Source organism: Scyliorhinus canicula, chromosome 1, assembly GCF_902713615.1.
Source record: "Scyliorhinus canicula chromosome 1, sScyCan1.1, whole genome shotgun sequence".
NCBI lineage: Eukaryota > Metazoa > Chordata > Chondrichthyes > Carcharhiniformes > Scyliorhinidae > Scyliorhinus > Scyliorhinus canicula.
In genome coordinates, this window is record NC_052146.1 from 70,627,721 (window position 1) to 70,838,525 (window position 210,805).

Sequence of the window (210,805 nt, forward strand, 5' to 3'; positions counted from 1 at the left end):
AGGGTGTGGGGGGTGAATCCTGTGGAACTTGATACTGTGTTCCTAATAAATATAAGGGTGAATGGAGAACTGTGTCCCATGTGGTGTTATGCTGTTGCTCCATTTTCCTAATAGTCGCTTTCAGGGTCCGATTTATACATTCCACAATACCGCTGCATTGGAGGTGATAAGCAATGTAGAATTTTTGTTTTATTACAAAAATTGTTAGGACATTTTGCATTACTCTGCCGGCGAAATGGGAACCTTGGTCTGATTCAATGCTACAGGGGAATCCCCAGTGGGTAACTATCTGCTGTGTTAAGATCTTGGCTGTTGTCTTAGTCGTGTTTGTCCTGGAGGGAAATGCTTCCACCCATTTTGTGAAGGTGTCGATTACTACCAACACATATTTAAAACCATTTCTACAAGGGGGGAGGGGACGAATGTATTCGAGCTGTACAATCGTTCATGGGCCCTTAACAGTTTCGGTGTGTCTTAAATGTCCTTTCCTGGAGTACCTTTCAGGATTAAACAATTCTCAACGTAATTCGTGGCGTCTGCTTTTAAATCGGGCCACCAGCACAAAGGTCTTAAGTGGGCAATGGTGGTTTCTATCCCCTGATGTCCGTGTCCGTCCTGAAACTGGCAAATTATCTGGTTTCTGACCTGGGTGGGGAAATTCCATTCTTCAAAATTATATTGTCCTGTACCATCAGTGTGTCCTTGAATTTGTCGTAGAGGGATGGGTAGTTTCCGTTGAAAACTTGCTTAAGAGTGTCGTCTGCCTTTTGGCCCTGGGCCAAATGTTCAATATTGGTCTGTGAAACCTGGACTGCGTGTATTGGTTCACTCTTGGGGGGTTGCCGAAAGTGACCGTGTCATGATCCTGACTTGGCTAAGGCATCTGCCTTTACGTTACTGGGTGGGGAGGAACAATGATGGCTTCTCACTTTGATTATGCCAGATGTGGGGTCTTTTGCTGTCTCAAGAATATGCTTCAATAATGGGGCTGAGCGTAGGGGTTTACAATCAGCAGATATGAATCCTCTAGATTCCTACAGAGGCAGGAATTCTGTCAAACTATTGCAGATATATAAACTGTCGGAATATATATCTGCGGGGGTCGGGAAAGAATCTGGGTGCTGCACTACATATGCTATTGCTACTAATTCGCCTGCTTGTGATCCTAAGTGGCCTGGCAATTTTAAAGATATTTCCTCTAATGCGCGTCCCTGCGCGTCTTCCACATAAATATGCATCCTGTTATTTTTCCATTGTCAATGGTGGAGGAACCATCTAGATAAATTTTTGAAGAGTTATCCGTGGTCGGGGGATTCTGTGTTCTGATGCCTGCTCGTATGGGCAGTGATTTCGGAATAAAGGGTCCTGTGTGGTGTTTGGCTCCAATGATCTGGCACTCATGTGGGGTTCCTTCATACTGCAGGTTGTCTGCTAAAAATGTGTGGGTCTTTGTCCTTTTAACTGTGATGTCCCTTCCTTGTAATAACAGTGTCCAGCGAGCTGCTCTGATCTGGCTGACTGAACCGTCCTTTAACCTACCATCTAACAATAGCTGCGTTGGGCTGTGCTCGGTTAAAATCGTTACGGGGTAGAAGCCTGTGATATATGCAAAATATTGAACTGCCCAAAAGACTGCGAGAAAGTGCCATTCGCAGGCTGTAAATCCTTGCTCTACGGGATCCAAAACTCGTGAGGCATAGGCTATGGGTTCTAAACGGTCTTTCCTGTAGGAGTACTGCTGATAGAGTTCGGTTGGTGGTCGCTACTTCCTTTGCGGGGGGAGAGTGTGGGTCTGGTACCTGCAAAATGGGGGCTGTGCCGAGGGCGCGTTTTAATTCATCAATGGCGTCCATGTGCTGAGGAAGCCATTCCCATGGGGCTATTTTTTTAAGAAGGTCAGAAAGTGGGGCTGCTTTTGTGGCAAAACCATCTATATGGTTCTTACAATACCCAACTAATCCTAAGAATGATCGGAGTGCAGTGACATTGTGGGGCAGGGGCAATTTAACTATTGATTCAATCTGTTTCTGTTCGATCTCCCTTTTCCCGTATGTGATTGTTATGGGCCAGGGTTTAGAGAACACCAAAGTGTATCATGGAGTTCACCTGACCCACAACGTTTACAAGATGGGGAGCACACGGCCCACTCTACAGGTGTGGTACAGCAGAAATGGAAAAGTATTTTTTTAAAGCAAAACAATGTTTATTCTATGAACTCAAGTTAACCTTGTTAAAACATACAGTGAACATCTTAGCAACCATCAATTTGAATACAACTCCCAAAGACTACAACACTAAGTAATCCTTTAAGCTGTCCTTTTTACATCCATACGACTTAAAAACAAAACCTTTAGCAGAAGCACATCAGGTTCAAGTCACTACTGAAAACATTTATAATTCTTAATTCACCAAATGATCAAGAGATAGTCTTTTGATGGCAGAGGGAACAGCAGACACCTTGGTCTGGCTTCAGCTCCAACACTGGAAACAAAACTAAAACACACCCTGCAGCCTGCTCAAAAAAAGTAAAAATCTGACAGACAGCCCAGGTCCACCAACTCTCTGACATCACTGCAGTAGCAAACACCCATTTCTTAAAGGTACTCTTACTACAGATATTTAGATACACACCCATTTCTTAAAGGTACTCTCACATGATGGTGTTGCTCTGTTATTTAAGGATAACATCCGGGCAATAGTAAGGGATGACATCGGTGCTATGAAGGATAAGGTTGAATCCATTTGCCGGGCGGCGGAGGGGAAAGAGTGCATCCGTTTTGGACACTGGCCCGACGATCGGTGGGCATCCTGCGATTCTCCCAGGCCACGTGGGGAGCGGCGAATTCCGCCCTTTAGTTCAATCTGATCACAGAGTCCCTTGTAATTCTCCAACACAGGAGCATTGGTTGTCACAGCTTTCAGGCAGTCAAATGCCTGTTGAAAGTCCGCTGTCCACTGAAATTTTTGACGTTTCTTCAGCAAGTCCAACAGTGGAGCAATCACGCTGTAAAACGTTTGCACAAATGTTCGATCAAATCCACTCGTGCCAAGAAATCGCATTATTTCCCTTCGTCTGGAGGGTATCGGAAACTCCTCAATAACTTTTGTTTTCACATCCCGTGGGACCATTCGACCCTGTCTGATTGTATGGCCAAGGAAAGTGACTTGGGCCTTTCCAAATTCACTTTTGGCTAGGTTATCACCAAACCCGCCTCCTGCAGTCGATTGAATAACTCCTTCAGATGTTTCAAATGTTCTGTCCATGTCTGGCTGAAAATTACCAGATCATCGATGTATACTGCACAATTGGATAATCGTGAAACAACTTTGTTAGTTAACCGTTGAAATGTGGCTGGGGCGTTTTTCATGCCAAATGGCATAACTTTGAATTGGTAGTGTTGGAGTCACAAAAGCTGAAATCTCCTTTGCCCTTTCAGACAAAGGTACCTGCCAGTAACCTTTAAGTAAATCCAATTTGGAAATAAAAGCTGATTGTCCCACTTTCTCAATGCAATCCTCCAAATGTGGGATAGGATAAGAGTTCGCTTTTGTAACTACATTAATTTTCTATGGTCCACACACAACCGTTGGGTACCGTCTGGTTTTGGTACCATCACTATGGGTGAGCTCCATTGGCTGCAACCCACTTCAATGATGCAATTTTTAAACATACTCTCAATCTCTTTGTTAACCTGTGCCAATTTTAAAGGGTTAAGTCTGTATGGATGTTGTTTGATTGGAACAGCATTTCCCACGTCTGCATCATGTATAGCCATTTTAGTACTTCCCAATTTATCTCCACAAACTTGCCCATGTGACATCAATAACTCTTTCAGGTCACTTTGTTTTTCCTCTGGAAGGTAACACAACAATTTATCACAATTTTCAAGAACATCCTCGTTTTCCAATTTAATTTGAGATAAGTCAAATTCACAGTCATCTGGATTTGGTTCGTCACTTTGAGTTAGAATCATTAAAACCTCCTTTTTCTCTCCTTCCCTTTCAAAGAACCTTTTAAGCATATTCGCATGACACACTCGGTGAGTCGTCCTTCTATCTGGTGTTTTTACCACATAATTCACCTCACTTAATTTCCTTTCAATCTGATAAGGTCCACAAAACCTAGCTTTGAAAGGTTCACCTATCACGGTAACAATACTAAAACTTTATCTCCACTGGCAAAACTACGAGCTCTCACCCTGAATTCCACATATTACCACCTTTTCTGGCAACATTCTTCCCAAACTACATAACTCCTCATCTCTTACCATTAAAGATTGACTGGCTCCCGTATCTCTTAAAATTGTGTCTCCTTTACCTGATCCTCCTGATACACATGAGTAAACTTTACCCACACAAGTAGATTCTTTAAAGAGATCTGGCAACTTCTTATCAATCACCTCTTGATCGGGCTGTACAATCTTTTGTATCTTCACTTCACTTGGGCTTTCCTTTCCCACTTTAACAAATCCTACTGTCTTATCCTGTTCTACCACATCAGCCTTCCCAGTGTTTTTCTTCACCCACCAACACTGTGACTTTACATGGCCTAGATTTCCTTTTTAGTCTGAGGTACACTCTCCTTATTATCTGCCATCAGATCACCTTTACCTTTTTACCACTTTACCAGTATCTATTCCTCACAGGCTGAAGCTGATGACGGAAACCAAGCTTTGATTTATTAACTAATTCATAATCATCTGCCATTTCTGCTGCTAATCTCACAGTTTTAACCCTCTGCTCTTCCACACGAGTTCTCACTACATCAGGAATTGAATTTTTTAACTCCTCCAAAAGTATAATTTCTCTGAGAGCTTCATACGTTTTGTCTATTTTCAAAGCCCTTTTCCACCTATCAAAATTACTCTGTTTGATCCTTTCAAACTCCATGTATGTTTGACCAAATTCTTTCCTTAAATTTCTAAACCTTTGTCTGTAGGCTTCAGGCACTAGTTCATATGCACCTAAGATGGTTTTTTTCACCTCCTCATCCGTCCCAATACCTCCTCCGGTAGTGATGCAAACACTTCACTAACCCTACCTACCAGCTTTGTTTGAATCAGTAATACCCACATGTTCTGTGGCCATTTCATTTGTTTAGCCACCTTTTCAAATGAAATGAAAAAGGCTTCCACTTCCTTCTCGTCAAACCTTGGCAATGCTTGGACATATTTAAATAGATCCCCACCAAGCCTTCGACTATGATTCTCTTTCTCACTATCCTCATCACTATCATCCAACTGTACGTTTCCCTTTATGCCTGCCAATTGTAACTGACTGTCATGTTTCGTGGCCATTTTCTGAAGTTCAAACTCTCTCTCTTTATCTTTTTCCCTGATCTGTATCTCCCTTTCTCTTTCTTTTTCCTCTCTTTCTCTTTCGTATTCAAGCTGCTTTAATTCTTTCTCAGGTTCCATTTGTTTAATTTGCAACTGAATTTTTGCCATTTCCAATGAGTCAAACTGTATCTCAGGATAGATAGATAGACTTTTATCCCAGTTGCGCCCCCAATCTGTTATGGGCCAGGAATTAGAAAACACCAAAGTGTATCATGGAGTTCACCTGACCCACAACTTTTAATAGATTGTGGTTTGGGGAGCACATGGCCCACTCTACAGGTGTGGTACAGCAGAAATGGAAAAGTATTTTTTAAAAACAAAACAATGTTTATTCTATGAACTCAAGTTAACCTTTTTGAAACATAGAGTGAACAACTTATCAACCATTAATTCAAATACAACTCCCAAAGAATACAACACTAAGTAATCAGTAAGCTGTCCGTGTAACATCCAGAAGACTTAAGAAACACCTTTTAATAGAAGCACATTAGGTTTACATTCACTACTGAGAACATTTATAATTCTGAATTCACCAAATAATCAAGGGATAGTCTTTTAATAGCAGAGAGAACAGCAGTACACCTGCTTGGTCTGGCTTCAGCTCCAACACTAAAAATGAAACTAAAACACACCCTGCAGCAAACAGCCTAAATGAAAGTAAAAAGCTGAAAAACAGCCCAGCTCCACCCTCACTCTGACATCATTACAGTAATATGAGCAGCCAAACATTTCTTAAAGCGACATTCTCATGACACCATACCAGCCTCCCTAAACAGGTGCCGGAATGTGGTGACTAAGGGCTTTTCACAGTAACTTCATTTGAAGCTTACTTGTGACAATAAGCGTTTTTTATTTTCATTTAATTTCATTTTCAGCTAAACAGATGAAAGCATGGACTCAGAAGGACCACACATTGTCCAGGTTGCGCCATATGAATCTGAGATCACCCAAATGAAAGGGAGATACAGATCAGGGAAAAAGATAAAGAGAGAGAGTTTGAACTTCAAAAAATGGCCATGAAACATGATCGTCAGTTAAAATCAGATGACATAGAACAGTACAGCACAGAACAGGCCCTTCGGCCCTCAATGTTGTGCCGAGCTATGATCACCCTACTCAACCCACGTATCCACCCTATACCCGTAACCCAACAACCCCCCCTTAACCTTACTTTTATTAGGACACTACGGGCAATTTAGCATGGCCAATCCACCTAACCCGCACATCTTTGGACTGTGGGAGGAAACCGGAGCACCCGGAGGAAACCACGCACACAGGGGGAGGACGTGCAGACTCCACACAGACAGTGACCCAGCCGGGAATCGAACCTGGGACCCTGGAGCTGTGAAGCATTTATGCTAACCACCATGCTACCCTGCTGCCCCATGAAACTCTTCCTCGCGAAAAGACAGGAACTAAATGTTGAAGGTGATATTATCCTGTGGGGATCCTGGGTAGCTGTCCTACACCCAGGTTGGTGCCTAATTCAGATGGAGTTACACAACGGGCAACCCGGGATATCCAAGATGAAAATGCTCGCAAGGATCTCTGGTGTCCTGGGCTCGATACAGATATCGAGTAATTGGCAGATTCTCCTTCTGCTAGGAGAACCAGAGGCTCCCAGCTGTGGTCTCCTTGCATCCATGGGTATGGGTGCATGTAGACTTTGCTTGTCCATTCTTAGGGTTAATGTTCCTCATTATGGTCGACGCCTATTCTAAATGATTGAAAGTGCACTCACGCAACAGTTGAAAAAGTCCAGAATATTTTTTGTACCCAAGGCATACTAGAGGTCTTTATATCCAATAATGGTATTGCCTTTACTAACGGGGGATCCACGCGTATTTGAAGTCGAACAGCATTATGCACATCTGGATGGCGCCATACCACCTGTCATCCAATTGTCCGGCAGAGGGGCCGGTACAGACATTCAAGAATGGAATGAAGAACAGCCAGCGGATTCCCGCACAAGGTTGGCACGATTTCTGATTGACTACCAAACCATGCCTCACACCACAACGGGACTTGCCCTGGTGGAATTATTGATGGGATGATGACTGAGCATCAGGTTGGGCGTGCTATTTGGCAGGAAAGGTAGAGTCCAAGTAGGTGAGCCAAAAGAGGAATTATGACATTGGGAGGCCCAAGAGAATATTTAAAACAGGAGATGCCGTATACATACGAAACTTTGGGGATGGCTCCAATTGGATCCCTGGAGTCATGTTGAAGAAGACAAGACCTGGCTCCTGTAAAGTCATGGTCCGAGGAAAAGCTGTGGAAAAGCACCTGGACCACCTGAAGAGTAAGGTGCCCACTCCACTGGAAACTATGTCTCCAATGCCAGTCGCGGCAATCTCCAGCACAGGGTTTCAGCCCTAGTGTCATCCCTGCAATAGTGAAGACTGGGGATCCGAGAGGAAGGTTAAGGAGACTTGTTTGCTTCTGGAAGCCAGTACCGAGGATGAGCTCCCTTCTATAATCCTTAGGCGCTCATTGAGGAAGCGGAGGTCCATAGTTCACTTCACATCCTCCCCCACCTGCCCTCCTCTGGCTCCACCTGCCACAGGCCCCAAAAGGCGGAAGTGGAAGTGGCCACGGGGGTGAAGTGATGAAATAGACTTGAAGGGGGAAGGGGTGTTATAACACTCACAAAGACCACGGGGAATCACGGATTGATCATTCCATGCGCCTCATGGAATACAAGTTCCCGTGTTGAGCGGACGGAGGACCACCTCATCGCGTCACACCAGTGGGGCCTTAAATGTCAATCCCAACCCGGACTAGCAGTTCCTGATAGACCCAGGCTGGACCATTTATTTGATATGTTTCAGTTGGGGGTTTATTTATGTTTGGTAATAAACCTGCTTTGCCTTTTAGCTTGCGACTCCTGGAATTATTACAGCCATCTCTGCAAATTTGCTTTTCCCAATCTACATGATGATTAAAGTCACCGATGATTAAAGTACTGCCATTTTAAATGCCTTTACCATCTCCTGATTTATTCTTCGTCCTCCAGTACAGCTACAGTTTGCGGGACTATAGACTACTTTCACCAGTGTTTTCTTCTCCTAGTTATTTCTTACACAACCCATATGGATTCTACATCTTCTGATCCAAGATCATTTCTTGCTGTTGGATTTATTCCATCCCAGTCACTTCAATCAGGACCCTCTCAGCCTTCTCTGCTCCAAGGAAAGCAACCCCAGCCTATCCAGTCTCCCTCGATAGCTGAAATGCTCCAGCCCAGGCAACATTCTGGTGAATCTTCTCTTCACCTTTTCGAGTGCAATCACTTCCTTCCTATAATGTGGGTGAGATAGGGAGGGTGACAGGTTAGTAGAGGTGGGTAGGGTGTTAAGCGGGTCGGGTGGCAAGTGGGTAGGATGACAGGTTGGTTGAGGTGGGTAGGGTGACATGTCGTTGAGGTGGTAGGGTGGAAGGTGGGTAGGGTGGCAGGTAAGTAGGGTGGCAAGGTGGAAGGTGTGCAAGGTGGGAGGTGTGCAGGGTGTCAAATATGTAGGATAGCAGATTGGTGAGGTAGTAGGGTGGCAAATGGGTAACCCATAGAATCCCTACAGTGCAGATGGAGGTCATGTGGCCCATCGGGTCTGCACTGGCCCTCCGAAAGAGCATCCACCTAGGCCCACGCTCGGGGTATGGGTTAGGTAGAAAGTTACTGATAAGATCTACCATGTGGAATTAGTGAGGTCTTGCGACACTAAAGCTCAGCTGAAATTTGAGTTAAACTTCTCGGATGTAAACAAGAATCTTTATTGCCTCTATTTGATTACAATTAAGAGAAACTTAAATCTATTCTCAATAAAGTCCAGCTAGCAAAAGGACTTAAAGAGAAGTAACTTATACACAATTTAACTTTCAAAATAATACAGAAATGGTTTCTTGCTTACAGCAAAACAGCTTGCGTGTACTTCAAGAGTTGGAGTGGAAAAGTAAAATTATGAAAATAAGGATAGCGAATAGTTAGATCAAAGTATAGAATGATCCTGGATAAAGATGGCCGTACGGACATCATGTTTAAAGATAATTTTATCAGACTTTAGTCATCTAAATGCACCTCTATGTCGTCCTAATTGGTTTGGGTTAGAATCAAATACATGTGATTCATTGGTTCACTGTCAATCCTTAATGTGCAAACATAAGTTCTGAATGTTTCATGTTTGAATATTTGTGTATGTTATGGAATGTGATTCTGTGCTTTTATCAAGACTGGTTTCTACTGGTTTTCTGCTGACTTTGCTTTCATCCACATTCTGTGCAATGGTGCCTTCATATTGCTATGGTGCTTACTTGGCCTTGATCTGATTACTGGTACAGCTCATTTCTTAATACCAAACTGTCTTTGAAAATATGTTTATTAGAACAATAGCTTTTTCATCTTGCTCAGTAGAAATGTTGTTTTAATCTCCAATTAGTTTATGCATGTGTCAGGCTTTTTGTGTCTCTGTTGAAGCTATGTGTTTTGTCATAACCTGAGGTTATGAGTGCTGAAATCCTCATTTTAAATGTGTATTAAAACTGGGTCTTAATATTTACATTAAAATAGCCTTTTTACCTATTAGATCTATCAGGAAATAGTTGATTACTATCAGTCAGCCCTTTTGATAAATCAAAAGATCAAGTGAGATATACCACAATAAGATAAATGCAATAGGATAGGTAAAAGCACGAAGAAGAACTCATTCATATTGTCATTGCAGTTTTAAACAATAGAGTGGACAAACATTGCATTACAAGCATTACAGCAAAAATTATTAGAATTCTTAAAGAATCATTATTATAAAACAATAATTAATCAATTAATCAAATTTAATTCTACTGATTCAGTATTAATCTATTAGCAATATGTTAATAATAGTCAAATAATTGATTGATCAGTAACATTTCAACAATAATATTACAGTTCTATTTCATCTAATGGTGGTGCAGTGGGGTTAGTGTGAATCATTCTGACTGTTGGGCCCTTACGTTTAGTGAATAGTTGTTTAATGCACTTGATACACTGGTATGTTGAAATGAAAATGAAATGAAAATCACTTATTGTCACGAGTAGGCTTCAATGAAGTTACTGTGAAAGCCACATTCCGGCGCCTGTTCGGGAAGGCTGTTACGAGAATCGAACCGTGCTGCTGGCTGCCTTCGTCTGCTTTCAAAGCTAGTGATTTAGCCCAGTGTGCTAAACAGCCCCACTATGTTAAGTAGATGATAAGTCCTGCTACACAGGAGAAAAATATTATTCTTACTGTGGACATTCCTGTGGGTCCCAACCACCCGCAAAGTTTATCCCAGAGATAACTGGGGGTGGATCACGTTTCTTGATTTCCTTTTGGATATGTGATGCCAGATCTTTAATTTCCGTTGCATTATCTAGAATGAAAGTGCAACACTCCGCACCAATCAGGGCACAGGTGCCACCTTTTTCGGCGAGCACATAGTCAAGTGCCATTCGATTTTGTAATGCCACGGTTCGAATTGCTCGCATTTCGTCGAAATTTTATCTCGGGCAGTGGCGGTGTAATCGGCTACGTTTTGTATAATGGTTGTTATTTTGTTCAATTCATGGACAACCAATAAAAAGGAATACGTTTAGCATACATTGCGTCTCATATGGTTATAGCACGTTTATTTCTTCGTGTGGCTGGTCCTGAAACATAAGGGAGATGAGGAAGATGACGGATGGCAGGTACTATGTATATGTTGTTATTGTTAAGGACCGTTCAGTTCTTTGTCATGGATTTCGCATACATTCATAAGCTGTGTTAACATCCAAATAATTAGTACAAACACTATTGCCCATTTTCATCCCTTTAGAGTGATTACTAGTGAGGCATATTGATCCTTTTTGTTTAATATTAGTTGGAAGTCTAATATATTTAGGAATTTTGTTAGGGTTATATTTAAGGTGATGCCATCCTGAAAAGGTGTTTAGTGGATAGCCTGCAGATTTCCAGAAGCTAATAAATTTCTTTCAATAAATCTTGTACCTTCCTTTTTTACAAGAATATGCTCCAGAATGGACCACTGCAGAGCGACGGACACTCTGATAGATGTACCATTCTGCTGTTTCTGAAGCATTAAAGGGGATAGTTAAGAAGGGAATACCTTCTCCTGAGTTAGTAGTGATTTCAATGCATGCGCAACAATTGGAAATGTTGAAATTTTTAGCATATATCTTAGATGTGTAAAGGAATGTGTTCTCATTCAGTTCTGGTACAGCATTTACAAAGCCAATCAAATAACTGAAAATGAATATCACTGTAAACACTTTTACAGATCTTAATACTTATACGCGCATTTCACATATGATGCGTGGATCCAACTTTTCTTTCCTTAGTATTGCTTAAAACATTGATATACTGATTAAAAATTGATATCATGATTACATAATTCAGTAATAAACAATTAATAATAATCATTTCATGTATACAAATAAAATGATTATACAGTAAAATAACTGAAGTTAAGTATATGATTTAGTGATAAATGGTAAAATTATCAAAATTGATTATGTAATTTAGTAATAAATTATTAATAATAATTCACTAATAAATGAATAATAATGTAGTCAATAATAGTTCAACAGAAACTTTTCATTTTGATGTTATTGGCTAGTGGTGCGTATGAATAAATATGAACCATGTGGATTGGTGGGCACTATGGGTAGGCATGCATTTGCCAAAGTACCTGATCAGCAACATTAGTACGTAAATGATAAGTCCAAATATGCAAAATAGGAAAAGTTCCTTAATGCAGTTCACGTTCCGAGCTGGGCAGCGCTGCCTGGGGTACTCTCTGATCGTGGGTCCACGAGAGGTCGCATGATTGGACGGGAACGCGTTGAGGCTTTGGAACGCTACTTCTAGGGAGGTGGCTAATTTTACAGTCTCTTCTAGGTCGAGGGTGCCTTTCTTGAGCAGGCGCTGTCTGACGTAGTTGGACTTGACTCTAGCCACGTAGGCGTCCCGGACGGCGAGTTCCATATGTTGAGAGGCCGTGACGGCCTGGTAGTTGCAGTTTCGCGCAAGGACTTTGAGGTCGCGTAGGTACTCCTCCAGTGATTCCCTGGGGCGTTGGCGGTGAGTGGTGAGGAGATGCTGCACGTACACTTCGTTCACCGGCCTCACGTATAGGCGCTTTAGCATCGTGATGGGGTCTGCATATGTGGAGGCTTCCTCGAGTTGTACAGAGATTCAATGGCTCACCCAGGCGTGGAGGAGGCTCAGCTTTTGTTCATCGGTGACGGTGGGTGAGGAGGAGGCGGCGAGGTAGGCCTCGAAACATCAGAGCCAGTGTGAAAAAATCCCTTTGGCTTCTGCGGCTTGTGGGTCGAGTTCCAGTCGGTCAGGTTTGAGGGCTGCTTCTATAGCGATGTTGTAGTCGATTAAATTGATGCGACCATCAATTCACGTGAGACAGAGAGTTGAAGTGAACAGTGGCTTTAATCGACTAGAACAGTGCCTGCCTGCGACTGATCTGCAAGTGAGAGCCACCTACAGGGCAGCTGCTCTTTATACCTCCCCTCAAGGGGGCGGAGCCCACAAGGGCACCAACATGATACATTCCGTGTAGTACAGTACAATGGTCCATAGGTGGAGCTCACTTGGGCAACAGCATGATACAATGTAATACAGTGGTGAATGGTTAGTACAATATGTTCACCACATGCACCCTCACCAAAGCCTCCACATCCTTCTGGTAGTACGGCGACCAGAATTGAACACAATACTCCAAGTGTGGCCTAACTAAGGTTCTATACAGCTGCAACATGACTTGCCAATTTTTATACTCAATGCCTTGGCCAATTAAGGCAAGCATGCCGTATGCCTTCTTTACTACCTTCTCCACCTGTGTTGCTCCTTTCAGTGACCTGTGGACCTTGTTCTTGAAAATACAGAAAAATGTGTCATTTGAAACATGGAAGTCTGGCAATATCTGGTTTGAGAGGATACAGGGAAAGATCCCACAAAAGTTTAATAGCAGCTTCAAAGAGCAGGGTTATAAAATGCAGATTCTTGCTCACAAGCAGGCTTAGCAAACACACAGGTTTCATGTGGTAAGCTAAAACAATGGCTCACACCTTCATGGAATGTAACTATCTCAGGAAGCATCTGGAAAAGCATGGATGAGAGTTTCAATTGCATTAAGTGACGAATTTTTAAAACAGGCAAGTCTTTCAAGTCATAACCAAGTTAAATTTTAGCATACAGCTAAAAGCAAAGTTTCACACCTTAATTGAAATAAACTCTCTTAGTAAACAGCTGGAAAGGATGGAAGATGCTCAGTCGAATTTGGTGTCAATTCTAAAGTGTAAAATTCTATGAACATCAAGACAATTAAAAGAAAATTGGAGACGACCTGTCTACGAGAAACATAATTTAAGTCAAAATCAAAGGCAAAGTTATGAGCTGGGGACAATTGGAAAATTAAACGATTCGAAATCACAGAAATAAAAGTTAACAATTGAAACCAAAGCATTGTTTAATCAGATCTGAGAGGAGACGATATGCCCAAAATGAATAATTAGTTGTAGTAAAATGTTTACATCAAAGATACTTTTAAACTATCAAAGTGAAACAAGCTCATTTACAATAAAGTCGTTAAAACTTAATAACTCTCAGAAAGAGAATATAAACCCAGGGAGCAGCAGCAACAAGGACAGAGGAAACCAGCAACAGGAGAGAAGGGGAGGAGAACTCAGAGAGAGAGAGAGAGCTCGGTCATGGGAAAGACAAGGCAAGCAGCCGAGTTTAAACAGTTATACATCTAAGGAAGACAAGAATTTAAACAGAGCCAGAGCCAGCTCTCACAGCTCGGTGCATGGGAAGGACAGGACACAGCAACCGAGTTCACCAGTGAATACAACTCAAGAAGACCAGATTTTAAGAAGATCGATTGCCAAGGTGGGCCTGAAGGTTTGTACAACCAACCAGCAGCAGCCAGAAGCAAGATCTTTTTTCCTTTCTGTAAAGAAAGTGTTTGCAGCTTTTAAAAGAAAAAATATAATAATAAAATAACTTAACCTGAAAAAGTGGTTATTAGCTTACTTCACTTCCTTAATAACGCAGGACCCAGGACATCAATGCTATTAAGGGGTAAGTAGGTAAATTCTTCGGTGAAGGTATGGGTTATACCGGGGGATAACTTGAAAAGATAGTTTGACCTGAATAGCACCCACAGAAGCCTGCATTGGAGTCAGGGAGTGAGAATCCCTGTTCACCATTTAGAATATCAACTTTTTTTTGGTATAGGGGGAATTCTAAGAATAGTGGTGAGTTTTAACTTCAACCTGTACACCTAGATCTCTTTGACTGTCAATATTCTTGAGGGTTCTACCATTCACTGTATATTCCCTACCTGTATTAGACCTTCCAAAATGCATTACCCCACATTTGTCCAGATTAAACTCCATCTGTCATCTCTCCGCCCAAGTCTTCAAACGATCTAAATCCTGCTGTATCCTCTGACAGTCCTCATCGCTATCCGCAATTCCGCCAATCTTTGTGTCGTCCGCAAACTTACTAATCAGACCAGTTACATTTTCCTCCAAATCACTTATATACTATGAACAGCAACGGTCCCAGCACTGATCCCTGTGGAACACCACTAGTATCAGCCCTCCAATCAGAAAAGCACCCTTCCATTGCGACTCTCTGCCTTCTATGACCCAGCCAGTTCTGTATCCTGCGTAACTATCCAGATAAGTTGGAACTGCCCAAGGTCTCCAATTCTAACTCAGAGTCAGAGGCTTTTGCGGGGGTCCTAGGGAACAAAAGAACTGTCCATCAGAAGTTCAAACATTCCAGCCGTTCGCATGGTGTCAGTGCATGTTGACTTCTTTGGGGTCCATAAACAAATCTTGAAAATGCTGGACAATCTCAACAGGTCTGACCGCAACTGTGAAAATCACTTATTGGCAGAAGTAGGCTTCAAATGAAGTTACTGTGAAAAGCCCCTGATCGCCACATTCCGGCGCCTGTTCGGGGAGGCTGGTACGGGAATTGAACCATGCTGCTGGCCTGCCTTGGTCTGCTTTAAAAGCCAGCTATTTAGTCCTGTGCTAAACCAGCCCCTTCGTGGATAGATAACAGAGCTAACGTTTCGAGTCTGGATGACTCTTTGTCAAAGCTAGCGAGAACTGGAAATAGAATGAGATTTATACTGTTGTATATAATAAAGTCTGTAATAAAGCCATACTGAGTGTTGTAGTAAACAGGTCCATTCAACAACTCCATTTCCGTGACTGAACGTTGAGACGTCACAATAGGAGAAGCCCCACCCTTGCGCTAATTGGCTGTTTTTGTCTTATTGGTTAATATGCAGCCATGTACTCAACGCCGATTGGTCAGATTTATTCCTAGGGGGCGGGCTCTCAGAAACATTGATCGTTGATTGGTTATCTTACTATGCATTAGCATAGAGGGCGCGGAAAGGTGACAGGCTCCACAGTGATTGGCTGCGACCGATGTCTTTTACAAGGCTGCGGTCATACAGGATGGCGGACGGCGGATTGTGGAGGGTGAGTGAGGGCCTGGTTAGTGGCAAGGACACTGCGCTGGGTATCAGAATAGTCGTAGCTTTAGATTCTGATTCGCAAGGAAGTGGATAGAAGTTTCTGGCGTTTGGTTTATCATTGAACATTCAGTGCATAAGTCAAGTGACCCGATTCCTCTACACAAGTTACTGGAACAAACGTGCTCCCAGCTGATTGAATTTGCTTTAGAATTTAGGAAGTTCTTTGGCGCACCACAGAAACTGGACAGGATGGACATCGAGAAGAAGACGAACTATATCATTTTAGCTGTGATGAAATGCTGCTCGCTGTATTAGCACAGCGTACTGGGTTCTGTTGTGTGTGGTTCAGCAGCCTCTTATAATATTCTTACGAAAGTCAGTTGGAATAAATCTCTGATGTTATTTTGCAGAAGCCCGGTTGTTTTAAAGCCAGGATTGAAGCCACTCAGACAGTAATGGCACACTGCAGCTCAGCTGTGCATTTGTACTGTTTAAATTCTTAGTGTGAGCAATAGCCTTGAATAGTGGTTTACAACAGGGGTGGCATTCTTGCCCCACGACATAAGGTGCTTCACAAGTGTTGTGTTCTGCCAAAGTCTCCCTGACCATCTTGTCATTACAGCCTCCTCGGGTATGCGATGATTACCGCAGTGAATGGAAGCACTGCCGAAGTCTGGGGAATCTCTTTCATCACTACTACACATATGGAGAGTTGCCCTCGTGTAAACAGTGGAAGAAAGATTACAAGAGTTGTATGGAATGGGAAAAACTTAAGTCTAACGAGGCTAAGGTGGGATTTGTGAAAACACGCTGCTTTATTTGCACATTCAATGCATCTTGATTCAGCCAAATAACACTGATAACTTTCAGAAGTATTGTTAAGCTATTATTTGACATTGTTCTCCCCTTCTGAAGATAGTGACTTGTGATCCAACATGTGTACAAGCAGTTGCAGACGTCCAGTTTAAATAACTATTCTTAATATGTAAACCTTAGCAATGGGTGTTTCTATTGGAGGCTTCATTGTTCAGACCAGACTCCTTACCTCCTGTTGTTTAAATATACATATCAGTAGGGGGGCACTGAATGGTCTTTACGGATTGGGATTGTTTGCCTCTCTAGATTGGGACTGTTGGGCAAGGAGGTTTCATAGAAAGTTGTATTAACTACTGAAATGTAGTTCCAGCTACCAAAAATAATTCCCATTGTTGGAGAATAATTATGTGATTAGTATATAACATGTTAAAACAATCTTGCATTTATTTGGCATTTTCAGGAAAACTCAAAACCACTTACAGCCAACAAAATGTTTTTGGAGTTTGCTTACTGTTGTAACATAGGATACATGGCAGCCAATTTGCACACTGCAATTAAATGGGGAGGCAATGGCATAGTGATATTGTCACTGGATTAGTAGTCCAGAGATCCAGGATAATGCTCTGGGGACCTGGGTTTGAATACCATCAAGGTAGATGGTGAAATTTGAATCTGCTAAAAATCTGGAACGATCACAAAACATAGAATATAGGAGCAGGAGTATTGTTGTTTTTTTTAAAAAATCATCTGTTTCAGTGATGTCCTTTTTAGGAAAGGAAATCTGTCATCTTTACCCTCTGAAATGGCCTAGCAAGCGATTCGATTCAAGGACAATTAGGGATGGGCAACAACTGCTGGGCCAGCCAGTGACGCCCACTTCCCATGAATGAATTTTAAAAATCTAGATAGTCTGCTTTTGTTTGAAGAGTTTAATAGTCACCAAACTAAGCCAACTGGAGAATTGCCATATGCTCAGAATACTACTTTAAAAGGTTAAAGTGGAGAAAAAAGTACATAAACATGATTTGTAGTCCCTTGTGTTTAAAAGGTTGAGGACTGAGGTCTTGAAAATGCCCAAGCGTTTCAACAATATAAATGCAAAGACTCTGTTTCATCTGGTATGGAACCCAGAGCAAAAGGACTTCATATTCAAATTAGAGATTGCACATTTTAGGATTGAGATCATGAAGCAGATTTTGTAAAAGGGATTGGAAATATGAAATTTAAAAAGGCTGTTAATTGGATGCTAGCTGTGGAGCAATGGCAGGTAAATGGAGTGGAGGAACAAACCAGCCATGACCTCACTGAATGGGTGGAACAGGGTTGCAAGGCTGATAATTGGTTACAGAATGTGAATACAGAATTAAATCTTCAATGAAGCCCTGGGTCTAGTGGCAGTGGCACTGTTGCCAGAGCGCTCAACCTCGATCCCTTACAGGACCCCACCTCCATCCGCACCCACAAATCCTCCAGCTTCTTCCTCCAGCCCTGTACTTTCTCCGCATTCGCCGGCCAATAATAGTGCAACAGATTCGGGAGAGCCAGGCCCCCTTTGGAGTACTGCCTTCCTGATCCTCGCCAACTTGCCTGCCCACATAAACGACGAGACCAGCCTATCCATCCCTTGAAAAAATAACTTTGGCAAAAAGACCAGCAGACACTGGAATAGAAAGAAAACCATGGCAAAATATTCATTTTGACTGCCTGTACGTGGCCAGCCAACGACAAAGAGAGACTATCCCACGTCCACACATCCTCCATCATCCCCATCAAACTGATGAAATTCAGCTTACAGTCGCACCCATTTCTGCACTACCTGCAACCTCCAGTACCTAAAGTGAGCCACCCTAAATGGTAACGCCTCCAATTCCTCCCCTCCACCCAAAGGAGACACAACACAGCACTTGGCTCTTCCCTAGATTCATTTTATACACTGAAAACACCCTAAATTTTCCTCGCAGCCCCGTTACATTCCTCACCAAAGAGCTCACGTCATAGATGTTTACAGCATGGACACAGGCTCTTCAGCCCAGCTTGTCCATGCCACCAAGTTTCTATCACTAAGCTAGTCCCACTTTCCTGTATTTGGCCCATATCCCTTTATAGCTACCCTGCCCATGTAACTGTCTAACTTTTTTAAAGAAAAAAATTGTATCGGCCTCTACCACTGCCTCTGGCAGCTTGTTCCAGATGCTCACCACCCTCTGTGAAAAAAGTTCCCCTCTGGTCTCTTTTGTATCTCTCACCTTTAACCTAGGGCCTCTAGTTCTAGACTCCTCTACCTTTGGGAAAAGATGTCGACTATCTACTGTTTTGTTATGCTCTTGAAGTAGCATAAGCTGCTTCCTTGATGTGCACTCTGACAAAGGAAGGTTAGGACTTGGAGATAGCTTTAACACATTTACTAAACTGTTAACGATTCTCCTACTTGGATTCGACTCTCTTGTTAATCCTGCTATTGCTACTCAGACTGACGAACCAGTCTGCTACAATCCAGGTGGTGGGTGTGCTGTGTTTCAAATCAACCCTGTGTACTCACTTGAGTGTCTCCACTGGAAAGAGGAAGATCATGTGTGCTGTGTCCTTATATATGGGTTGGTGTAATGCCCTCCTGTGGTAGTGTCACCTCTGTGTGTGTCGTGACTGCCCATTGGTTGTGTCCTATCTAACTGACCTATTGGTTGAATGTCTGTGTGTCATGTCTCTGGTGCTCCCCTAGTGTCTATCTAGTCTACGTGTATTTACATTAACCTCTTGTGTATTTACAATGATGCATATCACCACATCTAACTTATCTATGCTCCTCATTATTTTATAGACCTCTATAAGATCACCCCTAAGCCTCGTATGCTCCAGGGAAAATAGTTCCAGTCTCTCTTTATAACTCAGACCATCAAGTTCTGGTAGCATCCTCGTAAATCTCTTCTGCACTCCTTGTAGTTTAACATAACCCTATAATAGGGTGACCAGAACTGAACACAGTATTCCATGTGTGGTCTTACCAATGTCTTGTACAATTTCAACAAGACATCCCAACTCCTGTATTCAATATTCTGACCAATAAAACCTAGCATACTGAATGCCTTCTTCACCACCATGTCCACCTTTAAGGAGCTATGAACCTGTACCCCTAGATCGTTTTGTTCTGTAATTCTCCCCAACTCCCTACCATTAATTGAGTTGGTTCTGCTCTGATTTGGAGCATGATTTGGAAATGGGAATTCTTTTTGCACAATTATATAAGTTAATAACCAGGAGGTTGAATTTATTTTTGCAAGTTGCCGATCTCCACTAAATCAGAACAGTACTACAGCTTTGATGTTGCCATGTTTAGCTCAGTTGGCTGGTCATCTGGGGTGGGATGCTCCGTTTTGCCAGTGCCCGCCGGGGGTTTCCCGACGGCGTGGGGTTGCCCCACAATGGAAAACCCAATTTTGTTTTTTTTAAAAATAATTTTTATTAAGATTTTCAAAAACATATCAAAAACATAAAATGACAGCAAGAAAACCGTAGTAACAACAACAAAAAGAAAAAACACAATAACCCCCAAAACCAACCCCCCCCCCCCCCCCAGTAACTACAAAAAGAAGAAATAGATAAGCACCCGGCATATTCAATAAACACATATACACATTTCTCCCTTCCACCGCAACAAACCCCCCCCCCCCCCCCCCCCCCCCCCCCCGGGTTGCTGCTGCTGTCGGCCTATTTTCCTACCGTTCTGCCAGGAAGTCAAGGAAAGGCTGCCACCGCCTAAAGAACCACTGTACTGATCCCCTCAGGGCAAATTTCACCCTCTCGAATTTGATGAACCCCACCATATCATTGATCCAGGCCTCCACGCTTGGGGGCCTTGCATCCTTCCATTGGAGCAAAATCCTCCACCGGGCTACTAGGGACGCAAAGGCCAGAACACCGGCCTCTTTCGCCTCCTGCGCTCCCGGCTCCACTGCAAATTGCGAGTCCCCAGCCTGGCTTGACCCTGGATCCTACCACCCTCGACACCGTCCTTGTTACCCCCTTCCAGAACTCCCCCAGCGCTGGGCATGCCCAAAACATATGAGCGTGGTTCGAGCACCTAGCACACCTGTCTTCGCCCTCGAAAAACCTACTCATCCTCGTCCCGGTCATGTGGGCCCTATGTAGCACCTTGAACTGTATGAGGCTAAGGAAGAGGAGGAATTCACTCTTTCCAGGGCATCCGCCCACGTCCCCTCCACAATCTCCTCACCCAGCTCCTCTTCCCATTTACCCGTCAGCTCCCCCACCGAGGCCTCATCCACCTCCTGCATGACGTGGTACACATCCAAAATCCTCCCTCCTCCAACCCACACCCCCGAGAGCACCCTGCCCCGTACCCCATGTGGGGGTAGCAGAGGCAACCCCTCCACCTGCCGCCTGGCAAACGCCCTAACCTGCATGTACCTAAACATGTTCCCCGGGGGGAGCCCAAACTTCCCTTCTAACTCACCCAGGCTTGCAAACCTCCCATCCACAAACAGGTCCCTCAACCTCTTAAGACCCACCCTATGCCAGCCAAGAAACCCACCATCGATGCTCCCTGGAACAAACCGGTGGTTCCCCGTATCGGGGACTCCATTGAGCCCCCCACCTCCCCCCTATGCCGTCTCCATTGTCCCCAGATTTTGAGGGTAGCGGCCACCACCGGGCTCGTGGTATACCTCGTTGGAGGGAGCGGCAACGGCACCGTTACCAGCGCCTCCAGGCTCGTGTCCACGCAGGACGCCATCTCCATCCTCTTCCATGCTGCCCTGCCCCGTCCATTACCCACTTACGCACCATCGCTGCGTTGGCAGCCCAATAGCACCCACAGAGGTTTGGCAACGCCAGCCCCCCCCCCCCCCCCCCCCCCGCTCCAAAAACACCCTTCTCACCTTCGGAGTCCCATGCGCCCATACAAATCCCGTAATACTCCTATTGACCCTCCTAAAAAAGGCCTTCAGGATAAGGATAGGGAGGCACTGGAACAGGAACAAAAACCTCGGGAGCACTTCATCTTGATGGACTGCACCCTGCCCGCCAGCGACAGCGGCAACATGTCCCATCTTTTAAACTCCTCCACCAGCCTAGTGAGGTTAAGTTTGTGAAGGGCCCCCCCAGCTCCTAGCCACCTGGACTCCTAGGTACCTAAAGCTCCTCCTTGCCCTTTTCAGTGGGAGCCTACCAATCCCCTCCTCTTGATCCCCCAGGTGCACGACGAACAGCTCACTCTTACCCAGGTTGAGCTTGTAACCAGAAAAGCCCCCAAATTCCCTAAGAATCTTCATCACGTCCGGCATTCCCCCCATTGGGTCCGCCACATATAGCAACAAGTCATCTGCGTATCATTGCCAACGCAAAGAGCAAGGGGGACAGGGGACACCCCTGTCTCGTCCCCCGGTACAACTGAAAGTACTCCGATCTCCTCCTATTTGTGGCTACGCTCGCCATCGGGGCCTCATATAACAGCCTCACCCAACTGACAAACCCCTCCCCGAACCCAAACCTTTCCAGCACCTCCCACAAGTACCCCCACTCAACCCTATCAAAGGCCTTCTCCATGTCTAATGCTCCGTGTCCGCCTCCCCTTCTACCGCCGGCATCATAATAACATTCAGAAGCCTACGTATATTGGTATTCAGCTGCCTTCCCTTCACAAGCCCCGTCTGGTCCTCATGAATGACCCCCGAAACACAGTCCTCTATCCTTGTGGCCAAGATCTTCGCCAACAGCTTGGCGTCTACATTTAACAACGAGATCGGCCTATATGATCCACACTGCAGGGGGTCCTTGTCCCGTTTAAGGATCAAGGAAATCAGCGCCCGTGACATAGTCGGGGGCAAAGCCCCCCCCTCGCCTCGTTGAAGGTCCTAACCAACAGGGGGCCCAGCAGGTCTGCATGCATTTTGTAAAATTCGACCGGAAACCCATCCGGCCCCAGCGCCTTCCCTGACTGCATGCTACCTATCCCTTTGACCAGCTCCTCCAGCTCAATCGGTGCACCCAGCCCCTCCACCTGTCCCTCCTCCACCTTCGGAAATCTCAGCCTATCCAAAAAGCTCCCCATTCCACCCCCCCTCCACCGGGGGTTCCGACCAGTACAGTTCCCCATAAAAGTCCCTAAAGACCCCATTAATGTCCACCCCCCTTTGCACCACATTGCCTCCCCTATCCGTCACTCCACCGATCTCCCTGGCCGCGTCACGCTTACGAAGCTGATGCACCAGCATCCTACTCACCTTCTCCCCATATTCGTACATCGCTCCCTGTGCCTTCCTCCACTGAGCTTCCGCCGTTCCGGTGGTCAGCAAGTCGAACCTGGCCTGAAGGTTACGTTGCTCCCTCAACAGTCCCTCCTCCGGAGCCTCCGCGTATCTCCTGTCCACCCTCACCATCTCCCCCACCAACCTCTCCCTCTCTCTTTGCTCTCCCCTCTCTCTATGGGCTCGAATGGAAATCAACTCCCCTCTAATCACCGCCTTCAATGCTTCCCAAACCATCCCCACCCGGACCTCCCCATTATCATTGGCCTCTAGGTACCTCTTGATACACCCCCGAACCCGCCCGCCCACCTTCTCATCCGCCAGCAGTCCCACCTCCAGGTGCCAGAGCGGGCGCTGGTCCCTCTCCTCCCCCAGCCCAAGGTCTACCCAGTGCGGGGCGTGGTCCGAAATAACTATGGCCGAATACTCGGCATCCTCCACCCTCAAAATCATCCCCCTGCTCAGGACAAAAAAATCGATCCGGGAATAGGCTTTATGCACGTGGGAAAAAAATGAATACTCCCTGGCCCTCTGCCTCGCGAACCTCCACGGATCCACCCCTCCCATCTGGTCCATAAACCCCCTCAGCACCTTAGCTGCCGCGGGCTTCCTGCCCGTCCTGAACATGGATCGATCCAATGGGGGATCCAGCACCGTGTTAAAGCCCCCCCCCCCCCCCCCCCCCCCCCAGTATCAAGCCCCCGTCTCTAGATCCGGAATGCGGCCCAACATGCGCCGCATAAAACCCGCATCGTCCCAATTTGGTGCATAGACATTCACCAGCACCACCCGCTCCCCTTGCAACTTGCCGCTCACCATCACATACCTCCCTCCACTGTCAGCCACCACCTTTGACGCCTCAAACGACACCCTTTTTCCCACCAGAATCGCCACCCCCCCGATTTTCTGCATCCAGCCCCGAATGAAACACATGGCCTACCCAGTCCTTCCTCAGTCTAACCTGTTCCGCCACCTTCAGGTGCGTCTCCTTTAGCATAGCCACGTCCGCCTTCAGGTGCGTAAACACCCGGGCCCGTTTGACCGGCCCATTCAGCCCCCTCACATTCCAAGTTATCAGCCAGATCAGAGGGCTCCCTGCCCCCCTCCCCTGCCGACTAGCCACGGTGGCAAACCCCCACCCCGGCCCCGCCTGCAGACTCCAGCTCCTTCCTGGCCATTTCAGCAGCCCCCCTATTCTCTCTTTTCCCCCCCCCCCCCCCCCCCCCCCCCCCAAGGCTAGGACCCCTCCCAGCTGCGTTACTCCCTCCATAGCACTCCCGTGAGCCAGCTAACTTCTGCTGACCCCGGCAGCTCCCGCCACACCTCCGACCCCTCCCAACGTGGGGCTACTCCTCCTCCCCCAGACCCATCAGCAGACCCTCCTCCTCCTCCTCCCGCCCTTGCGCGGGAAACAAGCCCGTGCTTCTCAGCTCCGACCCCGCCCCCATCCACCCTCAGAAAAGCCCGCGCTTTCCCTCTGCCCGACCCCGCCCCCGGAAAAAAAGACAGCACCCCACCCACCCTAGAAATAACACACAGCCAGCTTAAAACAGCATGAAACAGCATAAAACAGAGACCCTTCCCACCAAAAGTTAACACAGTTATTTACAAACCCCCGACCCTCAGTCAGAGTCCAACTTCTCGGCCTGCACAAAGTCCCACGCCTCCTCCGGGGACTCAATATAAAAGTGCCGGTCCTTGTAGGTGACCCATGGTCCTTGTAGGTAACCTTGTAGGTTACACCCACAGGTGTAACATGCCAAACTTCACACTCTCTTTCTGTGGAGCACCGCCTTCGTCCGGTTGTACCCGGCCCTCCGCTTGGCCACCTCCGCACTCCAGTCCTGGTTGATCCGCACTACCGTGTTCTCCTACTTGCTGCTCCGCTCCTTCTTGGCCCACCTAAGCACACACTCTCGGTCAATGAACCGGTGGAACCGCACCAGCACCGCCTTTGGTGGCTCATTCGGTTTGGGCCTCCTGGCCAGTATTCTGTGGACCCCCTCCAGCTCCAGGGGCCCCTGGAAGGACCCAGCTCCCATCAGCAAGTTCAACAAAGCGACCACATAGGCCCCAGGTCTGACCCTTCCAGCTCCTCAGTGAGGCCCAGGATCCGCAAATTTTTCTGCCTTGACCAGTTCTCTATCTCCTCGAACCGCTCCTGCCATTTCTTGTGGAGCGCCTCGTGCATCTCCGCCTTTACCGCGAGGGCCGCGGCCTCATCCTCTCTTTCAGAGGCTTGTTGTCGGAGCTCCCGGATCTCCACCCCCTGGTCTGTCTGTGTCACCAGCAGCTTGTCCAAATTCGCCTTCAGCGAGTCCAGCAGCTCCACCTTGAGATCCTGAAAACAGCGTTGGAGAGTCTCCTGCTGCACCTGCGCCCACTGCCTCCATTCCTCGAGGCCTCCGCCGGCCGCCATCTTGATTCTCTTCCCCTGCTTTTTCTTAGGCGCTCCCACCGCTATTCTGCTGGCCCCGCTCCTGGTCAAGACCATAGACCACTGGGGATCCGCTGCAGACACCTTCCCACGTCGGGAACCGTCGAGCAAGTACCGCTGGGGGCCCTTAAAAGAGCCCAAAAGTCCGTTCCTGGCGGGAGCTGCCGAACGTGCGGCTTAGTTCCCCATAGCCGCAACCGGAAGTACCAATGGAAAACCCAATTGACCGGCCGGTGTAACGGAGTATCCCGACGACGGGTCGAGGCAGAAATGTGGTGGCGCGGCGGGCCGGAGAATCCAGTCTCTGGTTCGTGATGCAGAATGAGACCAACAGTGTGGGTTCTATTTCCGTACTGGCTGAGGTTATTCATGAAGGCCCTGCCTTCTCAAACTTGCCCCTCGCCTGAGGGTGTGGTGACCCTCAGCTTAAACCACCACCAGTCTGCTCTGCCACTCAAAGGGGAAAGCAGGCTATGGTCACCTAGGACTAGGGCGACTTTACTTACTGTCGAAACCCATAGATTTTACTGTATCTTACTGAATAATAAAATACAAACGAAAGAATCCTTCACCTGCACTGCACTTACTCACCATCAGATATTTAAGAAAATGGAAGAATAGTTTGATCGCATTCCTTTCATACAATTGTGTGCAAAAAAAAAACCCATATGCTATTCACATATTGGATTGAATTTGTTTATTGTCACGTGTACCAAGGTACAGTGAAAAGTATTTTTCTGCGAGCAGCTCAATGGATCATTAAGTCCATGAAAAGAAAAAGAAATAAAAGAAAATACATAATAGGGCAACACAGGGTATTACATTTTTCCCACCACAAATTTATGCAGTGCAAGTATCCGTTCCTGTGACTAAGTGTTGACACCGGGGCAGGATTCATGGACTTTCACAACAGCAAAACTGGTGTCTGGACCTTCAGTAACTGGAGGGGCTAGCACCGGTGCTACATGGAACACAATCGATTCCAATGAAAAATGGTGTGGGATTCGCCGGGTCCGTGATTGACACTCGGGAGGCTGACGAACTGCAGCCGCATGAAAACAATACTATCCCCACACGCACTCATCGCAGCCAACGAGATGGCACTGGTTGTGTTGGAGTGCGCTTATCCCGTTGATGGGTTGGCTGGGGCCAGAGGCAGCTAGGGGGTGGCCTGGGGATCAACTATATCACCTGTGACCCGAAGTTAACAGTGGGCAATCAGCAGCATGCGCAGCTACAAGGCTGCCTTGCAGGCTGCAGCAATGGCGTTCTGTGCCTGTCAGCCCTGGCGAGCGGCACAATTGTCCGCAAATTACGGCGATGTTGGACACTTTCCGTACCCTCTCTCTCCCTTTGCAGCCATAGCGCCTGTTTCATGATTTTAAAAGCACATGTGAACTTCGCCATCGGGAATTCCCCCCAGTGGAGGCAGAGAATCACGGAAGCCCCGGAGAATACTGGGTCAGGCCTGCTAATTTGTTTAACTGTGCAAACCGTGTTTACTGTATAGGCGTTCCGTACCCCATATACGCCGCTGTTGAGGTCTCTGGGAGTCCTTGTTCAAGATTCTCTTATGGTTAATGTGCAGGTTCAGTCGGCAGTTAGGAAGGCAAATGCAATGTTCGCATTCAAGTCGAGAGGGCTAAAATACAAGACCAGGGATGTACTTCTGAGGCTGTATAAGGCTCTGGTCAGACCCCATTTGAGCAGTTTTGGGCCCTGTATCTGAGGAAGGATGTGCTGGCCTTGGAAAGGGTCCAGAGGAGGTTCACAAGAATGATCCCTGGATGCCATTTCGTAAGGCAGGGTCTCACTTTAGATACCTGGGGGGGTGCAGGTTGCCTGAGATTGGGGGGGGGGGGGTCTCCGTAGGTACAACATTTCTAGTTTGGTGGGGCGAGTGAATGCTGATCTGGCAAGGTGGGATGTTCTCCCTCTCTCATTGTCGGGTCGGGTACAGGTGGTTAAAATGAATGCTGCCGCGATTCCTGTTTATTTTTCAATGCCTGCCGATTTTCCTGCCAAAGGCATTGTTTAAGAGAGATTGAAGGGATGATTACCTCCTTCATATGGGGAGGGAAGGTGGCCAGAATTAAAAAGATGCTCCTACAGAGAGGAAGGAAGGCAGGGGGTCTGGGTTTTCGAAACCTGATGTATTATTACTGGGCGGCGAATGTGGAGAAGATACGGAGCTGGGTCAGAGGGGTTGACTCACAATGGGTCAGAATAGAGGAGAGTTTGTGTAGGGGGTCAGGATTGAAGGTGCTAGCAACAGCGCCGCTCCCAACGGCCCCGGGGAGATACACGGGGAGTCCGATAGTAATAGCTTCGTTGAGAATTTGGAGACAGTTTCGACAGCACTTCGGGTTGGGGGGCAGGGTCAAGGGAAATGCCGATTCGGGGGAATCATAGATTTGAGCCAGGGAAGTGGGATGGAATTTTTTGGAGATGGGAGGAGAAAGGAATTAGGACACTAAAAGATTTGTTTCTTGGGGATCGTTTTGAGGGATTGAAGGAGCTGGGAGCAAAGTATGGGCTAGAGCAGGGAAAATATTTAGATACATGCAGGTTCGAGACTTTGCCAGAAAGGAGATACCAGAGCTTCCCAGTAGAGCCGACTTCCACATTGCTGGAGGGGGTGCTGACGACAGGGGGACTGGAAAAGGGGGTACCAGCTGCGGTTTACGGGACAATTTTGGAGAAGGTGCCGCTAGAAGGGATCAAGGCAAAGTGGGAGGAAGAGTTAGGAGAGGGTATGGGGGAGGGGTTCTGGTGTGAGCTGCTCCAGAGGGTGAATGCCTCCACCTCGTGTGTGAGGTTGGGACTGATACAGCTGAAGGTGGTGTATAGAGCGCACCTTACAAGGGCGAGAATGATCCGGCTCTTTGAGGGGGTTAAAGATGTATGTGAACATTGTACCATGTTTATGTTGCAGTTATTGTTGTTATTATAAAAACTTGCAAATACCCTAATAAAAATATTTTTAAAAAAAGATGTATGTGAACGTTGCGAGGGAGGGGGCCTGCAAACCAAGTTTATATGTTTTGGTCCTGTCCAAAGCTGGAGGATTACTGGAAGGAGGTGTTTAGGGTAATCTCTAAAGTGGTGCACGTGAAACTGGATCTGGGCCCCTCGGGGGGTCATATTCCGAATGTTGGACCAGCCGGGGTTGGAAACGGGAGCGGAGGCAGATGTAGCCTTCGCCTCATTGATCGCCCGAAGGCAGACCCTGTGCCCTGGCATGGCGGTGGAATTCTAGATGCTTGAAAACGTCAAATCTGAACTGAGGGGGAAGGATGGAGGGGTTCTACAATTCATGGGTGTTATTTATTATGCATTTTCAAGAATTGGATCACATCGAAACATTAGGGGTTTGGGGGCGGGGAGGACTGTATGTATTAATGGTGACTATGGGTGATTCCTGATTCCTCTTTGTCTTTTGTTTATGTTACCATGCGGGCTGACGTTTGGGGGTTGATGGAAGGAAGGGATTGTTGTTATATAGGGGAGCACGGTAGCATTGTGGATAGCACAATCGCTTCACAGCTCCAGGGTCCCAGGTTCGATTCCGGCTCGGGTCACTGTCTGTGCGGAGTCCGCACATCCTCCCCGTGTGTGCGTGGGTTTCCTCCGGGTGCTCCGGTTTCCTCCCACAGTCCAAAGATGTGCAGGTTAGGTGGATTGGCCATGATAAATTGCCCTTAGTGTCCAAAATTGCCCTTAGTGTTGGGTGGGGTACTGGGTTATGGGGATCGGGTGGAGGTGTTAACCTTGGGTAGGGTGCTCTTTCTAGGAGCCGGTGCAGACTCGGATGGGCCGAATGGCCTCCTTCTGCACTGTAAATTCTATCTATCTATATGGGGATTGACATTGCATTCGTTACTGATTATTGTTTATTGTTGGGTGTAAATTTGGGAGAAAATGTGAAAAAGAATTTTAAAATGTTTTTTAAAAAGGAAAGCGAGATGGAGGCGCAGAAAGGTAGGGAGGGTTTTGAGGCAGTGGTGAAGCAATTGGAATAGGAAACACAAGGCCAGAATTAGAGGAGCACGGTTATCTCCGAGGGTTGTGGGGCTGGTGATATGCAGGGTTAAGACCATTGAGGCATTTGAAAACCGGGCTGAGAATTTTATCAACACATTGGCCCCAGTGAACAAATGTGAGGCTGTGAGCACAGAGGTGATAGGTGATATGAATTAGATATGGGCAGATCAAGTTAGATATAACAGGGCAGTAAGTGGCGCAATGCTATTATCACTGGACTAGTAATCCAGAGACTCGGGTAATGCTCTGAGGACCTGGGTTTGAATTCCACCACAATTGGTGGAATTTGAATTCAATAAAAAAATCTGGAATTAAAAGTCTAATGATGACCATGAAACCATTGTCGATTGTTGTAAGAACCGAAGAACTAGGAGCAGGTGTAGGCCATCTGGCCCTTCGAGCCTGCTCCGCTATTCAAAGAGATCATGGCTGGGGCAGCACGGTGGTGCAATGGGTTAGCCCTTCAGCCTCGTGCGCCGAGGTCCCAGGTTCAATCCTGGCTCTGGGTCAGTGTGTGTGTTGAGTTTGCACATTCTCCCCATGTTTGCGTGGGTTTCACCCCCCACAACCCAAAGATGTGCAGGCTAGGTGGATTGGCCATGCTAAATTGCCCCTTAATTGGAAAAAATGAATTGGGTACTCTAAATTTATTTAAAAAAAAAGAGATCATGGCTGATCTTTTGTGGACTCAGCTCAGCTCCACTTTCCCACCCGAACACCATAACCCTTTATTCCTCATCAGCAGATGAGCTGAGAGGGGGTGATCCTCGATCGCATGAATATTTGGGTGGGTCAGCAGCTCATCTGAGATCTTCTATGCAATATGATCAATGTGCTTCTTTCCCCAGAAGGTTTGGCTTTTAGCCAGAAGATGCTGCAAATGCGGATCTAACTAAATTGCTTTAAATTTACAGAAAGCCTTACGTGAGAGTGAGAAAAAGAGGTTAGAAGAGCAACAGAGGCACCTTCCAATCTGGGAGAGGAGGACTAATCCACCAACTGAATGGCACCTGCCCCTGAGTGATGGAAAAGGGAAATAGACCTGATCATGCATGTTGTTACTAGCTGCTGGATAGTTGAGATATGGTGCAATAGGGTCTGTGTAAGCACGTCAGCTCCTCCCTGCTGTGCATCCTGTAATAACATTTGGATAACTCAGAGCAACCTTCTCATGAGTCCAAGGACCACCCGTCAATCTGGATTAACTTTGTGAGCAACTCTAAAAGGGATTGGTACACCTTCTGTCTTGCATCTGATAATCAGAACGTTGATGTGTAACTGTTTCCATGGCGCATCCTGTTGCCATGTTGCATTAAAGATCTGTGTTCAATAAATAAACTGTTAGCATCTTGCAAATGCTTATTTTACACCTGCCATTGTAGATACACTTGGTCAGAAAGCTGTCCAAGATTGAAATGGAGATTACAAATAAGAGATTATTAAACACTGATTAGCTGTTTGGGAGAAAACTGCTACAAAGAAAAGCACAGATTTGCACTTGAAAACCAGAAACCAGTTTGACAAGAAGCTAACATATCTCAACCCTGAATCTCATGCTGCAACTTTGCCGATCACACAGCCTGGAAGAAATTGTGAATAGATGTTTACACTACTTTTGAAAGATCTACTAATCTCCTTTCAAGTTTACAACAGGGAATTGGGAGAACCCCTCCAGAAATGCAGGGCATTGACTCAAGTGGAAAGAGTCAGAGCGATACTCCAATCCAAGTTGAAGAGGAATTATGAATATTCTTTTTGTTTACCAGCAGAATATGGAAGGGTGAAACACTGAGAAATACCCAAGGTTGTGGAATTTTTGCAGATTTGTACAGGATATTGTTTATTAAGTACATCCCCAACACCACTCTCGGTGTAGTTATACCACATGCCACAGACTGCAGAGGTGGCTGCTTCATCCCCACCTTTGAGGGCAAGACCAATATTTATTGCCCATAACGTCAGATCCCAAACATGAACAGCAGATGGTGCAACACGAGGTACTATTATTCCATTAACAGGAAACAACGACAAATTAGGTAGCTTACATCCTGGTGACAAGTTGAAAGTCTCCTGTAGTGATTCCTGGAAAAGGACAAACGGTGTTGGCACAAAGTACATTTGCATAAAGTGACAAGTACAGCACAATACTGTACTGGAAAGCACCTCGTTTCTGCCAGTGAGCCCTATGATATTTGTATAATTAGTTTAATTGTGGAGGAATTCACATCCTTTCTATTGTGCTGACTACTGAGGTCACCCAACAACATATTGGTGTTAAGGCGGAGATGTAGAGGGTGGTCAGTCTCAGCAGCAATTTGAATAAAAATTATTTTTAAAAAAACATTGGTGTTAAAACAATACCACAAATCAGAATCTGTACAGTGCAGAAGGAGGCCATTCAGCCCATCAAGTCTACACCGACCCTCTGAAAGAGCATCTTACCTGGACCAATGCCCCGTCCAATCCCCGTAACCCTTACCTAACCTTTGTACCCAAAGGTCAATTTAGCATAGCCAATCCACCCAACCTGTACATCTCTGGACTGATAGGAAACTGGAGCACCGAGAGAAAACCCATGCAGAACACGGAGAACATGCAAGCTCTACACAGTCACCCGAGGTCAGATTTGAACTCAGTCCCTTGCACTGCGGCAACAGTGCTAACCACTGTACCACGAAGTGCACCATGAATACAGACACCTGGTCACATGACAGTATATTACCACAAAACAATAACGGACAACAGTCAAAAAAATTAACTAAAGACATTTAATAAAGCCCAGTAAAGTTTCTGGAAATTTGTATATTATATGCATGACATACACATTCATGCTACAGCTGTGTGGTATATTTACATGTCAATATTCGCTTTATTTAGAAAAAAATTGCTTAAAAAAGGACAACCCAAAAAGCAGCCAGGGTCTCAGCTGTGTCACTGTGTATACACTTTTGTGATATCTCTGTACTTCCCATCAGGTGCTTCGTAGTTAGCTATGGGTGGAGTAAAACTACATCCCTGTAACTCCAATGGAAACAGTCCTTGGTCCCGTTTAATGGCAGCCTGGTACAACTCCTCCGATTCTAGCCGCAGTTCCTGCAGAGCCTGCTGCTGTGCCTCAATCATGGACTGGATGATTTCAGCTTCCTTTTCATGTTCTTTTTGCTTATAGCGTGACCATTCCTTCATCAGAAGTGCTCGCCTCTCTGTCTCTTCCACTGACAACTTGGGAGGATCTCGTACTCTGTAGGCAACATGTATTCAGGTAAAAAGTTTTGTAAAGTCTCGTCTTGTGGATGGTGAGTGGGTTAATGAATAGATGAATGGGTAGTAGTGTCGGGGGCGGTTGTGGTGCTCAGTTCAGTCGCACTAGGCCAGTAACTGAGTTAGACCAGGTGCTAACCAGTGTAACATTTCCAGAGTAAGTATGCAGCTAAGTTCCACTTAGCTGCCCAAGTATCAGACGCTGACCTCAGTATCAGAGGCTTTCAAAGAGGGTCCAGGGCAGCACAAATCAGCTCACTGGAAGTTTAAACTTCCAGGTTAATTTCAGCGCGTGTCTGACTACTTAGGTCTAATCTCCAAGGATCTAGATACTAGAAAATTTGGGTCAATATTTCTCAGAAATATATCGTATGTGCTGCACAAAATTAATTACTTGATAGTGTCATTACTTCTGTAACCAAAAAAAGCAAACATTTTGTGCACAGGATTCCACGAACAATAATGAAATGAATTACCTTCCAATCTATTTATTGTTGGTAACGTTAAGAGCATAGCAAAACTCAACGTTCTTCTTCCAACAGTAGAAAATGTGATTTGGGACCGTTTAAAACAGATGAAGTCTCAGTTCAAAGTCTTAACTCAGAAATAAAGCCATACATTTACATAGCACTTTTCATGACTTCAGACATCCCAAAGCATTTTGCAGCCAATTAAATACTTTTGAAATGTAGTCAAACCCTATTAGTCTAACCCTAACCCCTAAAATGCAGCAATCAATTTGTGCATAGCAATCTTCCACAAACGGGAATATAGCAATGATCAAAATCTGTTTGTGAAATGAATTGAAGGTTACTTGGTCAGGGCAGCAGTGAGAATCCCATTTCTATTAGATGGGGAAGAGCAACACGTTGTGTCCTTCATTAAGTATAACCAAGAACAAATTGGCTGATCATTCATCCAATTGATTGTGGAATCTTGCTGTGGACAAAATGGTCAGTGTGTTTGGTTACAATAGTCACTGCACTTTCACTTAATTAATTAATTGATTGAGTGATAAATATTAGCCTGGACACCAGGGCGAACTCCCCTGTTCTTCAAAATTGTGCCTTGGTATATTGTATGTATCTGTAATGACTTAGGCCAGGCCTTTGAAATTGGCCAATTAGAATACGAGTTCCCTCATTAGTGGCCCAATCAGGGAACCCCTTTCTGTGTATATAACAGGGAGTGTCAGACTTCCGGTGACAGCAGGCGGGAGGCAGCCGCGCGTTGGAGGGCTCCCGTTCGGGAACGGCATTGTCGGGGGTTAACACCCGGTCCTAGGGGCAGCAAAGGCAGTAAAAGTCAGGAGAAAGCCCAGGGAAGGGAAACGTCAAGAATCAGTAAAAAAACGGCCGTGAAAACAGCTGAAAGTCCGTCGGGGAGTGGAAAGGTCACCGCAGGGTTGGTAAAGAAAATGGAGGCTGGAGCACCAGGGGAGGCCGCATTGCTTACGGCTGAAGAAATAGCTAAGGTGATAGCGTGGAATTCGAAAGACAGTTCACAAAACACATGGAGGCAATGAGGAAGGAGATGGGCGGTTTTGAAAGTGCTGGTGGAGGAGGCGATTACGCCGGTGAGGATGGTGGTGGCGAGCGCAGTGGCGGAGGTGTGGGAGCAAGGCGAGGCGCTGAAGGAAGTGGAAGAGACATTACTGCACCACAGTGATCAATTTACCTTGATGGGGAAGGAGATACAGAAGGTGATAGAGATCAACAAGGATCTGGGAGGCAAAATGGAAGACCTGGAAAACAGATCCAGGCGACAGAATTTGAGGATTGTGGGGCTGCCCGAAGGAGTGGAAGGACCGAGGCTGACTGAGTATTTTGCCATGATGTTGGCGAAGCTATTGGGGGAGGGGGAGGATCCCTCCCGATATGAACTGGATCGGGTTCATCGGTTGTGGAGGTCTGTACCAAAGGCAAGTGAGCCACCAAGAGTAGTGACTCTGTGCTTCCGTAGGTACAGTGTGAAGGAGAAGGTCCTGTGCTGGGCAAAGCAGAAGCGGGTGGTGCAGTGGGCTGGAGCTGGTATACATGTATACCAGGACTCTACGGTGGAGCTGGCGAGGAGACGGGCTGCCTTTAACTGGGTAAAGAGGGCACTGTACATTAGCAAGGTGCAGTGCGGCATTGTATATCCAGCGAAGCTGAGGGTGACCTTCAAGTTCAAGGACTTTTATTTTGGGACGGCGGAAGCAGCGGAGGAGTTTGCAAAGGCAGAAGGACTGTGGCAGGACTGAGAAATGGTTATGTACCGATGTAGCCTCATGACTGTATTTTTTCTTTTTTGTTTCACTGCGTGCTGGTGTATGGGCTACAGGAGCCAACGTTGTGTATATTTGGACAAGGGATGTGATGGGGCTTTCAGTCGTAATGAGGGTTCTTTGGGGTGTGGGTGTGTATGCGGGGTTTGTGTGCTAAAGGGACTTCTGGGTTTTCCTGGGGCCGGGCAAGGGGGAAAGAGGGCCGGGCGGGGGCCTCCACGCTGGCCAGTTTAAGCCGGCCAGTGAACGGAGATGAGGTGGGAGAAGGGGCTGCGGCCATCGGAGCCTGGCAGAACGGGGTCCGATAAGTCTAGCCGGGGTGGAAAGCTGGGGGGAAAGAACTGAGATTGGAGTGAGGAGTTTTGCAAGAGGAAGTGGAGGGGAGGAAGTGGGGGTGGAGGGGAGGAAGTGGGGGGGGGGGGGGTTTACAATTCTTGGGTGTCATTTACGGTACTCTTTCGGAGGCTGGATGGCATTGAGTGTTGGGGGGACTCTATAGGTTAATGGTGACCAATGGCCATTCCGGACTCCTTTTTCTTTTTCTCCGTTTTTTTTCCCACCTTGGGAGGGTTTGTTTTATTTGATGCATATATTGACAGGTGGGCCGTTGGTTGGGGTGGTGGGAGGATGGGATTGTTGATGTTAAGGGTATTGACTTGGTATTTGTTACCGTTTACTGCTTTGGGGGGGGGGGGGGGTGTAAATTTTGAAGGAAAATGTGAAAATGGAGAATAAAAATATTTTAAAAAAAATAACGAGTGTCAGATCTTCTGCACTCCCGGTGTACACAGCAGACGGAATGGTCATGGTTGTTCAGCTGTTGGGCTTGTAAATAAAAGGAATTCTGGTGACGGGACTTCTGCCTCTGGGGACTTATTACAGTACCTCAGAGCAGAGTTTGTTTTAATGGATCATGCAAAGGGCAGTATTTGAATGGAGTGATTTAAATCATGAACTCAGAGGGTCATCAGTTAAACTAAAGCTGGGAGTTGAGATGCATAAAAGCCCCACGTTACTATGGACTGGTGGATGGCTGAACTATCAATCTCTCTTGCCAAATAAATTAGCCACCTGAATCCTGGATTTACTGTTGTGTCTTTATTTACACTAACTCCATCTACCCCTCTCAGGTAAATCTACTACCGCTGTCCTCTCTTACGTCATATTTCTTTTTATCATCTATATTTTGTATCCAGTGTCCCTCTCTCCCAGCCCAGATGTTAGATCACTGCTCTTTTCCTAGATGGAGGAAGATAGGTAATGATGATGGTGCAAAAATAAAACAATTAGATTAAAAGAAAGTCCAGGTCTGAAAACAAACTCTTACCAGCAATATAACAAAACAAATCACAATGAAATAAGTTCAAAATGAGTAGTTGCAACTCATTAAAAGAACAATTAAAAACTAATGTCAACCCGGACTTCAACAATTGGACAGCCTGCTCCCAACGTCGGAACCGAATTTAACCAGGTTTTGAGATTAGCTTGTTTCTGTGCCAGTTGTATCAAAAGACGTCTCGAAGACTTCTGGTGACAGGGATGTTGCTGGGTAGTCGCACATCGGGTGGCTCTCCTCCCACGAACTCGAAAATAGGCTCTTGAAGTGAAATGAAATGAAAATCACTTATTGTCACAAGTAGGCTTCAAATGAAGTTACTGTGAAAAGCCCCTAGTTGCCACATTCCGGCACCTATTCGGGGAGGCTGGTATGGGAATTGAACCCGCGCTGCTGGCCTGCCTTGGTCTGCTTTAAAAGCCAGCTATTTAGCCCTGTGCGAAACCAGTCTTTACCCAAAATAGCCCGCTAATACAGGAAAAGAGTATCCCTGCACCACAACCAACACCAGCAGAGAGGCTGAGCAATAACTCAAGAGGCCGAAAAGAGACAAGAAATGGGAAAAGCCAAGAGAAGCAAGTAGCTGAGCTGGCAGATGCACTCGGGCCATACAGATCGAGAAGGACTGACCAGCCGCACAAGGAGCCCCCCCCCCCCCCCCAACCAATCAGAGGATGATTGGAGGATGTTTCTCTCAATGGAACTGAGAGAACATAGAGAGGAGACAAAAAACATTTCAGACGGCAGTCAGGGTGGCAGTCACGGAAGCTCTGGTGACCACACAGGTAGCCCTGGTCAAGACGGAGAGGTGACTGGAAGCCCAGGAAAGCACCTTGCAGGAGAAAAGGCCTCAACAGACCAGAGCAACTGGATCACCGCCCTGGAGAAAGAGATAAGAAGGTTTGTCGCGATGCAGGGGAGTCTGAGGGGAAAGGTAGAGGATCAGGAAAACTGATCAAGGCGCCAAAACCTGCGGATAGTGTCCCTGCCAGAGGGGATCGAAGACAATGCGGCCTAAATGCTGGGCAATCTGGTGGGAAGGGATAACTTCCCCATACCACCAGAAATAGACAGAGCCCACCGGTCGTTCCGTCCAAAACCCAAGGCTGAAGAACAACAAAGGGCGATAATTGCTAAAATACACTGGTATCAAAACCGGGAAAGAATCCTGTGGTGGGCAAGATAGATGAAATCAATAACTGGGAAGGTCACCAGGTCAGGATCGACCAGGACATTGAGGCTGACCTGGCCAAGCGTTGAACCGAGTTCAACAGGATGAAAGCAGCCCTGTACAAGAGCAGGGTAAAATTTGGTAATGCTGAACCCGGCCAAATACTGGGTCACATTCCAAGGCTGGGAGCACTTCTCTTGTCCCTGTGGACACAGACAAATCAGTCTTGGACTATGGGTTGGAGAAACGGCAGTAGGGACAGCGATGAAAAGGGCACGCAAAGAGACATTTATTAATTTAATTAACCTTTTAAAAATAAATTTAGAGTGCCCAATTAATTTTTTCCAATTAAGCGGCTATTTAGCATGGCCAATCCACCTACCCTTTAATTAACCTTCTTGAAGCACACTTTCCGCGGGACTACATTGCCTCATTCTGAAGGACGGGGTCAGCAGAGCGCAGCAAAGGGCGAGGAGAATGGCAGATGGGGAGAATAGACAGCAGGCGATTGGTGGATACATAACCAATCCCAGGGGGAAGGGGGGCAACACACTAGCGGGAAAGCTATAACCAGAAAGCACGAGTGAGCGAGAGAGGGGCCGCTGTGCATCTCCCGAAAGGGGGAGAGCGCCTGACAAAGAGGAGGGGAGGGGGAGGTGGTACGAATTAGCAACAGGGGAACAACGAGAGGAAGAAACAGGGAGAAGGCAAAGCTTTGACAAAGGGTCATCTGGACTCAAAATGTTCGCTCTTTTCTCTCCCTACAGATGCTGCCAGACCGGCTGAGATTATCCAGCATTTTTTCTTTGGTTTCAAATTCCAGCATCCGCAGTAATTTGTTTTTATTGGAAGAGGGCTGCTGCACAGGGACCTCCCTTCGGGTCCTGGACACGGGTGCGCTCCCATCCCCGCTGAACAAACACCCAATGAGCCCAGTGATTGCAACACTTGGGTCATGTAACCAACTTTGACAGCGCTTCAGATGAACCAAAATCCCCATCTGCAACAACCACAGGTTCGCGCCAGCCATAATGGATGTCACCTTCAAAAGGTGAAGACAGGACGGGGAGGACATTGACAGTTAGGGACTTCTGACAACACTTGAGGAACTAACAGAGAAGTTCCAGTTCATGGTGGGGGGGGTGTAGCCATCTGGGATGGCCACTTCCAGAATACAAAATGGATGTTTGCAAAGACTATAGGGAACTATGGACAATGCTAAGAAAGCAGGCAGGCACAGAGCCTGTATGCGTATTGGAGCCTCAGCCCCAGACGAGACTGAAACTGTAAGGCGATTAGCATATTGATGGCCCATCTCCGGGAACAAAGGAATGACACTCAGTAACCGATACTAGAGCAGACAGCCCAGGGCCAGGCCCAGGGCCAGAAAGACACAAACAAAGCAAAGCCAACGGTCATCAAAGACACACCCAGCCATCAGGGCACCCACCCCTTTATTGGTCAAGATCGATACCAGTGATCCCAATTAATCGGGGCCAAATTCAAGGCCCGCCCAAAAGCGCGCGAAGCTCCTTCGGGTACAAGAAGAAGCCCCTGAGAGAGAATCGCTCTCTTGGATTCGGCTCTCGAAGCGGAGAGACCCGTCCACCAGCTGCACCAGAAGCAAGTAAGTCCAAGGTCAACGCTCGCCATCAGACAGACGACCTTAGCTGTTCTCCTGTTACACCTTCGTACCCAACAGCCTCAGATCCGAACAACGGCCATTGTTCCTCTGACTGAGTGGGCACCCGAAGTTAAGTATAGGTGTTAGCGTTAGAGATAGTTTAGTTTGTGGTATTTGTGCATGAGTAGATATTATTGTGTGTGTAAATAAATAATATTGACTTTGAACTAACTAACTGGTGCATTGGTTCTTTGATCAGTATTCGGGTGTGAACATTGTGGCGGTATCGAAAGATATCTGGCGACTCTACAGCAAACATAATTAGGATTAAGGAAGGCGACCATATTGACCACTGTATTTAGAACCAGATAAACAGAGCAACAGGGGGACATTGTATGTTGGGAAATATAAACATACCCACGACCGCCACAACAATTGCTATGATGTGGAGATGCCGGCGTTGGACTGGGATAAGCACAGTAAGAAGTCTTGCAACATCAGGTTAAAGTCCAACATGTTTGTTTCAAACACTAGCTTTCGGAGCACTGCTCCTTCCTCACTGCTCCTTCCTTCACCGGAGGAAGGAGCAGTGCTCCGAAAGGTAGTGTTTGAAACATACAATTGGTGTTCGAGGACTCATTGGATGCAGACATGCTAGGGAGGGGGAACTGGGGCAACCTGTATGGGTGACTAATAGGAAGGGCAGACACACCACTGGACAAGACAAGGGAAAATTCAGAGGAAGACCCAGGGTTTGAAATAGGATGGGGATAGTTCTGGTCTTGCCCCAGACTTCTTGGGTTCTGGACAACCTTCTTTGATGCAATATCCAAGGTGGTGGGTATGAGGGTGGAGCCATGCCCAAGGTAGTGGGTATGAGGGTGGAGCCATGCCCAAGGTGGTGGGTATGAGGGTGGAGCCATGCCCGAGAGTGGCAGTCTTTGGGGTGTCAGAACAGTCAGATCTTTTCATGGAGAGGAGGGCCGACATCCTTGCCTTTGCCTCCCTGATCGCCCACTGGAGAATCTTGCTTGGCAGGCGATCAGCAGCACCACTCAACGCTGCAGACTGGCTGGTTGACCTATTGGAATTTCTCCAGATGGAGAAAATTAAATTCGCCATCCGGGGGTCGGAAGAAGGCTTCCACAAAACATGGGAGCCATTATCCAGTTGTTCCAAGATCTGTTTGTAGCCAACAAGCCAGAGGAAGGGAGAGGGAAGCCATGGTATAACAACAAACGCAAAGGAAAGGAGGCGGAGGGGGAATAGAGAGGCATGGATGCCAACCATGCCCAGCAAACAACATGATACACGGCGTCACGCCAACCAATCAGGAACAGGATATGAAAATTAATGAGGGAAGAGAAGGGGAAAGAGGGAGGCAGGGGACCCAGCTAGAAATGAACGCCTACTGGAGAAAGTAAAACAAGAAGCCCTAACCATTCTAAATAACAAAAGTCAACTGATGTAAATAATGAAGGCGACCAATGTGTATATATTTCTTTTTTTGTTCTCGACGTGTGGTCACGCTTATTTTTGTTTCGTACGATATGAAAAATCCTTAATAAAAATATTTTAAAAAAAACAAGACCTCTACACATATAATTACGAATGAGCAGTCAAATTGCACCGTGTGTAAACTTCAGTTCCTAATATGGACTTCTCAGGATATTCATAAGTTCATTGGTAGGTTTCTGCACGTATTAGATACCCAGCTAATGAAAGAGCCTTTTGAGAAACAGCACTGAGATCAAATTGCGGGATTAAACAGGTGCTTACTTGTACACTGGTATCACTTAAACTCTGTTTAGGCTCGGTGTGTGTGTACCAACAGCACGAAGAACTTCACAGCAGTTTTACAACGTGGCTCACCGCCACATTATCAAGGGTAAGGAAGAATGGGCAATATATGCTGCCCTTGAAATTGATGTTCACATCCCATTAGTGAATAAGAGTAACTGTGGCCTTTCAGAGAGGCTATTATGTGTCTTAAATATTGGCCAGATAATCCATTTTTGATGTTTAAATCTGGGAAAGTTGGATGCCTTATTGCCATGACAATAATTTTAAGAACATGACAAATGGCAAAAGACACAACCACAAAGCAACTAATCCCCCCCCCACCCCTCAACTAAACAAAGATGGAAGAAATTTTTCCCTCTGGGAACTAATGAAGTCTTTTGAATTTTTGAATCCGGTCACACAAACCTGGATTCATCAAGGAACTTAGTTGGAGTGATGAAATCTTCGATTGGGATCAGCTCTGGAGGGACACGTTCCAATTTCTTCAGTCTTTTTCTCAGACGGTCTCTTAACGCCAGTTCTCTCCTGGGATCCACTTTCTTCTTTTTCTTCGGTTCGGCTCTGGAAAGCAAATTCACACAAATACTGAGGAAATAATTTTAGCGACACTTTTGTCTCCCAGGCATCTCTCCCTGGCAATACAGTGGTGAGCGGACCTGTTTCTAGCATCTGCTGCGGCCACTTTAATCCAGCCCCTAGGAAGCAGAGATGGGGTAGCAGTGCCTCATCCACTAGCATCCTTTACATTTTACCCAGTAACAGCAGTGAAAACCGGGATTATGTTAGGTGGAAATCACAGGTCCAGGCTCATTTGTGCCAATACAGCACCCATTTGATAGAAGGATTTCAGGCAGAGGCATCATAAAGGAAAGAACTTTCATGTTATCCATTTTGTTTTTTTAAAAAGCTCTCAAAATATTGACATTTCCTGTTCCCCAACTGTTATGGGTTAATTCAGCAAATGGAGATGGAGGTGGTGGGTGGGGGGGGGGGGGGGGGGGGGGGGGGGGGGCGCGGTTAAAGCTACAAGAAATATAATGGTTAATAGGAACCAAAGCAGCAGGTCAGCATGTGAGGAGAGGGTAGGTTGATAGGATGAACAGGCAGGGCCATTCTAACGACTATGGAGGGGAAAGGAAACGTTTAAAAAAAAAATTCAAAATTTAAGGAGACTGTGGGAGAGAAAGTTGGGGATGAGACTGAGTGTTATCAGAGATCAGTAAAGTAGATCAGAATATCTGAAAAGCACAGTGCACAAGAAAATCCTGCAAGAGAAAGACAAATCTGTTGGCCATATTTAAAAGTTTGTACTTAAATACGCACAGTAGTCAATGAGCTGACAGCACAAATAGAGACAAATGGGTATGATTTGGTGGGTGTTGTGTTTGGTCATTTGTACTTTACGAAGAAATCTACCAAACACTTTGACTTGTCCAAACCAGAATCTTTTATCGAGTCTTGTGTGGTAAGATAGCAATCTGATACAGAGCACGTTATTATGGTGTCTGCTAACTACTCCACTACTCCTCTGGAACTTGCACCTAGCACTGACCATTCACATGTATGTCTTATTACCCTCTCAATCTTCTTCTGAAGATGGCCGGATGGGCTCCCCTCATATGGGAGTCACTGGTCACATTGCGTTGGTCTAGGGACCACATAGCCAGACTGTACTGCCACCTGCTAGTTGGAGGTCGCAAACCATCCGTCTATGATATAGTCCATAGGCATATCACCACAGTGGGGATTACTGAAATATGGTTGCAGGAGGACCGGGGCTGGAGTTGAACGCCCAAGGGTACTCAGTATTCCGAAAGGATTGACAGGATGGAACATGAAGTGGAGATGCTTTATTGGTTGAAGACGACATCAAGGCTATATTAAGAAATGGTATTGGCACTAAGAGCCAAAATGTTGAATCGATCTGGCTGGAAATAAAAAACAAGGGAAAAAACTCCTTGGAGGAGTAATTTACAGGCCTCTGCGCAATGCTTCCAAAGTGTGACAGAGTATAACCCAAGAAATAATGAGGGCTTGTGAGAAGGGCACAATGGTAATCATGGGTGATTTTAATATGCATATTGACTGGACTAATCAAATTAGCAAGGGTAGCCTCGAGGGAGATTTCTTAACGGGTTGTTTCTTAGAACAATAGCCAATGGAGCTAACCAGGAGGCAGGCTATTTTAAATTTAGTGTTATGTAACAAAGAAGGGTTGATAAATAGTCTTGTCGTTAAGGATCTTCTGGGAAGGAGTGATCACAGCACGCTAGAATTTCAAATTCAGATTGAGCGAGAGAAGATAGAGTGCCATTCTAGAGTTTTAGCGGTGGGCAGAGATAATTATACAGGCCTGAGGAAAAAGTTGGCCCAAGTAGACTGGGCACAGATAATTGAGGGTAGGACATTTGAGGAATAATGGCAAATATTCAGGGAGATAGTAAATACCACTCAATTAAAGTACATTCTTGAGATAAAGAGGAACTGTAAAAGAGAGAAAATGTTCCATGGCTAAGCAAGGAGGTCAAGGAACACACAAAGTCAAAAACTAGGACAGACTATACTGCTAGTACTAGTGGTAAGCTGGAGAATTGGGAGAACTTCAAGGTTCAGCAAAAGGCTACTAAAAATAAAATCAAAAGAACTAAGATTAGCTACGACTTCCGGTGGCGTTTGAGAGCGGGACGGCCGCATCGGGAAGAGCTCCCGCCGGTGGCCATGATTGTGGTGCTTTCGGGGGTTTCCCTGATTTTTCAATCCCCCCCGCCCCAACTATTGACGGCCGTGGGGACCGTCACGGGCAGCTAGTGGGGCCGGTTTGAAAACCGGCGAAGAACCCCGTGCGGGTGTCGGGTGTCGAGGCGTCTGGGCCCAGCACGCGCACGAAGGGCAGAGCAGCGGGGGCGGAGCCAAGTGGGGGGGGGGGGGGGGGGGTGGCCGAGGCGGCAGGCCTGAAGCCAGGGCGGGATGGAGAAGAGATGTCCCACGTCGGATGGCTCCCACCTAGAGTGTGCTAAGAAAGTTGAAGTCCAGTCCCAGGGAAAGTCTGGAGGGATGCAAAAAAGAAGAGAAAGAAGAAGTTTTAAATAAGTTTGGTGAAAGTTTTTTTTTTTTCTTTCCCCCCCCCCACCCCACTTTTGAAAAATTGACTGTTTGTTTTTCAAAGGAAAAAATGGATTGAAGAAGGACTGGAGGGTGAAGGGGGGAAAAGGGGAAAGAAAAAAAAAGGAAAAACAATACTCCGTTAAAGGGTGTGAAAAGCAGCGTCTAAGAAGGGAGGAAACGCGGGCTCGCCGCTGAATGAGAAGACGAGCAAAAGTGCTGACAGGATGGCGGAGGCCGAACCGCATGGTGGGGCCGCACTACTTACGGTGGAGAAGATGACCGAGATGATGACGGTAGAGCTGGAAAAACAGTTTGCGAGGCACTTGGAGGCCTTGAGGAAGGAGACAGCGGCTGCATTGAAATCAATGGTGGAGGAGGCAATCGCCCCGGTGAGGGTTGCTGTGGCAAAGACATTGGCCGAGGTGAGAGAGCAGGGCGAGAAGATAAAGGAAGTGGAGGAGGCCGTGACACAGCACAGCGACCAGCTCACCTCGATGAGGGATGAGCTGCGGAGGGTGGTGGAGGTCAACAGAGGACTCCGAGCAAAACTTGAGGACTTGGAGAACCGCTCGAGACGGCACAATTGGAGAATTGTGGGCTTGTCCGAAGGGACAGAGGGCCCAAGGCCAACAGAATACTTCGCTAAGAAGTTGGCGGAGCTGATGGGGGAAGGGTGAGAACCCCTCCAAGTACGAGGTAGACCGAGCTCATCGGTCATTAAGGCCGAAGCCCAAAGTGAACGAGCCGCCAAGAGCAGTAATTATCTGTTTCCATAAGTACTGCATGAAGGAGGTGGTGTTAAGCTGGGCGAAGCAGAAGCGCGAGGTGCAGTGGGATGGTGCTGTAGTTCAGATCTACCAGGACTTGACGGTGGAGTTGGCAAAAAGACGAGCGGCGTTTGGGAGAGTGAAGGTGGCACTGTTCATAAAGGGGGTACGATTTGGTATGGTGTACCTGGCGAAGCTGAGGGTAACGCATGAGGCCAAAGACTTTTATTTCGAGGCAGCTGAGGAGTTCGTGAGGGCAGAAGGCTTGGGACAGACGTGAGGAGCAGAGATGGAAGAGAGACTGTGGACTGTGATTGGAGAGCTGGAAAATGTATAAATGCTACAGGTTTCTGTTTACTGATGTGTATTGTAATTTACTTCTCTTTACATTGTTGTAGAGTTCAAGTGAATGGTTGGGTTGATTGGCGTTCTGTGTTGCGACGGTTATATCTTATTTTAGTGAATTGTATGGGTTGGATTGTTGTTTTTGTTTTTTCTTGCTCTGGGACTGGGTGGGAGGGGACGATATATCTTGGCGGGGGGAGCCACCCACGTGAGCTAACTAAAGTCGGCCAGTGAACGGAGGTGAGGTGAGAGGAGGACTGCGGACATTGGAGCCTGGTTAGCAGGTTTCAATGGGCCTACGAGGCGAGCGAGGGGAGGGGAAGGGATTGATGCTGGGAGATGTTTTTTCAAAAGGAAATGTAGGGGGGATTCTTGGGAGGTGGGGGGAGAAAGGGTTCGATGGTAATAATGGATAGGGGCGGGTCAGACTCATGCTGCAGGGCCCGGTGGTATGATGATGGTGGATAAGAAAGGGGGGGGGGGGGGGGGGGGGGGGTGTGTGAGAGACCCCCAGTTAGGATAGTCACGTGGAACGTGAGAGGGTTAGGAGGACCGGTCAATAGTGCTTGCGCATCTTAAAAGTTTGAAAACCGATGTCGCAATGCTGCAGGAGACTCAGTTGAGGGCGAAGGACCAGGTGAGACTTAAAAAGGGCTGGGTTAGTCAGGTGTTTCACTCTGGATTTGACGGAAAGGCTCGAGGGGTAGCGGTAATGGTTGGCAAAAGGGTACGCTTCCAGATGGAGAAGGTGGTGACAGATCAGGGGGGTAGATATGTGATTGTGACAGGGGCGCTGGAGGGGAGGTTAGTGGCGCTGTGTCTACGGTCCCAATTGGGATGATGTGGGATTCGCAAAGAAGGTGTTCGGAGCCATCCCCGACTTGGACTCACACAAACTGATTGTGAGGGGGGACTGGAACTTGAAATGAAATGAAAATCGCTTATTGTCACGAGGAGACTTCAATGAAGTTACTGTGAAAAGCCCCTAGTCGCCACATTCCGGCGCCTGTTCGGGGAGGCTGTTACGGGAATTGAACCGTGCTGCTGGCCTGCTTTCAAAGCCAGCGATTTAGCCCAGTGTGCTAAACAGCCCGAGGAGCCTGCTGCAGGAGCCATGGTTGGACAGGTCACGGCTGAGCTCGCTGGTCCCATCGGGGGGGTGGTGCGAAGGCGCTGGCTGGGCTAACGGTGGACATGGGAGGGGTGGACCCTTGGAGGTTTCTGCACCCGAGGGAACGGGAGTACTAATTTTTCTCAGCAGTCCAAAAGGTATACTCGTGGATCGACTTTATCGTGGTGGGAAAGGCTTTGCTGGCTGGGGTTAAGGGGTCGGAATACTCGGCAATTGCAGTGTCAGATCATGCTCCGCATTGGGTGGATATGGTACTGGAGAAAGGGGTAGCGCAGAGGCCGGGGTGGAAACTGGATGTGGGGCTTTTGGGGAACAACCAATTGTTCTGTGAGAAAATTGAAAAGGTAATTAAGGAATATGTCGGTTTCAACTGAACGGGTGAGGTCTCAAAGGCAGTTGTCTGGGAAGCTCTAAAGGCGGTGGTGAGGTAATTTTGTTTAAGGCCAGGTGGACAAAGAGGAGAGGTTGGAGCGGCAGAGGGTAATAGATGAGATGTTTGAGGTAGATAGGAGTTATGCAGAAGATGGAGATCCAGCGAAGCTGGAAAAGAGGAAGGAACTACAGGCGAGCTTAGACTGACTATCTACCAGGAAGGCGGTGCGCCAACTGAGACGAGGAAGGGGTGCAGTTTATGAGCATGGAGATAAGGCAGGTTAGCAGGTATGTTAGCAGGTCAGCTCCGGAGGGAAGCAGCGGCAAGGGAAATTCTCCAGGCGAGGGGTAGGGCAGGGAAGTTGGTGGTGGCCTCGGAGCTGATTAACAAGGTTTTTGAGGAGTTGTATGAGAGGTTGTACAGGTCAGAGCCACCCGGGGGAGACCGTGAGATGGCAGGAATTTCTAGAGGGTTGGAGTACCCGAGGCTAGGGGAGGGGGACAGGGCTACATTAGAAGAAGCAAAAGTGGAGCAGGAGATAAAAGATGCGATTGGGAGGATGCAGTCGGGGAAGGTGGCAGGGGTGGATGGGTTTCCGGTGGAATATTATAAAAATTTCAAGGATAGGCTGGCACCCCTGATGGTGGGGATGTTTGAAGAGGCAATAGGGAAGGGAGTGCTGCTGCAAACCTTGGGGCAGGCATCGATTTCACTGTTGCTAAAAAAAGATAAGGATCCGACGGAGTGTGGGTCGTATCGGCCCATATCTCTTCTGAATGTGGACGCAAAAGTATTGGCAAAGGTACTGGTGGGTAGGCTGGAGGAGTGCCTCCCGAAGATGATAGGTGAGGATCAGACGGCGTTCGTGAAAGGGAGACAGCTTTTTTTGAACATTAGGAGGGTTTTGAACGTCGTTATGGCACCGGCGGAAGGGAAGGAAACAGAGATGGTTGTGACAATGGATGCCGAGAGGGCGTTTGACCGGGTAGAATGGGGGTACTTGATGGCAGTTCTGAAGCGGTTTGGGATTGGACCAAGATTTGTGAACTGGGTAAAGCTATTATATAAGGAGCCGAAGGCGAGTGTCCACACAAACAACATCAGCTCGAGATACTTTTCTCTCCACCGTGGGACAAGGCAAGGATGTCCTATGTCCCCCCCCCACTGCTGTTTCCACTTGCGATTGAGCTGTTGGCCATCGCATTAAGAAGTTTGGGAGCATGGAAAGGAATAGTGAGGGGGGGATAGAGCATAGGGTGTCCTTGTATGCCGACGACTTGCATCTGTATGTGTCGGAACCGAGTGTGTCGATAGGAGGAATATTGAAGCTACTGCGAGTATTTGGGTCTCTCTCGGGGTATAAGCTGAACCGAGACAAGAGTGAGTATTTTGTGGTGCCTCGGCCAGGGGTGGGGGGGCTGCCATTCCATAGGGCAGGGACTCACTTTAGGTATCTGGGGGTGCAGGTTGTCCAGGAGTGGGGGAGGCTTCGCAGGTACAATATCACTAGGTTGGTGGGGAGAGTGAAAGCTGATGTGGCAAGGTGGGATGGTCACCCCCTGTCACTGGCAGGTTGGGTGCAGGCGGTTAAAATGAATGTGTTGCTGTGATTTCTGTTTACTTTTCAATGCCTACCGATTTTCCTGCCAAAGGCTTTTTTCAGGGAGATTGAGGGAAGGATTATCTCGTTCATATGGGGAGGGAAGGTGGCCAGAGTGAGAAAGGTGCTGCTACAGAGGGGAAGGCAGGCAGGGGGTTTGGGTCTCCCGAACCTGATGTACTACGACTGGGCAGCGAATGTGGAGAAGGTGCGGGGCTGGGTCAGATTCACAGTGGGTCAGAATGGAGGAGGGTTTGTGCAAGGGGTCGGGACTGAAAGCACTAGCAACAGCGCCGCTCCCGATAGCTCCGTGGAAATACTCGGGGAGTCCGGTTATAATAGCTTCATTGAAAATCTGGAGGCCGTTTCGCCAACACTTCGGGTTGGGGGCAGGGTCAAGGGAAATGCCGATTCAGAGGAACCACAGATTTGAGCCAGGGAGGTGGGATGGAAGTTTTCGGAAATGGGAAGAGAAGGGGATTAAGAGTCTAAAAGATTTGTTTCTTAGGGGTCGGTTTGCAGGATTGAGGGAGCTGGAAGCGAAGTATGGCTGGAGCAGGGAGAAATGTTTAGATACATGCAGGTTCGAGATTTTGCCAGGAAGAAGATACAGAGCTTCCCGGAGGAACCAGCCTCCACATTGCTGACAACAAGGGGACTGGAGAAGGGGGTAGTGTCAGCGGTGTATGGAGCTATTTTGGAAAAGGATAAGGCACCACTGGAAGGGATCAAAGGGATCTGGGGCCTCACGGTAGCATGGTGGTTAGCATCAATGCTTCACAGCTCCAGGGTCCCAGGTTCGATTACCGGCTGGGTCACTGTCTGTGTGGAGTCTGCACGTCCTCCCCGTGTGTGCGTGGGTTTCCTCCGGGTGCTCCGGTTTCCTCCCACAGTCCAAAGATGTGCGGGTTAGGTGGATTGGCCATGCTAAATTGCCCGTAGTGTAAGGTTAATGGGGGGATTGTTGGGTTACGGGTATACGGGTTACGTGGGTTTAAGTAGGGTGATCATTGCTCGGCACAACATTGAGGGCTGAAGGGCCTGTTCTGTGCTGTACTGTTGTATGTTCTATGTAAAGCAAAGTGGGAGGAAGAGTTGGGAGAGGTTAGAGAGGAGGGGGTCTGGTGTGAGGTGCTCTGGAGAGTGAATGCCTCCACCTCATGTGCGAGGTTGGGGCTGATACAGCTGAAGGTGGTATACAGAGCACACCTCATGAGGGCGAGGATGAGCCAATTCTTTGAAGGAGTAGAAGATGTGTGTGAACGTTGCGGGGGATGCGTCGGTAATCACGTTCATATGTTTTGGTCCTGTCCGAGGCTAGAGGAGTACTGGAAGGAGGTTTTAGGGTAATTTCCAAGGTGGTGCACGTGAAACTGGTCCTCGGGAGGCCATATTCGGGGTGTCGGACCAGCCAGGGTTGGAAACGGGGGCGGTGGCAGATATTGTAGCCTTCGCCTTGTTGATCGCCCGAAGTTGGATCCTGCTGGGATGGAGAGCAGCCTCGCCACCCTGTGCCCTGGTGTGGCGGGGGAACCTGTTGGAATACTTCACCCGTGGGAAGGTTAAGTTTGAACTGTGGGGAAGCTCGGAGGGGTTCTACAGGTCATGGGCATTATGCACTTTCAAGAAGTGGATAACATTAAACATTAGTTGGGGGGGTGGATGGGTGTGAGGGTTGGGGGACTGTGTGTATTAAGGGTGACTATCCCTGATTCCTTTTGGTCATTTGTTTATGTAAACATGTGGGCTGATGTTTGGGGGTTGGTGGGATCGTTGTTATTGTTTTGGGGATTGACATAGTTGCTGATTATTGTTTATTGGTGGGTGTAAATTTGTGAGAAAATGTGAAAAAGGAGAATAAAAATATTTAATAAATAAAAACTAAGATGAACTACGAAAGGAAACAAACAGAAAACATAAACACTGATACCAAACGCTTCTATAAAAGTATATAAAGAGGCAGAGAATAGCTAAAGTAAATGTTGGCCCTTTAGAGGACGATACTGGTTAGGTAATAATCAGGAACATAGAGATGGCGGAGGCATTGAACCAATATTTTGCATCTGTCTTCACGGTAGAAGATAATAAAAATTTTCCAAAAACTACAATTAATACTGCGGAACCTGGTGCAATGACTATCACTAGGGAGATGGTATTGAATAAACTGATGGGATGAAAGGAAGATAAGTCTCTGGAACCTGATGGCCTGCACCCTAGGGTATTAAGGGAGGTTGCAGTGATGATAGAGGCTGCATTGGATATATTTCAGAATTCCCTGAATTCTGGAAGGGTCCCAGTGGACTGGAAACACACTAATGTGACACCCCTATTCAAAAAGGGAGAGACGCAAAAAGAAACTATAGAAAGCACTAGCAACAGCGCCGCTCCCGATAGCCCCGGGGATGTACTCAGAGAGTCCGGTAGTAATAGCTTCATTGAGAATCTAGAGGCAGTTTCGCCAACGTTTCGGGTTGGGGGCAGGGTCGAGGGAAATGCCGATTTGGGGGAACCACAGACTTGAGCCAGGGAGGTGGGATGGAAATTTTCGGAAATGGGAGGAGAAGGGGATTTAGACACTGAAAGATTTGTTTCTTAGGGGTCGGTTTGCAGGATTGAAGGAGCTGGAAGCGAAGTATAGGCTGGAGCAGGGGGAAATGTTTAGATACATGTAAGTTCGACATTTTGCCAGAAAGGAGATACAGAACTTCCCGGAGGAACCGGCTTCCACACTGCTGGAGGAGGTGCTGACGACAGGGGGACTGGAGAAGAGGGTAGTGTCAGTGGTTTACGGAGCTATTTTGGAAAAAGAGAAGGCACCACTGGAAGGGATCAAAGCAAAGTGGGAGGAAGAGTTGGGAGAGGATATGGAGGAGGGGTTCTGGTGTGAGGTGCTCCGGAGAGTGAATGCCTCCACCTCGTGTGCGAGGTTGGGGCTGATACAGCTGAAGGTGATATACAGAGCACACCTCACGAGGGCGAGGATGAGCCGATTCTTTGAAGGAGTAGAAGATGTGTGTGACGTTGCGGTGGGGGGCCCGCTAATCACGTTCATTTGTTTTGGTCTTGTCCACAGCTAGAGATTTACTGGGAGGAGGTTTTTAGGGTAATTTCTAAAGTGGTGCACGTGAAACTGGACCCGGGACCCCGGGAGGCCATATTCGGGGTGTTGGACCAGCCAGGGTTGGAAACAGGTGCGGAGGCAGATGTTGTAACCGTCGCCTAGTTGATCGCCCGAAGGCAGATCCTGATGGGTTGGAGGGCAGCCTCTTCACCCTGTGCCCTGGCGTGGCGGGGGCATCTGTTGGAATTCCTGAGTCTTGAGAAGGTTAAGTTTGAACTGAGGGGAAGGGTGGTGGGGTTCTACAATTCATCGGCATTATTCATTATGCACTTTCAAGAACTGGATAACATCGAACATCAGTTGGGGGGGGGGGATGGGTGTTAATGGTGGCAATGGGTGATTCCAGATTCCTTTTTGTCAGTTGTTTGTGTGAACATTTGGGTGAATGTTTTGGGTTTGGTGGGAGGATGGGATAGTTGTTATTGATATGGGGATTGACATATTTGTTACTTATTGTTGGTGGGTGTAAATTTGGGAGAAAATGCGAAAAAGGGAGGAGAATAAATAAATATTTTTTTTTAAAGTAAGAAACTGTAGACAGGTTAGCTTGACCTCTGTGATGGGGAAGTTCTGGAATCATAGAATCCCTACAGTGCAGAAGGAGCCCATTCGGCCCGTTTGGTCTGCGCTGACCCTTCGAAAGAGCAACCTACCAAAACCCAATATCTGCTCTAACCCTGTATCCCCACTCAACCTTTGGACACAAAGGGGCAATTTGGCACGGCCAATCCATCTAACCTGCACATCTTTGGACTGTGGGAGGAAACCAACGCAGACACGGGAAGAAAGCGCAAACTCCAACAGACAGCCACTCAAGGTTGGAATCGAACCCGAGTCCCTGGTACTGAGTCAGCAGTGCAAATAATTATGCCACCCTGCCACTCCATTAAGGAGATGACTGAACATTTGGAAAGACAAAGCTCAATCCACCATTGTCAGAATGGTTTTATGAAGGGCAAGTCATGCTTGAAAAACGTGGTTGAGCTATTTGAGGACATAACCAGCAAGGAGGATAATAGGGAACCTATGGATGTGGTATATCTAGACTTTGGGAAGGCATTTGATAAGGTGCCGCACAAAAGACTGATCCAGAAATTGAGAACGCAGAGGATTGGGTGTCGAGTACTAAATTAGATTGAGGATTGGCTGACTGACAGAAAGCAGAGGATCCTTCTCTGGCTGGCGAACTGTAACTAGCGGGGTGCCGCAGGGGTCATTCTTCAGACCACAACTGTTTACAATTTGCGGATGATACTAAAATCAGTGGGAAAGGAGGCAGTGAAGAGGAGATAAAGATTTTACAGTCGGATATAGATAGGCGAGGAGAGTGGGTCAAAACCTGGCAGATGGAGTTTAATGTAGATAAGTGTGAGATTATCCATTTTGACTGAAAAAATAGAAAGGCAAAGTATTATCTAAATGGAAAGCAGATTCAAGATGCATCTGGGCAGAGAACCTAGGTTGCCTTTGTTCATGAATCACAGAAAGTCGGTATGCAGGTACAGCATGTAATTAAAAAGACAAATGGAATGTTAGCGCTTATTGCAAAATGACTCGAGTATAAGCTAAGATACTCAAAAATTGGCCAAATATAAACACATTTCTTGAGACTGTCCCAACTACAGTATTCATCCACAAAAGAGGAATTGACTGCCGGAATATTATGGGTAGAGTACCGTTCCATTCATACTCAGGGAGGAAGAATTGCAGCCTGTCTTAAGATGCACTGTACCTCATTGGTAAGGATTCTCTGAGTGCCAACAGGGACATCCGCCAGTGACTATATCGTAAAGAAGCATTCCACACTGCACGAGGACTGAAAGAGAAGGAAAGACAATGTTCTAGATTAATTTTGAGACCCATACATTTGTCCTGGAGTTGACTTCTTTCTTTAATAAAGTTAACCCCTCCTCTTGGCAGCTGTCTCACTCAGGTAATAAAAGTGGAAGTCAAAAACTGGCCTCAGAAATAGAGGGGGAAAAAACTCTGCTTTTGAAGATTTTTGTCCTGTGCTCAGAGTCTGTCCTGATGAATGCAAGACAAAGAGCTTTGACAGCACGTCTCTTTTATTCGGGAAAACTCAAGTCTATCTTAACAACATGGTTCTGCCAAACAACACAGATGCTGATGCACACTGGGTTGTGCCCATTCTCTGCCAGTAATGTCAACTCCATATTCACCAATATGTTGTTAGATTGCTTACCTAAATAAAGTAGAAAATTTCTCCAAATTAACAGTGGCAAAAGTTATCCAGCTCCAGTCAGAAGTCCAGTATCCTTGCCCCAGTATCCATCTCTCTCTGGCTGAACCTTGCAGGTTGATCTACTCCTGATTTATCTCAACTGAGATTCTTATGACTTGTTCCAAGCCAGCCTCTTAAGTTCCACTCTATATGATCACCCTCCCACCCTCCATGGATCATTAGTCAATACACTAATTTTAACATTCTGTTCTGCTTTGCACGGCTTCCACCCACACTTTCTCTCTGAAATATCCTCCAAGCTCCTTACCATCAGTGATAAGGCTCTGTTCCTAAACTCCCTCACCTATGACTTGTTTTCATAGAATTATTGAATCCCTACAATGCAGAAGGAGGCCATTTGACCCATGGAGTCTGCACCGACCCTCCAGAACAGCACTCGACCAACTCAACTCCAACCACCTTAATCGGCGGAGGTTATTCATGAAGGCCCCGCCTTCTCAATGTTGCTCCTCGCCGGAGGCATGGTGACCCTCAGGTTATATCACCACCAGTCAGCTGTCCCCTTCAAGAGGGAAAGCAGCCTGTGGTCAGCTGTGACTATGGCGACTTTACTTTTTACTTATTTTATTCCAACCATTCTGCCCTATACCCTTAAGCCCGCAACCGAACTTGCACATCCCTGGACACTAAGGGTCAATTTACTATGGCCAATCCGAAGCAGGCACTCCCAGTGCAGATTTTGGAGTTGTGAGGTTGTTGCTGTGGTGGAGAGTGGCTGCTGCTGCTCTCTCTCTCTCTTGCCGTTGCTGTTGCCGATCGGTTTGCTGCATGTTCCCAACTCTGCTGAGCTGCTTGGAGGAAGAAGTGAGGGACAGAAGGAGATGGGAGCGAAGGACAAGAAGAAGGTGACTTCAACACAGAGGTGGGAGCAGAGCCCTTTGGACTGCTTGTTTGCTGGGCCCCTCCCGGGTTGTGCCCGGCCCGGTTCTCCCAATCATCAACATCTGCCTTCAGCAAGGATGAAGCCTTCTTTCTTCCATCAGGTGTGCTTGCTCCAAGACAGGGGGATCCAGTGGAGTGTGTTTGCTGAGCCCCTCCCAGGCTGAAGATCCCATACACCAGCGGCTTCTTTAGGTAGGGAGGATGTCGAATTCCATCGGTGTGGTCGTTCCAGGGTGGGGGCATGGACTGTGATTTTGCTGAGCCCTACTCGGGCTGAAGATCTGCTTGCGCTCACCTATCCTCCCACCCTCCTGCTTCACAGGAATCTCCCACTTCACGCACCAATCCATCCATGGTGTCCCACTCACTGTGCCGCTATGCTCCTCATCCTCACACTGTGGCCCTTGCTCTCTCTTCCCTTCCTTTCCTCATTCCTCCACCTATCTCCCTCGGGGGAAAGAGTACATTGTTGCACCTTGCACTTCCCCAAAGACCCCCTCTATTTTCCAATCCACACTGACACGGCAAAGCTCACATTGGGGTGGGTGTGGCACTTGCCCTAATGGCCACTCCACCTAAGCCGGTGGAGGGCATTCCAGAGACATCTACGCTGGGGTGGAAGCCTCCCGCCTCCACTACTCCCAAGCACCGCCACCCTTCCGGTTGCTAACCCGGAAACTGGGAGTTAAGTGCCACACTTACCCCACTGTCACCATAGAGGTGTGCGTTTACACAATAGCCGGGGTCATTGGCCCCACAGTCATTGTGGCCGCCTCTCGTATGTATGGGATGGTCATGTTTTTCCTGAGGGCTGAGGGCTGAGAGCGCGGTCCATCTGGCCCTTAAAAAGGGGCTCACGGTGGGCAGGACCTACGTGGCGGTGTACCCTCTTGAGGCCACCGCCGAGAGGGTCATGCTCTCTGAAGTCCCACCCTACCTCCCCTACGGAGCTCATCCTCCCCCACCTCCAACTACTGGAGATACGTCCCAAGGTGTCACCGCTCCCTCTTGTCCTAAATGATGCCCCCCACCCGCCCCCCCAGGCACATCTACTCCTTCCGGCGCCAGGCTTTCATCAAGGGGGGTGGGGGGTGATGTGAATTGCACCCTTGGGACAAAGGACCGCCTCAGTACTCAGTGCGACTCTCGTGTGGTGAAGTTAGGGAACCTGATCGGGTTCTTTGACTTGGTGGACGTCTGGCTGACTCTCCGTACTGACTCCAGTGTCTTCACTTTTGTGAGGCCTGGGATTGGAGCCTCCAGCATCAGTCGCCTCTACATTTCTAGGACATACCTGCCCAGTGTCCCGACGGCCTCTGTACAGCACGTGGCGTTCTCGGACCACCGTCTGGTGTGGGTGGGGCTCGCCCTGTCTCATGCTCAGCCGCGGTCCGCGTACTGGCATTTTAACAGCCTGCTGTTGGAGGATGGTTACGGAGGGAAGCGAGGGACGAAATAGCTGGGGCCTTAACAGATATCTTTGCAGCATCATTGAGCACGGGTGAGGTCCCGGAGGACTGGAGAATTGCTAATGTTGTCCCTTTGTTTAAGAAGGGTAGCAGGGATAATCCAGGGAATTATAGACCTCTGAGCTTGATGTCAGTGGTAGGCAAACTTGGAGAAGAACTGAGGGATAGGATCTATTCACATTTGGAAGAAAATAGACGTATCAGTGATAGGCAGCATGGTTTTGTGCAGGGAAGGTCATGTCTTACAAACCTAATAGAATTCTTTGAGGAAGTGACAAAGTTAATTGATGAGGGAACGGCTGTAGATGTCATATACATGGACTTCAGTAAAGCATTTGATAAAGTTTCCCATGGCAGGTTGATGGAAAAAGTGAAATCGTATGGGGTTCAGGGTGTACTAGCTAGATGGATAAAGAACTGGCTGGACAACAGGAGACAGAGAGTAGTGGTGGAAGGGAGTGTCTCAAAATGGAGAAAGGTGACTAGTGGTGTTCCACAGGGATCCGTGCTCGGACCACTGTTGTTTGTGATATACATAAATGATCTGGACGATGGTATAAGTGGTCTGATGAGCAAGTTTGCAGATGATACTAAGATTGGTGGAGTTGCAGATAGCGAGGAGGACTGTCAGAGAATACAGCAAAATATAGATAGATTGGAGAGTTGGGCAGAGAAATGGCAGGTGGAGTTCAATCCAGGCAAATGCGAGGTGATGCATTTTGGAAGATCTAACTCCAGAGCAGACTATATGGTCAATGGAAGAGTCCTGCGGAAAATTGATGTACAGAGCGATCTGGGAGTTCAGGTCCATTGTACCCTGAAGGTGGCAACGCAGTCGATAGAGTGGTCAAGAAGGCATACAGCATGCTGGCCTTCATCGGACGGGGTATTGAGTACAAGAGTCGGCAGGTCATGTTACAGTCGTATCGGATTTTGGTTAGGCCACATTTGGAATACTGCGTGCAGTTCAGGTCGCCACATTACCAGAAGGATGTGGATGCTTTAGAGAGGGTGCAGAGGAGGTTCACCAGGATGTTGCCTGGTATGGAGGGTGCTAGCTATGAAGAAAGGTTGAGTAGATTAGGATTGTTTTCATTGGAAAGACGGAGGTTGAGGGGAGACCTGATTGAGGTCTACAAAATTATGAGAGCAATGGACAGGGTGGATAGCTACAAGCTTTTTCCAAGAGTGTGGGTGTCAATTACAAGGGTTCACGATTTCAAGGTGAGAGGGAAAAAGTTTAAGGGAGATAGATTACAGCGCAGTACGGGCCCTTCGGCCTCGATGTTGCGCCGACCCGTGAAACCATCTGAAGCCATCTGACCTACACTGTTCCATTTTCATCCATATGTCTATCCAGTGAGCACTTAAATGCCCTTAAATTTGGCGAGTCTACTACTGTTGCAGGCAGGGCGTTCCACACCCCTACCACTCTGAGTAAAGAAACTGCCTCTGACATCTGTCCTAAATCTACCACCCCTCAATTTAAAGCTATGTCCCCTCGTGTTGGTCATCACCATCCGAGGAAAAATGATGTGCGTGGAAAGTTTTTACGCAGAGGGTGGTGGGTGCCTGGAATGCTTTGCCAGCGGAGGTGGTAGAGGCGGGTACGATAGCATCATTTAAGATGCATCTGGACAGATATAGGAACGGGCGGGGAATAGAGGGAAGTAGACCTTGGAAAATAGGCAACAGGTTTAGATAAAGGATCTGGATTGGTGCAGGCTGGGAGGGCCAAATAGCCTGTTCCTGTGCTGTAATTTTCTTTGTTTGTTCTTTGATGAGCGATTCCTGGCAGGATTTCCCTCCTTGAGGCTATGGTGGGATGTGGGAAAGATTCACGTGCATACCTTCTGTCAGGCGTATGCGTGGGGGTCAACAAATCCTGGAAATCCAAGGTCAAGGAGTTGGAGAAGGAGGTGCTCAATCTGGAGTCATATCTCGGTCAGCGCAATGAGGACCCAGCCCTGCAGCTGGTTCACAGAGAGAAGAAGGGCGCGCAGCGGGACCTGTACCTTGTCCGGTCGTGCGCGAGGTCGCAGATCCAAATCCCCACGGACATGGACCGCGGCGCCCCCTTCTACTCGCTGGAAAAAAGGCACGGGGTCCGTCAGCAGCTCCTTATACTGCTGACCGACGACGGGTCCCTCATCTTGGATGGGAAGTGGTCAGGGCCCAAATCCGAACCTTGTACAGAGCCCTTTTCTCCGTCCAGTGAGGATGCTTGCAGAGTTCTGTGGGAGGACCTACTACAGGTCGGGCCGGAGACTTGATGCTCTATAAGCCTGCAGGAGGTGACGGCCGCCCTCCACAGCCCGTCCAGGAACAAAGCCCCAGGGCTGGACAGACTGGCCATGGAGTTCTGTTGGGCGTTCTGGGATGTCCTGGGGAGTGACTACATAGGGTCCTGGGGGAAAGTATTGGGACTGGGGAGATGACCCTCTCGCGGCACAGGTTCACCATTACCCTGCTGCCAAAGAGGGGGGGGGGATCTCAACGACCTTAAAGGCTAGTGAGCGGTCTCCCTCCTCTGCACGGATTACAAGATCTTCACCAAGATGATGTGTTTGCGCTTTGGTACCATGCTGGACCACATGATTGACCCCGACCAGTCCTTCGCAGTCCCGGGCCACACAATCCACGGCAACATCCATCTGGTCTGGGACCTGGTCCATCATTCCCAGAAGGCTGGTCTGTTGATCAGGAGAAGGTGTTCAGAAAGTTGGATCATGAATATTTATTTGGGGATTCAGCTTCCGATGGGGGAAGAGAGTGGTCGCCCAGACCAAAGCGGAGACCGAGCGGGGACTGAGCCAGCAGGAATGACCAGCGACCACCCCTCCCCCCTCCGAGAACGCGGGGTAAGACAAGCGGTGGCCCGGACCAAAGCGGTGACCGAGCCAGCAGCAAGGACTGACCCCCGCCCCCCACGCGGCAACCATCACGAGGCAGGCGGCAGAACAAAGAGGGATTCCCGGCCCGACCAGAAGCCTCTCTCTCGACCCTAAAGAGAAAGAAATTGTTTCACTTTTTTTTTTAAATGTGCTTGAAAAGAGTTTTATGAAAAAAAAGTGTTAAAGGAGAGAAGGGAGGGGTAAAGAAAAAGCGGGAGGGGAAAAGAAAAAGGGGAGGGGGGTAGAAAAAAAAGCTAGAAGGGAGCCAAAGCAGAGGGAGTTAGGGCACCAAAACCAGACGGGGCAATGGGCGAGCCCGTTCATACGAGCTAATCGGCGCACGGAGCGGCAGAACGGAAGGTTCGCCGCAATAAAAAGAACTCGACAGACAGGAGCATTTTCCCCCTGGGCCAGTGGGGAGCTGGAACTGGAAGGCAGCCTTTGCCGAGGCGCTGAGGGAACATCAGCAGGAAAACAAGGCAGAGGCCAGAGCAGATATAGAGGCTGCAGTGCAGGCAGTAATGTCCAAGGCCCTGGCTGAGGTGCAGCACGCCCTGGGCAGAGCAGAGGAGAATCTGGAAGCCCAAGAGGCGACCATTAAGGAGCTGGGAAAAGCCGCGACTGACATGAGCGACCGGATCACGGCCCTGGAGAAGGAAGTGGCGAGACTGGGAACAACGCAGGGGAGCCTGAAGGCAGAGTGGATGATCAGGAAAACCGTTCAAGAAGGCAAAATGTCAGGATAGTGGGCCTACCAGAGGGGATCGAGGGTAGAAACCCCATGGCATACGTGACCGAGATGCTGGGCAACTTAGTGGGGAGGAAAACTTTCCCCAACCCACCAGAAATGGACAGAGCACACCAGTTGCTGCGCCCGAAGGCCACAGCAGGGGACCACCCGAGGGCAGTTACAGCTAAACTGCACCGGCACCAAAACAGGGAAACAATCCTGCACTGGGCCAGGCAAAACAGAACCTGCAAATGGAAAGGACACTTCATTAGAGTTTACGAGGACATTTGGGCAGACCTAGTCAGGAGACGGGCCGAATTCAATAGAGCGAAAGCAGCTCTTCACAAGAACAAAGTGCATTTTGGTATGCGGTACCCAGCGAAATTCTGGGTCACATACCAAGAGTACTTCTTCAGAGCCCCTGCCGAAGCAAACAAGTTTGTCGAGGAACACAGGCTGGAAAACCAACAGCTAGGGTAGAAATAAGGGCCCCCTGGCAAGGGGCAACAACACGCCGACGGGGGGGGGCAACGCCAGGCCCCCCCCGCCCCCACCACGGCAGCGCACCCTGAACAAAAAGCAAACCTCTACTCGCGGGACTCCTTCAGACGGGAGACCAGGCCCCAGCACGAGGGAACGAGAGTAACGGAGAAGGAGAGCAAACAAGAGAAGTGCAGGGTAGGATGGGAGAAGAGCGGTCAGAAAACCGCAAAGGCCGGGCAAGGGAGAAGTGAGACAGTAACTCCTGAGAGGGGGGAGGGGCACCGCACTAGCAGGAAAGCTAGCGCCAGGGACATGCAACCAAGCAGGGCCGCAGTGCACCAACAAGGGGGAAGGCGCCAGGCAATGGGGGGGGGGGGGGGGGGGTTTGGGGGACACCACTCAACAGAGGTGGGTGAGAAAACGGGGATAGGAACAGGGGAAAGAGGGACAAAGGAGGGGTAAATGGGAGAGGGGGCAAAAAGGGGGAGGAAACACAGGGAAGGAGGGACAAACAAGGCTAGAAAAGGAATAGCAATAGGGCTACAAAGTGCCACAACCAAGGGCTCGAAACAAGGAATCGCTGCAAGCATCCACCCAGTACTGTCTCTGGGCGAAGGGAGACCCCAGAGTGCAGGGGACTACCCGCGTGGTGGACACACACTGGGCAGCCATGTCGGGGTGCCCCCTGAACAAAGGGAAATCCCGGAGTGCAGGGACACGTCCGCATGGAGAGAGCAGTGACAGCGGCCATCCTGGACGGCCCCCTAACAAAGGGAAACCCCGGAGGGCAGGGGTGCATCCACCAGGTAAGTATGGTTAATCCCACAGGAACGATGGGGCAGAAGCCCCCCACCAGGATAGTCACCTGGAATGTAAGGGGACTCAACTGCCCAGAGAAAAGATCCAGAGTCCTCACCCACCTAAGAAATATGAAGGCCGACATAGTCTTCCTCCAAGAGACACACCTGAGAGAGCAGGACCGACTGTGGGTCAGAAAGGGTTGGGTGGGACAAAACTACCATTCCTGCTATGGGACGAGGGCTAGGGGGGTGGCAATATCAGCAAGAGGACAATGTCTAGGGCGACAAAGACGGTTATGTACCCAGGAGCACGGTACGTCAACGTCAGCGGGGCCCTGGATGGGGCACCGGTAGCACTAGTTAACGTGTACGCGCCCAACTGGGAGACACGAGCTTCATCAAGAAGACCACGGCAGAAATCCCTGACATAGCGACGCACCGACTAATCATGGGGGGGATGGGGGGGGGGGGGGGGGGGGACTTCAACTGTGTACAGGATCCAATGACTGACAGATCAAACCCCAAAACTGGGAAAACCTCAAGCATGGCAAGGGAACTCGGTCACTTTATGGAATAGATGGGAGCGGTGGACCCCTGGAGGTTCACCCACCAGGAGAGAAGGAATTCTCCTTCTTCTCCCCAGGACACAACATATACACCAGAATTGACTTCTTTGTGGTGGGGAAAATGGTGCGTCCAGGGATAGACAAAGTGGAATACTCCGCAATTGTGATATCAGACCATGCTCCATGGACGTGAGGCCTGGAGACGGGCAGGGCTCAACGTCCCACATGGAGGTTGGACATTGCCCTACTAGCTGACAAGGCCTTCAACGAAAAGATATTGTGGGCCACAGCAGAGTACACAGAGAACAACCAGAACGGGGAGGTCTCACCCTCCACGTTCTTGGAAGCGCTAAAGGGGAAATTATCGCTTTCAAAGCGCGGAGATAGGGAGGAAAGGGCGGCTAGGCAGCAGCTGGACGACTCCATACTGGAGGTAGACCGTAAATACTCCCGAGGCCCCGACCACAGAGCTCCTGGCGGAGAGGAAATAGCTACAAAGGAACTTTGATCTGCTCTCCACCAGGAAAGCAGTGCACCAACTCCGCCAGGCACGAGACCCTATACGAACACGGAGACAAAGCCAGCTGCCTGTTGGCACACCAGCTGAGAAAGCAGGCAGCCAGCAGAGAAACTGCACTAATCAGGGATACCAGAGGCACATTAGACACAGAACCAGAAAAGATCAACAAAACCTTCAAGGCCTTCTACCAAGGGCTGTACACCTCAGAGCCCCCAATGGGGGAGTGCGGGAGTTCCTTGATGGACTGGACATACCAGTCATGGGGGAGGGCAGAAAACGGGGCCTGGAAAAACCACTAGCACTGGGAGAGATCATGGACAGCATTAGCTCCATGTAGGCGGGGAAGGCACCGGGACCAGACGGGTTCCTGGCAGACTTCTACAAAACATTTGCGACAGCACTGGCCCCGCAACTGCGGGAGATGTTCACAGATACGCTAGCTAGGGGCACACTGCCACCCACGCTAGCACAGGCCTCAATCTCGCTGATAACCAAGAAAGACAAAGACCCAACGGAATGTGGGTCAAACAGACCCATCTCACTGCTGAACGCAGATGACAAAATACTGGCCAAAAGGCTAGAAGACTGCGTACCAAAGGTGGTCGCAGAGGACCAGACGGGCTTTGTCAAAGGTAGTTAGCTTACCTCCAAAATCAGGTACCTGCTGAACGTGATAATGACCCCATCCGGGGAGAGAACACCGAAGGTGATTGTCTCCCTAGACGCAGAAAAGGCCTTCGACAGTGGAATGGAAATACCTCTTAGAGGTACTGGAGCGGTTCGGGCTTGGAACAGGGTTCACCTCCTGGGTAAAGCTCCTATACAACGCTCCCATGGCGAGTGTATGGACCAACAACACCAACTCCCGGTACTTCCAGCTGCACAGGGGCACCAGACAAGGATGCCCACAGTCCCTGCTGCTGTTCGCTCCAGCGATCGAGCCACTAGCAATTGCGCTCAGAGCAGCAAAAAGCTGGAAGGGGATCCGAAGGGGCGACAGAGAGCACAGAGTCTCACTTAATGCAGATGACCTGCTCCTCTACATTTCGGACCCACAGAGCAGCATGGGCGGAATCATAGCGCTCCTGAAAGAGTTTGCCACCTTTTCGGGCTACAAACTCAACATGAGCAAAAGTGAGACCTTCCCGGTACACCCACAAGTGGGGGGGGGGGGGGGGGGGGGGGGGGTGGGGGGGGGGGGGGGGGGGGTGGGGCAGCACTAACGGGACTGCCGTTTAAACAAGCCCGACTCAAATTCCGCTACCTGGGGATCCAAATAGCCCATGACTGGAAAGGGATCCACAATGGAACCTCACCAGTCTGACAGAGGAAGTTAAAAAAAGGACCTGCCAAGATGGAACACACTCCCACTCTCCCTCGCGGGGAGTGTCCAGACGATCAAAATGAACGCACTGCCCAGGTACCTGTTCCTACTTAGATCCATTCCGATCTACATCCCCAAGGCCTTTTTCAAAGCACTAGACAAACTAATCATGGCATTCGCATGGGGGGGGGGGGGGGGGGGGGGGAGAGGAAGAGGAAGAATGCTAGGATCCCAAAGAAGGTCCTACAAAACATAAAATCCAGGGAGCTAGCCCTCCCAAACCTATAATTCTACCACTGGGCGGCGATGGCCAAGCGAATAAAGGGATGGACCAAGGAGCCAGAAGCCGAGTGGGTGCGCGCGGAAGAGGCCTCCTGCATGGGGACCTCCCTCCGGGCCCACGCCACGGCAGCACTCCCTTCCCCACCCAAAAAACACTCCAGCCGTCCTCCAGTCCTGGAACCACTACGGCAGCAATATGGCCTGACCAAAATGTTGGACAAAGCTCCCATCTGCAACATCCATAGGTTCACACCAACGTTGACTGACGCTACCTTCAAAAGATGGGGACAGGACGGCGGGACACTGACAGTCAGGGACCTATACACGGACGGCAGGATCGTAACACTGGACGAACTGACAGAGAAATTCCAGCTAGCCAGGGGGAACGAGCGAAGGTACCTGCAACTCAAAAACTTACAACGAAAGGAGACAAGGACGTACCTACAACCGCCATTACTGGAAGAGTTAGTGGACGCAAGCATATTAGATAAAGGAAACTGTGGCGACATGTATGACCAACTGGTAGAAAGGGCCGACACCGTGCTGGATGCAACAAGAAAGAAATGGGAGGAGGACCTGGGGATTGAAATAGGGTGGAGACTCTGGAGCGAAGCACTGCATAGCGTCAACTCCACCTCCACGTGCGCAAGGCTCAGCCTGACGCAACTAAAAGTGGTACATAGAGCCCACTTAACAAGAACCCGTATGAGTAGGTTCTTCTCGGAGGTGGAGGACAGATGTGAACGGTGCCAAGGAGGCCCGGCCAACCACACCCCAGACTTGCGGGGTTCTGGACAGCCTTCTTCGAGGCAATGTCCAGAGTGGTGGGGATGAGGGTGGCAGTCTTCGGGGTTTCAGACCAGCCAGATCTATTTCTGGGGAGGAGGATAGGCGCCCTTGCCTTTGCCTCCCTGATCACCCAATGTAGAATCCTGTTCGGCTGGCGGTCAGCAGCATCACCCAAAGCTGCAGACTGGCTGTCCGACCTCTCGGAATATCTCCAAATGGAGAAAATCAAATTCGCCATCCGAGGGTCAGACGACGGCTTCCACAGAACGTGGGAGCCATTCAACCCATTGTTCCGGGACCTGTTTGTAGCCAACGAACAAGCAGAAGAATAGCCAGGTAGCCAAGAATCAGGGGAAAGTAGCCAAAGCTTGAGAGGGAGATAGAGACCGGGGGGGGGGGGTTTGTGGAAACAGCTAAACCTAAGAGGAAAGAAAGGCGAACCACAGAAGGGGGGGGGGGGGGGGGGGGGGGGCGGGGGTGGTGGGGAAGAGGGAAGAGACAGGGAACAATAGAGGAGAACGAGGGAGGTTGGGGGGGCAGGGAAATGATAGCCGGGAGGAGGGTGCAGGAAATGATAACAAACTTGGCATCTACAGGAACAGAGTACAAGGAGAATACAGGTGAAAGACGGGAGGAACAGCTGAAGCGGAGGTGAGCGCGAGACGACAATGGCAGTGAAACCAATCTGTGAGAAGTAAGCGATAACACCAACACCAGACCCATTCGAGTATTGCCCTCTGTAATTGTTTCTCTGGCACCCAAATGTATATTTACCTCCCCAGTCTCCACCCGCGCTCCCCCCACCACCAAACAGATGCATACTTATGTGTTGTAAATAATTTTGCAGTTGTACAGAGTTGCTGCTGTTGAGCTGGTGAAAACCTGTTGGACTTTAACCTGGTGTTGTAAGACTTCTTACTGTGCTCACTCCAGTCCAACGCCGGCATCTCCACATCAGGATCAACTGGACCAAGTGTTCGGGACTCCAGGTCAGTCCGTGGCAGATAGACGCCCTCCCAGAGGAGTTCAGGCCTTTCACCTGGAGCAAGACCAGCCTCCTCTATTTGGGAGTTCATCTTTGCCCGGCTGAGGAATCCTGGCCGGCTAACTGGCAGGAACTGGAGGCCAAGGTCACTGTTTGTTTGAGATGTCTGCCATTCTTGCGGCCTTATGGAGTCCCTGGACCATGTCTATGTTACATGTTATAGGTCGGACTCTCTTTTTAGTTTTTTGATGCATCTTTTGTTGATGTTTTGTTTGCACTTCTGCCCCACGCTTCTGATCTACGGGAACCTGGTGCGGAGAGGGGCAGGTAAGGTGGAGGATCTCCCTTGTGAACCTGCTCCTGGGTCTGGTAAAGCATGCCATTTACAGGTCCAGGCTGTGGGCAACCGAGGGAGTCGTCCAACCAGACTGTCTGCCCCTCCTCCGTGGCTACATTCGCAGCTGGGTGTTCTTAAAAAGGGGGCATACGGTGTCCATGTGCACCATTGAGGCCTTCCATGGCCGGTGGACATCACAGGGTTTGGAGGGCTTTATTGACCCCTTAAATTGCACTCTCATTTGATGCTTTTAAGTTTCCATTGATCTTTGTTACTTTCAGGCAGTGCCCCTGTCAGGAGCGGCCCTTTTTGCTTTGTCCACAAGTTTGTTTCCTTTCTTCTATTTGGTTGGTTGACCTCAATAGTGGCCAGACCTTAACTTGCACATCTTGGGACTGTGGGAGGAAACTGAAGCACCTGGAGGAAACCCTTGCATACATGAGGAGAACGGCCAAAACAAATTCCAGTCACCCAAGATCGAAATTGAAACTGGGACCCTGGCGCTATGAGGTAGCAGTGTGCCAATGTGCCTCCTTCAAAACCTGTTGAAAATCTATCTTTAGGGCCATACTTTCAGTCACCTACAACAATCCTTCTGCCAAGCCTCAGCATTGGTTGAATGGTAGTTCTCTCGCCTTCGAGACAGAAAGACATTAGTTGGCAGTTCAAGCTCCAGTTCAAGAGACACAATGTAGGCTGATGCTGCAGTGGTGCAGTATTGAGGGAATACAGTACTGCTGAGCAGTGATGCCTCCTATAAGGTGAACCATTCAGCCCAGGTGCACCCTACTTTCTCAGAACTATGCAAAATATGTTAGTATTCCAAGAGCTGGGGTTTTCTGTCAGACAATATTTACCTTCGACCAACGTCGCTAACTGGTTAGCTGGTTGTTGTTGTTTGTGGGATCATACTGTGCACCAATTGGCAGCCGCATTTCCTACATTATAAGACCATAAGACACAGGAGCAGAGTTAGGCCACTCGGCCCATCGAGTCTGCTCCACCATTCAATCATGGCTAACATTTTTCTCATCCCCATTCTCCTGCCTTCTCCCCATAACCCCTGATCCCCATATTAATCAAAAACCTATTTGTCTTAAAGACACTCAGTGATTTGGCCTCCACAGCCTTCTGAGGCAAAGAGTTCCACAGATTCACCACCCTCTGGATGAAGAAATTCCTCCTCATCTCTGTTTTAAAGGATCGCCCCTTTAGTCAGAGATTGTGTCCTCTGCTTCTAGTTTTTCTTACAAGTGGAAACATCTTCTCCACGTCCACTCTATCCGGGCCTAGCAGTATCCTGTAAGTTTCAGTAAGATCTCCCCTCATCCTTCTAAATTCCAATGAGTACAGACCCAGAGTCCTCAACCGTTCCTCATACGACAAGCTCTTCATTCTTGTGAACCTCCTCTGGACCCTTTCCAAGGTCAGCACATTCTTCCTTAGATGTGGGACCCAGAACTGCTCACAATACTCCAAATGGGGTCTGACCAGAGTCTTATATAGCCTCAGAAGTACATCCCTGGTCTTGTATTCTAGCCCTCTCAACATAAATGCTAACATTGCATTTGCCTTCCAAACTGCCGACTGAACCTGCACATTAACCTTAAGAGAATCGTGATCAATGACTCCCAAAACATTACAGAAATCACTACACTCTAATTACACTATGACTCCAGAAGTTGCCGAAGGTGCTATATAAATGCAAGCTCTTTCATTTACTCTGGGGGACTCCTTACCTACACATGAGATTGACCGTGAAATGCACTCACAACAGGAACAACCCTTTCAACATGGATCCAAGGCCTCTCCCCTCCCAAACTCACATCAGGCCGACGACCGGCCGGACTATCCAGGACATGTCCACCGTGCTGAGACGCAGCCTCCTTGTCCACACCTTTACCGACCTCTCTCGCTCTCCCCCTCTCACCAACCAAGTCGCAGCCTCTCCTCCGTCCTGGCCACACCACCCGAGTTACCTTCAGCGGCGCACCAATAACAGCAGCTCATCGTCACAGAAATACAGTCCGACTAGGATGCAAAGTTCGCGATTAATGTTCCCAGATCTCATAATCAAGAAGCTGAGCAAAGACACTCAGGGGTTTGTTTTCAGATTAAACATCTCTTTTAAATTAAAAAAAAATAAACTAAGATTATTAATGGGACGCCGCATTTTGTTGTTTTTATAAAATAAATGTACAGCAACCACACTTATTTTTAGGGGCAATCTGTACAACAAACATCCAAAGTCTTCAGAAATTAATAATGAGCAACAATGAGATATTTGAATGAAAACACTTGGGGAAAATATAGCTTGCTAAAGGGCTACACAGCATGGATTTAGGAAAGGGAAGTGTTGTGATGTTTTCCCAAACAAACTTGCATTTATAAAGCACTTCGCACAACTGAATAAATTGTGATATTCTTGTACTTTCAACACTATTTTGACCAGCTTTCTCACAGATGAAAATGAAATGAAAATCGCTTATTGTCACGAGTAGGCTTCAAATGAAGTTACTGTGAAAATCCCCTAGTTGCCACATTCCGGCACCTGTTCGGGGAGGCTGTTACGCCTTGGTCTGCTTTCAAAGCCAGCAATTTAGCCCAGTGAGCTAAACAGCCCCCACAACAAAGATCTGGAGTTACTGAAAACACTGTAATGTATTAAATTTGATAAATATTTCGGTCAGAAAGTGGAAACAGATTGTTGCCACGAATTATAATTTTTCAGAGTGGAAAGAGTTTTCAATTAGATTACCTAAAGTGTTGGACTTAGAAGCCTTGCTTCTTTAAAAATGCTCCTGACTTTGACAATGGTATTGTGAGGAACATTTGCAAACTGCAGAATATAAAGTATGCGAGAGGAAATTAATGTGCTGCTGTGTTCCCTACATTACAACAGTGATTGCACTTAAAAACGATTGAATTGGCTGCAATGTGCTTTGGTTGGTGGTTGTGTAAGGTGCTATATAAATGCAAATATTTATTTTAATCAACAGTACCTGGATCTAGAGGAAGAGAGTGCTGAACCATTTGTTCTGGAATATTTTGTGCACATCTGTTCTTTTAATGATATGAAGTATATTACTGTCCTTGAGTGAGCATTGGAATAACTAATAACAATTAAGAAAAAAAGAAATAGTCGGAATAGGATATGGCTATTCTCAGCAACAAGTTCATCATTTTAGTAATGCCACCCTGCCTCATTCATTATCTCAAAATTGCTTTTCTCTGTGGAAATGAAATAATAATTTGCTTCTCAAGTCCATTTACTAATTCTTTTGACTAATAATTTTAATTCTTCATCATAGTGAATAATTGACCTGGGCTAATTCTTCAGCTTCCACACACAATCATCTAGAAAACTGCAAATATATCACTGCAAGCTGCACTTGCCGCAAAAGTGTATAAAATCCAATTTCCTTAACATTTCTTTATAACTTTAAGTCAATTGAGCACCAAATCTTGGCTGACGTTTGAGTGCAGTACTGAGGGAGTGCCGCACGACAGGAACGGGTTTATTTTGATGAGATGCGAATTATCACCAATGTCCAAACCCTCTCCTCTTGAATGAGCGTAAAACATCTAAAGAGATAACTGGAAGAAACGCAAGGGAGTTCTTCCTGGTGCTCAATAGTAATTAACCAACATCACCAAAACGGATTATCTGTTCTTACTTCATTGCTGTGATGTGGAGATGCCGGTGTTGGACTGGAGTGAGCACAGTCTTACAACACGGGCAGCACGGTAGCATGGTGGTTAGCATAAATGCTTCACAGCTCCAGGGTCCCAGGTTTGATTCCCGGCTGGGTCACTGTCTGTGCGGAGTCTGCACGTCCTCCCCGTGTGTGCGTGGGTTTCCTCCGGGTGCTCCGGTTTCCTCCCACAGTCCAAAGATGTGCGGGTTAGGTGGATTGGCCATGCTAAATTGCCCGTAGTGTCCTAAAAAGTAAGGTTAGGGCGGTTGTTGGGTTATGGGTATAGGGTGGATACGTGGGTTTGAGTAGGGTGATCATGGCTTGGCACAACATCGAGGGCCGAAGGGCCTGTTCTGTGCTGTACTGTTCTATTCTATCTTCTATGAACACCAGGTTAAATCCAACAGGTTTGTTTCGAATCATTAGCTTTCAGAGCACTGCTCCTTCCTCAGGTGAATGCTGTGTTAGGCTTCTTGTTACAAACAAATCTAAGCGTTCACCATATTGTATTAATGACTACTTTCCAATTATTTGGCTGTAAAGTGTCCTGTCCTTGTGAAAGAATGACAGTCAAGCTGTCAAGTCCAAGGGCTCTTTTAAAGAACAATTCAATTCGTCCCACACCCAGCACTTTGCCTGCAATATTTTCTCTTCATGAGTTTTTACAAGCCATGATTGAATCTGCCTCCGTTTCAGGCAGCTGGCATTCCAGATCATAGAGCGATTCGCTGCCTTTTGGGGTTTTTTCCGGTCACTCTGTATCGTGACTGGGACAGCATTCTTCCCAGGAAGATGACGATTTTGCCAATTGCTGAACACTCCAGTCGCAGCCAAAATAGAGCGAGTGTTAGGTTTGCCGATGTTTTGGGTTATCACACAAGCCCTTCATTCATTGTACTCAGTGAAAATAAATGAATGAAGCAATTAGATTCGTATGTGTTCAAATGAATAACGACAGATGTGACTGAAAGTTAAAACTCCGGGTCTAAGTGCAGCTGCCGAAAGGGTCAGGCTTTGGGGCTTTATTTTGCACAGGAACGTTTGTCCTGACCTTGACGTTTCCTCGGAGTGTTCCTGCAGCGGCGTGTGGCTTTCCGGGGAGCGCTGAGTGCGTTGCTCCCTTCCGGCGGGAGCGGAGTGAGAGGCCGGGGGCACCCCGGGACAGTGACACCAGGAGCGAGTGAGGTGCAGCTGAAGTCCCAGGTCTCAGGGCCCAGCATGAAGCTGCTCAAACCTGCCTGGGTCCATCACAATGGTGAGCGGTTGCGTGGGGCTGTGCGATGACCGTGGGAACTCGGACTGGCAATGGGACGGTGGAGGCAGGAAGCCGGGAAGGTCTGGAGAATTGCAGGAGGGTTGAGGTGACTGTATCTGTCAGAGTGGGTGAATGGGAATTATGGCAGAAACCCAAGCATGGGCTGAAATCGGGATGATTGGGAGGAGAGCTGGAGATCTAAGAGACCCAGGAGCTTGAATGGGTGTCAGCATCCCAGGAGGAGTTGGAATAAGTGGCGATGGGTTACATAGGTCTGCGCCTGGCGATCCAGATAGACAACGCTAGAGTCCTGCCTGGGCTGAGAGATATTAGCGTCGGGTAATCCACACTGTATGTACTGGTGGACTTCGAAGAATGGATATGGAGTGGAACATGGTGACTGAACCAGTCTCCACAGTAGTAGGTACTTGGGACAACTAACTATGGGGCGACAAGAATCTTGAGATTAAAAACTAAGGCGGAGTAGGCCACTCAGCTCCTGGAGCCTGCTCTATATTCAATGCTTATAACTGATCCTCAGCCTCAACTCCATTTTCATGCTCAATCCCCATATCGCCTGATTTATGTAGTGTCCGAAAATCTATTCATCTTGGCCTTGATTATACTCAAACACTAAGCAACCACAGCATTTCAGGTAGAGAATTCCAATGACTCTCAACTCTCCGAATGAAGAACTTCTCATCTTCGTTTGAAATGACTGTCCCCTTATCCTGGGATTCCCCCTGTTTCTAGTGCAGCCAGCCTTTCAACTTCTATCCTGCAAAGCTTGCTCAGAATCATTTACATTTCAATGAGATCACCGCTTATTCTTTTAAATTCAATGTTATAAGCCCATGTTACACAATCTCTCAATGGTAGGACAATGCTTTTAACCATAGAATCCCTACAATGCAGGATGGCATGATGGTGCAGTGGTTAGCACTGCTGCCTCATGGCGCTGAGTTCCCAGGTTCGATCCCGGTTCTGGGTCACTGTCTGTGTGGAGTTTGCACATTCTCCCTGTGTTTTCATAGGTTTCGCCCCCACAACCCAAAGAAGTGCAGCGTAGGTGGATTGGCCATGCTAAATTACCCCTTAACTGGAAAAGATTAATTGGGCATTCTAAATTTAAAAAAAAAGAATTCCTGCACTGCAGAAGGAGGCTATTCTGCCCATCGGGAGTGCACCAAACCTCCGAAAGAGCACTCTACCTAGGGCCCCCCATCTCCTCCCGCCTCTTTTGGACATCAATGGCAAATCCACCTAATCTGCACATCATTGGACCGTGGGAGGAAATCCCCAGAGGAATGCACACAGACATGGAGATAATGTGCAAACTCCACAAAGTCGCCCAAGGTCGGAATTGAACCCAGGTTGCTGGTGCTGTGAAGCAGTGGCGCAAACCACTGTGTCACCTTACTGCCAGTTTTTGGCACCACTGCCTTACCACGTTTGCGATCCAGGTTGCGTTCTGACCTTGGGTGATTGTCCGTGTAGAATTTGCACATTCTCTGTGCTTGCGTGTCCTAAAGGGTGCTCCGGTTTCCTCCCACAGTCCGAAGCTGTTCAGGTTAGGTGAATTGGTCATGTTAAATTGCTCTTAGTGTCCAAAGGTTGGGTTGGGGAGTAGGTCCATGTTAGGGTGCAGACCTAACGGGCTGAATGACCTCCTGCACTGTAGGGATTCAATGATTCTTAGATGTGGAGGCCCAAATTGTCTACAGTACTCGAGGAGTGATCTCACCAAATTGTCCATTTGCAGCCCTTGCTCGTGAACTCCATCCCATTGTAATAAAGACCGACACACCATTTGCCTTTTTAATTACTTGCTGTAGCTGCATGTTAACCGTTTCTGTTTCTTATAAAATGCTTAATAGATTCTTAGCATTTGAAACAAATTCTGTTTTTCTACTCAACCCCACGTTTCCCCACATTATACATCATCTGCGCAACCTTGCTCCCTCACGTAACCTATATTACTTTTCCTACTCTTCGTGTCTTCCGCACAGCTTTTTCACCAAGCTCTCTTCAATTTTTATGAGTTTGTGGGATCTGAGCATCTCTAGCAAGACCAACCCTAATTTACCTTGAGAAGGTGGTGGTGAGCTGTATTCTTGAACTGCCACAGTCCATCTGGTACATGTGCACCCACACTGCTGTTAAGAAAGGAGTTCCAGGATTTTGACCGAGCAACAGTGAAGGAACAGTGATATAGTTCCAAGCCAGAATGGTGTGTGGCCTGGAGCAGAGCTTGCAAATAATGGTGTTCCCATGCACCTGCTGCCCTTGTCCTTCTAGAAGATAAATATGGCAGGTGGAAAGAAGCATGGCTAGCTGTAGCTGTGTAACTTATATATGATACACATATATAATGTTGCTTGAATGTTGTTGGAGCTGCACTCATCCAGGCAAGTGAAGGGTATTCCATCACACTTCTGACTTTGTACCTGGTAAAGGCTTTGAAAAATCAGGACGGTTGTTACTTGCTAATTATCAGCTGAAAGTTAAATGTTATCCAGGTCTTGTGCATATGAGTATGGACTTGTTCAATATTTGAGGAGTTGTGGGTGGTACTGAACTCTGTGTTATCATCAGTAAACATCCTCCTTTTGACCTTCTGATGAAGCAGCTGAACTTAGTTGGGCATCGGGCTCTACCCTGAGGAACTCCTGCAGGGATTTTCTGGTGCTGGGATAATTGGCGTCCAATCACCTTTTTTTGAACAGGGTGTGACTCCAACCAGTTCGATTCACTGATTTCCACTGACTTGAATTTTACGAGTGCCCTTGATGCTATACTTGGTCAAATTTTACCTTGGTGTCAAAGGCAGTCACTCTCGGCTCACCTCTTGAATCCAGCTCTTTTGTCCATGTTTGCACCAATTCTATACTGAGACCTGGAGCTGAATAACTCTGGCAGAACCCAAAATGAACATCGGTGATCAGGCTATTTTGCTGTGTAAAAGCTACTTGACTTCGGCATCAACACATTTTCCATCACTTTGCTGATGATCATGAGTAGACTGATTGACAGGTAACTGGCTAGAATGGATTTGTGCTACTTTTTGTGGACAGGATGTATGGACAACTTACCATGTTGTCAGGTAGATGTCAATGTTATAACTGCCCTGGGGCATCGTGGCTAGTGGTGAAATTAGTTCTAGAGCACAAGTCTTCAGGAGTACTCCTGGAATGATGTCAAGACCCATTGCCTTTGCTGTATCTAATACCTTCAGCCATTTCTTGATATCATGTGGAGTGAATCAAATTGGCAGAAGACTGGCATCTGTGGTGTTGTGGACTCGGTGGGAGGCTGGGTTGGATCATCCATCTGATGTGGTTTGGCTCTCCCATCATTGAGGGTGGAGATACTTGTGGAGCCTCCTCTATTTTCTTTAATAGTCGACCACCATTCACACCTCGGTGTGGCAGGACTGCAGAGCTTTGATTTAATTTGTTGTTCGTAGGATCTCTCGGCCCTGAGCGTTGCATGCTACTTGCGTCAGTAACATGTATACGTTACACCTAGTCCCTTCATCTAAGTTATTAATGTAAGCTTGTAAATAGCTGAGCTCCAGCACTGATTCTTTTCGCACCTCACTTCATATAGGCCACAAACTGAAAATGACTTGTTTATTTCTATTCTCTTTCCTGTTCTTATGCCAATATATGACTTTCAACCCCATGAACCCTTATGTTGTGCAATAACTGTTTGGGTGGCATATTATTTAATGTCTTTCAAAAATTCAGGTATACTATACCCACTGGGTCCAATTAATTTACCCTGCCAGTTACATCCTCAAAAATGTCTAAATTTGTTAAACACGATTTCCCTTTCACAAAGTGCATGAATTGAGGTAGTGTGTATAAGCATCAAGTGAAGGAAATGGATTGAGACGAGTGATTAGAAGAAATCCAGTAGATGACCCATGACGTTTCTGGTACTGGTCTGACATAGGTGTTTGTTGTGTGACTTGCATGATTTCATTTGCTCTGTGGAATCAGTCCGCGCCGTTAGTAAGATACTTAATTCTGCAAAGAAACTTTTTCACGTTTATAATACTCAACAATGACATTATCTTTGGATTAACAAGGACAGGTATTCCATCTGTATTCAGACTTTGATATTTGAAACTTTTACACAATACCACAGAATTGTTAGAAAACGCCTTCTTCAAGGGGTGTGTATGTGTGCTACTTTCTCCATAAACCCCTCTTCTTGAAAGGCACTCCTGAAAACCTACCTCTTTGGTCAAGTATTTAGTTATCTTTGGCTCAGTTATTGCATTGTTTTTGTGAAATGTCTTGAGGAGTTTCACTGTTGAAGATGTTATATGAAGGCAGCCCTATTTGGATATTCCTAAAATAGTCCAGTGTTTCCTACGAGTTCTTGCAAATGCTGCGTTGATATTTTTGCTGCTTTTGCAATGGTGGATGTAAAGGCATCTGAGATATGTGAAGCAGTTTGTGCAGCTTTGATTTTATTTTAAATGAGTACTGCTTGTAAATTTACTTAGTCTATTTTCACTCGCAGCTGTTCATTTTATTCGCCTGTTAATGTAATTTCAGCACAAGGAAGGCTCTTTCGCTCGAGTTTTAGTGCCAAAAAATACTCCATTCTTCTAGAAGTGGACTTTAAAACAGAGGAAGACTAAAAAGTTCTGGATAGACAATGTCAGTAGTCGGTTATCATAAGAAGGGCTACAGATGACTGAAGCAACTTGGCAAGTTCAGACCACCAACAAACAATGAGTGAATTCATGGTTTGTTGAGCTGATAGATGGAAATTTACAAGTAATAGGCTGCAGTTCTCACCCTTCAAATGTTGGAAATTTTTGAATTGAGTCATTTAAATTGAAGCAGTTAGTGTAATTCCCAAGTATGTTATGGGGGAAAGTTGAGAGGATATTTGATAGATGTGATCAAATTCATGAGGGGCCTAGGTAGAGTAGTAGGGAAGAAACTGTTCCCATTGCCAAAGAGTCAAGAACCAGAGGACACTGATTAAAGTGAATGGGAAAAGAACCAAAGACAACATGAGGAAACATTTCTACCCGGTCTGTCAAATCCTGTGACATTTTGTCTCCGAACCTAACAGCTCAAACGAAAATCCATGTTGGATTACACTTGATAACTGGTAGATGATTGCAGGGGTGAGGTGGCTAAGGAGGTAAGCTTGAGTCTGTGATTTATGTTGAAGCCCTTGGTAGGATTGGTTCTTTACAATTTATTTACACCCACTGTGTATTTATTTTGCTCAGTTTGTTGCTTTATATTGACGCATAGTTTTGTCCCAGAGATTGAAGAAATGGGAATTTGGAACTTGCTGTTGTGCTGCAGATATCAAATTTCAGTGGGGAGAAGGAAAGAGATTTTAATATAACGGAAGTGTGAAGTGATTCGTATTGGTAGAATGAATTAGGTTGGTCGCCATTTTAAAAAATGAATTTAGAGTATCCAATTCTTTTTTTCAATTAAGGAGCAATTTAGCGTGGCCAATTCACTTACCCTGCACATCTTTGGGTTGTGGGGGTGAGACCCACGCAGACACAGAGAAAATGTGCAAACTCCACATGGACAGTGACTTGGGGCCGGGAGCCAGCCTGGGTCCTCAGCACCATGAGGCAGCAATGCTAACCACTGCGCCACCGTGTCTCCCCCCCCCCATTAGACTGGCAACCAGAAGACATATTTGAAGTGGTTGGTAAAAGAATCGGAACCAATATGAGAAAATAATTTCTTACATAGTGAGTTGCTGCAATGTGGAATTCGCTACCTAAATAGGTGGTGGAAGCAGATTCAGTAATAATTTTCCAAAGGATATTTGAAGTGGAAAGATTTTCAGGGCTATGGGGAAAAAGCACAGTAAGTGTGATAAATGGATAGAGCTGGGACAGGCAGGATGGGTTGAACGACTTTGCCGTTGTTGCATCATGTTAAGTCATCTTAGATGCCAAATCGAAGATGCTGGCACCACGCAGCAGAGCTGTAAGTATAAGTCAAGTGCAAAAGCTTTCACCGAGAAATGCTCTATATACAAAATGTTATAACTTGTCTTTTCTCCTTCGAAATGCCTAGCTACTGTGCGTTTTCAAACTTGGGTTGATATTTTGAACACTTTTGTGGTGGTCTGTTTGTATGGTTTAGTGAAATTACCATATATTTTGGACTGGAAGGCAGTGTCACCACTAATACTACCAACCCTTAAAGGCAGCCCTTAAACATCTGGAGTATTGTGTACAGCACTGATCTTTTTTAAGGAAATATGTAAATGTGTCAGAAACACATGAGGGAAAGTTGAGAGAATATTTGATGGACGTGATGAAAATCATGACTGGCCTAGGTAGAGTAGTAGGGAAGAAACTGTTCCCATTTCCAAAGAGTCAAGAACCAGAGGACAACAAATACAATGTGGGCGTAAATAAATTGTAAAGAACCAATCCTACCAAAGGCTTCAACATAAACATGTGTCAAAGAAGGTTTACTAGACTAAATACCAGGTTCGGTTTGTATCCACTAGAGTTTAGAAGAGTATGCGGCGACTTGATCAAAACCTTTAAGGTCCTGAGTGGTATTGACAAGGCCGATGTGGGGCGGATGTTCCCTCTTGGAGAATCCAAAACAAGGGCTTTTAAAAAAAGGTGGTGTTCATTTTAAGAAGGAGATGAGGAGAAGGTTTTTCTCTCGAGAGGGTTGTGAGTTTCTGGAACTCTTTTTTTTGCTCAAAAGGCAATGGAAGCAGAATCTTTGAATATGTTTAAGGCAGAGCTAGATATATTCTTGATTAACAAGGGGGTGAAAGGTTATTGGAAGTAGGCAGGTATGTAAGGTTGAGATTTCAATCAGATCAGCTATGACTTTATTGAATGGCGGAGCAGGCTTGAGGGGCTAAGTGGTCTACTTGTGCTCCTCAGCCGTATGTAAAAATTTGTATGTATCTTTTAATATTCTGAAGTTGTGGATTTGAATTGCGATTTAAATATTTTGTAGCTATTGGGGAAAATGTACACTAAGAAGTCTTACAACACCAGGTTAAAGTCCAACAGGTTTGTTTCGAATCACTAGCTTTCAGAGCACAGCTCCTTCCTCCAGGTGAATGAAGAGGTGGGGAAAATGTATATGAAGCAGATGAAGGGTGTAGAACAGTTTATTACAAGGTGAGGGTAAACAGGTGAGAATTGGCTTTGTGAATGTTGGGAGACGCAAGGATTCCACACTTCTTATTACCCTCTCTGTGAAAAAAATATTTCCTGATTTCCCACCTAAATGACCTAGCTCTAATTTTAAGACCATGTTCTTGATTCTCCTGCCAGTCGAAATAGTTTTTATTTTGATTCCTTTTATCATGTCAATACTTCAAACTGATCACCCCTGCATCTTCTACACAGATGGGAATACACACTAAGTTTATACTTTCTGCCCTAATTTATCCCTCTAAGTCTTGGTACTATTCTGATGAGTCTGCTCAACCTGCTCTGATCTGTAGTGCAAGTATAAAAACAGTACTGCAAATGGGATCTGTTGAAGACCCTGTACAACTGAAGCATTACTTCCATTCCTTTGTAAACCAGTCCCCTTGAGATAAAGGCCAGCATTTCAGTAGCTTTTCTAACTGCTTTTTGTATCTGTCTGATAGATTTAAATGGTTTGTGCATTTGGATGGCCAAATCTCTTTCCTGCTCTAGAGTTGCTATTTCTCATCATTTACAAAATGCTCTTATTTATCTTCCTTAGTTCCAAAGCACAAAGCCTCACATTTACCTATTTCAATGAAGGCCATTTCCGGTAGTTCTGTTACTCATTTGATCTATTTTATGTCCCTTTGGACCTCACTAATCCCCTCTGCACTATTTATTGTCCCCCTTGGTTTGGTGTCGTCTGCAAGCAGAGAGAACAAGAAGCAGATTTAACATTGAGGCTTGTTGGCAAACGTGTAATTTTCGAAAATCTTTTTTTGGTACAAATATACTAAAGCGATGATTTGACTTGTTCTTTCTCCTTCTCAGACGTGAGACTATACCCTTTAAAGTGCCCCCATCGCCCTTCACCACTCTCTTGCCATTAATATAGTTATTTTTACTAATAACATTTTATATTACTTGCCAGTTTTTTGGTTTCTTTTTACAGCTTTTCATATTCTTTTCACCTCTTTGTGGTTTTCCATAAATCCCCCAGGCCACTAGATTATCACTTTTCTTGACATTTGTGTTAGTGACTCTGTTTATCTTTATACTGCATATTACCTCACATGTTGACCATAGTTACTTGACTGTACAAATGGAACTTTTCATTGTGTTGTAATAGGCACTCTTTGAACACTTCCCACAATTTTCTGTAGATTTACCTGTTAACAAGTCAGCCTTATTTAGTATGTTTACTCATGTCTTCAAAGAACATCTTACTTAAGTTAAAACTTAGTGTGTGATCTATCATCTCGAATTGAATGTTAAACTTGATCAAACCGTTCCCAGTTTTCAAGATGCTCCCTTACTTTAAAATCTTAATTAATTCCAACTTGTTACGTATATTGCAAATGGTAACCATTATATGATATAATTTGATACTAAATTTGAGAAGGGCAAAGATCAGGCCGCATCATCTAATACCAAAAAACAATATCAAAACTTACACTTGTGTCAACAGGCTTCAGTGTCTGATATTTAAGAATGTCGTGAGATGAGCTTTTTGCTACCTCAGTGCACTTCATCAATGCTAAAGTAGGAACAGACTTGTAACACCCGGCACTTTTCCCTTGTGCTAAATCATTCAAACTGTTCTCTCCAGTTATAGGTTTGGAAGAAGAAAAAGTAGGATTGTACTGCAGGACGTTTTCACATTTTAGATGTATGCTGTTTGGAAAGTTTGACATACCCAAGATAAGACTTTACTGAAATCTTAGTAATGGAGCATTGTAAGGTTTTGAATAGGTTGTTCAATGATGTCTTGGGCCACTGCCTTGAATTTATTTGAAGTGAAAGGTTTTCATAGAAACAAAAAAAAGTGCTGTCACTCACTAGTAAATGAATATGAAAAAGGAAAGAGAATTTAGCTGTTTGATCAAGACACTTTTATTTGTTTGGATGTAAGCTGTCCGCTCGTCGGTAATCTGATCAGCCTACTGTGGGTTTTCCAGCATATTCCATTTCTATTTTAGATTTCTTGCATTCAGTTTTTCTTTGTGTGGTGTAGTTGAAGTCTTTTGGTTAAACCTACTATATCAGGAAAGAGGGCGGAATTAAAGCGGGAATCATTTGAACAGATCAATAGTATATTGGAGAAAAACAGGGTGATCATTCATAAATTTTATTTGTCTTAAATTCAACTAAGATCTGGTGAATTATCTTCAGCTCTGACACTGTCCTTTACCTTGGATATTAACGGAGCTGGAAAAAGATGTCCTAACCTGTTCTAATGAATGACCTTGAGCTTGCAGCATAGACCATAATGTTACTAGTGTTGAGGCTGGGCGGGACACAGTTCAGAAAAAGTTGCTGTATTGAATGTACTGAACTTCAGGTGGCTGATTTAAAAAGATTGAGTGGAAATCATTTTGAAATGGAACGTTACTACAAGAACCAAGATCTCAGGAAGTTTTAGGAAATAAGCTTGAAGGCTCTAAAAAAACAGAGTGATTGAAAATTACATGAAATGCAAGAAAATCAGACTGAAATAATAAAATGACCCAAACGGTGAAAATGGTGGGACTGAAAATTGGCAGGGGAAATCAGTAGGACTTCTTCAGAACATGTATTTTTGGAAGGTTGTTACATAGAAGTTGCCAGGGCCTCTTTTGAACAAGATGTAAATAGCTAAGGACAGATGTTGCCTTTCACTTCATTGCAAAGCAGGAGTGAGGTTTGTGCTTCAGTTCTAATGCTTCTGTTCAATAAATATAACTTTTTTTTACAGGTAAGCCAATATTTTCTGTGGACATTCATCCCGATGGAACAAAGTTTGCAACAGGTGGACAAGGTAATAAGCAGTATGTAGCCGGCTTACTATTTAATTTAGAGATGGCATGACCCACAAAGCCCCAGTGACGTACATGATGCTGCCCCCTTTTATAGTTTGCCTTGTGACCAAAAGAAGCTATATGCTGTGAAGTTTAGACAAGTGAGTCCGTTACCCTCGACAGCAGAATGATTTGTTTATTTGGTCCTTTTATATCAAGGATTGCAAGCTATGGACTCACTGACCCTTCCCATCCCCATTTGGCAGCTGGATGCCACACTGCTGTGGAAATAATAGCCTTTGCATACATTGCTATATGCAATGGTCTTTTCAAATGTCCACTTGCTCTGATGACATTAATAATGTACCATAGTAATCCAAAGCTATTTCTCATTGTGGCACTTTTGCCCAGCCTGGGGAGATGAATTTCTGCCTCATCGCTATGGTCAATTCGTGACAGTTTAATTAATTGTTAACTTTTTAATTTGGAGATGTACAGATCAGATTGTGTTCAGGCCATCCCTGCCCATCCCTAAATAGAAACTATCTATGAATTGTTACAAGAGTTGCTTTATAAAAAAAAAATCTGATTTTTAAAGCGATTAAAATGGCTCAATGTTTAATTTCCACCTACAGGAGAGGATTCAGGGAAGGTTGTCATATGGAACATGCCACCAGTTGTTCAGGAGGAGGATGAGAAGAATGAGGCTATCCCCAAAATGCTTTGCCAAATGGATAACCACCTGGGTACATGCGATTATATATGCAAAAGTGCCTTTTATGTGTCACTTAGGAACCTTTTTACCCAATATTTCAATGATTTTTCATATAATTTGCTATTTACAGGTCTCCGAAACCTTATTCCATTTGGAGGGTCCTATAATGTTCCAGTTTGCTCTTTCATGTGTAATGACTATCTTTGTGAGATATGAGTTTAAATATTTCCTCTGTTTATCCTCTATGTCAGTGTCCTGATAAATGATGGAGAATAGTCAACAGAAAATCAAGATGTAGACTCAGTCTAGGCTGCGCTAAGCATGGGAGGAAAACATTGGTGGGAATTGCCGATAGGCTTCCAAACAGGAATGATTAGGTAGGGGAAGGCATTAAAGAGAAAAAGAAGAAGAGATGTATGTAATGATGGGTGACTTTAATCCTCATATAAACTGGGCAAACCAAATCAACAATAATACTGTGGTTGATGAATTCTTGGGGTGTGTATGAGATGACTTTTTAGACCACTATGTCAAGGAACCAGCTAGGGACTAGGCTATCCTAGATTTGTTATTGTGCAATGAGAAGGGGTTAATTAATAATCTTGCGTGGGGTACTTTAGGGAGGAGTGACCATAATGTGATAAGATTCTTCAATAGGATGGAAAGTGAAGTAGTCCAAAATGAAGCTAGGATCTTAAATCTAGAAAAGGAAACTGCAAATGTATGAGGGGTGAGGTGGCTAGGATAGATTGGGGAACTTCATTAAAAGACATGACAGTGGCTAGGCAATGGCTAATATTTAAGGAACGAATGCATGCATTGCAAGAATTATACATTCCATTGTGGCGTACAAACACAACAGGTAAATGCGGCCCCACCATGGCTAACAAATGAAGTTAGCACAGTCTTAGACCCAAAGAAGAATCATATAAAGTTGCTAGAAAAAGCAGCAAGTCTGAGGAGCTGTTTAGAATTCAGCAAAGGAGAACCATGCGATTGATTTTAGAGAGGCAAAAATGATAGTAAATCTTTATAAGAAACATGAAGGCAGATTGTAAAAGCTTCCATAAGTATGTAAAAAAAAGATTAGTGAAAACAAATGCAGATCTGAAATGGGAGAATGTATAATGGAGAATAAGGAAATTGCAGATCAATTAAAGAACTACTTTAGTTATGTCGTTGCTGAAGAAAAAGCAAATAACTTGCTAGAAATGCTAGGGAACCAGGGGTCTAGTGAGGAGAAGGGCAACTGAAGGAAATTAGTATTAGTGAAAAAATAATGCTGGAAATTTAATGGACTAGAAGCCAATAAATCCAAAGGGCCTGATAATCTATATCCTAGCATACTAAAGGAGGTGGCCATAGAAATAATGGATATCTTGGTTGTCATCTTTCAAATTTCTGTAGATTCTAAAACAGTCCAGCAGATTGGAGGGTGATAAATGTAACTCCACTATTTAGAAAAAAAGGGAGGAAGAAAACAGGGGATTACAGACTGGTTAGCCTAACATCAGTGGTAGGGAAAATGTTAGAACCTATTGTAAAGGATGTAGCAACAGGACACTTAGTAGAAGATATCAACTGGATTAGACAAAGTCAACATAGATTAATGAAAAGGTGGGCCAAGGACCTGGGCTCAATCCCTGTCGCAGGTCACTGTCCATATGGAGTTTGCACATTCTGACTGTGTGGGTCTTACCCACACAACCCAAAGATGTGTAGAGTAGATGGATTGGCCACCCTAAATTGCCCCTTAATTGGAAACATTTTTAAAAATGAAAGGGAAATGATGTCTGACAAACCTACGGAATGCTTGCCTTCATTGGACGCGGCATCGAGTATAAAAACCGGCAAGTCATGCTGCAGTTCTGCACTGTAAATTCTGTGATACTATATAAGTTGTATCGAATCTTGGTAAGGCCGCACTTGGAATATTGCGCACAATTCTGGTTGCCATACTACAGAAGGATGTGAAGGTTCTGGAGTGGGTGCAAAGGAGTTTTACCAGGATGTTGCCTGGTCTGGAGGGTGTTAGCTATGCGGAGAGGCTGAATAGATTCAGAATGTTGAGGGGAGACCTGATAGAGGTGTACAGGATTATGAGGGGCATGGATAGAGTGGATGGGCAGACACTCTTTCCCAGGGTGGAGGGGTCAGTCACCAGGGGGCAGAGGTTTAAGATCTGTGGGGCAAAGTTTAGAGGAGATGTGTGAGGTAGATGGTGAGTGCTTGGAACGCGTTGCCAGGCGGAGGTTGTGGAAGCAGATTCATTAACGGCATTCAAAAGACATCTCAACAAATACATGGATCGGATGAGGCACTCTGAAGTGCTGAGGGTTTTGGCCAAGGGTGGTATCATGACCGGTACAGGCTTGGAGGGCCGAAGGGCCTGTTCCTGTGCTGTATTGTTCTTTGTTCTCTTTGTATTGGAGTTCTTGAGGACGTAACTAGTAGAATAGAAAAGGGAAAACCGGTGGATGTAGTGCATCAGAACGCCTTTGATAAAGTGCAAAATTAAAGCACATGGGATTGGGGTAATGAATTGGCATGGATTGAGAATTGTTTAGCAAACGGGAAACAAGAGTAGGATTAAGCGGCTCTTTTTCGGAGTGGTAGGCGGTTACTAGTGGGGCATTGCAGGGATCAGTTCTTCACAATATATATCAATATTTTGATGAAAGATCCAAATACAATATTTCAAGTTTGCTGACAACACAAAACTATATGGGAATGTGGGTTATGAGAAGGATTTAAAGAGGCTCCAAGATGATTTAGATAAGTTGCATGTGTGGGCAAATATATGGCAGATGCAATCTAATGTGGATAAGTGTGAAGTTATCCACTGCAATAGGGAAAACAGAATGGCAGAATATTATTTAAATGGTGATAGATTTGGAAATGTTGATTTACAAGGAAACTTCGGTCCATTCTTACATCAGTCATTGAAAGCAAGCATGCAGATGCAGCAAGCAGTTAGGAAAGCAAATGGCATGTTGGTGTTTATTGCAAGAGAATTTGAATATAGGAGTCTTCCAACAGCTATACAGGGTCATGGTGAGACCCGTAGTATGGTGTGAAGTTTTGTTCTCCTCCCGCAGAAAGGATATATTTGCCGTGGAGGGAGTGCAGTCAAAGTTCACCAGACTGATTGCTGGGCGACATGATTGTCATGAGAGGAGAAATTGGGTTGACTAGGCCTATATTCATTGGAGTTTCGAAGAATGAGAGGGAATCTCATTTAAACAAATACAATTCTGACAGGGCTGGACAGACTGGAAGCAGCAGTGCTTCCTCTGGTTTGGGGTGTAGAACAAGGGGTCACAGTCTCAGGATACAGGTTAAGCCATTTAGGACTGAGATGAGGAGAAATGTATTCAGTCAGTTGTGCACCTGTGGAATTCTCTACCATAGAATGCTGTGGAGGCCAAGTCGCTGAATATATTCAAGAAGGAAATGGGGCGGCACGATGGCCCAGTGGTTAGCACTGCTGTCTCACGGCGCCGAGGATCCGGATTCGACCCTGGCCCCGAGTCACTGTTCGTGTGGAGTTTGCACATTCTCCCTGTGTCTGCGCGGGTATCACCCCCACACCCAAAGATGTGCAAGGTAGCTGGATTGGCCACGCTAAATTGCCCCTTAATGGATTAAAAAGAATTGGATACTCTAAAAAAAAATTTTTTTAAAAGAAGGAAATAAATAGACTTTGAGACACTAAAGACGTCAAAGGGTATGGTGAGAGAGTGGTGTTACAATGCAGAAGAAGGCTATTCGACCCATCGTGCCTGCACTGGCTCACCAAATGAGCATTATAAATTAGTGCCATTCTCCTGCCTTTTCTTTGTACCCATGCACTTTTTTCCATTCAAATAATCATCTAATGCTCTCTTCAATACCTTGATTAAACCTGGCTCCACCACACTTCCAAGCAGTGCATTCCACACCCAAAACATTCAGTGTGAAAAAGTTTTTGCTCAAATCTCATTTTCTTCTTTTGCAAACCACTTTAGATCTATGCCCACTCGCTTTCGTTCGTTTTATGAGCAGGAACTGTTTCTCCTTATCTACCATCCAACCCTCATGATTTTGAACATCTTTATCATATTTTCAAGGGGAACAGTTCCAACCTCTCCCCTCTCTCCTCATAACTGAAGGTTCTCCTGCTCCTATTTTCTGTGTCTATATTTCCATTTATCTTCTTTCAGAGTTGGTATCTTTTTATCACAACAAAGGTATTAGAAACTACACTCCTTCAAAAATATTTAACGTTGAGACTACTCTTTTTCCACAACAGTTATTTTCATCTGCCAAAACCACAGGTAGAAATAGAGATTGTGTCATCTCCTGTTTGTGATATCAGATTGATCTATTAATTGCAATTAATTAAGAATTTTAATGTCATTCATTCAAAGTGAAAGCTGTTTTCGATTTATTTCACATTCTCATTTCTGCACCAATTTTCTTTCGCCTTCTGTTGAGAAAATTGACTCCGTATTGGAGTATGGTCCCATTGAGTGCTGATCAGCCTTAGAAGCCCTACAATGCTAAATTAGGCCATTTGGCCCATTGAATCTGCACCGGCACTCTGAAGGAGCACTCTACTGAGGGCCACTTCCCCGCCCTATCCCATGCCACCACGTATTTATCAAGGGCAATCCAATTAACCTGCACATCTTTGGACTGTGGTGGGAAACCGGAGCACCCGGAGAAAACCCACGGGGGGATCATGCAAACTGCGCACAGAGAATTGAACCCAGTTCCCTGGCATAGTGAGGCAGCAGTGCTAACCACTGTGCCAACTCTGATACTTTGCTCAATTGAGCATCATTTATGTGACCTTTGACAGTTCGTGGCAGCAACCTATTTGACTGTTGGGAAGGCCACCCAAACCACGCCTTCTGTTCTCACCTATTGCTTACAACTGCACACTTCCAGCTGATGTCCCGATATTGCGCTTGGAAATGGATGACCTGGTCCATTTCTCTTTTCCTAATTTGGGGTACAGTGCCTCAACTTCCACCACATATAATTCAGTATAGACTCCATTGAACTTTGGAGCTTTTGGTCAACGTAGCCGAGCCACTTTCTGGGTAAATCTGCTGAGCTCTCCTGGCTTTTTATTTTATTGAAAGTTTATTTTGGATCCTCTATATCCTTTCAGATAAATGTGACATTGCTAATGTTCGTCTCTTTTTCCTTGTAGCCTGTGTGAATTGCGTGCGCTGGTCTAATAATGGATTGTATCTAGCATCAGGTGGAGATGACAAGTTGATCATGTTGTGGAAGAGAGCTGCGTGAGTATCTGATGACTGCAAGCATACATACTGAATGCAGACTTCCTTGATTGAGTTTAAAATATAGTATTATGTCCAGGAATGATGCAATGGTGATTGTTGCTTTACACGGGTAACCAATAGAACCATGTTGCGTTCCAGTGCTGTACATAGAGGGAGATTGAGGGAATTTGCATAGTGGTTTAATGCATTACAAAACAGAGGAAACCAGTACATCCACATTGTATGGTTGTCGATAGAGAATTTCTGAATGAATATCGGCAACATAAGCCATTCAAAGTTGCCCAGTGCTGTGTTAACCTGTAGAATATTGTTACGAATCCTGCAGAGACCGATTACTTTCAAAAAGCATTGATTTTCCCAGGCAATCAACAGAAATAACTGAAGGACAAGATTTCATGTTTTAAGAGTTTTACTTTAATAATGATCCAAAATCAACATAAATCAAACTTTACTTAACAGACAACTGATGCATCAAACTAAAGAAAGGGTATTTTTGCATTAACTAACGTATTTGAGATATATCTTACAACCTTTTTCGCTGTGCACCATGCTCTGCCCAATATGTAGCATTACAAGAATAAGTCCAAAGTTATGTCCAGCTCTCCAGAAGGCTCAGTTGGCCCTACCATACAAGGTTGTAACTTCTAGTGTCTTTTAACAGTAAACAACACTAGTCCCGCCAACCCCGCAGAACAATTCTACATGTAAAGTTACAAAAGCCCCATCTACAGCTCTTCAACCATTGATAAGAAAAGACAGACAAATAGAAAGCTTGACTAACCCCCATCCAGCTTCAAACAAGCATTCCTCAACCCATACAAAATACAAGTATTTCAACCCCAGTCCATTTCTTTGGATGAATGCCTCAGCTTCCTCTGGAGTCTTGAAGTAGTGGTCCTTATTCTCGTAAGTCACCAAAAGACGTTTGGGATAAATCACACCAAACCGAATTTTATTTCGGTGCAGTGATCTCTGGCTGGAGCTCCCACACGTATGGCCGTTCCGTTACGTGCCGCACCGGACGTCCTATAACAATATACAATAAATGGATATATCAATGCTTGTTTGGTGCCGTGCAGCTTCATTCATAGAATCCCTACAGTACAGAAAGAGGCTGTTTGGCCCATCGAGTCTGCACCGACCCTTAAAAACCACCCTCCCTTTTTTTTTTAAATCGTACCCAATTCATTTTTTCCAATTAAGGGGCAATTTAGCGTGACCAATCCGCCCAGCCTGCATATCTTTGGGTTGTGGGGGCAAAACCCACACAAGCACAGGGAGACTGTGCAAACTCCACATGGACAGTGACCCAGAGCCGGGATCAAACTGGGGACCTCGGCGCCGTGAGGCAGCAGTGCTATCCACAGCGCCACTGTGCTGCCCATAAAGACCACCCTACCGTTGCCCTCTCGCCCACCCTGTAACCTCACTCTAATTGTTTAGAATCTAAATATGATGCGATTATGTGGTAATTGTATTATTGCTTTCTAAAGGTATATCGGACCAAGCAATGTCTTTGGTTCCAGTAGCAAGCTAGCTAATGTGGAACAGTGGAGATGTGTCTCTATCCTCAGAAGTCATACAGGAGGTATGTGTTGCAGGTCATGTTCTAACTGTTCTCATGAAGTGGGGCAATGAAATACTTTATTTTGTCAAACAGCTTTGCATAAAGAAATGAAATGCAACTGGGTTCCCTGATCTTCAGTGAATTTATTCAGTGAGTACCTGCACTATGTAAACTGAAAAGGTTTCTGCATTGACCAATAATCTGTGCCAAATTAGCTGATCTATGTCAAAGCTGATCTGGTTGATGTTACAGGTCATACATTTGGACTTTGGCCCATTACCACCTTTTCAGGCAGTAAATTCGAAGACCCTCTGGGTGAAAAATTGTTCCCAATGTCCCTTCGAATTCTCCACCAAATCTATGATCCCTGTTTTTGACCCCTCTGCGAAGGTAAATAGGTTGTCATTATTTATTCTACCAACACCCCTTATAATTTTATATCCTCAATTGAGACACCCCTCGGCCCCTTCTGCTTCAAGAAAAACACCCTTAGCATATCCAATCTTTCCTCGTGATTCTAACTCTCCATTTCAGGCAAACTCATCATAAATCTCTTCCATATACTCTTCAGTGAAATTGCATCTTCCTGTAATGCAGTGACAGAACTGTACGCAATACCCAAGCTGTGATCTAGCTAGATTTGTATCCAGTTCTAGCATAACCTGACTGCACTTATAATCTTCGTCGTGGCTAATAAAGGAAAGCATGTCCAACACCACCTTCACATATTTTTTGAATAGATATCCACTGTTTCAATTTCTGATATCAATCCAAAGACCTCTCATTGAAGGTAAATATGCACGGAGGTTAGCTGAGACTCCGGTTTGGTGTTGAAAATTACTGCTCTAGTGATTGAGTGGTCAATTAATACTCATTGTTTTGGTGCTCAAATAGTGGACACTCGGGCAAGGTACCAGGGTGTCCAGCTGTATCTCAGCAGTGTCAGTGAAGAGAGGAGAGGAAATTGTCAGATGAAGAGTAAAATTAATTTGACAATTGAATGAGGTAAGAGTTTGTCCACGGCTGAATCTGTATCTGTGCTGTCAGGGAAGGTGTTGAACAAAGTCAGGTGTTTCTTTGCAGAGACAATTAACAGGTTAATGGCTAACCTCACAGAATATTTTTGAAGCCAACTGTTGTAGATCTTTATCGATATCTAGTCCAGAATGTTGAGAATATGGACTCTTGCCTATAAAGGTCTGTAATTTGTCATCTTGTTACATGGCCTAACACTTAGCCAGTTGAGACAGCTAGCTAAGCAGTTGCCACATGCAAATGACCTAAATGGTGACTGGGGCTAAAAGACTGGGGGCTAAAAGAGTTGTCTGATTCCTGGTAAACTCAGAATCTGCAGACATTACAGCACCCTAACTTAGATTTGGCTGGTGTAAGAAACAGAATAATTCTGTTTGATTTTTAATGCTTGGGATTAAGGCACAATGATGAGAAAAATTGGATCATCGGAATTGCATTGATTGAAAGAAGATGCTTTGCACATTGTCCCTATGCTGATGCTTGCTCTTACACAGGAGTTATCTAATGCCATATACCCGTGTCATTTTCCTATGTTTTATATATTTTCAAATATTTGTTTAATTTCATGTTAAATGTTAAGGCCTGTCTGTCTGACTAGCCACTTGTGGTTAAATTCTAATTGGCATCTATATGGAAAAAATTCTGCTAACTTCACCCTTTTTATTGTTGTGATCTATGTAATCTATGACCTTTTGTTAACATTGCCACCATTAGCCAGTGAATTATCATTATGCATCTACTCAAAAGTTTTCTGAACTTTGTATATTTTTATACTGTTTTTGACTTCTCAGAAGGGTCTTATACCTTCTGTGCATGTGTGCCTCTGCACATTCCTGATAAAGTCTTTCAGTGTGTTCAATGCCTTCCCAAATGAGCCTTCTCCATTTCGCTTGGTCACAAGCCAGGTTGTGGGTTGGTGGATACCTCTTCAGGGATGCTTTGAGAACAAATAGAAGTATATCCACAAATCCTTGTTATGTTCTTCGTTTCTTACTAACCCCTCTTGTATCTTCCCTCAGTATTTCTCTGTCAATGGTACGCTTGAGCAAACCATTACTTCTCCCTCTCACCATGCGCGCACTCACACAGTTATGTTTCTCCTGGTCCAGAGCTCAGCTCAATGGCCTAAATATCAGAAACCCTCCCTCTTGAGCATTGCCGTGCCCAAATGCCTGACATTGAGAGTCATCGTCAGCTAAATCCCCTGGGCAATATTCCCTTTATAATGGCTTCTGTTTGTAGAGGATCTTCAACACAATAAAATATTCCGATGTGCTTCGCAGAGCACAGTGAACAGAATATCATAGATTATCATTGAATTTACAGTGCAGAAGGAGGCCATTCGGCCCATCGAGTCTGCACCGGCTCTTGGAAAGAGCACCCTACCCAAGGTCAACACCTCCACCCTATCCCCAGTGACCCCACCCAACACTAATGGCAATTTTGGACACTAAGGGCAATTTATCATGGCCAATCCACCTAACTTGCACATCTTTGGACTTTGGGAGGAAACCGAAGCACCCGGAGGAAACCCACGCACACACGGGGAGGATGTGCAGACTCCGCACAGACAGTGACTCAAGCCGGAATTGAACCTGGGACCCTGGAGCTGTGAAGCAATTGTGCTCTCCACAATGCTACCGTGTTGCCCGGTGATGTCGCATGAAATATTTGGACAAATTACCAAAAGCTTGTTCAGAGAGGTTTTAAGGAGCATCTTAAAGGGTGAAAGTTGAGTTGAGAAGCAGAGAGACTTTTCGGGGAGCTGGAGAGGGAATGATTAACATAGAACGTAGAACATACAGTGCAGAAGGAGGCCATTCGGCCCATCGAGTCTGCACTGACCCACTTAAGCCCTCACTTCCACCATATCCCCGTATCCCAATAACCCCATCTAACCTTTTTTTTTGGACACCAAGGGCAATTTATCATGGCCAATCCACCTAACCTGCAGGTCTTTGGACTGTGAGAGGAAACCGGAGCACCCGGAGGAAACCCACGCAGATACGGGGAGAACGTGCAGACTCCGCACATACAGTGACCCAGCAGGGTATCGAACCTGGGACCCTGGCGCTGTGAAGCCTCAGTGCTATCCACTTGTGCTACCGTGCTGCCCAATTAGCTGGAATTAGCTCAAGTAGCTGGAATTAGAGTGCGACTATCTTGCAGGGATGTGGAGTTTGAGATTACAGAGGTAGGGAATGGCTCAGCTATGCAAAGATTTGAAAACAAGGACGAGAATTTTAAAATCACGATGTGTAGTTGGAAACCAGTGTAGGTCAGCAAACGGATGGATGGATTTGTTTATTGTCACATGTACCGAGGTACAGTGAAAAGTATTTTTCTGTGAGCAGCTCAAACAGATCCTTAAGTACATGAAAAGAAAAGAAAATACATAATAGGGCAACACAAGGTACACAATGTAAATACATAGACACCGGCATCGGGTGAAGCTTACAGAGTGTAGTATTCATCAGGTCAGTCCATAAGAGGGCCGTTTAAGAGTCTGGTAACAGTGGGGAAGAAACTCCGGCGTGGGTGAATGGTAATTGTGAGTTAGGACAGGAGTAACAAGGTTTTGGGTGTGTTCAGGTTTACAGAGGATGGAATGTGAGAGGCTGGCCAGTGCTTTAGAATAGTCAAATTTGGAAGCTGTGTGGGTGTGTTGACAGACAGCAAGCTTTTAACATACCATGCTGTGCAGTAAACTGGTCCTGTACAATAAAGAAAAAGGGCAAAAGACTTTGTTCCCCAGCATTGGCATCCCTCAGCTAAAAATTCACTAATTTATGAACTGTTTTAAAATAGTAGCGACACATTGTATTTTTCAAAATTTGCGGTAGACTGTGAATGCCACTAGTAAAGCCAGCGCCTATTTCTCAACCCCAATTGCCCTGGAGAATATTATGGTGAGCCGCCGCCTTGAATAATTGCAGTCCATGTGATGTATGGCACCCATAGTGCTGTTGGAATGGGAGTTCTAGGATTTTGACCCAATGACAATGAAATAATGGGGATATAGTTCCAAGTCAGGATGGAATGTGACTTGAAGTGTAACATGCAGGAGAACTTGCAGGCAGTGATGTTATGATGTGTCTAATGTACTTGTTCTTGTGGGTGTTAGAGGTCCCAGATTTGGAAGATGCAATGAAACGAGTCTTGGCGAGTTGCTGCAGGGCATCTTATAGATGCTACACACTTCAACTACAGTGTGCCGGTGGTGGAGTTTATGTAAATGTTTAAGGTGATTGATGGAGTGCCAATCAAGTGTGCTGCTTTGTCCTGGATGGTGTCGAACAACCATTGTCTTGTTGGAAGTGCACTCATTCAGGCAATTGGAAGTATTCCATCGCACTCCTGACTTGTGCTTTGCAGATTGTAGACAGGCTTTGGTGAGTTAGAAGGCGAGTTACTTGATGCAGTGCTCCCAGCTTCTGAGTTGCTTTGCATGAGAGAAGATCACAAGAATTAGGAGCAGGAATAGGCCAGTCAGCTCTCTGAGCCTGCTCTGTCATTCAGTTAGATCATGGCTGATCCTTAACTGCACTTTCCTGCCTATTTCCCCCATGGCCGATGACTCCCTTGTTGCTCAAAACTCAAAAAATGTAACATCATCAATGGCCTAGCCTCCACTGCTCAGTGAAAGCGAATTCCAAAACCCACAATGGTCAGAGAAGAAATGTTTCCCCTAGGGCAGCGCAGTGGTTAGCATTCCTCAGGGCGCCGAGGTCCCAGGTTCGATCCCGGCTCTGGGTCATTGTCCGTGTGGAGTTTGCACATTCTCCCCGTATTTGTGTGGGTTTTGCTCCCACAACCCAAAAATGTGAAGGGTAGGTGGATTGACCATGCTAAATTGCCCTTCAATTGGAAAAAATGAATTAGGCACTCTAAATTTATTTTTAAAAATTAAGAAAAAAAAGAAATATTTCCTCATCTTAATCTTCAACACAAGATTATTTATTTTGATGCTGTGCCCCCCCAGTTCTAGATTTCCGCACAAAGGGAAACATTTTCTCAGCATCTACTCCGTCAGGCTCACTCAGAATCTTAATATTTCAATAAGGCCATCGCCCATTCTTCTGAACTTCAACTGATGTAGCCCCAACCTGCTCAGCCTATTCTCATAAGCCAACCTATTTGTAGCCACAGTATTGATATGGCTGGTCCAGTTAAGTTTTTGGACAATGGTAACCCCCCAGGTAACCCCCCAGGATGTTAATCGTTGGGGATTCAGTGATAGTAATGCTGCTGAATGTCAAAAGGAGATGGTTAGATTCTCCCTTGGAAATGGCCATTGCTTGACACTTGTGTGACTGAGGCTTCTTCATTTTACATTGTGCAGTGTGGTACAGTACACTTAATGAGGATTTTGTTTATCTTCTAGATGTGATGGACCTGGCCTGGTCACCTCACGATGCATGGCTCTCCTCCTGCAGTATAGATAACACTGTTGTTATTTGGAATGCTATGAAGTTTCCAGGTGAGATTGGAAGTTGGCTTTAAATTGATGAGCAAATTCTATATGGACACGACTGGAACTAATATGAATAGAAATTCCTCATGAAACAGCGATGAAGGTTCAATTTTAGTATATCTGTTCTTTAGCAGAAATACTCTGTCTCAAGCCCATGCAGGACTTGATTCCTTTGGATCCATTGCAATCGTAATGCTTGAATACTATGTGTAAAACTTAACTGTTGGTCACACAGGCTCTCATTCACTGGATAAGTTGTAAGCTTCAAAGTCAGTGAATGCATCTCAACTCTCTCCCTTGCAGAGATCATTGCAACGTTACGGGGTCACTCAGGCCTGGTGAAGGGCCTCACCTGGGATCCTGTTGGGAAGTACATTGCATCCCAAGCTGACGACCGGAGCTTAAAAGTATGGAGGACCATGGATTGGCAATTGGAGACGAATATCACTAAACCCTTTGATGAAGTATGAGCTTTCAGCAAATGTCTGAATTGTTGTCCTGGGATGGTGCAATTTTATGCTGCTCCTTGTTACTTGTGGGAAGCCTGTTCATAAGATTGCTCCTGTAGCAAAGTAAAATCCAAACCTTTCGGCATTCATAATGCCACCTTCTCTCATGTCCTTATTTCTCTTCTGTCTTCTTTATGGTGAAGGTAGGGGTGGTTCTAGCTCTGCAGAAGTGGGATTCATCTTTTAACTATGAAGCTATGATTTTGAGCATGGATTTCAAATAACATCCAACCTGCCTTTCCCTCACAAGTGCTCCCTCTTCCATCAACCCCACTGCTCAGATACTTTCCCTCTTTCCTCCCACACTTCCTCCTCTCCCAACACACCTTGCTCAGCTGGGGTCCTCGAGCCAGCTTGGCTCATCCACGCTATGTCCCCCTCGTGGCTGCAACGCCTCTCACTCACCTCGGGGTGTCCCACACCTGCTTTTGGTCTGTGAAGGGGGTCGGCCTTGACTTCACCATACGGTGTCCCCGTCACCTCCTGCTGACTTGGTGGGGGTGGGGAAGCCAGCATCGCCTTTGGCTTCCACGCATTGTGTCTTTGCGCGACTATTGCTGGCCTGGGGGAGATCTACTCTGATGCCATCTCAACTTCCCCGCACTGCACTGAGTCCTCATTGTGGCCCGCTGCTGCGCCTCTACCTCGATTTGTTGTCTCATGCCAACCGTTGCATATATTTCTGCTCTTTGGTTCTCGTCCAATCAGAGTCTTTTATTGCTCTGCATTTGCTGCTCGTGAGCCTATCAGCAGCAACTGAAGAGAAAATAGACTCTGATTAGATCCCCTGCTAACCATCTGGCTATATTGACGTCACTCCAGCTGAGCATTCCAATACCGGGTCCGGCAGTACAATAAGACAGCCAGCAGTGGCACAGTGTGTTTCATTGTAAATCTGTCCCTACAGGGAGAGGATCAACACTCCTGGTAGCTCAAAAACCAAACCTCACCACGCCACACCAATTGTCACCACACCAATAATCCAGAGACCAGGTGATCTTGGTTAGAATCCCACCACTGCAGATGTTGAAATTTGAATTCAGTAACAAAAATCTGAAACTAAAAGTATTGATGACCATGAAACGATTATTGATTGTCATAAAAACCCACCTGAGGTCCTTCACGGAAGGAAATCTGCTGTCCTTACCTGGTCTGGCCTACATGTAACTCCAGATCCACAGCAATGTGGTTGACTCTTAAATGCTGTCTGAAATGGCTTGGCAAGCCAATGAGCTCAGAGCAATAAATGCTGGCCTAGCCAGTGATGCCAACATCCCATGAATGAATTTTTAAAAAACTACCTGAAAGTTTCCCCCTGTTCTTCAGGTCAAATCTTTCATATGTGTTGTTCGAAAGAGCTTCTTAAAGGTTGCCCACGCAGTCAATTCATATTTAGAAATATGTTAGTCAAATACTAACCCACTTGATGCTCTCTTGAAAACATTACTGAAAGATAATCTGGTATGCAAGTCATTCAGTGGAGTTAGGTTTACAGCAAGATTTGTGATTGCTCTATTAGTGCCATAGTAATTGTAAGTGTCTTGTTAACATAGTTTGTGTAACCACAAAAGGTTATGGTCCATATGATTGCTTCATCTTGCTGCAGTGTGCAGGCACAACACATGTGCTGCGGTTAAGCTGGTCCCCGGATGGCCATTACCTTGTATCTGCTCATGCAATGAACAACTCAGGCCCTACTGCACAGATCATTGAACGTGATGGCTGGAAAACGAACATGGACTTTGTTGGCCACCGGAAAGCAGTGACTGTAGTGGTAAGTATGCTGATCTTTTGAACAGAAATTGGAAGTTGGATATTGGGGCCTGAATTTACTGTCCAAATTATGGAGAGGCTAGTGCCAGTCACCGTTGTTTATGCACAAATTACACAGCAGCTTCGGGCAAAGGCAGAGGTGTGGTTAAACAAAGAAATCCGCAATTTACTTGTGACGTGTATTGCTTTGCTGTTTGAATTCCCAAGCCTGGTAGTGAAGACACATCTAGGGTGCTTTGATGGAGACAGGACTTGCTTCTCTGCTCTAAACCCCATCTTCAATACTGGCAACTCTTTATTTACACATTTGAGTATAATTATTAACTAATCTATACCCAACACCTAACACTAAGTATTTAACATCCATCAACAGAATCTATTAGATTCTAACAAATTCTCTATTCTTTAAAGTAAAATACATCGTTTTCATAAGAAAAGATACAAAATAATAATACATTATTTTATTACACAATCTTTAACAAACTCCTTACTCCCCCTATTTTGAAGACAAAACTTACAAAATGAAAATGTTGGTGTTCTCATAATCCATTATAACTTGAGGCATCCCTCTTCAAGAATATTCAATAATTTCTTTGGACAAGTAGTTTTTTGTGAAACAACCCGACAGCTGCTTTTTGTGAAACAACCCGACAGCTGGTGACTCGCGCCAAACCATTTAAAAAAAAATCTCCTTTTTTCCCCATTTTTAATACTCTTGAGATCAATTCTCAACCTCTTTTCCATAACACTGTGTTGAATGGACATTGTCCCAGAGAGAATGGTTATCTGTATAACATTCTATAGGCACATTTTCCCCAGTTGCCCCTTATGAAGGAGTTCTTTTCAAATACTTGATAAATACATAGACGTATCAGCACGTGTCTCCTGAGCAAAGGTGCTTTTAACTATTTGTTTTCTTCGATTCCCATGCTAATGAATATTTATCCCCACTAAATATAAAATGAATCTTGCTGTACAATTCATTACATACCTTCTGGGTCACCCAGCTCCAGAAGTCGAAGTGTACATTTTTCTGAACTTAATTTCTTCAATATCTTATTTGTTTTGCACACTTCCGCAACAGAAGGGGCTGTTTAGGGGCTGTTTAGCTCACAGGGCTAATCGCTGGCTTTGAAAGCAGACCAAGGCAAGCCAGCAGCGCGGTTCGATTCCCGTGACAGCCTCCCCGAACAGGCGCCGGAATGTGGCGACTAGGGGCTTTTCACAGTAACTTCATTTGAAACCTACTCGTGACAATAAGCGATTTTCATTTTTTTCATTTCATTCAGAAGCCGTTCAATTCTGATCATTGTGAACATTGTAGTAGGCACCTGGTCTAGTTTGTGTGTATAACCAGTTTAAGTCCTCAATTAAGCTTCATAATTGATTTTCTTCCTTGGTTGTTGAGACTGTTGAATTAGGGTTATTCCCAATTTAGTCTCCCTAATGTCCAACACTATATACTTAAAAGCTCTAGAAGCCAGACTTCCAATTTTGAATTTCTTTATCAGTCACACATCTCAAATGTTGCAGATTACTGCCCCCCACCCCCCCGAAAATAATTTACATGCATTTAGAAAATGCTTGCTAGTTTCCCTTCACCATGGCAATAAAGCATTGCTAGGTCTGCTTTTAACTGAGGACAACCAACTTTTAGTAGCATAGACCTAAATGAAAAATAGCGTACCCTGGATGAATTGTTTAGTTGGTAAACACAATTATTTAACCTCCATAATTTTCCCTCTGTCTCCAGCTTTTTGAGGCTTTAAGAATACTTTTTTGAACTAGTTCTCCAGGCAATAAGAAAATGCAGCTTTGACATCAATGGATTTACATTACCATGAGTATGTCACTAAAAGTGCTCGAAAAATCCTCAAACTTGCTGTTCCCAGTCTACACTAACATCCTGGTAGCCCTCAAATCCCTGAGCTACAAGTCTGGCCTTAGCTTTATACATACCATAAGGAAGTACTTTCTCCTAATATATGAGACAACGTCTGTCATGTCTGTGTAAATGCCAAACATTCTCTCGGCTGTCAAATTCTTTTTGTTTTGCCTTTTTTACCAGTTTAGCATCAAATTTGTTAGTAGCCACTGGAGCTTCTATATCATAGGGGCATTTTTGTGTCTGTTCTTTATTCCTTACTATTGTTAAACTATGTACCCAATTAGATCTCCCATCCCTATCTGGACTTCTCCCACTTGACTTGTTCCTTCTGCAACTAGGCTTCCTTTCACCAATTTAGATATTGATTTCTTGGGCTCTGAACAGTAAGCCCATTGTCTTAACGTGCACTACATTTCCTGGATTTCCACATTTTTACTTCCTTTTGCAAAGTGGGGGGCACAGTAGCACAGTGGTTAGCACAGTGGTTAGCACAGTTGCACCAGGGTCCCAGGTTCGATTCCTGGCTTGGGTCACTGTGTGTGCGGAGTTTGCACTCTCTCCCCGCTTCTGCGTGGGTTTCCTCCGGGTGCTCCGGTTTCCTCCCACAGTCCAAAGATGTGCCGGTTAGGTGGATTGGCCATGCTAAATTGCCCTTAGTGTCCAAGAAAGGTTAGGTGGGGTTACTTGGTTATGGGGACAGGGTGGAGGTGTGGGCTTGGGTGGGGTGCTCTTTCCAGGAGCCGGTGCATATTCGATGAGCCGAGTGGCCTCCTGCACTGAATATTCTGTGATTCTAAGTAATAGATCTGATATTCTGCCCCTTCTCGTACATCCAGCCAGTTGTTTCATTTCCTGCCCATCCTATTATTGTAGCCTCGCTCCACTCACTTGTCTCTTTTGGCATACATGCCACCTAGTTCCAACGTTTGGTTGATACTTTGTGATAAATGGCCCTATCCTGACCTTCACTATCACTTAGCCTACTCTCTGTTAGCCATCTGTTGTTCATACAGGGCTGGCATATATTTGTACAAAGCGCTCGTTGCATCTTTGGTTTCTATCCTCTGTTCATGTTCCGTCAATGTGTAATCAGTAAGGCATGTGGAATGTACTCTTTGATGCCCATGTTGCAAGATTATAGGTTTTTCCCATCAGCGCCTATAACCTTTCCTTGGTGTCTCTATTCTTTCTGTGCTTCCCATTTATAATGTGGAGTTGCCGGCGTTGGACTGGGGTGAGCACAGTAAGAGATCTTACAGTACCAGGTTAAAGTCCAACAGGTTTGTTTCAAATCACTAGCTTTCGGAGCACTCCTCCTTCCTCAGGGTTCCTTTTATAATACACTCGTAAATTTAATTTTTGACATCCTGATTCGATACCTCAAAGCTTTCCTGATTTTTTTGTCAAGAAACCGACACCTTAATAAATGCTCTCCTCCCTACTTGCATTGTACTCAAATGTTCTGCAGAAATAAAACTAATGATAGTCCCCTCTAAAGCAGGTGGATGGTCCTACGTTATTCATGGCATCTTCAGATTCCTGCCATGTAGGGCTGTAGTCGTCAACCACCTGGAGTGTACTTTTTGCATATACTGTCCATGCTAGAGCAATTGTCAATTTCCAATTTAGTTGTAAAATCTTTTGAATATTTTGTCAATCACGGCACAATTTCTCTCCTATCACATTGTTGACAGGACCTTCTGCTGCTGTGTGCATTGCTAAAATATTCAAATTTTCACATCATACTCCCGAATTTATCATTGCTAAATTCTCCTCTACTGTCGATTTAAGCATTTAGCTAGTGCTCCCAGCCCAGTCCCTATCCATCTTTCCATTATTTTAATCAATAATTATATTTTCATCTTTACTAAATATTACTATTGATGGAGGGTCGCTAAGTTGACAAAATGTAGAAGAAAATATTTTCTTTATCCCATGCTTTGAGGTCCAGCCCTACAGTCGAGTAAAGTCTCTTGTCAATGGAAAACTTACTACAGGTTGCGATTACACTCCTGTAATTTTTACAAAATCACTTTTTTCACTGATATCCTCAACAATTCTAGTGTATTGCTCAACCAGTACCCCTGCATCCTTTCACAGAATCTTCAGTCTATGGCCAGGGGGTGTGCAAATTGTCCATGCAGATTTGCAGTACTTATTCTTTTCTAAATCCCTATTCCCAGCAGTTATTAATACCTCTATAACATTCTGTCTAGAGATATAGGTCTTGAAGGATTATGCAAAAATATCCCATCTCTGTTTTGGCATATAATGTAGATTTGCAATTTACCATCACTTTTGCTCCATCTTCGACTTCATTTGCGCCATTTTCATTAAAGCTTACTTAACAGTAAAGGTATTTCACTCGCTATCATATCAGTACTTTGGTAATATTTTACACGTAGTTACTATTCTTTTGAGTAATTTCAATGTGTTAGATTTAGATTTAATGCCATGTGTACTGAGGTACAGTGAAAAGTATTGTTCTGCATATAGTCCAGACAGATCGTTCCATACATGAAAAACACAGGACATACAAAGATTTCTGTCCTCGTACTTTTTGTTTGAAAGTCGCCTTTTGTACAGATATTTGGACCCTATATTTGAACAATTTTGAAATGCTGCTAGGTGTAAGTTGGTGTCTCTACTGAAGAGCTCATTTACGCTATAATCAACTTTATTTTTCTATTGATCATAAGGTTCCGTTTCACAGAACTGTGGTGAAAAATCATGTCTTGCCACCCTATACCTAGTTTCGGTCAACTTCCTCCAAAGTCTCCAATTACAGTCTTTTAAAAAAAAAACTCAAATTCTAGCCTTCTGCCTGGAAATAAACCTTTGTCCCCAATCATCACGTTTAGACAACCATCCACTGCTGCCAAATGTCAGTGGAATTCCCAAGCCTGGATGTGAAGAAGACACTGAGACTAGGATTCTTTGGTGGAGATTGTCTATTGTTTGCCACAGTGCTTGATTCTCCACTCTTAACACCCATCTTCAGTGGTGGCTAACTACTTTATGTATACATCTGAGTATAATTAACTAATCAATACTGAACACCCGTTCACCTTATGACCTTAAATTACTTGGTATTTAACATCCATCAACCGTACCGTTTAGATACTAAAATATATAGATAAACGTCTCCATTGAGTTCAAGCTTATCCATAGTACTAGATTTTTAAGTTTGCCAAGCTGAGAATTATGTCCTACAAGGGTGGCATCTCATTACTAAAGCATTAAAAATATATATTCTTTAAATGGACCTTTTATAAAAAAAAAACTTTTTGTTTGAATTGCGAGGGAAAGGAAATATATTATTTTTTCCCTTTCTTCCTTTCTGCACTGCCTTTGATAGTGAACTCAATATTTGAACTTGTGTTTTCTGGTCAGACTCTTGCGCTGTTCATTAATCAATTAGATGGAAAAACTATTAAATAGATGCATAGTTGCTCGCTCTGTTCACACAGATCCAGATGTCCTGTAGTGCATGCTATGCTGTTTTGATCTTCCGCTTGCCCTGCAAAAAGCCCATGGAAATTAAACTGGCAAGAGCAATTTTAAAAGAACAAGGGCCTAGTGCTATTTGTTTGCTGGCTGTTGTAAATACTGACCATTGCAGGAGCAATATGAATATATTTTTCATTTACTGGGATAAAAAAGGCAAGATTTATTTCATAAGAGTGTAGTTTAGTGCTCAGTGCTGTATCTCTGTCAAAATCTGGACTGGGAAATTATGACTTACTCTTTGGATTCTGTAAATTTCCTTCTAATTTAATAGGCCAAATATTCACTCATCTGGAATTGTTGGTTCAAGTTAGGAGAGTGATTCTCATCTTTCCTTTGTAGACCTTGCAAATATTGATATCTTCCTGGAGATCCTTATTCTAAATCCCAAAAGGCAGTGTCAACACCAAAAAGGTTGTTGGGTGTTATTCCAGAGAATTTGCATTACTTGGGACAGCTACTGAAATAATCATCAAAGTAAAATTTAACTGAAAAAATTTGAATAATCTCATGCCCTCAAAGATGCATGAGATTTTTGCATTCCAGTTTGCAAAGTTATGTGCTTGGATATGGTTATAGAATTCCTACAGGAGGCCATTTGGCCCATTGAATCTGCACCGACCCTCTGAAACTGCACCATACCTAGGCTAATTTATCCCACCTAACCCATGCATCTTTGGACACTAAGGGGTAATTTTAGCATGGCCAGTCCACCTAACCTGCATGTTTTTGGACTGTGGGAGGAAACCCACAAAGACATGAGGAGAACGTGCAAACTACACAGTTACCCAAGGCTGGAATTGAACCTGGGTCCCTGATGCTGTGAGGCAATAGTGCTAACCACTGTGCCATCGTGCCTACCCGTGGGTAATGTTCCCCTTTTGCTGAAGACATCCGGTGGCGGCATGTAGAAAAAGGTCCCACACTTGGTAGCTCCTGTCAAGGTACTTGTGCTTTTAGTCCTTTTTTTGCTTGGATCCCGAGGAATTTCGGTGAACAAACTCGGCTCATCTGAACATTTAGTGAGCCTGTCGAGGAAAGAATTGCAAAATTTTCAAAAGAAGGCCGGTGGATTGAAAGTTTTAAGCGGAAATCCTTTGGATTTGGGGAATCTGCGTGGCTCACCAGAAGGGAAGATGGTGGAATTAACTCCAGCGGGTGCAGCCTCTCCTATTATGGTGGATATGCTGACGGTGGTACTGGCCTCGGAGTTTGGGAAGCACTTTGAGAAGCAAAGGCAGGTAATAATAAAAACTCTCACAAAAGTCGATTGAGGAGGCGCATGGTCTGATTTGGGAGAAGACGGAGAAAACATCGGAGACCGTGAAGGAGCATGGCAAGGTGTTGAAGGGAGTGGAAGAAACTTTGTCAAGGCACAGTAATCAAATCACCTTGTTGGAGGCTGAGATCTCAGTGGTGGGGGAGAGAAACAAGATCCTGAAGGCGAAAGTGGATGACCTGGAGAACGAGACATAACCTCAGAATTGTGGAGTTGTCTGAGGGGATGGAGGGCTTGAATCCCACTGAGTATTTTTCTCAGATGTTTGTGAGCTACGTGGACTTCCCAAATCTGTTGAAGGATTTCCACGTACAACTTTCTTTCCACCAGGTGGGGGAAGATGGACAGATGCCCCCAGTGAGGCTGCAGGCTGAAAGAATACTATTTCAATATATCGGAGGAAGTGGAGGCCTTTGTTCAGAAACACGGTCTTGAACTCAGTTAAAAGAATTCAAAAGGGACTGTTATGGTTGATGATGGGATGGGCTTGTTTGGGATTTCTTGTATACTGTATATATTTGTTATTTGGGGTGTCCGTATGTTATATGGAGTGATGATGGGGAACCAATGTGGGTAGGGGTAGTGGTTTTAGTAATAGTTATGAAAATACATGGCCCCTGATGGGAATTTGAGCATTGAAGCAATATGGATTGTGTTTATTTACATATGTTGTATGGACGGGCTAGAGAGCTTCTTTTCTCTCAGAGCCTTGTTCACATACACCCCCATGCCTTTTTGTTCCTTAATTCTCTCTAATTGCTTCATTTATATTGCATCTCATAATTCTTCCTTCCAAAATGAATCACTTTACACCTTGGCATTAAATTTCACCTGCTACGTATCTACCATCTCACTCGACTTGGTTCTCTTGAAGTCTGTTACTATCCGCCTCATTGTTTACTACATTGTCGAGTTTTGTATCAGCTGCAAACTATGCCCAATAAATAAGTAAAGAACAGTGGGCCCAACACCGAGGACCTGGATGTATCTTTACCTCTAGTTTAAAAAACAACCATTTATCGCCACTGTTTTCTGGCCCTTAGTTTTATAACTACATTGCCACCTTCTTCATTCCATGGTTTTAAACTTTACAAACAAGTCTATTATTTAGTATCTTGTAAAACATCTTCTGACAGTCCATATATGCAGCATCAAATATGCCATCCTTATTATCAGTCTAAATTACTTCATTAAAGTTAATCAAACACCATTTGCCTTTAACAAATCCACATTTTAGGAAGGATATTTCAGCTTCATAGATGGTGCAGAGGAGATTTACAAGAATGGTACCAGGCTAAATTCCTCTTTTTTAAAAAAAGGTTTTATTGTCCATTTTCACATTTTCCTCCAAAATTTACATCCCACCCACAAACAGTAAACGGTAACAAATACAAAATCAATCCCCTTAACAATAACAATGATCCCATCCTCCCACCACCCCAAACAACGGCCCACCTGTCAATATATGCATCCAATAAAACAAACCCTCCCACAGTGGAAACAAAAAACAAAGGAGAAAAAGAAAAAGGAGTCCGGGACCCCCCATGGTCACCATAGAGTCCACTCCGCCCCCCACCCCCACTCAACGCCGTCCAACCTCTGAAAGAGTACCGTACGTGATATCCAAGAGTTGTAAAAACCCCCTCCCCTCCAACTCCTACCGTCCACTGCCTCTTGTAAAACTCCTCCCCCCCCCCCCCCCCCCCCAACCTCGGTTCCTTCCCCCCAACGTTCCACCCCGGCTAGACCACTCGGACCCTGTTCTGCCAGTCTCCGATGGCCGCAGCCCCTCCCCCCACCTCACTCCCGTTCACAGACCGGTTTAAACTGGCCAGCAGGAGGCCCCCGCCCGGGTCCCTTTCCCCCTTGCCCGGCACTAGGAAAGCCCAGAAATCTCCTTTTGGCACACGCACCCCGCACATAGTCTGTGCGGAGTCTGCACATCCTCCCCGTGTGTGCGTGGGTTTCCTCCGGGTGCTCCGGTTTCCTCCCACAGTCCAAAGATGTGCGGGTTAGGTGGATTGGCCATGATAAATTGCCCTTAGTGTCCAAAATTGCCCTTAGTGTTGGGTGGGGTTACTGAGTTATGGGGATAGGGTGGAGGTGTTGACTTGGGTAGGGGGTAGGGTGCTCTTTCCAAGAGCCGCTGCAGACTCGATGGGCCGAATGGCCTCCTTCTGCACTGTAAATTCTATGTAAAACTATGTATATCCACCTACACCCGAAAGAGCCCTCACTTCGAGTGCAAGTCCCATCACTTCCCTTGTCCAAATATATACAACATTGGCTCCTTTAGCCCACACACCCGCACAAAAAAAGAAGAAAATACAGTCATGAGGTTACATTGGCACATGGCCATTTCTCAATTTCTCAGTTCTGCCACAGACCTTCTGCCTTCGCAAACTCCTCCTCTGCTTCCCCCGTTCCAAAATAAAAGTCCTTGAGCTTATAGGTCACCCTCAGCTTTGCTGGATATACATTGCCGCACTACACCTTGCTAATGTACTGTGCCATCTTCTCCCGGTTGAAAGCAGCCCGCCTCTTCGCCAGCTCCACCGTAAAGTTCTGGTATACATGTATACCAGCTCCAGCCAACTGCACCACCCGCTTCTGCTTGGCCCAGCACAGGACCTTCTCCTTCACACTGTACCTATGGAAGCACAGAGTCACTACCCTTGGCGGCTCACTCGCCTTTGGTACAGGCCTCCACGACCGATGAGCCCGATCCAGTTCATATCGGGAGGGATCCTCCCCCTCCCCCAATAGTTTCGCCAGCATAGCGGCAAAATACTCCGTCGGCCTCAGCCCTTCAACTCCTTCGGGCAGCAGTGTTCACTAGGGAAATCGCCTCCTCCACCAGCACACTCAAAACCTCCCTCATCTCCTTCCTCATCGCCTCCAAGTGTTTTGTAAACTGCCTTTCGAATTCTGTAGCCATCACCTTGGTTATTTCTTGAGCCTTAAGCAATGTGGCTTCCCCTGGTGCTCCAGCCTCCATTTTCCTTGGTGACCCTGTGGTGACCTCTCCACTCCCGGACGGGCCCTCGGCTGCTTTTTTAACGGCCGTTTTCTTGCTGATGCTGGACATCTTCTTCTGCTGCGCCTCCTTTCTGTCTTCTCCGTGCCTTCTCCCTGCCTTTGACGCCTCCGTGGACCCTGGGACCGGGCTTAAGCCCCAAAAATGCCGTTCCCGAACGAGAGCCCTCCGTTACGTGGCTGCCTCCCGCCCGCCGTCACCGGAAGTCTTTTTTGTTGTTGTTGTTGCATGTGGTCTATTCATTTAATTGCACAGTATCTTTAAATTATTTATATGTGGCCACATATCCATGGATATTTAAAGGAGCCAATTTGTGCTTGCTCGGCATGGGAAATTCTGTGCCGTGTAGCTTATTGTTGGTGACAGTGATCAAAGACATACGTTACGTGGAGAAACGTGAGAAACTGGGCTTGTTATCCTTGAAGTAGAGGATCTTAAGGGGAGATTGGGTAGAGGTGTTTAAAATCATCAATGATTTTGATAGAGTAACTAAAGTTAAACTGTTTCCAGTAGTAGAAATGTAGGTAACTGGACACAGAACTAATGTAATTGGCAAAAGAATAAAGATGAATTGAGAAATAAAACTACTTATGCAGTGAGTTATGATCTGGAATACACTGCCTGAAAGAGTGGTATGTCACAATCCTATTGGGGATTGTATTAACATTCAAGGAATAAATCCAAATACCCAGCAATTAACCAACAGAACGTTAATAATAAATAATCTTTATTGTCACAAGTAAGCTTACATTAACACTGCAATGGCGTTATTGTGAAAAGCTCCTAGTTGCCACATTCCGGCGCCTGTTCAGGTCCACGAGGGAGAATTCGGAATGTCCAAATTACTTAATAGCACATCTTTCGGGACTTGTGGGAGGAATCCGGAGCACCCGGAGGAAACCCATGCAGATGCAGCGAGAAAGTGCAGAATCTGCACAGCCAGCCGGGAATCGAACATGGGACCCTGGCGCTGTGAAGAAACAGTGCTAATCAATATGCCTCCATGGCATTCCAAGGCCCCTAGAACATTACCCTGAGTCTTTGGATTACTAATCTAGTGACAATACCACAATGGCACCACCTCCCAGTCTTAATGACTGGAAGTTCTCTTTTTAACAAAATCCTTCATACGTTTAGGGGTATCTTTGAATAATTAATCCTGGGAAGCCTGTGCTACCGTGCTGCCTACCACAGGATTTCACATTAAAAAATATATATATTTGTATTCAGAAAAGTTTTTCATTATAACAAGGCAAAGCAACACAATAACCTACAGCAACCGCCATTTAAAAAAAATCCCCCGCACATCTAACGCTCCCCAGGCCTAACCTCACAAACAAAACTTAACAAGAGCCATAATTCCCCCCTCCCAGCAGTAACTGACGGTTTCTAAATCCCTGAAAAAGGAGATGAAAGGCTGCCACCTCGAGTAGAAGCCTTCCACTGAACCCCTCACTTTATTCGGCCTTCTCGAGATAAAAAAAATTCCATTGGGCCATTCACCCAGACCGAGACATTGGGCGGTACCGGGGATCTCCACCTGAGCAAAACCCGTCTCCAGGCTATCAGCAAGGCGAAGGTGAAGACGTTCTCCTTCACCCTTATCTGCAGCACCTTGAGTCTGATAGACCAATAATAGCCACCAACGTGCACGGCTCTAGCTGAACACCTAGAATCCTCAACATGGTGTTGAAAAAGGAGACCCAGATGCTTACAAGAGGATTTGGCTCCTCCCTCTGCAACTAGATCCTCGGCTTCCTCACCCATAGACCACAATCAGTAAGGATAAACAACGACACCTCCTCCACGATAATCCTCAATACCAGGGCCCTGCAAGTCTGAGTACTTAGGCCCCTATTATACTCCTTATACACAGATGATTGTGTTGCGTAATTTGGCTCCAATCCATCTACAAGTTTGCTGATGACACGACCGTAGTGGATCGGGTCTCAAACAGCGTTGAGCCAGAGTACAGGAGGGAGACCTAGCAATGACAACAATCTCTCCCTCAATGTCATCAAAACTAAGGAGCTGGTCATTGACTTCAGGAAACATGGTGTCATACACACCCCTGTCTACATCAATGGTGCAACGGTGGGAATGGTTGACAGCTTCAAATTCCTAGGTGTGCATATCAGCAACAATCTGTCCTGGCCAACCCACGTCGACACTACGACCAAGAACGCACAACAGCTCCTATGCGTCCTCCGAGAACTTAAGGAAATTCAGCATGTCCACATTGACTCTTACCAATTTCTATTGATGTACCATAGAAAGCATCCTGTCTGGCTGCATCACAGCTCGGTATGGCAACTGCTCAGCCTAAGAGTCATGAACACAGCCCAGTCCATCATGTGAACCCGCCTCCCATCCATTGACTCTTTCTACACTTCCCGCTGCCTTGGGAAAGCAGGCATCATAATCAAAGACTCCTCCCATCCGGGTTATTTCAGGGCGGCATGGTAGCATGGTGGTTAGCATAAATGCTTCACAGCTCCAGGGTCCCAGGTTCGATTCCCGGCTGGGTCACTGTCTGTGCGGAGTCTGCACGTCCTCCCCGTGTGTGCGTGGGTTTCCTCCGGGTGCTCCGGTTTCCTCCCACAGTCCAAAGATGTGCGGGTTAGGTGGATTGGCTATGCTAAATTGCCCGTAGTGTCCTAAAAAGTAAGGTGGGGGGGGGGGGGGGGGTTGTTGGGTATGGGGTGGATACGTGGGTTTGAGTAGGGTGATCACAACATCGAGGGCCGAAGGGCCTGTTCTGTGCTGTACTGTTCTATGTTCTATGTTCGCTAATTTGGACATTGGGTACACTGAAGGAGAATTCACAAACAGGCGCCGGAGTGTGGCGACTCAGGGATTTTCACAGTACCTTCATTGCAGTCTACTTGTGACAATAATAAAGACTATTATTATTATTCTCTCTTCCAACCCCTTCCATCGGGCAGAAGATACAAAAGTCTCAGAGTACGCATTAACAGGTTCAAAAACAGCTTCTTCCCCGCTGTTACCAGACTCCTGAATGAGCCTCTTATGGACTCAACTGTTTTGTGTTCTCTTTAAATTGTAAAAATGTAAACATTTGGAGCAAAAATTCTTTTTTTAAGAAAAGGTAGCGAGAAGTTCCTCAACTGTCCCTCCGTAGAATTGTCCTCTGAATCCATGGGGTCTTGCCCATCAAATAAAGGAGGATTCCATTCTGTTGACCCTACAGCAGAAAGACTGGGAGACACTGAAACAAAAACCATGACAGGATGTTCATTTCCAACTGCCAGCACCCTGCCCGCCAAGGTCAGAGGGAGGGCACCCCACTTTTTCATGTCTGCCTTAACCCCATTTACTAGACCAGCAAAGTTAAGTTTGTGAAACGAGGCCCAATCATGGGCCACCTGGGTTCCCAGATAATGGAAGCTAGTTCTGGCCAGACAAGACGGCAACTCCCCCCCAGATCAGCTCTCATCCCTGGGGGCATCAGAGGAAAGTATTCATCTTTGTCCAAGTTCAGCTTAAACGCTGAGAAGGAGCCAAAATTCCTAAGTAGCTTCATTATCTCTTCTATATTGGAGAGTGGGTCTGTGTTATACAGAAGCAGATCATCCACATATAAAGATACCCAATGCTCACTCCCGTCCCTGTTCTATCCCCCTCCTCCCAATGGATGACCTCAACGCAATGGCCAGAGGCTCGATTGCCAAGTCAAACAGAAGTCGAGCACTTTTCAGCATCCATTGAAATAATCATCTCTGGGGAGGGGGGCAGACCGACATTCAACAAACGCTATATGTTGGCCGGTAACTGCTGTCCCTTGAGAAAACCAGTCTGCTCCTCCAAAATCACTCCTGGAATACAGGGCTCCAAATGCAGTGCCAACACCTTCGCCAACTGCTTGGCGTCAGCGTTCAACAATGAAATGGGTCTGTATGACCAACACTCTGTGGGATCTTTATCCTTCTTCAGGATCAGGGAAATCGATGCCTGCGCCAAGGTGTCGGCAACACCCCTTGGGATAAGGAATCATTGAACATATCCAGCAGGGGGCTGCTTAGCACAGGGCTAAATCGCTAGCTTTGAAAGCAGACCAAGGCAGGCCAGCAGCATGGTTCAATTCCCATATTAGCCTCCCTGAACAAGCGCAGGAATGTGGTGACTAGGGGCTTTTCGCAGTAACTTCATTTGAAGCCTACTTGTGACAATAAGCGATTTTCATTTCATTTTCATTTCATTTCAACAGTGGGATCAACTGACCTGCAAACGTTTTATAGAATTTGAGAGGGAGCCCATCCAGGCCTGGAGCTTTACCCAACTGCATTAATCCAATACACTTCATAACCTCTTCCAGTTCCATCATCAACTCCACTTCCTCCCTTCTCCCCTGTTCCACCAACCGGGAAGGACAACCCATCCAAAAATTGCATCATTGTCAATCTCTCTTCTGGAGGCTCTGACTTGTACATCTCTCGATAAAAGGCCTCCAACACGACATTAGCCTTCCTTGGGGCGGAAACCAACCCACTAACTGAATCATCTTCCGGGAGGCAGCCTTCTACCTCGGGTGGTGTGCCAAAAAACAAATGGCCTTCTCCCCGTATTCGTCAAGTCCCCCTCGTGCGTCGCAGCCGGCTCACCGCCTTGCCCGATGAGAGGAACTGAAATTCCATCTACAATTTCTTCCTACTCGCCAACAAATCTGGTGTTGAGGCAATCGAGTACTGGCGGTATACTTCGAGGATGGAATCCACCAACCTCTGCCTCTCCACCCTTCCAGATTTATTTTCCTGTGCCTTGCAGGAGATTATCTCACTCATAATGACCCAGCATGGAAGGCAAAACCGCCACATTCCTACAACTCGATATACTCCCGAGCGACAAAGAAAGTAAATCCGGGAGTAGACCCAATGGATGTGAGAAAAAAAGAGAAAGCTCCTTATCCCTGGGATGCATAAATCTCCATTAATCTGTTTCCCCCCCCCTCCCCATTTATTCCCGAATGACCAATATCGCCTTCGCTACCCCTCATGGACTCAGAGACTTAGGATTTGACCTGTCCAATCGATGATCCAAAACGCAATTGAAGTCCCCACCCCTCAGAATTAGTTAATGCGAATCCAGATCCAGAATAGAAGCCGGCACCTTGTTGATAAATGCCAAATCATCCCAGTTCGGTGCATACATGTTAACTAGGACCACCAACAGGACCACCAACTTGCCCGCCAATGACGCACTGATGGTCTTATGCCTCCTGCCTGGGTCCACCAATATTTTAGCAGCTGAAAAAGATACCCTCTTGTTGATCAGCACTGCAGCCCCGAACCTTACCATCGAAACTCGAATGGTATACCTGTCCCACCCAGCCCTTCCGTAACCTTGTTTTGCCCTTGATCCGCAAATGAGTCTCCGGTAAAAACACCACATTAGCCTTCAAACTTTTCAGGTGTGCAAACACTCGTGACCTTTTTATTGGGCCATTTAACCCCCTTACATCCAAGTTATCAACCGGACAGGGACCTTCTGCCCCCCACCTTCCAGACCCAGAGATAGCCATTCCCACCATGTGGGGTAATCCAGCAGCAACTCAACAAGTGCTAATACCAGGCCCATCCAAGATGGCCACCAAAATCCCTATAAGATAAGAACAAAGACAAGAATTAGTCACTGTCAGCAGTCTACCCCTCACCCTGCACCCCAGCCATACCACATCCCAATGACCCAACAAACAGCCAAAAGGAGAACAAAAATCCTAAGCATTACTTAATGAGTTGCAGATACCCCCTCCTCCTCTCCCGTTAACTAATTTCATAGCGAGCAGGGTGACCTCCGCTCAGAATAAAACCAGAAAATAACTATGAACCAGATATTTGCAAGAGCACATTTTAGTTACTTACGTTATGAACGTAGTTCTACCTTTTGCCCTCCAGAATTTGCTTTAGATACCTTCCAAGGTAAGACTCTATGGAGTTTGTTCCATTAGCTTTTGGCTATGCGGCCTGCCACGTTTTCCTTTACAGACCTAGACTCCTGGTTTGGGATGGCAGCAAGTATACAACTGCCTTTTTACCACTTTCCATGCAAACTCTGACTGCTTTCCGCTGTAAGGTCCTGTAAACCACTGAAAATTCCCTCTGTTAGCTGCTAGGTGGGGCAAATCTTCATAGTCTGTTTTCAAATCGAACTGAATTCTGTCTGGTTCTGTCAGCAAACACACACACATAAATGAAACAAAATAACCTTCTGACCAAGGCTCCACCCTGAATTATTCTAGTTATGATAATGTGACATACTTTCGGATGATTCAAACAGAAATGTGAACTAATTATTTTACCAGCAACACAACTCTTTGACTGTATAACCAATATAAATAAATTATATTTCCAATGAAATTTTATGACCTTTCTCCAGACTCCTGGCTCCATTACAAGCTTGAAGATGGATAATTCATTGTTCAATTTTTTTTCACTATGAACTCTGACTTGCAAGATAAACACAGGCTACCTTTTAAGTGTAATAAACTAGACTTGTTTGAATTGCGCTTATATCAGAGTTGTTTGACCAGTTTCTCAACCAGATGTCCATTTATCTTGCATTTAACCTCCAACCTAAAATTTATATTCCTAAAACTATACGTTATATTCTAAAACAGATAAACTATGGGTGGGATTTTCTAATAATGGGGCCATGCCCCCACGCCAGCGTGGGTGTTTCACCCTGAACTTTCCTTAAGAAAGTGTAGAGTGATTCTCCAACCTGCAGGGAGCTTGCAGGGCCCCGGAGTGCTTCTTGCAGCTCTGGCTGCGGATATGGGGTCCTGCACTTCCGGTCGGGAGTCCGCGCATGCGCGCAGCATGGTAGACTCTCACTGCGGACACTAATGCAAGAAGTAGGTCCCCACGTGATTGCGCGCCCACGGATTGGTGCCGCCCGATCGCTTGCCGTCCATGAGGCCCCACCCCCCAGGTGAAGGGTCCCCCGCCCCACCAGTCTGGAGCCGCCACCGGCCGTTCCCGACAGGCAAAATGTGGTTAGAACCGCGCCGTCGAGAATTCGGCTAGTTTTCCTTGGAGAAACGTGGGTGGGCCCTCTGTCAATGGCCCCCTACCCCCGCCGGGTACCGGAGACTTGTGGGAACAGCGTCGTACCGGATTCCGGCGTAAGCGTCCATTCTCCGCCCCGCGCCGATCATGATTTTGGCGCGGAGGCTCAGAGAATCCAGCCCCATGAGTCATATTTTCACAACAGGTGTAATGCTCAAAAGGGAATTGAATAAATACTTGAAGTACTCGCAGGAAAGAGCAGGTAAATTGAATAATTCTTTCAAACATTTGGCAGGAGTTGAATGGTCTTTTTTTTTTATATCATTCTATGATAAGCCGAGCAGATCAGATGTTAATTTAACAAACTCACCTTGACTCATAAAGAAGGTTTAGAGCAGATTTGGATTGTTCTGAGATCTTTTGTTTCAAAATGCCTCACTGTCCTTCCCACATTCCATTTCATTTCAGGGAACATCTGCTCTGACTTTGTATTCATGAATGCCAGCTTTATTTAAGAGCAGTGAGATCAACAAGAAGATACCAGCATTTGATTTAGTGTTTATAAACTATGCTGAAGTTAGACTTAGGAGTAGAGTACTGTGTCATTGGTGTTTGTAGAGACTGTAGAATTCTACATTTGAGCTTCACCTTTGTCTGCCTGTTGTTTTTGCAGCAAAATTGATAATTATATTTTTCCAGTTATTAATTTTGCTCTCCCACATAATCACTGGCCTCAATGATTGCTTAATCATTCCATCTATAACTTATTTAACTACTTAAATTTTTACAGTTAGTACCTAGAAAATCTGTTTCCAGAATGATGCATTGAATAATTTTCTCCACCAGAATGGTTAAAATCCTAACTAAATACTTGTATGAAGGAAGGAAGATCCCTCTGAATAGTTTTTATTGTTAATTGGATCGCCTTCCTTTGGGTGTGTGTTTTGCAATAAGATGTGGATGCACATTAGTACCCAATTTTACCACATAACTGAATTGTAAAGAATTGTGACTTGGGTTTGGGCATTGTTGGGATGCGTGGTTGGTGGATGGAAGGATAAGGTAAAGCTGTCTCGTGTCAAAACAAGAGGAAAACTTGGACTCTTGTTGTATCTTCCACAATGACAGGATGCCCCAAAAGTGCTTTAACAATCAAATAAATACCTTTTGAAGTGCAGTCCTAAAGGCAGTGTTATTGGGAACTTGCTCAGTGGTGACACACAAAACAATGAACTGGGATTTGACTGTTCTGTAATTTAACAAAGGCAACGAAGAGAAAGGAATAACTCTTGTTAGCTACAGGCTGCCTGTAACTGTAAGTGGGGAGATGGTCATCTAGGAATAAACTTGGCCTTTCCAACTTTCATTTATTGCAAACAAATTAGGAATAGTTCATTTGGCTTCTCCAGCCTGTTCCACCATTTGTTAAGATTATAGTTGATTTGATTGTGGCCTCAACTCTACTTTTCTGTCTACCTTCTGGAACGGTAAAATATTGAATGACCTTGCCTGAACTGTTCCCTGGGGAAGAGAATTCCGCAACAGCCCTCAGAGAAAAAAATTCTCCTTATCTCCACCTTAAGTGGAAGACCCCTTGCGTTTAAGCTATATCCCCTAGTTCTAATCTCTCCCATAAAGGGAAACATCCTCTCAGCATCCAAGCTACAATTTGGTTATTGGAATTATATCAGAATTTAAACCAACACATATGGTCAGCTGTGGTTTGTTGTACTGTCGAGCATAAAACATAACTCACTGATGGGAAATCATTAAGTTCTACAGATTCTCCTGTATGACTAAGGTTCCCTGCTTGTTTGCAGTGGCGCCGTTGCATAAATTATGAAATATAAGGTAATCCTTTCATGTAGGTACCACAATAGTGAAGTGTACTGGCAGCTGAACTGTGCCCAAAGCTGGTTGTGCATCTGTTGCTGATCAGAGGTCCTTTCAACTGATGTGCAAAGATGATTTGAGGAATTAGCAGCTTCCTTATACTTTGAAAGTGCAGTTGCCTGTTGTTGATCTGGCAATGACAGTTTTCCTCTTCTATTTCCATCTTCAGAAATTTAATCCCAAAATCTTCAAGAAGAAACCTCGGAATGGAAGCTCCAATAAGCCAAGCTGTCCTTATTGCTGTTGTGCCGTTGGGAGTAAGGACCGGTCCCTATCTGTTTGGGTAAGTTCCAAGTCCCAGGTGTCTTATTTCTTGAGCAACGTATCAAGAACAATGAAGTGCGGGTGGCATGGCGCAGTGGTTAGCACTGGGACTGCGGCGCTGAGGACCTGGGTTCAAATCCTGGCCCTGGCTCACTGTCCGTGTGGAGTTTGCACATTCTCCCCATGTCTGCGTGCTTTTCACCTCGACAACACAAAGATGCGCAGGTTAGGTGGATTGGCCACGCTAAATTGCCCCTAAATTGGAAAAGATAATTGGGTACTCTAAATTTTAAAAAAAAATTATGAAGTGCATTTGTTTTACATTGAAATGTTCTGTACCTTTTCTCATTGAGCTAGTGACTTAATAGCCAGTTATGAAATTGGTGCAGTTGGAGGGTGGGAAATCCATGGTCATCTGTTAGTCGTAGAGTCATCATAGTATATGTAGCACTGGAGGGCATTTAGCCCATTGAGTTTCTGTAGAGCAGTCCAGTTAGTCCAATTGCTGTTCTGTATCTCCATAGCCTACCAAGTATGCACGGTAGCACAGTGGTTAGCACTGTTGCTTCACAGCTCCAGGGTCCCAGGTTCGATTCCAGGCTTGGGTCACATCTGTGCGGAGTCTGCACGTTCTCCCTGTATCTGCGTGGGTTTCCTCCGGGTGCTCCAGTTTCCTTTCGCAGTCCAAAGATGTGCAGGTTAGGTGGATTGGCCATGCTAAATTGCCCTTAGTGTTCAAAAAGATTAGGCAGGGTTACGGGTATGGGGTGGAGGTGTGGTCCTCTTTCCAAGGGCCGGTGCAGGCTTGATGAGCCGAATGGCCTTCTGCACTGCAAATTCTATGATTCTGTGAACTGATGATGAATCTTTCATGAAGCTTCTCACAATGGGAATGGTTGCTTTTAGCTCATAAAGGCTCAAGCATTTGTGGTTAGGCTCAGCATTTGTGCTAGGGCAGCAGCTTGATTGGTTTTGATTTGTGTGCTACCCCATAATTTTTTACAGTCTAATCATTAAAAAGAGCATCTCCTGGTAGTCAGTCATAAACTTGTGGCTTTGCAGTCTTTGATTTAATGGCTGCTTTCTATTTCTACAGCTGACCTGCCTGAAGCGCCCACTAGTGGTAATTCATGAATTATTTGACAAGTCAATCATGGACATCTCTTGGTAAGGGCTGTGTCAGATGTTGCTCCATTGCATAGTATTTAATATACAGAACAAAATGCATAGCATGCTCATTGCAGTGGTGATTTTAGCTAAGTGAATTGAAATAAGTCAACATGTAGATGCAAAATTGTACTGCAGTATTTCAAAGTTATATTTCAAAATTGATCACTGTTTTTGGGGGGAAAAATAGATTTAATCTCTGCTTCATGTAAAACACAGATGTGTGAAGAGCAGTGGTCATGATGTTCCAGCATCAATCTAACAAACTAGAAACTGATTCTGTGTCTGTGTCTTCTCAATGGTAAGACTAGTTTTGGTGTAGGTGGTTTAATTTGATAGTTTGCATATTATCTGTGACTTCCAATCTAAACTTGTTGCAGAAGGGACCATGTATGGAATTCAATTTTAACCCAGCCACAGCACTAAGCTCCTTTCAACCACACCGTTGTAATTATTGTGGCAAAAAAGAAAGATTTGCATTTATATAGCTCCTTTTACAAACTTGCAATATCCCAATTAGTTTTACAGCTAATGTGTGCACAGCAAGCTCCCACAAAAATCAATGTGATCATAACCAAATCCAACAGTTTGTGATGCTGATTAGCGACGACACTGGAGATAACTCCCCTGCTCTTCTTCCAAAATAATATGAAACCTTTTACGTCTACCTGAGGGTGCAGACAGGGCCTCGGTTTAAGGTCTCATCTGAAAGGCGATACCTCCAACAGTGCAACAATCTTTCAATACTGCATTTGAGTGTAAACCTTGATTTTGTGCTCGGGTCTCTTGGGTGTGACTTGAGCCCACAATCGTTTGACTCCGAGATGAAAATGTTACTCACTGAACCACAGCAGAGTCCAAATGGAGTGCCTCGGGTGCAGCTGCTCTTTCCTCGCTGAAAGAGGGAAGGATAATTTCATAATTTTCCCAAAAATGAGGAAGGATGAATACTTGTTGAGAGAGCAAAGAGAATGACCCAGTTGCTCAAAATAGAGTAGCACAGTGGCAGCAGCTTGGATACTTAGGAGTGCCTAGACTGGAAGCACTCGCTCTGCAGTTACAACATCATGCTACTCTCTGTGATGTGATGCATACTGTCCCTCATCTACCCCTTTTCCCTACTTCTCTGCTGTCCCAAGTACCTCCCCCAATTGATACTGACCCTTATCTAATGACAGAGTATGATATCAAAATTTGCAGATGATACGAAACTGGAAAGCAGTGTGAATAGTGAGGAGGATAATGTAGAACTTCAAATGAATAGACATAAGATGGTAGAGTGGGCAGACAAGTGGCATAGACGTTTAATGAAGAGGAATGTGAACTGATTCATTTTGGTAGGAAGAACATGGAGAGACAATATAAAGAATACAATTCAAAAGGGGGTCCAGGAGCAGAGGGAACTGGATGTATAAGTGCATAAGAAAGTGATGGTGGCAGGACAGGTTGAGTGGTTAATAAAGCACACAGTATTCTAAGCTTATTAATTTTGTGCATAAAGTATAAAAGCAATCAGGTTATGTTGAACTTGTATAAGATAATAGTTCATCCTCAGCTGGAGTATTGTGTCTATTCTTGGCACCATTTTAAGAAAGTTGTGAAGGCATTGGAGAAAATGCAAGAAGATCCACAGAAATGTTTCCAGGGAAGAGAAACTTCAGTTATGAAGATAGATTGGAAAAGTTGGGACTGCTTTCCTTGGAGAAGAGAGTACTGAGAGGAGAGATTTGATAAAGGTATTCAAAATTATGAGGGGTCTGGTTAGTGTAGATGGGGAGAAACTCACGAAAGAATTGCGAATGAGAGGGCACAAATTTAAAACAATTGGCAAAAGAAGCAAAAGTGACATAAGGAAAAACGTTTTCATGCATTGAGTGGTTGGGTCTAGAATACACTGCTTAAGAGTGTGGTGGAGCCAAGCTCAATTGAGGCATTCAAAGGGGGATTAGACGGTTATTTGAGAAGGAAGAATGTGCAGGGCTACATGGTGGGAAAATAACAATAGATGAATTGCTCATTTGGAGAGCCAAATCAGATGCGATGGACCAAATGGCCGCCTCCTTGTGCTGTGACAATTCTGTGAATTTATGAAGCCGTTAAATGTACATTTGTTTTTATGATCTCTACACCAGGACTTTGACTGGTTTAGGATTGCTAGTGTGCTCCATGGATGGGACGGTGGCGTTTCTGGATTTCTCACAGGAAGAGCTGGGCGATCCACTAACTGAGGAGGAGAAGGTAATGCGGAGTTATGCTGAGCTTACTAGTTCTCTGATTCCATTTAAAGTATACCTAGAAATTCAGAAGCGGCAAACACAGTACATCCATATACCCTGTATTCTCAATGACATGCACATCCCCAGGTTGCTTGTAAATTTATCTGGCAACCCACAGAGAAATAATTTTGTTCATCCATTGAGTGGTATGGCATCAGTCTCCTAGAACCTGAATCTCCCAGGTATTTTGCGTGATGAGAAGCACTCATAATTTGAAATGAAGAAGACATGAGCTGCCAATCCCACCGTTTTGCCAGGTTGTGTACAACTTGTAGTTAAATGAAACCTCCCGATTTGCCCCTCCTTCCAAAGGGTTGAAAATATGCACAGGTAAAAATTTCTCCGAACGTCCATTGAATTGTTGGATGAAATGTCATGTGATGGTGGTGCACTGAAAATCTGGAGGGAGTAGGTTGTGCTGGATACTGAGTGGTGGGCCTCCAGGGTGCGGGGCACCATATTGATGGAGCAGTCTTTCCTCAGAGACCAGAAGAATATAGCTTTCCATCACCTACAACGAGTATTTCTGAGCGATTCACAACAGCCTGAAGATTCCACAGGCTTCAATGTCTTTCTTAATCGTGCTCCAAGGAGATGAAGGAAGTAAATGGGAATAAAACTGTATAGGGACACAGTTAAGCTGTTTCATGGACATTATACAGATGAGAGATCTGTGTCTTAATCACCAATCAATTTCACTTGCGTTCATTTTTAGCACTAAAATACCTACTCTGTCTGTTCTGTACAACATTGGGCATCAATCCAAACTAGCTGTCTCTTCTACCTAAGACACTTCTGTAGGGTTGGTTAACTCAGTTGGTTAGATGGCTGGTTATGATGTGGAGCAACAGCATAGGTTCAATTCCCGTACCAGCTGAGGCCCCGTCTTCTCAGCCTTACCTCTCGCCTGAGGTGTGATGACCCTCAGGTTAAATCACCACCAATCAGTTCTGAAAGGAGAGAGCAGCCTATGGTCCGAGGGAACTATGGTGGCTTTCACTTTTTCTTTCTCAATTTATTTGGGCATAACAATTACCATAAATATTTGTGTTAAGATGCATATTGGGTGACACTACTGGAACAATGACATATTTTAATTGAAATGTTTTATTTAATTTCAATTAAATCTGAGTTCAGCAATATGTAGGTTTCCTGCCTTTGTACTCATGGCCTAAATTGCACCAGCAGATTTATTAACTGCATATTCATTTAGCTCCTACAGGGATCTGTTCCTCTCATTATTGTTCAGAGCAAATGTCTTGATATGCTGCTCTTTCACCTCACTGCATCATGTATTTGAGTTCAATCTGGAAAGAGAAACCTGCTTGGTGGTTTTCAAGAGTTGTTTGATTTTGATTCATTTCAATCCAAGGTAGAGTTAATTAAACTGCAGTTTAGTTTGTACTTGGAAATTATTGCTGCAAGAGTTACCAAACATTGCATAAAGTCTAGAAATGTCTTAATGTATGCAAACAGTGCACTACCACATGACATGTAGAGCGAGCATTCTCACTGGTAGCAGAGGCAAATCTGGTTATGAGAGCATTTAATATTTCCCTTAAAGGCAATGTATGACTCTTGACTTAGCTTTACTATGCAAAGTGTTCGCTATTAGCAGGTGAGACAAATCTTCCATTGTTTTACCCCTATCTTGTAGAACATGATTCATCAGAAGACCTACGGCAAAAGCCTTGCGATTACAACAGAGCAGCAACTATCCACCACCATTATTGAGAATCCAGAGATGCTGAAGTACCAACAGCAGCAGAAAGAATTGCAGGAACAGAAGAATGCTTTAGGTTCCAGGGAGCTGATGGCTCCCAAGGTCGCAAATATGCTGAATGGAGAGAGCCTCGAGGATATTCGAAAGGTAATCGATTTTAACCAAAACACAAATGAATGCTAAGTAAAATAAAATATTGCGGATGCTGGAAATCTGAGACAAAAACAGAGAATGCTGGAAAAAACTCAACAGGGTCTGGCAGTATCTGTAGAGAGAGAAACATAGTCAATATTTCAAATCTATATGTCTCTTCAGAGCTGAATGGGGGTAGAAATGTGATAAGAACATAAGAACTAGGAGCAGGAGTAAGCCATCTGGCCCCTCAAGCCTGCTCCGCCATTCAATGAGATCATGGCTGATCTTTTGTGGACTCGGCTCCACTTTCCGGCCCGAACACCATAACCCTTAATCCCTTTTTTCTTTAAAAAACTATCTATCTTTACCTTAAAAACATTTAATGAAGGAGCCTCAACTGCTTCACTGGGCAAGGAATTCCATAGATTCACAACCCTTTGGGTGAAGAAGTTCCTGGATTATGTAGTTGGAGAGCGAGGTGGAGCAGAATAGAGGGTGAAGGATAGGTGGGTGCTTAGGAGAGATTGACAAAGATGTCAAGATCACAAATCAAAGGGAATGTTAATGGTAATGTTAAAGGCTAAGAATGGTGCTAATAAAAGTAAGGTAGCAGAATGTGTTAATGGCAGAACAAGGGTCAGACTCTGCAGTATTTTGCTTTTCCTCTTTTATAAATGTTCTTCAAGGCTTGCAAATTCCAGTGCATTCATAGTACAGTAGTCCCCCGTTATACCGCGCTCCGCAATACCGCGGTTCGCGATATACCGCGGGGGGGCTTATGGACCCCAACTGTCAGTTGTGTCAATTTCAGCGGCCGGCTGATTATTTCAGTGAGAGCAGCTTCCCTCTCTGGATCAAAGAGAGCCGGCCGCTGAAATTGACACTGCCGGCTGCTCTCTCCCTCCAATCAGAAACATTAAAACTTAAAAGTTGGATTGGAGGGAGAGAGCAGCGGGCAGTGTCAATTTCAGCGGCCGGCTCACTTTGATCCGGAGAGGGAAGCTGCTCTCTCACTGAAACAATCAGCCGGCCACTGAAATTGACACTGCCGAGGTGGGGGGCGGGTGTGGGGGGGGGGGAGAAGAGGGGGGCGGGTGTTGGGGGGGGGGAGAAGAGGGGGGGCGGGTGTTGGGGGGGGAGAAGAGGGGGGGCGGGTGTTGGGGGGGGGAGAAGAGGGGGGGCGGGTGTTGGGGGGGGGAGAAGAGGGGGGGCGGGTGTTGGGGGGGGTAGAAGAGGGGGGCGGGTGTTGGGGGGGAGAAGAGGGGGGGCGGGTGTTGGGGGGGGGAGAAGAGGGGGGGGCGGTTGTTGGGGGGGGAGAAGAGGGGGGGCGGGTGTTGGGGGGGGAGAAGAGGGGGGGCGGGTGTTGGGGGGAGAGGAGGGGGGCGGGTGTTGGGGGGGAGAGGAGGGGGGCGGGTGTCGGGGAGACCCCCCTGTGGGTGTGGGGGAGACCCCCCCTGTGGGTGTGGGGGAGACCCCCCCTGTGGGTGTGGGGGAGACCCCCCTGTGGGTGTGGGGGAGACCCCCCCCTGTGGGTGTGGGGGAGACCCCCCCCTGTGGGTGTGGGGGAGACCCCCCCTGTGGGTGTGGGGGAGACCCCCCTGTGGGTGTGGGGGAGACCCCCCTGGGGGTGTGGGAGAGACCCCCCTGGGGGTGTGGGGGAGAGAGGGTGGACCTGCGGGTGTTGGGGGAGAGAGGAGGGCCCTGCGGGTGTTGGGGGAGAGAGGAAGGCCCTGCGGGTGTTGGGGGAGAGAGGAAGGCCCTGCGGGTGTTGGGGGAAAGAGGGGGGGCCCTGCGGGTGTTGGGGGGGGGGGAGAGGAGGGGGGGCGGGTGTTGGGGGGGGGGAGGAGGGGGGTGGGTGTGGGGGAGACCCCCCTGTGGTGTGGGGGAGACCCCCCTGGGGTGTGGGGGAGACCCCCCTGGGGGTGTGGGGGAGACCCCCCTGGGGGTGTGGGGGAGAGAGGGTGGACCTGCGGGTGTTGGGGGGAGAGAGGAGGGCCCTGCGGGTGTGGGGGGAGAGAGGAAGGCCCTGCGGGTGTTGGGGGAGAGAGGGGGGCCCTGCGGGTGTTGGGGGGGGAGAGGAGGGGGGCGGGGTGTTGGGGGGGGGGGAGGAGGGGGGCGGGTGTGGGGGAGACCCCCCTGTGGGTGTGGGGGAGACCCCCCTGTGGGTGTGGGGGAGACCCCCCTGTGGGTGTGGGGGAGACCCCCCTGCGGGTGTTGGGGGAGAGAGGGGGGCCCTGCGGGTGTTGGGGGAGAGAGGGGGGCCCTGCGGGTGTTGGGGGAGAGAGGGGGGCCCTGCGGGTGTTGGGGGGGGGGAGAGGAGGGGGGCGGGTGTTGGGGAGGGAGAGGAGGGGGGCGGGTGTTGGGGGGGGAGAGGGGGGGGGCGGGTGTTGGGGGGGGGAGAGGAGGGGGGCGGGGGTTGGGGGGGGAGAGGAGGGGGGCGGGTGTGGGGGAGACTACCCTGGGGGTGTGGGGGAGAGAGGGTGGAGCTGCGGGTGTTGGGGAGAGAGGAGGGCCCTGCGGGTGTTGGGGGAGAGAGGGGGGCCCTGCGGGTGTTGGGGGGGGGGGGGGAGAGGAGGGGGGGGGGTGTGGGGGAGAGAGGGTGGAGCTGCGGGTGTTGGGGAGAGAGGAGGGCCCTGCGGGTGTTGGGGGAGAGAGGGGGGCCCTGCGGGTGTTGGGGGGGGGGGGAGAGGAGGGGGGCGGGTGTGGGGGAGACCCCCCTGTGGGTGTGGGGGAGACCCCCCTGTGGGTGTGGGGGAGACCCCCCTGGGGGTGTGGGGGAGAGAGGGGGGCCCTGCGGGTGTTGCGGGAGAGAGGGGGGCCCTGCGGGTGTTGGGGGGGAGAGGTGGGGGGGCGGGTGTTGGGGGGGAGCGGGTGTGGGGGAGACCCCCTGGGGGTGTGGGGGAGAGAGGGTGGACCTGCGGGTGTTGGGGGAGAGAGGAGGGTCCTGCGGGTGTTGGGGGAGAGAGGGGGGCCCTGCGGGTGTTGGGGGAGAGAGGGGGGCCCTGCGGGTGTTGGGGGACGGGGGAGGAGAGGGGGGGGAGGGGGCGAGCCGGAGGGTGTGGGGAGGGGCGAGCCCGAGGGTGTGGGGGGACAGGGGGCGAGCTGGACGCTGTGGGGGAGAGCAGGAGGGTGTGGGGGAGAGGGAGCGAGCCGGAAGGTGTGGGGGGAGAGGGGGCGAACCGGAGGGTGTGGGGGGAGAGGGGGCGAGCCGGAGGGTGTTGGGGGGGGGGAGAGGGGGCGAGCCGGAGGGTGTGGGGGGGAGAGGGGACTAGTTGGAGGATGTGGGGGGAGAGGGGGCGAACCGGAGGGTGTGGGGGAGAGAGGGGTCTAGTTGGAGGATGTGGGGGGAGAGGGGGCGAGCCGGAGGGTGTGGGGAGGGGCGAGCCGGAGGGTGTGGGGGGACAGGGGGCGAGCTGGACGCTGTGGGGGAGAGCAGGAGGGTGTGGGGGAGAGGGAGCGAGCCGGAAGGTGTGGGGGGAGAGGGGACGAACCGGAGGGTGTGGGGGGAGAGGGGGCGAGCCGGAGGGTGTTGGGGGGGGGGCGAGCCGGAGGGTGTTGGGGGGGGGGGGGGAAGAAGGGGCGAGCCGGAGGGTGTGGGGGGAGAGGGGTCTAGTTGGAGGATGTGGGGGGAGAGGGGGCGAGCCGGAGGGTGTGGGGGGGAGAGGGGACTAGTTGGAGGATGTGGGGGGAGAGGGGGCGAACCGGAGGGTGTGGGGGAGAGAGGGGTCTAGTGGAGGATGTGGGGGAGAGGGGGCGAGCCGGAGGGTGTGGGGAGGGGCGAGCCGGAGGGTGTGGGGGGACAGGGGGCGAGCTGGACGCTGTGGGGGAGAGCAGGAGGGTGTGGGGGAGAGGGAGCGAGCCGGAAGGTGTGGGGGGAGAGGGGACGAACCGGAGGGTGTGGGGGGAGAGGGGGCGAGCCGGAGGGTGTTGGGGGGGGGGGCGAGCCGGAGGGTGTTGGGGGGGGGGGGGAAGAAGGGGCGAGCCGGAGGGTGTGGGGGGAGAGGGGTCTAGTTGGAGGATGTGGGGGGAGAGGGGGAGAGGGGGCGAACCGGAGGGTGTGGGGGGAGAGAGGGGTCTAGTTGGAGGATGTGGGGGGAGAGGGGGCGAGCCGGAGGGTGTGGGGAGGGGCGAGCCGGAGGGTGTGGGGGGACAGGGGGCGAGCTGGACGCTGTGGGGGAGAGCAGGAGGGTGTGGGGGAGAGGGAGCGAGCCGGAAGGTGTGGGGGGAGAGGGGCCGAACCGGAGGGTGTGGGGGGAGAGGGGGCGAGCCGGAGGGTGTTGGGGGGGGGGGGGGGAAGAGGGGGCGAGCCGGAGGGTGTGGGGGGAGAGGGGTCTAGTTGGAGGGATGTGGGGGGAGAGGGGGCGAACCGGAGGGTGTGGAGGAGACCCCCCTGTGGGTGTGGGAGAGACCCCCCTGGGGGTGTGGGGAGAGAGGGTGGACCTGCGGGTGTTGGGGGAGAGAGGAGGGCCCTGCGGGTGTTGGGGGAGAGAGGAAGGCCCTGCGGGTGTTGGGGGAGAGAGGGGGGCCCTGCGGGTGTTGGGGGGGGGGGGAGAGGAGGGGGCGGGTGTTGGGGGGGGGGGGGGGGGGGGCGGGGTGTGGGGGAGACCCCCCTGTGGGTGTGGGGGAGACCCCCCTGTGGGTGTGGGGGAGACCCCCCTGTGGGTGTGGGGGAGACCCCCCTGGGGGTGTGGGGGAGACCCCCCTGGGGGTGTGGGGGAGACCCCCCTGGGGGTGTGGGGGAGAGAGGGTGGACCTGCGGGTGTTGGGGGAGAGAGGAGGGCCCTGCGGGTGTTGGGGGAGAGAGAAAGGCCCTGCGGGTGTTGGGGGAGAGAGGGGGGCCCTGCGGGTGTTGGGGGGGGAGAGGAGGGGGGCGGGTGTTGGGGGGGGGGGGAGGAGGGGGGCGGGTGTGGGGGAGACCCCCCTGTGGGTGTGGGGGAGACCCCCCTGTGGGTGTGGGGGAGGACCCCCCTGTGGGTGTGGGGGAGACCCCCCTGTGGGTGTGGGGGAGACCCCCCTGTGGGTGTGGGGGAGACCCCCCTGTGGGTGTGGGGGAGACCCCCCTGTGGGTCTGGGGGAGACCCCCCCTGCGGGTGTTGGGGGAGAGAGGGGGGCCCTGCGGGTGTTGGGGGAGAGAGGGGGCCCTGCGGGTGTTGGGGGAGAGAGGGGGGCCCTGCGGGTGTTGGGGGGGGAGAGGAGGGGTGCGGGTGTTGGGGGGGGGGGAGAGGAGGGGGGCGGGTGTTGGGGGGGGAGAGGAGGGGGGCGGGTGTTGGGGGGGGAGAGGAGGGGGGGGGTGTTCGGGGGGGAGAGGAGGGGGGCGGGTGTGGGGGAGACTACCCTGGGGGTGTGGGGGAGAGAGGGTGGACCTGCGGGTGTTGGGGAGAGAGGAGGGCCCTGCGGGTGTTGGGGGAGAGAGGGGGGCCCTGCTGGTGTTGGGGGGGGGGGGGAGAGGAGGGGGACGGGTGTTGGGGGGGGGGGGAGAGGAGGGGGGCGGGTGTGGGGGAGACCCCCCTGTGGGTGTGGGGGAGACCCCCCTGGGGGTGTGGGGGAGAGAGGGGGGCCCTGCGGGTGTTGCGGGAGAGAGGGGGGCCCTGCGGGTGTTGGGGGGGAGAGGTGGGGGGGCGGGTGTTGGGGGGGAGCGGGTGTGGGGGAGACCCCCCTGGGGGTGTGGGGGAGAGAGGGTGGACCTGCGGGTGTTGGGGGAGAGAGGAGGGTCCTGCGGGTGTTGGGGGAGAGAGGGGGGCCCTGCGGGTGTTGGGGGAGAGAGGGGGGCCCTGCGGGTGTTGGGGGACGGGGGAGGAGAGGGGGGGGGAGGGGGCGAGCCGGAGGGTGTGGGGAGGGGCGAGCCGGAGGGTGTGGGGGGACAGGGGGCGAGCTGGACGCTGTGGGGGAGAGCAGGAGGGTGTGGGGGAGAGGGAGCGAGCCGGAAGGTGTGGGGGGAGAGGGGGCGAACCGGAGGGTGTGGGGGGAGAGGGGGCGAGCCGGAGGGTGTTGGGGGGGGGGGAAGAGGGGGCGAGCCGGAGGGTGTGGGGGGAGAGGGGTCTAGTTGGAGGATGTGGGGGGAGAGGGGGCGAACCGGAGGGTGTGGGGGGGAAAGGGGTCTAGTTGGAGGATGTGGGGGGAGAGGGGGCGAGTCGGAGGATGTGGGGGGAGAGGGGGCGAGCCGGAGGATGTGGGGGGAGAGGGGGCGAGCCGGAGGGTGTGGGGGGAGAGGGGGCGAGCCGGAGGGTGTGGGGGGAGAGGGGGCGAGCCGGAGGGTGTGGGGGGAGAGGGGGCGAGCCGGAGGGTGTGGGGGGAGAGGGGGCGAGCCGGAGGGTGTGGGGGGAGAGGGGGCGAGGCGGAGGGTGTTGGGGGGGGAGAGGGGGCGAGTCGGAGGATGTGGGGGGAGAGGGGTCTAGTTGGAGGATGTGGGGGGGAGAGGGGGCGAGCCGGAGGAAAAAAAAAGAAATTGACACTGCCGGCTGCTCTCTCCCTCCAATCAGAAACATTAAAACTTAAAAGTTGGATTGGAGGGAGAGAGCAGCCGGCAGTGTCAATTTCAGCTGCCGGCTGATTTCAGTGAGAGCAGCTTCCTTCTCCGGATCAAAGTGAGCCGGCCGCTGAAATTTTAATTGGATCCACGATGGGGGTTTTAAATTTATTTAAAAATCTATGCTAGCGCTTCCCATTGTGAGTCTACGGGGGTCTGACCTCTCCCCCCGCCCCCCGTAGACTCACAATGGGAAGCGCTAGCATAGATTTTTAAATAAATTTAAAACCCCCATCATGGATATCCGCGGCTCGGATACAACGCGGGTGGCTGTCTTGGACCCCAACACCCGCGTTATAAAGGGGGACTACTGTATACATTTGAAGACCTTGCGGTCATCTCCAGTTCTTATCTAATGTGTACCCGCTACAACAATTTTTCCCAAACGATTTAGCAATGTTGAACTCCATATACTTACACGTGTATACACTCACCGAGACAGACCGACACACAAACACACATAGATACAGACACACACACACACCAACAGAGACAGACGCACAGAGACAGACACATACCAAGACAGGCACACTGGCGCGCACATACAGACAGACACACAGACACAAACACATACAGACACACACACACAGGCAGATACACACACAGGCAGATACACAAGAGACACGCAGACAAACACATACAGACAGACACACACATGTACACACGCCGAGACACACAGGCACACATACACGCAGATGCTCAGGCAGACACACACACAGACAGGCACACAGACACACATACAGATAGACACAGGAACGCTGATAAAGACTGACACATAGAGACACACACATACATATAGCACGGTAGCGCAGTGATTAGCACAGTTCATAGCTCCAGGGTCCCAGGTTCGATTCCTGGCTTGGGTCACTGTCTGTGCAGAGTCTGCACTTTCTCCCCATGTCTGCCTGGGTTTCCTACGGGTGCTCCGGTTTCCTCCCACAGTCTAAAGATGTACAGGTTAGGTGGATTGGCCATGTTAAATTACCCTTGGTGACCAAAAAGGTTAGGTGGGGTTACTAGGTTACAGGAAAAAGTTTAAAGGATGGGCTTAAATGGAGTGCTCTTTCCAAGGGCTGGTGCAGACTCGATTGGCCGAATGGCCTCCTTCTGCACTGTAGATTCTATGATTCTATATGCACACACACATACAGATACACACACACTGAGCCAGACAGACGCTCACACGCACGCGGACAAACACAGATATTCAGACAGACATGCAGACAGATACGTAGAGACACAGACACACACACACACACAGGCACCTCACATACATCGCACACACACACACAGGCACCTCACATACATCGCACACACACCAGACACACATCCCACGCACCCACTGGCAAATAGGCGCAGAAACGCACTAAAGTTTGAAGTCATCACTCACCTTCCCAACTTGACAATTTTTCCCCGCACTCTAGATGCAACAGTTAGTGACACCTGCCTGTGATTTGTTGTGGAATTTGAGTCTGAAATAGCGGGGCTGGCTGAGAAACATTCTGACATCTGGTGTTTCCAGATTTTGGAGTTCTGGACTCGAGGTTACAGTTGTATGTGTTTTATTGACCACTGTTTAATGGGATTCATTGGAATACTCAAGTATTCCACGGTTTAATTGGTTTTCACTTGGACCCTTGAATACATGAACTTAGGAAGTCTTTTTATCTTTTTTTAAAGAACCTTTTGGTTCTGTTGTCAGGTGGATGTACCTTTAAGAAATGTGTGTTTATCAAATAGCTGCAGTGATGCCAGTGTGTGGGTGGAGCTGGGCTGTATTTCTGTCGTTCACTTTCGTTTTGAGTTGTAAAGCTGCTTTGTGGCTCTGTTTTTGGTTTCGTTTTCCGAGTTGGAGAGCTGTATTTAAAGCAAGCAGACGTGTAATGATCTCTCTACAAGCTAAAGAATGTCTTCAGCTCACTTGATGATTTCAAAGTAATACCTGCTTCTGTAGATAATTGAAACCTGCTGTCTTTGTTAAAAGGATTTAACTTATGGATGTTGAAAGGTATTAAGGGTTACCTATAGAGTATTGTATCTGTGTGGTTACATGTGTTGGGAGTTGGTAAGATGTTTACTGTGTGTTTATAAAATGTTATGTTAACTGATTTCATAGAATAAACATTGTTTTGTTTTAAAAATACTTAAGGTCTCTGTTGCATAACACCTGGAGAGTGGACCCTTGTGCTCCTCATAACCAAGATCTATTAAAAGCCATGGGTTAGGTGAACTCCATGATATACTTTGGAGTTTCCTAAACCCTGGTCCATAACACTATTCATTGACCATGCTTCCCTCGAACTCGACATGAGAGGTATTTTGTGCCTTTACTATAATGTTTCCACAACAATGAAGTTCAATTAGCTAGGAGCATCTAGCTACCTTAGTACAACATTCACTTTAAATATATTGGGAAAATTAAATGCAAGCAACATATCCCTCTTTCCTGAACATACCCTGGTGATTATGTAAAATCTCTTCAATAGGACAGTGTTAATAGAGTGCATTTAATTTAATCTTTTGCAATGTTCCTTTATTTTTTGCATTTATTTAATTTGTGGCACAAGAATCATGAAATCCTTACAGTGCAGAAGGGGCCATTCGGCCCATCAGGTCTGTACTGATCCTTTATAAGGTCACCTTACTTAGGCCCAATACTTCGCCCTATTCTGCAACTCCACTCTAAGGGGCAGTTTACCATTGCAATCCACCTAACCTGCACATGTTTGGACTGTGGGAGGAACCCGGAGCACCCGGAGGAAACCCACGCATACACTGGGAGAATGTGCAAATTCCACACAGGCAAGTTACCTGAGGTCGGAATAGAATCTGGCCCTGTGAGGCAGCAGTGCTAATCATTGTGCCACACAGTCCCGCCCAAATAAAATAGAGTAACACAAAGGTGTCCAGTTCCATTTGCCTAAGCTTGCTATTTGTTTCTGAAGAGTTGCATATCGAGCTGATAACTGTAATCCTCAGCAAATATCTCACATCTGAATTTATGATGGAAGGAAGGTAATTGATGAAGCAGTTGAAAGTGATTTGGCTTAAGACACTGCATGATAAGCTCTCGCTGATTGACCTCCAGCCACCACAACTTTGTGGTAGGTATGACTCTAGCCAGTGGAGAGGTTCCCTCCTTATTCCCATTGACGTTCATTTTACTCCGGCTCTTTGATACTGCACTTAGTCAAATGCTGTCTTGATGTCAAGGGCAGTTACTTTCACCTGACTTCTGGAGTCTGGTCCTTTGCCTATGTTTTGACCAACTCTGTAATGAAGTCTGGAACTGGGTGGTCTTGGCAGGGCACAAACTGAACATCAATGAGTGGGCTTTTGCTGAGTGAGTGTCACTTGATCACAGTGTCAGTGGTGGATTCCATCACTTTGCTGATGATTGAGAGCAAAGTGAGTGGTGGCAATTTATCAAATAGGTTTTGTCCTGCTTTTGTTTGTAGACTGAACATATTGTAGCAATTTGTGATTAGATGCCAAAATTGTAGTTGAACTGGGACAGTTTGGCTAGAGGCAAAGCTGGTTCTGGAACATAAGTGTTCAGTGTTACAGCTGGGGTGTTGTCGTGGCCCGAAGCCTTTGTTGTAACCAGTGTACTTGGCTGTACTTTGATATCATGAGGAGTGAATCGTATTGTTTGAAGACTGGTCTCAGTGATGCCGGGGACTTCATGAGTAGGCCAAAATGGACCATCCATAGAATTTACAGTGCAGAAGGAGGCCATTCGGCCCATCGAGTCTGCACCGGCTCTTAGAAAGAGCACCCTACCCATTTGACACTTCTGGCTGAAAATGGTGCAAATGTTTCTGCCTTGTCTTTTCCAATTCTGCTTGACTCTACCATCATTGTGGATGGTGATGTGCGTGGAGCTGTCCTGCTCATTCACTATTTAATTGCCTATCATGCACAATTGGATGTGGCATCAATGCAAGCTTTCAATCTGTTCCATTGGTGTGTAATCGCTCAGGTCAAATCCGTTCCACTGTTAGCATCAATGTAGTCCTGTGTTGCAGCCTCACTGGGTGACACGCCATATTTGGTATTCCTGGTCCTGCCATGCTGTCCAACACTCGTCGGTAAAACAGGTTTATTCCCCTGGCTTGATCATAATGGTTAAGTGAGGAGATTACAGAATATAATGGTTTTCAATCCCCCACCGCTCATGTCTCGGTGTCTAGATTAAAATGAAATCTATTTCATTTAGCATGATGCTGATAGTACCACACAATGCAATGGAGGATGCCCACAGTGTAAAGACAAGATTTCATCTCCACAAGGGCTGTGTGATGAATACTGATACCAATCCTGTTCTAGATAGATGCATTTGTAGGTAAATCGATGAGGACAAGCTCCATTAGGCTATTCTCTTGCGTTGACTCTCTGACCACCTGGCACAGGCTAAGTTTGGCACCTTTGGCCTTCAGGCATCACTCTTGATGATGGGCAATGAAATATCTCACCCACAGCATGTTGCCAGTCTCAGTGCTTTTTCTAAGTGATGTTCAATATGGAGAAGTATAGATTCATCAGCTGAGGGAGGATGGGAGGAGGTTTCTTTGCCCATGTTTGATCTGATGCCCATGTTTGATCTGATGCCATGAGACTACATGGAGTCTGGAGTCAAGCTCTGGTGGTTCTGTCCTGCCACTTGGAGGAGTTTGGGAGGTTGGCTGAAAGCTATGATTCTGTATGCACGTCTATGTCAGGCTGCTGTTTAACTAGTTTTTGGGGCAGCTCTCCCAGTTTTGGCACAAGACCAAGTCTGGAGTACTTTTCAGGTGTGCCCTTTTCGGCTTTGGTGCTGGGAGGTCTGTTTGATTTTATTCTTGTTTTTCGTAGCAGTTTGGCACAACTGAGTGAATTGTTTGGCCATTTCAGGGGTCACTTAAAGTCAAACACACAATATATGACTCTGGAGTCACGTAGAGTTCAGATCAGGTAAGGGTGACAGATTTTCTTCCAAAGGACATTGGTGAACCAGATGGATTTTTATGAAAATGTAATAGCTTCCTGGCCACGTTACTGATGCCAGCTTTTTATTCCAGATTTATTTAATGGGGAGAGTTACAGAACAAAGAGATCGAGGAGTACAGGTTCATAGCTCCTTGAAACTGGAGTTGCAGGTGGACAGGGTGGTGAAGAAGGCATTCAGCATTCGAGGTTTTATTGGTCAGAATATTGAATACAGGAGTTGGGACGTCTTGTTGAAGTTGTACAAGACATTGGTAAGACCACACATGAAATACTATGCTCAGTGCTGGTCACCCTATTACAGGAAGGATATTGTTAAACTAGAAATAGTGCAGAAGAGATTTACGAGGATGCTACCAGGACTCAATGGTCTGAGTTATAAGGAGAGGCTGAATAGGTTGGGACTTTTTTCCCTGGAGCGTAGGAGGCTTAGGGCTGATCTTGTAGGATCTATAAAATAATGAGGAGCATAGATAAGGTAGTCAACACCTTTTCCCAAAGGTAAAGGAATTAGAGGGCGTAGGTTTAAGGTGAGAAGGGAGAGTTACAAAAGAGACCAGAGGGGAACTTTCTTCATACACAGTATGGTGAGCATTGGAATGGGCTGCCAGAGGCAGTGATAGAGGCGGGTGCAATTTTGTCCTTAAAAAAGCTGTTGGACAGTTACATAGGCAGGGTGGGTATCGAGGGATATGGGCCAAAAACGGGCAAGTGGGACTAGCTTAGAGATAGAAACTGGGTGGCATGGATCAGCTGGGCCGAAGGGCTTGTTTCCATGCTGTAAACATCTATGACTCTAATTAATGGGATTTAAATGTCTAGGCTGCCATGTGAATCCCGTAACATAACCACCGTGCTACTGCACACAATATAGTTCAAAAGAAATTCATTGGCCGTAAAGTGCTTTGGGGTGACCTGAGGTCACAAAGGCACGATAAAAATGCATGTTCTTTGTTTCTTTCCTCCCAGTTGCTCTCAAGTGCCCTGTACAGTTTCATCAAAGTTCCTTACTTTTTTATTCCAATCTTATTCAAAGTGGTAGGTGGTAATTAGTGGGCCCGCAGAGATCAGTGCTCGGGCCTCAGCTGTTCACAATATACATGAATGATTTGGATGAGCGAAACAAATGTAATATTTCCAAATTTGCTGATGGCACAAAACTTGGTGGGAATGTGCCTCAAGGTGATTTGGACAAGTTGAGTGAGTGGAGAAATTCATGGCAGATGCAACATTCTGTGGATAAATTTGAAGTTATCCACTTTGGATAGAGAAACATAATGGCAGAGTGTTATTTAAATGGTGATAAATTGGGAATCTGGGTGTGCTAGTACACCAGTCACTGAAAGCAAGCGTGCAGATACAGCAAGCCGTTCGGTAGGCAAATTATATGTTGGCCTTTGTTGCAAGAGGATTTGAGCACAGGAGCAAGGATGTCTTACTGCAGTAGGGTGAGACGACACCTGGAGTATTGTGTGCAGTCTTGGTTTCCTTATACTTGCCATAGAAGGAGTGCAGCAATTGTTCACCAGACTGATTCCTGTGGTAGGATTGTGGTATGAGGCGACATTGAGTTGGCTGTGTCTGTGTTCACTGGAGTTTAGAAGAATGAGAGGGGATCTAATTGAAATTCTGACAGGGCTGGATAGACTGGATGTAGAATGGGTTTTCCTCTGGCTGGAAGATGGGGGACGGTGTGGGGGAGCGCCTAGAACAAGGGGTCACAGTTTCAGGATATGGATAGGCCATGTAAGACGAGAAGAAACTCCTTCACTCGGAGGTTGGTGAACCTGTAGAACACTCTATCACAGAAGGCAGAGGAGGCCAAGTTGCGAATATATTTACAAAGGAAATAGATTTCTCAACTCGAAAGGTGTCAAGGGCTATGGGGAGAGTATGGGAGAATGGTGTTGGGATAGAGGATCAGCCATGATATTGAATGGCGAAGCTGGCTGGAAGGGTCAAATGGTCTCCTCCTATTTTCTCTTGTTTTATTCGACTTGCAGTAAATGACAATATTCCATTTACCTTCCTAATAACTTGCTGCATCTGCATCCTATCTTTTTGTAATTCATTTACCAGACAGCCAGATTCATCTGTATCACCAAATTTTGCAACCTCTCTCTACTTAAATAATATACTGCTTTCTTCCTGTCAAAGTGGACAATTTCACATTTCCCTACGTTATGCTCCATCTGACAGATTTTTGTATTCCTATTTTTTTTATTTAACTTATCTGTTTCCCTTTGCAGACTTCTTATGTCCTCTTCACAAATCTCTGACTTCCTTTGTGAACAGCAAATTTAGCAACTATGCATTTGGTCCCTCATTCATTGTTACAGATTGTAAATGGTTGAGGCCCCAGCACTGATCCCTGTGGCACTTTTCCTTTATTTGTTCATGGGATGTGGGTGTCGCAGGCAGTGCCAGCATTTATTGCCCATCCCTAATTTCCCTTGAGGGGACAGTTAAGAGTCAACTACATTGCTGTGGTCTGGAGTCACATGCAGATTTCCTTTCCTAAAAGACATTAGTGAACCAGATGGGTTTTTATGACAATCGATAATGGTTTCATGGTCATCATTAGACTTTTAATTCCAGATTTTTATTGAATTCAAATTTCACTCTCTGCAGTGGGGGGATTTGAACCTGGTCCCCAGATCATTACTCTGGGTCTCTGGTTAACTAGTCCAGCAACAATACCCTCAGCCACCACCTCCCCAGTTAAAGCTTGCAAACACCCATTTATCCCTACTCTCTTGGCAGCACACTCGTCCAAAGTAAAAGTCATCATCATGAAGCCCCATGCTATATCATCGCTGTAGTTGCAGACTTTAGGTGACAGCTTTCTTTAAGGGGTGACTAAGAAACAGCATTAAGATATTACAAGCTTCATATTCAACTATGCACTTCTTAAAATAATAGTGGAAATAACAGTCAAAATATATATAGTTATGCTCCTGCACCAAATGTACCTCAGCCACATGCATAACCAGAGACGAACACTCGGGCAGTATATTCAAATTTAGCAAATCAGCCATCCTAAGCCTCTTTGGACAAGATTTCCCAATCCATGCCGAAGTCGGATACAGTGGGCGGAATTCTCCGCTCCCGGGAAAAATCAGGACGGCCATCGTGAACTCGGCCGAGTTTCACGACGGCCTCGGAGGCCACTCCTCTCGCCGTATTCACCCCACCCGGGGGGCTAGGAGCGCCGCTCCGTTATTTTCGGTGGCCGGGCCTTGACGCTGCGTCAAGGCGGCGCGCCGAGAATGACGCGATGGTGGCGCCTATGTGACGTCAGCCGCACATGTGCAGGTTGGCCGGCTCCAGCCCGCGCATGCGCAGCTGACATCATTATGGCCGACGGCTCAAACCCGCGCATGCGCAGTGGCCGTCTTCCCCTCCGCTGCCCCGCAAGACGTGGCGGCTTGATCTTGCAGGGCGGCGGAGGGGACAGAATGCGTCCCGTTGAGACGCTGGCCCGACGATCGGTGGGCACCGATCGCGGGCCAGTCCCCTCCCAAGCACGGCCGTGGTGCTCACTTCCCTCTCCGCCCCCCACAAGCCACAACGGGCCTTTGGCGCCCATGTTCACGACGGTAGCGATCAGGTGTGGTTGCCGCCGTCGTGAAACGGTCGCGAACGGCAGGCCGCTCGGCCCATCCGGGTCGGAGAATCGCTGGCCGCCGTGAAAAATGGCGAGCGGCGATTCTTCCGAGCGGGGGGTAGGAGAATCGCGGGAGGCGCCAGGTGGGCGTGAAATGAGTCGCCCGGCCCTCCCAAGATTCTCCCACCCGGCGTGGGGAGCGGAGAATCGCGCCCAGTGGGTCTCAGTCCACTGGGAATAGCTTTGAAATTACCCAAGCCGAAGTTAAAAGTGGAATAAGGACATTTTCATCCCATAAGTCTGTGCTGGATTTAACCCATGCTATGGAAGTGAAAGGCCATTGTCTAACCAAATACAGTTCATTTTGTATATCATGTTCATTACTGCCTGAAGTAGTACTAATACCTCGCAATGGGGCACTGTACCTACTTTCAGCAGTAAGGTCCAATTAATAATTTTCAATATTTTTCATATTTCATCAAAGGGAAACCTACAAAGAAGATATTTAAGTTCCAACAAATTGAAGTGATTTGTGCAGATTCCTACCATAGAATTTATATAATGTCCGATGTAACCTTGTATGTTCCAGTTAGCAGCAGTTCTGCTTCTGAAGTAAGCTTTTTCTTTTCTCTGCAATTGGAAAACAGTCTGCTCTGTAACGCTTTACCAAAGTTTATGGTTTTTTTTTCCATGCTAACCTCTAAAGCAAGTACCAACCAAATTTGTGCGTTATCTAATGCTTTCAGGGTTGAACATCCATTTTCTGTTTGGTGTAGCTTTGCGGAAGCCTGTCACCAAACTGCTGAGAGAAATTCTGTTTTCCTATGCAGAGCATAATTTCTCTTTGTAGAGGGACATGCACCACTTTAGCCCAGAAGTCTTAGGCACAGATTACAAAGAGCCAAGGCTTAGGAACCCACAAGTGTGAATGGGGGCACTGTGGATTTCAATCACCTAAAAATGTGTGCCATGTCAGCACAATGCACCAGGAATCTTTTTTTGCTTGTTCTGCAAAAGCCACACTACTTGTTAAGGCATTGGCTTGCAGGGTCAATCTAGGATTGAGCTGGAAAAATCCCAGCCTCTCAGAAAACAGTCAACCCCTCCAGGTCCCACAATCAGCACAGCTTCTGAGTACTGTACACCTGTGTAGCTCAGGTATTTGATAACTAAAGATTAATTAAGTTCCAGTCAATCTTCACAATGATTTATAACTTGCATTTTAAAAACTAAATTCAAGGGACGTGTCGCTGGCTGGGCCAGCATTTATTGCCCATTCCGGATTACCCTTGAGAAAGTGGTGGTGAGCTGTCCCTGTCATTTAGGTACATCCACAGTGTTAGAGAGGGAGTTTGACCCAGCGATGGAATGGCGGTATATTTCCAAGTCAGTATGGTGAGTGGCTTGGAGGGGAACAGCCAGCTGGTTGTGTTCCCATGTGCCTGCTGTCCTTGTCCTTCCAGATGATATTGGTCATGGGTTTGGAAGGTGCTGTCTAGGAGGTTTGACCTCTAAGAGAAACAGCTTCCATGTACAATATCATAAAGAAAGATAATGCTTGTTCTCTTTGGAGCATACAGATATGATGGCAATGAAAAGATCAGCTGATCCATTGCACCTCCCCCGCAATCATGATAGCTGAAACCTCCAGGGCAGCACGGTAGCATAGTGGTTAACACAGTTGCTTCACAGCTCCAGGGTCCCAGGTTTGATTCCCGACTGGGTCACTGTCTGTGCGGAGTCTGCACGTTCTCCCCATGTCTGCGTGGGTTTCCTCCGGGTTCTCCGGTTTCCTCCCACAGTTCAAAGATGTGCGGGTTAGGTGGATTGGCCATGATAAATTGCCCATGCTAAATTGCCCTTAGTGTCCAAAAAATGTTAAGTGGGGGTTACTGGGTTACGGGGACAGGGTAGATACGTGGGCTTCAGTAGGGTCCTCTTTGGAAGGGCTGTGCAGACTCGATGGGCCGAATGGTCTCCTTCTGCAATGTAAATTCTATGATTTCTATGTCTAGACCACCCCCACTGGCGACCCCCACCTTGACTCCAGCAGCCATAAAATCTACTAAATCTACTGGTGTATGCAAACAAAAAATCTTCTGGAAATGGTATTTCAGGCCTCCTGAAGCAATTGAACCCAGTCCAGGTGATCACTAAATCTACATACTTTACCTGTTAATCCTCTCAGCTGCAAGCGGACAGAAACTTCTGTCTGAGCCAAGAACTAGTCTTGGCTTCCTCTTGAAGGCATGATCGTTCTCTTTGTCTCTCCTGCCCTGTTATTTAATTGATGAATTGGATGACTATAATGTAAGTTTTGCCAACAATTATTTCACTTCATTGATATTTCTTTGGTTGTGAAGTATTTTGGAGAATCTTGAGATATGATTGAGCATTAGATAAATTCAAGTTTTAATTTTCTTTCTCTGTTAGGCTGCTGAATCTGTAATTGCTTTCTCTTTATAGTTCAATAGTACCTGAATCTTAAACACAAAGATGAGTTAGACATCATAAAGCTATTACTTCAACCTTTGCCTCAGGCAGACTGGTCTTAATTTGTCTTGCAGGTCAGTTGCCCCAGTTGGTCATGTTTCAAATTTATTTTCCCGTTTTTCCTCCGATTTATTATTGGTTGCGTTTGTCACTGGAATGACTTGTCACTGGCTGACTCTAAAGTACAGTAAGAAGTCTTACAACACCAGGTTAAAGTCCAACATGTTTGTTTCAATCACTAGCTTTCGGAGCACTGCTCCTTCCTCATTCACCTGAGGAATGAGCAGTGCTCCGAAAGCTAGTGTTTGAAACAAACATGTTGGACTTTAACCTGGTGTTGTAAGACTTCTTACTGTGCTCACCCCAGTCCAACGCCGGCATCTCCACATCGTGACTCTAAAGTGGCATTAATGGCAGTTGTTCTGAATTGCTATTTGTTGAGATCATCACGTCTGGTGATTTCCCCTCAGCCTCGCTCTGCCCCCTTGGTCTGTTGGAACCCATAAACCCTCTTCAGATGGTGTAATCACAGTGCTTTATCTTGGATGTAGTTGAATCTGATATGGAATATCTGTTCTCCTCACTGACTACCAGGTATTAACAAAATTAATAATGATTATGAGATAATCTTATAAACTGTGTTGTACATAGCTGGAGTAGTTCATACAGCACAATGGAACAGAGTATTACATGAAGTACAATCATTAACAGGTTGTAAAGTTGAATAAGATTTTTCCTAATGGATAGACTGTTGCTTATTATTAGATGGATGAATTACCATCCTGCAACAGAAGGTTGCGTTGTCCAGGTCACTGTTATATAGCTGGCTGGTGTAATATGATGCAGCTTGTTTCCAGGGGGTGTTATGTTTCAAAGACCTCATGAAAGGTGGCGGGGTTGCCCATCATCAGAATTTTTCTGCATGACAATTGTAGCAGCTAGTGCAATGTTCTGAAAGATATTTTACTCCCATCAAATTTAATGTTTCGTTTTGAAAGATTTGTTTACTTTTGAATGGAGGATTCTCTTTAGCACTGTGTTCTCTGTGGTCTGAGAGATTAAAAGAGCAGTTTGAATAAACTGAGCAGTTTAAGAAAACTAATTAACAGCCTTGGCCACATTACTGGGAGCTTCAGTGGAAGCAAATGGTGTGCTGGATAATAGCGTCTGAAATGTCTTTCTCTCTCTTTTCCCCTTTTATAGAATTTATTAAAGAAGCAGATTGAAACTAGGACAGCTGACGGACGGAGAAGAATCACGCCCTTTTGCATTGCTCAGTTAGACACGGGGTAAGAGGTCTTTTCAATCCTCTTTTGAAAAGTTTTGAAATGTTACTGCACAGTTAAGAATCCACGAGGAAACCCATCAAGAAAATATTATTCTAAGATGCATGTGTGTTTCATGCTAAATACAGAACTGGGAGTGAGTAAAAAGCAGTAACTTAAGTCTGTTTTGTTCAGTTATTTTCAGAGATCTGCATCCTAGCTTGATGTCTTTCAGCCCCTGTCAATTAATTACAGATTTGTAACTTTCCCAGCCAATGACTTTGGCGCCCCTTTTAATATGCATTATGGCCAGCTCAGTTTTATAAACCACCTCTTGATTGTGCAACTAGGAAGGCTCAAACTCAGCAGGTCATTGTGTTGAGATTACCATGTTAACAGAGGGAACCTCACTTAGCACCAGCTTTGTCACACTATGTATAAGTACTGATATTTTATCTTGGGATTGGTGGAAACAGAGTATTTGACAGTTGTTCTGTCTGGATGATTCAGAGCTGTGGCTTAGTGTCACTGAACACTTTGCAGCAGAAAGCGTTCCACATGTGATTCTGCTTGAACTGATTTGATTTTCCAGCAATTGCTCAACCCTTGGGAGTGTAAGATGGAAGCTGCAGTAAGGTTCATGGCCACTAAATGTTGCAAGGCTACACTGGGAGACCGGTTATGGCTGAGTGGGTTCTTTTGATTGCTGGAGAAGCTGCTGCTGGTTAAACAAAGAGGGGAAACATGAGGTATTTGCCGCTGGCAGTGACCTGGTTGTGTTTACAGTGCAATGTTCTGAACTTTATTAGTGAGTGTTCTCATAAGAAAATGAGAAATAGGAGCAAGAGTAAACTATATGTTCTGCCATTCAATATGATAATTGGTAACCAAAGATGCAGAGAGCACAGTGGGAAATATTTAAAACTGTGTGCAACAGAGCCCAGGAAAAATGTAAGCTGCTAAAAACAAGAACAAACTAAACACTAATGAGACATTATAGATGAATAAAGATATGAGGGGAAAAAACTTGAAGGTAAGGGAAGGGACTTCAACTGAGTACATGGATATGAGAGGAAAGCAAAATGAGAATATGGAGAGACGAGGAGAACAGTCAAAATATTAGGAAAACAAAGAGAAATTATGAAATTAAATTATATCAAGAAGCTTAAAACAATAATGTAAACTATTATATTGGCATGTAAACATAAAAAAGTAAAGTTAGGGTGGCAGTGGTGCAGTGGAATTGTCATTGGACCTAGTAATCCAGAGACGCAGAGCAAGATCTGGGGACCTGGGTTCAAATCTCGCCACGGCAGAAATTTGAATTCAACAAAAAGTTGGAATTAAAAACTCTAATGATGACCATGAAACCAACATTGATTATTGTCCTTTGGGGATGAAAATCTGCCGGCCTTATCTGGTCTGGCCCACATGTGACTCCAGGTGCCATTTGAAATGGAGGGCAGTTAGGGATGAGCAATAAATGCTGGTCAGTGATGCTCACGTCCTGTAAAATGAATTTTTAAAAAATGGTCAGATTAATAACACAGGAAGCAACAGTGAATAGTAGGAATCAAGTCTCAGCAGACTGCATGGCACTGCGCCAATCAATATTGGTGAAAACCCTGCAATTGTGCACAATCTTATGCTGATATGGGGATGTTGGAGGGATGTATGAAAGGATTGAGAAAGCACTGAACCCAGTAATAACCAAATCAACTCCCTTGAAGACAGGGATGATCACCACTGAAACTAGCAAGCAGGCGGAAAGGTGGGTCAAGCATTACCTTGAACCCTATGCAACAGAGAACATTGTCATCGAAGAAGCTCTCACAGCTATTTCAGGCATTCCTATCATGGAGGAGCGGGAGAGTGAGCCCACCATAGTAGAGCTCAACAAGGCCATTGACATCATCCCATAGAAATGTCATCTTCCATCAACATTTACATCTCACTCTGGAGGTCGTTGACAGCTTCATATAACTTGGATCAACATTTATCAACAGCCTATCCTTTGATGCTGAAATCAGTGCCAAGATTGCTAAGGCCACAGCTATCATGTCAAAGTTGAGTGTGAACAAACTAACCAAAAATAAAAAGCTCCTGTGTACCGGGGTTGTGCTCTTAGCACCTTCCTTTACAGCAGTAAAGCGTGGCCAACTTAGGTGAGCAATGTGGCTGAAAAGCTCTCGTTTCAGCTGCCTGAGACAAATATTGGGAATCCCCCGGAACACAGACTGCTGAATCTGGAAGTGCACCAGTGTGCAGTGATCCCTAGCATGTTTGCCCTCTTGTGTGAGCGTTGACTCCATTGGCTGGGTCATGTGAGCCAGCATTGGATGATGGCTACATTGTCAAAGACAATGGCAAGCGTGCTATTGGCACAAGACAAACAGATCACCCAAGTCTGCAGGGCAAAGATGTCTGCAAGCAACACCTAAAGTTGATAAAGGAATTTGAGTTGATGCATTGCAAATCTTTGCTGTCGATTGCAGCGCCTGGAGACATACAGTCAGGAAAGGTGTGGAAAAAGCAGAGGGCAATGAAATGACCAGGAGGTGGAAAAGAGTAGTAGTCGAAAAACTTTGAAAAACATCTGTAAACCAGAAGTATAATAATGAATAGTCAACATGAATTTAAAAAGAAAAGGTCTTGCTTGACCTTGAATTCTTTAAAGACGTAACAAACAGAGAAAACAGACAAGGGTAATGTAGTAGATGTATTACATTGATATTTCCAAAAGGCCTTCGATAGGATACTATATAACAGACTAATGAATAAGGTCAGAGCATGCAGAGTTAGAAGACACGTAGCAGAATGGGGAAAGGCAGAATACAGTGTATGGGGTATTTTTATTCGTTCATGGGATGTAGACGTGCAGGCTGGGCCAGCATTTATTGCCCATCCCTAAATGTCCTTGAGGCGGTAGTTGAGAGTCGACCACATTGCTCTGGATCTGGAGTCACATGTACCCCAGAATCACATGTACGCCAGAGCAGGTAAGAATAGTAGATTTCCTTCTCTAAAGGACATTAGTGAACCAGATGTTTTTTTATGATAATCGCCAATGGTTTCATGGTTGCCGTTAGACTTTTAATTCCAGATTTTTATTGAATTAAAATTTCACCATCTGCAGTGGCTGGATGTGAACCCGGGTCCCCGAAGCATTACTTGGGTCTCTGGTTTACTAGTCAAGTGACAATACCACTATCCCATCACCTCCCCCAAATTGGTAACTATGCATTATGGCAGAAGGTGGGAAGTAGATGTCACAATGATCAGTGCTGGGACTCCTGTTGTTCATAATTTATATTAATGATTTGGACTTTGGAATAAAAAACACAATATCTAAGTTAGCAGACAGGGCAGCATGGTGGTGCAGTGGTTAGTACTGCTGCCTTACAGCTCCAGGGTCCCGGGTTCAATTCCGGCCTCAGGTGACTGTGTAGAGTTTGCACTTCTTCCCTGGGTCTGTGTGGGTTTCTCCGGGTGCTCCGGTTTCCTCCCACAATTCAAAGATGTGCAGGTTAGGTGGATAACCCCTTAGTGTCCAATAGATTAGTTGGGGTTACTGGGTTAGGGGGATAGGGTGGAGGCGTGGGTTTAAGTAGGGTGCCCTTTCCGATGGGCCGAATGGCCTCCTTCTGCAGTGTAAATTCTATGATTCTATGGAATTGGGAGGGATAGACAATATTGAGGAGGATGGAAACTAATTCTGATAAAAATACTAATAAGCTTGGATGACCATACATCTAGCAACTGAATTGCAACATAGTTAAGTCTACACTTTTGTAAGAAAAATAAGTAAGTCACATTTTACTTAGAAGATAAGAATGTTGAGCAGCCGAGGAAGCTGAGAGAGCAAGTACGTGAATTACTAAAGGTCGTGACACAGATCTATAAGGCCATGAAAAAAGCCAACCAACCATTGGGGTATGTTTCCAGAGAGATAGAGTGGACCTAGGTAGAGTTCTCTTTCAGAGGGTCATTGCAGGCTCAATAGGCTATGATTCTATGTTGATTCTAAGATTCAAAGATTGAGTCTCCTTTCTCTTCAGAAGAGATGGCTGATCAAATAAAGGTATGTAAAATTCTGATGTATTTTGACACAGTAGACACAGAGCATCTATCTCCACTTATAGAGAAATGCAAAACTGGGGCCTTCAAGAAATCAGATTGTAAATTCAGAAGAGATTTCTTAACCTAGTATGTAGTGAAATTGTGGAATTTGATGTCACAGGAGATGAAGATGAAGAGTATAGATACATGTAAGAAGAAGTCCGACAAGAATATAAGGGAGACAGGAATAGAGGGTTATAGAATCAAAGAATGGTTACAGCAGAGAAGGGAACCATTCTGTCCATTGAGTCGATACTGGCCCTTTGCAAATCACAGTTAGCTAGTCCCCGCTACCCTTTTTTCCATAACCTTGCAGATGCTTATTCAATTCCTTTTTTTTGCAGATGTTTATTTAATTCCCTTTTGAAAGCCATGAGTGAATCTTCCTTCATCACTCACTCGAGGCATATATTCCAAATCCTAACAACGTGCCACGCAAAAACACTTTTCCTTAGGTTGACGTTGGTTCTATTGCCAATCATTTTAAGTCAGTGCCCTCTGGGTCTTGAACCTTCCGCTAGCGGGAACAATTTCTCTCTATCTATTCTCTTTAGACCCTTCAAGATTTTCAACACCTCTATTGAATCTCCTCTCAACCTTCTTTAAGGAGAATAACATCCCTGAAGCCCCTCGCCCCGGAACAATTCTCGTAACTCTTTTCTGTAGCCTCTCTTTCACCTTCATAGCCGTCTTAAATTACATGCCAAGAATTGGATGCAATACTTCAGTTGAGACTAACTTGCATTTGGATCCCATGTGCATTTTTAACCACTTGTCGAACCTGCCCTGCTAGACTTCCATAATTTGTGAACATATACACCCAGGTCTCTCAGTACCTGCAACCTTCTTGTGGAATTGTATCTTTTTGTTTGTACTAGCAAACACCCAGAAAACATGAGTAATTTCATTGGAATCCCATGTCCTCACCCACCATTCAATTCTATTCTTTCCATTGTTATGGGCGAGGTGTTTTCAGAACCCCAAAATGTATCATGGAGTTCAACCAACCCCCACCTTCAATGGATTGTTGCTTTTGAAGCACACGGCTTGTTCCCCAGGCGTGGTATTGCAATTATGGACATGTGGTTTTTAAAACAAAATAATGTTTATTCCATGAACTCAAATTAACCTTTTAAATAAACATTGGATCACTTAACACCCCTTACTTCAAAGATCACCCCGAAAATAATACATTACCCAATCCTGCAAACTGTTCCTTTACACATTCAAAAGACTTAACAAACCTTCAAAAACAAACATGAAGTTACATTCAATATATTTATAGTCTTTGGATTTGCAGACATCAGCAGACCAGCTCGGTGTTTCTTCCTGCAGCTCTCAGCAAAACACACAGACACTCCCAGCTGCTCTCTCAAACTGAAACTAAAACTCCCAAAAAGCAGAAGTGAGCTCAGCTCCCCCCGTGACATCACTTCAGTAATATGATCAGCTTCAATTTCTTAAAGGTACATTTCTTAAACATCCAATTCTTAAAGGCACTCTCACATGACACCATGCCATCCTCTGCTATAGCCTTTCACGCCTCCCATGTCATTTCATCCATCTAATGCAGTCCCCTCTCTCCTGTGCCATGCCCTTCCTCCCCTGCCATCCTCTCTCACCCATGCCATCCACTCTCAAGGCATTTCCATTTTGACCTCAGTCAACATATAGTTGGTAAACACTATTTGCCTTTAGCAAATCCGTGCTGTATTTCCCTAATTAATCCACACTTGTCCAAGTGACTATTGATTTTGTCTAGGATCAATGTTTCTAAAAGCTTTCTCACCACAGAGGTTAAACAACTGGCCTGGAATCGGGATCACCACTGTAACGGACGCCTGGTCAGCTCTCAACTGTGGCAGAGAGACTGTACCAGAACAATTACTTTAAAGTTTTAAGACGGTGCGGAAAGATTGATTATTTCCAGGAGTGATAAAATAAGAAATAGGACTTGGTTATTTTAGAAACAAACTTTATGAAAACAAAAGAAAACAATATTTAAACTTTTAAACTTCAACCCTAACAATAACCAATTACATGTAGTTTCTGAACCTTAACCCACTAGTTCCCATTAAACAGCACTTTACAGAACATGCAGCTCTCATGCCACTTACACCAGCAGACAAAGTCAATACATGCATTTACGAAGCAATTTTATTTCTGTTAGGGACATTCGTTCCAAACCCTTTTCTAAAGCCTTCCTTGGTGGCAACTTTCATGACCTCTGTCGGTCGATTTCCAAGAGCCTTCTCTGTAACTTTCATGACCTTTCGCTGTTGATTTCCAAAGCATTCTGCCCTGCAACTGTTCAGAATAGCATTCTTTCTGTCTCTCTCTAAGTTTCTTCTAACTCCTCAAAAAAAGGTTCTCTGCTGGAGTTTCCAGGTTTGAACCCATCAGCACCAAGGCTGTTTGATTGCCCTCTCCTGTTTATACAGAAGAACAGAGCCATGCTATTGATATGCAACTAACATCCTATTGATGGACAAAGAGGCCACCAGACTCTGTGTAATGTGCTAATAGCTGGTCAGCAGGTGACAATGGACCTGGGTCACCCTGAGTATTCCCACAAATGAGTTTAAGTCTGACTGTAGAGAGTGTAACTCAGCCAGGCGTGGGCATATATCTCTGACCCTGTGCTAGCCGGGTTTTTTCCCCTTTCAGCCTGTTTAACCCCTAAATTCCCTGCTTACATCTTCAATTACTCTGGACCAGGGAGTTACGCTGATCGAGCTGGATGGCAACAGGGAAGTTATGTTGATGGAGCTGGATGAAGGAGGACGGGAAGAGGCTTAAGTGGAGCATAAATTACTGCAGCCCTGGTTTGGCTAAATGTTGTGACAGAAAAGCATGTTCTGCACATGAGTTAAAGAGGGATTTTCTTGGTCTGTTGGCTTTTTCAATAATATGAATAGGTATTGTTGGCATCATTAAAGAGAAAATGGGTGAGAGATTGAGAAAGTTATTACATTAACTGTATCAGATCAACTGTAGGTGTTATAGAAACACCCATGGGATCATTGGCCATCTGGATTGGTGCTAATCAAGTTCCTTCATGGCGCATAATAACTCCTTCCAACTGGAACCCCCTGTTAATGACCATGTCTCTCCTGAAAACCCTTGCACAGTCCAATTCAGTAACTGCAATTCGTATCTCTGTGAATAGTCGCACCTACCAAGTGCAGTGTACCGTGTAATTCTACCTGGCCAGCTCTGCTAATGATGTAATCAAATGAAAATGAAATGAAAATCGCTTATTGTCACAAGTAGGCTTCAAATGAAGTTACTGTGAAAAGCCCCTAGTCGCCACATTCCGCTGCCTGTTCGGGGGGCTTGTATAGGAATTGAACCGTGCTGCTGGCCTGCCTTGGTCTGCTTTCAAAGCCAGCAATACACTCCTTGTTTAAAACGCTTGGTCCTGAAATTCCCTGAAACCCCCAAAGAAACAGCAGATTTCAACTCTTTCCACCCTCCCGTTTTATATTGTGGATAGATATGTCCATGATATTGAAACCTGGACATGGTTGATGCTACCTCTCAGGCAAAATGCCTTGTGATAAGCTGATACTCCTCCATCTACTTGGTGCTGCTTCTGGGATATGTAATTCCCACCAGGACCAACTTCTTGCAAATGGTAAACTGCTGTCTGAAGTTCCCCTAACTTTCCTTTCGATACTGTTCTTTTTGCAAGGGTCAAATGATTTTAAGTGGCAAAAGTTATCAAAATGTCATTTGTCAACTGCCAGGAAAATGAGTCAAGTTATAAATCATTTAACATCATAGAATGTATAGTGCAGGCCATTCAGCCCATCGAGTCTGTACTGGCCCTTGGAAAAGGCATCCTACTTAAACCCACACCTCCACCCTATCCCCGTAACCCAGTAACCCCACCCATCCTTTTGGACACTAAGGGGCAATGTAGCGTGGCCAATCCACCTAGCCTCCACATCTTTGGACTGTGGGAGGAAACTGGAGCACCCGGAGGAAACCTACGTAGACACGGGGAGAAAGTGCAAATTTCACACAGTCACCTGAGGCCGGAATTGAACCCAGGACTCTTGAACTTGAGGCAGCAGTGCTAACCACTATGCCAACTAAGGGATGCTTTTCCTATGCTTTTGAATCTGCTTCTTCCCTTACTGTCTGTTTCATTTTAATCAGGAACATGCTGTGAAGTGCCAGTATTCAATGAGAGGCAAAGTTGATGGGCGGTTATAAATCGCAAGACCCACCCACTGGCTGAGGGTAGCGATCTATTCACCAGGTGTAAGAGTGAGAGTTGCCTGTAGAAAACTGCTCTCCTTTACTCCCTGCGATAGGTAACTTAAAAGAATGAAGATTATAGTTGTCCTTCTCTAGAACAGGAGTTCAAGCTCGAGTATAATCTGCCTTTCTCATTGCTACCAGTGAATATTTAAAAGAGGTGCTGGCATAAATTGCCTCGGTTGCACTCCAGATAAAATTGGCTCGGGGGCTGTCACATTCATTGATATCCAATTAGGATCATAGAAACTGGAGTTGGCCATTCAGCCCCTCGAGCCTATTCCACCATTCAGTGAAATCCAGGCTGATCTGTGTCTTTGCTCCATTTTACCTGCCTTGGTACTTTAATGCTTAATACCTTTGCCTGGTTGAAACCTATTGATCCATTTTGACATTTTCAATTATCCACTCATCTCAAAGCTTTTTGAGGGGGGAGGAAATTCCACATTTCCCTTGTGAGAAGGAAATGCTTCCTGATGCCACACCTAAATTGCTTCGCTCTAATTTAAGATTTAGAATGCAAATTAGGAGTTTTTTTTAATGGCTGATAAATAAAGAGCCTCTGAATTCTCCAGAACGGTTTGGGAAACTGTTGTTCGTTAATGGATTTGCAATGTGGTTCCGTGTTTCCAAGTCAGCCTGCACTAATGTGTCCATTTAACTGAATTCAGATTTGAGTTACAGGATGGCTCTCATAATTGTTTTCTATGGAACACTAAGGTACTGTTTTCATTGCAGTTTAGTGGGTTGTCAATGCATTGAGCAGATGAGTTGACTATGGAAATGTATGATGCATAGAAATGTTACAGAACAGAAGAACGCTATTTGTGTAGAACAGCAGCAAGTGTTTAACTAGGAAATGGAAGCCCCATCTGCTTCAGTAACTAAGGCCTGTGACTACATTGTGGGACAAGTTACTAAGTAGTCGCTGTTTGCCATTGGAGCTCCTCCACAAATGTCTCCTCCGCATAATGCCTTCTCCTGGATTCAAATATTTGTGTTCTGAAGAATTCTGCATAGTGAGATGAGATAAAAGTGGTTCTGTCAATGGTGTAGTTGATAAATATTCACCTATAGTTCAGAAAGTCAAGGGTTCAATCTGCGGGAGTGAATGCCGCATTGTCAGAGGTAACCCCTCTGCTTGAGACGTTACAAAGAGGCTATTTGTCTCCACCCAGGTGCAACTATAAGAAGATCAGAGAGTCCTGCAGACTTGTCCAACATTCCTTCCAGACAGTATTGCTGAAAAATAGACCATCCATTTTGTCTAATTCTGTTTGTGGGGTGCTGCTAGCCAGAATGACTGAAGTGATGGTCACAACCTTTCAAACTGATTTATTGTGTAATGCTTTGAGATATTTCAACATGTTGATATGTTAGGCAAGTGAAAGTATTTAAGTGACATGTACTGAGAGCTCATTATGTTGATGGCAGTTACACTACTGTTCATGTTTCACTTATAGGCACTTTTTAAAATTTATGCTGTGGCGTTTTGTGCTAATCAGTGTCTTAAAGGAAATAGTATTGGGAGGGATTTGAAGTAAGAGGATAAGGCAAAGTGGTTTTGGGAGGGATTGCTGAGTGGCTGAAGGTGTTGGGTACAGAAGTTCTCAGGGTGGGTGAAAGATTAACATTCCAAAAAACTTCCAGGGGAAAGATATTGGCCGGAATTCTCTGGCCGTTGGGATTCTCTTTTCCCGCCAGCAGATGACCCCCGCCCCTGGATATCCCGCTGCCATGGGGTAGCTTCAATGGGAAATCCCATTGACAAGCAGCAGGAGTGGAGAATCCCACGGCCGAGAATCATGCGGCTGGGGGAATGGAGAATCCTGCCCAAAACAATACTCTTCTTTGATCTTGGCCTTGTCACGTTCTTCAATTCAGTCTCTCTCCAGAAATATAATCGGTTGTCTCTTGGTTCCACTGGTGATATCCTCGTCCCTGTAACTTGTTCTGTGAGTTTTTCCCTCAATTCAATCCCTTCTAACTCAAATCTTCCCAGCTGTGTCTTCTGCGATCGATGCTTCACCAGCGATAACTATTAGCCTGGATCAACTTGCTCAGTTTTCTTCCACAGCCTTTGAAATCTGTTTGTAGGAATGGGAAACGAGGAGGATGTTTGTCTTTGAGGATAGTTCACCTTGGAGCACTTTGGTGACAGTGTTCTTTGAAGAGATATTCTTTGAAGAGGTAACCAGTACAGTCGACAAGGGGGAGCCAGTCGATGTGGTATATTTGGACTTTCAGAAGGCGTTTGACAAAGTCCCGCATAAGAGATTATTGTGCAAATGCAGTATAATTTGGATAAGTGTGAGGTTATTCATTTTGGAAGCAAAAACAGGAAGGCAGATTACTACCTGAATGGTTGTAAATTGGGAGAGGGGAGTGTGCAGTGGGACCTGGGTGTCCTTGTGCATCATTCGTTGAAGGTAAGCATGCAGGTGCAGCTGGTGGTAAAGAAGGCTAATGGTATGTTGGCTTTCATTGCAAGAAGTTTCAAGTATAGAAGCAGTGATGTGTTGCTGCAATTGTACAGGGCCTTGGTGAGGCCACACTTGGCGTATTGTGTGCAGTTTTGGTCTCCTTCTCTAAGGAAGGATGTTCTTGCTCTCGAGGGAGTGCAGTGAATGTTTACCAGACTGATTCCGGGGATGGCGGGAAATGTGAAAAAGGAGGAGAATAAAAAATATTTTAAAAATAAATGAGGAGAGATTGACTGGATTGGGCTTGTTCTCGCTGGTGTTCGGAAGAATGAGGGGGGATCGCATAGAGACTTATAAAATTCTAACAGGACTAGACAGGGTAGATGCAGGGAAGATGTTATCAATAATGGGTGTGTCCAGAACCAGGGGTCACAGTCTGAGGATTCAGGGTAAACCATTTTGGACAGAGATAAGGAGACATTTCTTCACACACAGAATGGTGAGCCTGTGGAATTTATTACCACAGGAAGTAGTTGATGCTAAAACGTTGAATATATTCAAGAGGCGGCTGGATATAGCCCTTGGGGAGAATGGGATCAAAGGCTATGGGGAGAAAGCAGGATTAGGCTATTGAGTTGGATGATCAGCCATGACCGTGAACACTGGTGGAGCAGGCTCGAAGGGCCAAAAGGCCTCCTGCTCTTATGGTCTCTATACCACAGGCACTAATTTATGTAAATGTGTACATGATAAACTCACCAAAGAAATTATTCTTCAAAAATGGAATGTACCACAGTTAATTAACCATATAAATCTCTATAATGCATGGCTGAGGTAACTTCAAACTATAGGTAACTAAAAATGAAAAAAGGCCATTTATAAATGATGCATTTTTATTTCATAAATGTATGAAAAAATTAAACACATTGATAATGTTTCTGATGTATTAAGTGTGATTAAGCGCCTCATAATGACCGTTTGTTTTGAGAAGCTGTCTTGAATCCAGGTTAAGTGGAATTATGTCTCTGTGTTCAGTCGCAGTAATGTCTGGACCTGGGTCCATTCATCCCAAGGGTTGGGTACCCTGTTCGTGATGCTTAACTATTTGAACTCATTATCGAGCTGCAGAAAAAGATGGTGTGAGGGAATTGCTTCTTTTAATTCCCTGCCCGTGCCTCCCCATCCCATCACGAGTGCTGTTGATGATCCAACTTTGATTTAGAACCTTCCCAAGTGGTTCCTCATGATGCTAATTAAGCTGGGTGGGTGCTTCTGTGGCTGGTGGCATCTGCTGGAAATTTTTATGGGATACTCTTCCTTGTGGATTTGGAGGTGGGGAGGCAGCGCTTGTGGGGATTGTGGTAGAATGTGGAGAATGGCGAGAGGGGATCCAGATGGTGGCTTGTTGCAAATGCCAATGGTGATGAGCCTCAGAAAAGTCAAAGATTATCTGAGAAACGAACAGGAACAGCAGCCTGTTCAGGTCCACTGACTGCAATCAAATCGTATCTTTTAATGCAGCAAATAAATAAATATAATTATGGAATTTTCCATTCTGCCATCTTGTACACCCTAAATGATCCTTTTGATTTCATCCCCGTCTGTGAGATTTAAAAACTCTTAGGTCAACACTACTTTGAGGGCTATGTGCTGCAAGTGTCCTTAAAGCCTCAGATATGCATTGTAGCAAAGGATAGCTCAGAACCCTTGAAAGGCTGAATTCAAGGTAAAACAATTAGAGAAGCCTGGGTTGGCATCTGTAAATTAAGCATGATTCAGTGTCAGACTCTGAGCTATGACATAAGTAATGGTTTGAATTATTGAACTCCACAAGATTATTGTTTTCATTTGATTCATTCTAATGCAGTATTTAATTAGTCAAAAACCATCATGTAAGTAAATTTCGATGCCATGAAAAAGCTAGTCTCATGAACTGCCTTTTGTTTTGTTCTGTCATTAGGGATTTTTCGACCGCTTTTTTTAATAGTGTACCCATCACAGGGACACTTCCAGGGTCAGTGCTGCCTTCACAGATCAGCCAGCCTCAGCCTTCCTCAGACTCTAATGCTGCCAAGTCCGTCTCCACTAAACTAACTCAGGATCCTGCACCAGCCACTGCAAAGTCAGCTGAGGATACCCCCAACAAAGACGGGTAAGGTGCACAAGACTGAGCATAACTGGAATACACCAATACATGGGCATACAATCCCAGCTCATATTAGTCACTGAGCACAATGCTCTATGTCAATCTGGTCAGATGCAATAATACCCAGTAGAACTAGTGAGTTGTACCTTTAGGGACTGAGGAGGGCCAGTTTATCTTATTCTGAATATTTGATTAGTGCTTAACAAAAAAAAACATTTGTTGCCTAGGATTGTTTATAATGTACCACAGAAAGTATAGAGAAGCATGACTGTTCCCCTCCCCCAGTCGAAAGGAAGGAGCGTGACCCAAAACAGGTGCAGTAATAGAACAACAGTGCCATTTAGGGGCAGGAAATTAGTACTGCAGAAACACAATGCAACTGAACAAAAACAAGATAATTAATTCAAAAGTAAAGTACTGCGGATGCTGAAATAAAAATAGAAAACGCTTGACATATTCCAGGATTGGCAGCATATGTGGAGTTAGAAACAGTTAACATTAAATTAGAAAGATAATTAATCCCACTTGAAGGAGAGCCAAAAGTATATCTGGTGCCATTGTTTGGGACCTAGGTTTGAATCCAGTTCAGACTGATGGAATGGAAACATTCTCTGTTGGCATTAAGGATTCAGCTGCCACCATAATTGATTCACAGTGCAAGACCAACCTCTCATTTGTTACTAATATTAGTGGTCTCTGTTGGATCACAAAGTGACAAGTGGAAGTGTCGCATTGGTGCAGTGGGGATGTGCTTTTCTGAAACTCGAACAGTCGCAGAAAGATATCTATTCTTTGGCGGTTATGACCTGAAAGTGCTTGAGGCTGTCCCTGAGCCACTGAAGTTGCCATCAATAACATAAGTACCACACAAACGGAAGTAAAAGCAGATGTGTGTTGAAGTCCTGAAATAGTGTTGAGCAAGTTTGGTTCACTTTGTTGCTGCTGTACTAATCTTCAGCCTATAAACTATAGGGTTCCAAAAAAATAACAGAATTCATTTCAAGTGCTTTCTTCCTGAAGTGGAACCTCATTCGGATCCAGATCTTGGGATGAAAGTTTATTTTAATTCTTTGTCTCATTCCTTAAGTGATATAATATTCTCATGCGTCTATGCAGTGGGTTTATCCAGCTGCAGCAGTGAATTCCACACAGTCTTGGATCTTTTTAGTTCGGGCTCTTGGCATGTTCTTTGACACATTACTGGAATAAATGGATACCACGAATTAACCAATAGCAGTCAGCCTATTAGCTGCACTATGTACCCCAATACAGCTTTTCTGATATTTAATAGAATGGCTTTCGATTGATCAATCCAACTGACTTTTCGATCGTCAAAAACTCTCTCAGTTTCTCTGAGATGGCTCTGCTCTTCACCCCCCTCCCCCACTCAAAAGGAAGGAGCCCGCTGAACCGTGGTGATTATAATAGAGCAACAGTGCCATCTATGGGCATGTAATCAGTGCTGCAGCAACAAAGGACAACTGAACAAAAATACAATAATTAATTCAACAAGAAAACATTGCAGAAAAACTACCTGGGGGTTTACCATTGACCAGCAGCTGAACTGGTCTAGCCATATAAATACTGTGGCTACAAGAGCAGATCAGTAGCTATGAATCCTGCGGCGGGTAACTCCCCTCCTGACCGCTCTTTCTCCTCTCTTTCCCCCCCCCCCCCCCCCCCCCCCAAAGCATGTTAACCATCAACACGTTACAAGTCAGGAGTGTGATACTCTCCACCTGCCTGGATGAGTGTAACTCCAAGAACGCTCGAGAGGCTTTATACCATCCATCACAAAGCAGCCCACTTGATTGGTACTGCAACCACAAACATTCATTCTCTACTCCCCCTCCCCAGTAGCAGCAGTGTATACCATCTACAAGATGCACTTCAGAAACTCACCAAGTTTCCTCAGGCTGCACCTTCCAAACCCACAACCACTGCCATCTAGAAGGACAAAGATAACAGATACGTGGAAACACCATCACCTTGAAGTTCCCCTCCGAATCACTCACCATCCTGACTTGGAAATCTCTTGCTGTTCCTTCACTATTACTGGTGCAAATCCTGGAAATCCCTCCTTAACGGCGGGTACACCTGTGGGTATACCTTTACCACATGCAGTGATTCAAGAAGGCGGCTCGTCACCAGCTTCTCAAGGGAAATTAGGGATGGGTAATAAATGCTAGCCTAGTTAGCGATGCCCATCCCCTTTGAATTAATTTCTGACAAAATAATCGTACGAAATAGGAACAGAAGAAGGCCATTTGGCCTCTTGAGCCTGCTCCACCACTTAATAAGGTCATGGCTGATCTGTCTTTCGCTGCAACAAAAACAGGAAATGCTGAAAATGTTCAGGAGCTCTGGAGCATCTGTGGAAGGAAAAGCTGTTAATGTTTCAAGTCGATTTAACTTTATTCCAAAGGTACATAATTCCCTTTGAAGGGGAGCCAAAAATATAATAACAACCTTGTATTGTCACAAGTATGAAGTTACTGTGAAACGCCTCTAGTCGCCACATTCTGCCGCCTGTTTGGGTAAGCTGGTATGGGAATTGAACCTGCACTGCTGGCCTTGTTCTGCATCATAAACCAGCTGTCTAGCCCACTGAGCTAAACCAGTATATTGTACTATTGTTTGAGACCTTGATGTGAATCTAGGTCAGACCGATGGAGTGGAAAAACTTCTGTGTTCACTTTAAAGGTTCAGGCCCCATTATAAGGGCAGCACGGTAGCATTGTGGATAGCACAATCGCTTCACAGCTCCAGGGTCCCAGGTTCGATTCCCCGCTGGGTCACTGTCTGTGCGGAGTCTGCACATCCTCCCCGTGTGTGCGTGGGTTTCCTCCGGGTGCTCCGGTTTCCTCCCACAGTCCAAAGATGTGCAAGTTAGGTGGATTGGCCATGATAAATTGCCCTTAGTGTCCAAAATTGCCCTTAGTGTTGGGTGGGCTAACTGGGTTATGGGGATAGGGTGGAGGTGCTGACCTTGGGTAGGGTGCTCTTTCCAGGAGCCGGTGCAGACTCGATGGGCCGAATGGCCTCCTTCTGCACTGTAAATTCTATAAAAAATAGGGGCTGATTTAGCTCACTGGGCTAATTCGCTGGCTTTTAAAGCAGACCAAGCAGGCCAGCAGCACGGTTCAATTCCCGTACCAGCCTCCCCGAACAGACACCGGAATGTGGCGACTAGGGGCTTTTCACAGTAACTTCATTGAAGCCTACTCGTGACAATAAGCTATTTTCATTTTTGGGGCAGCAGGGTAGCATGGTGGTTAGCATAAATGCTTCACAGCTCCAGGGTCCCAGGTTCGATTCCCGGCTGGGTCACTGTCTGTGTGGAGTCTGCACGTCCTCCCCCTGTGTGCGTGGGTTTCCTCCGGGTGCTCCGGTTTCCTCCCACAGTCCAAAGATGTGCGGGTTAGGTGGATTGGCCATGCTAAATTGCCCGTAGTGTCCTAATAAAAGTAAGGTTAAGGGGGGGGTTGTTGGGTTACGGGTATAGGGTGGATACGTGGGTTTGAGTAGGGTGATCATGGCTCGGCACAACATTGAGGGCCGAAGGGCCTGTTCTGTGCTGTACTGTTCTATGTTCTATAAGTGAAACGACCTCTTAATTTGATACCAACATTAGTGGTCTTTGTTGGACCTCAAAAAAGACAACTGGGTTTGTCACAGTGAGCAGGGGACTGATTTTCTGTGATTGCAACAGTGCAAAAGGTCTTTACTCTTTGGTTATTGACCTGGGAATCATTGGGTCTGTCACTGGGTCCCTTGAAATTGCCAGGAAAAAGTACAAAATTTAAGACTGAAGACAAGACAACTTCATTTTGAAATGCTGAAATAGAGTTTACTGAGTTTGATTTGATTTGATTTATTGTCACATGTAGCGAGGTACAGTGAAAAGTATTTTTCTGCGGCCGAGGGAACGTGCACTGTACGTACGTAGTAGACAAAAAGAATAATCAACAGAGAACATTGACAAATAGTACATCGACAAATAGTGATTGGTTACAGTGTGGAACAAGGGGCCAAACAAAGCAAATATATGAGCAAGAGCAGTATAGGGCGTCATGAATAGTGTTCTTACAGGGAACAGATCAGTCCGAGAGGGAGTCGTTGAGCAGTCTTGTAGCTGTGGGGAAGAAGCTGTTCCTATGTCTGGATGTGTGGGTCTTCAGATTTCTGTACCGTCTGCCTGATGGAAGGGTCTGGAAGAAGGCAATGCCTGGGTAGGAGGGGTCTCTGTTAATGCTGTCTGCCTTCCTGAGGCAGCGGGAGGTGTATACAGAATCAATGTGGGGGTAGCAAGCTTGTGTGATGCGTTGGGCTGAGTTCACCACACTCAGCAATTTCTTGTGATCTTGGACCAAATAGTTGCCATACTAGGCTGTGATGCAGCCGGATAGGATGCTCTCTATCACACATCTGTAGAAGTTTGTGAGAGTCGATGCAGACATGCCAAATTTCTTTAGCTTCCATAGGAAGTAGAGAAGTAGTTGGGCTTTCTTGACTGTTGCATCAACGCGAGTGGACCAGGACAGACTGTTGTGATGGTGACCCCCAGGAACTTTAAGCTATCGACCATCTCCACTTCGGAGCCATTTGAGTTTGATCGACTTTGTTGCTGCTGTAAAGAATATCATGCATCGCTCAGTTTATAGCACTTTTGTAAAAGATTCCATGGCAAAGGAAATTGAGAGACCGATCAACAGAAATACAGTAATAATGGGTGACTTCAATTCACATATATAGGGCAAACCCAATTAGAACTGATGCTGTAGAGGGTGAATTCTTGGAGTGCATTTGGATTGGGTTTCTGGAGCAATACATTGAAGAACTAAAGAGGGATCAGCCTACTTTAGAGTTAGTATTATGTAATTAGAAAGGGCTAATTAATAACCTTGCTGTAAAGGAACCTTTCAAAAATCGCAACCATAATCTGATCGAATTTTACGTCGAGTTCAAGAGTGATATAATTCATTCTGAAACTAGGGTCTTAAATCTGAACAAAGAGAACTATGGAAGTATGAGGGACAATTTGGCTATGGTGAATTGGGAACATATACTGAATGATGGTCAACAGGAAAGGTGAATCAACCATGGCTAACAAAATAAGTTTTTTTTAAATTGCATTATATCAAAAGAATTGGCTTGTAAGGTTGCCAGAAAAAGTAGTAAGCCGGAGGACTGGGAGCAATTTAGAATCCAGCAGAGGAGGACCACAAAACTAATAAAGAAAGGGGAAAGAGAATATAAATGCAAGCTAGCAAAAACAGAAAGGTGGACTTTAAAAGACTCTTTGGGTATGTGAATAGGAAAAGATTAGCAAGGATCACCTATGGGTCTATTAGAGGTGGTGACAGGAGAATTTATGATGGAGAATAGGGAAATAGTGGAGAAAGTAAACAATTACATTGTGTCTGTCTTCATGGAGGAAGATGCAGAAGGAGGGGGCTTATGAAAATGAGGAACTGAAAGAAATTAGTATTAACAATCAATTAATTGAATTGAGAAATCCCCTGGACCTGATGGGCTACATCTCAGAGGGTTGAAGGAGATGGCTATAGAGATAATACATGCATTGGTGGATATCTTTCAAAATAACTTTGCGCAGGTTAAATTAATGAGCAAGAAGATGGCAGATGGAATATAATGTGAATCAATTTAAAGTTAGCCACTTCAGTAGGAAAAGAAAAGGCAGAGTATTTCTTAAATGGTCAGAGGTTGGGATGTGTTGATGTCCAAAGGGATCTACATGCTCTTGCCAATGAGTCACTGAACGCTAGCATGCAGATACGGCAAGCAATTAGGAAGGCAAATGGTACGTTGGCCTTCATCGCAACGGAATTTGAATGCAGGAGCAAATATGCCTTGCTGCAATTGTATTGAGCCTTAGTGAGACCACAGCTAAAGAATTCAGACTAAAATGTGCAGTTTTAGACTCCTTATCTAAGGAAGGATTCCATAGATGGAGTGCAATGGAGGTTTACCAGACTGATTCCTGGGATGGCGGGATTATTTTATGGGGGGAGATTGAGGAAACTGGGTCTGTAATCTCTAAAACTTCAGATAACGGGAGATGATGTCACTGAAACATACAAAGTTCTTGCAGGGTGTGGCAGGCTAGATGTAGGTGGATGTTTCCACTGGCTGGAGACCTGGAAATGGGGCCACAATCTCAGAATAAGGGACAGGCCATTTAAGACTGAGATGAGAGGGAATTTCTTCACTCCGAGGGTGGTGAATTTTTGGAATTCTCTAACTCCAGAGTGGAAGCTTGGTCACTGAGCATGTTCAAGACACAGCTCCATAGATTTCTGAAGACCAGTGACATCAAGAGATGTGGGAATAGCCAGGTAAGTAGCATGGAGGTCGATGATCAGCCATGATCTAATTGGTGGAGCAGGCACGACGGCCCCAATGGCCCACTCCTGCTCCTATTTTCTGAATAGAATACTATACTCCTGTGGCCTGTCCCTTATTCTAAGACTGAATAAATAAATTAAGCAATCACACAGTGCAACCAGCAGCAATGGCTACAATGCTGGTTTTCTGCATTTTAAAGAATGCTTGTCGATCGATGGATCCAAACAACCTTTCAATCACAAGATTTCTCAGGGTATCTGAGACACCTCTGCTCGGTGAAATTATTTTGTGTGTTAGACAATGACTATGTTTGTTATATTTAAATTTATTTTCACATTACCGAGGTACAGCGAAAAGTATTGTTCTATGTATCATGCAGGCAGATCGCTCCATACATGAAAACATAGAATATATGAAAAATACATGAGGATTCGTAATGAAAATATATAAACATAGACAGCGGGTGAACTATACGGTATCTCGTCCTACAACTGTAGAGAAGATGCATAGCAAGATCAGTTCAGTCCATAAGACCAGTTCAGACCCCAAGAGGGTCTGTGAACAGCGGAAGAAGCTGTTTTTGAATCTATTGGTGCGTGTTCTCAAGCTTTTGTATCTTCTACCCGATGAAAGAGGTTGGAAGAGCGAATAACCCGGGTGGGAGGTGTCTTTTTTTTAAAATAATTTTTATTCAAGATTTTCAACAACAAATTTTCTCCCCACGGTTAAAGTAAACAAGGTGTAAATTTACACAGAAACAGAAAAATAAATCCCCCCCCCGATACAAAGTAATAAATTAATAACGCACCACAATACACCCCCCCCCCCCCAAAGGTTGCTGCAGAGACTGACCACCCTCTAATCTTTCGCCAGGAAGTCGAGAAAAGGTTGCCATCACCGGAAGAACCCTTGTACCGACCCCCTCAGGGCAAACTTGACCCTTTCCAGCTTGATGAACCCGGCCATGTCGTTAATCCAGGCCTCCGAGCTCGGGGGCTTCCCGTCTCTCCACTGTAAAAGAATCCAGCGCCGGCTACTAGAGACGCAAAGGCCAGGATGCCGGCCTCTTTCGCCTCCTGCGCTCCCGGCTCCGATGCTACCCCAAAGATCGCGAGCCCCCAGCCCGGCTCCACCCTGGAACCGACCACCTTGGACAGAGTCCCCGTCACCTCCTTCCAGAACCCCACTGTAAAAGAATCCTGCGCCGGGCTACTAGAGACGCAAAGGCCAGGATGCCGGCCTCTTTCGCCTCCTGCGCTCCCGGCTCCGATGCTACCCCAAAGATCGCGAGCCCCCAGCCCGGCTCCACCCTGAAACCGACCACCTTGGACAGAGTCCCCGCCACCTCCTTCCAGAACCCCTCTCCAACGCCGGACATGCCCAAAGCATATGGGTGTGGTTCGCCGGGCCTCCCGAGCACTTCCCGCACCTCCCCCCCCCCCCCCCCCCCCCCCCCCCCCTCACCCCAAAGAGCCGGCTCATCCTGGCCCCTGTCATGTGCACCCTATGCAGCACCTTCAGCTGAATTAAGCTAAGCCGTGCGCAAGAAGAGGATGAATTCACTCTTTCCAGGGTATCCGCCCACGCCCATCCTCAATCTCTTCCCCTAGCTCCTCCTCCCACTTTGCTTTTAGCTCATCCACCGAGGCCTCCTCCTCTTCCTGCATCAACTGATAAGTTGCCGAGATCTTCCCCATACCGACCCACGTCCCCGAGAGCACCCTGTCCTGCACCTCCTAGGCGGCGGCAGCAGCGGGAATTCCGCCACCTGCCGCTTAACAAACACCCTGATCTGCATATACCTGAAAGCATTCCCAGGGGGGAGGCCCCACTTCCCTTCCAACTCCTCTAAAGTCGCAAACTTCCCATCGAGGAAAAGATCCCCCATCCGTCTGATGTCTGCCCTGTGCCAACTCCCAAACCCACCATCCATTCTCCCCGGTGCAAACCGGTGATTGCCCCGTATCGGGGCCCACACTGAGGCCTTCACTTCCCCCCTGTGCCGCCTCCACTGCCCCTAAATTTTGAGGTACGCCACCACTACCGGACTCGTGGAACATCTTGCCGGGGGGAGTGGAAGTGGGGCCGTCACCAAAGGCTCCAAACTCGTATCTACACAGGACGCCACCTCCAACCTCTTCCATGCGGCACCCTCCCCCTCCATCACCCACCTGTGAATCATTGCCACATTCGCAGCCCAGTAATACCCACACAGGTTGGGCAGCGCCAAACCGCCTGCCTCCCTTCTTCGCTCCAGGAATACCCTCCTTACTCTCGGGGCCTTCCGAGCCCACACAAACCACAGAATACTCTTGTTTACCCTTTTGAAAAAAGTCTTCGGAATCAATATGGGGAGGCACTGGAAAAGAAACAAAAACCTCGGGAGCACCGTCATCTTAACTGACTGTACCCTGCCCGCCAAAGAAAGCGGCAGCGCGTCCCACCTCCTGAACTCTTCCTCTATCTGTTCCACCAGCCTCGAAAAGTTAAGCCTGTGCAGGGCTCCCCTGCTCCTAGCTATCTGGACCCCAAGATATCTAAAGCTCCTCTCTGCCCTCTTCAACGGGAGCTCCCCTATCTCCCTCTCCTGATCCCCCAGGTGCAACACAAACAGCTCACTTTTCCCCACATTGAGCTTGTAGCCCGAAAAGTCCCCAAACTCCCCAAGTGTCTTCAACACCTCTGGCATCCCTCCAGCTAGATCCGCGACGTACAACAGTAAATCACCTGCATACAATGACAACCGGTGCTCCTCCCCGCACAATCCCCCTCCAGTTCTTCGAATCCCTCAGCGCCATGGCCAAGGGCTCAATCGCTAACGCAAAGAGCAGGGGAGACAAGGGTACCCCTGCCTCTTCTCCCGGGAAAGCCGGAAGTCCTCCGACCTCGTCCCGTTCATCACCACACTCGCCACCGGGGAGCTGTACAGCAACCTCACCCAGCTGATGAATCCCTCACCAAACCCAAACCTCCTCAGCACTTCCCACAGGTAGCTCCGCTCCACCCTGTCAGACGCTTTCTCCGCATCCATTGATGCTACTATTTCCGCCTCCCCAGCCACCGGCGCCATCATCATAACATTAAGAAGCTGCCGTATGTTGACATTCAGCTGCCTCCCCTTCACAAACCCTGTTTGGTCCTCGGGGATAACCATCGGGACCACATCTTTCACCCTTCTAGACAGTACCTTTGCCAACAACTTTGCGTCCACGTTAAGGAGCGAGATCGGCCTATAGGACCCACACTGGAGGGGGTCCTTGTCCCGTTTCAGGATCAAAGAGATGATTGCCCTGGACATCGTCGGGGGCAGAGCCCCCCCCTCCCTCGCCTTGTTCAGGGTCCTCACAAGCAGTGGGCCCAGCAGATCTGAAAACTTCTTGTAAAATTCCACAGGGAACCCGTCAGGTCCCGGAGCTTTCCCTGTCTGCATGCTCCCCAGCGCCTCCATCAGCTCCTCCATCTCGATTGGGGCCCCCAGACCCTCCACCTGCTCATCCTCTACTCTTGGGAACTCCAGCCTATCCAGAAAGCGGTCCATTCCGCCCGCCTCCCTAGGGGGCACCGCCCGGTACAGCCCCTCGTAAAAGGATCTGAACACCCCATTGATGTCCCTGCCACCCCGCACCAGGTTCCCTCCTGCATCTGTGACTCCCCCTATCTCTCTCGATGCCTCCCGCTTCCGGAGCTGGTGGGCCAGCATCCGACTTGCCTTCTCCCCGTACTCATATACCGCCCCCTGCGCCCTCCTCCACTGCGCCTCCGCCTTCCGGGTGGTCATTATAACGAACTCCGCTTGGAGACTGCGCCGCTTCCTCAAAAGCCCTTCCTCCGGGATATCCGCATACCTCCTATCCACCCTTACTATTTCCTCCACCAGCCTCTCCCTCTCGATCCTCTCCCCCCTCTCCCTGTACGCCCGAACGGATATAAGCTCCCCTCTGACTACTGCCTAGAGCGCTTCCCAAACCACCCTAACTTGCACCACCCCGTTGTCATTGGCTTCCAAATACCCCTCTATACCCCGACGGACCTGGCCACACACTTCCTCCTCTGCCAGAAGCCCCACATCTAACTTCCACCGCGGGTGCTGATCCTTCCCCTTCCCCAGCTCCAGGTCCACCAGATGTGGAGCATGGTCAACGACGCGGTGAAAACGGACCAGCACCGCCCTAGGTTCGGTCCGGGCTTCCGCAACAACACTTGATGGGGCCCCCTCCAGCTCCAAGGGTCCCCCGAAAGACCCCGCGGCCACCAACGAGTTCAGCATCATGACCACGTAGGCCCCCAAATCCGAACCTTCCAGCCCCTTTTCGGGAGGCCCAAAATCCGCAGGTTCTTCCGACGGGAGCGGTTCTCCATCTCCTCCATCCGTGCCAGCCATTTCTTGTGAAGCGCCTCGTGCGACTCCACCTTCATTGTCAGGCCCAGGAGCTCGTCCTCGCTCTCCGAGGTCTTTAGCTGTAGCTTCTGGATCTCCGCAGCCTGAGCCGTCTGGGTCGCCATGATCTTGTCCAGCGAGGCCTTATACGGCTCCAGGATCTCAGCTTTTAACTCCCTTGGCTGTGATGCAGCCAATGAGCATGCTTTCTATGGTACATCTATAGAAATTGATAAGAGTTGTGGACATGCCAAATTTCTTCAATTTCCTGAGGAAGTATCGGTGTTGTTGTGCTTTCTTGGTCATAGCATCAACGTGGGTGGACCAGCACAGATTGTTGGTGATGTTTACACCTAGGAGTTTGAAGCTGTCAACCATCTCCACCTCGACACCATTGACACAGACAGGAGCGTTGATGACACTTTGCTTCCTGAAGTCAATGACCAGCTCCTTAGTTTTGCTGATGTTGAGGGAGAGATTGTTGCCATTGCACCGTGCCACTAAGTTCTCTATCTCCCTCCTGTACTCTGACTCGTCATTGTTTGAGATTCGACCCGCTACAGTCGTGTCATCAGCAAACTTGTAGATGGCGTTGGAGCCGAATTTTGCCACATAATCATGTGTGTATAGGGAGTATAATGGCGGGCTAAGTACGCAGCCTTGCGGGGCCCCGGTATTGAGGACTATCGTGAAGGAGGTATGAGTTGTTTATCCTTGCTGATTGCCGTCTGTGGGTCAGGAAACCGAGGATCCAGTTGCAGTGGAGGAGCCAAATCCTAGGTTTTGGAGTTTTGATATGAGCTTGGTTGGGATTACAGTGTTGAAGGCAGAGCTGTCATCAATGAACAGGAGCCTGACGTAGGTGTCCTTGTTGTCAAGATGCGCCAGGGATGAGTGTATGGCCAGGGAGATTCTGCTGTGGACTGATTGTGGCAATAGTTGAATTTCAGTGGATCAAGGCAATCTAGAAGGTTGGAGTCTCATGACTAAACTCTCAAAGCACTTCAGGACCACCGGTTGTTGCCTGTTCTGTTTTCTGCCCTTTTCAAGCTGCAATTTAAATTTCTCAGCAAGTGACATTTTGCTGTCTTGCTCAATGTGGAATTGATGTCAAAGATCCAATCTAAGTGATTCTGACTTTTTTTTCCAACCCAAAACCGTAGCACTCAGCAGTTTTGAATATATTTCTTTTAATTTTAGAGTACCCAATTCATTTTTTCCAATTAAGGGGCAATTTAGCATGGCCAATCCACCAAGCCTGCACATCTTTGGGTTGTGGGGGGGGCGAAACCCACGCAAACTCAGGGAGAATGTGCAAATTCCACATGGACAGTGACCCAGAGCCGGCATCGAACCTGGGACCTTGGCACTGTGAGGCAGCAGTGCTAACCACTGCACCACGGTGCTGCCCTTTTGAATATTTTTTAACTGAATTGATCCGAGTTACACTAGGTGGCAGTCTAGTCCATTATTATTGCTCCAATTATAAAAATATTGTCAAGTTCAGCTTGTGATTCCTTTACCATATTATTTCATTTTAAAATTTTACACAGTATTTTATTACTTCCATATTATTTCTTCACTTATTTATTCAAATAATATATTTGGACCTGCTCCTCTGCTAAATACATGTCAGCCACGGCTCTGTTGGTAATGCAAAACCAAAGGCTTTTGGTTGTACGGGTTATAAAGCATTAATATCCACTCTATTTTTAAAAATTTAGAGTACCCAATTTCTTTTCCAATTTAGGGGCAATTTAGCGTGACCAATCAACCCACCCTGCACATCCTTGGGTTGTGGGGGTGAGACCCACGCAGAAACTGGGAGAATGGGGCCTGGATTGAACCCAGATGAGGCAGCAGTGTTAACCACTGCGTCACAGTGTTGCCCCTTAATATCCACTCTGAATCTATCATCATAATCTTGGCATTAAATTATTTTGATATCTCACATCAGAAGCGTTGACAAACAGTGAAGATCACATGATTGTTAAAATCTTTTCAAAATATAAATAATTTCCAAAGTACTTTTCAAACCTCTGTCCCGAAGTGCTTTCTCACCAATTAAATACTTTTGACATTTTTTTGGCAAAGTGTCATCTCGGGCAAGAAAAGTGGAGGGTAGCCCGTTGGCTGCGCTGTAGGGTTTCCCTGTCTTTTTCAAAAACACTTTGCCAAAAAAAGGGGTGGATCCAAAGCCCGACCCACCAGCAACTTTAGTTTTTAAATGGTATGGATGTCCTTTTTAAAGGGAGCCCTGATGTAAATGAGTAAAAATTGAACCCCTCCCTGCACTTTCCTCACAGAACTCTGCCCTCCACCACCACCATGGCACAACCTCCTCTATATGCACAATGCCCCATGGCACTGCTGGCAATGCTGGGGCAGTGCCCGGGCTTAACCCTCTTTCCCTCCGCCCTGAGGGCTGCATTCACCTGTGTGCCTCCAGTGGGTTCTGCTTGCCAGCTTCATGTTGATTTGGGAACCTGTTGTTATTCACATCAGCGTGCCCTCATGATAACATGAATGGACAATTTAACGTGGAGGACTATCAGGTGTAAACTCCTGATAATTATATTTAAATTGATGCAAATGGGAATCCCAACTTTTAAAATCCGGATTCCTGTTCCATTATTGGCAGTGGCGCGGGGACACTTTGATTGGGGAAATCCCGCCGGCGTAAAAGCAGCTTTGGGAGTCATGCTCAATTCTTCGGCCGCTCTGTTGTTCCTGCCCATGAAAACCAGAGTGGAAAATTCCCCCTCTTAGTGCTTTTAATATGGTAAAACATGCCGAGGTGACATTAAACAGGCTGCTGGTAACCAAGCCATAAATCCAGATTACTCCAAAAGTTTAATATGGCATATCGAGTCTTTACAGATTAGTGAGTGAGGATGAGCTGAATGATCCTTGTTCATCTATGTTAATGTTTATAAATTATATGAATAAAGTGATCTAGGAAACTAGTTTAAAAGGTAGGACAGTGGAGATGCCATGGCAGACTTTTAAGGAGACACTTAATAGCTCTCAGCAAAGATTTAACCCAGTGAGAAAGAAAGACTCTTTGAGAAGGATGCATCATCCTTGGCTGAATAAAGAAGTTAAGCATGGTATCAAATTGAGAGATTCACTCTACAAATCTGCAAAGATTAGTGCTGGGTCAGGTGATAGGTCAGATTTTAAGAACCAGCAAAAATGATAGAATAAATAATAAAGAGGGAGAAAGAAGCATCATGGAAGAAAGCTAGCTGGTAATATAAAAACAGATAGTACGGGTTTCACAAGTATTTAAGTAGGAAAAGCTACTGTTGGTCCTCTAGAAAGTGAGTCTGAGGAATTGATGATGGAAAACAAGGAAATGGCAGAGGTGTTTAAAAGGATTTGTGATTGTCTTCATTGTAGAAGACTTAGAATACTTCCCACAAAAAGGTGAACTGGAAGGAGGAACTTGAAACAATCATCATCATAAGAGAAAAGCTGAGAAAAATATTTGACCTAAAGGCTGACAATTGCCAACGTGGCTGCAGAGAGAGTAGATGCATTGCTTGTAATCTTCCAAATTTATTTAGCTAATATAGCGCCTCTATTCAATAAAGGAAGGAGACAGAAAACAAGAAAGTACAGACCAGTTGGCATAACATCTGTCATTGGGAAACTGCTAAAATCCCTTAAGGAAATCATTTATTTAAATGAAACCATCTACCATGGTGGGACTTGAGCCAGGGACCTCATAACATTGCTCTCGGCTTGTTCAGTGTCCTGTGCTTCTCGGTCACAGTACCAAGTCCTCCTGTTAAGAAGATCATTGTAAGACACTTAGAAAGTCATCATGTGATCAGGCAGAGTCAACATAGCTTTGTGAAAGGGAAATTGTGTTTAATTGTTTTTGAATTTTGTGAGGAAGCAGCAAGTAAGGTAGATAAAGGGGAACCTGTAGATATGGTGTGCTTGGATATCTAAGGCATTTGATAAGGCACCACATAAAATGTTACTACAGAAGATAAGAGCATATGGTGCAAGTGGTAATGTATCAGGATGAATAAAGAATTGGTTAGTTATCAGGAACCAGAGAGTGTTGTTTTCAGGTTGGCAAGCTGTACCTATTGTGCCACAGGGATCAGTGCTGGGACCTCAACTACTTGAAATCTATATTAATGATTTGGATGAAGGGAGCGAATGTATGGTAGCTAAATTTGCCAATGATACCAAGGTGAGTAGAAAAGTAAGTTGATAAAAGGAGGTAGAGAGTCTACAAAGGGATAAAGACTGGTTAAGTGTGTGGACAAAAATTTGGCAGATGGAGGAAAAATGTACACTTGTCTACTTTGGCAAGGAGAGTGGAAGAGCATTGTATTATTTCAATGGAGACAAGCTGCAGAACTTGGTGGTGCAGACAGATCTGGGTGTCTTGGTTCATGAGTCACAAAAAGTTAGTATGCAAGTACAGCAAGTGATTAGGAAGGCAGATGGGATCATAGAATCCCGACTGAAGGAAGCCTTTCGGCCCATTGAGTCTGCAACGACCCTCTGAATGAGCACCCCATCTAGGGACAATTTAGCATAGCCAATCCACCTAACCTGCATATCTTTGGACTGTGGGAGAAAACCGGAGCATCCGGAGGAAACCCATGCAGACAGTCACCTGAGATTGGAATTGAACCCAGGTCTCTGGCACTGTGAGGCAGCAGTGCTAACCACTGTGCCATCATGGAGTTTATTGCAAAGGGAATGAAATATAAAATCAAAAAAGTTTTACTACAGCTGCACAGGGCATTGGTGAGAGACTGCATCTGGAGCACTGCATACAGTTTTGGTCTCCCTTATTTGCAAAAATACAATTGAATTCAAAACAGTTCAGAGAAAATTCACTGAAGTCAGTCCTGGGTTGAGGGGCTTATCCTATATCGAAAGATTGAACAAGTTGGGCTTATTAGGGGGCTGTTTAGCACAGGACGAAATCGCTGGCTTTGAAAGCAGACCAAGGCAGGCCAGCAGCACGGTTCAATTCCCGTACCAGCCTCTCCGAACACGCGCCAGAATGTGGCGACGAGGGGCTTTTCACAGTAACTTCATTTGAAGCCTACTTGTGACAATAAGCGATTTTCATTTTTTCATATACCCATTGTAGTTTAGAAGCATGAGAGGTGATCTTATTGAATCATTTAAGTTCCTGAGGAGATTTGACAGCCTAGATACGTGGGCAGCACGGTAGCATGGTGGTTAGCATCAATGCTTCACAGCTCCAGGGTCCCAGGTTCGATTCCCGGCTGGGGCACTGTCTGTGCGGAGTCTGCACGTCCTCCCCGTGTGTGCGTGGGTTTCCTCCGGGTGCTCCGGTTTCCTCCCACAGTCCAAAGATGTGCGGGTTAGGTGGATTGGCCAGGCTAAATTGCCCTTGGTGTCCTAAAAAATAATGTTAATGGGGGTTGTTGGGTTACTGGTATAGGGTGGATACGTGGGTTTGAGTAGGGTGATCATTGCTCGGCACAACATTGAGGGCCGAAGGGCCTGTTCTGTGCTGTACTGTTCTAATTCTAATACCGGGAGGATGTTTCAACTTGTGGGGGAGACGAGCCAGTTTAAGAATAATAGTTTAAGAATAACTCCCTTTTAAGACTGAGATGAGGGTAGTATTTTTTTCTTGAGGGTCATTAGTTTGTGGAGTTCGCTTCCCCAGACAGCAGTGGAGGTGGGTTATTGAATTTACTCAAGGCTGAGTTAGATATAATGTTTTGATAGATGAGGGAGCCGAAGGTTATGGGGCACAGAAAGTGAAGTTGAGACCACAGCCAGATCAGTCATGATCTGATTGAATGGCGGAGCAGACTCCAAGATCTGAATGGCCTCCCAAGTCCAATGTGCCTGTTGTCATCAGTATTCCTGGGCTTGGAGCAGGAAGGTTAAGACCTGATTGATATGTAGCAACCCCTTTTGGGGAGTATAATTAAACAACTTGCTAACGCTATCTGGATTTGAAAGTGAGGGATACTCATTTGGGTGAAGGTATGTGTTGCTGTCTCTTAACATAAGTTTACCCTGTTTGGCAACAGATAATGGAAGGAAATAAAAGCAACATGTAAACTTAAGTGGTGGTCAACTGCAAAACAGTATAAATTGCTGCCCTTGTAATGCTAACCTGTTACACCATTGAAAAGATATCGTCACACTGTAAGCTATCAACAATAATTAGTCCCACTTGAAGCACTTAAGCCTGATGGGATTGATTATACTCATAATTTTTTTCTTATAAATTTAGACTACCCAATTCATTTTTCCAATTAAGGGACGATTTAGCATGGCCAATCCACCTACCCTGCACATCTTTGGGTTGTGGGGACGAAACCCATACAAACACGGGGAGAATGTGCAAAAACCACACAGACAGTGACCCAGAGCTGGGATCGAACCTGGGACCTCGGCATCGTGAGGCAGCAATGCTAACCACTGCGCCACCATGCTGCCCTATACTCGTAATGTATACATAATTAGGCCAGACACCTGTTCATGGCAGATAGTAGTGTAGATGGCCCAAAATATCTGTACGTTATTGGGGTGTAATATAAGTGGGAGAGGCATCTATACAGTAGTCTTTGTCTTTGTTTTTCAGGTCTGCAATTACTAGTACGTCCACTGCCGTACCCACGAGTACTCAACTATTGACCTCACCTTCACGGATTGAACCAATGAAAGCTCTAGATTCCAGGTTCACCGAAAGATCAAAATCAACTCCAGGAACAGCTCCCATCTCTTCTGCCAGACAGAGTGACTTGGACAGGTATGGCAAAGACAACATGGATGCGCCTCAGACGGGTTCAGTTTGATCAGTAATGAGGGGAGTTTGTCTATTGGTGAAAAATGGGCACAGTTGAGTTTGGTTGTATTGCCTTATCACATCTTTATTACATAGGAAGCTATATGTATATATATTGTTTCTCATGGAATGCAAAATAGATGCTCCCAGAAGACATTCTATATTAAATTTCTCCCTTGTGACATTGAGAGGTCATTTGTGTGATTTTTCTCCAATCACACAAGGGGGATCCAGATTATGCTTGTGTTTTTATTTGAAGGTATGCTTCAGTGGACTGTTGAGTCTGAATATGTGGCAGTACAAAGTAACTGAATCATAAATGTGTAAAACCTATACTTCTATTTCTATATAGTTGTGCACAATTTGCAGTGGAGCCCTTACCTTTTTTTTTAAATAATTTTTATTGAAAGAGTTTTTCCATACAGACATTTACCCCTACTAATTTTTAAATTATTTACAACACAATCCCTCTAGGCAAATATCCCTCCCTCGCCCGCCCTCTCGCGCGCACCAGTCCTCTCTCCCCCCCCCCCCCCCCCCCCCCTCCAAGCAACAACTTAACAAACAAGGCAGCCTACAGTTTCAGACATGAGCAGCGAGCAGACTTGCCCGCGTTACAGTCGTGCATGTCCCCCCACGACCATTGCTGCCCCCCCTCCCCCCCCCCCCCCGGTTGCTGCTGCCACGACCCCGTACGCCTATCTCTGATCTAAAAAGTCAAGGAAAGGTTGCCACCGCCTGGAGAATCCCTGTACCGACCCTCTCAGGGCAAATTTGATCCTTTCTAGCTGAATATAGCTAGCCATATCGTTAATCCAAGTTTCAACGCTTGGAGGCCTCGCGTCCTTCCATTGAATTAATATCCTTCGTCGAACCACTAGGGACGCAAAGGCCAGTATTCCGGCCTCCCTGGCCTCCTGTACCCCCGGTTCTACCCCGACCCCAAAGATCGCAAGCCCCCATCCTGGCTTGACCCTGGACCCCACCACCTTCGACACCGTCCTTGCCACCTCCTTCCAGAACCCTTCCAGCACCGGACATGCCCAGAACATATGCACATGGTTCACTGGGCTTCCCAGACATCTGACACACCTGTCCTCACCCCCAAAGAACCGGCTCATCCTTGTCCCCGTCATGTGAGCTCTATGCAGCACCTTAAATTGAATGAGGCTCAGCCTCGCACACGAGGAGGAAGAATTGACCTTCTCCAGTGCATCCGCCCACGTCCCGTCTTCTATCTGCTCTCCCAGCTCCCCTTCCCACTTGGCTTTCAGCTCCTCCCCTGATGCTTCTTCCGCCTCCTGCATTATCTTGTAGATGTCTGATATCTTCCCCCCTCCGACCCAGACCCCCGAGAGCACCCTATCACTCGCCCCCTTACTGGGGAGCAGGGGGAACCCCTCCACCTGCCGCCTAGCAAATGCCTTCACTTGTAAATATCTGAACATGTTTCCCGGGGGGAGCTCAAACTTCTCCTCCAGCCCTCCCAGGCTCGCAAACCTCCCCTCTATAAACAGGTCCTTCAGCTGCCGTATGCCCACCCTGTACCAGCTCTGAAATCCCCCGTCGATGTTCCCCGGGATGAATCTATGGTTCCCTCTTATTGGCGCCGCCAACAGACCTCCCATTTCCCCCCTGTGTCGCCTCCACTGCCCCCATATCTTGAGGGTGGCCGCCACCACCGGGCTCGTGGTGTACCTCATGGGGGGGAGTGGCCATGGTGCCGTTACTAGGGCCCCCAGGCTTGTGTTGCCACAGGACGCCCTCTCCATTCGTTTCCAAGCTGCCCCCTCCCCTTCCATCATCCACTTGCGCACCATTGACACATTTGCCGCCCAGTAATACCCCGAGAGATTGGGTAGTGCCAGCCCTCCACTGTCCCTACTCCGCTCCAAAAAGACCCTTCTCACCCTTGGGGTGCCATGCGCCCACACGTAGCTCATGATGCTACTCGTCACCTTTTTGAAGAAGGCCCTAGGGAGGAAGATGGGCAAGCACTGAAATAAAAACAAGAACCTTGGGAGGACCGTCATTTTGATTGACTGCACCCTCCCCGCCAGCGACAACGGTACCATGTCCCACCTCTTAAATTCCTCCTCCATCTGTTCCACCAGCCTGGAAAAGTTCAACTTGTGGAGGGTCCCCCAGTTCCTTGCCACCTGCACCCCTAAGTACCTAAAGCTCTTTCCTGCTCGCTTGAAGGGGAGTCTCCCAATACCCTCTCCCTGATCCCCCGGGTGTATCACAAAAACCTCGCTTTTGCCCAAATTTAGTTTGTACCCCGAAAAGTCCCCAAACTCTGCTAATAGTTCCATTATCTCCGGCATTCCCCCTTCTGGGTCTGCCACGTACAGCAGTAGATCATCCGCATACAGCGATACTCGATGTTCCTCCCCTCCCCTAGTCAGTCCTCTCCACCCCCCTGAACCCCTCAGTGCCATCGCCAACGGTTCAATCGCCAGTGCGAAAAGTAGGGGGGGATAGGGGACATCCCTGCCTGGTCCCTCGGTGGAGCCCGAAATACTCCGACCTCCTCCCGTTTGTCACTACACTCGCCGTCGGGGCCGAGTAGAGCAACTTCACCCACTTAATAAACCCTTCCCCAAACCCAAACCGTTCCAACGTCTCCCACAGGTACTCCCACTCCACCCTATCGAATGCCTTCTCCGCGTCCAGCGCTACCACTATCTCAGCCTCCCCCTCCACTGCCGGCATCATAATTACATTCAGCAATCTCCGCACGTTCGTGTTGAGCTGCCGCCCCTTCACGAACCCTGTCTGGTCCTCATGGATTACCCCTGGCACACAATCCTCTATTCTAGCTGCCAGGATCTTTGCCAGCAACTTGGCATCCACGTTCAGAAGCGAGATAGGCCTGTAGGACCCGCACTGCACGGGGTCTTTATCCCGCTTCAATATCAGGGAGATCAGAGCCTGCGACATTGTCGGGGGCAGAACCCCCCCCTCTCGCGCCTCATTAAAGGCTCGTACCAGTACCGGTCCCACCAAGTCCACATTTTTCTTGTAGAATTCCACCGGGAACCCATCTGGCCCCGGCGCCTTCCCCGCTTGCATCTGACCTATTCCCTTGACTAGCTCCTCTAGCCCTATTGGCGCCCCCAGCCCTTCTACCAGCCCCTCCTGGACCCTTGGGAACCTCAATTTGTTTAGGAAGTCCTCCATTCCCCCTCTCCCCGTCGGCGGCTCAGACCGATACAGCTCCTTGTAAAAATCCCTGAAGACCCCATTCACTTCTTGCCCCTTCTGCACTACCTTCCCGCCCCTCTCCTTCACTCCCCCAATCTCCCTAGCCGCATCTCGTTTGCGAAGCTGGTGTGCCAGCATCCTGCTCGCCTTTTCCCCATACTCATAGACCGCGCCCTGTGCCCTTCTCCACTGCGTCTCTGCCTTCCTGGTGGTCAGCAGGTCGAACTTGACCTGCAGGCTGCGCCGTTCTCCCAGCAGCCCCTCCTCTGGTGCCACCGCATATCTCCTATCCACTTCCAATAGCTTCCCCACCAGCCTCTCCCTCTCCTGCCTCTCCTTTCTTTCTCTGTGCGCCCTTATGGAGATCAGCTCTCCCCTGATCACTGCCTTCAGGGCCTCCCAGACCATCCCCACCTGCACCTCACCCGTGTCATTCAAGTCCAGATAGCTCTCAATGCTCTTCCGGACCCTTTTACACACCTCGTCGTCCGCTAACAGCCCCACATCCAGCCGCCACAGCGGGCGCTGGTCCCGCGCCTCCCCCATTTCCACATCCACCCAATGTGGTGCATGATCAGAGATCGCAATGGCCGAGTACTCAGCTTCCCGTACCCTCGGGATCAGCCCCCTGCTCAACACGAAGAAATCGATTCTGGAGTACACTCTATGGACGTGGGAGAAAAAGGAATACTCCCTCGCCCTCGGCCTACCAAACCTCCATGGGTCTACTCCTCCCATCTGCTCCATGTACCCCCTCAGCACTTCTGCCGCTGCCGGCCTCCTATTGGTCCTTGAGCTCGATCTGTCTAGCCCGGGGTCCAGCACTGTGTTAAAGTCCCCCCCCATGATCAAGCCCCCTGCCTCCAGTCCCGGAATGAGGCCCAATAGGCGCCTCATAAAACCCGCGTCATCCCAGTTCGGGGCATATACGTTGACCATCACCACTTTCTCCCCCTGCAGCTTACCCTTCACCATCACATACCTACCCTCCTTATCCGCCACCACCTCCTCCGCCACGAACGACACCCTCTTTCCCACCAGAATCGCCACTCCCCCCGGTTCTTTGCGTCCAATCCAGAGTGGAACACCTGTCCCACCCACCCCCTTCTCAGGCGAACCTGGTCCACTACCTTCAAATGGGTCTCCTGTAACATTGCTACATCAGCCTTCAGTCCCTTCAGTTGTGAGAATACCCTTGATCTCTTGACCGGCCCATTCAGCCCCCTCACGTTCCAAGTGATCAGCCGGGTCGCGGGACGACCCGCCCCCTTCCCCTGCCGATTAGCCATGTCCTGTTCCCTGCTCGCCCCGGGTCGACCCTCCCCTTCTGACCCGCTCCCCATGGCGATGTCCCCCTCCCCCCACCTCTCCAGTCCTCCACTTCCCGTTTCTGGTCTTTTCAGCAGCAACCCGGTGTCCCTCCCTAACCCCTCCCCCCCCCCCCCCCCCCCCCGGGCTAGGACCCCTCCTAGCCGCGATGTACCCTCCATCGTACTCCCGTAAGTCAGCTGGTTCATGCTGACCCGGCTGCTCCTGCCACACTCCGACTCCCCCCGGCTCGGGGGGGGGGGGGGGGGCTCCCCCCCCTTGCCACTCCTCCCTGGCCCCGCTCCAGCGCAGGAAAGGTCGCCATTGCCAGCCACGCCCCGCACTCCTCCCCTCCCCCCTCCTCTGCCCCGCGCGCGGGAAACAGAGGAAAGCCCGCGCTTTCGCCCTGCCACACCCCACCCCGCCATCTTCAGTTCCACCCCCGTCCCCGTCCATGCCTGTAAAGAACCCCCCCTAGGAGCCCATATCCCCGATCTGCTCTCTCCCCCGTCCCGCCTCCCCAACTTAACATTATAAATAACAGATAGATAACAAATAACAATGTACTTAACAGTCGCCCTCTACCAAACAGCATAAATAACCATAAATAACCATGAATAACCACAATAACAATAACTAAGGGAAGTTGGCAAAAGGGGGGAAAAAACATCAGAAGAAAAACCACAGCAAGAGTTCAAAATCCAAACAAAGAATTCAGCTGAAAGTACCCGAGCGGCTACGGCCGCCAAGTATCCCCTGGGTCTAATTCGAGTCCAGTTTCTCTTCCTGTACAAAGGCCCACACCTCCTCTGGGGACTCAAAATAGTGGTGTTGGTTCCTGTAGGTGACCCACAAGCGCGCTGGCTGCAGCATTCCGAACCTGATCCGTTTTGCATGTAGCACCGCCTTCGTCCGGTTGTACCGGGCCCGCCGCTTTGCCACCTCCGCACTCCAGTCCTGGTAGACCCTCACCGTCGAATTCTCCCACTTGCTGCTCCTTTCCCTCTTGGCCCACTCCAGCACTCTCTCACGGTCGCTGAGTCGCTGGAACCGCACCAGCACCGCCCTCGGGGGCTCATTTGCTCTTGGCCTCCTAGCCATGACCCTGTAGGCCTCTTCCAGCTCCAGGGGCGAAGGGACGGCCCCTGCCCCCATCAGGGAGCTCAGCATTTCTGCTACATATCCCGGGAGGTCTGACCCCTCCAGGCCTTCTGCCAGGCCCAAGATCCTCAGGTTCTTCCGCCTCATTCGGGTATCCAGCTCCTCAAAACGGCTCTGCCATTTCAGGTGGAGTGCCTCGTGCACCTCTACCTTTCCCACGAGGACCGTGGCCTCCTCCTCCCTCGCAGTCATCTCCTGCTGCAGCTCCCGAATCGACGCCTCTTGGGTCGCCTGGGCTCCCATCAGCCTGGTGGTCGTCGCATTCATTGACTCCAAGAGCTCCATTTTCAGCTCCGTAAAGAAGCGCAGGAGAGCGGCCTGCTGCTCCTCCGCCCATTTCCTCCATTCCTCAGGTGCGCCACCGGCCGCCATTTTGGTCTTCTGCCCCCGCTTTTTTTTGGGAGCTGCTGTTGCTTTCTTTACCACCCCACTCCGGGTACCGACCATAAAGTTGGTCTGGTTCTCTTCAGGGAGCCTTCCCCCACCGGGATTTGTCCTTACAGCGCCGTTGGGGCCCTCCAATCGGCCCGAAAACACCTTTGTAGCAGGAGCAGCCAAACGTGCGACTTAGCTGGTCATAGCCGCAACCGGAAGTCCCTGGAGCCCTTACCTGGTCATTCTTTCCAGATGTTGTGTTGGTATGGAGAGAGATCATTGGCTGAGGTTTAAAATGCCTTGGATTGTTCTAGCCCACTTCTTATCAAACAGCAGACAATTTCCCCTTTGCTCTGCATATGCACATTGTTTCATAGAATTTACAGTGCAGATGGAGGCCATTTAGCCCATCGAGTCTGTGCCAGTCCTGAGAAAGAGCACCCCACCTAAGCCCACACCTCCACCCTATCTCCGTAACCCAGTAACTCCACCGAACCTTTTTTTGGACTCTAAGGGCAATTTAGCATGGCCAATCCACCTAACCTGCACATCTTTGGATTGTGGGAGGAAACCGGAGCACCCGGAGTAAACTCACGCTGACGCGGGGAGAACGTGCAGACTCCGCACAGATAGTGACCCAAGCCAGGAATCGAACCTGGAGCTGTGAGGCAACTGTCCTAACCACTGTGCTACGTATCAGTGCTCAGAAAGAGCACAGTCAATGCTTCAGCGACTGGGTAGGGCAAATATGGGAAACTTGCTTAATTAAAGGCATACAAATTCTAACACCCCTCGGCACCGACATTAGGTGTAGCCTACATTCTAATATTGTGAGGAATCTGAGAATCGGAGCAGCACGGCAGCACAGTGGTTAACACAGTTACTTCACAGCTCCAGGATCTGAGGTTTGATTCCCTGCTTGGGAATCAAAAAGGTCCAAAAAGGTTAGGTAGGGTTATTGGGTTACGGGGATAGGGTGGAGGTGTGGGGTGTTCTTTCCAAGGGTCGGTGCAGACTCAATGGGCCAAATGGCCTCCTTCTACATTGTAAATTCTTTGTCTAATAGAATGGACAAGAAGAGGGAAGAGATTAAACAAGCCAAAAATAAGTCATAGCTGTTTAATGGGGTGTATTGGAGTTCCTTGCAATAATTCTAACATGGCAAAGTTGTGCACGTTAAGTGGATTGGCCATGCTAATTTGCCCCTTTGTATCCAAAGATGTGCAGGTTAGGTGGGGTAATAGGGTTACAGGGATAGGGCAGGGGAAGTGGGCCTAGGCAGAGTGCTCTTTCAGAGGGTTGGTACCAACTCAATGGGCGGAATGGCTTCCCTCTGCATTGTAGGAATTCTAAAATAAAGGAGGCGGCACTGTGGATTCACCTGAGGAATGAGCAGTGCTCCGAAAGCTAGTGTTTGAAACAAACATGTTGGACTTTAACCTGGTGTTGTAAGACTTCTTACTGTGCTCACCCCAGTCCAACACCGGCACCTCCACATCATGACACTGTGGTTAGCACTGCTGCCTCACACGCCGTGGGCCTGGGTTCAATTCCGGCCTTGGGCAACTGTCGGTGTGGAGTTTGTGCGTTCTTCCCATGTCTGCATGGGTTTCCTCTGGGTACTTGGGTTTCCTCTCACAGTCCAAAGATAAGTAGGTTGGGTGGACTGGCCATGATCAATCACCCCTTAGTGTTCAAAGATGTGCAGGTTAGCTGGGATTACAGGGAAAAAGAGGGGGGATGGGCCGAGGAAGGTGCCCCTTTGAAGAGTCGTGCATACTCGATGGGCTGAATGGCCTTCTGCATTGTAGGGATTCTATCATTCTATTCTTTTCTAGACAGCTGGTTTGTGATGCAGAGCAAAGCCAGCAGTTCAATTCCCATACTGGCTGAAGTTATTCATAAAGACCCACCGTCTCAATCTTTCCCTTGCCTGAGGTGTGATGATCTTCAGGTTAAATCACCACCAGTCAGCTCTCCCTCTCAAAGGGGAAAACAGACTATGTTCATCTGGGACTATAGCGACTTTACCGTACCACTGTTCTATGGCAAAGCTGAAGCAGCCCTGAAGGTGGCGCTGGATTGTCAGACAAAATCGAGACATTTTGTTCCCACGGGATGAAGTCCCTTATTCAGGAGTGGGGAAGTGTTGGTGAGTGCGTTGTTTTAGAGCAGAGATCATGAATGTTAGTGACGTTATTGGAAATGGGTGCTTTGTTTCAGATGAGCTGTATGGTTTCGGATATTAATACAAAGTTTGGGGTCCAGTGAAACCAGCACGTTTACTCAGTACTGATGTATATAACTCTCCAAGCACGTATGGATATTCGCAAGAGTGTATCCAGCAATTTTGTTAAGTTTTTTTTTTGTATATATTTTCACATGTGGTATCTTGGGTGAAACTTGACCATAGATTTAAAAATCTTCTATCTCGGAATTCTGTCAAGATCCTGACCAATTGGCTCCCTGTAAGTCAAACTGACAGGGATTAAATGCAGTTTCAATCGAGATCCTAAAGATTGTAATCTATTGGATGTGACACATTTTGAGATGTACTGAGTTGCCATATAAATAAATGCAATTATTTCCTTCAGTTTTGAGCTACGGTTGTGAACATTTCGCCATCTAAACCAAACACTTGATGCTGATGCTTAGTTTAGAAGTGGAAAAATATTTCATCATCTCCAACTTCATCAATTCCCCCACCCATTCAGGAGTATTGTGTGGCTTTTCCATACAATTAGTAGGCCAGCAGTCCAGTAGATAAAACTATTCTGGGTGCCTGATGGCTTCATTCTCATTTATATCCTCCTTAATTGTAACTGTCGAGCACCAGGCTAATGTAATGCAGACTGTTTTGGCTCAAGTTGCAGCTAATATTGGACAGGGTCAGGAGTGATGGAATTCTCGGAATTGCCATTGCTGTGCAGTTTTCATCATTGTAAATCTTACTATGGATTGGATTTGAATGTGGGGTTATTTACTGTTTGTGAACCATTGCAACACTCTCTTTCTAGGAGTAAAGAGCAGGGACTTTCCAAAGACTTGAAGCCTAGAGAGGTTCAAGAGAGCAGTAGTGACAGTGAGGAGAAAATTCCAGCTTCGAAAATCTTGTCACTGTCAAAACGTAAGAACGACACTGAGGGAGAAGTTGTGGAAAAGAAAAAGAAAGGTCGACCAAGGAAAGAGGCAAAGCAAACATCTGTAACCATAACATCTCAGGTATGGGTCTGATAATCTCTTGCATAAAACTCAGTAATACTTACCTCTTCGGCGAAATGCTGCCAAAGCTTCTATGTACCCCCTCCAGCCTACATGTATAACATGCAGGGTGTGGTGTCATACTTCACCTCATTCAACCTTTGTTGAGCTAACTGATAAGGTGTCATTGACGAAGTTATGTTTGGCTTCTCTCTTGGAGGGAGGGTTGACCTTCGTTGTGATAACCCAAGGCCAAATACCCGACATGATTACTGTCTGGGTTTATGTATAAAGAATGGTTACTTCAGTACAGACCTGTTGGTATTAAGGTACTGTCTCAGTGCAGACTTCAGTCATCTGGAGAAATAAGATAACAGCTGGAAAGTAGCTTTGGCAGGCAGGAAGGTTTCTCCAGCATCTTAAATAGACAAGCTGTGCTCACACATTTGAATGTTATGGTGAGATCGATGAAGTCAACAGTTAGTGATCTCCTTTGATCACAACATTTTTCTCTTGCTGCTCAACTGAGAAGATCATGTCGACTGTAGATTACAGTTCTGAAAGCATACTGGAATTCTGGGTAGATGTGTACAGCCAAGATCCACATTCTAACAAGAGTGACACGGGCAAATATTTTCCCATGATAGTTGCAATCAGTGTTCTTGTGGAGTCCAGGGACTGGAAGCACCACTAGGACTGTGGGAGGTCATAGAGAGCATCAACTCCATACAGTCGGGGTAGGGACCGGGTCTGGACGGATTCCCAGTTGACTTGTATAAGGCGTTTGCGGCAGCACTGGCCCCGCATCTGTGGGAGATGTTCAATGATTCGCTATTGAGAGCGGCCCATCCTGGCACAGGCCTCAATATTACTAATTGCGAAAAAAGTCAAGAACCTGACGGAGAGAGAGCAGGTCATACAGATCCATCTCACTCCTGATTTTTATAATAACTTCATTGCCATGTTAATGTAAGCCTACTTATGACAATAAAAAAATTACAATTATTATCATTGATGCCAAAGTCCTGACGAAGGCTCTGGTGAGGTGACTGGAGAGTTGCTTGCCAGAAGTGGGCACGGAAAATCAGATGGGGTTTCTCAAGTGCAGACGGGTAACGGCGAACATCATGCCTGCTAACGCGATTATGATCCCACCCAGGGAGCAGACACAAGAAGTGATCATCTCCCTGAATGCAGAGAAGGCCTTTGACAGATGGAAATACCTCATAGAGGTGCTGGAATGGTTTAGGTTTGGGACAGGGTTCACCTTGTGGGTGAAACTACTATAGAGCACTCCCATGGCAAGCGTATGGACAAACACCATCAGCTCTGAATATTTACGGCTACACAGAGGCACAAGGCAGAGATGCCCATTGTCCCCACTGCTATTTGCCCTGGCATTCGAACCACTGGTTATCACCCTCAGGTCGTCGAAGGTGTGCAAAGGCATCCAAAGGGAATCAGGTAGCACAGAGTCTCACTTTATGTGGATGACCTGCTCCTTTCAAACCCCTAGCCAGCATGGGAGGAATAATGGAACTCCTAAGGGACTTCGGAGCCTTCTCCGGTTACCAACTTAACCTGAGCAAGAGCAAAGTCTTTCCTGTGAACCCCCAGGAGGAACCAGAGCTGGGGACGCTGCCATTCAAACTGGCCCAAACCAAGTTCCATCCGATACCTGGGGATCCAGATAGCCCACAACTGGACACGGACCTGCAGGTGGAACCAGGCGAGACTCGTGCGCAAAGGTAAAGAAAGACCAGAGGAGGTGGGACTGGCTTCCACGCTCCCTGGCGGGAAGAGTGCAGACAGTAAAAATGAACATTCATCCAAGATTCCTCTTCCTATTGAGATCCCTCCCGATCTTCACCCCCAAGGCCGCCTTCACCAAGGCAGATAAATTAATAATGGTGTTTGTGTGTGCAGGGGAAAACCCCAGAATGCGTAAAAGTGTGTTACAAAGAAGGAGGAGTATGTGGGGGGGGGGGGGGGGGGGGGGGGGGTCTTGGTGCTGCCGAACCTCCTATTCTTCTACTGGGTGGCAAATGCAGAAAGGATACAGGGGTGGGTGAGAGAGCAAAAGGTGTAATGGGTGCGAATGGAAGAGACCTCCCTATATGGGGACATCCCTCTGCGCAGTGGCCACAGCCCCACTCCCATTTATCCCGGCCAAATACTCGAGAAACCCGGTGGTTGTAACCATGCTAAGGACCTGGATCCAGCTTAGGCACCATTTAAATCTTGGTACAATGTACGCTGCATCTCCCAATTGCAAAAGCCACAAATTCATCCTGGCAAAAATAGACTCCGCCTTCAAAATGTGGAGACAGAATGAACGGGCACTGACGTAGCCGGCAGAGCAGTGACCCTGGGGAAACTAACCGAAAATCTCTAACTCCAGAAATGGAACGTGCTCCAATACCTACAACTGAGGGACTTCCTCCGCAAAGAGACCGCAATGTTCACCCAGCTACCCAGACACGCCCTACTCGTCAGACTGCTAGCAGCGGGTGAATTGGGGATGGTAACTGTGCCGACATGTACAGGCGAATGTTAGAGGAGGTATGCAGGATGAGGCACGAGAAAGATGGGGGGTGCTTTTTGATCCCTTCATACATGCCACAGCATTCCCTGTGTTGAAAGACATCTGGATATTCTGGCAAAGTTGTAACCAAGTCATTGACACAATGCCTCGTAATCTATTGGACTTTAGTTTGGGCGGCCTTTTGTTCATTTGAAATCTTATAGAACATAGAACAGTACAGCACAGAACAGGCCCTTCGACCCTCGATGTTGTGCCGAGCCATGATCACCCTACTCAAACCCACGTATCCACCCTATACCCGTAACCCAACAACCCCCCCCTTAACCTTACTTTTTAGGACACTACGGGCAATTTAGCATGGCCAATCCACCTAACCCGCACATCTTTGGACTGTGGGAGGAAACCGGAGCACCCGGAGGAAACCCACGCACACACGGGGAGGACGTGCAGACTCCGCACAGACAGTGACTCAGCCGGGATCTCTCTCATTATTGCTCAGATCTCTCTCATTATTAATGAGAGTGGATTGCTTGGCTTCAGTGACAGGTTCCATCACAGTGATGTCAGCCTCAACTAGTCAGCATTTTTAATTCTTGCTTCCCATGTTGAGAGTGCAGTATTGTAAGTGGTGTCCCCAAGTGCTCTCCATTTTACTTCTACACTCTGGAATGCTAGAGCACCTGTTGAATCAAATCTAGGTAAAAATTAATTGATGATCCTGGTATTTACTAGGATGTGGGGACTAATTTACACAATTGACACTGTTTTCCTTTCAGGCTACTCCGTCAATAGAAAAGGAGGTATCGCGTGTCTCGGCTCCCCTCATTGTATTTAAACTTCCGACACCTGCACCAAAGAAAGCATTCAACATCCAGGTAAAAAGGAGCATTGGCTGGGAGTAGCGTTTCCTAATCAGCCTTCAAAACTACTCTGGCAAAGGTTCAGGGAAAAATAGCAGATTGGCATTGTACAGTTGGGCTGAATTATAGGCAATGTTGTGCATGCTGCCATGGATTTGAAGCTAACATTACCAAACTCACCTTACTTGGAAACTCTGCTGTTAGCAGGGAGACTCAACTTTCTTCCTTCTCAGTCTGGACTGGATTCAAGCAGATACCCTGGAGGTGGAAGGGCGATGTCTTTTTCATTATGCAGTAGATTACTTATTTATTGATACGGATATGTGTGAAGCCTTAAAGTAATTAAAGATCCTTTATATTGCATGAACAATATAAAACTCGTCCTGTAATCTACTACTCCAAATGTAGGTCTTAAGTGTGTTCTGTAATTTAAAAAGTTAAATCAGCGATGAGATGTTAAGTTAAAATCATGGTTAAAGATAGAAAGTAAATGATCTGCGAGGATTTTGTGTGGTGTAGAGTTTGACTCATTGACCCTGCTTGATTTCAGGTAAGCACTGAGCCAGCTATGTACATAGAAGTGGAAAACGAAGTTCCTACAGTCACAGGGTGGAAACTGAGCCGGTTAAAGTGCATGAGAGAAGGGAAACAGTGGGACACACTACTAACCAGTCGAATCCTCACTGCTGCAGGGAGCTGGTGAGTAAAGGTTCCAAAACAGGCTGATGGTTATTGTAAGAGTTGAATTATGGAGCTGGTGGGTGTTGGTTCTGGGAGATGCCGACGGTGTATTATTGATACTGTCATTCATTTAGCTCATTCACCATCAAACTTCCTGATGGCGGTTGAGGGGGGAAGCTGTTGTGTATTACTAGCCGTTCCTAAAATAGTTAAGCACTTAGTTTGTTTTAGATGATTACCCAATCTGTATGTTTGCTATTAAGACTTACAATGTGATGGGCTCCTTGTGCATTTCTGCTTGAAATTTGTGCACATAAAACTCTTAATCCTTATTTATTTAATTCAATGACCTAACAATGCATGAAGGTTGCTCTTTTCTCTGTCTGTTTGGGTTACTTTCACGTAAGCTGCCAATATTATATAATTAGTGCAATAAAATAGCGTTTACAAATTTAAAGTCATGGGTTACTAACCTGTTAATAGGTTTGGTAGCTTGTTCCAAATTTAGTATTATAAAGGTAGTTAAAAGATTGCTGTGTCAGTGTGACTGGTGAGGAGAGTGTCTGACCTCCTTAGGGATATTAACAGAGGGAGGGAGGTGGTTTTCATTCTTAGCTAATCCCTACTATATTCAGTATAGGTTTCAGTTTGAAACACATCATTTGAATAGAGCTGAGTGTCAGATCAGGAGCTGGAGAGTGGAGGAATTAAACTTCAGAGCTTTTGGACTGCAACTCCAGCTGAGAGTTCTACCCAGAAATTATTGCTGTGCTGATGACTTAAAAGATTAAAGATACTTGCATAAGGTGAAAACAGCTTATTCAAGGATGGAAAATATGGCTTTTTCTTCAGATCAGTGACCATTCAACTTTCCTGAGGTGACTGCTTTGCCGGACACAATGACTCGGGCACGATGGACTGAATAAACATGTTCTCTGCTTTACGATTCTGTGATAATTGGTTCAATTGATGCAATCTAAATGTATTTGTGCACAAGAGCTAATTTATATGCCATTGATATTCTGTCTGTAGCGGCACAAGATTGAATTTTAGAGAGGAAACTTGATTTACTGAATGGAGTTTCTCGAGGGTCCAGATTAATTATAATAAAATGTACTCAGCAGCTGAAATGTTCCAAAAAAAATAAATGGTTAAATATTTTTGTAATGGAATGCTGACACTTGACCAGTGCATTGAAATCTACAGGCTAAGCTTGTGTTTCATATTGACCATTCATGTGGCAGTCCATATAAACAGCTGGTATATTGTCCCCAAGGTTGTGGTTTCCTACTCACTACCTCCGGTCTTTTTTCAGGCTTGATGTTCTGCATCATGAGCTAAGAAATATGCTAGTTACTTTCTAGAATTCTAGGTCTGAATGATAAATTCACCAGACATATGATGGTAAACTCAGCTTTGTAAATCCAAATGAAGTAAACTCAAACTACAGGAGGCAAGATAGTATGTTGGTGTGAATCTCACTCCCGGTGCATGCCTATGTAATCAGAGCCTGAGCCATGGATAACACACTTTACTCATGCTGATAACAAGGCAATTAATTTGGTGATTTTTTTTTGACATCGCACTAACAATCCTGGCTACTGCATAAGCTAATTATGACATGATTGCCTGAGTTATAATGCTACATGAAAAATCTTGGAGAATCTGAAAATGCCAGTCTCTGAGTGCTTTTGATTGATAACAAGGCAAATGCTTAATTGTAAGAGACTTCCAGTATTCACAACTCCAGGCATCCCAAAATTTAAAGTCACTTAATTGTTTGTCTTTCTTTTAAACAATAAAAGGCTTGATTTGTAAAAAAAAAATAATTGAATTATCAGATTGAATACCCCATTCACTTTCATGAGTGCCATCTCAATTTGTCGTTTTGATTTGTAAGTGTGCCCCTTCCTCAAAATATTACCATTTAGATTATGTTGCCTCTCCAGGTTATTTTTCCAAAGCACATCACTTCACACTTAATCCATATTAAATTGCATCTCCCAATGTTTCTACCTATTTCACCAGTCTGTCGACATACTGTTGATGTGGAGATGCCGACGTTGGACTGGGGTGAGCACAGTAAGAAGTCTTACAACACCAGGTTAAAGTCCAACAGGTTTGAAACAAACCTGTTGGACTTTAACCTGGTGTTGTAAGACTTCTTACTGTTGATGCACACTGTTTACTACATTGTCAAGTTTTGTATAATTTTCAAACTTTCCTCCTGTGTCATAACCAATTGCATAGCCAAGCTCTCACTATCCCAAGTTCTAATTTCTAAATAAATCTGTTTTGTGTCTTTTGAAAGTGCAATCATTGTACATATGGATTATCTTCATTAACCCTCTTGGGCACTTTATCAAAGAACTCAGCAGGTTAGATACAATTTGTCTTTAACAAATTTATGCTGGCTGACTCTTTGAATGTATACTTCTCCAAGTGAGAATTGATATTTTCCTTGTAGTTTTCCCAGTGGTGATGTTAAACTGATTAACCTGCAATTGCCAGGTTTATTGTTCTTTATTTTTTATTTAACAGGGTGCAACATTGCAATCCCCCAGTCCTGTGGCACCATTTCCATATCCAAGGAAGATTTGAGTTGAAAGATTCTGATCAGTGCTCACCTTAGCTCCCTTCAGTAATCTATTAAATCAGTGACTTGTTAACTTTGAATGATGCTAGCCTATTTATCACCTCTTTACTAACCAATATCTCTGCTCTGTCCTTCCCTATTCTGATATTTACTTCATTCTCTTCTTTGGAGAAGGCAGATGTAAAATACTCATTCCATGTCTTCAGTTAAGACTTCTGTCTCCATGGGATGATTTAATCTTTTGGCCCCTAATTGACTCCATTGCGCCATTAACTATCATGTTACATTTTATTTAGAGTTCATTTAATAAAAACAGTTGTAATCTATACTTGATGCGATTAATTTTTTTTTCTGTTAGTGAGAAACATGTGTTGTGAAACTCCTTCACTTTTGCAACCGTATATCAGCAGAGAGCCAAATTCTGAAACTGATCTGTGGGAAAGAGGGATTTTTAAAAAAAAATTATGGGATGTGAGCATAGGCCAGCATTTATTTCCCATCCATAATTGCCCTTCAGAAGGTGGTGATGAGCTGCCTCCTTGAACCGCTGCAAGGGGTGTTGATAGGGAAAAGTAGGAAATTATTTACTCTGCACCTTACCTGCCCTGTACAAATTGGGGCATTTCCTACTCGCTGTCTCCTTACCTGCCCTGTACAAATTGGGGGCATTTCTTACTCACTGTCTCCAGATCAGTTACAGAATTGAGCTCTCTTTTTCTCACCCACTAATGTACCTTAATGGCAGACAGAAGAGAGTGTCCTTTATTGCACCACTCCCCACACCAGTCATTACTTTTTTTATGTTTGAGGTTTAGATATTATTGCTGGGCTGTCGATGTGAAGCATCTTTGTCAATGATGGAAACTTTGAAAAATTAATTTGTACTTCAAACATTTGAAGTTAGCTGAAAGTGGAGGCTTATTTTCTGTCTACATTGACTTGAAGCTATAATCCAGAGATGAAGGGCTGTGGTTTCTCCTCCCCCGGCGCCCAGTGATGGAATGTTTCAACATGGCTTATCCTGATCCATTGTGCCCTTTTTGCAGTGACCTTGTCAGTGTGGCTTGTGAGGAGCGGACGGTCTCTGTGTTTTCAGCAAGTGGGCGACGGCTGCTACCTGCCATCCTCCTACAGTCGCCCATCTCTACGCTGCATTGTGCGAGTCACTTTGTGATGGCTTTGTTGGCTACTGCTACACTCTCTGTCTGGTAAGTGCTTACAACTGGGGAAAATAACAGCAAATCTGGCTATCTAAATAGATCATGGGTAGAATAAAGGAGTGTGAGGATGCATGTTGCATGGAGAGATATTGAGGAGCAACTGACCCAAATGAGTCAGGCATGTGTGTAGTTTTTATGGATATAAATTGTTGTCTCTTGTGTGTATGTCTCTCTCAGCTGCTTAGCTTGCTGTTTTTCCAGATAACTGATAGGAGAGGCAAGTGTTGGATTTGGTACAATGAAATTATGTATCCAAATGATTTATTTTTAAATTAGACAGGATAACGGGACAAGAGTCTTGAATAAAAATTGATTAAAATAAATTTGATTCTGCTGTCATAGAATTTTAATATACCATATGTGATAAATTTCTGGAGCAATGTAACAGGCAAGGGATTTTAAAAAGAAAATCAGTTACTGCACGCTGAGGCTATCAATAGCCCTCCAATTATTGTTTTAGCTAAAACCAGCTAACTTAGCATAGCTTAGGAACTGGCTGGGACCTTCCCACTGTGCAGCTTAGAACTGCAATAGGTTGTAACTTTTCCCTTCTGGAATGAAGTGCACTCAATGATGACGCAAACTTATCTTCAACATGTAACTATGTGGACCTCATTTGAGGATTATTTGGAATTGAGGCCTGCATGCATTGAATTATTATGCTGAGCAATCTATATATGTGGGCAGTTAACTGCCAGGAGGTGAGAATCTGATCATGTGTAAACTATTATGGCTTTCTGGGCTCTTGTGCTGATGTGGAAACAATGACAGATGTCCGCCTACAGCTTGGTGATGGGAGTTGCTTACTGGAGTTGCAGCATGTTACAAGCACATGATTTTCATAAGAACATAAGAACTAGGAGCAGGAGTAGGCCATCTGGCCCCTCGAGCCTGCTCCGCCATTCAATGAGATCATGGCTGATCTTTTGTGGACTCAGCTCCACTTTCCGGCCCGAAATTAATCCCTTTATTCTTCAAAAAACTATCTATCTTTACCTTAAAAACATGTAATGAAGGAGCCTCAACTGCTTCACTGGGCAAGGAATTCCATAGATTCACAACCCTTTGGGTGAAGAAGTTCCTCCTAAACTCAGTTCTAAATCTACTTCCCCTTATTTTGAGGCTATGCCCCCTAGTTCTGCTGTCACCCGCCAGTGGAAACAACCTGCCCGCATCTATCCTATCTATTCCCTTCATAATTTTAAATGTTTCTATAAGATCCCCCCTCATCCTTCTAAATTCCAACGAGTACAGTCCCAGTCTACTCAACCTCTCCTCATAATCCAACCCCTTCAGCTCTGGGATTAACCTAGTGAATCTCCTCTGCACACCCTCCAGCGCCAGTACGTCCTTTCTCAAGTAAGGAGACCAAAACTGAACACAATACTCCAGGTGTGGCCGCACTAACATCTTATACAATTGCAACATAACCTCCCTAGTCTTAAACTCCATCCCTCTAGCAATGAAGGACAAAATTCCATTTGCCTTCTTAATCACCTGTTGCACTTGTAAACCAACCTTCTGTGACTCATGCACTAGCACACCCAAGTCTCTCTGAACAGCGGCATGCTTTAATATTTTATCGTTTAAATAATAATCCCGTTTGCTGTTATTCCTACCAAAATGGATAACCTCACATTTGTCAACATTGTATTCCATCTGCCAGACCCGAGCCCATTCACTTAACCTATCCAAATCCCTCTGCAGACTTCCAGTATCCTCTGCACTTTTCGCTTTACCACTCATCTTAGTGTCATCTGCAAACTTGGACACATTGCCCTTGGTCCCCAACTCCAAATCATCAATGTAAATTGTGAACAATTGTGGGCCCAACACGGATCCCTGAGGGACACCACTAGCTACTGATTGCCAACCAGAGAAACACCCATTTATCCCAACTCTTTGCTTTCTATTAATTAACCAATCCTCTATCCATGCTACTACTTTGGACTTTACCCTTAATGCCATGCATCTTTATCTTATGCAGCTCAAAAAAGAGATTTAAATTGTATTTTATGTTCTGTTGTTCTAACAGGGATGCAAAAAAGCAGACTGTATTGGTCAAAGATGAGTCTCTAATCACTATATTATCAGGTACTTGGCTTTGATTTTTATTTATTCATGTACAATACTTGCTCTAACTGCAAAGATGAAAGATGAAAATCGCATATTGTCACAAGTAGGCTTCAAATGAAGTTACTGTGAAAAGCCCCTAGTCGCCACATTCCGGTGCCTGTTTGGGGAGGCTGGTACAGGAATTGAACCGTGCTGCTGGCCTGCCTTGGTCTGCTTTCAAAGCCAGCGATTTCGCCCTGTGCTAAACTAGCCCCCGAAAAGTCAAAAAATGTAGACTCCTCAGATTTCTTCCCCAACACCCTACTGGTTCTCTTGAATGACTGAATATTCTGAAGTTTTAGTTCTAATCTGATCACATCTGGCACACACAATAATAATCTTTATTAGTGTCATAAATTGGCTTACATTAACACTGCAGTGAAGTTACTGTGAAAATGCCTTAGTCGCTGCACTACAGCGCCTGTTCGGATACACTGAGGGCAAATTCAGAATGTCTAATTCATGTAACAAGCATGCCTTTTGGGACTTATGGGGGGGAAACCGGAGCACCCAGAGGTAACACATGCAGACACGAGGAGAATGTGCAGACAGTAACTCAAGCCGGGAATCGAACCCGAGTCCCTGGCACTGTGAAGCAACGATGCTAACCACTGTGCTACTGTGCCACCCTATTTGCACAATCCTACGGTCCATTTTAATATCCTGCTTAAGTATTGAGTATTGTGGTGAATTCAGGTATGTAGACTCAGGAATTTCCTGGTCAGGTAGAGCACATGTCTCATATAGGGCAGATCTCAGGAGAAGGGACTTCTCAACAATCATGTTAATGCTCTATATTCATACAGGTCTTTGAGCTAATGTTGTAAAGTTGCAGCTTTATTTATGAACAGGGTTAAACCATTCAGATAATTAACCCTGCTCTGCTGTTTTGTTAACCATTGCTGTTGTTCATCTTTTTAAAAATCCAGTTTCTTGTCCATTTTTAAATATCTTTTAGTACATTTGCATCTTCAGTAATATACAGTTTGGGTAATTTACAGTATTTGCCTTCATCTTTATGACTGGGCGGCAGTCTCCGCAGGTTAACCATCAAAAACAGATACGACAATCTGAATTTATATAGCCCCTTTAACAGAATGGGTTTCCTGTAGTAGTTCACAGTAAAGGAAACGGACACTGATTCAGGAAAGGACCAATTAGGAGTAACCAGAACCTTGGCTGAAGGGATGGGTTTTAAAGTAGGTAAGAGAGATAAAGATACTGAGAGTTGTAGGGAGTGTATGTTAAAGAGTAGGATCCGGGCAGCCAAAGGCAGTGGGCAAAGAAGGTGTGCATATAAAGGCCAGAGTCAGATTTGCATTTGGTATGGAACAAAGTGCTAAATCAAGCTCCGGAGATGGCTGGCAGCAAAGACCAAGACGATAATCATAAACTTAAATGTGTTGGGGAGGTCAGGGAACTAATGGTAGGTTGACAGGGCAAAGATGATGGACAAGTGGGACTCATTGTGGAAAAGGAAGATCATTGAAGTAGTCAAGTCTGAAGATGATAGAAATGTACATTTAATATCGAATGGCAAAAAAGGCTGCAGTAAGTTAAGTGTGGATAGTGTTGCAAAGATGAAAGTGAATTGTAGTTGTTTTGTGGAAATATATAGGGTCTGAAATAGTTCCATGTCCAATAATCTTGTATGGAATAAAACTTCTTTATTTATATGGTGTAACGGTCAGCATTTGGATTTTATTTTAATCAGTCATTTTTCCTGAAGACTGCCTCTTGGTTATTTTATAATTTAGTGAAAAGGCAGTCTTCATACTAACTAAAAGCATTGAAATTTCCGTATTGGCACATGGAAATATATTTTGCCCATCATAAACATCTCAACTGAGTCTATAACCCATGGTCTACATTCCACATTTTAACAACCCTTTGTTTTTTTTCCTGGATTCATTCAAGAACGTACCATAGGGATCATAGAACAGTACAGTACAGCACAGAACAGGCCCTTTGGCCCTCGATGTTGTTCCGAGCATTGTCCGAAACCAAGATCAAGCTATCCCACTCCCTGTCGTTCTGGTGTGCTCCATGTGCCTATCCAATAACCGCTTGAAAGTTTGTAAAGTGTCCGACTCCACTATCACAGCAGGCAGTCCATTCCACACCCGAACCACTCTCTGAGTAAAGAACCTACCTCGGACATTCCTCCTATATCTCCCACCCTGAACCTTATAGTTATGCCCCCTTATAACAGCTACATCCACCCGAGGAAATAGTCTCTGAATGTCCACTCTATTTATCCCCCTCATCATCTTATAAACCTCTATTAAGTCGCCTCTCATCCTCCTCCACTCCAAAGAGAAAAGCCCTAGCTCCCTCAACCTTTCCTCATAAGACCTACCCTGCAAACCAGGCAGCATCCAGGTAAATCTCCTTTGCACCCTTTCCAATGCTTCCACATCCTTCCTATAGTGAGGTGACCAGAACTACACACAATACTCCAAATGTGGTCTCACCATGTACAGTTGCAGCATAACACCGTGGCTCTTAAACTCAAGTCCCCTGTTAATAAACGCTAACACACTATAAGCCTTCTTCACGGCTCCATCCACTTGAGTGGCACTTCAGAGATCTGTGGACATGAACCCCAAGATCTCTTTGTTCCTCCACATTCCTCAGAACCTTGCTGTTGACCCTGTAATCCACATTCAAATTTTTTCTACCAAAATGAATCACCTTGCACTTATCAGGGTTAAACTCCATCTGCCATTTTTCGGCCCAGCTCTGCATCCTATCAATGTCTCTTTGCAGCCTACAACAGCCCTCCACCTCACACCTCATCCACTACTCCACCAATCTTGGTGTCATCAGCAAATTTACTGACCCACCCTTCAGCCCCCTCCTCCAAGTCATTGATAAAAATCACAAATAGCCGAGGACCAAGCACTGATCTCTGTGGTACACCGCTGGTAACTGGTCTCCAGTCTGAAAAATTTCCATCCACCACCACCCTCTGTCTTCTATATGACAGCCAGTTACTTAATCAATTGGCCAAATTTCCCTCTATCCCACACCTCCTTACTTTCTTCATAAGCCGACCATGGGGAACCTTATCAAACGCCTTACTAAAATCCATGTATACGACATCAACTGCTCTACCTTCATCTACTCACTTAGTTGCCTGCTCAAAGAATTCAATCAAATTTGTGAGGCAAGGATCTGCTTCCATTTTCCTCATGGATCTGAAACAATCCTTGAGACACCATTTCTGTCCCATCCAAATCAATGACAGTCAATGCAGTACAGCTATATGACGCCTGCAGACATTGCAATTCACACTCGCACCAGGAACCTGCAGACCCATTTTCTGTAATTATACAATGTTTATCTACAAGATTATTCCGTAGCAAGACAATTTGTTCTGTTTAAATCATTTATCTCTTACGGTATAAGCAAAGCTTCTGGCAGTAATATTTCATGTGTTCAGGAGTTGTTGCCAGGAGAATTGTATCTCATAGTGCCAGGAGGGAACAAAATGCTCCTTTTATCCTGGAGCAAGTGTGCAGAAGCTGATGATGAGACACAGATGAGCCTTACAATTCTAGACAGGAGTGAATTGTTCCCTATTACTCCTGTACTGTGCTTCTACGGGAACTGCATATAATTGTAGAGAGCAGAAAGAAATAAATTGGTCTTTTGGTGACCTGTATATAGACTAGCACTTGTTATCTGAACACTACCCACTTGTTACACTGTTGTTAGCAGTACATAGCTTTGAACTGTCCAAACATGGTACTTGCACTGACTATCATCTCTCCCCTTTGGCTGATCTTTTTAGACAAACAAAACAATGTGAAGTTAAGGTGGTAGGTAATCGGGATGAATTGGACATGTGCGACTCCTCTTTTAATTCCTTGTCCCTTAACTACAGATAACCTAAAATAGCTTTTACCATACATCTGCTTTTATAATGTCCTTAAACTGGTTAAATTCTTGTAAATTTCTAATGCACAATTATACAATGCAAATATGAGACTATCGAACCTTCACTGGGCTGTTTGTCAGTTGCACCTGGTTTGTACTAAAAGCTGGCTGGGGCTTTGACAACTTAAAATAAAATGTTTGTGTCTTTTTCTGTCAGTGCAGTATCAGTTCCTTTTAGTCTTTTCCTGTACATCTGTTTCCGAGCAATCAAATTAAGCTTGAGAAAAGAAAACACTTTTTACCCTCCACGTCACGGTTAATTAGCAGGCATGTGAATTACAACCATTTTCACCAGCCTTTCAGAGCAGAAACACTTCATAATAAGACAAAGCTAAAAAAATTAGAGTTTTCCTTGAAGTCCTGTCTAGTATTTATCCCTCAAACAACAGCAATAAAACAAATGATCTGGTCATGACCTTATTGCTGCTTGAAGGACGTAGCTGTGTGACAATTGGCTGCTGTGTTTCTTCCATTGCAACTGCAACTACAATTTATCAAAATAAATGGTCATTTTGGAGCAGTTAGAACTCTTTGTGGGATAATAATAAGGCCTATATGTTCATGGGAGGGGCAGGGGGAGGTGGGTACAGTTCCAGAAATGCTCACCCAGAACACTTAAATTCCCTGCACAACACCACAGTAAGACCCTTGATCACCTACACCAACAGCATTTAGTATTGGTCCTGAAAGCTAACCGTGAACTCATAAATTCAAGTGTGTGTTTGTATTAAATTTATGTCTTAGGACAAGAATTACTTCAGTTACTTCAGAAATGATTTTCTTTGAAAGCGATAAATGACATGTGCCCATCATTTGGCATTTTGCATGCAGAGACCGATTTTTCTTTGGGTACAGATTACTCATTATGTCACTGCACATTATGTAAATTAAATGGGGAGTTGACAGGAACTCTTGATTATGCTCTTTGTACTCTCCTTTGTCAGTTGTAAACTCAATTAGTAATAATCTTGTCTCCTAGTCAGAGGTTTGCCCCCCACCTTTCCGGCCTGAGTACAAAAATCTAGGCTGACATCCCAGTGCAAGACTGAGGGAGTGCTGCACTATTGGAGGTGCCATCGTTTGGATAATATGTTAAACTGAGGCTCCACTGCTCTCACAGGTGGCCGTAAAAGATTCCAAGACAATCTTCAAAGAAGAGCAGGGAGCTTCTCAGCTGTTCTGGCCAATATTTATCCTTCAATCAATATCACAAAAAACATTATTTGGACATTACTATTTTGCTGCTTGTGGGACCCTGCAAATTGGCTACCGCCTTTCGCACATTGTAACAGTGACTACATGTCAAAAATACTTGGTTGGCTGTGAAATGCTTTGAGGCATCCTGAGGTCATAAATATATAAATGCAAACACTTATTTTTGGAGCCGTAAAGATTCAGGAAAGACTTCATTTTTAAGGTCAAAACTGAATTTTCATTAAACCAGCCAAAGAAGAGGGGTCACAGTAAGAACACAAAAACTAAATCAAACCACGGAGATGGTTTTCTTTTGTGGCGGAGATGTGCCAGTTTTTAAAAAAAGTTGTATTTGAAACAATTTGTGGTTTGTCACTGGTCATTATCATAAAGGTTGCAGCAGAATTACAAAGGGCATCATAGAGAAGAATTTCCATTATAATGCTGAGTAGCTCCTTCAGTGCCACAGTGATTATAAGGGGCATGGATAGAGTGGATGGGCAGGCACTCTTTCCCAGCGTGGAGGGGTCAGTCACCAGAGGGCATAGGTTTAAGGTCCATGGGGCAAAGTTTAGAGGAGATGTGCGAGGCAGTTTTTTTACGTAGACGGTGGTGAGTGCCTGGAATGCATTGCCAGGAGAGGCTGTGGAAGCATATACATTAATAGCGTTCAAAAGGCATCTTGACGAATACATGGATAAGATGGGTAAGGGAGGTATCACGACCGGTACAGGCTTGGAGGGCCGAAGGGCTGGTTGCTGTGCTGTATTGCTCTTTGTTCTTTGATATGCTAACCACCAATAGTTTCATCTGCAATTTATTTTTAACTGCCACGATCTTCTCCACAAAACTAAATTATTCTTGTAATTTAGTTTGGCGATTTATTTCCCTAACTGGAATGGGAATCGTTTCCAAACTCACCACCAGTTGTAAAAGTGAAGCTATATTGTAGTCACTTGCTATATGCTGTGGTGGAGAACTGGTATAAGGCAGTGTGTGAATTTGAACCCTTGTACACTCTGAGGAGCGGTGACTAAATATACCAAACATCATGTAAAATCCATGATACCATTGCTGTCAGGATTTTATACTTGAAGATTGCATAATTCTTGAGGCAGGGTGATGGATTATAAAGCATGTTGGATTCAATAACAAACGCTGCTGTATTATAGGACGCAGAGTAAATCCAAATGCACAAATGTTATATTACAGAATTTACTGTAATCTCAGACCAAAGGCAGCACGGTAGCATTGTGGATAGCACAATGGCTTCACAGCTCCACGGTCCCAGGTTCGATTCCGGCTTGGGTCACTGTCTGTGCGGAGTCTGAACATCCTCCCCGTGTGTGCGTGGGTTTCCTCCGGGTGCTCCGATTTCCTCCCACAGTCCAAAGATGTGCAGGTTAGGTGGATTGGCCATGATAAATCGCCCTTAGTGTCCAAAATTGCCCTTAGTGTTGGGTTGGGTTATTGGGATGGGTGGAGGTGTTGACCTTGGGTAGGGTGCTCTTTCCAAGAGCCGGTGCAGACTCGATGGGCCGAATGGCCTCCTTCTGCACTGTAAATTTTATGATCTATGATTATAAAATATACTGTAATCCCGAGCATCGGATGCTGTAAATGTAAATAATCTTTATTGGCACAAGTAGGCTTACATTAACACTGCAATGAAGTTACTGTGAAAAGCTCCAAGTCAGAATTCTCAGCTGGTACGGGAATTGAACCTGTGCTGCTGGCCTTGATCTGCACCACAAACCAGCTGTCTAGCCCACTGTTCTAAAGCCGCCCTGCTGTGTAGCAGAATGTACTGACCAAGGGTGGTATATTACTGAATGTCATCCGTGCGTATGGGTAATACAGTATACTATATGATGAATGCATTGTAATAATCCTGCATGCTGTGCAAAACGTGCTGGTCTAGTCTCTGGCTTTGGAAGCTGTATATTATGATGCAATTGGCGACTGAGCTTTAATATACTCTCACCTTTTATTCATAGGTAACGATACCACTATAACACAATCGCTGCTTACACACCATGGTGTCCCAGTGGTCACTCTGTCTAATGGCAAGTCATACTGCTTCAACACTTCCCTATGCACATGGTAAGGAATTGTGGTTTGACTGGTGAAAAGATGAACCTTGCCTGATGCTCTGCTCATGGGCAACCTTTGCATTTTCTTTTAGTCATGGATCAAATAGCACCTCCTGATTCAAAGGGATTCTGCCTGGCTAGGAAGTGGAGATTTTGTTGATCAGTGAAGGAAAAGAAAGAAAGGGTTCCATACAGTTTTCCTTCATCGAGATTATCTCATGAATGTTGTACCTTGTTACCATAATCCTTGACTCCACTGTCATTATTTCACATGTGTTCATTTTTTAAAAAAAAAGTGTGTTCTGGGAAACTAAAGCCAATCTGTTCGGCTCTCACCAAATATTCTTCACCCTAAAGCCCAATTCCATCCTTCTTCCCTAATGTGAGTTTTAACTGTGCACAGTGTCTTCAGTGTCTGCTTAACCTTGAGAACTGAACTTCAAACCCACATTCACCCCACCATCCAGATAGCGTGTTTCCGTCACACAATATCACCTGCCTTCATCATTAACTTGCTCCTTTTGCCTCTGAAACCCTTATTGGTGTCTATGACACCACTAAGCTGCCAATCAGTCCTCACTGATTTCCTGACTATCCTCCTTTGGAAACTGTAAATTGTTCAAAAGCAGGCAACCTGCACTGATTCCCGACCCCTTCTTGGCCATTGGTTCCTATTCCCTCAGTGATCAAATTCAAAACTTTTGTTGCCATTTACAGGTCCCTCCACATCTCCAACTTGCAAGCTTGCCCATTCCATTGTGTGAGCATGTGCCCCTCCATTCTTCTGGTACACACATCCTTTGTGTATGCCCCTCTTGTCCATGTTCAATGCAAGTCCCTTCAACTTCATTTGCTTCACAGTCTGGAATGTCCTCCTACCACTCTTGCACTTTGTTGTCTCTTACTGCTTAGAAAGCCTTTTAACATTCCTTCAGTTACCTCATATTGCATAGTATCCAGTTGTCACCTACTCTATTTTCAGAGCGTTTTTACCTTTGGACTGAGAGCCTGGTGTTCATGGTTCTGTCGCCTTCTTGACAACATTAGTTTGCAGGTTTTCAAGTTCAGGAACTTGCTTTAACAGGTGGGCCAGACAAATGATGCTGTGTCCCTCCTAAAAAGTGAATCACATTTAGAAACTGGTGGGTACCACCTGGAGCAACAGAACCAACACTGCTACATGGCCCTGTTCTACCCTGCAGCAGAGAAGTGCTGCTCAACCAGGTTCATGAGCTGCCACACAAATGAGGAAGATATCAACTTTGGGAGGCGATCAGGATTATTTCTGGAACATTCAGACCAACACAGCTTGCGTTGCTTCCTTTGGTAGCACACATTAAACCTCCTGATATCCACAGGGAAAACAATCTCTCAAAGAACATCACTGGCCAACAGCTAACAAAAGCACTCCTATTGATACAGGACTTCCAAAAGTCCACGCACTTTGCATGGGCAGCACGGTGGCACAGTGGTTAGCACTCCTGCCTCATAGCGCCAGGGACCTGGGTTCAATTCCAGCCTTGGGTCACCGTCTGTGTGGAGTTTGCACTTTCTTCCTGTGTTCGCGTGGGTTTTCTCCGGGTGCTCCAAAGATGTGCAGGTTAGGTGGATTGGCCATGCTAAATTGCCCTATAGGATTAGGTGAGGTGACAGGGATGGGGTGGGGGGGTCAGGGGATCAGTGTAAACCCGATGGGCCGAATGGCCTCCTTCTGCACTGTAATGATTTTACAACACACTTGAGCTAGTGGGCGGTTATTCCCACTTGACCCGAAGTCGCAACACAAAAAATACTTGAGATCCTTGGTTGAGCTCAATAAACTACAGTCACCAGGTTTGTAATTTTAAAACACAAGATTTATCATTAAATGGAGAGAAAATGTAACTGACTATCTACTGTCCTTTTCTCAAACCCCACCCCACTTCCTAACTTATCCACTCTCTAAATAGCTGGCTTTGAATGCAGACCACGGCAGGCCAACAGCATGGTTCAATTCCCGTACCAGCCTCCCCGAACAGGCGCCGGAATGTGGCGACTAGGGGCTTTTCACAGTAACTTCATTGAAGCCTACTTGTGACAATAAGCGATTTTCATTTCATTCATTTTCATGCACAGACAAACAACACAGAGGGGAAAAGGTGGTGGAAATAGAAAGAAAATATGAATAAAAATAATAGGATAAGGATCTTTGATGCAGTCTGCTTCCAGTTAATATCTTTCTGAAGCTCAGGCTTTCATTTTGGTGCTACTTTCTCTGCAGACTCAGCATCTTTCAGGTTCACAGCAACGGATGTGCTCGGCACTCTGTATTCAGAACAATCGAGCAGTTCTTTTGCTTCAGAAAGCAGGAGGGAGAGAGGGAGAGAGAGTTCCTTTCACTTCCAATGTTTAAGCACTTCTGTTAAAGTTCTGTCAGACAGCATCACGCAGGCACCAATCACTGACACCGTTGTCAGGCAGAACACTGTCTCTGGCCAACCCACCTATTGCCAGTTAACCAATCAAACTGACTCCCTCCAAAGTAAATTGTGTACAGTTCACACATTAATCAAAAAACAAACACATTTCTGAGCAAAAATAAAGTGTAATAAAGAAGAGTACTGTATCACCGTGCGATAGATGAAAGTGTGTTTCTGGCTCAATCCCAGGGCCAGGATACTCACTTAGTTACCCTCGCCCAGATTGAGAGTGGATGAGAGTGCATGATGGTGGGTGTGTGAGAACCTTGATACTGCGAATGAGTCAGATTTATGGACAGATTCTATCCCCACACTCTCACCCCCTCCCCCTCCCCCCAACACCCTCTCTCTCTCTCACCCTCTCACTGCCATCTCAGACTCAATCCCCTTGTGTGCTCTTATTCCCCTCGCGCGCTCTGCCTCCCCTCGCGCGCTCTGCCTCCCCTCGCGCGCTCTGCCTCCCCTCGCGCCCCCTGACTCCCCGCGCGCCCCCTGACTCCCCGCGCGCCCCCTGACTCCCCGCACGCCCCCTGACTCCCCGCGCGCCCCCTGACTCCCCGCGCGCCCCCTGACTCCCCGCGCGCCCCCTGACTCCCCGCGCGCCCCCTGACTCCCCGCGCGCCCCCTGACTCCCCGCGCGTGCTCTGGCTCCCCGCCCGCCGACTCCCCTCGCGCCCGCCGACTCATGCTCATTTTCTCCCTTCACACACTTGCTCCCCTTCCCTGCCCCCCCCCCCCCCCCCCGCACTCGCACTAACCTTCCGCGCCCGCGCGCGCACTTGTTCCCCCATGGAAGTATGTGCTCTCTTTTTTCCCCCCTTTGGTGCATTTGCCAGCCATGCTGCCCCGGCCCCGGAGCCTCGGCCTCCCAGGATCCCGTGCCCCAAACTCACTACCGATAGTTTCCATTGCTCTTTGAACCACTGATTCATACTCCCTCATATTTGCGGTGCCTATCAGCAGCAACCATGGGAAAGAAGTAGCCTGTAAATTGGAGGAGCAGTTCATGCTGATTCCTTCAATGAAGCTTTTCTGTTTGACTGGCATTTTGAAAATTGGATCCGGGGCCACATAAGGGGATGCTGTACCTCCTGGTTGACAGCAAAAAATCACCAACCACAACCTAATAACTGTCCAAAGTGGTGAAGCCCCAGGTATCAACCTTCAATTTAAAACCTGCAGCTGCTTGAAGACAGACCAGAGAAGATGTCTCTGCTTGCTCGACAAATGGAACATGAAGACCAGCTCAAATTGTGACTGTGGTCATCCAAATTAGGCCATTGTCCACATACTGAACTTCTATCCTGAGAGATTCTTTCCTTATCACAACCATTCACACTGCATCAGCAGAAGCCGATGAATGGATTGTTAACCTTGACATAGAACTTCCCCAGACATATAAATCTTCACTTTGCAATTTAGGAGATGCGATTATATGTACTGTATGCGTACCAGGCGTTATTTTTAACACAGTAACAAATTAATCTTGTGAGGGACTAATGAATGCCACACACAAATACTAACATGTTATGCAGTTTCAAAGTAAAATTTGCCATGGGACTCATTAGTTTGCTAAAAATGAAACCCCAAGTGTTGTCGGACACATGTCAGTCAGCAGGCTGAGTGAATTGTATACATCCAACTTCATCAAATGTCGCCATTATAGAAGGGCACTGCCATGAAGAAGATGCAGTTTTGCTTTTTCTATAATGCAGGGATCAGAGGAACCTGAAATGTTCAGACTGTATTCATTAGTGTGGAGAGGGTTAACAAAGGATCAAATTATATAAGAGGATTGTGAACGATTAATAAAGTTTAGGGGCAGCACTGACATTAAATGTACATCTATTTTTGGTAAACTGAATCCTATCATTCAACTTCTGTATATAAAATAATGCACTCTATATGCTCAGTGATGACTGTAACATTATAATGTGGCAGTGAATATAGCAACACTTCAATGAACAGTGAAATTGGTATTATAACTTGGAGCTGCATTGCGGTGGGTGAGTGAATAGTGCGGTGTTCTGGGTATGGTGTTTGGGACCACTGGAATTTCTAATTTCCGTCTGGCGAATCTTTCAGAACAGAAGCAGACCATTCAGCCTACCATGCCTGTGCTGACTCTGAAAGAACTATCCAATTGGACCCACTTTTTCTCCATAGCCATGTAAAATTTTGCCGTTCCAAGTATATACCCAATTCCCTTTTGGTCATTCATTTTAATTCAGAGAGACGATGCACAACAATTCGACATGGCTCCTCTGAGCACCTGGGTGTTTTGAATGATGGTCAGACTAGTTAGTGATCATACCCATGATCGTTTTGTTAGGAAGAAAGTCATCCTCCCTGGTGACAGACTGCCTTCAGCGTTTTGAGTCAAAACTTTGTAATGAGGCTCCTCTGCTTTGAGGAACTGCTTTGAGAGCAGAGCTGAATTTCACAATTGGCATCAGAGCGGTCAGACCAAGTCCTTTTTGTTTTAAAGAACTGCTGAGCAGTTCCAGCATTTTTGCTTCCCTTTTATTTCCTTTTTTAAAAGCTTTTTTAATGCACTTAATCATTTTAAATTGCATTAGGTAAATCTTGAGATGAATTAACCTGAGCAAATCTGAAAATATCAAACTGAAATTAATTAACTGATTTGACTAACTGGAAGTGTAACCAAACTGTACTTTCAAATAGACCAAAGGTGTCAGTCAGACATCATAAATAGCACACTGGAGTATTTTTTAAAATCTGATTTAGATACCTTGTGTGCCTGGGAGATCCCCTCGGTATAAATGCTCCACTTTGTGGTCAGCAGTAGGGTGCTGTTTGTAAAGATAACAAACTGATCTTTCTGTGTAGTTTCACTACACCGGATACTCTCAGAGGAAGCACCAGCGCACTCTATAGTTTGCGTACAAGTCATGGTGTACAGATACAATCTATTCCATGGCCACTTCCAAAGGTGCCTTTGGTTGAACATGATTGGATTGTCGAATGCAAATGAGTTTCACTGTCTTTTCTGTTTAGTACATGCGTGTCATTGAGTAATATTTCATTCCAGAAAGCTGAAAGCAATTAATATTTAAATGTGCAGTATTGGCTCGGTTTCTTACTGTGACCTGTATCAACAATAGGAAACCCGAGTGGGATTTTCCAAGGTTTTTACAGATTGTTAATGTACATAATAGGAGGTAACTGGCAGTAAAACCACCTGGTAGCTGCTGTAAAATGTTTGCCAGTTTGAACTTGCCCATCCTTCCAGTTGCAAGTAGTTTGCACCGACCGATCTGCTCAATGCGGGCCAAGCAAGTTAGTTTTCATGTAACTGAGTGTTCATAATAGCCTGGCGAGTATATGTAATTGTGTGTGATTCCTGCGTCCTTGAGAATTTTTAATGTTGCTGGAGCTTGAAAAGAGTAAAGGATGGATGTAGTGCTTTGGTCACAAATAATAATGAAAACTCCTGAACTGCTGCCACACTCGGTTCTCAAGAGCCACACTGTACTCTAGGGCTGTCAGTATTGTGGGCTAAATTGATACAGTAGTGCACTGGAGGGCTTGGTCATACCAGATATGTGTAGATGCAACCCACCGTAGGACTCTTATTACATCCAAAACCTAAACGGTGAGATGACAAAGCTAACATTAATACCAATTATCATTACTGGAAATACTACCAGCACAGTATACAGATGGGAGGCAGACTCCTGTATAATAACCTATTTGTGTGAGTCAAACTTCCGATCATTGTACATTACTTTCCATGTTCTTTGCGAATTTGTAATGATCTGACACCAAATGGGGGTGATTTGGGGTGTCCAGTAAACTCTGACTGTGACATTTGCTTTCAGGCCCCTTGTCTCATTTGGATTGCTTTATCTTTAAGGAATTTGATCTCAGATAAACAGGACTCGCTGGTTCAGTGTGCAGATTACCGCAGTTGTTTAACTTCTCAAGAGGCCATGTTATGCTCGGGGCCCCTGGCGACAGTGCAAGGTTGTGGGATAAAGTAAGTAGCCACATTGCTGATCTACCCATCAATGCAATAAAGGGACAAATTCATAATTTAAAATATTTTTTTTTTACCCTTTCAGAACTCGTCGATTAGAAATATAATTTCTATTTATTTTCTTCAAGCATGAGCATTTTTATTCTCATTGAGATTGAATTGGTTTACAGTTTGGTCTACATTGTGTGCATGCATGTATCCAATTTCTGAAACTATAACGCCAAAGGCAACATCCTGAATGAACCTTGCACCTCAGCAAGCTGTGAAGTATGATGCAACATTGCATTGGCAATGCTGTGCTTTATGTTACTTACCTCTAAGTCAAAGGATGCATCAAGAATTTCTGGTCTTATTCTTGCTAGTTATGGTTGGAGTGCCTGATGGAAGTTCTCCCCTGAATATTCCTCATCCCCACTCAGTGCCCCAATGTTGTGCCACCATGAGAGTTATCGTTTTATACTCCCAAAGTCCAGGTCCTGTGTATGTTCAATAATGCTGATATTTAAGACACTTACTTCCATTCCTAGGGAGTATGAGGAAGTTAGCTACCACATGGAGTAGTTGAAATAAGCAGCATAGATGCATTGGAGCAGAAGCTAAAGAAGCTTCTTGTGGAGGGAGAATGGAATTAGGAAGACATTCTGATGGGCTTAGATGATGTAGGAGAAACACTGGTATAAATATGACCCTTCTCTGTGTTTTAAAGTATTTGGGCAGAATTTAACAGGTCCAAGGAGTTTTTAATTGGTTGGAGGCAGCTCTGTGGTCCCAGCAGCACAACCCAGAGTGGAATACTGCTGGAACTATATCCAGTCCCAGCAAAGGGGAACCATGATTGGCGGGGGTGGGGGCAGTGAATTTTTTGGTGGGGCCAGGTGAGGCTATCCCAAAACAGGTGACTCTGGGGGGGGGGGGGGGTTCTTGATGAAGAACCACTTTCCTGCCTGAAGCCTGGGCAGGTCCTTCCATCTGGCAAACCAGTGTGCAGAGACATGTAAAATGCTTCCCTGTCTAATTTTATGGAAAAGGATGTTATTACCATGCATGCCGCTCAATTTGTGTCTAGACTGTCCTTTCGTTCCTGGCAAGCTGTAAAGTCAGTCTTTGAATTTTCTAGTGCTGGACGCCAGGCTGCTAGACTCTCCTCGATGCCTCATTTCTTACAGCGAGGGACGACGCTGGCTTATCTAGAGAATCAGGTTGTGGCCGCAATGACGCTAAAATCGAGCCAGGAATATCGGCACTGGCTTCTCATCTACACCCGCTATTTAGTAAACGAAGGTAGGATAGTTCCTCAGTTCCATGCTTCGATTTGATGGTTTGATTTATGCTCAGATACCCCATTGACTCTTACTTATGATTGCAGGATTTGAGCCTCGATTAAGGGAGTTGTGCAAAGATTTGCTGGGCCCTGTGCACAACTCTTCCAGTAGCCAGTGGGAGTCAACTGTATTGGTAAGCACTAGTGCAAACAGCAACTTGGAGAAAGATAATTTAACACTTCAGGCAGAGATCTTCATTATGTGATGACAGCATTAAAACAATGTAGAATGTCTGAATTTATCCATGTGCATGATAACAATGTGACCAGTATTTTGCAAGCAATACAATTCTATTTGACCCACACAATTTCTGAAATGCTGTTGATATGTTCTGCGGTTTTATCCTGTCTTCTCAGTAAGCAATTGCACTTTAGTGTAGTACTGATCTGCACAGACCAGGAAACTTGCATACATGTACAGAGTTAGCTGATCTCAGCAGGATCGTGTTATGGGCTTACAAGTCGGCTCCGTTACCTTTGACCAGGAAGGGGGAAGATCACACACAGGGTTCCTGCTTCTGATGATTACTCTGCTGGAAAGATGAGCAGGTATTGAGAGCAAGAGTGTGGAACCCTCATGGTTGAAACTCTCTGTGCAGACCCACACTTGAATAGCCTCTTGCGAGCTGTAGATGCCAGTGGAACCATGGTGCGTTGGTGTCGTCAGTTGAGGACAAAATTTAGAGTGGGGATGGAAGCAGAAAAATAGGAAAAAAAATTGCCTTTTATAAAATGGACCTTTAATGAATTTGTTCTCAGCACTCCACATTTGTCTCAGCGATCTCTGCTGTATACAGGCTGCCTAGTCATTGTGTGACAGGGAATGGGCGGGTGAAGGTTTGGCTCTGCTGCCATCAATTGAATTTGCTGCAATGTGCATCGTTAATGTGAGTGAGGGATTGTGTGCTGCAGTCTGCACTGTTACCCTGAGGGATTGCATGCTGCAGTGTTATTCTGAGGGATTGTGTGCTGCAGTCTGCACTGTTACCCTGAGGGATTGCATGCTGCAGTATTATTCTGAGGGATTGTGTGCTGCAGTCTGCACTGTTACCCTGAGGGATTGCATGCTGCAGTGTTATTCTGAGGGATTGCATGCTGCAGTTTGCACTGTTACCCTGAGGGATTGCATGCTGCAGTGTTATTCTGAGGGATGGTGTGCTGCAGTCTGCATTGTTACCCTGAGGGATTGCATGCTGCAGTATTATTCTGAGGGATTGTGTGCTGCAGTCTGCACTGTTACCCTGAGGGATTGCATGCTGCAGTATTATTCTGAGGGATTGTGTGCTGCAGTCTGCACTGTTACCCTGAGGGATTGCATGGTGCAGTGTTATTCTGAGGGATTGCATGCTGCAGTTTGCACTGTTACCCTGAGGGATTGCATGCTGCAGTGTTATTCTGAGGGATAGTATGCTGCAGTCTGCACTGTTACCCTGAGGGATAGTATGCTGCAGTTTGCACTGTTACCCTGAGGGATTGCATGCTGCAGTGTTATTCTGAGGGATTGTGTGCTGCAGTCTGCACTGTTACCCTGAGGGATTGCATGCTGCAGTGTTATTCTGAGGGATTGCATGCTGCAGTTTGCACTGTTACCCTGAGGAATTGCATGCTGCACTGCACTGTTACCCTGAGGGATTGCATGCTGCAGTGTTATTCTGAGGGATAGTATGCTGCAGTCTGTACTGTTACCCTGAGGGATAGTATGCTGCAGTTTGCACTGTTACCCTGAGGGATTGCATGCTGCAGTGTTATTCTGAGGGATTGTGTGCTGCAGTCTGCACTGTTACCCTGAGGGATTGCATGCTGCAGTGTTATTCTGAGGGATAGTATGCTGCAGTCTGTACTGTTACCCTGAGGGATAGTATGCTGCAGTTTGCACTGTTACCCTGAGGGATTGCATGCTGCAGTGTTATTCTGAGGGATTGTGTGCTGCAGTCTGCACTGTTACCCTGAGGGATTGCATGCTGCAGTGTTATTCTGAGGGATAGTATGCTGCAGTCTGCACTGTTACCCTGAGGGATTGCATGCTGCAGTGTTATTCTGAGGGAGCGAGAACAAACAGAGTTGTTATCTCTGGGTTGTTGCCCGTGCCACGTGATAGTGAGACGAGGAATAGGGAGAGAGAGCAATTAAACACGTGGCTACAGGGATGGTGCAGGCGGGAGGGATTCAGATTTCTGGATAACTGGGGCTCTTTCTGGGGAAGGTGGGACCTCTATAGACAGGATGGTCTACATCTGAACCTGAGGGGCACCAATATCCTGGGGGGGAGATTTGTTAGTGCTCTTTGGGGGGGTTTAAACTAATTCAGCAGGGGCATGGGAACCTGGATTATAGTTTTGGGGTACGGGAGATTGAGAGTATAGAGGTCAGGAGCACAGATTTGACTTCGCAGGAGGGTGCCAGTGTTCAGGTAGGTGGTTTGAAGTGTGTCTACTTCAATGCCAGGAGTATACGAAATAAGGTAGGGGAACTGGCAGCATGGGTTGGTACCTGGGACTTCGATGTTGTGGCCATTTCAGAGACATGGATAGAGCAGGGACAGGAATGGTTGTTGCAGGTTCCGGGGTTTACGTGTTTTAGTAAGCTCAGAGAAGGGGGCAAAAGAGGGGGAGGTGTGGCGCTGCTAGTCAAGGACAGTATTACGGTGGCGGAAAGGATGCTAGATGGAGACTCTTCTTCCGAGGTAGTATGGGCTGAGGTTAGAAACAGGAAAGGAGAGGTCACCCTGTTGGGAGTTTTCTATAGGCCACCTAATAGTTCTAGGGATGTAGAGGAAAGGATGGCGAAGATGATTCTGGAAAAGAGCGAAAGTAACAGGGTAGTTGTTATGGGAGACTTTAACTTTCCAAATATTGACTGGAAAAGATATAGTTCGAGTACATTAGATGGGTCGTTCTTTGTACAATGTGTGCAGGAGGGTTTCCTGACACAATATGTTGACAGGCCAACAAGAGGCGAGGCCACATTGGATTTGGTTTTGGGTAATGAACCAGGCCAGGTGTTAGATCTGGAGGTAGGTGAGCACTTTGGAAACAGTGACCATAATTCGGTGACCTTTACATTAGTGATGGAAAGGGATAAGTATACCCCGCAGGGCAAGAGTTATAGCTGGGGGAAGGGCAATTATGATGCCATTAGACATGACTTAGGATGTGTAGGTTGGAGAAGTAGGCTGCAAGGGTTTGGCACACTGGATATGTGGAGCTTGTTCAAGGAACAGCTATTGAGTGTTCTTGATAAGTACGTACCAGTCAGGCAGGGAGGAATGGGTAGAGCGAGGGAACCGTGGTTTACCAAAGAAGCGGAATCTCTTGTTAAGAGGAAGAAGGAGGCCTATGTGAAGATGAGGCGTGAAGTTTCAGTTGGGGCGCTTGATAGTTACAAGGAAGCGAGGAAGGATCTAAAGAGAGAGCTAAGACGAGCAAGGAGGGGACATGAGAATTCTTTGGCAGGTAGGATCAAGGAAAACCCAAAAGCTTTCTATAGGTATGTCAGGAATAAAAGAATGACTAGGGTAAGAGTAGGGCCAGTCAAGGACAGTGGTGGGAAGTTGTGTGTGGAGGCTGAGGAGATAAGCGAGATACTAAATGAATACTTTTCGTCAGTATTCACTCAGGAAAAAGATAATGTTGTGGAGGAGAATGCTGAGACCCAGGCTATTAGAATAGATGGCATTGAGGTGCGTAGGGAAGAAGTGTTGGCAATTCTGGACAAGGTGAAAATAGATAAGTCCCCGGGGCCTGATGGGATTTATCCTAGGATTCTCTGGGAAGCCAGGGAAGAGATTGCTGAGCCTTTGGCTTTGATTTTTATGTCATCATTGGCTACAGGAATAGTGCCAGAGGATTGGTGGGTAGCAAATGTGGTCCCTTTGTTCAAGAAGGGGAGTAGAGATAACCCCGGTAACTATAGGCCGGTGAGCCTCACGTCTGTTGTGGGTAAAGTCTTGGAGAGGATTATAAAAGATACGATTTATAATCATCTAGATAGGAATAATATGATTAGGGATAGTCAGCATGGTTTTGTGAAGGGTAAGTCATGCCTCACAAACCTTATCGAGTTCTTTGAGAAGGTGACTGAACAGGTAGACGAGGGTAGAGCAGTTGATGTGGTGTATATGGATTTCAGTAAAGCGTTTGATAAGGTTCCCCACGGTCGGCTATTGCAGAAAATACGGAGGCTGGGGATCGAGGGTGATTTAGAGATGTGGATCAGAAATTGGCTAGTTGAAAGAAGACAGAGGGTGGTGGTTGATGGCAAATGTTCAGAATGGAGTTCAGTTACGAGTGGCGTACCACAAGGATCTGTTCTGGGGCCGTTGCTGTTTGTCATTTTTATAAATGACCTAGAGGAGGGCACAGAAGGTTGGGTGAGTAAATTTGCAGACGATACTAAAGTCGGTGGAGTTGTAGACAGTGTGGAAGGATGTTGCAGGTTACAGAGGGACATAGATAAGCTGCAGAGCTGGGCTGAGAGGTGGCAAATGGAGTTTAATGTAGAGAAGTGTGAGGTGATTCACTTTGGAAAGAAAAACAGGAATGCGGAATATTTGGCTAATGGTAAAATTCTTGGCAGTGTGGATGAGCAGAGGGATCTCGGTGTCCATGTACATAGATCCCTGAAAGTTGCCACCCAGGTTGATAGGGTTGTGAAGAAGGCCTATGGTGTGTTGGCCTTTATTGGTAGAGGGATTGAGTTCCGGAGCCATGAGGTCATGTTGCAGCTGTACAAAACTCTGGTACGGCCGCATTTGGAGTATTGCGTACAGTTCTGGTCGCCTCATTATAGGAAGGACGTGGAAGCTTTGGAACGGGTGCAGAGGAGATTTACCAGGTGTTGCCTGGTATGGAGGGAAAATCTTATGAGGAAAGGCTGATGGACTTGAGGTTGTTCTCGTTAGAGAGAAGAAGGTTAAGAGGTGACTTAATAGAGGCATACAAAATGATCAGAGGGTTAGATAGGGTGGACAGTGAGAGCCTTCTCCCGCGGATGGAGGTGGCTAGCACGAGGGGACATAGCCTTAAATTGAGGGGTAATAGATATAGGACAGACGTCAGAGGTAGGTTTTTTACGCAAAGAGTGGTGAGGCCGTGGAATGCCCTACCTGCAACAGTAGTGACCTCGCCAACATTGAGGGCATTTAAAAGTTTATTGGATAAGCATATGGATGATAATGGCATAATGTAGGTTAGATGGCCTTTAGTTTTTGACTTCCCATGTCGGTGCAACATCGTGGGCCGAAGGGCCTGTACTGCGTTGTATCGTTCTATGTTCTATGATAGTATGCTGCAGTCTGCACTGTTACCCTGTGGGATAGTATGCTGCAGTGTTATTCTGAGGGATAGTATACTGCAGTCTGCACTGTTACCCTGTGGGATAGTATGCTGCAGTCTGCACTGTTACCCTGAGGGATTGCATGCTGCAGTTTGCACTGTTACCCTGAGGAATTGCATGCTGCACTGCACTGTTACCCTGAGGGATTGCATGCTGCAGTGCTATTCTGAGGGATAGTATGCTGCAGTCTGCACTGTTACCCTGAGGGATTGCATGCTGCAGTTTGCACTGTTACCCCGAGGGATTGCATGCTGCAGTTTGCACTGTTACCCTGAGGGATTGCATGCTGCAGTTTGCACTGTTACCCTGAGGGATTGCATGCTGCAGTGCTATTCTGAGGGATAGTATGCTGCAGTTTGCACTGTTACCCTGAGGGATTTGATGCTGCAGTGTGTGCTGTTACCCTGAGGGATTGGGTGCTGTGGTCTGCATGCTTAATTTTTAGACTTTATCCTCGAGTCCTAGACTCCCCAACCAACCATGCAAGAGTCAGTGCTAGTTCAGTTGCTGAGCTTTTGTCTGAAAGATTTCTTCATTCCATGTGCAGGGACTGCGGAAGAGAGAACTTCTAAAGGAGATGCTTCCTGTGATTGGACAGAACCTCCGATTCCAGAGACTCTTCACGGAGTATCAGGACCAGCTGGATCTCCTGAGAGACAAGTAGCACTACCCAGTAATTCTTTGAAGATCTGACTGTGGTAGTTCTCTGGGAGATTTGCTGTGGTCAGCCGGTGACCCAGCTTGGAAGAGACGGACTTTTGAGGATTGGAGGTTCAGCCTTAGAGATGCGTCTACGTTTTGTTACACCAAGCTGGCCTACGCCAGGTGATGACGTTCTCACAGAAACAACGCTGCAGGTCTGAATGCATCACTTTACAACTAGCGGCTGTGCTGTGCACACGAGAGATGATTTACGGCTGTACTGCAGGATATCGGTGACCAGGGGGCTGATGCTCCACCCAGAGTTTGGTTGGAAGCGACCAAGATTAAAGACCCTATCCAACTTGTAAAGTACACTGCCCCCTTACCAGATAGAGTGACTTTGCAGCCCTTGCCCACGATAAGCTACCAAGTCCAATGCTGTATGACACTCAGCAGTTTACTGGCTATTCCTTTCCACAGAACGGGAAGAGCAACACAGATGTGAAAGCTGCCAGACTTTGAGTCTTCTCAGTTAGATGATGAACTGCTGAGTTCAGACTTTTCATGATGTAGTTTTCTGTTTGCCTGATGTACTAAGTTACACATTTTGTTTACTGTCTGTCATTGTTAAAAGTGTGAATGGGAAAAAAAGAAATTCTAATGAGCGACCATGGACATGGCAGAGATGTACAGAAACCTAATCCGCCCTTTGGTACCTTTTAACTTTATACAGGCAAATTTTTTGTTCTTTTTTTATAAAATAAAGATAGAATATTGCATCTGTTTTTCCCTGTTGGAATTACAACATTCCATGTAAAGCACCAAGAAGGCACCTCCCACATAGAAACAAGCTCAGTTATGTGTTACTGAGTTAGTTCTGTGTTAGGCAAACAGTGCAGATTATATTTGGTGGATTGAACAGTGATTTAAAAATATGTAAATGTATCAACATTTAAATTATGAGCTTTGCACGGAGCCCAAGTCACTCAAGATTGAAGTAAGTGGTCTGCAGTATTAAGTTTGAAACCATAAGCGCCTCA

The 210,805-nt window shown here is 46.3% G+C and overlaps 3 protein-coding genes across 7 annotated transcripts; 2 read left to right on the top strand and 1 right to left on the bottom strand.

Moving 5' to 3' along the window:
* Window positions 1-15,762: 15,762 nt before the first annotated feature.
* LOC119963723 (UPF0545 protein C22orf39 homolog) lies at window positions 15,763-30,781 on the top strand. Its single transcript, XM_038793035.1, has 3 exons — window positions 15,763-15,873; window positions 16,492-16,659; window positions 30,344-30,781. The coding sequence occupies exons 1-3, from the start codon at window positions 15,820-15,822 to the stop codon at window positions 30,467-30,469; spliced, it is 348 nt and encodes a 115-aa protein (XP_038648963.1). The 5' UTR covers window positions 15,763-15,819; the 3' UTR covers window positions 30,470-30,781.
* Window positions 30,782-32,183: 1,402 nt separating this feature from the next.
* mrpl40 (mitochondrial ribosomal protein L40) lies at window positions 32,184-78,811 on the bottom strand. Of its 4 annotated transcripts, none has more exons than XM_038793015.1 (5): window positions 78,713-78,811; window positions 68,660-68,770; window positions 53,066-53,149; window positions 41,296-41,451; window positions 32,184-32,670 (listed from the first exon to the last, which is right to left on the bottom strand). In XM_038793015.1, the coding sequence occupies exons 1-5, from the start codon at window positions 78,742-78,744 to the stop codon at window positions 32,361-32,363; spliced, it is 693 nt and encodes a 230-aa protein (XP_038648943.1). In that variant the 5' UTR covers window positions 78,745-78,811; the 3' UTR covers window positions 32,184-32,360. The 4 variants fall into 4 exon arrangements, with proteins under 4 accessions (XP_038648943.1, XP_038648955.1, XP_038648945.1 ...); XM_038793027.1 differs by lacking the exon at window positions 78,713-78,811 and adding an exon at window positions 70,407-70,481; XM_038793017.1 differs by lacking the exons at window positions 68,660-68,770; window positions 78,713-78,811 and adding an exon at window positions 67,484-67,673.
* On the top strand, window positions 70,484-210,544 carry LOC119963680 (protein HIRA). 2 transcript variants are annotated; one of them, XM_038792998.1, is made up of 25 exons: window positions 70,484-70,610; window positions 80,519-80,581; window positions 81,197-81,307; window positions 86,477-86,567; window positions 88,064-88,158; window positions 93,557-93,652; window positions 93,950-94,110; window positions 95,762-95,929; window positions 114,727-114,840; window positions 115,918-115,988; window positions 118,121-118,226; window positions 119,922-120,134; window positions 138,938-139,023; window positions 151,768-151,959; window positions 169,308-169,475; window positions 178,580-178,784; window positions 182,085-182,183; window positions 182,719-182,867; window positions 186,492-186,653; window positions 188,701-188,759; window positions 195,914-196,019; window positions 202,346-202,468; window positions 203,586-203,749; window positions 203,835-203,923; window positions 209,671-210,544. In XM_038792998.1, the coding sequence occupies exons 1-25, from the start codon at window positions 70,574-70,576 to the stop codon at window positions 209,785-209,787; spliced, it is 3,045 nt and encodes a 1,014-aa protein (XP_038648926.1). In that variant the 5' UTR covers window positions 70,484-70,573; the 3' UTR covers window positions 209,788-210,544. The 2 variants fall into 2 exon arrangements, with proteins under 2 accessions (XP_038648926.1, XP_038648933.1); XM_038793005.1 differs by lacking the exon at window positions 151,768-151,959.
* Window positions 210,545-210,805: the final 261 nt, after the last annotated feature.

Bases quoted from the DNA above. Each gene is read 5' to 3' on its own strand.
- LOC119963680 (XM_038792998.1), top strand. From the start codon at position 70,574: ATGAAGCTGCTCAAACCTGCCTGGGTCCATCACAATG. The intron at 186,654-188,700 runs GTAAGTGCTTAC...TTGTTCTAACAG, and splicing joins ACTGCTACACTCTCTGTCTG to GGATGCAAAAAAGCAGACTG. The intron at 203,924-209,670 runs GTAAGCACTAGT...TTCCATGTGCAG, and splicing joins AGTGGGAGTCAACTGTATTG to GGACTGCGGAAGAGAGAACT.
- LOC119963723 (XM_038793035.1), top strand. From the start codon at position 15,820: ATGTCTTTTACAAGGCTGCGGTCATACAGGATGGCGGACGGCGGATTG. The intron at 15,874-16,491 runs GTGAGTGAGGGC...TTGTCATTACAG, and splicing joins CGGACGGCGGATTGTGGAGG to CCTCCTCGGGTATGCGATGA. The intron at 16,660-30,343 runs GTGGGATTTGTG...TTAAATTTACAG, and splicing joins TTAAGTCTAACGAGGCTAAG to AAAGCCTTACGTGAGAGTGA.
- mrpl40 (XM_038793015.1), bottom strand. From the start codon at position 78,744: ATGAAAAGCTGTAAAAAGAAACCAAAAAACTG. The intron at 68,771-78,712 runs GCAAGTAATATA...AATTGTTATTAG, and splicing joins AAAAAGAAACCAAAAAACTG to TTATTCCAATGCTCACTCAA. The intron at 41,452-53,065 runs GTACAGTGCATC...TTTGCTTTCCAG, and splicing joins AGAGAATCCTTACCAATGAG to AGCCGAACCGAAGAAAAAGA.